The sequence below is a fragment of the Sceloporus occidentalis genome, unplaced genomic scaffold (genome assembly GCF_023333645.1).
Source record: "Sceloporus occidentalis isolate IW3139 unplaced genomic scaffold, rSceOcc1.0.p SCAF_36, whole genome shotgun sequence".
Classification (NCBI taxonomy): domain Eukaryota; kingdom Metazoa; phylum Chordata; class Lepidosauria; order Squamata; family Phrynosomatidae; genus Sceloporus; species Sceloporus occidentalis.
Genome location: NW_028317016.1, coordinates 888,047 through 1,117,303, shown reverse-complemented (window position 1 = coordinate 1,117,303; position 229,257 = coordinate 888,047). Strand labels below are relative to the sequence as shown.

The 229,257-nt window shown below is 40.7% G+C and overlaps 4 protein-coding genes across 4 annotated transcripts; 1 reads left to right on the top strand and 3 right to left on the bottom strand.

Moving 5' to 3' along the window:
• Window positions 1-26,080: 26,080 nt before the first annotated feature.
• Window positions 26,081-32,038, top strand: LOC149297846 (sequestosome-1-like). Its single transcript, XM_089488064.1, has 9 exons — window positions 26,081-26,276; window positions 28,142-28,237; window positions 28,677-28,891; window positions 28,981-29,146; window positions 29,519-29,614; window positions 29,789-29,992; window positions 31,120-31,130; window positions 31,192-31,396; window positions 31,881-32,038. The coding sequence occupies exons 1-9, from the start codon at window positions 26,081-26,083 to the stop codon at window positions 32,036-32,038; spliced, it is 1,347 nt and encodes a 448-aa protein (XP_089344190.1).
• A 10,729-nt stretch (window positions 32,039-42,767) lies between these two features.
• Window positions 42,768-65,512, bottom strand: LOC149297845 (TBC1 domain family member 9B-like). The gene is made up of 22 exons (XM_089488020.1): window positions 65,395-65,512; window positions 63,408-63,518; window positions 62,691-62,809; window positions 61,596-61,824; window positions 61,216-61,474; window positions 60,370-60,577; window positions 58,941-59,171; window positions 58,460-58,612; window positions 57,789-57,939; window positions 55,048-55,262; window positions 54,760-54,877; window positions 54,179-54,464; window positions 53,764-53,893; window positions 53,212-53,310; window positions 50,194-50,262; window positions 49,491-49,731; window positions 48,051-48,116; window positions 46,782-46,853; window positions 46,204-46,254; window positions 45,911-45,970; window positions 45,266-45,372; window positions 42,768-43,472 (listed from the first exon to the last, which is right to left on the bottom strand). Exons 1-22 carry the CDS (start codon window positions 65,510-65,512, stop codon window positions 42,768-42,770), a joined length of 3,798 nt encoding a protein of 1,265 aa, XP_089344146.1.
• A 16,056-nt stretch (window positions 65,513-81,568) lies between these two features.
• Window positions 81,569-183,877, bottom strand: LOC149297844 (E3 ubiquitin-protein ligase RNF130-like). Its single transcript, XM_089488063.1, has 8 exons — window positions 183,631-183,877; window positions 147,186-147,380; window positions 123,984-124,234; window positions 113,116-113,187; window positions 109,679-109,761; window positions 99,445-99,541; window positions 96,154-96,352; window positions 81,569-81,678 (listed from the first exon to the last, which is right to left on the bottom strand). Exons 1-8 carry the CDS (start codon window positions 183,875-183,877, stop codon window positions 81,569-81,571), a joined length of 1,254 nt encoding a protein of 417 aa, XP_089344189.1.
• Window positions 183,878-194,568: 10,691 nt separating this feature from the next.
• On the bottom strand, window positions 194,569-228,153 carry LOC149297843 (vascular endothelial growth factor receptor 3-like). The gene is made up of 30 exons (XM_089488062.1): window positions 228,093-228,153; window positions 226,126-226,222; window positions 220,704-220,978; window positions 219,849-219,958; window positions 219,415-219,577; window positions 218,785-218,924; window positions 217,682-217,853; window positions 217,143-217,260; window positions 215,300-215,475; window positions 214,375-214,537; window positions 213,876-214,017; window positions 212,114-212,222; window positions 210,523-210,882; window positions 210,178-210,324; window positions 209,861-209,992; window positions 209,360-209,466; window positions 209,071-209,206; window positions 208,791-208,895; window positions 208,409-208,522; window positions 204,572-204,660; window positions 202,985-203,123; window positions 202,219-202,313; window positions 200,671-200,793; window positions 197,956-198,067; window positions 197,623-197,722; window positions 197,042-197,147; window positions 196,523-196,662; window positions 195,903-196,023; window positions 195,316-195,401; window positions 194,569-194,788 (listed from the first exon to the last, which is right to left on the bottom strand). The coding sequence occupies exons 1-30, from the start codon at window positions 228,151-228,153 to the stop codon at window positions 194,569-194,571; spliced, it is 4,158 nt and encodes a 1,385-aa protein (XP_089344188.1).
• Window positions 228,154-229,257: the final 1,104 nt, after the last annotated feature.

Below are 229,257 nucleotides of genomic sequence, written 5' to 3'. Positions count from 1 at the left end.
CAACGCCAAATACACACATGGCTAGTATCTTAGGCATTCACACAACGCCAAATACACGCTTGGCTATTACCTCAGGCAGTAACACATGATGCCGAATACACACATGGCTATTACCTAAGGCAGTCACACAACGCCAAATGCGCACATGGGTATTACCTAAGGCAGTCACACAAAATGCTAAATACACACATGGCTAGTACCTCAGTCACACATGATACCGAATACACACATGGCTAGTACCTCAGTCACACATGATACCGAATACACACATGGCTAGTACCTCAGTCACACATGATACCGAATACACACATAGCTAGTACCTCAGACAGTCACACTTGATACCGAATACACACATGGCTAGTACCTCAGTCACACATGATACCGAATACACACATGGCTAGTACCTCAGTCACACATGATACCGAATACACACATGGCTAGTACCTCAGTCACACATGATACCGAATACACACATGGCTAGTACCTCAGTCACACATGATACCGAATACACACATAGCTTGTACCTCAGACAGTCACACTTGATACCGAATACACACATAGCTAGTACCTTAGACAGTCACTCTTTTGGGCCAACGCCCCTCTTTCCTCCTGTGATGTCCCTCTTTGTTATCTTAAATTGTTGGTGAGTATGAATGTGTCCCGGTATCCTTGAGCCCTACAAGTTACAATAATGTGTATAGAAACAACATAAAATGTGTTTTTAAATTAAATTGTGTAAATAAAATACAGTATTCTTCACAACATACCCACCTCCATCACTTGACAATCTGACCCCTGCTATCACTAATATACACACACACTCTAACTCTAAAAAAAACATGCCTACACACTCACACTAACCATTGTTACTAAATCACACCCTTGCCTAACTCAGAGTCTTGTTTTTCTAGTGTGACCACCACAATATTACCACAGGGTCATGCAGCACGATGTCCCCTCAGCTGTGAGTGGTCCTGTCCAAGTGGGACTGGCCCTTTTTTTAAATTAATTTTGGATCGGCCTGCCTCGGCAACGGTGGCACATTGTTACCCACACTGCTAAATAAAGCTGTGGTAACAATTTTTTTTTAAAAAAATACATTGCTTAAACCAGGCACCACATTATGCACACTCTTCAATTCATATTTGGCTGGTGCGGAAAGCCCAAGCGCGCCAAGCGATGACCTAATAGTCTTTAATGAAATTGTATTTAACATGGCTTAGAACATACACCTTGACAGGCATTCTGTTTTACGGAAACGCCAGCTCTCTCCAGCCTCAGTCCTCCAAGTTTTCATTAATCAAGGCATTAAGTGACATGAGTGTTAAAATTACTTTATTTCCACTGTGCAAGCAAAAGACCAAAGAAGATGAGCCAAGTACATTTAAAGAATCCTCTGTATTGCTTTGTTATATCATACACATGCCTTTGGATTTTCCCTTTTCACTCAACATTGATAGCCTTTTCCATGTCTGTGCATGATGGGAGTAGAAATCCACAGTCACCGTTCTGACAAGCAATGTATTTCAACAGCCCTTAATTAGGATGTCCCATTTGGTGAGCATTGCAAACCCGCATAAGTAAATGGAAAAAAACATGGCTGAACATGGTGGGAGTTATATTTTGTGTGGTGGACATTCCTCTCGTTCTTTAAAAATTAAGGACATAAATGAACCATTTGACTGGACGTTGTAGTTGGGGGGGAAAACTGAAATATGTCAAGATATGATACCTTTGAAACGCTTAATTATTTACATAGTTATTTCCGGCAGTAACATAATGATGACAGATTGAATTGGCTTTGAGAATAAAAACTCAAATGAGCGAAAATGTCAGGCGTTTTATGTTAAATATTAAATAGGACCCTTTGTCAGGCGGAAAGTGCTATCATGATACAAATCCATGTACTTTAGAAAAACAACTAATATATTCTTACGCATCATGGTGATTATAGAGAAGCATGCGTCACACTTCTGGTATCGCTATGACATCAGTATCTCACCTACCATCTCTCACACGCATCCAGAACAGATGCTGCTCATCGCACCCACACGGCTCAAGTGCGTAGGCATCTACATATATAGCAGGAGTTCCATTATTTTTAGTTACACAGTATTGTAGGATTTTTTTTTCATTAACATTTGTTTGTAAATATAAAAATAGAAGTATGGTATCTAATAAGCCTCCCCAGTACTGTCGCAATCATGTGAATGTTCCAGTTATTTTAACCCCTTAAGGACCGGGCTCATTTTTCGTTTTGTACCCTGTGGGACCGAGGCTGTTTTGACACTTTTGTGGTGCTTGTGTTCAGCTGTAATTTTCTCCTCACCCATTTAGTGTACCCACATAAGTTATATATTGTTTTTTTCAGGACAAGATGGGCTTTCTTCAGATACCATTATTTTGATCGTATCATCTTATTTACTATAAAAAAAATAAAAAAAACATGGTGAAAAATTGAAAAAAAACCAAATTTTATGACTTTTATTTGAAAAATCTTTTACTCACCTAAAAAAGCAAGTAAAAAAACTAGCTAAATAGATTCTACTACTTGTCCTGAGTTTAGAAATACCCAATGTTTTTATGTTTTTTTGCTGTTTTTTGTAAGTTATAGGGCAATAAGTACAAGCAGCGTTTTATGATTTCCAAATCTTTTTTAACAAATCTGGTCAGTCTGCCTCCATCTCCTCTTTGGAACATCTTTGAAGCCGGTTAACTCAATTTAACCCATTCAAACCATATATTTTTGAAAACTAGACACCCCAGGGTATTCCAAATGCTGTTATTTTAACCCTTTCCATGCACCAATTATAGAACTACACTTTGTCAAACTTTGTAATAGTATTTTTTTTTTTTTTTTCACACAAATTGTACTTTAGTTATAGATATACAGGTCCTGGTATATGCCACTGTCAAACAACACGCCAATGTGTGTTCAGGAACATCTCCTGAGTGCAGTGATACCCGACATGCATGGGTTTGTCGGGTTGTTTCAGATTTAAAATGCCACATTTGGGAAGTGCGCTTATTTTCTCCATTTTGGTCAGTCTGTACCTATGCCCTATATTTGAGCTAGGCCACTCCAATTTACCCCATCAGCCATTTTTTTTATATATTAGACACCCCTTGGGTATTTGAAGTGCTTTTATTTTAACTCTTTGTTGAGATTTTTGAGAATTTTTAGCACTTGCTCAAAATAATAAACTTTATTTTTTAATTTTATTTTATTTTTTTAATACTTTTTTTATATTTTTTTTTACACATTTTGCTGGTACTGGATGGTTCATCTAGTGACATCACTGCATAATTATTTTTAAATGTTAGCACTTTTTTTTATTTTTTTTTTCCATTTTTTATTTTTTTTTTATTTTTTTTATATTTTACTAATCACATAGTGATTAGAAAGCTGGGCTCCATTGACTTGCATGGTTGAATGCAGTACCTGTATTCAACCAGCAAGTGGAGCCAGTTCTCTAGAGGGTCTGGAGACCTTCTAGCGAACTTTTTCGTCTTTATTGTTTTATTTCCCGGGCCGCCGCCATCTTGCTTGATGGCGAAGATCACCGGCAGCGGCGGCTGTGACCGCTCTCCGGAGCAGTCACAGCCCACCCAGAGGTAAGTGTTTGGTGTCGCTGGATGCCTCCTGATCGAGGCATTCCAGCGACACCATTTAAGTTTAGGAGGCGATCGTTGATCGCCTCCTAAACGCTTTTAAAACGGGCGTCCGCCGCCATACAATGTATGGCGGCTGTTGACGCCCCGGGGAGGGGCCAGACATGGCCCCCGATGCCGATCTCGGCCTTGCTGAATGCCTCGACATCGAGGCATTGCAGCAAGGCCGTTTAAGCGAAGAAAGTGATCCTTGATCACTTTCTAAGCTTATTTAATTTTTTGACGGTTCAGGACCGTCAAAGGTCATTTAGTGACCTTCTTGTTATGACGGTCCTGAACCGGCAAAGGTCGCGAAGGGGTTAAATATATTTATATATATATGTATATATACATACATTATATATATATAATTATATAGTATATGTTATATATAATATATTATATATTTTTTGCTACGCACAATGGCAATGCATACCATAGTGTTGTATTATAGACCAATAATAGGCTGACCACCAGGCAAACTAGGAAAATGCCCTATGGACAGGTGCTTGATGGCACCTCCCATGTACTGTTATCACCCCTATTGTGGCAAATCCTATCCTTTAGTTTGTGGCCACCACATTGCAAAAGCCTTTATCCATCTAGCGACCGCATGTAAGTCTGGTCCTGGACATGGCAGTCTGTTGACGCCATACTGTGGACAGATCCACATCCTTCAGTTTAATAGGAAAGGGACACTGCTGTTGGCATGTATCATAACATACGAAAGCTGTTCAGTGATTTTAAAAGTTTTTCAAAAGTTAGTGATCATGATCATATGGATGGACGATACTTGTTTGTTAGTGATAATTTCTCAAAGCCTTATGGCGCCACCTAGCAGTGGAGGCGGAGGACTATTGTAGCTGGTTTTTCAGTTAGTAACGACAGGGAATGAATAATGTGATTTTTATTGTCTGTCCTTCCATTTTTTTAAATAACTGTTTTTTATACCTCATACACCAAATGCTTTCAAGTATGGCGCACTACACAATGAGACTCATATTCCATAATTTGCAAGTGAGGCAATAATATTATAAAGAGCTCATGTATTTTTAATGCCGTATCATAGTATATACGTGTAAATCTGTAATAAAAAAACTTAACACTACAATAGCAATTTATTAATTATTCATTGCATCTAGTTACATAATATCGACATGCAGTATATATTAGTAGCCCCACCGGACGAGTATTAGCAATGAGTCATTGATTAGTCTAGTGTTCCTGTAACCAGTTCTCAGTGAATGATGTAGAAATAGGCGTAGGATGAACTAACCAGGAGCCATTGTAATGACCATATTCAATCAAGGACAGGTATCTTTATCAATGGCTGTTTATAAGTATTTAGTCATTGAAACACATTTCATATCTATTTAAAGGCACACATGCATTAATGTATATGACAGTGGAAAGTCACCTATTTTTTTCCATCCAAATGTATTGAGGGATTCATCAGAATGCTGTTTGTAAAAAAAATTTGCACGTGCGGATACTCATTTTTCAGCCAGCTCCCGCAAGATCTCTAGAGGGACTAACGGGTCCCCACTCTCACGCATAGCTCAAGATTGTAAGCTTGCGAGGAGGGCTCTCTCCATCTAATGTATCGGTTTGTCTTAGTCTGTCAATTCTCATCTTGTCATACCCCTTTAATATATGTATTGTATTAAGCGCTATATAAATAAAAGAATAATTAATAATAAATATGACTCTCTCATTGATTTCAATGTGAATGCTACCACTGATTGACTCTCATTCCGTCACACTATATGGCCACATATTGCTTAGTCGGCCACCACGCCAAAGTACCCCGAGTTTGGCGAGTCCTATCTAATTTCTCATGGCTATCTTGCTTACCAAGGAACTGAATCAGTGGATCTGCACTTCATTTAAACCCACTGAGACTCTATAGGTATAATTCAGTCTAACACATTTAAGGGGACCTATTTAGTATTGTTTTACATTAAATAGATTTATAGTGTCCTTCACGGAGTCCAGTAACTATGTCTGACATGAATCATATCCGTGTCTATCCCTGATTTATAGTGACTAATGACTAAGAACGGGTATCTTTGTGGCATCCTGGGTGCCTACCAAAATTGTGTCTGCCACCTGGCAATTATACGCTTATCAAAACAGATATCTGCCTGCTCTAATTAATTATGGGCAGGCAGGTACATTTTTGCTTTATGATACTTTATTCATAGACAATGCAAATGTTCTTTTTGTTGAAACTATAATAACCTTATTACTGTCAAGTCAACCAAGTCTGACATAGGTTTCTTACGTAATTAATACTTTTACAACAACAAACAAGGAATTAAAAAAAAAAATCATAACGCTCAGTTCCAGATATAATTAAATATTGTCCAGGGGCTAATATTTTGCTGTAGATGTTTTGATACTCTCCAACCAGCCATCACATGTCGCAGGACACACCTCCATTTAAAGGGGAAACGGGCAGGGTGTGGGGTGTGTCAGGACCCCACTCCTGCAACCCAGAGGATTCAAGTGTTGACCCAGAGAAATGACTTTCCCCTGAGTCTCTGGGCAAAACCCAGAGAGTTCCCAGGAATCATGATGGTGCTATATAAAACAATAAATAATAATAATTGGAATGTACTGGAAATACTTCCATCAATGCCTTTTGTATGGTGAAAATTAGTCTCACACATTTTGTGGTTAGTCTTACAAACAAATGGTGCCATACTAATTGCTTCTCTTGAAAATTTAATGAGGCTCAAATATGTGTTTGCTCATCATTGTGAGACAGATCTATTACATTACTTTACCTAATTTTAAGCATAATAATTGTATTCTTTACTTGGTGGTGAGGGTCTGAGGAGAGAATTTTCTCCCTCATGAAAAAGCCCGTGATGTAACATAACTTCATGACGTCATGCTTCTTTCCATATTAAAAGAAATAGTTTTTAGGCAGACAAAGGGTGGAATGTTAGACACATACACAGGTGGACTGAGACCATCCAGGGCACCGGGCAACAAAGAGTCATGGCCTCCATGGCGATTCCCTTCTCTTAGCTATGCCCTAACACAACTACAACTCTTACTAGTTAAGCCCCTCCCTTAGGGTTACACCCCCACATATCTAAATTTTCAGTATTTGTAGTAAAGAAAAAAAGATACTGTAACTCCTTGACTCCTGGCTTGTCATGAGGTTAAACGGGTTTAGAAAGCGATCAAAAATGGTGTCAACAACATTGGAAACTGCACCAAGGGCCCTGTTTGATCACTCCCCGGAGAGATGCTTGCTTTAAAAGAGGTTAGGAGACGATTAACGATCACAAGCACCATATCGATAGATCTTGCCTTTCGCAAGATGGGGACGCCCATTAAAAAATAAACAAGTTTCCAAGAGGGTCTTCACAGACTCTCCTGAGAACTCTGCAGATAGAATTTAGGTACTGCATTCAACCATACAAGTCATTGAAGCCCATAAAAATACATTTTAAAAAATAGTTAATAAAAATGTGGTAGCGTAAAAATAATCATCTGGTGATGTCACCATCAGGCGAACCATCCAGTTCCAACAAAATGTACAAAAAACATGTCTGTATATATATAAAAGTTTATTTTTATGAGCAAATCCTTAAAATTAGTGCTATATCTCCATTGCATTGAAGTAGTTAAAAAACTGACATTTAAATCCTAGCATTGAAGTAGTTAAAATACTGGCATTTTAAATACCCATGGGATGTCTAGTTTTCAAAAATGTATGGTTTGATGGGGTAAATCAAGTTCAAAGATTTCCAAAATATGACATGGACACAGACTGTCAAGATGTCAAAATTCCCCAATAAAATATACACCTCCTAAAGGTGTCCTTTTAGCACCCAGACAACCCAACAACTCTATGCATGGGTGGTATCGCTGTACTAAGGAGTTGTTGCTGAACACTTATTTGTGTGGTTAGCTGTGGCATATAGCAGGGGCTGTAAATTCATACCGGAATTGAAATGTGTGGGAGAAAAAACACAAACAGCTACTACCACAAATTTTGACAAAAAAATAGTGTATGGAAATGGTTAAAATACCAGCATTTGAAACACACTGGGGTGTCTAGTTTAAAAAAATAAATGGTTTGAGGGGGGTAAATTGAATTGGCCAGACATTAACAGTGGTACAGCATAACTCCTATCATTATATAGATAACGATAATTTATAATCAGATCATTATAGTGGTACAGCATAACTCCTATCACTATATACTGAGCCAGGCACTCATTGTGGTACACCTTATCTCCCATCACTCTATACTAAGCCAGACATTGACAGTGGTACACTTTACTCACATCAATACTTATTATTATTATTATCTTTTATTTATTAAGCACCAACAAATTATGCAGCATTTTACAATTTAAACAGGGCGGATAAGAAATATACATTACTACATACAGATACATCAGGCGTTGAGAACCCTGCCCATCTAGCCTTACGGTACGTTTACACAAAGTTCCTGGCGGGAATAGTGGGCATTTGAGGGCCATGCTCGTGAGCTTACAATCTAAGGGAGTAGTATGGGCAATTAAAACAAAAGGTGGGTGAAAAGAGGGAGAAGTATCTTTTTGTATCGTAATTAGGGCTAAGCGGTTTTAGGACGCAGAAGAGGATGTATAAATAAAATGAACAGGGGGTGGGCAGGTTAGTGCTTGGTTTCTGAAGGTGGCTAGCACAGCTTGGGAGGCAATAGAAAGGCTACAAGAAAGAGAGAGGTGAAATAAGAGAGCTTTTGTTAAGTAAAAAGGGGCAGAGTTATAACTTGTAGGAGGCCAGAGAGGGACGGGATCAGAACAAAGGAGTTTATATTTAAAAAGAAATCCAGGAGGGCGTGGCTTGCCTTGCTTAGAGATGGCAGCTTGATTCCTCTGCTCCGCGGTTAACTCACCTAGAATCCGCATCCATCCTTCGCCTTTTTGTCCATCTCAGCGCCAAGACACCCCCGACACGCAGACGAGGCAATCGGGGCAGTCGCTCCGGTCTTATTTTCATACACCGGCAGCCCTGGGCCCGCAACCACCTTCGCCTAACATGGCGCCCTCACCGGCCAGCACGGCCTCCTCGGATGATGCCCCCCGATCACCGCAACTCCGGGACCCGGCACCGTCCTCCTCCGACCTCCAGGAACTGTTTCGATCTCTGCCTACCAAGACGGACTTTAGCAACCTCGTGGCTGAGGTTAAACAGGCCCTTCACGAAGAAGTTGCGGCCCTGAGGGCAGATATCGCGGGAGTGGAGAGGCGCACCACGCAACTGGAAGCTTCCCATGCTCGCATCAACTCTATGATCTTCGTCGATCCTCTACACACTTAACCGGCCTGGCCTCGGATCTCCTCCGCTCGATTGAAGACCTCGAAAACAGAGGACTGCTCCGTGTGGCCTCGTGGCTGATGGCACCTCACGCAAATGGGGGATCCTTGCTCTCCATGGTCCCTTACTTACGCCTGGATGTTCCCTCTCGACGAGATTTGCACTTTTGGTGGGTTCGTCGCGTCCTCCTGTCTCGAAGAACTCAGCCCGGAGACCTGCTGATCGTCTACTCGCCGGCGGTATTGTGCCCATGATCCTGCTATCGCCGCCTGGTATATGGGGACTGTTGGTTTACGAGGCTGGGTTCGGGTTGGGTTGCTTATTTTCCGCTTTCATGCATTTACCTATGCATCTACACTCACTTTCACACCTCTCACTCTCTTGGTTCTGCTTATTCAAGCACCCCTGCCGTATGCACCTTTCTACACCTTCCATATATCCAGCCTCACACCCAAAAACGAACAAAGAATTATTTTTTATTTATTTATATTTTTTTTTTGTGTGGTCTCCTTATTGATGCGTTGGCAAGACTAGGTTCGCGTCGGGCGATCCGTTCCCTACGCCTATGGTGCGTGCACCTACTGGGTCATGCCAAGCCCTATTACACACTTCAAACACCCACAACTTAACACTATACATATCTACGGAGACAGGAGTGACCGGAAAGGGGAAAAGGTGGATTTTATTTTTTTATTTTTATTTTTTTTGCGGCCTCCTCCTCATTCAGCTTCTGGCGGGTCTCACTGCTCGGTGTGACACACTGCAATACATTGGTATGTTGACACGGCGAGGTTCGCGTCGGGCAACCCGTCTCCTACGCGTATGACTCGTGCGCCTATTGGGTCACACGCCCAGCCCTATCACGCGCCTCAGACACTCACAACCTGACACACTACATACCTACAAAACTTTATTTATTTATTTTTTTTTGTTGTCCTCACACACTCGGGACAGGTTAGCATCGTTCTCCGTTACGTGATGATACTCCATTGTATGTTCTATTGATTGTTGTGGATTATACGGGTGGGCTGTTGTTTGTTTTGTCTGCTCATTTTACACGGTTTAGCCTGAGAGGCTGGTTGGGTGTTTCTATGCCATACCTATGTTCTATGTTGGATGGTAATACAATTTATCTTATCTCTGTGAGTTTTCACCGCGCAGATACTGTGAATTTCCTCTTATTCTGGTGAGGTTTCCACTTCCCTTAGCAACTCGGGATTACCCTGGGCGTCGGACTTCGGATTCTATCCGGAGTTTACAGGGAATGCTCATCCCGGTTTTTGCTGTAGTGACCATCGTCGGGGGCCTCTGCCCTCTCGGTTCCCTGGAGTTTTAGGTTCCCCAGAATTCTCCTCCCTTTTCCTCCCCTCCCCCCTTTTTTTTTTTTCCTTCTTCTTCCCTTCTTCCCTCTCCTCCCCCTCTTCACCTCAGGGCCTTCCAGTATGCCTCGTTGTGACTCACCCTTCCGGCCCTCGCCCCTAACGGTCCTGAGCTACAATGTACGTGGCCTTAATATTCCGGAAAAGAGGTCCCGGTTGTTCCGAGAACTCCGTCTAGCTAAGGTATCTGTGGCCCTCTTGCAGGAGACCCACTTCAAGGAGTCTCACGCACCTGCTTTGCGGAACCCCGCTTTTCCTTTGATTTACACCAGCAACTTCCCGGCCTCGAGGTCTAGAGGCACAGCTATATTGTTTTCTCGTCACACTCCTTTCATCTTGTCTGAGATGAGGGGAGACCCCGAAGGTAGATACACTTTTGTTAGGGGTACCATACGGGACCAGACCTTTACGTTCGCTTCCATATACCTCCCCAATTCGGGACAGTGTGCCTCCCTCTCCCGCATTCTCCGCTCCCTTATGGAGTTTAAACAGGGTATCCTGGTTTTGTGAGGGGATTTCAACATGCCGCCCGCTCCCCGTGTGGACACCTCCTCCGGCTCCTCTCGCGCCCCGTCGTCTCAAACTCAACGTTTCAATTCTATCCTGCATAAACATAGATTGGTTAATTGCTGGGGGGCCTTCCATCTGGAAGACAGGGACTACACCTGTTTCTCCCCTCCGCATAGATCTTACTCCAGAATCGATCTCCTCTTAATGGAGTATTATCATTTAGACCTAGTGGTGGACTGCACCATTGGGACGGCGGGATTGTCGGATCACTCCCCGGTCGCTCTGCGCCTTCATGCCCACTTGTTCAAGCCGCATGTCACCTCCTGGCGCCTCAATGAGACGCTCCTGTCTGACGAGGACACGGCACAGGCAGTTAATGAACAGCTAGAACACTTTTTTCGGGAGAACGCGGGGTCTCGGGTAGGCCACTCCGCCTTGTGGGAGGCCCATAAATGTACTGTACGTGGAGTCTTCATTAGTAGAGCTGCCCACCTGAAACGTTTGCGGTCTGGGGAAATTACGTCCCTTTCGACTCAGATCGCCTCTTTGGAGCAACTTCATAAACAATCTTGTGATGAACGTACGTACTTAGAGTTGACGACGCTCAGGCGGAGGTTAAGCACCCTACTCAATTACAAAATTCAGCGCTCATTCCAACACACTAAATCGCTTTTTTATGAGCACGGCAAGAAGAGCGGGCACCTACTGGCTAACGCGCTACGAGCTAAACAACACTCGATTTACATAGGCACGATTTAAAACGCACCAAGGCTTCACCTCTTGTTCCCCTTCTGACATCTCCAACTCTTTCTGTCATTATTACCGATCGCTCTACGGCCTTCAAAGCGTCTATTCGGGGGAGCACCGGAACTCCCTTATCATATCTGGACACACATATCCGTCGCAAACTGTCAGGGGGAAATCTCCGACGAAGAAGTCTCGGCCTCCATGAAATCCATGGCCGCTGGAAAGGCACCGGGTCCAGACGGGTTCCCTCTTCGATACTACCGGGCCTTCTGGAATCACTTGCAGGGACCCTTCCTAGCCTTGCTCAATGCCATCAGGAGTGGTGAACCTCTGCACCCTCACTCACTTATGGCAACTATTTTGGTATTGCCTAAAGAAGGGAAAGACCCCTTGCTGTGTCAAAGTTACAGGCCGATCTCCCTCCTGAATACCGATTTAAAACTTTTTGGAAAGGTTTTGGCGACCAGGCTTCAGAGAGTTTTGGGGTTCTTGGTCCACCCTGATCAGACAGGCTTCCTCGCTGGTAGGGAAGGTCGGGATGGCACCTATAGAGCGCTCAACACTATCCATGTCGCACAGCACACCGGTCAGAGGATCCTTCTCCTGTCTACAGACGCGTTTGATCGGGTGGCCTGGGACTTCATGTTCCTAACTCTTCGGTCCATGGGTTTTGGCCACTCTTGGATGCATTGGGTCACATCTTTGTATTCGCTGCCCTCCGCCCGCATCCGCGTAAATGGAGCGCTAACAGCACCGTTCCAGATTTTTAACGGTACACGCCAGGGCTGCCCCCTGTCTCCCCTCCTGTTTACCCTCACCCTTGAACCCTTTTTGCAGGCTATCCGGCATAATCCTAACATCCACGGCCTGGCCTGCTCCGGTCGTACCATGAAAGTATCCGCCTGTGCGGATGATCTCCTATTCGCAGTATCACAGCCTCTCATTTCATTGCCGCACATCCATGAAGAGCTGCGAGTCTATGGCTCCCTCTCCAATTTCAAAATTAACACGGGTAAGTCCGAGGCCCTAGATGTTTCTTTGCCACCGGGAGAGGCGTGGACGATCCAGAGCTCATTTCCATACCGATGGTGCCACCTCAGCATTAAATACTTGGGGGTTTGGGTGCTGAGGGACCTCTCCACTGTGTTCACAGCTAACTTCCCCAATCTACTAACGCAAATCAGAAAAGATTTGCAGCGCTGGTCATTCCCCCACATTTCGTGGCACGGCAGAATTAATGTGCTCCCACGGGTTCTGTGCCTATTTCAGACTCTACCCATAGCCATATCGAGGGTCTTCTTTGCGGAGCTTCGCTCCTTAATGATTCGATATGTCTGGAGAGGTAGATCCCCCAGGCTACGATATGCCGTACTCACCCGCTCGAAAAACATGGGGGGACTTGCTCTGCCTGACTTTCTCACTTATTATCGTGCCTCCCACCTGCAACGAGTCATGGACTGGAATTATCACCCGCCCTCGAAATTATGGATAGCTCTGGAGCAGTCCACCACGCGTTTTCCTCTATCTACCTGCATGTGGCTTCGCCCTGAAGCCCTGTTGGGGTCGACCTGCACTAATCCGTTTGTTCGTGCCACTTTGGCTGTATGGAGATCCCGTCAGGTTGGGGGGCTCCTCTTTCCCCTCTCCGCTGACACCCATAGCAGGCAATTTGGACTTTCCTCCAGGCTTGGAAGAGGGATACCTACACTCTATGGGCTTAAATCCCAAGCCCCGTGCATCTGACTTCTGGGACAACGGTGTTCCCCTGGTCGCTGAGAAGGTCTTCCCGTCCCCCGGACCTAGCGTCCTCCACAGATACCGCTTTTCTCAACTCATACACTACATCAAATCGCTCCCGGGTAAACATCACCTCTCCGGGGACCTTACCGCCTTTGAAAGGCTTCTCCAATTGGAGAAGATGCCGAGGGGAGGGATCTCAACCTCGTACCAGCTTCTAAACACGGGCACTCCCGCTGCGCTGCCCCCTTTTATGGGTGCATGGGAGGAGATCCTTGGGGAATCACTCTCTGAGCAACAGTGGGAAAAGATCTGCATTCTCACACACAAGAGCTCTATTGCTTCCAAATTCCAGGAAACGGCCTATAAGATTCTCACTATGTGGTATAGGACCCCAATGTACATTAATAAGATATGCCCGGGGAGTGATCCGACTTGCTGGAGATGCGCAGAGGAGCCTGGTACGTTTTTGCACATATGGTGGGAATGTGGGAGGATCCGGCCTTTCTGGATCACCTTCACTATGACACTGGGTGGCTCAGGTGGGCAATGGAAGAATTGATCCACCTGTCTACTGACAGGATGGAAGCATATACTAAGGTCTGGGCTACTTGGCTCTCGTTCCAGTCGTCACCTGCACTGGCAGAGCTCCTGAGGTGATACCCCCTCCATGTCTCTTTTCCTCCACCTTTCCTTTTTCTCTTCCTCCCCCCCCTCTTTTTTTTTTTTTTTTTTCTTCTCCTGGGGCCCGGGAGGGCAGTGGCCTTCACCTGCGGCGATGCGAATCGGTGATCTTGATACCGAACCCCCCCCCCTTGTGTTCCTATAGTGATGTATTATCTGTTTCTCCACTCCCATCTCATGGTTCCCCCCTGATCTGGCGCAAGTGTGATATCATCATCTGTGGTCTCTGGCTCGTGAGACATACATATTGCTCTAAGTGTTTGGAAACATTTGTTTTCACTCGACGCCTGCAATTTTATTATCTGTATCTCTATGCATTCCGATATACACCGCGATTGTCATACTGCTCATTTTCTTCTGTATGCCTCCATCTGTTATCACTGCGATTTTTTGGTACGCTGTCTGACCTCTGTTGCAATAGATAGATTACGGAAATCGCATTTTTTTTTTTTGACCACCATTGTATCAATGTTCTTTTTGTCTTACCCTTTATTGTTGTACTCCTTCTTTGTCAATAAAAACGTTATTTACCTAAAAAGAAATCCAACTGTCGCTGAATACCTCTTGAAACCTGCAGGGGCCTGGTTTCAAAAGGTGGCTAGCACATAGCTTGAGATGTAATAGAAATGCTTTTGAACCTTGCAGGGCCACATCACTATAGATTGAGCTAAACATTGATGGTGGTACACTATAACCCCCATCATTTTATACTGAGCCAGGCACTGATTGTGGTACACTTTAACTGCCATCACTATATAAATATATATATATATATATATATATACGGAGCCAGACTTTGGAGGTGGTATAGCATAACTCCTATCACTAAATACTGAGCCAAACATGGGTGGTTGTACAGCATAACTCCCATGAGAGAATCCTGGATGTGTCCCATGTATCCCGGGAGGATACGTTTCGTTCACTCCATGAGATGGTTCACTTGACCCCTATGCCCTTCAGAGCATGCTTCCTTTCTCATCAAATTAAACATTTTGTCACTTCATTGATTCCAAATACTAATTTGGGTAGGTCACTTACACCATTCGAAACTATATGTGTGGATACTGCTTAAGAGTCTCATCTCCTTTCAAGACTATGTAAAATAGTATTGGCCCAGTGAACCGTTGTTAAACCATACTTTCCATATCAACTTGGCTTAAAGGGGTTCATTTTACGTGTCATATGGAATATTTGGTTATGGCTTCAAGAGGTCTAGCATATTAAAAATGGGCTGAAATAGAAGGCATTTCTTATTTCCACCTCTTCTCACATTGTTTTATGTGGGTTTGTGGGAGATCCTCCTGATCCTGGGCTCTGAATTTAGGTATGAAGCATGCGCATACCCCTTTCATGAAGTTAGTTGCAATACATGGAGGGACCTCATGCCATTTTTATGTTATCTACATGCTGTAATACTTTATTATGTACACATTGCTAATCCGGATACTTTTTGGCGGCGCACCATCCATCATTCTTTTTGTTTGGTTGTTCTGTATGATTATTCTCAATGTTATATCATACTTTGTAACCATATGTACTGGTACTGAATTTGGTTGTTGACCTACACTAAGATAGCACACTATGTAATAGATTCAACCAATCTGTTGTATATCATACAAGACTGAAGTATATGTTTTATATTGATGCTGACCATATATTTTGGGCCTGATGTATACTGTTAGAACCTTACACTGACCATTGTACCACTACGATATGATCCAAATTGAATGCAAACTGTCTATGTCATTACTCTTTTCAATAAATGGAGAATTGATTCAGCATAACTGCCATCATGTCACGGCCCCGTGCGCAGCATGTCTCCCGAGTACCTGCGACTAGCGGGTACCCGGGACTTACCTCCTACGTCCTCGATCCCCCTGACGAGCCGGATCGCTATGGCACCGATGCCTCACAGTGTCCGAGCACGGCGGTGCGTAACAACGAACTGCCACAGAAAGAAGGACGTTCATGGTGCTGCACGTCACGCCCCCCTTCCTCTCTCATTCCTCCATGGAGACGCCGGAATGTCCATTGGACACCAGCACTGCAGGGGGCGGGGTCTGGGGAAGCGGCACATTTAAAAGCCGAGCACTGACACTCATTCAGTGCTCGGTTGTTTTATCGGTTGAGCTCCCTGTGTTACCTTGTCCTTGATGATTACTTACTACCTGATACCTGTTGCCGGACCCTGCTTGTTACCTGATTACCCTTACCTGATACCTGTTGCCGAACCTTGCTTGCTACCTGACTACGCTTACCTGATACCTGTTGCCGGACCCTGCTTGTTACCTGACTACTCTTACCTGATACCTGTTGCCGAACCTTGCTTGCTACCTGACTACGCTTACCTGATACCTGTTGCCGGACCCTGCTTGTTACCTGATTACTCTTACCTGATACCTGTTGCCAAACCTTGCTTGCTACCTGACTACGCTTACCTGATACCTGTTGCCGGACCCTGCTTGTTACCTGATTACTCTTACCTGATACCTGTTGCCGAACCTTGCTTGCTACCTGGCTACGCTTACTTGATACCTGTTGCCGTATCCTGCCTGATACCTGGATACTCTGGACTTGATACCTGTTGCCAGACCTCGCTTGCTACCTGGCTGCTCTCGTTCTGGTACATGTTGTTGGACTTTGCCTATATTAGGCTATACACATCACCCCTATCCCTGCGTACTGGTTTCCTCACCTGACCCCATCATAATACATCACTATATACTGAACCACACATTGATGGTGGTACACTATAACCCCCTCAATTTATACTGAGCCAGGCACAGATTATGGTACACCTTAACTCCCATCACTTTTTACTGAGCCTGACACTCATAGTTTCTCAACTATTACAATGTCTTCCTAGCTTTCCCATGTCCCCATCTCTTTTCCTTTATCTGCTCTTTTTCTTTCTCCTCCTCCTCCTCCTGCTCTTCTCCTCTTCTTGTTCCGCCTTCCCTTCGGTGGCCGTGGCTTTAGTGCTGAACGACGGGATATAACATCATATTTCAGTGCTCAGCATCAGTAGCCAGCACGCATCGCAAGGTAGCAGGATACGGAGGTCTGTATGACTTACCGCTTCCTTGTGGCAGGTGGTTTTGTCCACTTAAGGAAGGGCGCCCATCAGTCCTCGATGGGTAAGTGCATCCCTGCACATAAAGAGGTCTTCCACAAGCCTAGAAAAGTACTTTATGTCTAATCCACCTTTCTCTTGGGGGCAGAAAAACAGACGCCGTTAATCAGGAGCCTGATTGAAAAATGAGAAGGTGTAACGATTTTCTGGCACTGTCCTGCTGTCCTGGGTAGCTCCCACTTTTGCAGGTAGTGAGGCCGGGTGGTGAGATCCAGTGATATTCCCTGATCACCCCAGGGAGGTGAAAAAGCAGTGCAATAGCATAGACCTCTTTTGCTGGTCCTATGACCATTTCCTAGGCTGGCCCTGCCCTGTCTCTTGCTACAGTATACCCCATAATACAGGCCTGAAAGGCTGCAGGGTATGTTAAGCTATATTTTGTGCTAGCCAATTGGGAACATTATAGGAAATATTTCAATTTTTTTATCCCCCTCATTACTATACTGGCATAGAGAAAAAACTAAGATTGCTGCTGAGTATGTGCTTCTATGTCATATCAGGATACCTTTAAAAGTACATTGTGTTGGTAATTTTTTTTTTAACACACAGTTTCTACATCTCCTGTAACAGTACAGTAAGAAGCATTGTATGCATTGTATATTTGTGTCGCATTCCTTTCTGTTGCTTTGCTGTAGTCACATGAAATCATGATTTTAGATGGTTAACTTCAGCTCTGTTCTCTGCAATAATTTCTCTGTGTCCTGTTTGTATGCATTATGCATTGTTTATATTGTACATTGTTTATTTGGGAATTTGCTAGAGAATAATCACTGAATGTTGTTATTTGAAGCGCTCTCTTTGGTAGCATTTATTATAAAATTTTATTGCATGAAACGTAAACACTTTTTATTAAAATCCTGAATCCCGATTCAATCCAGAAAATGAAAGCACAATAAAAGGGGAGTCATGTCCGATCTGGTTTTATATATATATATATATAAAAGCTACCTACAGATCTCCCTCTTCCAGCTCACCCAATGAAATGTCAGTTCTGCTAAGGATTATTGGCTTTACATGCTAGACGGTACTATTTAGTCTAAATTATTCTTTAATTACTACTAGAAACTAAACAATGTATTTTAAAATAATGGGAAGGAATAACTATGCAGGTCTAGACAAAAGGACGTTAAGTAACCGTGTTATAAAACAGGTCTGTATTTTATGAATCTTACCGTAATTATTGAATAACATTTACTGTATGATTATATATATATATATATATATATATATATATATATATATATAGCAGGACTTTATAAACACAATAGGTCTTCCTTCTGCTGGACACTTCCCTGGTAACCTATCTTCTCCAGTGACCCTTAGAGACCAAGGTGATAGAAAAGGGAAAGGACATTGCACTGGGGGAGGAAGTGGAAGTTGACCAATGGCCTTAACTGATTTGCCATGTGCTCTGCAGAGAAGAATCTCCATTAATGTTTGAGACCATTTTAAGGTCTTGTATAGAGAGGCTGTGCCCATTGGATTTCTGCATCAGAACGCCATTTGACTTCATTGGCATACAGTTGGTTGTCAATTATGCTTTCCTTTTTACAAACCTTTCCCATGGCATACACATAAAGTCGGCAATGAATATGCATATATTACTTATTTAAATTTGTAAACACCATTATATATATATATGTTTTTTTAGTATGCAGAACTGCGGAATGTAGGATTTGGGATAGTCCCTTAATGGGATTGAGATTATAGCACCATCTTCTGTCTACTTTTGTTATTGCATTTATGTTGGAAAAATGAATAATTAAAAGGCACAAGTCTCAAGCAAGAGCAAAGGCCTTTTACATTATAGCATTTTCACAACATCCTTGCTCTAACGCCTTTAACTCTTTCTAATTCAAAGAAACCACCACTACTATATATTGTTTTAAGTTTAACATACTGTATAGGGGTAGACAACAGGTACTTGTTAATGTGAAAGTAATACCCCTGTAATGATCATGATGCTTTGCTAGCCAATCAATAATTGTGAGGGGACTTTAATTCCTCAAAAGTGTGTTTTTCTTACAAAACTGACAGTGCAGCTGAGCTGGTAGTCTAGTTTGAGGAGGCAATCTCAAAACATACCCAAACATGCATATTGAAAAACACTAGAATGAACACTTGACACAACTTGAATGCTTTGTCATGTAACACAGGTGCAGCATAGTAGAACCTCAGTTTTTCAATGTCCTGCATCCAGGGCTTTGTGAAAAAGTTCGTAGCAACTATCCCAGTGCTTAACAGTGAAGCCGCGTGCACAGCGACAGAGCAGTGATACAGAGGCCTTCCTCTCCCACCACAAGGGGGGTGTGTGTGGATTGTGAGAAAGCAGATAGGTAGAGGTAGTGAGAAAGGGTACAAATAAATACCAAGAAAAGGGAGAGGTAGTAAGTAAATGGAGTGATAAAGAGAAACATAAAGGGGAGAGATATTGAGGAGGAGAAAGAAAGGAAGCCGAGAGAGAAGGAGGATAATAAGAAAAATGAGAGATGGGGAGAAGGAGGAGATTGATATGGGGGCAAAGGGGAGAGAAAAACAGGAAGGTGGGAGAATAGGAAAAAAGGGTGAGGTAAAGAGAGAGGAGGGGAAATTAAGAGAAAGGGGAGAGTTAGGGAGAAAACAGAGAGATAAAGAGAATCAAGAGCGATAACTAGTAGTGATGGGAAGTTCGGATCATTAAAGTGAATCGGATCATTTCGATTCGTTCACTGAAATGATCCGATTCATGATCCGGATCTTCGGATCACTCAGTGTGCCTGCACGGAGTTACTGTTTTCCAGTAACTCCGTGCAGGCACACTAACGATTGGCCCCGCCCCTTTCATTATGAATCCTCCCCCCTGCCTCCAGTGATGTCAATGAAGGCAGAGAGTCGTTCAAAGATTCGGATCTTACAGGGATCCGAATCTTACAGTGATCCGGATCATTGTAAGATCCGGATCTTTGAACGACTCTCTGCCTTCATTGGCATTCTAATCATTCAGAGAATGTCACCATACTGTTATAAATAATACATTAATAATCACTGCCCCCAGGATTTACATTCCCCTTTACCTGCAACTGCACCTTAAGCTAACTTTATTAAATTAATTAAATTAACCCTCACCATTAAATTAACCCTAAACACCCCATCAACCATGACTGCCCCTAAAATTAACCCTTAACACCCCATCAACCATGACTGCCCCTAAAAATAACCCTTAACACCCCATTAACCATAACTGCCCCCAAATTAACCCTAAACACCCCATTAAGCATAACTGCCCCTAAATTAACCCTAAACACCCCGTTAAGCATAACTGCCCCCAAATTAACCCTAAACACCCCATTAAGCATAACTGCCCCCAAATTAAACCTAAACACCTCATTAAGCATAAATGCCCCTAAATTAACACTAAAGACCCCATTAAGCATAACTACCCCCAAATTAACCCTAAACACCTCATTAAGCATAACTGCCCCTAAATTAACACTAAAGACCCCATTAAGCATAACTGCCCCCAAATTAACCCTAAACACCTCATTAAGCATAACTGCCCCTAAATTAACACTAAAGACCCCATTAAGCATAGCTGCCCCTAAATTATCCCTAAACACCCCATTAAGCATAACTGCCCCCAAATTAACACTAAAGACCCCATCAACCATACCAATTTATTAGGTAATTTATCTGGAGTACATGCAATTAATTTAGGGGCAGTTATGGTTAATGGAGTATTTAGGGTTAATTTCAGGGGCCGTAATGGTTAATGGAGTCTTTAGGGTTAATTTCAGGGGCCGTTATGGTTAATGGGATCTTTACGGTTAATTTCAGGGGCAGTTATGGTTGATGGGGTATAAGGGTTAATTTTATGCTGATGACTGAGGGTTAATTTAATTAATTTAATAAAGTTAACTGTAGGTGCAGTTATAGGTAAAGGGGGGCAAACTCAGGGGAATCTAAATCCTGGGGGCAGTGTGAACATTATTAATGTATTTATTTATAAAAGTATGGTATCAGTAATATTCTCTGAATGATTCGAATCTCTGTAAGATTCGGATCCTTGTAAGATCCGAATCCCTGTAAGATTCGAATCATTTGAATCTTCGGATCATTCGACTCTTCGGATCATTCGACTCATCCGAAGAGTCGACTCTTCGGATCATTCGACTCTTCGGATCATTCGACTCTTTGAACGACTCTCTGACTCTATGAGTCATCGTTCCTGTGTGAATTAATGAGCTGTAACCTGACCCCAGAGTCTGTGTCTGAGTGCTCTGCAGATGACTCACAGCTCTAGGATCAGGTTACAGCTGCATGATTCACAGACTGAACCGCTACAAATGAATCGTTCAGTCTAGTGAACCGATTCATCCGGATCACTAAAAAAAACCGGATCATGATCCGGACATCACTAATAACTAGAAATAGAATGAGTTAGAGAGATAAAGAGAAAAGGGAGAGATGAAATAAAGAGAGATGGTATAATGAGAAAGGGTAGATATACTGAGATAAATTACGAGAAATAGAAGAGAGAGTGTGTTTGTGTTTTGAAAGTGTTTGTTAGGGCAAGAATGTCTAAGAGAAATCAAGTGTGTGGATGCAAGGGCAAGTGTAAGACAGGATGTGTATGTGGAAGAGAAAGTATGACTGTGTGTGTATGGGTAGGCATTTGTAAGTGTAGTGTATTCTGACAGTCTATCCATTACTGTTACTGCTTTGGGCCTAAAGGGTATAGAATGAATAAAGGGTGCGGGTGAGCCTGACTAAAAAAATCCCTGACTTAAGAAGAGGCCACTGTGGGTGCAATCTTGGTGTTGGGCAAATCCTGTGGATGCAGTCTGCGTGGTGGGGCAAACAGAGCACAAAAAAACAACATAAAAACATTGGGTATTTCTAAACTCAGGACAAATTGTAGAATCTATTTAGCAGTTTTTTTCATTAGCTTTTGTAGACGAGTAAAAAAAATCAAATAAAAGTGAGAAAAAGTGCTTCAATTTTTTATTTTTTTATAGGAAATTTGATGATATGATCAAGAAAATCTGAAGAAAGCCCTCCCTGTCTTGAAAAAAAACAAAAACTTGTGAAGGTACACTAAATGGGAGAGCTGGTAAGCGAAAGGGTTCCTAATCGCAAAACACCAATCCACACAGGAAAAAATCCAGGCGAGGTACAATAGGGCACGAGCGGAGGCAGAGTCGAAGTTCAAGCAAGGGTTAAAGGCAGGCAGCAAATGGTCAATAGTCGGTAAGTGAGAATAGGGTCTGGTACACAAAGGGTCAAAACACAGAGAACGCTTCAGTATAGGAATCTAACTTAAACTGAAGCGTTCTCTGTGTTTTGACCCTTTGTGTACAAAAATAAAAACCAGCCGGATCCTTAAGGGGTTAATAACACAGCAGCGCGGATTGACTGCAGGCTTGGAGCAGGTCAAAAGTCAATCTGGACCTAAATAATATGTCCGTAACAAAGTTACCCACTCCATTATTTTTAATACTGTTAAAGTTGGCATTAGTCCGAGTAGTCACTATGATCAGTCATCACCATAATAATAACAGATTCTCGAAGGCTGATGAAACTCGCAGAAACCAGTGAAAGGTCAGAATCCGATGGTATACTTGTGATGGTGACTCATAGTCAGCTGACTCAGTTTTCACCTAGTGAAGGAAATGAGATTTTGTCAGTCTCCAAGCTGTTATACAAACCACACGTGCAATATTATGATGAAGTCATACACTTGAGGCCTAGAATGACACAGGTAACTTTAGAAGCCTACAGTGATATTGCACCTCTGGCAGATGACGTAGCAAAGCAATCAGTGAATCCGCAATTTTCATTCAGATGTCTGATTAGCTATTAGAAGGGTGACCAGGCATCAATGGGTTTAATGACCTCTGCATTCCAAGAATATTTTCAAATGTGTCCATTATAGTCACCCCTAGATTAACCCCCATAATTAAAAGGTCCATGCCATCAAGAAAAAGATTGAGGACTAAGAGGAGACTATGTGAAAACTGCTAAGTACTTGAACGGTTTATGTATAAAGTAACAGACAGGCTCTACGACCCCAGTTCTTAAGAATCCTTTGATTTTCATGTTCGGAGATATCCCCAAATTTGCAAACTTCTCTGCCCAAGGTACCACCTTGGCTATAGCTCCATTTATATCTATACAAAAGAAATCTGTGCCAGATACCACAATAGATAAAGCTGTGCAGCTGGACAAAATAAACATGAGCTCAACATATGAGCGTTAAACCAAAAAATGTGAAAGAAATGCACCACCACATAGGGCATTAGGTTTTCACCACCCAGTACTGGTATGTATCGGAGTCTTTTCCTTGCTTGATTATACCTATGCGACCTGGCTTCCAGACCTCATACCCCATGGCACCATGATATAAGGGACCATCCAATATCAACACCCTCCAGGATCAGCAACATCAGCCAAAACAGCCCTGTCCTAGGTAGTGGGCCATGAGGACCAATGAGGGGGGCTGTGATAAATCAGGGAATCTGGCCACCATGCTAGCCGGGGTCAATCAACAGGAATTTTTTTACCACCCTAATGGTGGCCCTGCTGGCAGTCAATAAACTAAATTAGCTGGTGGGGATTTTAATGGGACCCCTGACTATGGAAAATACCAATAATGTAATTTAAGAAGGTTGGTGAGGACAAAAAAGCCCACATTTATTTTTAAAAATATAAGTTCACCTGCATTTATTTTTTAGATCTCAAAGCCACTCCAAATCGCAGCTTAGTTAGAGAAAAATAAGATATAAAATAATCTTTTTTCCCAGAATTGCTATCGATTTGGAAATTGACAGAAGAATGTGTATTATAAATTACTGATAACCTTAAATGTGTTTATAAATGTTATAATAGAAACATGTTTTTAATTTAGTTAATATTTTTTAATATTGTTAAGGGTCACATGGTTCCAGTGACCGCATTATTATTATTTTGTACTTTCCAATCAAATCGAGAGACCCGGCTCATTTACATTCAGCGATCATGTTGGTTGTGACTCAGCACGGTATGTAATGTCAGAGGCATGCCTAATGGAATATAAGAGTACTGAGCCTCTCACACCCATAAGGCCAGCTACTGCTCTATATTCACTGTCTGAAGCATCATGTGACCTGTCAGCTGACTTTAACATTTCTAAAAGGGCCCTGCAAGGGGGGTTCTTGCATGAACTTGCAGGACAAGTATTATGTAGTTGCGTGTTATAGCCATGGAGTGACGTGACTCAGCAGAGAATGCCTCCTGGCTATTTTAGCACATACATAACTGTGGCATTCAATGGCACAACATCAGTACTTGCATCTTCTAAGGATTTCTAAATATTGAAATTATTTTTGTCCTCGGGGCCTTGGAGTGAACTAACAGATAAGCAGGGCATCCAGTTTTAAGATTATTCTTTCTTATTTATACCTGGATTAGGACAATTGATGTTGTTGTATTGGCCCAAGAGCAGATGGAGTCTTTTGCTGAAGGTGATGTTTGTTGGCCAATGTTTTCCATAACCGTAAACCCTTTCCACCTATAGCTGGGCAAGTTAACATCGGCTTAATCTAAACATTTGCCTCTTTTCAGCTTATCAAAAGGTGAGACCAATACAGGGTACAGTTGGTTTAAAAGCCTCCTCTAATTTAGTACATTGGTCATTCAGTTTACTGAGAGTGCTTCACAGGTGGGCAGCGTGGACCTCATGTAGAGCACAGATGCTCTTTGTAAGAATCTAAAATCTTTGTACTTTTCTTAACATGAAACATGGATATGTTGAGTGTCTAAATCGGTGCCTTCCTTGCTATCTTGTGGCAAACATTAATAATTGAATATAGGTGAACCGGTTAAGGATGTATTAATGGCCAGATTGGTTAGGGTTTTCCATAAGGAACCCGGTATGAGACTCATGCTGTTGCTACAATCTGGTAGAATCTTTGTGATATATATATATATTAGGGTGATATTTTGATGATGGTCATCAGAATGCCTTATTTACAGAAAGCAATTGAAGAGTACATTTGTAGTGTGGAGCAACGTCCAATGGTATGGTCCTGCTAATTCCCCAATTTCTTCAATTATCTTAGAAACATACAGAAATCAGCAGAGAGTTGGAACAATGATACTGGCATTGGTAACGATAAAGGAAATTGTTGGTGGTGACAGCTTAGCATGGTTTTAGGTAATTATATCATCCATGGTCTTCTGAGAAGAAGGTTATTATAACTGCGATTTTGCAGACACTGGTCTAGACTGATTAGGCCTAGGAATGCACTCCTTCTTCTGTAAAACAGGGGCTGATTGCCCTGTTGGTGAGCAACTGCTGAATGTACCACATACATAGGAGTGCTATGATGTCCCCAACCTGACCGTTTACAATATGACATCATAACTCAGTAAAGAGGATGGTGGTCTGGGTTTTGGGGACAGCTGGGGTGTTGCTTTAGGCTAATGACATCTCTGGTCAACACAGAAGAAGGTATGCATGTACATGTTATAATTGTTGGTACACAATATATCACATATATGTATTTAAGAGAAAAAAAACTTAGCCCAGACACTTTTTTTTTTTTAATATTTCCAGAACCCTCTTTAACCCCCTATCTGTTTTCGGAAAGCTCCTTTGTTTTGCTTTTTCATTGTGACATCACACTTCATGGAGGCGCGGTTACAGCGTTCAGGGATCAAGGAGCGTTCTTTGGCTCGCACCATCAGATGTCTGAGAAGGGGCGGGGTTTGGCTGTACCTTGTGAGGGGGGTGGGGATTTTCCCAGGACTCTCGTATATATACAGGGGCTGCCACTGTAGAGTGCCAGTCACGGGATACAAAGTGTCTGCGTCTTTCTGCTGTGCGCGCGCTGAGGGGCTGTAGCTGCGTCATTGTATCAGGAAGTGAGCTGTTGTTGTACTCTCGCCTGTAACAGCCATGTCGGTGACGGTGAAGGCTTATCTCCTGGGAAAAGATGACAGCCACAAGGAGATCCGCCGCTTTGCCTTTCGCTTACCGGCGGGTACGGAGAGGGCACCGGCTAATGCCACCTCTATGTGTGATGACCTGTCCAGAAAGGTGACAGAGATGTTCCAGGGGCTGAGAGGAGGGCCTTTCCAGATGTTCTACAGAGGTGAGCCGGGACCATTCTTCTTAATGACAGCAGCACCTTCCTGGGCCTGATCATCAGATTCTGTCATTCATAAATAATAAAGCAATATTTTTATCTGTAACCAAGAATGACCCAGGAGTAACTCTTTATCTGCCAATATTCTCAGCTGAGGGTTGTGGGAGTTGCCGTCTGGCTGAGGGTGATGTGAGTTGCCGCTGAGCAATAAATCGAATGGCACGCGGTTACTAGACCGCCACTGATATCATCTGACATATTTTAATTGGCTGCGTCTTAATGGCTGCGGCTGCTGCACAACCTCTTATGCTGAAACTGAACATCTGTGTCTTGGGAGCTGACCTATTGTTACAGTACGATCGTGATTGGCGCCGCGATTATTATATATATCTAACTATTTAAGTGCCGTGAAGAAGTGTTATAGAGAAGCGTAAGTGTTTCAGGGTAATTTGTAGAATGTCGGTGTCTCTCCACAAACCTTCTAATAAAGCCTGCAGATAGAAGGCGCAGCCTGTCGCTTCAATAATATGGCCTAAATTCTTGCTGCTGGGTTAGACTGTCAAAATAACATTTCTGACAATGTACAGTCTCATAATGGAGTTCTGAAGAGGAGACCACCGAGGTCCTGAAAGCTTACAAAACATTACATCTAGGTCCAATAAATGGCAGCTAATGACATCAGCCGTGTTTAGTGGTATGGGGGTCTTCCTTTTTGTCCTGTCTTCAGTATCCGCTCTTGTGCTAGTGTCATATACCACTTCGTTAGGGCCTGTAGTGATTTCGTATAAATGGTGCTATCGTTATAGAAACCCATTATTATTATTACTATTACTGCTGATGGCGATGAGACCACTTTTCAAAGTTTGCATCGCAGGGACTTTTTTTATTTGATAGATTGCTTTAACGCGATTAAATTCCTACCCAAATTGCACAGTCTGCCCGTACAGGACAAGTGGAAATTTCCTCTCAAGTGCCATAAAAACAAAATGTTCTCTTTTCAACAAGCTTAATGTTACGGCATAGCTGTTGTGACCTTTGGGAAGGTCGAGTCAGTTTTTTTGTTTTTTTTTTCTTTTTTTCCCTCCCCTTTTGGATTACTGAGAAATGGGCCAGTTCATTCCTGATTAGTGCAGTAGTTCATTGCGTCCACAGACAGTTAAGGGTTAATTGTAAGTTGCCAGGAATGCAAACAACGCAACCTTAATGCCCGTCGCCTGCCTCCTAAACCATCTACATCAGCTTCAACTGATCTCTGGTTGTGGGTCATCAGCTTAACAATGCTACGTTGGCATTTGCCGGCTACGTTTCTTAGTAGGTAGCTGCAGTCGGTGTATTCTGGCCTAAGCCTTGGTAGGGCAAGTTTGAGACGGGGGGGCACAAAACTGGGGGCAGATCTCCTGTTGGGCCGCCGTGACCCACGCACAGCCTGATGCCCGTTTACACAGCGGAGGCCTGTGCCTATCCGTGCCGGTCTCTACGGAGCTGAAGCCGGTGTCGCGTATGATGTCATATCCTGGTGATCAGCAGCGAGGAGAGCAGCTGGGTTACTGTAAAAATATTTGTTCATTTAGCGCAAACAGATGTATTTATTGCTTGACTGCATCACAACAAAGGTTGTCGAGGAGTGTACCTGCTCAGAATCTATAATGGGGACTATATAGGGATGTCTCTGGCCTAGCCATGTATCGGGCAAAGGCAGAAGTAACGTGACATCTTCTCCAGAACAGGAATAACCGGCTTACTAAATAAATGTATAGCGTTTCCAAAATGTTATTTTTCTCAGCAAGAAATTATAAGAATGATTGACACCCATCAGAAACCCCTCGCATCTGAAATGGTGGCCATCTTTTAAAATATATTATTTTGTTTAGATGAAGAAGGTGATCTGGTTGCTTTCTCCACTGATGAAGAACTGAATATGGCCTTGTCGGGGCTGAAAGAAGATGTCTTCCGGATCTACCTGAAAGGTATACAGTGTGTTTCGGGTTTATGGTCCGACGCTGTCCGTTGACGTAGCAAAGGACATCTAGTTTGTGTCTTGAGTTATAAAGTTCTCTGAAGAGAACCTGATACATCCAATAGCTAAAAGTTAAACATGTTTTTTGGTGAAAAACCCCCCTAAATCAAATGTGTACTAGAGAGTAGCAAGGCTAACTCTACAGTTGCAGTTTCAACTTCTGGCTTCATTGCGCATTATGTAAGGCCCAAATCTGAAACGTGCCTCCTGCTGGAACCAGCTGAGCTCGTCTAGAGCGATTCACACTTAAGGCCGTCGGACTCTCATGAGACGTTCACTGGGACTGGGCCTTCATAAAGTTGAAATGCCAGCTGTCCAGAAAAACTCCCGGTTTAGTGACAAAATGTAATTTTGTTAATGTATTTGTTCCCCCTCATTTTCTGCTCCAGAGAAGAAAGATGGCAAGCGTGAGCATCGTTCACATGCTGGACAGGAAAACATGCCAAACTTGGTTCATCCAAATGTGACTTGTGATGGATGTGATGGACCTGTGGTGGGGAACAGGTACAAGTGCCTGGTTTGTCCAGATTATGACCTGTGCAGCACCTGCGAGGCAAAGGGAATCCATAAGGAGCACAATATGATAATGTTCTCTACTCCTTTGGTAAGGTTTGGTTAGACTGCAAAACACAGACTTAGTTGGGTTTTTATTTTTTTTTACATGTGTTTGAAGAATAAAAATTTTTTTTGCAGGCGTTCCCACGTAATCGATGGTTCCGAAAAATGCACCATGGGGTTCCGCCCTGTTCATGGATGCCTGGCTGGGGTTTTCCTGGCAGGGCCTTCACCTGCCCAAACTCCCAGCAAGCTCATGGAAGCGCACCTTCTCAGAATCCGCCTGCTTCTGGGGCAGAAAAAGGTGAGATCATGTTTCAGTAGAAATTCCACTCAAAAAGCCATAGTTCGGGTTCATTATTGGACATTTAAAGGCTAAAGTGCAAGATTGTTCTGCATACCCAGATACTAATTCTCTGGACATGGTGGCTATCTCAAAGAATTGGTGTTTTTAAGAGCATCTCCATCGCACATGACTGAGAAACTCAGATGGCAAACAGAACCATACTTGCATCCTTCTTACAAAGACTGCCATTGAGAATCGGATGTATTTGGACGCAGGGTTAATGTTAAGGATGGTGTACCTTCGTCTTTATGAACCTCGCCTTTTTCTAGTGTGGCAGTTTCTAAAATACTGTTGCCATGTATCTTTTTTTTTTTCCTTAACCAAATAAAGCTGCTCCTTCAAGTCCCTCACAGCCATCCCAAGATTCCAATGTGAACTTCTTGAAGTCTGTGGGAGAGAGTGTTGCGGCTATGTTGAGTCCCCTGGGTGAGTGTCTTGTTATATTTCTTAGCGGTGGTGCTTGATGGGCAACCTCCTTCCGTCGTTCTAAATGTGCCCAAAGCTCCCTCTTCCATAGTGAAGCTGAAAAAGGACATAAAATCAGCCTTTGTATTATACTGTTTATTCTATTCAATTTAACTTTCTCTTGTATTTCTCCAGGTATTGATGTAGACATTGATGTTGAGCATGGTGGCAAACGAAGCAAAGTTTCAGAACCTAGTTCTCTGAACAAAGACTCCCAGCCGAGTACCTCATCCTCTCTTCAGAATCCTCAGGCCAAAGATGACAACCAGCAATCTGACCACATGGAAACTGACAATATTGCAGAACGGATGAAAGACATTGCTTTAAATTCTCAAGAACGTGTAAGTTCTCCATTTTGCCATATTTTATTATTTATTTATTTTTTTAACTGGAATTTGAGCTCTGGTTACCTGCCTACAACAGGAATTACCGTATTTGCTCGATTATAAGACAAGGTTTTTCAGAGCAAATGCTCTGAAAAATACCCCTCGTCTTATAATCGGGGTCGTCTTATAATCAGACCTCAAATAGGTCTGACTGTGAGATGACTAAGATCCAGATCCCCCGCAGCTGCAGGGGACCTGGATCCTCCTGTCTCCCCCCGCCCCACTTACCGGTAATTCTGAGTCCCCGGTGTGTAGCTGGGGCAGCGTGTAGATGTCTACGTGATTCGCGTACACAACTTCCGCTGCAGCAGGAAGGAGGCGTGGCTAGCAGCGGGGGTTGTCTGCATCCATCGCGCAGACCTTCCCCGGCTGTCAGAGATCAGAGTTCCCCGTGCCGGTGCATAAGGGGGGCATAAGGCATTTCTGGAGACAGAGTGCTCTGTGAAATGCCTTTTTACCCCCTTAATGCCACTCTGACTCCAGAAATGCCTTTTTAACCCTCTATACGCCACTCTGCCTCCTAAATGCCTTAAACCTCCCTATATTCCACTCTTCCCCATAATATGCCTTTTAACCCTCTAAATGCCAGTGGCTTATAGGGGTATAAGGCATTTCTGGAGGCAGAGTGGCACATAGGGGGTCAAAAGGCATATCATGGGGCACAGTGGCATTTAGAGGGTTAAAAGGCATATCATGGGGCACAGTGGCATGTAGGGGGTATAAGGCATTTTTGGGGCAGATGTGCATAACTGGGGGGCAGGTTGGAAAATAGAAGGAAATAAAACCAAAATATTTTTCTCAATCATAGCTTTTATTAAAAAAAAAAAATAGTTTAGATGAATTAACATTTACTGGTAAAACTTTTTTCCTATAGGGTCGTCTTATATTCAGGCTTTTTCTTTTTTTCCTAAATTAATATTCAGATTGGGGGGGGGGGTCGTCTTATAATCAGAATACAGTCTCTACTCAACACCCATTACATAGATGTACAGATGTAATTTTAAATTTTGAGATAAAAAGGATTTAGACTTTTCTCGAAAACGAGGTATAGGTAAAATAGTCCTATCATTGTCATGGGAGCGCAATTTAATGTATGTTTCTTTAACAGATTTTATGAAAGGGTTTTTAAATTGGTTCTTCTTTTACCAAAAGGAACAAGGTGAGAGCAGTGGCAGTGCTTCAGGGGGTGATGACGACTGGACTCATGTCTCCTCTAAAGAGGTCGACCCATCCACTGGTGAACTTCAGTCGCTTCAACATCTTGAGACAGATGAGCCGCTCTCCCTGGACCAAAGTCAAGCCATACATGCACCAACGGGGCTTAGGGAGGCCGCTCTGTACCCACATCTTCCAGCAGGTAAGCAATGCTTGGTTAACAGTGGCAATCCTGTAAAACCAGGTTTTCCTCAATGCTTAAAATCCCCTTTTTGAGGTCTGCCTTCTTTAACCCCTTGATGACAATTGATATACCAGGCACGTCATGAGGTTAAACAAGCGATGACGGTTTTCTTCGCTCAGCTGGTGTTGCTGCAATGCCTCAACAGAGGGTCTCTCAAAACGCTCCTGAAAATGTTACCACAGCCAGTGGAGCCCATCTTACTAATCTTTGTAAGATTTTTAAACTGCCAAATTCGATATATACGCGTGGGTACAGTAAATGAGAAGTAAACTACAGCAAAACACGGCGCATAAACAGTCCTGTCTGTATATTACATTGGGAGTTTTTTATTATGTATATACATGCATACATACAAGCAATATTTTTAAATAGGTAAATGTAGACAGAACTGATGTATGTAGTAACAGTTACTTACACAGCTATCAATATGCTTCTCTTATAGATGCGGATCCTCGTCTCATAGAATCCTTGTCCCAGATGCTTTCGATGGGCTTCACAGATGAGGGCGGCTGGCTTACTCGGCTCCTGCAGGCCAAACAGTACGACATAGGGTCTGCCCTGGATACCATGCAGTCTGTGCGGCATATTCCTCGCCCCTAACATCTGCACAAGTTTTCTTTTTTTTTTAATTTTATTTTAGATAACCTTTCATCCTTTATTTTCACGTCATATTGCTTGGCAAACACATTTATGATGTATTCTAACTACGCACTTTTGTGGCGCATCTTGTAGCAAGCCATGTCCCTCCTGATGTTATTATTGCAGGGACAATAAAATATTATAATCCTGCTTGGTTTTATGTTCTAATTTTATTTATGTAAACCTTAAATGTACACGCTAACCTAATTTCTGGTCTTAAAGTGTCAATTGTGGCAGAGTTCCAGAAGCACGCAACTACGTGCGGGCTGTCAAAGGATTTCTACGCCCGCATTACTAACAGGCATAGTGCTTTTGGGATAGGTAGTTCCTCAAGAGCTGGAGAGCTACTGATGGGCCATCTCTGTCCCTTAAACAAGACTGTAGTTGAGAGATGAGGGCAGCCATCCCACCTCCATCCATTCATTCTGGAACAGGCTCTGTTGGTTTATAATCCAAAAACACAGAGCTGGTATATCTGGTACAAATTAAGATCAAACAAGCACCCACAATGATTTACTGGCTGTATCACATTTCTAAAGAGAAATAAAAATCCCTAAATATCAATGGCCAGTAAGTTTCAAAGTATATTATGAGGTATTTTAATGTCAATGGTGTTCTGCTGACAGGTTGCAGTAATAATTTAGCATACGATACCAGTGCAGGTCCTTTTCGTGTCCATCAACAATATAAAATGCCAAATTAAAAGGATATAAGGTGACACAGCTTGATAGCAGGAGAGCAGAATATCACACATTTAACATTATGTATTAATGGGGCATGCTTGCTACAGTTCTATCCAGCATTATCTAATCTAATTAAAATCTGTTTTTGAAGCATCACTAATTCAACAAATCAGAGATAACCCCATAAATGTTACTTCCATATCAATGTTATACCAGAGGACTCTTCTTTGAGTCTGGCTTCAAATACAGTACAATGATGAGTGGAAAATGTAAAGTAACATGTATGAAAAATGGGAAACGGGTTCCTCGAGATACAATATCTTTATTGCGCTCCCTGCATGTGAGCATTTATCACAGATGGAGGCAGCTCTAACTATTTCACACACTCATGTAGACCCGAGTATGGAATAGCACCATATTACACACATATTATATATAAAGCTGCAAACTTACTTTGGATAACTGAACAGGAATGCAGAAGTGTCACAGATTCACAGCAGAGTGTGAGATTACAACAAGCAAAGGACGGTGGAAACAGAATAGCTTGTATGGTTACAGTGCAGTGATAGAACATATTCACTAAAACACCAGTTTGTCCTATACTGCTAGACTTGTGGGAGACTTCTATATGAACAATAGCTGCTCTACAGTTAAACATTGCGATTCAACTTAACTAGCATACTTTCCCCGCAAAGGAAAAGTGGTGTCTACCCCCCATACTTTATAGGAATTACCCAAGGAGGCATCACAGAAAGCCAGGGCATTTGTTTTGGTGAGCAGACATGACAATCAAAACCAGCTTGGAGTCTGCAGGTGTTCTGCTGACAGGTTGCAGTAATAATTTAGCATACGATACCAGTGTGGTTTTTAAACCTTTAAGGTAAATACTCATTAGAAAGTTTTATTTTTCCCTATGCAGAGAAAGCAAAGAACAATACAGAACGGTACTCAATAATTATCATCAAAGTCTTCATCGGTCTGAAACATGTTAGTAGAGGCAGAAGTCTTGGTGAGAGATGGGGAGAAGTTGAATTGGGTCAGTTGCTTGGCACAATGTTCTCCTGTGTGGGCATTCAGGGACCTGTTATCTCCATGAGTCTTCCACGCACCTTGTAAATCACTCAGGGTGTTTAGACGGGTTGTAGTTGAGGCTTTGCTAAGCACAGTCCCATCCGTTCTAGTTTTAGGGATGGGTAATCCTGCTTCAACAAGCTCTTCGGTTTCCTCCTCTTTTTGCCGTAACTTTGACACACTAGATTCTTCCTTGTCAACGTTTGCCAACCTGCAGGTACCACCGTCATTTATTTCGGCGGCAGGAGAGGTAGAAAGAAACTTCCCCCATTTAGACTTACCAGACACAAACTGGTTTGCGGAGGCAGAATGTTGGTTTTCTATGGATGTGGACCTTCCCCTGCCCTATGAAAGAGAAATTAGAAGTTATTTTACTTGGTCCACAAAAGTGTTTTTTCCCGTGTTCTTTTCTTAGCTTAGAAATCAGTTTTCACAATACAAAAACTATACAGTCCTAAACTAAAATGTATTTAATGGCATTCAATATCAGACATTTTCTTACATGTGATTTATATTACTATTATTGGACAGCGGTGTTTGCACATTTTCTAAACATTTTCACGTGTCGCTGCATATGGTAAAAATATGAAAAAAAGCTCATTTATAAATGGATACAAAAAAGTAGTGTTATTTTTCCTTTCGTGAAACTCTAGCAGGTTCCAAGTAGGTTTGTATCAAGGTAGCTCAAAAATATAGCAATAAGAAGAATTTTGGGCACTCTACAGCAAATATACCCTACTTTCTACACAGTTTCAGAACCAGTTCCAGTCCAGGAGCTCACGGACAATAAGAAGCAGCTATACAAACCATCCAGGGAACCTACACAAAATCTCCAAGACATTTTTTGACAATACAAACCTCACACATCTTGAATCTTTTTGCTTTGTTTGTGGAGTATATTTGTTCTTGGTCCTCAAATCCACAGTCCTTGGACACACTTTCTTTTTGTTTTCTAAAATAAAAGACGCAGATTTTTTTTTTTTACTATTAGAATTACTTCTAAATCATCACAAATTGTATTTTAGCAGATGAAAAAAAAAAGAATGGTGCTGTCGGAGAAATTAAATGTGGATACCCATATAATTTCTGACAGCACCATTCTTTTTTTTTTTCATCTGCTAAAATACAATTTATGATGATTTAGAAGTAATTCTAATAGTAAAAAAAAAAATTACTTCTAAATCATCATAAATTGTATTTTAGCAGATGAAAAAAAAGAATGGTGCTGTCAGAAATTATATGGGTATCCACATTTAATTTCTCCAAGCATTAGTATTAACCGAGAATATTACACTGCCCAGTGCTGGCCCTTACATGGGTCCCAGTGGGTCTATGGGAACAATGCAGTACTTTGATAGGGGAGGCAATTTGCAACCACAAGAATCTGTATTATTTGGCCTCTCGGTCACTTCTGCAAAAAAGGCGGAGCCACAGGGACAGCCTCTAACCTGTTCTTCCAATCAGGGGAAGAGGGGGTGCCCAGAAGCTCCACCCTTTTGCAGAAGTGCACCAGAAGAAGAGGCACACTGCTGGGGAACCAAGGAGGCAGGAAGGTAGCGGGGTCCTGTAACGTCTGTGCAAATGTGTGTCAGTTACCAGGGTTTATGTGTAAGCATGACTGTGTATGTCTAAGTGTGTGTGTGAAAGGGAGTTTGTGTGTTAGCCTGAGTGTGTAAAATTGTGTGTGGGGGCACGCAAAGGGTCGATGGGGTGGCACACAGAGGATTAAGAAAGACATGGGGAAAAGCGGGCAAAGAAAGAAGACAGAAGACAAAATAACAAGAGGCAAGAGAAGAAGCAGAGCTGTGCTAAAGGAGACAGGACGCAGAAGCAGTCGGTGGAGATGGTATAAAGGTATTGTGAGACAGTGTGAGAGCACGAGTGAATGCGAAAGAGCATAACATAGTGAATTTATTAATCCTGATAAAACATGATTATTGATCTAATAGTTATATTTGGTTGGTTCCCATTTTCTTATCCAAGATAAACTTAGGAAGAACCACAAACCTGGGCTTTAATGCCATTTCTGTCTGAGATAAAAACAACTCTTTGTCTGTGTAAGTGTGGTTCTTTTCTTCACTTTCTTGTGTCACATACTCTCGTTCCTCTTCATGTTGAACCAGATATTTACTCCAGCGGCTCACAGAATTTCCTTTTTCCTGCAGGAACCAAATCAATGCAATCAATTTGTAAAAAATATATATGCACTAATACATGTTGTAACGGGTTCACCAAGAGAGCTGTAGTAACTCCCAGAGATCACCCAGATGTATCCTCCTGTTGTCCCCGGAATCACTTCCAGCACCTGCCAGCATGCGCACCTTGGAACCCTGCTATGTGTACCCAATAAGCAGACACAACTACCTTGAATTGAGTACAGCAGGAATTAACAGTTTATTGTTGTAAAACATAGACTCATATAGCCACAGAACTTCATTAACATAAATTAACATTGATAAACAGGTAGACAACCCAACCTTTAATCCCCTGGCAGCAATCCTATTGATGGGATTAATTAAACAATGGAGTTCCTGCCTGTGCTATCTTTGTTTGACAGCCAGGCTGGAGCCATTTCTGAGTACCTTGGGGCCTTGTATGACAGGTCATTCTGTCACACATGTCAACTCACTGACTTCACTGTGCATCATGTGGCCCAGCCTGGTGAGTTTCTCCTGTAAGAAGGGCTAAATTAGTCCAGAATTATACATAATTATACCTGCAAGACAACATTACTAAAATATAAACGCTCTGTCTATGCATTGCGCAGAGCAAAATGTGGGGAAAATGACAGATCCATATTTAGGTGCGTGTTTTTATGCTAGCCCAGGGGTGTCCAAGTTTTTTCTGCAGTGGGCCACTTCATCAGAAATGTATGTGTGCGTGGACTGCACTCATTTTTCACTGAGAGAAAATATGGCCTTTTAGCTTTATAATGCATATTAACACAGGGTTAATTTGGCGATAATGAAAAAAACAGAGGAAAAGTATTTTGATCAACTTTTGTATGTCATTCTATTAATACTGAATTACTTAAACAGTAAAACAAAGTCAGTCCCCAAACCATTTAAAAGAAGTTTAGCCAAATAAAACTGCACAAGGCTGGAGCACATTGTGGGTACAAGCTGGATTTAAGATGGCTGATGCACACTGGAGGCAGGGCCAGACACCCAAACACACAGACCAGGACAGGCTCTGCCACACCAACACCCAAACACACACGGACACCAGGACAGGCTCTGCCACACCGACACCCAAGCACACACACACACACACACCAGGACAGGCTCTGCCACACTGACACCCAAACACACACACACACACCAGGACAGGCTCTGTCACACCGACACCCAAACACACACACACACATCAGGAAAGGCTCTCCCACACTGACACCCAAACACACACACACACACAAGGACAGGCTCTGTCACACTGACACACCAGGACAGGCTCTGTCACGCTGACACGCAAACACACACACCAGGACAGGCTCTGTCACACTGACACCCAAACACACACACATCAGGAAAGGCTCTGCCACACTGACACACCAAACACACACACCAGGACAGGCTCTGTCACACTGACACACACCAGGACAGGCTCTGCCCCACCGACACCCAAACACACACACCAGGACAGGCTCTGCCCCACCGACACCCAAACACACACACCAGGACAGGCTCTGCCGCACCAACACCCAAACACACACCAGGATGGGCTCTGCCACACTGCCACACCAAACACACACACCAGGACAGGCTCTGCCCCACCAACACCCAAACACACATCAGGAAAGGCTCTGCCACACTGACACCCAAACACACACACCAGGACAGGCTCTGTCACACTGACACCAAACACACACACATATCACTGTTTTTTTTAAGGAACACTTGAAATTATGCATTTATTTTTTTCATACTAAGATACATGTGCTCGGTTTAAAGACCAATAGCTCACCTGAGAAAAACTTGTTCCTACTGGTGTATCTTCAACAGGTTCATATTCTTCTTTGATTTCTTCTTGCCAATCAAACCTTCAGTGGGAGGAACAATTTATAACAAGTATAAGAATATATTCTCTCTGAGCTACCTTGTCTTTGTTTACCCATCCAATGACCACACAGACGTGCTGTATGTTTCAGCTGTGCATGGAAGCAAGACTGCAGAGTGATTAATTAGAGATGATTTAGGAGGTAATCTGAAGCCAAGCCCATACTATAATGTTATTATAAATGAAAACAAAGTTCTTACCCGACAGCTTTCTCAGCTGCCTGCTGCACTTCACCTTGAAGGAGATTCAGTTTCTGCACATGCTGTCTGCAGTCTGCTCCAGAACCTTGTCCATACACCTATATTAATAAAATATTTAACTCTATTACTTTCCAACACTAGACTGCCAACGACGACATATTCTGGTTTAAAACATTACATTTTGAACACAATCCATGGCTCTTAAAATGTAACTGCTAGGTATTTCACTATCTTACACAGCAGCCGACCACACTGAATTTCTCTGGACAGTCATGACAACAGATCAGGGACATCATCAGGAGATACAACCAGTATTCGTGTAGCCCAGGTCCTGATCTGTTGCAGATCTTCCCACTGGCCCCTTATGGCAGACTATGGGGCGAGGCAGTGGTAGGATCATGGGATTTAGGTTTGTACTGGGCACAAATAAATACGGCAGCGCTGCCAGCAGGTGGGCATACACAGAGACACAATTCCTACACTATTCCTCCCAACAGGTCAAATAACCAGAGGCGAAAACATATTATTATTGATTTATATAGCACCATAGTCTGTAGCATTGTACAATGGCATGCCAGGTAGTGCATAACAAGACAATCTGGACTCAGAGTCCGGGGACACTTGGGAGGTATACACCACACATGTACACGAGGGGACAGAACATGCCACAATGTCATACTGCTGTCTATGTAATGTGGGTAGGTTGTGATGACATCATTTGTATCTATGTTGTGATGACATCATTTGGTCTTGGGTCCCCCAGAAAGAAAACCGTATTATTGGTCAGTATGTATCCTATATGGATGTTTATTAGTATACCTCTAGCTGCTAAACAATATTTTCTATCTGGCTCCTAAATTCTACACATATTATCCAGCCCTAAAAGCATATTCATATTATTATTATTAATTATTATTATTATATTAATTTATCTAATAAATGCATATTCTAATGTAGATTGTATTCAAACATGACTGTGATACTTTACATCTCATTGCAATAAAAGAGGTACATATATTAATAATTACTATTCATAATAATAATAATAAACAGGCTTCCTCATACTTCTACCTTCTCCCATAATCACCCACCTTTAGCAGCGACTGCTTCTCTCCACACAGTTTGCAATTCCATTTTTTGCTCTTTTTTACCTAAAAATAGAACCTTCATAAAATATGAAAACGCATTTAAGTCCCGGTCTACCGTTTTATGTCCGGGAATAATAAAATAATACGTGTTTGTTTGTTTGTTTTTTACATATTATTATGGAGGGACGTTATGAGATGTTACCTGATGCACTTGAAAAGTTTGGCAGGAGAAGCACCTAAGAACCTGGAATTCCTGCACCATGCTTTTTAGGACATGTACAATGTCCGCAGACTCTGTGCCAGAGACGGAGAGAGACTTATTCACAAACAAGAATCAAGTATTTATCGCGATTTAATTCCCCGGATGCCGTAGAACTACAAGTTCCATGAGCCTCTTCAATCATAAAGCCTACGGAGCGTCACGGGACGTGTAGTTCCAACATACTTCTGCTGATTGGCTGCGGTATTGAGACGCTTCCGGTTTATTCTTCCCGCCTTTTCATTCCCTAGTGCGCATGAAAGAGACCGGCGAATAGGTTAAATTAATTGGCTATTGTTATAAAATACTTAAATACCACGCCCCCCCCATCAATAGAATTCCTTACACACTGTTACAGTGTCATTTAATGAGGTGTCTGGGAGGAACAGTTCCTCTTAAGGACTCAAATCCACCTGTGCCCTCTTTCATCCCAACGTGTGCATCACTGTTATATTAACAGAAAAGAAAACATTCATACCTCAACCCCCCACGCCGTTGTGGGCGAATAAAATGTCTTTGGGGCATAGGTTTCAACTATACCGGTCCCACACTCTCATGCCAATCCCTTACCCCTCATTCCCCCATCTCACACCACAGTAAATATTCACTAAGGCATAAAACTTATTGGGGTGAGCTGGGCGTTTACCCCAACATCCTTTGGAATGCAAGAGATTCATGTGATCTGTAGGGTGCTTAGAGTATGGGCAGTGAAAATCATTGTGTGTCCTCCTGGCACTGAAACGGTGCAACTTGTGGTGAAAAATGTTGTAAAACTTACCTTAACCCTTTGGAGCAAAATATACTGTATATACGTCTTATGATGTTCATTATATATGTACATTCAAGCCAATGGAGTATCTATTACTATTATCTTTGTACCTTTAGCTATACCGCCCGTCCCTCTTCTTGCATGTATTGTGAGGGGGGTCTTGATCAGTGCTGGGAGAATGCTGGGCGCCACAAGTGAGCAAGACTTTTACAGAAGGCGATCGCTAAATTATTTCAACGTGTTCGTCAATTAACATTAATTAGCCAATGCATGGGCCAGCATATAATGAAATGGTAACAGAGGGCAGAGTAAATAAATAAATAAATTACAACTGTTAATCATTGTTTTGTTTTTTTATTGAATACACAAACAAATCAAAAGGATGACTAAAACCATATGGTTTAACATGTTTAAGATTTAAAAAAATGAAATAAATTATGGTACGATCAGCGCGGGCCATCGGCAGCGTACACAAGTGCAAACCAATGGGGGCTTTGATACATCCTACAGTAACATTAACACAAAAGGGAACTCCGGGGTCCTTATACACAATTGTCCATCAGGAAACTGCACATAGGTTTTTTTAAGATTTAAGAGGTGAGAAACACAGTAAATTACGTTATTCTTAAAGCCAGCGGCTCACTAGAAGAATACAGGGACATTGTTTTTTTGTTTTTTTTAATAGCACGTTATGTTTAAATGCATAATACAAGTTACTCGTAAAATGTAGTTGTAATACTTTCCAGATATATTTTATGGCAGTAGAGAAATGGGATAAAGCACAACAAAAAATAAATATATTGGTAAATTTACAATGAACAGTTAAACCTAATAACTGCCCCATGGTAAATGTTTACAGGGCATCTTCAAAACATAATACCGTCAATCTGGGGTCTAACTCCAGAGAAATATCGACTCGACCAGTATAAACCAGAAACCGGCAATGCTGGCTTAGGCCATTGGGTTCGTGCTCACCGGCTCTCAACCGAAGCCTGTTTACAGTAATAATTCTGCAGCTCTGGTAAACACCTCTGGTACAATGACCGGTGCCACCAGGGTAACAATTATTGTGGTACTGTAGTTTCGTAACCTGTGATTATAACCACAGTTTGGGTTACCCAGGTGAGCCCCGTGTAACAATGGTGATTCCCGTGGCTGAAACAGGCAGAACATGGTGGCCGCTCAATCTGTAATAGGCACAGTTAATGTAAGGGTTAACCTAGTAGTCGTGGAGGTTCTTGAACCTGAAGCAACAGCAAGAGCCAACCCCCTCCTCTTAGTAGTTATTTCCTTATAATATAGATATAGATATATATATATATAGAGAGAGAGAGAGAGATATGAGATAGAGATAGAAAAAGAGAGAGGGAGATGAGATAGAGAGGGAGATGAGATAGAGAGATGAGATAGAGATGAGAGAGAGAAAAAAAAGAGAGAGAGGTGAGAGAGAAGAGAGACTATATATTAACTACTGAAGTCCACAAAGATCTTTTTCTTACCTGGCTCCTACAATGATTTATTTATTAATGCACTATTGTGAAGAATTGTGATTAAACAATAAAGAAAAGTTTCTCCTTACACAGGTCACTTTCCACGTTCACTGTTTTGTAGTCGATTACAAACACCGTTTAAGCCCAGTGTCACCGATCTTCTGGGACCTGTTATGTCTATCAGATTCAATGTGTCAGGGGCTATTCTATGAAGCTGGAAGGCAGTGAAAATAAAAACACGCTGGAAGTTTAGTAGTTGAAATGGTCAGAGGCAGCAGCATACTGTTATAAACCAAGGATAAGGTTGTCTAGCGTACTCGTGGTAATATTTTTCACAATCCAAATAAAAGATAGAATTCTAACTGGTTCTGGGTACCAGTAACAAAATAGTATATTCCAAAGTGCGAGATGAATGAAGAGATGTACGACAATGAACAGAGAGAAAAACGAACGACAAATTGCATGGGTACTACTATGTATACCAAAATATTGCACATAAGCAACAAGCCTATTTACAGTATTTGTTAAGCAATGCTAGTGTCCTGGGATTCTACATCGCTTGGGCACAAGACTAACACCGATAGGCTAGGAGCTACCAGAAACCTGATAGAAAAAGGCAACTAATACTCAGTTTTAATATTCTGAGGCTGTCACTCACTTCTATGACACTCGCGGGGTTTAATGCGGGGTGGCTGAGAGAAGAAGCATTTCTCCCAATCAACAGCCAAAGCAAGTGCCCAGTGATACATATACGGCTGGACAAGGTGCGGGTGCATATGCATATAAAAAGGTCCATTAAAAAGAATATAATCAGAAGAAACGCATGCATCGTTGGCGGCCGTGATTAAAAGCTTGAGATAACATTTCAATTTAAAGTAGTTTCTTCAAAGTGCAAGATGATTCCAATTTGCCTTCCTCACGTTGTCAGCATGAATTAGATATTGGTAAACACATAATACACTGAGCTCCGTAAAGAGGACAGGGAAGAAATGGTTTATGAAAACTTTGATTTCTTCAAAAGGAGGCTATGCCAGATGGCTTTTATTTGCCCTCCAATCTTCCTTTGCCACACCATCAGCCAGAGACGGAGGAAAGCTCATGTTCGCTCGAAGAGCTAATCTGCCTTTCAATTTTCTTCTGCTTGATCTTTTGAATAATATCTACCTTCTTCTCAAAGTAGCTGACCAGGGCGGCCTCTGTCAGCATGGAGGCCAGAATCTGTTCAAAGGAGATTGACCATTCTGTGTCAATGGTGCTACCATACTTAGGTACTGCGTTGGCAATATCACTACCAACTAAAACCGTATCATCCGCTATATCCTCGCATTGCAGCGAGCTGGCACTGACCATGGAATATGAGGATACCGATGTGTCATCCTTAGTTTCGTCATCCGAGCCTGTTTGAGTAGGGGGGCTGCTTCCTTCTGCTCCTCGTGTTTTGTCTCGGAGTTTTTGAATCTCCTCTTGGGAAAGTGCCGTGTGTGTGTTGCATGGCACTGGGATGCCTCCCTCGGCCTGCTCTAGCTGCTCCACAGTCGCCGGCTGCACCGTCTCCAGTCCTAAGCTCTGCTCTTCTTCTTCTTCACTAGACGGCTCCCTGTTCATATCTGCTTGCTTTTTCTCCGCGTTTCTGAGGGGAGGGTTGCTGAACTTTTTGCCCACCTCTCCGATACGCAACAGGAGGCTGGCAACTGTGGCAATAGCATGATATAGCTCTTGTTCAACAGGGTCTTCGCTGAACATATTATAGAGTGTCTTGCACAACTCAATAAACTGCTCCTTTGAGAAGGAAAAACAACAGGGGTGAGTTGCAAGTTCATCAATGTCGATCCTGTTAATTGTACTCCTCAAAAGGTTGGAGATTATCGACACCAATATGGGCCATATACAGCAAACTCCCAGGCGTAATATGCACTCACGTACACCACCCATGCTTAATTTAGAAGAAAACTTTTAGGAAAGCATTACAAAGAAATGATGTCCGTTTTAAGGAGGAACTACCACTTTCACATTTTAGTGGCTGCTATCACTACATATATGGTGGATTTCTGATACACATAAAATGATTATTTAAACTTGTAAACACCATTCTCTCTATCAACACATATACGTATTCTAGCCTAGGTCGACTAGGCATGGCCTAGGGTGGCAGGTCCAAGGAAGCGACAGTCCTGCTGCCAAACCCGGGGGTGATCAGGCCCCCAGTTTCCCCCTGCTCAATGGGCCAGTTACAAAGAAGATGTTATATATCCTCAACTGGCCCATTTCAACTACCGTGTTTCCCCGAAAGTAAGACAGCGTCTTACTTTCTTTTTATCCCTAAAAGCCCCACTATGTCTTACTTTCGGGGTATGTCTTATATTGGGAAAAATTTTTCGAATTTAATGCTTTCCTACCTTTCCTTTCTTCTTTCAGCTTCTTTTCCTCCTCTTCGCCAGTTCTTGTCTCCTTCCGGGTCAGAGGGCACGGACAGCGGTGGGCGCGGCTTCAGTGTTGTGCGCCGGGATCTGACAAGAAACCCCGGCGCACAACAGCTGTTGCCGCGCAGATCACAAGGGAGCGGTATCGGAGGTCATTAACAGACCTCCGGCTCCCTTGAGTGATTTTAAGCCGGGTTGAACCCGGCTTAAAATCACTCAAGGGAGCCGGAGGTCTGTTAAAGACCTCCGATACCGCTCCCTTGCGAGCCTGCTCCTCCAGCGGCGGACATTACTGTCCGTCTCTGGAGGGGTGCCGGGTGCCGCAGGTTGGCACCCCCTGGAGTGTGGCGCCCTGTGCGGTCGCACACCCCAAAGGTCGGCCCTGCTCTAAGGGGCCGGCCTTAGGGGTCTGCGGCCGCACAGGGTTTAAATAAAAACATCGGGGGTTTTTTTCAACTTTATTTAACATCCTCCATGTTAAATAAAGTTAAAAAAACTTTATTTAACATCCTCCATGTTAAATAAAGTTTTTTTTAACTTTATTTAACATGGAGGATGTTAAATAAAGTTAAAAAAAAAACCCCGATGTTTTAATTTAAATCCTGTGCGGCCGCAGACACGTAAGGCCGGCCTTGGTGGGGACTTCCCGGCCCCTTAGAGTGGCGGACCCGGTCGCAGGTGCGGCGGGCCTAAGGGGCAGGCGCCCCTTATGCCCTGCGTTAATGCGGCCGTAGGCCGTAGGCAAATCCCCCGTACTTTCGGGGTACGGCTTATATTAGCTGACCCCTCTGAAACTCCCGATACGTCTTACTATCGGGGGTGTCTTACTATCGGGGAAACACGGTATGAAGGCTGTGCCGACTCAACACAGACCCCATAGTCTGCATTAGAAGGTACTGTGCAAGGTCCCTAGGTTGGGCCAAGGGCAGCACTGAAAGTAAATGCATCGCTGTATATACACTTTGATAAGTGTAAAGAAGTTAATAAAAAATACGTTTGTGTAAGAAAGGCTGAATTGCATGGGAAGACATCACATGTATTATTCATTACTTGGTGGTGTCTTTGTAAGTAATTTGTGACATTGAAGCGATCTTCAACTGCTGCTGACCCTAGAAGGAATGGTCTCAGAAACCTGTTATGATCTGCTTTTACCTGATTCATTTTTGGCAAGTCCTTAATAGTCTCCTTCTTCTGCTCCGTCTCACTAGCCCACATCCGCAGGTAGTACTTGTAGTCTGGAGCAGTGCTTGTTTTCTCGTCTGGAAAGTAAAAAAAGGCATTTGTGGACTTTTCAATTGCTTTTAAGATCTCTCCCCACCCTGTCGCAGAAAAACCTGGACTATTTGTTACGCAAAAGATAGATTAACATTTGTAGACATCATTATACATATACAATTAATATTATAAAACAATCATTATTATCCAAAGCCCAACCATAATGCAGTGTGATTGTTACAGAAATGCAACATCATAAAGTTAGTATTTAGACACGGTATGGCATAATAAGCGATTAGGTTTAAAACAGAGTGGTCATATTGGTTAATAGTCAAAACAGCCTGTCTGATAGCAATAAATGTATTTATTGTGTTCGTCCCTGAAAAAAGTATTCCAATGGAAATATATTATTACAGAATAAACTCACCTGGATACTGTGTATATTATTCACAGTTGTTCTTATTTGAAAACATTTAAAGGATGAATGTTATTATACTTATTTACAAATGTTTGTAACGTTGGGCTTTAAAAAGCTAGACCTTTAAGGGAAATGCCATTTTAAAACAGACCAGTGGCCAATACCTTTCTTATCTTGGGAGTCCCCAGGAACGGCTGTAGATCCATTTCCTTGGCCTTCAGAATCTATTAGGAAAATATGTACTTAACATTTTTCACAAAAACATTCCAGACAAAGTAACATAATTATATGTCAATGTAGTGTTGTACCCGTTTGATTCTGAAACCTAGTACAAATGTCTAAAAAATAATCTTAAAAACGGTTCTAGAAGTGTGAGGATATGTCATCATGACTGTTTGGTAGGTTGGTTTATGTATTCACCGAAACCCAACTATTTCAACGCATATTTTAAACTGACCTGGGAACTCACACTGCAGAATAAGATCCAGTTCGGACAGAAAAGGAGATACTGCAGTCAGAAAAAAAGGGGGAAAAAGTTGAAGATGCAAGAAAGAAAGAAAGAAAGACAAGATGCAGAAAGAAAGTAGAGAACAGGTAGGAGTTAAAGGTCCGTGCAAAGGAGAGGGATGCCTTTATTTGAGGCAGAGGTAGGCAACTTGCAGCTCTCTTGTGATTAATGGAAAACACCCACGATCCTTCATCAGTGGCTGAAGAACTACAGTCCTCATGATCCTCCTCCCATCAATAAACGAGGACGATCATAACAGTCGTAGTTCATCTGCCAGAGAGCGGCGGGTTACGTAGCCCTGAATCGAGAACTCAAATATACACATATATATGAGGCTGATTCTATTATCTTTTATCACAGATTGTATTTCAAAAGCTCTAAGAAAAGCAATAGATAGATACATTTCAAATTTAACAAAATCCTACCGATACAAAGTAGATGCTATTCACACTGTTTGCAAAATAGTTTGTTTTTCCCCCCATTTTAAAAAACAGTCAAGGAGCCCGCCCAAGAAAGAATCAATTTACCTTCAGGGGTTAGGTCCTCAGTGAAATAATTTGTTGCTTCCAGAGCAGATTCTGTTTCTTCAGGGCCAAGAGCTATAGTAAAATAAAAAAAGGAAACAATGTAAGGTATGTGCTAGTAAAACACGCAACATCAGCAAAATCACTGTGCGCCGGGAACTTCATGAAATGGGTTTCCATGGCCGAGCAGCTGCACACAAGCCAAAGATCACTATGTACAATGGGAAGCACTGGCTGGAGAGGCGTAAAGCGCACCCCCCACTGGACTACGGAGCAGGGGAAACATGTTTTCTGGGTTGACAAATCCCACTTTACTTTCTGAAAGTCTGACGGACGAATTTGTGTTTAGCGAATGCCAGGAGAACTCTACAGTAGGCAGGGCCGGCCCAAGGCAAAATGCCGCCTGGGGCGAATTTTAAAATGCCGCCCCCCCCCCTTATCTACCCTTCCTCTCCCTCCGTCCCTGCCGCCCCCCCCCCCTTGTACTTACCTTTCAGCAGTCCTGCAGCGAGTCTCCCTGTTCGGTCTCGGTGCCGGCTTGTAATGCTGAGCACCGGAAATCTTCCGGCACTCAGCATTACAAGCCGGCACCGAGACCGAAAAAGGAAGACTCGCCGCAGAGGAGAGAGCGAGGGGCGCCAAGCGGGTACTGACAGCTTGGTAAGCGAAAACCACTCGGCGCCCCTTTCTCTCTCTTTCGCTTTAAAAAAAAAAAAAAAAAAAAAAGTGCTGCCTGGAGCGGTTGCCCCACTCGGCTCCATTGTCCGGTAGGTAAAGTTTGGTGGAGGAGGGATAAAGGTCTAGGACTGTTTTTCAGATTTTGGGGTAGGCCCCTGAGTTCCAGTGAAGGATAAGGTTAATGCTACAGCATAGAAATACATTTTTGACAATTCTATGCTTCAAACTTTGTGGCACCAGTATGGGGAAGCCCCTTTCTTGTTCCAGCATGTCTTTGCCCCCACACACAAAACAAGGTCCATAAAGACATGGTTGGATGAGTTCGGTGTGGATGAACTTGACTGACTTCCACAGAGCCCCAAACTTTACCCCACTGAACAGGAACAATTTTCCACAGAAGCAACCCACCTTGTGGAAAGCCTTTCTAGATGAGCGGAGGCTGTTATAGCTGCATAAAGGGAGTGGGGTGTTCAGCAAGCTCATGTAGGTGTGATGGTCAGGCGTCCACATACTTAATGTAGCAATTAGGTTAGTTTCTACTTTATTGGATGAATAGTTTCTGCAGACATTATTTAATAATCATGTTCTACTTACCTGGGGTAAGATGCAGCTTATAGAGAAATTTGAGTTTCTCTGTCATGTCTCCATGATACATTCCCCCTAACAAAAATAATTCAGACTTTGAATAATTCTGATAATAATGCATGCTCATGAGACTAGTGTTTATTAAAGTGCTACTAAAACTATTTTCTTTTACTCATAAGAAAAGTTACTGCTTTATGGACATAGTTGAGACCAGCTTCTGCAGAGAAAAGCAGGGAGAAGGTGCGCTAGCTGGAAAAGAGCATTGCCTCTAAAACTTTTAAGGAAATGATTGTGCAAACACGCCTTTTAATATACATAATATATACATATAAGTTTGCTTAATTCTTTTTTTAGGAGTGAATAAAATCTTAGCGGCACATCAACTTTACAAACAATAGGGTATAACACGTAGCAATATATCAGTATAAATACTTAATATAAATTAAGGATAATTGCTAAATTACTTCTTTTGATGACCTATCATGCTGCAGTGATTTTCCAGACACCTCTTTTATTTTGTTTTTAATATAGCCAAGCTGCTCAAAAATGAAATTAGGTTATAAGAAGAAGGTTACATCCCATGGATCCTCACATGCAGAGGATCAGTGAAATTGTGGTCCACACAGACTGGTCAACATATACTGCTAAAGGATACTACATAGGCTTCAATTTACAAAAAAAATATATACCGTATTGGCTCGGATATAGGCCGCCCCCGTATATAGGCCGCACCCTAAAAGTTTGGTGCTTTAAAAAAAGTTTTTTTCTTTAAAAAAGCACCAAAAAAACATGCTGCCACTCTGTCTCCCCCCCCGAGATATGCTGCCACTCTGTCTCCCCCCCCGAGATATGCTGCCACTGTCCTCCTCCCCCCCGAGATATGCTGCCACTGTCCTCCTCCCCCCTCGAGATATGCTGCCACTCTGCCCCCCCCGACTTACCAGAGGAGACTCCCGGGTGTCTTGCGGGGCTGGCGGGGGACATCTACGCAATACGCGTACACAACTTCCGGTGCCGCTTAGACAACCTCCCGTGCCGGCACCCTCCCCCGTGGAAAGTGCTGGCAGGGGAGGCTGTCTGAGCGTATCGGAGAGTAGGATGCAGGTCCCCTGCACCGCTGCGGGCGATCTGTATCCTAACCCTGCCCGGCGCCCGGGACTGCATGTCCTGGGCGTCGGGCGCTAGACTTAAAGTGGGGGAAAAAAGTGCGGCCTATATTGGAGCCAATACGGTAAATACAATTTTCCAAATTATGTTGATAAGATCAAAGTAATAAAACTAAAATATTGAGCTTCTGAAATAATTTGCAGCTAAAAATGCCACTAACAATCTCAGCCAATGGATCAAATGTATGGAGGGTTAGATAAACCAGCAACGGCAACGTGTGTATAGTACCTATCAAATATGTTACGGTGAGAGACCGATGCGAATCATCAGTGTAAAACCTACCAAGTCCTGTTACAAATTCCTTGAAGTTTATCAGAGAGTCCTTGTTGCTGTCTAGCAAGCGGAAGATTCGGGCTGCTAGGATGGTGGAGTGTTGGCCACAGGACCACGGGGTCAGTTGAATAAAAAGCTCCTGAAATTGTTCCAAGTCGATACGATATTGCTCCAGATAAGGCAGACTGGGGTCATGCCGACTGCTGGAAGTTCTGTTCCCTCCCCAGTAACAGCTCATTAAGTGTTGTGTCTAAGAAGTTCACGGAAAATAATTTTTAGCATTATTAACAGTGAAGAAGAAAAAAAATAAATAAAAACAAACAAACAAACAAACACACAATCCTGGGATCTGATCGTTACAATGAATCAACCTGCAGTTCCAGTATGGATAATAGCACTAAACAGAATTGGTGTCACCATTATAGTCACAGTCCATACTCCTTAGATTGTTTAAAAGGAAAATAAATAGAAACAAGTAGGGAAAAGAACATTGCTGTTGGAGCTTGGGTCTGGTGCATACAATTGTGCATCGCTCACTGTTACAGGCATTTATGTGCTGCTATGAAGGAATAAATCATCATATGTTGTCTTTATTCAAGGGAACATAAAATACCTATAGAGATCCTTTACAAATCAATACTGGTGTAATTTTAACCGTTACATAAAAATAATAAAAAGTTACATAGAACATTATACCATAAAACATACCAACCTTAAACAACACATATAAATCCTCAAGTTCTTCCATAGAAAAGCCAAGATCAGTGGCGACAGCTCTGACCTAACGATAAATAAAAAAAGACTGACACGTGCAGGCTTCCTCATCAACTGCGTAGGGTAACAATGGAAAGATTGCTAAACTGTATGTTTGTGTTGCTTTGTGTATAAACACAACACAGTAGTTGTAGACACTAGTTAGTTACTGGGGTCACCAATGTGACAATGTTTACCTGTGTAAATGGACATCTTTAACCCCTTCGTGACAAAGGCTGATTTTACTTTTTGTACCCTTCGTGACAATGGCCTTTTTAACATTTCTGCGCTGCTTGTGTTTAGCTGTAATTTTCTTCTTTCCCGTTTACTGAACCCACACACATTAGATATTGTTTTTTTCAGGACAAGAAGGGCTTTCTTTAGATGACATTGTTTTGATTGTATCATATTATTTACTATTAAAAAAATTATAAAATATGGTGAAAAATTTAGAAAAAAAATGACTGTTTCTAACTTTTAGTTGAAAAATCTTTTACTCATCTATAAAAGGTAATGAAAAAACCTGCTAAATAGATTCTACTATTTGTCCTGAGTTTAGAAATACCCAATGTTTTTATGTTTTTTTGCTTTTTTCTACCCATTATGGGGCAATAAGTACAGGTAGCGTTTTGCTATTTCAAAGCCATTTTTTCCAAATCTGGTAATTCTTCCCCCCATGTGCCATTTCGGGTATCTTTGAACCCGGCCAATGCAATTTACCCCATCAAGTCATATATTTTTGAAAACTAGACAGCCCAGGGTATTCCAAATGCTAGTATTTTAACTCTTTCCATGCACCATATCTACCACCAGTCTTTGTCAAACTTTATGGTAGTCATTTTTTGCATTTGTTTTGTCATACACATTTTACTTCAGGTATGAATTAAAATGTTCTAGTTTATGTCACTATCACAAAACACCCCAATATGTGTTCAGCAACATCTCCTGAGCGCAGCGATACCCCACATGAATGATTTTGCCTGGCTGTTTGGGGGCAAAAGGGCCACATTTGGGGCATGCGCATTTTTCAATGTTGAACTTTGGCATTTGGGGATCCACTGCCCATGCCCTATTTGGTACATCTTTGAGCCGGGCCATTTCAGTGTGCCCAATAAACCCATATATTTTTGAAAACTAGACACCCCAGGGTATTTCAAATGCTAGTATTTTAACTCTTTCCATGCACCATATCTACCACCAGTCTTTGTCAAACTTTGTGGTAGTCATTTTTTTGCATTTGGTTTTCCACACACATTTTAATTCAGGTATGAATTAAAATGTTCTCGTATATGTCACTATCACAAAACACCCCAATATGTGTTCAGCAACATCTCCTGAGTACAGCGATACCTCACATGAATGATTTTGCCTGGCTGTTTTGGGGCAAAAGGGCCACATTTGGGGCATGCGCTTTTTTCAATGTTGAACTTTGGCATTTGGGATCCACTGCCCATGCCCTATTTGGTACATCTTTGAGCCAGGCCATTTCAGTGTGCCCAACAAAACCATATATTTTTCAAAACTAGACACCACAGGGTATTTTAAATGCTGGTATTTTAACTCTTTGCATGCACATATTTTACCACCAGCATTTTTTCAAAGTTTGCAGTAATATTTTTGTGTGTGTATTTTTCCCACACACACCTACTTTATGTATGAATTTACAGCTCCTGGTATATGCCGCTGTCACACGACACCCCATAATGTGTTCAGCAACATCTCCTGAGTGCAGTGATACCCCACATGCATGGGTGTGTCATTTTTTGGGGGAACTAAAAGGCCACATTTGGTACGTGTGCATTTTTCTAATTGGAAATTAGATGTGTGGCCATCCTTCCCCCCGTGTTAATTGGGACGTTGTTGAACCTGGCCCATTCAATTTACCCCATCAAATCATACATTTTTTAAAAGTAGACACCCCACGGGCATTTAATATGCCAGTATTTTAACTCTTTCCATGCGAGAATTGTTTTAAGCTAATATGCTAATTTTAGGACTTGCTCACAAAAATATATTTTTTATATATATATATATATATTTTTATTTTATTTTTTTTTTTAAAAAAATGTAACATTTTTTTTCAACTTGGAGGTTCCCCTGATAGTGACATCAGTGGGAAATGATTTTTACATTTTACTGTTTTTTTACTATTTTTTTCTAATTATTATTAATTTTATTTTATTTTTTAATTTATTTTTACTAATCACACTGTGATTAGAAAGCTGGGCTCCATTGACTTGCATGGTGAATGCAGTACCTGTATTCAACCTGCAAGTGGAGCCAAAGTTCTCTAGATGGTCTGGACTATCTAGCGAACTTAAAATTTGTGGTTCCTGTTACAGGACGGCGGCCATCTTCCTTGATGGCGAAGATTGCCGGCAGCTGCGGCTGTGACCGCTCTCCGGAGCGGTCACAGCCCATCAAAAGGTTAGTGTTTGGTGTCGCTGGATGCCTCCTGATCGAGGCATTCCAGCGACACCATTTAAGTTTAGGAGGCGATCGTCGATCGCCTCCTAAACGCTTTTAAAACGGGCGTCCGCCGCCATACAAAGTATGGCGGATGTTGACGCCCCGTGGAGGGGCCAGAGATGGCCCCTTCGTGCCGATCGCGGCGTTGCTGAATGCCTCGAGGTCGAGGCATTCAGCAACGCTTTTTGGGTGCAGAAAGCGATAGTAGATCGCTTTCTGCACCCGTTTAAAGACGTGCCGGTCCTGGCACGTCAATTGTCGTAAAGCACATGCTTTTCCGTGCCGTGCCAGGACCGGCAATTGTCATTAAGGGGTTAAAACTACATTGTGATGTTAAGCGTTTCAATTGAGCCTTAAATAGTTTGCAAATCCTTGAGATAGATGTTTGCAAGTCTATAAGAAAATGGCCGGGTGATACACTATTTATGCTAATTTACAGAACTCTAATATGGGGGAAAAATACTATATATAATTTTGCTACTAACTAACAGCATCTCCAGTTTCTTACCACACTCCTTTTCGCTGTATCCTCCAAAGACTGGATTACTTTCAGTCTCTGCTTAAACCGCATCTGCTCAATGTCATCAGCTTTCAAGTTAACAAATTTCTAAAACAGAAGAGTTAAGAAATTTAATAATATAATAAATATATTTTATAATAAACAAACAGATTAAAGGGTGAACATCTGTGTAGTCATTTAGGAATGTAACAGGAATTGGTATATGTACTAAATATCCAAATTTGTAGTAGAATTGTGAAATAGCAAAACCGATAAAACATTATTACACACAACAAGATAGCTGAAAAGGTATTATTAAAAAATTTGTAACATTTTAAATGTACTTTCACAACACAGCCTAGGATTTGTCCTACTGGCCATGCACATTGGCAGCGCTTTACATTCGCTGATCAGCAACATGTAAAATGTATGCATGTCCTTAAAGAAACAATGTATGGAATGACTATGTGCTGTATACAATGCTCTTTTTCACACAGACATTCTATATACAGCTCTTCAATACATTCTCAAAGAAGCAAATTAAATGTTATAGTATATTACCTCATATGATGCTTTGATGAGATCAAATATATCAACCTCAACAGGGGGTTCATCCCCGCTAGTCAGCAATGCATGCAAGTGTGGAATCGGAGGAGACACACTCTGCCTGTTTACCACATTGTCCAAGTACCTGACAAAAAAAAGCAAGACTGTGTCAAAAGTATATGGGACTGGGCAAAGTTGAGACTTGGTGAAAGCCCTGTAGCAATCTAGGGACACACGGAAATGGTAGGTTATTCATTTTCAGGCAAATTAAAACATGTAGAGTAAAATAGGAGGGGGCATCTGGCCAAAATATTTTTTAGTCAAGGTCTATATTTGTTTGCCACAGAGTATCATAACCACCACATCCTAGCACACAGTTTGCAGGAACATGAATGAAATGAGTCTCAACAACCATTGTATTCCTTACTACCTCCCAAGGATAGTCATGGCTTCCCCTTCATCACTGGCGTTTAGCAGGCTCTCCATGTTGGCTTCTAAGACGGCTAATGACAATTGCAAAACCAGTTTGATTCCTTCATAGAAAAAGCAGTCCACCGCCACCACTGCACTCTCAAATGGCATGACACTCAGAAACAAGGTGAGAAACCAGGAGAGGGAAATTGTAGAGATCACTCCTAGCTCTTGCATCTTTTCTGACAGCTGGGGCAGGCACTCCCGAGTCAATTCCTCAAACACGCCTTGATCTACTAGTGCTCCTGCACAAACCATAGAAAAAAAGTTACATCAAATCACATTCATATTGTGAACGTAAAAGGCATAATCTCATGCTTTAAAAGTAACTGATCCGCCAGTTGTTCCTTTGCAAAAACAGAGATGCTACAAGGCATTCCTCATAAATGAAACACACAGAGTTCTAACATGTCCAGATTGGCGTCAAAGCTACACCAGCCACATTTCAGCATGCCAGTCAAGTCAATGAATGCCTTAGGACATCCTATCTTGCTTACATCAGTTAAAATTCACTTCACATGGTTTTTTACGTGAACTTACCCACCACCCTTGTATTGTAGTAGTCAGGGAGCATGCGCTCACACAGCGCCACCAAAAGCCAAAACGCTTCCTCCTCATTACAGTAGAGTAGCAGGACTGAGGTTACAATATTCATGGCCTACAAAAGAAGCAAGGCAATAATCTGTTTCAGGTCACAGACCTCAACGTAATACTGCAACCTGGTCACAACAACAAACTTCACTGAGCTAGATAATATGGTCTCAATCTGAAAGTTAATGCAAAGCCTGCATGTTTATCAGTTCTTACACCAACATATGCAACTGTTACCTGGCAGTACCCAATGCTGGGGTTTCGGAAAGCATATGCTGTAAGGACCCGTCTCAGGGCAGCTATGCCCAACTCATTTTGAAAGGCTGGGTGTTCTGGCATAGAGCGGTGGAGATCTCTTTCTATCTCGTCTGTTGCAAGGTTACATTTTCCCATGGACTTCTCCACCAAATCAGCATAATAACCAGGATGGGTCACCATCTCATTTGATGCCCCTGGAAAAAAAATAAATAAATTCTTAAATGCATTTTCACTTTGATGAAATTTCCCCAAAACTACAAGGCACAGCCTACCATTCCATCCTCTAGTACCATCCAACAGAGGGTTGCAGATCAACACATATAAACATTATTGGGTGCTTGGCCAGGTTATTAACTCTGCCTTATTTAATAAGTAGCTGGACATCTGAAACAGCACACGACAAAAACAGGGAAGGACCATATCTGCCAACCTTCCTAAGGAAATCATAGGAGCATGGTGTGCTTGTGTCCAGATCTGCTGCTACTGGCCACCTAGATCCTGGTTTACGAGTTTACCTTACACAGCTGGTTCTCAAGATAGGATTCATTATTTACTATTGGTTATTATAAACACAATTGCAAAACCTACCAATGTAGATTAACCCCTTAAGGACCAGGCTGTGTTTTACCTTTTGTACCATTGGGACCGAGGCTGTTTTAACACTTTTGCGGTGTTCGTGTTTAGATGTAATTTTCTCTTCACTCATTTAGTGAACCCCCACAAATTTTATGTTGTTTTTTTCAGGACAAGAAGGGCTTTCTTCAGATACCATTGTTTTAATCATATTATCTAATTTCCCATAAAAATAATAATAAAATATGATGAAAAATGTAAAAAACCCCCACATTTTCTGACTTTTACCCCAAAAATCTTTTACTCATCCAAAAAAGCTAATGAAAAAACCTACTAAATATATTCTACTATTTGTCCTGAGTTTAGAAATACCCAATGTTTTTATGTTTTTTTGCTTTTTTCTGCACGTTATGGAGCATTAAGTACAGGTAGCATTTTGCCATTTCAAAACCATTTTTTCCAAATCTGGTAATTCTTCCCCCCATGTGCCATTTCGGGTATCTTTGAAGCCGGCCAATACAATTTACCCCATCAAATCATATATTTTTGAAAACTAGACACCCCAAGGTATTTCAAATGCTAGAATTTTAACTCTTTCCATGCACTAATTCTACCACTAGTCTTTGTCAAACTTTGTGGTAGTCATTTATTTTGTGTTTTTTATCGCTAAAATTGCTCTTCGGGTATGGATTTACAGCTCCTGGTATACATCACTTTCAAACAACACCCCAATATGTGTTCAGCAACATCTCCCGAGTACAGTCATACCCCCCATGCATGGGTTTGTTGGGTTGTTTGGGAGGTAAAACGCCACATTTAGGAAGTGCACATTTTTTAACTTGGAACTTTTACATCTGGTCATTCTGCCCCCATGTCCTAATAGGACCATCTTTGAAGCCGGCTAATTCAATTTACCCCATATATTTTTCAAAACTAGACACCCCAAGGTATTTCAAATGCTAGTATTTTAACCCTTTCCATGCATGAGATTCTAGCACCAGCCTTTGCCACACTTCGTGTTAGTATTTTTTATTTTTTTCACAAATTGTACTTTGGGTATACATTTATAGCTCCAGGTATACGTCACTATCAAACAACACCCTAATATGTGTTCAACAACATCTCTCGAGTACAGTGATACCACCCATGCATGGGTTTGACTGCTGTTTGGCGTTAAAAGGCCACATTTGGGAAGTGCGCTTTTTTCCCCCCCTATTTTGGTCAGTCTGTGCCTATGCCCTATCTTTGAGCCCGGCCACTCCAATTTACCCCATCAAACCATTCATTTTTTTAAATTAGACACCCCTTGGGTATTTGAAATGCTTTTATTAAAATTTTTCCACGTCAGGATTTTTGGGAAGATACAGCGCTAATTTTAGCACTTGCTCATAATAATAAACTTTATTTTTTTTATTTTATTTTTTTTACATTTTGCTGGAACTGGATAGTTCCTCTAAAGCATAATAATTTTTAAATGTTACCATCTTTTTTTTAAGCTTTTTTTTTTTTTGAAATTTTTTTTATTTTACTAATCACATAGTGATTAGAAAGCTGGGCTCCATTGACTTGTATGGTTGAATGCAGTACCTGTATTCAACCTGCAAGTGGAGCCAGAGGTCTCTAGAGGGTCTGGAGACCCTCTAGCGAACTTTTTCAACTTTATTATTTTTTTTCCCGGGCCGCCGCCATCTTGCGGATGGCGAAGACTGCGTGCAGCTGCGGCTGTGACCGCTCTCCGGAGCGGTCACAGCCTGCCCTGGGGTAAGTATTTGGTGTCGCTGGATGCCTCCTGATCGAGGCATTCCAGCGACACCATTGAAGTTTAGGAGGTGATCGGTGATCGCCTCCTAAACGCTTTTAAAACGGGCGTCCGCCGCTATACAATGTATGGCGGATGTTGACGCCCCGGGGAGGGGCCGGACATGTCCCATCATGCCGTTCTCGGTGTTGCTGAATGCCTCGACATCGAGGCATTACAGCAACACCGTTTAAGCTTAGAAAGTGATTGTTGATCACTCTCTAAGCTTGTTTAAGTCTCATGACGTGTCAGGCACGTCATAGGTCGTTAAGTGACCGTTTTGCATGACGTGCCTGACCCGGCAATGGACGTTAAGGGGTTAACAGACCATTAACTATGAGAAGCCCACCTGAGAACAGGAGCCAGAGTTCTCCCCTCAGATTCTCTGGAATGCCCTTTAACACCAGCTCCCGCGTCTTCGACGTGCGATACATGCACATGCCGCGTCCATACTCAAAGAAATGAATATTCCAAGACTCCTCCTTCATTTTCTCCTTTGCCTAAAAAGAATACAAAAAGCTGAGATTGCATACATGGAGAGTAAAACCCTACGATAAATAAACTCTGAAGTCAAATACTGTATTGGAGCAGTTATGTCTTTAAATGCCATTCAACCTGCTAGTATAGCTAAAATTATCTTCCACATAATTTCACAGACAAGAGTTAGTACAGCATTTAAGTAAAACATACAAAAGAATTATACGATACATATTATTTTTGGGCATTTTCACTTGACAGACAGCATGATAAATAAGTGGAACAGGCTCCCAGCTGCAGTGGTATATATAGGGAATATGCATGGGAGAATATGACTATCCTGAAGATGAGACCAGGGACTGATTTAGGATTAAGTCTTTACCATCAGCAAAAATGGGCAGACTAGATTAGCCGTATTGGTTCTAAATGGCCATGGCCGTCATAGCCACTGATCACCTTTCTTTAAAAAGTAAAGTATGGAATGAGGAAGTAAAACATGTTTTTTTTAGGCATATCACAAATACTGCACTGAACAGCACCTACCCACTTTGGACCCATTTCTTCTGTACATTCTCGGGGAAACAACTTCAGGAGGCCTTGAGAAGTGGTGGGAGCATTCATGGTGACATAACTTTGGGGAATGGAGTGGGTAGAACCAACATCAGTTGGACTGCTCGGAGAGAGCTTTGTAGCGTCCTAATAAATGCAAAACAAGGTGTTTTAATTACAGATAAATCCTATTGTCAAAGGTCTGAAGTCAGTGTAGGATGCCTGGATTATACCCTGGGTTAATTCTGGAGTCTGTTTACCAGGGACATAATACACTCATCCTGCACTGACTAGGGCCGAGGGAGAAAGAAGGGTCAGGATCAAAAATCATAAACGGATAACTGATCTTGCAAATTTTAGAACATCCAATGAAATAATGTCACCTAAATACGTAAAAAGACATTTGGTATTTGGAATATCACAGGCTGTTGGATTCATGTTTGGAACCTTTCCATATTAGAAGGTACTGGCTCACCTCATATCCATTGTTTCCACTGCTTTCTTTACGGCCAGGGGCCTTCTGCTCCCCACCATTGTCCCCTCCAGCCCTTTTTGAGGAAGTCATCTGCAGGAAGTCAGAAATGCGCTGAACCAGGAAGTTCCGATCTTTGAGATTAGCAAAAAGGAAGGTCATTTTGCCCTTTGTGCTGATTGAGAGTGGGCTGGGGAGCACACTGGAACTATCGGCCCTTTCAACTATGGTAACCTGAAGATAGAATAGAGACAACGTTACAAGGAAACACATCACAACTCTGACTACCAACTTCACAATAGCAGCAAAACTCTAACGTTACCACTATCCATTTCAATAAAAAAAAAATGATAAAATAAACATATAGAGATGGTATAGTTTTAAGCTTGCATGTTATGGCATAATTATTATTATAAGTAGTACAGTGTATTATTTTATAGAGCACCAGTGGATTCTGTAGTGCTGTTACAATAACGTAATAGACAATTACAAATGGTAATAATTTACAATATGAATACGTATGATATACAGGCACAGAAGAATATGAGGGCCCTGCTCTTGCAAGCTTACAGTCTATTACAAGGCTGTCCAGTTCTAATTCCAGAGGGCCCCAAACAAGCCAGGAATTGTCTGTACATTCGTCTGATTTCATGACTTTGTAATTGTCTGCGCTCAAAGCTAGGATATCGAAAAAACGTGGCCTACTTGTGGCCCACAAAAGACCACATTGGTGCACTCCAGGTCTTTTAGTGTATACCAACCAGCACAACTGCGATAGCACAAAGATTGATCATGCTACTGAAAACCTGTCCCAATGGAACTGGTGGAGTGCAGAATGGGGACAAGATACACAAGAGATCATTATTTAACTGCAAAAACCAATGACTAAATCACACCTCGATATTATGCATTATCACCGAACCAATACTTTCTCCCGACCGTTTAGTATGGATTAGATCAATCTGAATTTACTATATAAAATTACCATGACTAACCATGTTTATTGTGTTTAAATGCACTTTGACCTTCTCAGACCACAGCAATCACAGTTAATGCAGCAAGACTCCATAAAGTGTAGGTACGACTTCCATACCTCAATAACACAAGGACAATTTGTCTCTATGATAAGGCGAGATTGGTTTGTTTTGTAGTTTGAAATATGTCACAGAAAATATATTAATATCACCTGAAGTAAGGTGTATTCCTATGTTTTTTGTGATAAGTGCATTTTAGAACATGAAATTACGTTCTATGGAGTACAAGAATGATGACAAGTAAGGAAATCTGGTTAATGTGAGGAAATGTACACATGCATACACTCAATCCAGATTATATGACAAAGCCAGAGACCAAATAATGTTTGGGGTTTTGAAACAGGCAGAAAAGGGGGCCAATTAGGTGGTCCTTGTATGCTTACAAACTCAACACTTACCTCACGGAGGGGAATAATCAGCAGGCAAGCTTCCTCTTCTTTGCTAGCAAAGCATATGTAGTTATTGGAAACAAACATCTGACCAGGGATGTGCATCTTGGCAAACGGAATCCATAATGTGCAGTCTGTGTGCCCATCCAGCCGTTCATCTTTGGGTAGTCGGAAAGTTGCTCTGTACCGTTCATTCTTTGCTCGGGCATCTAGGTCTCTGGTGACAGAGAAATGAAGGAAAGTTGGGTAAGATCTTCATCAAGCGGAGAGGACATGCACATGATCCAAACAGTTTCATCAGGTCTCAATTTAAAATTCTACCCGCTATTGTCAGTCTATTTCTAGGCTAAAGTGGTCAGTTAGCTACTGTAGACCTACTTCATAAAAAAAGGTCCAACAAGATTATAGATAAAACCTGTTATCCTCTTTCAAATGAAGTGTGGATGTTTTGAAAAAAAATACATATTATAATAATAATAAATAATAATAATACACACACATTTATTTTTGGAATGCATCAAAGTAAGGCTCTTAAAATGGTAGACAGGGAATGTAAAACTAGCAGTTAAACAACATGACAAAATCTGATACTACTAGTAGCTGTGTTGTATGAGCTGTGTTGTATGAGCTGTGTTGTATGAGCTGTGTTGTATGAGCTGTGTTGTATGAGCTGTGTTGTATGAGCTGTGTTGTATGAGCTGTGTTGTATGTTCCCCTTGAATTTTAAGCTAAAAATGCAAATGATTTCTGAATGCGCTAAAAAAACAAAATAAAATAATTCAACAACAAAATGTTGCATCCACACCATGATAATATTACTATTTTAAGGAAAACAAGCAAATAGATAATTCAGACCTTTTGAGGGCAGAGATGTTTTTGAGGGAACGGGTAGGTTTTGGAAGATTTCTATCCTCCGAGAACCCCTCGTTGTCCAGGAGCTGCCTCATTGCGATATTTGCCAGCTGTTCCATGAGTTTGAAGGTCTCATTGATGTTGAGGAACATTGAGAAGAAATATTCACTGTCCCGTGTGCTGACCTTAATGCATTCGGGAAACAGCAGTGTAGCATTTTTCTCAAGCTGGGTAACATCGAGCCACTGGATAACTAGGGTAACTGCCGGATGAAAATGGGGTTTGTGAATAGAATGCTCAGAAACAAAAGAAACACATATACATCTGGGAACACAAGGGACTGAGCACAAGTTAACATATATGCCTGTATCACAGGGTCATACCTTCTTTGCCCAGCAAGAACGAGTAGAAGCAGAGGTGATTGACAGTAAGGTACAGCCAGCCTTGCCTGGGAACTCGCCCCTTCCAGTAGCTGCAAGAGTAATAGTTGACCAGCTTCTCAACCTCTGGCATTCCAAACTGCTTCCTCATCTTCAGCTCGGCCTCTTTAAACTTGCCTGGGTCCTCCTCATCTTTAGGCTGTAAGCTCTTGTTTTCTTCTGCAATGATGCCCTATGAATGATGAAAAGTTGACAAGTTTTATAGTCGTAGGCAGAAGTTCTGAAGCGCTTCAGGAAGGGTTATTACCTTACCTAACAAATTTGGGACCAACTGACCTTAGTTTTAAAGTTCTCGAAGCAGTTAACTATACAGAGCATTTGACAGTGATTTGATAGAATTGTCCAAGAAGGGCAATGAAAACAGTAAGTGTATGGATAATGACTTGTTTGGCCGTGTGCAGCTGTAACAGTATAGAAGTGTATCTATGTAAGGCCACCTGGGGAAAGGTTAGTGTTCATGAAAACACCATTCGAGGTATATTTCTGCATCTAGAACACATGAGTAAGGCGCAGCCAAAAACAGGAACAGAGTGATGAAGACCTTTGCTTCCTATAAAAACGGACACTAAATAAACACAATGTAAACACAAGATCCTCCTACATGGTGACTCACGCCACTTGCATGTAACATTAGTGTTAAAGAACGATACCGATAACAAAAAACATTCTTAACAGGTCCCGTGTTACACGATGGCTATCGTTTCCCTTGGAACTCTGAGAGAAATTTATTAAGGATATTGTGAAATATCCTGTTTAGCAGATTGAGGTATCATAAAAATACAATAGTAAAAAAACAAGTAACAGCAGCTTCCTGAACATTAGCTCTATCCTACATACTAACACGTACCTAAAATATATAACCGAGACCTGACCTAGGAACGCATACTACTTGTTATGATTTGAACATTTAAATCGCTGATCATCATTCCGTTTAGAGAATTGTAAGGAATATTTCCAAAGCAACAATGACAGAAACGAAGAACTGAAATACAAAACGAAAAGAGGCAGATAAACTTTGTGTTTTTTTTAATGTCCTACATGAATTTTGCCTTTGACAAAAGTGGTGATATCTTCCTCATTGTCAAATATAGATAGAGTCTGAAGCAGATTACTTTCCAGCCACTCCCAGTGCCCTGTGATCTCCTTCCGAGTGGATCCTGAAGAAGGGGAAAAATATACATACAATAACTTCATATCTCTAGAAATTTGACAACTGAAATGACCGTGCAAATATTAAAGGCGAGGTGGGGAGTGCAAGAGGAAAAAAGGTCTAATGATGCTAGGCAATCATTTTGGCAAAGGGATCACCATGCAAGTGTGTGCACTGAAAGCAGCGGGAGCTCGTTCTGTACATGGGGGTCTAAACAGATCCCCCGCCCGCAGTGTTCTCCGAGTCAAGACTGGAGGCAAGTATATCACGAGCAAGGACATATGTTCGGCCAAACACATCGACTTCATAAAAAGCAGCTGGGAGTTGGGGAAAGGGGTAAATGGCGACGGAGGGGCATGTTACGATGTATAGAAGGGGTGAATAGATGTCTTTCATTAAAATATTGATGTATTGTTGAATAATAACAAAATGCAAGTAATCCGAGTATTTAGAATCTGCACATTTCCACTGAATTAAAGTTATATTGATTCTGAAGGTTTCTAAAACCACCATCCTGTTGGGCACAGAGGTGGGAGGAGGGGCATTTTTTTTAATTTATTTTTTTAATATACATAAACACCCGCTGTGTTTCTGGCCTCACTTACCACAAGCTACTGTCCAGTATATTTGAGATTCCTGGGTTTGATGCAGTATTCTGTATGGAGCCACTCGAGCACTCGAGTCCAACACAACATCCAGCGTTCCCACTAACAGACCTACAGGGCATAGAAACAAAAAGCCATTATGAAAACGGGGAACAAAATGTGCAAAGTGATCCAATATTTATTTATACCTCTCATTTAGTTGAAGTACAGGCTAAATCCAACTGCTTCACTGAGTATAAAGGACTCATATCTTACACTGTTAGATACCATACAATGACCTGCTAGTCCTCAAGGTGATCAATGGGTTAACAGAAAAAATAAGCTTTTAGACCCTCAGAGGTCTTTTCTTCTGCCTATTGTAACCGGTTTTGATAACCTCCTATCAGAACATATAAATGATATATAAATGTATATAAATTATGCCAGATCCATGAGTGGTTACTTTGCTCATAGGAAGGAATAAAAATTTTAGAAAAAGAAAAAAAAAATTCACAATAGATATGTTGATAAACAGGCATGTAAAAAATGCAACAGTACATTTTTTGTGTTACGTTTTCTATTAAAACTGCTGGTTACACATCTCATTGTACGGTGTATCCACAATTCTATACACAGTAGTGCATTTTGTTACTGTCACATTTTACAATTAATCTGCGATACAAAAAGTACAAACACGTTCTTTAAATGCTAGGGACTTCTGCTTTTGAATAGATCATAGGCACGTGACCGAAAACATGCTGCTTAATGCAGAATCTCAGGAATTTTGTCTCTGTCCATGCCACGGGTCACTCAGACTAATCTACTGAATACGCTACGTCCTCGGGCTGTACTTAATACTCGGGGAAACTTAAAACTCGCAAGACATATAGAACAATTAGCGTAATGAACGGTTTTCCTATACAGCATAATCTACAGCGCGCTCCCTACTCCAGCGGATCACGTGACGTGTTCGTAACGCCCGGTAATCCAAGAACAGCGTATGTGAACTAGTCACAAACGGGAGCCAGCTTAATAATCACCCCGCACCATAAAGGTAGGGAAGAACAGATATCCAGTGTGTTCTTATCTTAATCCTATGCTTCACGTATTCACGCTGCTTCTTCAAATCCCTTATTCAGTTCAATGTAAAGGGACATCTGATGCACTTTAATGCATGTGCCAGCTGAGAGGTCCCTTCATGTTTGCATAGGGCCCCTCCTCACAAAATACTTCCATATACGTTATTTGTTAAGGGGGAGTATCCCTTTAAAAGAGTCCGAGAGTGGGTAATATTGAAGATGAAACTGGCTCTGTGAGTACCTTAATATCCATAAAAAATAAAGAATTCCGTGAGCCGCAGATACCCTCCCCCTCCCTCTCTTGGAAACGATTGGCTGCCTGAAGCAGACAATCAGCGGCAGGAAAGCGCTCCCATTGAAAGCAGCGGGAGCTCTTTCTGTTGATGGGGGGCTGGCCGGAGGGAAGTATATCACATGCATAGAGATGTGTTGGGCCCCTAAACGTAAAAAGCCCCCATGTATTTGAAAGGGGGACACCATGAAAATTTAAAAAGGGACCACACGCTGAATCTTGTTGCTGTGGAACAGAATTGATAATCCCCGATCAGCGGGGTAACAGATTAAAGATTAAATATATAATATAAATATCTATAAATCCTGCCATAAGGGAATATCTACCCAGAGACACTACAGCCAGCTCTATACAGACTACTAACAGCCACTGTGGACACCATGACAGCGGCACACACTGACACACGTATAACACACCAAACAACAAAATCACAACATGGGCAGAACACACTAACACAAAAGCAATGTCACCCACACTACCTTACAGCGCAATACACTAAGGCGAGGCGTGCACAACAATAACACAAAAGCGCAGCTGTGTAAACAATAACACAACGTGTGCAGCTCCGTAGACAATAACAGGAGGTGCCCGTGGCCCCCAGTCGGGTTCACTGCTCCGTGATTGTGGCCCCTGTCACCTGTCAGGCCGCCGCCTTTGCCGTGGCCCCTCCGTCGCTGCAGAATGAAGAAAGGGTTGGCTCGCTCGGTCACCCATAGCGCGTTCGCCAAGAGCACCTCTTCCGGGTTCAGCCACATCCTGAGCGGACCCAGGGACCCCCCGGGGGTCAGCGGATGAGAACAGCTGGATGACGGCCGGCCAACAGCGCCTATGAGGCCCGCGGATCTGGCACTGGTCGCGGCTGCCGCCCCTGACTGTACTGCATAAACCGCAGGCCTCGGACGCCGCTCATCACAAACAGTGCCACCTGCTGGAGAAACGCGACGACTACAAGCATCTCCTTCTCATAGATTTTATAGCAGAACTTACACTAAAGACAAAAACAATAAGGTGTGTTAATAAGGGGTTAATGTCTCCATGTATGTAACATGTTCTGGACCCACATAGCTGTGTGCTCTGTAATGTTACTGCACGTGTTCAAACTGGTATTATATTATATGGTACAAATATATTCAAGGTGTCACTTTTACACAAAAACAAGCCCATGATATGGTCATAAGTAGTAGGAATAGTCTGGTATACTTGGACGCCTTTTTTTTCCATTTGTTTTTCTTTTCATGTATATTCACAAAAACCCGTATTTTGATGAAAACGTATTGGGATGTAACCCTACCCCATTGCAATTGTTGGATGATTTCACTGTGCATAGGTAACAACGGCTTGGACACAACCTTTTCCTGTAATGCTCATTCCAAAGAGTATGTTTGTGCTTTCCGACAATTGTGAAAACCTTGCAATTAACAGAATATGAGAATATACACTTTGTGAACAATGGTGGTTAAAGTAAGTATCACATCATTTTGTATCTTAACAGTAAGTCAATGCATTTGCTTCTTAAAGCCCAGCGGGAAGGGCAGTGCTTCAAATCCTGGTCCCCCAGAGGTTTCCTCTAAAGGGGGTTTTCCTCTCCTAAATGCTCTGGAATAACTTTGTGGGTCCAGAAGTAGCTCAAATTGTGGTTGTCTTTCCAGTCTAGTCTGTAAGAATATTGAAGCAACAGCTTGGTCTCTTAGTTCTCTTATCCTTTATCCTAATACTGTAATTTACTTTCGGCCTTTAACCCTTAGAGTGCCAGCTATGTAAGTAGACATAGCTGGCAAAGTGGACCTCCATGGCCAACAATGTGTGTTGTACACAGAGACCCTTTTCACTCTCCCCAACCGATAAGCAGATCTTAGCCACTGAAAATGCTTGCTTACATAGCAGGGGATTTTTTTCCCTGGAAAAAAAGTTTCAGAACTGCTTCATAGGCAGTTTCAGGGATGAGGTTAATGTTATCTTCGGTCCCCGATCTTCCCCTGCTGCACGATCTCCCCATGAGGCAGAAGTTCGCTGGGGGGGTTGTACAAAGAGATATGGACAAAGAAAGAAGAGAGAACAAGTGAATGAAGAACAATAAGATGCATTTTTCGACCGAATTGATGCAATAGGCAAATTTTGTTAAATTTGCAATTCGTATCAATCCGAATGCACGAGTCTAGCAGATACACATGACATTTGTGTCCAATCTGCACAACTACAAGCTAACATATTTAAGGATTCAACTATGTCATTGGACTGTATCTACCATACCTCCAAAGTGTCACTGGCCAGATCAAAATCGTTTTGCCCCAAGGCTGGATTAAGGAGCCTTGGTCCTTGAAGGGCTTCATCTCTGGAGTTCCTGGTTTTAGCAGCCTGTTTCTACCTCTTTTCTCTCTGCTTTCTGCCTATCTTTGGCATCTTTTTCCCTATTTATTAATTTACTCATTCACAAACATTCTTTCCCCTAATTCATGTACTCATTTATTCACTCATTAACAGATACTCATTCATTTCCTCAATCACGCATACTTGTTCATACACCCACCCCCTTACTTGAAGTGCAGGACTCTCGGTGCCGCTCACAGACTTCCGCAGGGGCCACTGCTTCCCTCTGCGTTGCTTGCACTCTGTGCGAACAGCTTCTCTAGTCCTGCCCAGGGAAAGCAGGAATGGAGCAGTGTCATGTGACATGATGTAAATTCAAGTGACTCCACTGTGTTCCTGCTTCCCCTGGGCAGCACAAGGGACGTTGCTCGCACAGTGTGTGTACAGGTAAGTAATGCACAGGTAAGTAGAAGGAACCCTGCAATCGCATGAGGGCCCTGGCGGTCGTGCGGCTGCAACGGCCACTTCAGTCCTGACTGGGCCTATTTTCAGGTAGGGACCTGGAGCTGCAGCCCCTACGTTAATCCGGCCCTGTGTAGCGGCTGTTTAGTTTAGATTTAGGGCAACCTGGGGGGCAATTGCCCCACAGCCCAGCCTGCCCCTACCTGTCTGTCCCTTTTTTCTAGGAGCTAAGAATGTTTGCTGGGTATAAGGGTATCGCAGTGTCCTACGGTCATACCCACCAAAGTCCTGTATTTGCTGCGCATTTACTGTGTTTTTTAGTGTCCTGTTCCATCAAATTCGGTTCTGTCCCAGGACAAAAATACTGCCTTTCCACATTGCATTACAGGAAGCATTGTGTTTAATCCATGTATGTCTGAGAGACACACAGCCTAAACGCTGGTAAATGAGCTTCAGACCCCAAGGGACAGAAGGGGTGGAGCCAAAGTAGGTGGAGTCACGTAGCACCACATAATATTGTCTACTTTAGGCCCCTCCCCCTTTATGACCTGGGACACCAGGAGGAAACGTTGTTAAGTATGCCTATGGTAGGAGGTAAAATACATAAACACTGGAGTAGTTAGGGAAATGTAATGAATAAAACATAAAATGCAACAAGATTCTTTGAATTGCCTTTTAACATGGGATTATTTTTGTTATTACCGTAATATTTCCTTAACCTTCTGGATATATGTTAGTTACTGAACTGATCATGATTCAGTGTACCCAGTCCAATGTCTTTAGGTGATGCAATGCATAAATATATGTGTGGGGAAGAATGTATGAAACAAATGGGAAGATTTATCCATATTGCCCCCCCTCCTCCTTTGCATGCTAATGCTTCCTTGCAAATGGGTTCAGTGATGATGAACCTGGTGGGGAACCATCTGCAGTACCATACCATCAGGAAACTAGAGGAGACTGTATCTCTTCAGATTGTTCTCTACAGATGTGTCTAGATCTTTCAAAATACGATGGACCTAGTAAGAATCCATCCAAAGTGTGAATGTCTAGCAATGATCAGATCACGGCCAATATATTCCTGTGTTTTTGTGAATAGTTGAGTTGCTTGGCCTTGTGTCCATTTTGGAGGTATGGCTGTTAAGCCAAAAGCCTTCCATGAAGACTACTTCTGACCAGATTTTCCGGACAGTAGATCAGGGTGTATCAGGGTCCCACTGTTTTCTGCCAATGCTGAGCTGATGGCGCTGCTGGACATCTTCCCATTGTGAAGGTAAGAGGCTTACCCAGTTTTATTCTTCCTACACAGCTGGTTCTGTTTCAATTAATGATTGTGTTCCAACCTACATATTACATTGATGATTAGCACCTGTTTTTATCATGTGCCCTGTACTCTCAGTGAACTGACATATTCTATTTCCAATTTTTACAAAAGCACAAGAAGATGTGAGGATGTATGTCTGCATTTAAGAATGATCCCTTTACACCAACAGAGGGTACTCTAAGCCCTGTTTATATACAGCTGCTGGTTAACTCAAGAAATGACTAAAATACAGTTAAAAACAACATTGCATTTAAAAGACCTGCCTTTCTATTTCATATTTTAATTAGAGGTATTATTAACGGTTTTAAGGCAAAAACTTAAATGTCACAGCGTTCCTTTCTTTCATGTTGCCTTTAATGGTCACACTTTTAATTAGTGTGATAAAAGCGATGACCTAGTTTTAGACAAAGGGTTTAATACATACTAATCTTTGAAACCACCATATGTGAGGTGAAAGGAGTAATTTAATAGGTGGTCTGGATGCCAATACTAAGTTACTAATAGGGATATCAGGGACTTAAAAAAAAAAAAAAATGAGATGACCCTGAATGCATGAAGAATATTAACACTTAGATAGCCCTTGTTAAGGGTACATGTGGTGAACCAATAAGATTTTGTTACACCACAGCTGGGTTATCTGTTAGGCCCACTGGGCACATACCTAGGTTCCCCTTAGTTCTGTGGGCTAAGGTGACTAAGCCAGCCACCAGTAAGACACTGGCAGTAACCTTACCGCAGGGTCTCCTTTTTCTGGCTGTCAGCGAGATCAAGTAAAGTAAATGTTTTATGACCCTGCCCTAATAGCCTCCAAAGGGTCCTAATCTATGACAGAACTGCACACGTGAAGTGTTGGAAGAACTCACAAGGTCACAAAAAGAATCAATTAAACATGGCAGTTCCAATGAGCTCCCCGGCCCATGATCAATTAATTAGTTGATCTCATCTTTTATACCTATATATATATATATATATATATATACCTTCTAAAGTGCATCACACAAAATCATGCAGGGTTCAAGAAGAATATCCACAGTAGCAGAATTGAAACTACAGTATCATTTTTGCTTATGAAAGACTCCAGGCTTCTACTACGCATCGTTACATAAAGTTACATAGTTACATAGTTCATAAGGTTGAAAAAAGACGTAAGTCCATCAAGTTCAACCCTTCTACGTAACCTTCCTAGTCTTGATCCAAAAGAAGGGAAAAAACCCTAAAAAAGGTACTTCGAATTCTGCCATCAGGGGAAAAAAATTCCTTCTTCACTCCAAGAGGCAATCGGATTTCTCCTTGGATCAAGAAGCCTACTCACTACCCAAACAGGCTCCACTTCTCGCACTCCCAAACTCTGCAGATTAATGAATCTTAGAATGGGAGCGGAAAATTCTTATATACCTAGTGCAAAGATGGGGACACCTAAACTTGAGCCTTATGACCAGGACAGGACTGCTAATATGGCAAAATCTGAAATCCAGAACTGAATCTACGTGATTTTGTCACAGATAAATTTCCTGTTTCTGTGCTTTCTATTTTTATCACAAAAATACAAAGCACAGGGTAAGAGGAGCTCTGTTTTCTGAGCTCCTGCCAGCATGCAATGGAAAGGACTCACTCAAAGCATTCTCCATGCGTTGAACGGAATGCATTTTAGCAGCAGTGCTGAGGTGATGCAATAAAGGCATCAAAAAATAATAGTTATCCTTGAATTTATAGATTTGGTAGCTGATTTGGCTACAACGTGTAGACCAAAGTAAAACTGTCCTTTCTAAATTATTAATTATTGGTGTAAGAAAATCAATCTCAAATTAGTTTGAAAAACTCATTCTTTCCCAGGTGTAACTAAATTGGAAAATGACTTATGTTCAAGCAGTAAGGCCAGGTTCATTTTAAAAAATATTGGGCCCTGCTAAGAAGAATAATTACTTCATGGACAGCAGAGCTTTGGCATGAGAAAGGAGCAGGTTTTGGCAAAGGCTCGGACAGTCTGCCCATCTGCCCGGGTCTGGATCTGAGCCTAGTATAATTACATTTGAGCAACGGGAGCCTTTCATAAGCTCTTCACAATCTTGGAAAGAACTGCAAATGCAGAATTCACATTATGGAAAACTGCCCTTGCAATCAAACCCAAATCATCCTGTTTGTGATTTACATGTGTAACACCTGGGTTTCAGTGGGATTCTTTGTTTGTTTTTCCTGTTATAGGAAAAGGCACTTCACCCAACTATGAATCTCCTTTGCCAGAGAGTTAACCTCAATGTTCTGCGTATTGTTTAGGTCAGTCATGTTTCTGGACAAAATGGCTCCAGTAGCCAGACTTGCACGTGTGTCTGTCTGCCTCTTAGTTTTTTAGCACTGTTATTGAAAGCAGGGTGAGATGGACATCAGGAGAGGAAAGAGAGACAGGGAGATTTAGAAAACAATGAAGAACTTTCTCTACTTAGAAGGACACTTGGCTGGTGTGCAGAAGGGACTCCAAACTGTATAATAACTGTGAATCCTGTGAGACACAAAGCAGAACTCACATTGGACCACTCCCTTGAAAAGCACCAAACGTTCCTCTCGGTAATAACATGAATTAATTAAATGATGAAAAAAGGAATTGACTCTTGCTTGACTATAAAGGAGGCTCCAAACTAAAGACCTATATCAGTTATAAAAGAAACATGGAAGGTCTGGATTAATATACATATACTGTATAAGCATTGGGACTATATACTGGCAATATTTTGTAGAGCGAAAGAGTTTCTATAATTGACATTGGAGTTTACAAAGTGATTCAACATTCTCTAAATATTGCTTAATGGGGTCTGGAACACACCTTGATATTTAAGACGGATCTTTTTTTGGAACAAATTCATGTTTAATATAACATACCCTCATTTTGTTAAATGAATGTAAATATAATATAAGTTATATAAGATATGTTTTTATTTAAAATGCATTTCTATAAAAAAAAAGCATGGATGAAAGTGGTTATTAATGAATGCTCTGCACTCCTTCTGGTTTGTGGGATGCTTATACCACAATATAAGTGCCTATGTTTCTGTATGTATCCCGTTTGTAGATCTGAATTCTGTCTCTTATATGAGGACATTTAAAATCTACATTGATTTGTGTTTGTTAAACTAAACTATGTAATTTCTGCATTGAATTATTTAACATTGTGATGAACTATAGCATAGTAATAATCATATGACTAATTACCTTTTTGTAACAAAGCTTATTAGTTAGACACTATCATTAGTCCCTAAGAACATCCTAGGGGTACATTCTCTATGAATACGTTTAGACCTCCTCATTTGTACCTTTTCAGATTTATTATATTATCCATTTATTTATTGAGACTTTTTTAAATATCATGCAAAATGGAAGTGTATAATACCGAAAATTGCTCTGCATCAACATTGAAACATAAATCCAGAATATTCAGCATTTTAATGACAGATTCCCATTAAGAAATGCACTATGATAAAGCATATCGATTTTCAACATAGAAATCTGTTTAGTATTTTTCTTAAATTATTAAAAATGCTTTTTAGCAAAAGAAAAAAGGTGCAGCCTACTCCCATTGAACTCGAAGTGTTCTTGGGGGCACTGCTTGTCCACACCCCCACTTTCTGAAAACCTGGCATTTGCAGGGTTAATACCTGCGTCACAGGCAGATTGTGAATCCCTGATGAACTACAGCAATCATGGATAATTTACTTTCAAAGCAATTACATTAGCTTTAAAACAAGTCAATATTGTTTACAAAATCTTACCGTTCGATCTGTAAAAGAAACACTAATGTTGCTTTGTCTCCTTTAGTGTGTGAGTTCTTTTTCAGTTGAGCTGTAATTAAGTAAAAGTCACAGTTTTTGGATATTACCGTTTGCATACAGACAAATCAATGAAACATTCTTTAGACCAGGGGTCCCCAACCACTGGGCCGAGGACCGGTCCGGTGGTTTATAAGCCAGGGGTCCCCAACCACTGGACTTTGGATCGGTACTGGTCCGTGGCTTATAAGCTACTGGGCCACATGGCAGTTCCGGGCGCCGGCCAGTGTTTTTTTTTCTTTTTGATTTAGCCCATGCTGCAGGCAAACAGCAGGGTGAGGATCCAGATCGCCCGCAGCGCTGCAGAGGACCTGGATCCTCCTTTCCGGCAGCTGTGGACTTCTGTGCGATGCAGACAACCCTGCTGCTGTTGGCACTGCCGCCGGGGCTTCTATGAAGGAGCGTCGGTGTTACATGACCTTCCGGTGCTCCACCATACAAGTCCCAGTCGAGGTTGTCTGAGCGCATCGCAAAGACTTCCCCCGGCTGCCAGAGATGAGGATCCCCCTGCAAGGGACCTGTATCCTCCTCTCTGGCAACCGGAGAAGGTCTAAGCAATGCCCGCAGACAACTTCCGATGCTGCCGGCACTTCCGCTGGGGGTTCTATGACGGAGCGCCGGCATAGAAGCCTGGCGGATGTGACGAGCAGCAGCAGAGTTTGTCTACGCGGATCACGCAGACTACATCGGCTGCCCCCACTAGGCACCAGGGAGTCTGGGGGTGAATTTGTAAGTCGGGGGTGGCAGAATGGCATATCTAGCGGGGCATAAAACATATCAGGGGAGCAGAGTGACATATATATAGGGGGCAGAGTGGCATATCTAGAGGGGCAGAGTGGCATATCAGGGGAGCAGAGTGGCATATGAAGAGGCAGAGTGGCAAATCTAGTGGGGCAAGGGGCATAAAGGATATCAGGAGGCAGAGTGGCATATCTGGGGGGCAGAGTGGCATATCTGGGGAGCATACAGCATATCAAGGGGGGCATAAAGTATATCAGAGGGAGATTTATGATTTCCCATACTGGCCCTGCTCCTTCAGTGGTGGGCAGTATAGTCCGTCTCTGGAGGGGCTCATACACAGGGCCGGCCCTAGTGACCCTCAATTGATTAGTGGCACTTGGAGTGCAACACCACCACTAAGTACACCACTGGTGGATGGGGGCCTGATTCTCCTTTGCCCTCAGTCCATGCCTGAGAGCCCCGTGGGTCTGTCTGGGGCTATGTCATCTATGTGAATATCCCAAGTTGTGTTCTAGTTCAGTGACATATGGCAAATTTAGGGAGACATGTTAGTTGTAGGTTGGAACACCATCTGTCCCTAGCATGATGGGGTTAATAGCCTAGATGTATCATTTTAAAGGTGAGACTAATTACCCTGCCCTGCAAGGTATAAAGTGCAGCCTCTGAAGTCATCTGGTGCTGAAATTAGGGAGAAAATGTAGTCCTCTGAATGTTAAACTGGAGTAGAATAAATTTTCTTGTTTGTTTATTTTATATTATCTAATCAATTTCCTTTTGTAAAATATTGTGCCAATAAAGAGCAGTAATTTAATAACAGGGGAAAAATAATGAAAATAATTTTGCAGATCCTGTTAACAGACAGCTAAGACAACTGTTCTCTTGGTCAGTAGTTTATTTAATTTGGCCATCAGTCTAGGCCTGACCCAGAGCAGTGCATTTAATAGCCACCCAGGGCCTTCTTCCTTGTCTGTTAAATCTCAGTGCTGTGCTTTTGAAAGATTTTTAGTGTTTGTTATTTAATACTCAGGAGGCTATGCTAGCAAGGCTCAAATTTCCAGAAAGTAACCTTAGAACTGGCCGACTGGGCAACAGCTAACCAGGTAAGGAAATTGTCCCAAGTTTTGTAATATAGGGCTACCATCTCGCCAGGTCTGACACCCTAGGCCTTGTTGTCTTGGGCCAGTATACAACTCTGGAGAAATGTATTTTTGGAACTAGTTAATCAATAACTATGTACAATGTAAAGTAGTGAGTATACATTCTGTATAACAGTGTAAATTTGGTTTTCCCATCAAAATAACTCAATACACAGTTACTAATGTCTAAACCTTGGCAACAAAAGTGAGTACACCCATAAGGAAATGTCCAAATTGGGCCCAATTATCCATTTCCCTTCCCCGGTGTCATGTGACTCATTAGTGTTACAAGATCTCAGGTGTGAATGGGGAGCAGGTGTGTTAAATTTGGTGTTATCGCTCTCACACTTTCTCATACTGGTCACTGGAAGTTCAACATGGCAGCTCATGGCAAAGAACTCTCTGAGGATCTGAAAAAAATAATTGTTGCTCTACATAAAGATGGCCTAGGCTATAAGAAGATTGCCAAGACCCTGAAACTGAGCTGCAGCATGGTGGGCAAGACCATACAGCGGTTTCAAAGGGCAAGTTCCACTCAGAACAGGCTTTGCCGGGGTTGAATGCATGTGCTCAGCGTCATATCCAGAGGTTGTCTTTGGGAAATAGATGAATGCGTGCTGCCAGCATTGCTGCAGAGGTTGAAGGGGTGGGGGGGTCAGCCTGTCAGTGCTCAGACCATACACCGCACACTGCATCAAATTGGTCTGCATGGCTGTCGTTCCTGAAGGAAGCCTCTTATAAAGATGATGCACAAGAAAGTATTCCAACATGATAACGATCCCAAACACACCTCCAGGATGACCACTGCCTTGAGGGTAAAGGTGATGGCCTGGCCAAGGATGTCTCCAGACCTAAACCCTGTTGAGCATCTGTAGGAAACTCCACCAGCTCTGTGATGTCATGATGGAGGAGTGGAAGAGGACTGCAGTGGCAACCTGTGAAGGTCTGATAAACTCCATGCCCAAGGAGTTAAGGCAGTGCTGGAAAATAATGACACTTTGGGCCCAATTTGGATATTTCCACTTAGGGGTGTACTCACTTTTGTTGCCAAGGTTTAGACATTAATGGCTGTGTATTGAGTTATATTTAAGGGAACAGCAAATTTACACTGTTATACAGGCTGTACACTCACTACTTTACATTGTAGCAGAGTGTAATTTCCTCAGTGTTGTCACATGAAAAGATATAATGAAATATTTACAAAAATGTGAGGGGTGTACTCGCTTTTGTGAGATACTGTATATTGAAATGAGGATAATTTCAGGGTTTGATTTTGTATTACATATCACTTTCAGCAAGCAAAATAAATACACCGTATGCCAATATGGACTTGTTTAAGACATATACTCTTTTTGGTTTTCTACCCATAGTTTACACAGACTCTCGAGTAATTTGAATATCAAAAAGAAAGGAGTGTAATGAAGGGTATTGTGTATGAGACAACTGTCCTGTTTCTTGGCTGAATCAGCAGAGTACAAAGCCTGTTGGTACTGTGGTAATGAGGTACCTGATATAATACTACAACCCCAACCACTGATGAGAACATGGGACAGAATATTGGCAGACATTACATTGTGTATTTGGCGAAACCACAGTGTATGTACCACACTTAGAGCCCCTTGGCCATCCCTAAATCATCAACATTTAACAAGCATTTTCAGCATAGTCTCAAACTACATGGAACCTCTGGTAACTGTGAAATCTCAACTATTTCATAAACCAGTAGATAATTTAAGTATTAACACTGAGGCTTTGCCTTTCTTTACTTTCAATAATATTTCTTTCTGTAGGTGGATATGATAACAGGGGTCAAGAATGAGAAGAAAAAACCGAGTAAGGCTTAATGCTTTACCAGCCCCTCTGTGCACATATATTGTATTGCTTTTTTTTCCCCATGATGACATTTAACAAAAAGGAAAAATTATTTCAATTATAGAACACATTACACAATGTTGCTGACATAATTGAAAGCTTTCTGCCTTTTCCAGAACACCTTTATAATGAGACTATTGAATAACTGACAGGTAATTGCTGAATGTGTGACCTGCAGCAGCTGTCTCTGGTAAACACTAGATTTGTGTATTCGGATTCGTACAATATTTTTTAACAAAATCTGCCAAACCAAAGAAAGTGAATGGCAAGGTCTCTGAAATTTTGTTAAGATCTGTTAATTCATTTGCTACATTTTGCCACCATTATGACCCGCTTTGGCGCTCTTTGATGAGGTAAAGTGGGAATGGTCAATCAGCATTTTCAAGAGGAAGGGACAAGCATTCGATACATAAGTGTGCAGACACCATTTTGTAACAGTTGTAGCAGTTACAGACGGATGAGAGTTGGAGTGTAAGACAGTAGCAGTTACATTGTCGAAGCTGAGATTGGTGCTCATCTACCATACTGCACTGCTTCGTTCTCTATGATTGAGGGGGAGCCCTTAAGGTATTTGCTAAAGGCCTTCACCCCTGTCTACCACCTCCTCTATCACACCACCTTCAACAGGACTGTAGTGCTCTCCCTTTACCAGTCTAGTGGCCCCTGGAGTCCTTGGTGCCACTAGTGCACAGCATGCCTTTCTTTCTCTAACGGCACACTGGTGGCTGCCCAAGTATTTGTAGGACAGGATCACTGTAGCTGTGTAGGCACAGAGAATGACAGGAGGGGTGGAAATGGGGCAGAAGGGCAGCAGAGAGGTCTTTTCTACTCCATGCTGAGGTAATGGATGAGCAGCACTGTTACAGGGTCACCGTACCCAAGGCTGGGTACCCCTGTTTGAGGGCTGAGGAATCACCAGTCAGTCCCTCATACGGATCGCACTCAGCTATCCACGGATCATCCAGACCACCATTCGTAGTAAACCAAGAAGAACTCTCTTTATTACAAACACACAGAACTTATATACAATCTCAATGCAATGTGTACCGAACCCAACCCCCAATCCCATCAGCCACATCCCATCACAAATCCCATCAGTATACAGGGGATGTATCAGGTGAGGGGATTACAGAATACAATGGGTTCCCCCACCTGTGTTATCCCCCCCTGTAGTGCGGGTGCCGGCTGGGCAGACAGGGCTGTGTTGGCTGATTAAGAGCCCCAGCCAGATTATAGGATCGTCTCTTTGAAGGCTGGGGCTGAATCCACATCAGTCTCTGGGCCGGTTACACAATAAACACAATATAATATATTACCGGGTCACGGGATACGGAACCGGACACAAAAGCGCTCCGTGACCCGGCTAAACTTCATATGACACATGAGCCAGCTAGCCTGGCCCTGTCACAAGCACACATCATCTCACAATTTTGGCAGCTCTTAGGAAGGAGAGGCTCTGCCCATATGCAGAAGCTCTCTGGAAGGCCTGGTCAACAGAGCTCAAAGAGGAGAAAAGCAGGGCTGCAGGAAACAAGACAGGGAGATGGAAGCGGTCAGCAGAGAAGGTATCGAGACATTGAAAGGGTGAGAGCATTTGAGAGAGCAAGAGAAAGTATGAGAAAGCGTAAGTGTGAGAGTGTGTCAGAGAGCGTAAGAGTGAGTGTGAAAGACTGTAAGAGTGTGTGAGAGTGAAAAAGCAATGAAAATTATGATGGGAGATGGGAGTTTACTGTGCAACCATCAATGTCTGGCTCAGTGTATAGTAATGGGAGTTATGCTGTACCACCTTCAATATCTGGCTCAGTATAGAGTGATGGAAGTTATGCTGTACCACCGTCAGTGCCTGGGTCAGTATATAGTTATGGGAGTTATGCTGTACAACCTTCTGTGTCTGGCTTGCTATATAATTATATGAGTCATGCTATACCACTGTCTGTGTCTGGCCCACTACATAATGAAAGAAGTCATGCTGCACCACCATCTTTGTCTGGATCACTGTATAATGATAGGAGTGAAATACTGTGGAAATTCAGTCCTGTCCCATGTGATTGGATGATCAGTCTGGGAGCGCCTGCCCAGGCTTAGTGTCCTAATGTGGCTGCTCCTCAGTCTCCTCTAGGGAAAGTTCTTCTGGAAGTTACGTCCTACACCGAGCATCTGACAGTGCCTGCCCAAGTCACATGGCTCACTACTACAGCTCTTCTATTTCCTCACTCTGGGGTGGTCAATTCTTGTTTTTTTTTCTAATATTGAAGAAAATTCAGTGTTGTACAATATGGCTGGATACGTCAGCCAGTGCCTGCCCCCCGCCTTGCCTTGCTGCTGTGGCTCAATCTCCTTCTTACTCTGAGGGATCAATGTTTTCAATATATTTATAATTTTTGGGGGAAATTCAGTGTCCTGTACTATGGGTCTGGATGTGTGTATCTGCCAGTGTCTACCCGATACCTCACTTCTACTGCTGCCTTTTTACCTTCCTTACTCTGAGGGATCGTCATCAAAATGGTCACATTTTTAAAAAAAATCATATAGCATGCTGCTGGATGTGCAAAATCCAGTCTGGATCTCTTCCTAAACTTGATTAAAGATGAGTGACAGGGACATCACCCTTTGACAACGCCCTGTGAATTCCTTTTCTAAATAAAAAAAGGCCTTCGATTTTCGTCTGAACCAAACTGTTGGAAAATGCAATTCATTCCCTGAAAACGAATGCAGCAAAAACAAAACTTTTGTCCGAATTGATTTTGCTTGCCTGTGCAAGTAAAGACTCCCACCCATCTTTCAAATCTATCTAACAGCTTACAGGCTGTGCTGCAAATTGCAAGAATCCTTTCTGGGTGATTTTGGAAAGCAGGTCAGAAAAGTTTAGACCTGTAATTATTAAGGCCTGTATCTTTCTCACAGTTGTTACCAATGTCCGTGTTAATATGAAATTAATAATAATATCGCCCTTCCATTATGAAACCCAGTAATTGTATCAGCTTCTAATTTCTCACTAATAACAGCACAACTTAAGTTGGGCCATGTTGGCAAAACTTCCTCCCTCTCAAGTAAGAAGAGAACAAAAATGGTAATTTTTATCCCCAATATTGTTAGTGTAGTATTCATCAACTTCAGCAGGCATGGGATTGGCTAAGGCGAGTTGAAGACATAAGTGTGTCAGCTATGGAAATTGATAGCAGTAAACCACTTGGCTCCTGTAGTCTGTTGAAGTATATCCTAAACACCCACAATTATTATTCCCTAATCTATCCTTATATATTTTCTCTGCAATAAATGACAATTCATCAATGAAGTGTATCAATGAAGGCTGGCAAATTTCACCCCATAGGAAAAAGCAAGACAAACGGCCCAATTCTATATCATCTCAAAGTACAATTAGTCAGCATAATGCTTCAAAACTTCATAGATAATCCTTAATACAAACACAAAGTGTACCCAGTGAGCAGTGCAGCCTAGAGGGCAATTTACCAGCTTTCCCTTACCAATGATCCACAAAAAATTTGAGAAAGAAAAGCATTTTCTATGAAATTTTCTTCTACGTTATTGGTGAAATTTCTGTATATCATTGAAAGTTTTTACTGTACCATATCACCTAATTGGAGCTTCTTCTACCAATGATACAAGATAGTCAAGCTATTTACAAGCCACCAAATCTCCGCATCTCCAGGCATTTTGAGAGTAGTTGTTTCAATCGCCACCAGGCAGCTGTAGAACTTAACTAAGGTTTATTCACTGGGTTTAGGTACCCTGCAGCAATTAAGCTATATTGCCATGACACCCATAGAAAAAGCTGGAAGTCGCCTTAGCCAACTAATAGCTGCCTACATTCCTAAATACAGTCCCCTGTAACCAATGAACTATGGGTGGATCTGTGCATGATGTCACAAGCCCTCATGTGTCCTAGTAAAGGAAAAGTCAGAAGTTGGTAAGTTATGCTGTGTTCATCTATAATCACAAATGTTCCAGGGTATGTAAAAAATTGAGCTATTGTGGCATTAAATATTCAAAATCAACACAAGAAAAAGAATGCATTGTCAGCGTATATTTTCCATGTTCTAAAATTAGCAGCTTCATGGTGTCAGATGTGGACGATTTAATTCTTAGCATGTAAACCAGAATGTGAAGAGTACAGGTACTTAAACGGGAATATTTGTGTCTGCAGGAATGATATTACAATATTTTGGATTGCACTGGACAATGACAATGTCTTCATAATTAGTGACTAATCACTAGCTGGCTGCAAAGAAAATATTGCTACGTCTTGGAGAGCATGAAATTAAAAAAACATATACAATAAATCGTTGCTGCGCTATACCACAAAATAATCTTTAGGCAAAGCTTACACCTAGACACAAGGCAAATGATCAATTCTAATAATGTCCAGAGTCTGAATTGCCCTAGAATGTATCACAAATATGCCCATATATTCTATATTTCCAGTGTTGCCACCACATCACAGTCATAAGGGCAAAAGCAGAAGCATTTGACTCCCAGGATTAGATTTGTTTTTAAACTAGGTACAAGGATGCTGAAGCCCCGGTTATAAAGGGAATTCTTACATCTCAGGTAGAACTATGTAAATAACATCTCCCCCCATTTCCAGCACTAGTACTGTATAAATCCGAAAAACAGTGTTAATACATCCATTTAAAACTGACGAAACAGCATGTTTGTTAATAGTCCATAAAAGTTTTCCATGATTTATAACTCTCTTTCCTTTTTTTTTGCATAAATTGTCATTCTATATTAGTGTTTTCCAAGAACAACCACATTTTCTGCTTCAGAGGATTCCCAGTTCCACATACATTAGGGCTTAAAATGTTATTATTCCGGATGGTGTTTATTTTTTAATTGAGATTGATATTGTTTCTGTAAATGTAACTGATGTAACAAAACTAGGGATGTCTTCTGTGTTGTTGTGCTTCTTCATGTAGCATATGAATAAAAACTCCAGACCTTCCACTGTTGTTGTTTTGAAGCATCCAAAATGTTGATGGGAGAGATGGGATACTGTGCTTTCATATTCTGTTAAGTTCTTCGTTTAATACACAAAACACACAACAGGGCATTAAAAATGATTAATGAAGTGTTGAGAGAAAGGAACTGACTATAAGAGTAACAGAGTAGGATCTGTGGGCTGAAGACAACTCAAGTTTTGTTCTCTTCGAACATGTCAAGTGAAGGTTCGATGGTTGATAGTTCTGTCTCATAACCAAGGCTCCTCGGAGATAGAGAATTGCGATGAAAGAAGAGGCTACCTGGAACAACCAAAAATGAAAATATAATTAGCTTATGGATTTCCCATTGCAATGCCTAATCAAATACACATTTCCAAAGCCATCAAAGTGCTTCAGGTCACCACTGCCAGTAGAATGCTAGCACTTCTATAGGGAAGTTTCTGACTGGCCAGCACACAGTATTAAACAAGATGCTATACAATACTTATAACATTTTAAAATGTCAAAAGCCTCTGCAAGTGTCAAAGTAAAAATGCACATGTACCAGTCAGTATCCAGATAATCTAAAGTGAAGACTAAAATTGACAAAGAAACAAAGAGTGGAATACAGCACTCAGTTGTGAAATGGTGCACGAGCCAGGGTACCACCAAGTCCTTCAATAAATCCAAAATAAAGAAGCAGAGGCGCAGCCCTCAAATGGTAAGGTGAGTTGCTTTCACACAGGCAACGTTAAGGAAATGTGACCAAAACTTTAAATATAGCACAATAAAATTGAGTAGGGAAATAGTTGGCTCCAACTACAGCCAAACCAAATTTGTTGCTAGGAACCAGTGTAAAGTACCACTGACAATTCCATTGGTTGCTTTGGTGATAAGACATAATTAATAAAGCTTGCACCAGAATTACATTTTTTTACACCCCAAAGTCAGGCTGAACTGTATTAATAAACCACTTACGTATTGTAACAGTTAATTTTAAAATAAAAAAAATACAGACATATTAAAAACCTCTAAAAGGATTTAATCTAAGTGTGAAAAAGGCAGTGCTTTATTAAGCACAGTGTCAGCCACTGAAGAAATGTACATTGCTTTTCCCACATTCAGTGACAGCTCCGTCTAAATTTAACACTGATATGTGATACTGGTTCAGAGTAAAGGTGATTATATATTTAGTGATGACTATGAGACAAAACAGAATATCTCAGACTTTAAGAACTAAAGTGTTATGTGTGGCTGCGCATTTCCAGCTGTCAGCCACACCTACAACATTGCAAAAAACCCAAGTTACATCTCAGACTCTACAGGCCTCAGTTACCATGTTAAGTGTGAAAGTTCATGACAGTACAATTAGAAAAGGACTGAACAAGAACTCTTTGGAAGGGTCGCCAGGAGCAAGCATCTTCTCTCTAAAAAAAAGACATAGCAGCACGGTTTGCAAAGTTGCATCTGAACAAACCACAAGACTTCTGGAACAATGTCCTTTGGACAGATGAGACCAAGCTTTGGCCATAATGCACAGCGCCACGTTTGTCGAAAACCAAACACAGCATATCAACACAAACACCTCATACCAATTGTGAACCAAGGTGGTGGAGGGGGTGATGATTTGGGATTGTTTTGCAGCCTTACTTGAGTCGACCATGAACACCTGAGTATACTAAAGAATTTTAGAATCAAATATGAGGCTATCTTTACAACAGCTAAACATTGGCGAAAGTTGGATCATGCAACAGAATGGTTGATTCTGAGCCAATGATCCCAAGCACACCAGCAAATCTACAACAGAATGGCTGAAAAGGAAAATAATCGAGGTATTGTCCAGGCCTCAACCCCATTGAAATGCTGTGGCAGGTCCTTAACAGAGATGTGCATAAACCAATGCCCAAAAACTTCAGTGAACTGAAGCAACATTGCAAAGAAGAATGGGCCAACATTCCTACATACATGACATTCCTAAGTCATACAGAAAATGATTACTACAGTAAAACAGTTATTTCTGCTAAAGGTGGTTCTACAATCTATTGAACCATAAGGTGTATTTAGTTTTTCACACATGGCTTCTCCATATTGGCTTTATTTTTGTTGAATAAATCATGACACATTCTTGATCATCTGAGGTTGTATTAACCTATTTTTTTACCTGCTAAGGAAGAGATGATTGTTATTATGTCGTGATATGTTAAACCCTAGAATTCAAAGAGGGTGTACTTTCTTTTTCACACAACTGTATACACTATATGAACAAAAGTATTGGGATACCTGACTATTACACCAAGGAGGACTTTTATGACATTCCATTCTAAATACATAGACACTAACATTTGCTACAACAGTTTCCACTCTTCTGGAAAGGCTTTTCAAAAGATGTTTCTGTGGGAGTTTTTGCCCATTTATCCATTAGAGCATTTATGAGGTCAGGCACTGATGTTGGACGAGAAGGGCTGGGCTCGCAATCTCTGCTCCAATTCATTCCAAAGGCGCTTGATGGGGTTCAGGTCAGGGCTCTGTGCGGGCCAGTCAAGTTCGTCCACACCAATCTCATCCAACCATGTCTTTATGGAACTTGCTTTGTGCACTGGAGCACAGTCATGCTGGAAAATATAAATATATGGTCCTCCCAAACTGTTCCCACAAAATATAGCATTGTCCAAAATGTCTTGGCATGCTAAAGCATTAAGATTTCCCTTCACTGGAAGTAACGGCCCCATACCATTATCCCTCCTTCACCAAGCTTTACATTTGGCACAATACAATCAGGCAGGTAATGTTCTCCTGGCATCCACCAAACCCAGACTCCCCATCAAACTGCTGAACAAAGAAGTGGGATTCCTTACTCTACAGAACACGTTTCCACTGCTCCAGAGTCCAGTTGCGGTGTGCTTTATATCACTCGATCCGACGCTTAAAATTGTACTCAGTGATGTGAGGCTTGCATGCAGCTGCTCGGAAATGGAAACCCATTCCATGAAGCCCTGGCACACAGTTTTTGTGCTGATATTAATGTCAGGAGAAGCTGGGAACTCTGCTGTTTTTGAAGGGAAAAGGTGGTCACACCTTTAGATTATTTTTCCGTTCACTTACTTTGGATTTTGTTAAATCATAAAAATAAACATTACTTTACAGCATTTTTCCATATCTGCCTGAAGCTTTTTCAGAGTACTATATATACACATATCCAAGTGGGCTTGCAAAATAAATACATTAAACTTTTTTTTTTTTAGTAATTTTGAATATGATTTTAACACCACCATACATCCTACCTGTCATGGAAATTATTACAATATTTGACAAGTGTTGAACATTAGAACGAGGGACACTCCAGTCATCATATGTATGTTAATACATAGGATAGCCCTTGTCTGCCCTTTAGATTAACACTTTCCCACTTACAAAGGCATAGAGGGATACAGCAGAACCCCCTCGAGCCACTTTCCTCACCCCCAGCTCCTTGGCTTGCAGAAGATGTCTTCCTGTTTGCCACTGCACACATACATTATACTGACCACCTGCCAGCTCCAGTCCTGGCTTGTGTAAGAGTTCCAGGAGGGCTAGTTTTTATTTAACTCAAAGCTAATTCTGACACATGGACCCAAATGCCCAAATCCTTCCCAGAAATAATACTTTAGTCATGTAAAAAAAAAATTTGTTATTGGAACAGCACCTTTAAAACATAGATAATTTGTGGTTTTTCTTAACAAAAAAATATATTGTTAATTAGTGAATGAAAAACTTAACCTCATATGTTTTGTAACTTACAGTCTGTAAAAGAACAAGAACACTAGAGAAACCCAGGCAGAAATAAGTCTGTGACAAGTAACCTTTAATTCCACAGAGGGAGCTCTCGTTACACAGTACAAGGCTATAAAAGATAGCCTTGTATAAAAGATTGGATTACAAACCCATCAGCATTTATTTGATCAGGATCTTAATGCAGTAATATTTAAGCTGGATATTGTTCACTCCATTACATCATTACACTTCCATTAGAGATCATAGGAATTAAAACCATCAGCTAAGTATGTCATCTGTACATAAATTGCGTACATGTCCCTAATGAAATTCAGATGTCTAGAACAGGGCAAGAAACCAGGGGCACTCTGTCAGTTTGGAACTATACAACCGTCATCAATTTGCCAGAATTATGTGAAACAGAACGAGGCAATGCCTCATCCTGTATATCCACCGGTGTTATATGTTGAGGGCCCTTGCACCCAATGTTTTGAGGGTGCATATTGGCCAAAGGGAACCATTAAATCACATTTCAGGAGCAACTTTATCAGATATTAAAAATCATTAGATTAGATCATGTATGGCCAGTGTGTCCTCTAGTACATTCTTTAGAATATTACAGATCACAGCGAGTAGGGCGGATAGTACAACTACTACTCCAATATATGTGACTATTGCTAGTTGGGACCAGAGGTCTTGAAGCCCCTGGTGGACAGGGATGTACAGTTGATGTGAATCTGGTGGTTGTGTCCCAAAATATATAACAGTGGTACATTATGTCTCATTCACCTCAAACAACATATCTTGCTTTCTAATATCATGCCTTATTTTGGTGGAAACTGCAAATTATTTTAGCTATAAAACAATTAAAAGTATTGCTTTAAAAATATATCCACCGTTACCATTACCAACTCGCACTGCTGGCTCTGTAGAGAAGTTAATTTCTGTGGCGCATTCTCACACTGTGTCATCAGGAATTTAATTAGAAAATTGTTCTGCGGTGTTTTTCTTATAATTTGTAATGTCATTAGTGGTATAATGAGAGGAATGCTTAAGTCTAGATTTTAGGAAATATATGGGCTCCCTGTATTAAATCCCTGCTGTGTGATATTTTGTACATTTTTGTCATTAGTTTGAGGTTCCCTCTTCAAAAAAAGGTATTAGCCCAAGAGAAAATGTTGATATCTTTTAGTTAGCCAACAAAGAAAAATATGTTAAGTCACACAAGCTTTCAAGTTAGAGGTCTCTTCTCCAGATAGGAGTCTGCATGTCATCTATCAATAGAGGCTACCCAAACCATACTCCACAGATATGGACTGGATTAAAAAGCTATTCATTAGTGCAATTTAATCACACTTTAGTGTGTCATTCAATCTGAAGAACGGACCTAAGTGGTGTCAAAAAGTTACGTGACTCTTTATATTTTTCTATGTTACGGTGTCACTTTCCACATAAGAGAACAATAAAACATGTGTCTATGTCACCAGGGCTTCTTTATCATTATGGTAGACATCAAAGGTGTTTCCTTCAACAACGGGATCCTAACCTCAAAGTTACATATATTTATCTGAGACATAAAAAGTATATATGGCATTAACACTCCTGCCATCATATGTTCTCATGATAGTTGAGAGGTCCCATTACATTTTTGTGATGTCCCCCCTTGCAAATGCATGAGCGGGATTCTTGCCTCTTTGTTTAAACTTATCAACTAGGGACAAATCATGACCCTAGTCCAAGTGTAACACTTATTTCCAAATCACACCACTTGGAGTCTAATGCAAAGAGGCATGAAATATCAGGAAAAAATCCACCCAAACACCATTTACAGAAAATTCCTTTAATTATAGCTTTACATATTTATTGGTGATTTGGCACTATTGGCGTGCAAATTAAGAAAAATAGACGTATTTAAGCAACTTGTAAAAATAATTTTCCTTATCTTCTCGTTTCAGGTAAAGCCACTTCAGGACCATTCCACTCTATAAAATAAGCAGAAAAACACATAAGAAAAAAAGATGGATAATAGACAAATCTAATCCATTTAATGGCTCGGCCAGTAGACGCTCATCTTCGATGACAATAGTCTAACTTTTCTGAATAAATTCATGAGGGCTTATTAGTGATTTTTCTGTCTAAAAGATGGGTTATGATAAACAATACACCCTCTGCTCCCCACAGAAATAAAACATGTTTGGTTATATTGACTGACTTATACACAGTATCAGGTATGGTTACGTTGTAGACTTATTTGATAAGATTTTGACCTAATTATGTAAACAGAACCCTAAATGTCTTTTACCAGAAAAAATTGCTAAGCATAATATGAATACATGGGGAAAATTAATATTTTTACCACAAGTTCATGGTCACAAGGCGAATGAATTACATAATCTGGAGCTGAGTCCTCCATATTCTACTCTGCAGGGGTGGCTCCTGGGTACAGTATTTCTTCAGCCTCCTCCCATCTCCTTACTTCCTCTTCCTCCCACCACTAAAACCCCTAGAACCACACCCTGGCACACACACAATACAATTACACATACACACAGTTTCCAACACCATACACTAACACACAAACTCACTCTAACACCGTACAACTACACATATATACTTACACACACTCTCCCCACCTTGTGAGGAGTCCTGTCTTCCATGTGAGTCACCCTACTACCAGAGGGTGACATAATGCATGTTAACTGACCCCCTCTTGGCATGGTGCCATGCAGACTAACCAAGCCCCTAACTGAGCATCTCATCTTTATTCATTGGTATATCACCTTTGAAATCCCTTCTTATATAAAGTGAGTTAATTCGCAATATCTTTGACAAAACAAACATTTCTTGCTGGACTGTTATTGCTGCTGCTGTCCATTACAAGGTTAATGCTTTGGGATTCTCAGGGTATTCCAGGTATTATAATACCACAATAGATAATAGGCACATGTAATTTAGACTATTATTTTGCACATTTATGCTAATCTTACAGTCCTTTTTTCTTCTAAATGAAATGTGTAGTATTTAAGCCTGTAACTACATCAGTGGCTTTATCACATAGCAGTGTTATATCTGTACATGTTGTTATGAATTGAAATAGGACATCATTAAGCTGGCTATCCCACAGGCAGGCATATTAAATAATCAGTAAGCTGCAGTGAGGTAGTTGGGAATAGTAAATGGGGTGACCGGCTAGGTCCGTTCCTATGGACACCCAGCCCTGCTGCCTTACCACAGGCACACATAGAATTTGACAGCAGATAAAAACCCTTCGGCCCAACTAGTTTGCCTATTACCGTATTTGCTCGATTATAAGATGAGGTTTTTTCCAGAGCAAATGCTCTGAAAAATACCCCTCGTCTTATAATCGGGGTCGTCTTATAATCAGACCTCAAATAGGTCTGACTATGAGACTAAGATCCAGATCCCCCGCAGCGATGCAGGGGACCTGGAACCTCCTGTGTTATGCCCCCCCCCCAACTTACCGGTGCTTCTGAGTCCCCGGTGCTTAGTCCGTGCAGCGTGTAGAGCTCTATGCGATTCGCGTAGAGCGGAAGTTGTCTACGCGAATTACGTAGAGCTCTACACACTGCCCGGACTAAGCACCAGGGGACTCAGAAGCACTGGTAAGTTTGGATGAGGGAGGGGAAGGCAGAGTGCTTTGCGAAATGCCTTTTAACCCCCTTAATGCCACTCTGCCTCCAGAAATGCCTTTTAACCCTCTATACGCCACTCTGCCTCCTGAAATGCCTTATACCTCCCTATATGCCACTCTGCCCCATAATATGCCTTTTAACCCCCTAAATACCAGAGTGGCACATAGGGGGTCAAAAGGCATATCATGGGGCACAGTGGAATTTAGAGGGTTAAAAGGCATATCATGGGGCACAGTGGCATATATATGGGGTATAAGGCATTTCTGGGGCAGAGTGACAAGCCTGGAGGCAGATGTGCATAACTGGGGGGGCAGGTTGAAAAAAAAGGAAATAAAAACAAAATATTTTTCTCAATCGTAGCTTTTATTAAAAAACAATGGTTCACATAGTTTACATGAATTAACATTTACTGGTAAAACTTTTTTCCTATATGGTCGTCTTATATTCAGGCTTTTTCTTTTTTTCATAAATTAATATTCAGATTTTGGGGGGTCGTCTTATAATCAGGGTCGTCTTATAATCGAGCAAATACGGTATTTGTACTGTAAAGACTCAAACCTTAACGGGTCCTTGGTCTTATATTAATGGTACCCATATGCTTATCCCATGCGTGTTTAAATCCCTTCACTGTGTTAACCTCTACTACCTATGCTGGGAGACTGTTTCACTTATACATCAATTTGTTTTTAGGGGAAGGCAAGCTGAGGGTAGCAAACCCTGGCAATGTATGCTAACCAGGCATCCAGAAATTATTTTAGAAAGCAAGACCTTCTGTGTCTTCCAAAATAAGCCATAAATTTCACAGGCGCACGTTTCAAAGGGAGCTAGAGGGGTCTCTGATCACTGAAATCAGTATCTATAACACTATGCTCAGTATAATTACATGAAAGCTGCATTGTCCACTTGAAGCTTATACAGTATATCCGTCCATCAACTTACTATCCTAAATACACCAAAGTAAAACAACCCCCTTCTGAAAAATAAAATAACCTTTTTAACAGCCAGAGACGTAAGTGACGTTTGATCCTATTTTTCACACGACTAATTCCATTAGAGCGCGAGCCTCTTGCGTTTGTACACAGGAGTAAATGCACCTTAAAATAACCTGTGACATTTATTGCGACGATGCAAGGAACATGCACATTATGCCCAGTGCTATTCACGATCTTTAAGGTCCATGATGTTAGTCTGAAAAACTGACCAAATGGCTTTTATCTCTATGGACAGCTCATTTCATTAGTGTATATGCACTCAGAACAAGGACTCGTTCAGTACAGCTTATTGATCCTCTAATATAATAACTCTGATGGACTTGCTTTAGTTTATCATTATAGCGTATGGACAGCATGGGTTATAATTCATAAATGACAAACTCTAGTAAGTGAAGCCACACGGCTGACACTACAGAAAGTGCACTGTTATAGACAACGTATGTGCATTCATTTGAATGACAGCTCCTCTTACTTACTCTCAAACAGCTGGTCTAAAAAGGTCTTCTAGCAGTCTAGTCTCACTGCACGCTACGTTAAATACATTATATATTATACATACATGACATAAAGTTATATATAGGTAAATCTATGTGTCGACTAGTACACAGTATTATATCGACTAACATCTTAACAGCTGCACTCATGGGTCCATATAGGATGAATTAGTGACCCCAACTTTGCCCCCTTACAATCACTGGGGGATCACAACAAGTTGTCATGGCCATATGTTGTTTACCAAGGCCACTGGCAGACTCCCCCACATTTAAATATTTTGATATCAAAATAATATTAAATTATACAATACAGACAAGATGCAAACCTATGTATTGCCGACAACATAAACATAGCTATACAATACTGAGTTGTCTCAAGAATATAGAATTAAAGGGTTCGAAGGTCAGGGGTCACACTCATTTACACTAAATCTATTATAGTAAAGAATATAAAAAAACAAAAGTCAAATAAAGTTAAATAAAATGTTGCACATATATAGAAAATAGTACTCTCCCAAATACTTAGAAACTTTGCCGGTATATGGAATCTGACTTATGGAGAGTTAAGCTTGCAACTACGATCCACAAGCAAGTGTTTATACAGATATGCTCCGTTTACACTATTTTGACTACTACTATTAGGGGCCAGTAAATGATATACTTTTACAATATCACGCCCGTTATCCGTTACGTCTGTTTATCCTGACGTTTGTTTTTAATAGCCATTGCTAAATTATCTTTTGATGGTTTTTATATTGGGAGATGTGCTGGTTTTTCAGTGGCTCTAGCACATGTGAGTGTAATCTCAATGGCTTCCATATACATTATTGCATTTAAAATCACACATTTATGTGTGCGTGTGGGGGTGTTTATTATTTTTTATTGCATGTTTATATGCTGAAATAAGCCACTCAAAGTATTTGGAGAATGTTTTCTATATATGCGCCACACTTCATTTCACCTATTACAGGGTGCAGTATTTTTTCCCTTGACTAAGCTTCCAACAGTAATAAGACTTTCCTATAATGGAACAATACAACATCGGGATTCCTGAAATAAGTTGCGCAAAGTATACTTTCCATTACATGCTGTAAAAGCGTAGATCCCACTGAAATAAACAAGGAGGTGATGGAACAGAAAAGTCATAGTTACTTACTCTGTGGCATACAAGCTGGCGGTGGCTTTGATGACCATGTAGCACAGTGTAAGGGCACTGAGAAGGCCGAAGCTGGCAATAATAAACCATTCTTCTGTTGACAAAGGAAATGGGGGGAAGTCACACTCTGTAGCAATTTCAGCAGCGAAGCCAACAATTTTTTTCACTCGCATGCCCAAGAGATGAAGGGGCAAAGAACAAGGTGGCAGAAAGGGCCGCACTCACAGACCTGGCCTGATCGACCAGGATGGAAAGCAAAGATTAGTAGCATTACTTGTCGGAGAAAGAGAACAAGAAAATTAGAGAGAAGATGATAATATACACGTCAAGGAGAAGCGATAGGAGCTGAGGCAGAATTCTAAGGCACGTCAAAGAGTTAGCAACTTGGAAGCATGAAGTGGTGCCGCAGAGAACATGGAAGAGTAGGTTACAGATTCAGCTGTCATAAGATTAAATACGCATTCATCATTCGCTAATTAAACATTTATATTCATATTGTATGTCATAAGCAAGAACAAGTTATGCTTCCATAAACAAATTGTCCAGTTGCTAACAGATCAATCAACCTACGATCAATATGTCAAGTCAGTGTCATAAGTGTTCCCTATTCAGCAAACATGCAACCAATGAGAAACTAGCACACAGATTCCATCTCCCATTGGCTGCGTATGGACTGACATTCTACAAATTAAGTAAGTTTGATTTAAGAAGGAAAGGGTATAAAAAGGAACTGGGGGTGCAAGATTTAAAAAGTAGCTTTATCACCATAGCAACACATGGAATGGCCCAATTAGCATGAACCTTCAATTGGTTTCTATAGTGATTATTTTAAAACTTTGCAAAAGAACTGCTCTTTATAAATAGCTGCAAAAAACTCAAAATAAATGCAAATATAAATCAAATCTGATGATTAGTGTGTAACAGCCACATATAATGAACTGAAAGGTACAACATATATGACAGTTTTTCTAGGGTTAATGGTTTTACAAAGTATGTTACAGGGGCTTTTCCTTATAAACGTTCTAATTGCTAAAATAAGGTTTTATAACGATTTTTGAATGAACACACCTAGACCCCAAAGTTAGCGTTTAATATAGAAATTCTGGCATAGGTACAATAAAGAGGAGAATTGTGGCATTGAGGATATTGGTATAGCTCTATGGTATAGCTCTATACTGATGCAGGCGCAGCTGCAAGTTCTTGATAGCTTTATAAACAATGTTTTCCTCTATTGATTGTCTTTTCCAGCATGGAATGCTTTTCTTATGGGTCCTATGAGGTCCAGATTTTTATTGTATAGGTTTAGGTGGCATTTCCAGCCTACTTGGGTCTTGACCACATCAGCCATTTTTTCCCAGGATACATATACATGTCGGTGACTAGTACATACATGCATGTGGTATCTGTAAATATTTTTCGCTTTGAGTTAATCCATTACATGTATTCCACAGATAACACTTTACATCTGCTTGGCAACAATTTGTGATTTGTCTTTTTGTGGTGGAAAAAAGGGCTGATGTGTTTGGTCAACCTTATGTTGGAGACAACCCTTGGGAACCCACCTTAATCTGCCTTTGCATGTTTATCCTCTAAGGGACTTGTTTATGTAGAAGCATTAAGTTAATTAGAACAAATATTAATATATGTATTGTTGTTTGTTTGATGTGGAAGGACAAAGGCGTATAAGTCTGGAAGACTTACCTCCATGGACACTAGGGAGGTATGTTACAACCTAGTTGCCCCTAGACACATATTGCTTGCATTAAGCAGGTATAAAACTAGTCTCGAAGGAGAAAAGCAATAAGTGCATATATTTGCTGATATCAGTCTCCAAATAAGTTCCCGAACATTATTTAACAAATGTAGCTAGCTTTAATTCCTGAAAAATGGATGTCGCTGCTCTGTTAACCACAAACAATGCTAAAGCCTTCCATTTAGCTCTTATTAAGTTAGGTGCCATGAAGGAAATATAAAGAAGACATTGAACCTTTAAATCACAGTTTATTGTTCCTTCACAAACAAAATAAATTCAACAATATCACATAAATCTTGTGAACTACTAGCCTTTTATTTCCTTACTATTATAAAAGATCCAAACCAGGAACTGAATTGACTTAATTCTGGAAGAATCGCTCATTAATTCAATTTAGAATTTATTTATATGTAACCACTTGGAAGATCATATATGAACAGCTCTGCTGCACAAACAAAATGTAGCAAATATCCTTATGTCTTTTAGTAGTCAAATGTTTCAGTTTTTTGGTATTAATATTTGGTATTTTAGTTTTCCGAAAATATCTTAGGTATGCTGCAATATCTTATCTGTAAGGAGTTTGCACAAAAAACCCAAGTTAATAATAGACACAAATCGATTTTCACGTCCTCCCGCACCTGAGTACTATACAGTGATACCAGGGCATTAAATTTAGAGAAAACATGTGCGCATGTTTGATTTCCGCACAGATGTATGGGAGCCATGTCATCAAGAGGGGCTGATGAGGTGTTCTAGAAGGCTTAGAAATTTGATTGTGAAGTAGAACGAAGAATGGCTCACTGGTCCTTCAGCCATAATGCATTGAGTGCTAGGGGGCACATGAGACAAATTAACTACAGTTACTGCACACTCATGTGATACTCAAAGCGGCTTACAAGTGAATTTATGTGTGATAAACGCCCCTCGTTTAGAAGAAGGGCCTGCACCATTGGGCTTCTGACGTTCACAGCTTATTCAACTGTACCAACACCATTGGCCACGGCCCATTTGGCATTTGTGCAGTTTGCTAGCCTGGGCACTCACAATGTGATGCTGGGTAATTTGAATATCTTTTAAATATCATAATCATCAAATATTAATAACATAATTAGAACACAAATAGTAGATGATTTTCAGCAATGGATTTAATTACAGAACCCACAGGTAGATGTAGTCAATAATTTAGTTATGGTAAATTCTTTGAAGCTGGCAGATCCTTTTAAGTGTTGATCACTGGTGGTTCACTGGGGTGGCATCTTTACCTTTCTCCCAGTGGAGAGTATTTGGAGAGGACAAAGGGTGATGAAAAGCCAAATGGGAGACTGAAGTTGACGGTCTGATAGGTGGTCTAAAAAGCCTCAGAAGCTCGGCCGTCAGCTGGTGAATCTGGAAGGGCGAATCCCACTGTTCTGTTACCCATGGGTCATCCAGGTTTTTTTAAAACACACATTACTTTGTGACACTGCAGTGATGCAATTAATTCAGTCCATATAACTGAAATGTGCTGCACAACGAGAACCCCATGGGGCACTTTGAGTTTCACACATTTAACCCACAAATTTAATTCATGAGTAAATATGTGAAGACTCTTGAAATATATATATATATATATATTTTTTTTTTTAAAGAACAAATTCCACTAACTAGGGGTAGATTTTACAAATAAAAACACAACATTGAACATGTAACTATTTTTTTATTGTTCTTGTATTGCAACTATTTAAGCTAGTTAAAGGTAAACTGTAACTAAAGGTTTATTCTGTATAAAAAGTGTATTTTTTCAGCATTCATACGCAGACACATACATGTATATATACATCACGCACATACATACATATACATACATGAGTTATGTTCTGATCCTTACGGATTGTGTGAGCAATGTGTATATTTTAAGAGGAGCTGTCACATCCTAGATAAAACCACAAATCATGTCAGAACGCGCAAGTTTAGTTTAAATGATCTTGCCCTGTATTAGTATGCAAATTTCCCATGATTTCCCCAAATTCCTCAGTTCACTTATATCTGAATCCTATTGAACAGGCTGTGTATAAATCTGGTTATAACCTCTGTAAAGCTATTAACAGAATTATCTTAGGTCAACCTAAGTTAGAGCAGCATGATGGCAGCTAACATACAGAAGACGACATACAAAACAACAGAACGTAACAGAAATTCATTTTATATTAACTTAATTGAAAAAAAAAATATATAAATGTCAGAATTAGGACCAGAAATAATCCAGTGCGTGACAGCCCCCCTTTTTCGCAAGCGTGTTCTGTTATTTGGCCGGCCAGGGGAGGCCAAGGTCTGATTTTTCACGTAATATGGTTACACAGCTCGGGTACTGTTAAAACATGACAGCCTGGACATAAAACAAAATTATTTTACATACAATAAAATATTTTAATTAGTTTCCATGTAACTTTTCATCTTTCACTTACATGTGCTATAAACTTTGGCATAGTCAAAACCGTGTGTACTGACAATAGTAAACATCCAACGCGCGTAAACTTATCAGCTACCAATAAAATTGCAATTTGCTTTAAATAACAAAATTATGGCCAAATTGTTCTAGGTCCATTATAAATAAAACGTATCATGGGCCGACATCAAGGTGGTGTTGAATCCTTTTAATCAGAGAAAATAGATGTGGTCTCTGCGTTTTTTACCTTTCTTGAGTTCGGAAGCAGGTTGGTAGACAAAAGAATCCACTGAGTGAAATGTTATTAAATAACTTAGAACATTGAGGAATAGCTTTCATTATTTTAGCTACAAGATACAAGCAAGAGAAAGTAGAGTCACTCTGTCTGGCAGAATCGTGTGGGCTCCCATTTAATCAAATATAAAGCATTGACAATGTAGGTCTGAAAATGTTTTTTTTTGTTTGTGAAAAAATATTTCTGAAAATCACATTTAGGGAAGTAGCCATCTTTAGAAGCGTGTGAACGGGTGAAATTCTATATAATTATGTGATCTCTTCTGTTACCAGACTCACTTGTCACAGCGATGTTAATTTCTCCTGTCCTTGGAGTGACCTCTCCATCCTGAGGAAGTACTACGGAGGACCTTAGAGATTCCAAGATCAGAGTTCCTTCTTCCGTTGGATCGCTGGGTGCTGATCGGCGGGTCGTGGGCTGCCCCCTGGTGAGTCTTTCCATGTCGAATGCTACATTGTCTGTGCATGGCACGTTAGTCTGGAAATATATGCACAGAAGGAAACATTTCTCAATTTAAACCATAATGTGCAATGCACAGAAGGAAACATTTCTCAATTTAATTCATAATGGGGAACTAAACTTAATATATGCATATAGCCAGTCTTTTCTTGATATAAATCATTTTAGTGGATATAAAAAACAATACACTCAATAAAACAAAATTGAACAATAGCTTTTTTTAATGTGACACGTTGGTAGCCAGAACCTAATATGTTGCCTTTCTATTGGATAGGATTCTACTGGATTTAGAATGGATCCCTTCTGCCAGGTGATCTGTGAGCATATATAAAGGCTTATTCCGTGAACCTGTGACATCCCAACAGGGAGGGCAAAATAAGTCTTCTAGCTGGGTATGAGTGTATCAAAGTGTTCTACAGCCCTAATAGTCACAATAAAAAGAAACATCAGAAAATGTATTTGTAAATCAAATTGTATAAATAAAATGCACAATCATTCTTCCAAACGCCTTAGTCAAGTACATGAATATCTATACTAGATATATCAATACTTGAAAAGGTGTCAAGATCCCACACACGGACACAGTCTATTGGTGGAGCTCACGTACAAAGAATGAATATCATAGCGCTATATAAAACAATTAATATTAATAATACGTTTGCATACATGCACAGAAAAATATCCTTTATTTGTTGCACCGTTTAGTCAGCCTGGGGTTAGGATGGCTGGGCTTATGCTATGGTCGTGAGAAATTGGCAGATGGAAAAACCTTTGGTACAGCTTTGGTATATTTCTAGAACCAAACTGATTGTAATGGGAAGTGTGCAAATCGCAGAAATGTACAATAAGGCGTTCGGAAAGAGATCGGTTTTAGAATGCTTCGGGTTCCAAATATGAAAATAAAGCACATGACCATCTGTCTGGGAGAACTCTCCCACTCTGGACCTCAAATGATCTTCTGTCCAGCCCAGGTGTCCTCCTTTTCTACTAGTGCAGAATATTTTGTGTGTGAGTTCATCACAGTGATAACACTAGCCCTAATATGTTTGTTTCAATTGTAGAAAATTAGTTTAGAAATTGTTTTTGTTCTTGAGAGGTCTATCTGAAGTCCTGCCTCTTGGCTTTGCCTCCAGCTATACCCCCCTAAAAGAAAATTGTCCCTTTTGGGCAATTTGGTGCAATGGGAGGTATGGCCTTCTAATTCAAGGAACAGGTATGTATGTGTATACAGAATTATTATATGTGCAAAAAAACATCTGTAAACTTTAAAGGAAATATAATATATTAATAATAATATAAGTAATGTGTGCTTAATGGCTTTTATAATGTTTTAAACATTTTTTTTTAGTTGTGCTGTCCCCATAGACTAATTTCCCTCATTGTGGTACCCGGCACTAATACATTCCTGCTGCCTTCACCAGCTTTGATGTTTAGGATAGCTTAAGTACTCTTATCTTTAAAATAATCCAGATTCTCTAGATTTGGTAGTAGGAGGATAGCAACTTTATACTGGATTTGAAAGTTGTTTACTTCAGAAAAAATCAATAGCTGTAAGTGGCTGATAATATTTGGATTCTAAATGTGAATTCAAGAATTGCTTAGCTGCTTTCGAGCATGATAAAACTAGAGATGGCGGATGAGCCAGATCCCATCCTCGAGTGCCTGCTCTGTGGCAAGCGGAGCCAGACTCACCCAAGCTATACACAGGGTTCCCCCTATTGTCTTTCTAGGGGCAGTTCTCCGAGCTATGGACGGGCATCTGTCTTCTTAACCACCAAGAGAGAAAAGTTTAAATTAAAAAATATCATTGCAACAGAATATATGGGCATTTATTTTATCAGGATATTTATTTTATCAAGATGCCTTGCTGATACGGCCATTTCCGATTTTGAATAAGGGTCCTGTGCAATGTCATCAGTTCACTTGGCATACTTTTACATGAACTCAAATAATACATTAACATGCCCGATGCCAGACACGTTGCTGTGATAGTCTTAGGACTGAGCCAGGATTTGTCCCATCAATTGGATCAATATATCGCCTGGGGCAGGCATTTCTGAATGATAAATTAACAGAAAAAAACAGCTAATCTAGCAGACAGGGTTACATGAAAAAAGCCAGGTTATTTATATGGTGGGGGGAAATAGTGTGATGGAGGGCAAGCCCCGGGGGGAGGGGTTGGGAGAAGTGAGTTGGTGGGGTCATTAAGATAATAAGCTTTCTGCCGGGTAAGTGTGGCGATCATCCTTTCTTACTTAAGCATATTTATTTCCTTAAAATATATAGGTGTTTCCAAGACAACACAATTCAGTTTCATTTGTTTTGTCACTGGATAAAGTTACACTAACAAAACAAGACAAACTATTGCACAAAGCCGCTGTCAAACGTCTTCGATTTTCTTTTAAAAGATACCGAGTCTCAGGACATGCCAAGCTGCCAGTGGTTTTGTAGGAACAGAGCTGTCTTGAGGCAGACGCAGGGACTGGGTATTCAGCTGTGAGCCAGCAAACAGTTCACAGCATCGGTGGCAGCTGCAATTTGTCATGGGGAGAAAAAACAGGGCGATAATAGATCCTGTAGGGTGTTGACTGTTTGATGCCCTGATAAGGTAAAGAACACTGGAACCCAACCTGTGTTCTCTGTCTGGCACACAAAGCATGCTTGAATCCCAAAATAAATGTAAAATTACAAGGGAATGACACACAGCCTACACTTTGTAGACAGAGTGGGAGATAGCGTTCCCCGGTTCCAAGGTCTGACAATACACATGACAAAAACAGTGTTGGACAAGTCATTCTTTCAAGGCATTTGATGGGTAACCTGCACCCTATTTGGTGCAGTCTACAACCTCCTTTACATTACAGACTACAGGCAACATCATAGCAACCAACAAGCAATTTCAAATCTGTTGGGATTGCCTTAACAACTTGGCTAATGCTCTGTATCTTGTGGGTAGAACATCCTGTAAGGTCATGAGTTGTGTTTGATATCACAACACCGGGTCCGGAACACTCTAAAATTGATATGTACACAATTTGAGTTTCAGCCAGAAAACGTTAGTTGGGTTAGATTGGTCATAGGCAGGATATTATCAGAATTGTATAACTTACCGCAATTCCCAAGGCCTTCAAAATATTCAGTTTGCACATGGGACAGGTGCAGTGCTCACTTAACCACGGATCCACACACAGCTTGTGGAAAACATGCCTTAAAAATAAAACAATAGCAACGACAATTCATAACTGTGAGATGTAATTATCATCCAATATCTATCCATCCATCCATCCATTCATCAATCCATCCAAACACATGTATACGTTGCTGGTAAATAAATGGTTACTTGATGTGAACCAATTCAGCTCTCCTTTTATACTCGCGCCATAGCTGGATTTCAGACACAAGAATTTTTTGACACAACATGTTTTCCTTCCCATGTGAGCTGCTCTGACACAGACCTTTCCCTGTCTGTGTATTTAATGTTGGCAAACCGTTTAGTTTGTAAGAGGACATGATTAACACAGCTTCTATTCCACTTCAACACAGTCTTGTCTATTGCATTTATTTATCTTGGGAACATTAAGATTGCTGCCAATAATCTAATCCTGGGTCGTGGGAATGTTCTGACAGCAAAAGCAGTATGATTTAAATGAGAGTTTGGGCATGCTTTTCATGTATTGTACAGACGGGAGGGGTAACTATACATATACTAAACATACTATACTAGTATAAACATACTATACTAAACATAGTTCCAACAGACTCCCCACACTTCCAGTTTGTAATATTGTTATACTTTTCTATTAACAGTTTTGATTTTCAGCAGATTGAACTCGATGTGAAAGATCACTACTCTTGCTCTATGAATGATGAGCCAAATGTCAATGTTCATTTAACATCAATGATGTTACCATTAAACCAATCGCTTCTATCCAGGTCGGCTCCAAGGTCATGGGGACCACCCAAAGTACCTTGTTAAAAAGAGTGGGCTACTTTGGTACCTACAGAGCTGCACACACAATGACCCAATAAACTATTCAAGACACATTTAAATAGTTTCTTTGAAAGAATGTTGAACATTTAATAATTGGCATGACTGCGCTGTGGTGTGTTAGTAGAGATGCTAAAACTTTATACACAAATAAACTCCCCCTCCACTCAGTGGCCAGTGCGGACCCCTGATCAGCTTTGCCACATGGACCACTGAGTGGAGTTGCAGGCAAGTACTGTAGGAGATGGAGTGGCTACACTGGATTATATACTACAATTGAAAGCTAAAACTTTAGCCTGAAGAACAAAGATTTTTCACATTCTTCTAAGCCATAAACTCTCTCACAAAATGTAAACAAGAGTAAATAAAGAGATCTAATATATAATTTATAAATGGACTTTGCAGATGGACTTTGCACAGCTAGATGACCCAAACAAGAAGAGAATGGCATCGATTCATAAAATACCTTTTCAAATCACTGGAATTTAAAAATACACTATCATGAAAATAAAAAAAATGGTTTACTTGTGCTTCTAGTTCAGTGTTTATAAATATAGTTTCCTATTTTTACACTCCAAATTTTTATTTGCAGTCAAACCAGTTGTGTTACATAGTACCCCTTCTGAAAAGATATCATGTTGCCATCCCTAAACTTTGTAAACTTCTTTTTACTAGATTATTTGACATGGTTGCATAAAACTTACAAGACAGATGGCACGCTATAAATAAAATGTAATAAGTAGAGTCCGGCATTTAACCAGCTACCCTAACGGGATATCTGTGTTGGGGTATTTGGATAGAGATGGACAGGATGTGTAGTTGGACCCATGGTGATGGCCAGACCGGGTACGGGGCATGGTAAGGATGAGATTACCTTCTCACCTAATCTGGAAAGCCGTCTCATGGCACTTACCTTCAGAGTGTTGCGACATGGTCACGTGTCCATTTATTTTACTGATCCCTAGGCTGGTCAATGGAGATCTCCTCCACTGGTTCTTGATCCCTACTACCTGCAAAAGTGCAACAGTTGTGCAGCTACATGGGACAGCAGGACACTGAGAAAATTGTGTTTGTCCTGCAAAAACCAGGATACTTGGAAGGTATGATTTATGTCAAACCATATACCGTATTTCCCCATGTATAAGACGCACCTTTTTTTTTTTTTTTTTAAGAAAAGTTTGGGGTCTAAATATTGGGTGCGTTTTATACAGTGGTGGTAGATTTTTTATTTATTTATTAATTTTTTTACCCGAAAGGGTACCTGCTGTTTACCTGTGTTGCTCATCAGCGTCTCAGCACAGGAACCCAGTGGAGTCAGTTGAATGCACATTGCATCACATGACTCCGTTCCGTTCCTGTTCGAACAACGCAGAGGGAAACAGCGGCCCCCATGGAAGTCTGCGATCTTCAGTTCAGGTAAGGTGGGGGAGTAAATGAATGAATATGTGTGTGTGTGATAGCATGGATGCGTGTGTAGGGGGCACAGGGAAGGGGCGCAGGGAGGCTGAAAGTGATGTGCATGTACTGGCTGCCTGAGCATGATAGGAGTGCGATTGCTAACAATTGCTAGCAGCTAACATCAATCACACTCATATCATGCCCAGGCAGCCAGTACAATAACTTTATGTAATATATATTTTTTAAAATTTCGGCCCCCAAAATTAAGGAGCGTCTTATACTTGGGGAAATACGGTATGTAGTGGTTAGACAAGAATGGCATTTTTCTATTGGCAAGAACTTTTGACATGCCAATCGCGAAGGTTCCTGTGGGTGTCATACACATGTGCACTGTGCATAATTATTGACGTGTATGACAAAGTAATAGCTATCAGCATAATGCAAAACTAAGTTCACTCCACATACGATAATTACTTCTGCATGGTCACTGCTCTGCTAATTATTAACTATTGGGCTACATACAATGTCTGAGATAAATATATCACAAGTAATCGAATAGCAATCCTAAAGTAGGTTGCAATGGAAAAAAAATGATCGGCTGGATTTAATGCCCGTGACAACTCTATTACAATTAGCTAAACAACAATCCGTAGAGCACAATGGAACACAAATGATAAAACTAGTGATACATTTTATCTCAATTAATCCAGGCAAATATATAAATCGTTTTTTGTTTTGTTACAGTCGCTTGGGATTTTTCTATTATGTTATTTGTAATAGAGTTGTCTCTGGCATTAAATCCAACCCACTAACTCGGATAAACATATCACTGTTTTGATCTCATTTTTTTCCCATTGCAATATATGCATGAATCGCCATTCAAATACTAGTGATAGATTTATCTCGAGCATTGAATATAGCCCGTTGTGTCTGTATTATTTTGTCTGAACTACAATTCAATGCCTCCCAGCCTGTCATTACCATGATATCATAACAAAGTGTGGATCAAAGCAAAAATGCTTTAGCTGTTTCATATTACACTCTTAGACTGACAAATTAATGTTAAAACACCCTTTTCCACACTTTGTTACAGCTATTCAACTCATGTCATGCTTAATTACCACGAGCTTGCTACAGATGATGGAACTTTTAGTGTTAAAAATTCTGTTTTTTTTCTTACAGATTTTCTCGGCTTGTTTGAAAAATCCATTCCAGGCCTGATGTCGATAATTTTGTGCCAAGGGAAGATCCCCTCACAGTGACAACAACAAGTACCAAATGACTGTTATGATTACTCTTGAAATAAACTAAAGGAATTAAGGATTGATGGGGCATTCTCCTATAGATCTCATAATTGCCTGATACCATGCCTCAAGTGATGGACAGATACAGACACAGCATTCATCATTGACATCCATATCAGCAGTGCTGCTGTCTTAGTGTTTCAGTATCCACAGATAATTGAATAGAACCAGGCATAAAATCATTACTGTGGAGAGCACAGCATCTCCGAACCCCATTACTGAATGCTCGGAGAGAGGCTTAGACTTCGGTACACACAAGCTTTGTTCATGCAACGGCACAGAATGTGCAGACTGGCTGATGAGTTTATTTGAAGCTAGAACAAATATTTCGTAGAAAAGAAAAGAAGAACAAAATGGAAATAGAAAACCAGAGAGAGAAAAGAGGAAGGAGTAAACTAGATGGAGACAGAAAGAACAATATAATACTATAAGACTAAACGAGAAAACAGAACAAAAAAATGTGTCACCAGGGCTTCTTTATCACGTTGGTAGGTTTTGATAAACCTGTCCCCGTCATACAAATCCCAGCTATATTTAGGCAAAATTAGACCTAAATTTATTCTTGAAAAACACAAATGTTGGAATGTTGACTGCTGGTAATGGTTACCTAATCTGACCTAGTGCTGTGAGTATTTGCCCCTTTCCAATTACTATTTTTGCTTATTTGTCACAATGTGAGTTAACACAAAATGCAGCTTTTAAATGATCATTTCATTTATCGAAGGTAAAGAGTTAATCAAAACCTATATCACCCATGTGAAAAAGTAATTGTCCTCTATACCTAATAGCTGGTTGGGAACACCTGCAATCAAAGATTTGCGATAACCGGCAATGAGTCTTTTACATCACTGTGGGTGTCCCGCTCTTCTTGGCAGAACGGTTTTAATTCAGCCACACTGGAGGGTTTTCGAGAATGAACTGCCTTTTTAAGCTCATAACTCAGCATCACAATCAAATTAAAGTTAGGACTTTGACTGGGCCACTAACTAATGTAAAAAAAAAACTATTTTGGGATGTGGCATCTTACCCTACTATGGGCATCTACCACTTAATTTAATTACCAGCACTAACTGCATTTATAAGCTATGGAGCTGCACATACTACTAATGTATGCTTACTAATGCCAGAAGTCTGACCAATAAAACTGACGAACTGGAGTTAATAATGTCTGAAGAAAATTATGACATAGTGGGTATAACAGAGACATGGTTGGATGATAGCTATGACTGGGCGGTTAACATACAGGGGTATAGTCTATTCAGGAAGGATCGGAAAAAACGAAAAGGGGGAGGAGTTTGCCTTTATGTAAAGTCCAGCCTAAAGGCCACACTGCGGGAGAATATATGTGAGGGAAATGATAATGTGGAGTCATTATGGGTAGAAATATATGGAAAGAAAAATAATAAAATACTGATCGGGGTTTGCTATAAGCCACCAAATATAATGGAAGCAGCAGAAGATCAATTATTAAAGCAAATAAACAAGGCAGCTAATCACAATGAGGTGGTTATTATGGGGGACTTTAACTATCCCGACATAAACTGGGAAACAGAGACCTGTGAATCTCATAAAGGAAACCGGTTTCTGACTATAAGTAAGGATAATTATCTGTCCCAAATGGTACAGGACCCGACCAGAGGGGGCGCCATACTGGACTTAATATTAACCAACAGACCTGACAGAGTAACTAATGTGCAGGTCAGGGGACATCTAGGAAATAGTGATCACAATATGATACATTATAACTTGTCCTTCAATAAGGGAACTCTTAGAGGAGCCACAAGAACTATGCACTTTAGGAGGGCAAAGTTTGATCAACTAAGAGAAGCCCTTAACACTGTAAATTGGGAAAATGTCCTCAAAAACAAGAGTACAGACGCTCAATGGGAGATTTTTAAGAATATCTTAAATTCTCACTGTGAAAGGTACATACCGTATGGGAATAAAAGAGTCAGGAACAAGAGAAAACCAATGTGGATAAATAAAAATGTAAAGGGGGCAATAAATGGCAAAAAAAGGCATTTAAGCTACTAAAACAGGAAGGCAGTGAGGAAGCACTAAAAAGCTATCGGGAAAAAAATAAAATATGTAAAAATCAGATAAAAGCAGCAAAATTGGAGACAGAAAGACTCATTGCCAAAGAGAGTAAAACAAACCCCAAAATGTTCTTTAACTATATAAATAGTAAAAAGGTTAACAATGAAAGCGTTGGCCCCTTAAAAAGTAATGAGGGAGAAGTTATAGACGGGGATCAGGAAAAAGCTAATCTATTAAATATATTCTTCTCTGCTGTATTCACAGAGGAAAATGAAATGCCAGGTAATATACAGCAGGATGAGATAAATGCCCCAGTACATGTCGCCTGTCTAACCCAGGAAGAAGTGCAGTACCGCCTAAAAAAAATCAAAATAGACAAATCACCAGGTCCAGATGGCATTCACCCCTGCGTTCTAAGGGAGTTAAGTAATGTAATAGACAGACCCCTATTTCTAATATTCAAGGACTCTATAGTGACAGGGTCTGTTCCCCAGGACTGGCGCATAGCAAATGTTGTGCCAATATTCAAAAAGGGGACAAAAAGTGACCCGGGGAATTATAGGCCTGTTAGTTTAACTTCTGTTGTGTGTAAACTGTTTGAGGGTTTCCTAAGAGATGCTATTTTGGAGTATCTCAATGAAAATAAGTGTATGACTCCATATCAGCATGGGTTTACAAGGGATCGGTCCTGTCAAACTAACCTGATCAGCTTTTATGAGGAGGTGAGCTCAAGACTGGATCGGGGTGAATCGCTGGATGTCGTATATCTTGATTTTTCCAAAGCATTTGATACGGTGCCACATAAAAAGCTCGTACATAAAATGAGAATGCTTGGGCTGGGGGAGAATGTGTGTATGTGGGTAAGTAACTGGCTCAGTGATAGGAAACAGAGGGTGGTTATTAATGGTACATACTCTGAGTGGGTGACTGTTGCTAGTGGGGTACCACAGGGGTCAGTTTTGGGTCCTATTCTTTTTAATATATTTATTAATGACCTTGTAGAGGGATTGCATAGTAAAGTATCAATCTTTGCAGACGATACTAAGCTCTGTAACGTGGTTAACACAATAGAGGACAGCGCACGATTACAAATGGATCTGCATAGGTTGGAGGCTTGGGCTGGGATGTGGCAGATGAGGTTCAACACAGATAAATGTAAGGTTATGCACATGGGGAAGAAAAATCCAGGCTGGGAATATGTATTAAATGGGAAAACACTGGGGACGACTGACATGGAAAAGGACTTAGGAGTTTTAGTTAACAGTAAATTTACCTGTAGCGACCAGTGTCAGGCAGCTGCTGCTAAGGCAAATAAAATCATGGGGTGCATCAAAAGGGGCATAGATGCCCACGACAAGGAAATAATTCTACCCCTGTACAAGTCACTAGTCAGACCACACATGGAATACTGTGTACAGTACTGGGCACCAGTGTACAAGAAAGATATAGTGGAGCTGGAGAGGGTTCAAAGACGGGCAACCAGAGTAATAAGGGGAATGGGAGGACTACAGTACCCAGAAAGATTATCAGAATTGGGGTTATTTAGTTTGGAAAAAAGACGGCTTAGGGGGGACTTAATAACTATGTATAAATATATAAGGGGACAGTACAGAGATCACTCCCAGGACCTATTTATACCCAGGACTGTATCTATAACAAGGGGACATCCTCTACGGCTGGAGGAAAGAAGGTTTCTACACCAGCACAGACGGGGGTTCTTTACAGTAAGAGCGGTGAGATTATGGAACTCTCTGCCAGAGGAAGTGGTTATGGCAAACTCAATAAAAGAGTTCAAAAGGAGCCTGGACGTGTTTCTTGAAAGCAATAATATTACAAGTTATGGATATTAGATTAATAGGGACAGAACGTTGATCCAGGGATTTATTCTGATTGCCATATTTGGAGTCGGGAAGGAATTTTCCCCCTGGTATGGGGCAATTGGCATCTGCTTCATAAGGGTTTTTTGCCTTCCTCTGGATCAACACAGTAGGGACACAATATGTATATAGGTTGAACTTGATGGACTTTGGTCTTTTTTCAACCTTATGAACTATGTTACTATGTTACTATGTTACATAACAGAAACAAATTTGGATTTGGATTTAATCAAGAGCAGATTTAATAAACATCTCTTAGTTTTTATCATTCACAAGATGACATTACTCACAGTGGCATAGCAATGCTATTCAAAGGTGAATAATAACTTAGCACCAAAAGGAAGCATTAGGCTATATCTAGTTCTGAGCTGTAGGAATGTACTCATTTTACTGTAGGTTTATCAAGGTTGGTTTGGGGGGGAGGAACATGGCCACATGCGAGACCCAGATTAAAATTTAACTATATCCCCTTTTACAGAAAATATATTTCCATGTTGTAACTCATCCCATTAGGCACTGATTTTCAATTCTCTCTTGTAGAGATGAGATCTGTTTATTGATTGACTGAAATTCATTGGCAATACTGTAAAATATCTGGGAGCAATCATTAGGAGAGCGTATAAAACCATGCCTGAGAATTTCATTAGCGGAATGTGGAATAATCATACTGTGTCACATAATTCCGGATACTGGGCGCTGAGCATCCTAACCCATTAAGTCAGCAATAAGCAATATACAAGGCAATATTTTCAGAAAGCTGTGTATTTGTCATGTGTTGTAGCTCTGTCATCTTGGCCCCTGATTCCTTATCACACTGCCTGAAGTAAACAACAAAATGCATACCCCCAACATTTCAGGTGTCCGAATCAGGACACCCGTGTTAGGGGCTGTGATAAGAAGCAGGGAGAATGGAGCCGGCCTCGGAAACTGTATGGACTGAAAAGGAGGTCTGTGCTGCAACAGCACAGAGCTTCATAGACATTTGACCTTCTTGTGTTGGTAATGGGAGATCATAGGATCTCCCCAACTGGCCCAAGCTACCCTGGACAACAGACTGTTGGGACTGTTGGGAGGTTTGGATTACCATCCAACCTGACATTCTCACTAATGAAAGAGTCTATAGAAGAAAGGACTTTATCAGCATTGCCGTAAAGAATCAGCTAAGTATGGTGTATGAGCAGGAAAATATCACATTAGTGACAAATATGGCAGACTCCATGTCTGCAGATAAAGTTTATTGGAACCAAAAAAAAAAAAGCATTTTCTTCAGTACTAAACTACATTACTGGATGCTGCACTGTATGTATTGCTTAAAGAAAAAAGATGTATTTTTCTATGGGACTTCCCCTTTAATACCTGTACGCTAACGCTTGCTATATAACACACACACACATGCTGACCCAAACAATGGAACAGTGAGAATAGCTTGTATTGTAGTGCATTTACTTTGTCTCCTACTGCTTGCAAAATCCCAGTTTATTTTAATCTTCTCATTCATCCCATATCAGAGTTACAGCTTCAAAACAGATACCTGTGATGTATTATTTTTACAATTCAAAGAACTCAGATTATTTCACAATCATAGCAACTCCTATGTCTCGACATTGTTTAGAAAATCCCTCCAAATCCTTTCATTGTGTAATTCTATTTTCAACCAATTTATCAAGCAAGAATTTTATGTACAAATTTATTTTACACTCAACAGTTGTTTAATATAAATGGGTTTATATATGAGAGAGAGAGAAGTTCAAAAGCGTATGGCGTGACTAGGCGGCCTAGAATGAGTAAGACAAGCAGGGTTTGCCCTCTTGATGCTGTTCATTCAATAAAATAAAAGGTATTTCTATCTTAAATACTACTTCCCGTTAGACAAGTATTTAGGCCTAATGGCCACTGGCCAAGCGGGCATTTGCCTTTTCCCTGTTTTTGTTCTTTTAAAAAATCTATCTAAAAATATATTATGCAGGGGAAAAAATGAGTCATATAATGGAAGAATTCTCATGTTTCAAGCAGATTTATGAGCAGGAGGTGGAAGATTCTGAAATTTCATAGCAGATCCCGTTACACTGATTTATAATGCTTGGGTATTATCTGCAATCCTATTACAGTACAGCTGGCATAAACAGGTAAGAGTTGAGAACATGCATTCCAATATTTTAAAACAGAAGGAAAAGAAGGAAGGATATATTAAAGCGTTAAAATAATAATAAATAAATATATATATATATATATTTCTTGCTAAAAGTCTTCTTTCCTGAGTGTTAATTCAGCTACCATTAACGCGTATTCTGTGTGATCATTAATGCATTTCCACTAAATAAAGAAAAATAGAAATGAGCCGTATTGATCCAAGAGTAGAACTTTTAGTCAAAGCTGACACCTTTTATTGGGCCAACATAGATGTAAAAAATAATTATTAAGGACATCAGAGGACTTTTCTTCAGATGGCACGCTGGCTTTTGGTTACACTGATCCATCGTGCCTACAGGGTCAGGCTAACTCTGTGTATGTTATACAATAGACAGAATAGAGTAGACAAAACCAAGTACCTCTGCCTCCACTCATGGATCAAAGGATCCCCAAATATTGGGTAAGTAACTGTGTTTAATGGTCTCACTATTTTGGGAAGCAGTGTTCCTTTAATGAATAACAGATGCTACCAGCATCTACCGGTTTGAATGTCCAAAAACAGCCCATGGGGCACACAGTACAGCTTTCTCTTATCTATGTTGCAACTTACTTGCATGGCAGGATGCGAACTATGTCATTGTGTTTGTAGCTCTCGATGCAGACGGCACAGTGGTCAAAGTCCGGGTCTGTTTCCTAAATAGAGCAAAAAATAACATATATGCAGTTAATTCACAAGTACAGTGTGCCATTATTCTGCTTGCATTGCCTGTCTATTTTTATGCACAGTGGATTTTCCCCGACTGTCAGAGAGAATTCACCGCATCGGTGAACTCTGATCTCTGACAGCTGGGGAAGGTCTGCGCGATGGACGCAGACAACCCCCGCTGCAAGCTGCACCTCCTTCCGTCTGCAACGGAAGTTGTGTACGCGAATCGCGTAGACATCTACACGCTACCCTGGCTACACACCGGGGACTCAGAAGCACCGGTAAGTGGGGCGGGGGAGACAGGAGGATCCAGGTCCCCTGCAGCTCTGCGGGGGATCTGGATCTTAGTCGTCTCATAGTCAGACCTATTTAAGGTCTGATTATAAAACGACACCGATTATAAGACGAGGGGTATTTTTCAGAGCATTTGCGCCGAAAAAAACCTTGTCTTATAATCGAGCAAATACGGTAAAAGTTAATAAAAGTAATAATTCGACCCAGCACTGAATGTATCAGTTTTATTTATTGTTCCAACTTCATGTTTTACCTGTTTAGGCTTTTCACTGAGCATTCACATATTCCATCATTGCTTACGATCCTTCAATTCTATCAACATTATTTTAGCAGACCGTGTACGAGCCACATAGTCTGGAACGGAATATTTCATATTCTCATCTGATTTACTCATCATTCACTGGAACTTTCTAAATGAGAGATGCTTTATATGTTACATACTCTAAATATGTGTTGGGGTGAGGTCAGAGGCAGGGAGGTTGTTAACTGCACCCAGGAGGGGTCATAGTCAGGGGAAGGACCACCCGACCACTATGGCCAAAGAGCCACTTTGCACAAAATTGTAACTGTCCTGTGAAACAAACAGACACTTGGGAGTTGTGCTTTTATAGTCTATTTCTTTTAGCTTAACCATTTTTAGAACCAACTGGCAGACATCACTTCTGACTTCACAGCAACAAACATCTTCAAGATAGACAACTAAAGCTTAACCCAAATGCTTTAAGCTGTCTAACTAGGGTAGGAAAGAGAGGCGGACAGATATAGCTCCTAAAGAGATATTATCGCTCCCCGTGAAATGCAACCTGCTGAGTAAACGTTGGCTATTTCGTGATACAACTCTCCAAGACTGCAACTTACAGCAGCTGATTGCACGTGCGCATCAGACATGATCTCTGAATCCTAACTAAAAGCTCTCCATTGAAATTAGGTGGCGTTATTGACAAATGTGAAGTACAAAAGGCAAGGGCATTAGAAACCACAGCAGGAACTAAATTAGCAGGCGGTCAATATCACATGTAGACATGTCTGATGTGTCTGTAGGGATGAATGATGGGTGTGAGCTACGATGTTTTTTCAAGTTTGCTTGAATGGATTTAGCGAAATTGCTGAAAACAAGCATGGATCAAAATACATTACACTCGATGCTTTCTAGGATTATGAATAGGGCTTTGTGGATGTCCACTCCTGTCACATAAACAGTTACTTTTTATCTATACTTGGTTGTACACACACTGTAATCTTAGATTTTAGGGAAAGCTTACCAACATTGGCTCTGGTAGCTTTGTAGGGCCATTCCCACAGGACCTGAGAAGGATCACGGCTTAAGACCCCTGGTTCCCATGACGTAAGATGAAATCATACACTAAATGAATTAAATTAGGCCTTTATATAAATTCCACAAACTTATGGGCTTGTACTTGTCAAAGAGTGCATAATTCATGTCTGTCTGATAACCCTAGTAAAGGTTTTAATGCCACTGGAAAGCCACCCCAGGTTCTAGATTCTACTTGTTCTGGAAAGGAGTGGGGTGCATACAAAATTCCATGAGAGCTACAACCAATCCACAGGCCTCCAGGTAGACAACAATATTCTATAGCTTTTCAAATGGCGTTTGCTACATAAAACATATTCCAGAAGTCTGAGCAGCTGGTAGGTAGTAGCATCATCTGATCGTATTTAAATATACAGTGTTTCTAGTTTACCTTGTTGCTAAAAGCTACAGTGACCAAATTTCCCTTTAAAACATCTGACATAAACTTGGCTTTGGTGGAAGTAACACTCGTTATTTACACACATTTCTGTTGTTGTGATATGGCTGCCACAGTCCTGTAGAGCATCTAGCGTTCTTTTGGTGCCTGAGGCAAAGGGAGATTTGGCACAAATATAAGATGCATACCAGGTGTCCCTTTCACAGCGTGCCTTAGTAAGACTGCTAAAGATCAGATTTTTTATTTGAGAAATACTTCTAGGAAATTATCCCTATTGACCAGTTTACGTGTTTCTCTCCTTAAGCATTAACTCTTGAATACTTATAGAAGCATATGCAAGTTATTTATTTCTACATAAAGAAGGTTTGCACAGAGCTATATGTTTGGAGTACTTCACCTCATGCCCCACACAAGTGATTTCACAGCTAGGTATGTTTTTGACATGTTTCAGATGGAATACATTGGCTACAGCTCTTCCCATAAAAAAACTGGTCCATCTAGTCTGCTCATTTTTTTTCGGTTGTTGGTCTTTTCCTATACTCAGGGTAGCTATACGTCCAACCTGTCACCCCCTCACCTTCATCCTCTGCTGCTGTGACCTCTAGGTCACAGCAGCCCTCGAAGGGAAGGGACCCTTCTGGTAGCAGCAGTGGAACTACGCTCCGCCATCTTCTCAGTATTCTGCTGCATCCAAAAGGGCTGCGGGATACAGTCAGCGGCTTACCGCACATGCACGTATCATGTTTAAAAATCAACACTAGCTACTAGTGAAGAATTACACATAATCTACATTCCCTAGAGAAGATAATGCAACCTAAGCAAAGTTGATGTGTTATATCAGTAACACAGACGTACAGGACCAGAGCAATTTTTCTTATGTCCTTTCCAACCATTATTTACCTCTTTCACATTTAGTGCACCCACACAAATTATATTTTTTTTTCAGGAAAACTAGGGCTTTTTAAAAACCATATTCATATATGTAAGACATTATTTTGCCCCAATAAAATAAAATAAAATGATAAAACATTTATTCATACTTCTACTTGTATTTAAATTACAGTATATTGTTATTACAAATGGGAAAAATTCATTCTAATCTTTTATATATTTTTTAACCCCTACCTAACATATTAGTTTGCATGACAGTCAGCGTTTCTGTTTTTATGTGATTAAACCTTCCTCAGTTCAAGTGCAATTAATGTTTTGTCTAAAGGAACAGTACTGGTGAGCAGCCACAATCTTGTCAACATAGAACTTGAACTCAGGCATAGTTATGAAGTATGACCATCTCAATAAACTGAATCATAAGTTCTATGTAGTTTTGAAGGCATTTACCTTATCTCCCTTCTTGACTGTTCTTGTTGTCAGTTTCCCGATGGCTTTCTTAGCTGCGTCCCCGAGGCGACGCTGTAGGAAAAAAGATAAAATCAGAAAAATAAATAATATGAAAGACTAGGCAGAAGAAACTGGACAAGTTCAAAAAGACAAAAAGAAAACATGGATCTCCTCAAACATGAAGCACGTTTGACAGCATGAAATGTTACTGGATTAATGTGAAACAGAGTGCAGTAAAAACTGAAATAGAAATTCTTCATATGTTGTAATGACATCACAGAACTAATATGGAGAAGCATTTCTTATAAGGAAACCTCTTCACATCCTAATTGAAGGACACACTTTATCAAAGAGAAACATTGTGTTAATTCATATATTAACCTCATACAAAAGCACATCTTAATTTCTTTGATGAGCCCAAAGTACTTAGCTGTACTTGTAATATTAGATCACGTGGATTGTCGCAGCTTTGAAAATGATTGCAATAATGGGATTTTTAAGGAGGAAATATTATCTTACTGGAAGTTGCATCAATTAAATGTGCTAGGACTCGTAGGAAAGGCAGCCCCATTGGACTGCTATCTAGACCACTTTGTATCTATTAGGCATGGTCACTTACACTAACAAGTATACTTGGGGGCATTCTAAATGAGATGATCCAGAGATGCTTCATATATCAACCCATCATAAATACTGTATGCATTAACTCACTGTAAGCAGTGGACAATTTTCTTCATATAATAATAGATTCGGAAAAGGTAAAGTCATTGTGATTTAGGTCGCCTGTATTTATTAGGGATTTTAGTAGTGTTGTACCAGTAACTGAATCACAAATTGAAACAGAATATGAGAACAGAACAGGGAATGTAAATGGTTTCACCTGGATTGTCCGGTTTCGCTGGCCACCTGGTTTGAAGCCAGAGAGGGGAGTGGTGTTTAGGGCCCCTCTGGGTCTAGCGCCACCCCCTGATTGCCGCCGCCCCCCCAAAATAGGTGGGGGTTCTGGGCAGCCAACCACAGAAATTTCTCATGTATGAATATATGTCAACCCCAGGCTGGTAAATACATACTATTTCACTAAAGACCTACATCTTCTGCATATTTCCAGTTTAGGCAATGGCTCTATTAGCTTTCATTAGCCTACCAGGCATTACTAGGAGACATTTGATAAGCATGTGGCCCTTTTGTGTGATCAGGCCCCCTGTGTGCTGATGCTCAATGGGCCGGTTACAGGAGAGACCTCTGATCTCCCCAACTGGCTAATTTACACTATGGATAGACTGCATCAAAAGGAGATGTCCCCCTCACTACCACAGAGTGCCGTGATATGACATCACGTCGTGGAGCTCCATGTCTTAAAGGCGCATTTTAATGCAGTAAGGATGGTGGCCATGGACGGGGAGGCTATGGGCGCTGCCTGGGTCGGGCCTCGGGCGGAACCAAAGGTAAATCCACTGCTGCTGAGAACATTTAATAATACTAGCTGGGACTAGTTACTTGTCACTATTACTGATGCTTCTAGTGTAACCGTGTTTATTTGCTGAACCCATAGCCAGCACTTGTTTGTCAGTTTATTTGTAAGGGGCTATTCTGCATCATGTAAGCTGGAAGGTTGTAGAAATATCAAATTATTTCCAGTCCTGATGTCTCCCTCTCTTGTCTCTAACCTTCTTAAAGTGTCTTTTAATAAATCTTTATGTAACTATGTAACAGACCAGTTGCAGTGAATGTTCCACTTTTACGTTTTTAAAACGTATATAATTTTACAGTATAAAAAACATGTTAAATAAAGATCTGGAGAGCAAGACTTTTAAGTGTCTCTCTTTAATAAATAATAAGTTACTATATATATATATATATCTATATATATCTATATATATCTATATATATATATATATATATATATATATATATGAAGGTAGCATTTTAGATCACCCTGACATTCAGACCAAGAGCAGTAGACCCCAGGGTGCACAGAACAAAGTAGAAATGTCCTATTCCTTTGAAAAATATATTTTAAATAAAAAGAGTTGCACCATTTAAAAAGAGCCAAAAAAGATCAATCCCGAGACCAGATATCAATCCAGTCCAAGCTGCACACAACAGGAGAGAAAAGGTCAAGCCTAATGTTTCCCATCTAAACTGATGAAGGTCAGCCTTTAATTAGCTTGTTGCCTCCAGTCCCTTAAAGAAGGAAACATTCTTCTTTTAGTGAAATCTTACTTAATTTACATCAATTAGCCCTTTCCCAAACGCTACGTTTTGTAGCTCGGCGCCTTATGTTAACCTGTGTTGTTTACCAATTAAACCATAAATGCATTAAAAACTGAGCTTATGCAGTAGCGTACCTAGCGGGGGGCGCCAACTTGCCGGCACCCCTCCAGAGACGGACAGCAATGTCCGCCGCTGGAGGAGCAGGCTCGTAAGGGAGCGGTATCGGAGGTCTTTAGCAGACCTCCGGCTCCCTTGAGTGATTTTAAGCCGGGTTCAACCCTTGAACCCGGCTTAAAACCACTCAAGGGAGCCGGAGGTCTGTTAAAGACCTCCGATATCGCTCTCTTGCGATCCGCGCGGCAACAGCTGCTGTGCGCTGGGATTTGTTGTCAGATCCCGGCGCACAACACTGAAGCCGCGCCCCACTGCCGTCCGTGCCCTCTGACCCGGAAGAAGACAGAAGAACTGAAGAAGAGGAGCGAAGAGGAGGAAAAGAAGCTGTAAGGAGAAAAGAGGAAAGGTAGGAAAGCATTCAGTGAGTGAGAGTTGATTGGTATATGTGTGGATTGGTATGTGTGGATTGGTATGTGTGGATTGGTATGTGTGTGGATTGGTGTATGTGTGGATTGGTGTATGTGTGGATTGGTATGTGTGTGGATTGGTATGTGTGTGGATTGGTATGTGTGTGGATTGGTATGTGTGGATTGGTGTATGTGTGTGGATTGGTGTATGTGTGTGGATTGGTGTATGTGTGTGGATTGGTGTGTGTGTGGATTGGTATGTGTGTGGATTGGTATATGTGGATTGGTGTATGTGTGTGGATTGGTGTATGTGTGTGGATTGGTGTATGTGTGGATTGGTATGTGTGTGGATTGGTATGTGTGTGGATTGGTATGTGTGGATTGGTGTATGTGTGTGGATTGGTGTATGTGTGTGGATTGGTGTATGTGTGTGGATTGGTGTATGTGTGGATTGGTATATGTGTGGATTGGTATATGTGTGGATTGGTATACGTGTGGATTGGTGTGCGTGTGGATTGGTGTGCGTGTGGATTGGTGTGCGTGTGGATTGGTGTGCGTGTGGATTGGTGTGCGTGTGGATTGGTGTGCGTGTGGATTGGTGTGCGTGTGTGGATTGGTGTGTGTGTGGATTGGTATATATGCGGATTGGTATATGTGCGGATTGGTATATGTGAGGATTGGTATATGTGCGGATTGGTATATGTGCGGATTGGTATATGTGCGGATTGGTATATGTGCGGATTGGTAAGTGTGTGAGAGTGATGGGTGTTATGCTGTACCATTTCCAATGTATTTTTCATTATATAATTATGCTCTAGTACATCATAACTCCCATCACTCTATACTGTTCCATACAGTGGCAGAGCTGGGAGACAGAGGCCTTGCACCCCCACCGCAGGACTCCTGAAAGGTAAGTGAACTTCAAAGTGGGAGAGGGTAGAAGTTAGGAGGGGGTAGATAGGGAGAAGGGAGTGAGACGGGGGGATAGGGGGTAGATAGGGAGAAGGGAGTGAGAAGGGGTAGGTAGGACAAAAGGGAGTGAGAAGGGGTAGATAGGGCAATCATACTCCTATCATGCCAAGTCTGCGAGTACATCCTGGAATCTGGGTATGCCTGGGCATGACAGAAATGTGATTCCTGTTAACAATCATATATATATATATATATATATATATATATATATATATATATATATATATATATATATATATATTAATATTGTTATTTAATTGTTTTGTCCTATTTTGGTGTGTTACTTACTTGAAATAAAAGTGTTAGATTTTTTTTTATGGTGTGGGGGGGCCCATATTCGGTTTCGGCCAGGTAAATGCTGCATTTTCCGTTTCAGTCCAGAATTCGTTTCGGTGCATCCCTACTACTAATGAAGTGGTAGGCCTACACCACATCAATGTTTGGCTTAGTATATAGTGATAGGAGTTATGCTGCACTATTGTCAATGTCTGGCTCAATGTATAGTGATAGGGATTACGCTGTACCACCGTCAATGTGTGCCTCAGTATATAGTGATAGGTGTTATGTTGTACCACCCTCATTGTCTGCCTCAGTATATATTGGTAGGTGTTATGCTGTACCACCGTCAATGTCTGCCTCAGTATATAGTGATAGGTGTTATGCTGTACCACCGTCAATGTCTGCCTCAGTATATAATGATAACAGTAAGTGTTATGCTGTACCACCTTCAGTGTCTGCGCCGGTATATAACGGTAGAAGCTATGCAGTTTTAAAGTGTGTGGGGGGGGGTGCCACATACAGGATCCGCCCCAGGTGCCAAATACTCTAGGTACGCCCCTGAGCTTATGTATATATCAAGGCAGCAGCCCAGGATTAGTATGGTTATTCTTATTTATTGTATTTCATATATATTTTTTTTCATTAGGTAAAAATGGACTTTAGGTTTTGACCGCCTTGATAAGGGTGGAGCGCAAAGAAGCTGTCACTGTTTCGCTGGACTATTAAGGAAGGTCGTCCCCGCAGAAGTTCTTCCGCCCAAACTACCGCTACTGAGAGGGGAATTCCCAGCAGCAGCAGTCCAGGACTTAGATGATCCCAACAGTGGACAACCTCCCACCAGCTGGAGATAGACTCTGAGCGGCAGCAGCCGCGGCAAGGCACAGCACGAGACAGGAGCACAAAGCAGGATAGTCGGACGAGCCAGGGGTCTGATACACGGAGCGGGTAGTCGGACGAGCCAGGGGTCTGATACACGGAGCAGGTAGTCGGACGAGCCAGGGGTCAAAACCAGAGATAACAAGCAAAGGTACCGAATCGTGGAGCAAGGGAGAGTCAGGCAAGCCGAAGGTCAAAACAGGAAACAAGATGCACGAGCTAGATACACGAACTGAAGACCACAACAGGGTGCTTGTGAAAGGCACAGCCGGCTTTTAAAACTGGCGCCATTCCACAAGCCCCTCCCAGACCAGGACCCAAACCACGCCCCCCAGCCGTCCATCAATCCTCCTGCAACGTGCAGCGTGCCCGGGAGGCGGACCGACGACCGGAGGACGGGTAAGTATACTGGCTCCGGGAACTACTGTTCCCGGGGCCGAAGCCTCCCCGTGTCCTACTACCTTGGGCGGAGGGTCGTCCGCTGTCCGGGAGGATGTTTTCCCGGGACCCGCGGACAACCCTTCGCCCGCTACTAGTGCCGCGGGCGGAGGACCGACCTCCGTCCCGAACGGCCGGCGTACGGGACCCGCGGCCAGACCTCCTCCCGGCGGCGTCCGGAGCCGTGACGGAGACACTCCCGGCTGCGTCCGGAGCCGGGACGGAGACACTCCCGGCTGCGTCCGGAGCCGGGACGGAGACACTCCCGGCTGCGTCCGGAGCCGGGACAGTGACAGAAGCACAGGGATTTCTGTGTGCCTTTTAAACGAAATTGCTCCAAAAAAAATGTGTAACTAGCTACAGATAGTTTCGATAAATCAATGAAGTCATGGTTAATGCTGTGAAGTGCTGAAAAGTTCCCCTTTAAGAGGTTTGCACACAACAGAATAGAATCCCGATCAGTTACAAGCTTTTTCCTTAAGTGAGTTAAGGATACATAAGTTATTTCTAAGACACATTCTATGCTCGTTAGCAAGTTGATGGAAACCAGGCCCCCTCTGTGCATTGGACTGGGCTACAATTTCCTTTTCCTGCTTACTGTGTCCTATTGTTTTGTCAATACTGCAAAAAACAGACTATGAAGAATCACGAAGGTTAAGGAACGGTTCCTTGGCAGCCAACGGTAAGGATCAATAAGGAAAGAGAGGTTCGGATTTCTGCTTTGAAAAAGCATAAAATCTAAAATCAGACTTCCAAGTCCTAAGCAGGTGAACTTCACACTTGGATTGGGTTTAGGTTCAATTAATAAGTGATGTAAGTGTTCCAGGCCTAATGCGTATGAACATGGTTATAATGGAAATAGGTATAAAAGGTGTATTGTACACAATTCTTCAGAATACTAGAGATTTTCCTATTACCATGGTTGTAGATCTACTTCGGTGTTTAGGGTCATTGTCCTACTGCATCACCCAACTTCAGCTGCCAGACAGCCACCCTGACATTATATTACATGATACCATGTTCTCTTCCCCCGTATTTTACCATTGGGATGATGTTTTCATGTGGTGCCCATTTTACGCCTTATGTAGTACTGAGTGTTCTTCCCGGACAATTCAAATTTAGTTTCATCAGTCCACAAAACATTTTCCCAGTAGCATTGTGTACTGTCAAGGTGCTCTTTGGCAAACTTCAGACGTGCAGCTGCTTCCTCTGTGGTGTCCTGCCATGGACTCCATGCATTTTGCAATATTTTGTGTATGGTAGACTCATGTACAGAATTTTTAACCAGTTCCAATGATTCCTTCAAACCTTTAGCTCTGTTGTGCCCTTGGAATTAGCTGGGCGCTCACTTCTTGGAAGAGTTACTATATTGTCTCCATTTATAAACAATTTGTCTAACTGTGGACTGATGAGTATGTAAACTCTTTGAGATTACTTTGTAACCTTTTCTAGCTTTATGTAAATCAACAACTCTTGATTGTAGGTCTTGTGAGATTTCTTTTTTGCGAGGCATGGTTTACATCAGAAGATGCTTCTTTAGAATAGCAAACTTAAAATGTTTGAGTGTTTTTTTATGTCAAAGTAGCTCTAAAACACACCTCCAATTCTGTTTCATTGATTGGATTCCAGGTTTGCTAACTCCTGACTGCAACTAGCTTTTGTTGAAGTGATTAGCCTAGGAGTTCACATACTTTTTACTAACCCACACTGTGACTATTTGAATGATGTATTCAAAATAGTCAAGAACAATATAACAATTTGTGTTATTAGTTAAAACAGATTATGTTTGTTCATTATTGTGACTTAAATGTAGATCATATCATATTCTAAGACAAATTCATACATAAATGCTGGTAATTCTAAAGGGTCAACTTACTTGCTTTATCCTTTTAATGTCATCAGCTCAATAACTTGCATGCGCATCTTTTAATACACAGATCATAATCTAAATTTATTTATTTTGGGAAGAATAAAGGCGGAAGAAAGTTTTTTTTAAAAAAAATCAACAATTTAGTGGCAATAGACATTAAGTAGTGATGCCGGTGAATGCTTGATGTACTGGCACTCCAATAGACATGGCAGTAAAATGCTTTACAGAGTACTTTTAGAGAAAAGCTTTCTGAAAAGCACAGTTTCTATTTACACGCAGATAAAAAAAAATGAAAGGAAAAGAAAAAAAAATGTTTGCCGGGATCGGGTTTTAAATACGCCAAATGGAGCTCTCATAGCTAATAGCTCCGTCTTCTCCTTTACAACATCTGAGAATTTCAAACAGAGATTTTTAAGCACTGTCACCTTCTCATTAAACATTCATTGGCTGAAGCTTTTTCAGCACATAAAAATTTCATCAAGTTTCGCCTGACCTTTAGAAAACAGTCAGGAAAAAAGAAAGGTCGTTTCTTACATGGCAATTCGTCTAATGCGTGAGACTTATTTCATTTCTTGAGGGTTGGTGTGTGTGTGTGCGCCAGTGTTTCTTTGTGTTGTGTTGTACATATGTTGCAATTTCCCTGCTGTTCTTTTGAGATTTTCCATCTGATGGAAACAAGGAATAATAATAATGCATCTACAGGACTGATTTCCCTTTAAAGAAAAGTGCAAATGTATAGAAATGCTTTTAATATATTTTCTGCAAAATCAAGCATAATTATAACAAATGAAATTTTATGTATATCAATTATTTTGCACTTATCTTTAATCATGCATTTTAGTTGAGCTCTATATGAAAGGGGGGCTGAATAGGTAGTTGTAACTTAACTTGGAAATGTTACGTTTCCGAAAAATTACGTTTTACAGCTGAATACACATAATAATCCCATGTGATCTTGTTTACAGAACAAAAGTTTGTGAGAGTAGCAACCGTAACTTCTTAATCACAGGAACTTGATGACTATTTCTCCCCATGACAGGGCAGAGATAATACCTCCGGTGAGGGCCGGACAGTGCAGGAAATCCAAAGCCACCGATCTAAGATTCCATAATGTACAATATCCCCATGTTTTTAGGTAAATTTCTCCAAACTAATTACCGTATTTGCTCGATTATAAGACAAGGTTTTTTTCAGAGCAAATGCTCTGAAAAATACCCCTCGTCTTCTAATCGGGGTCGTCTTCTAATCAGACCTCAAATAGAGGTCTGATTATGAGACTAAGATCCAGATCCCCCGCACCGCTGCAGGGGACCTGGATCCTCCTGTCCCCCCCCCATTTAACACCCCCCCACACACACTTACCGGTGCTTCCTGCTGTATTGCCGGGGCAGTGGGTTGACGTCTATGCGATCCGCGTAGACAACGTCCGCTGCAGCCGGAAGGAGGTGTGGCTAGCAGCGGGGGTTGTCTGCGTCTGTCGTGCATACCTTCCCCGACTGTCAGAGATCAGAGTTCGCCGCACCGGTGCGGGGAACTCTGATCTCTGACAGCCGGGGAAGGTATGCGCGACGGACGCAGACAACCCCCGCTGCCAACTCCACCTCCTTCCGGCTGCAGCGGAAGGAGACGTCAACCCGCTGCCCCGGCAATACAGCAGGAAATTGGAAGCACCGGTAAGTGTGTGTGTGTGTGCGTGTGTGTGTTAAATGGGGGCATAGGGCATTTCTGGAATGCCTTATACCCCTATATGCCACTCTGGCACTTAGGGGGTTAAAAGGCATATTATGGGGCAGTGGCATATAGGGAGGTATAAGGCATTTCAGGAGGCAGAGTGGCGTTAAGGGGGCATTTAATAGAGCACTCTGCCTCCTGAAATGCCTTATACCTCCCTATATGCCACTCTGCCCCATAATATGCCTTTTAACCCCCTAAATGCCAGAGTGGCATATAGGGGTATAAGGCATTTCTGGAGGCAGAGTGCTCTATACAATGCCTTTTAACTCCCTTAATGCCACTGCCTCCTGGAATGCCTTATACCTCTCTATATGCCACTCTGCCCCATAATATGCATTTTAACCCCCTAAATGCCAGAATGGGATATAGGTGTATAAGGCATTTTTGGAGGCAGAGTGGCACATAGGGGGTCAAAAGGCATACCATGGGGCACAGTGGCATATAGAGGGTTAAAAGGCATATCATGGGCCACAGTGCCATATTGGTGTGGCAAGCCTGGGGGCAGATGTGCGTAACTGGGGGACAAGTTGGAAAATACAAGGAAATAAAAACAAAAAAAATATTTTTCTCAATCATAGCTTTTATTTAAAAAAATAGTTTACATGAATTAACATTTACTGGTAAAACTTTTTTCCTTTAGGGTCGTCTTATATTCAGGCTTTTTCTTTTTTTCCTAAGTTAATATTCAGATTTAGGGGGGTCGTCTTATAATCAGGGTCGTCTTATAATCGAGCAAATACGGTATATGTTAAGTAGAAGACCAAAAACAAAACCTGTGACTGTGTCAGTTTACTTTAAGAATCATAGACATAATGGAGCATCTCTACTTTTTTTTTTTGCTTTGAAGATGCAATGCTCCCAAAAGGGGATTGTTAATAGCTGTTCCACATAGGGAGCCTCATAAAATATTGGCCACATAAGTTTTTCATCATGTAGAGAGAAGTAAAAGAAAGCTATCTGTCATTTTGTTTTTCTCTTTAATGTCTCTTAAAAGCTGTGATTAAAATGTATTTAAATACAGTTGCCTAGAAACTGCCTTTAGAGCCCTGTCATTCTTCTAAAGCCAGCCTTTCCTAGAAATATACACACTTTAGGCATGAATGCAACGAGCGCCAGGATCATGTGTTTTCACTCACGTGACGTAACTGTTAGAGGGCGCTCTTTGGAATGCCAGTGTATCATATGAAAGGTCCAATAGGATTCCTAAAATCCACATATTGCCCATATAAAGTAGAACTGTTAACGTAAAGGGGTATAAAAACTCATGCTTAGAAGGGCAAGGTCTCCTTCTTCTCCATCTTTTCAAGAATACAGAACCTACAGTACCTACAACAATTGTCTCACTACTTTCTTCAATGAGTGCTTTAGTGCTATATGTATATTACTTTGTTCTAACAGATAAACCTATTTATGGAGACATAGAAGTTGTGGTCTTGATTGCTCTTTGGTCCCAGAAATGTTTAGATGTTTAAAAAAAACCCACAGGTATCTAATGCTTCCCATATGTATTACACCACAACAGTCCAACCACCAGCAGCTGCTCCCACCTGCCATTTTGTACTCATGTCAAACTGTATGACCCAAGCGGCCCATGACAGATCTCTATCTCCGCTTAACAATATCCATGCCAGCCGTAGTACACAATCATTAATGGTAACATAAAACAGTGTAAGAACATATGTGAGGTGCAATCTGCAGCTTTCCTGTAGCACAGGGCCTTAAAGGGACATTCAAGCCATCGTATGTACTTTAATGCACATGAAAGCTTTTTGCTAAACTTTTTGCATCCATATACATAGAGGTATCCAGCAGAAACATATACAATAACATTCAGACAATGTTTTCATAACATTTTGAACAATATATTTTTTTTATGGCAGGTCTACTTTAGTAGGGCGAATGTTGTGTTTCTTTCACATAAGTACTTCTATGGAGAGGTGGCTTATAAAGCGTTAATGGCTTACCTGGTTCCGATCACGAGCACTTGTGTACCTGATCTTCTGTATAAAGTAAAATATCAACCAGGCCGATGAAATAATCATAAGGACTATGAAAGAGATGGAAACGAAGACCAGCGATCCTCGGCTGAAATTCTTAGGAGGATTACGTGGCCCAACTGCGATGGCCATAAGAACAGATATATTCCTCTCGACATAGCTCAAGATATCTCGACCTGTTGACTCGGAGATTATTATGGCAACTATATCTCCCGTTCCTTAAAAAAATGAAAACATTTCTGATGAAGAAGACAAATAATATACCAACATTTTATGGATGCAAAAATGCCATTTTTTTTTAACACATACAAAGGGGTCATTCTCACTTTAAAATTGAAGCAATGAGTTGGGATATATTTTAAAAACAATATATCTCCTAAATGCATGGATTTTTTTTTTCTTTCACACATTTGATGTATCTCGTAATCATTTTAGTGTCATATTCTGAAAAAACTGTAAATGTGCATAATTTTATACATAGAAACATTGCATATAGAGGTTGGGGAATTTGGTATTTAGCTATCCTTTTATTATGTAAAAGTTATGTTTTTCCTTTTTCTCTCTCTCTGCACACATTAGTAAGGAAATTCTAATAAAGATACACATTATTTCTGTTTCATGTTCAGGCTCTTTAACGGTGTCCGGTTTCTATTTCATTCGTATTTGTGCTTAAGAGCTCATAATTCACTAGTCTGTATTCATGTGAAAATCAAGCTTATAAAAGAAAGGCCCCGTCGCCATAGTGGCAGAAAGAAGCTGCAAAAGGTTTCTTATGGAAGTTTTTTTTTTTAAATATTTAATCCTTTCATGGAAAAAAGTGACAGATATACGAATATAACAGATATGGTCAAGTCGTTGGGGTTTGGTGGCCACGCAGCATTAACTCGGCTTAGAATATAGTAAATTACCCTGCTCACAATATATATAAAAAAAGATAGGACCATTTACGCTATGAAGACAAATATATCTTCAAAAATATTTTAGTCAAATACCTACTCATTTCTAAAATACTTTTGAATGCTTTCTCCTTAAAAAAGTTATGAAAGAAACTGCTTGGCGTCCCTACAGTATTTGTATTTTACTGAAATGCCTGTTGATGACCCCATCTCATCAGCTCTACCAAGTTTATGAAGGTTAACATTTCCAAAAACATCTTCCAAAAATGAATGTCCTTTTCTTTAGCCAACATAAGACAAGTATCGATATAAGAAAGGCGTTCTACTGCGATCATAAGTGCAGCTGACGTTATACTACTTGGTAGGGATTAGTTGATGAATTGATGGGGTGTTTTTTTACTAAGTGAACATGAGGTCACAGATCTCCAGAGCTTGCACTAATCTGCCGCTGAAGACTTACGGAATTATTACCAGGCATCTGTGTTATCGTGCCACTGAGTTATTGTTGCTGTAAACATCTGGTCCGTCTATATTTTTGCTCAATATAACCTTTCACAAGTGAGTACCAATTTCACATTGTGATCCACAAAGCTGCGAGAGCACAAAATACAGACGATGAGCAGGAACAGACAGAGATGTACTGTGCATGAAAGGTGACCTTGGAGCTATTCTCTGTGTAATATAAAATGAAAGCCCTATGCTGTTTGACCTCTTGTGAACTAATGTCCACACTCACACCCAAAATCCTACAATGTATTCACACTCTAAATAAACCATGTAAACCATGTGTTTCAACAGTAAACACAATTGTAATTATGTGATTTTTCTTCCACAGTAAATTAGCTCAACCCTACTGTTGCTGATTATTGTTAATTCAGGCGGCCTTTGTAAGGGCGAGTGGGAAGGGTAATAATTTGATTCATTTGATTTCATTAGATAATACTGGTCCTGCCACAGACTGCCACTTATTTCAGTTTCCATGAGGTAGACTATTATATCCCAAAAAGCATTTACACTTATTGACAAGCAAATAACACAAGCTACAGGTAGGTCCAACAGACGAACATACTTATGCTGAGAGCTGTTATGGTGACAGACACACAGAGTTTGATGCCAGCATATTATCTGGAGTCCACTCTTCCCTACCTTGCTTCTGAGACTCTCTGAAGCCAACGGTTTCGATAATCAGTCAACGACATGCCTTGAGAGACTGGATCAGTGTGTGGTCCTACAGACATAGCTCAAAAATAAACCTTATGAAACTGAGGCTTACAATCCAGATCAGTGATTCTGAAACAAGGTGTTATACACATCCCCTCAAGGCAAAACTGAGCAATTCTGTAATCCAGGACCATTCGTGATCCTGGGGATAGGTTTTAAAATTAACCTGGACGCATACTGGCTAAATAATATATAAAGTGAAAGTTCTTCCACTCAGCAGGAGACCTAATCAACCTCCCCCCAGCCTTACCCAGACAGTATATCGGGGGGGGGGGGGGTAAAATCTTAATTAAGAAAATGAATCTTTGCATCACAATTATTATGGCAGATGATTGCTGCACACAAAATCGCTGAAAAGAAAATATCTTCATTGCGAATTAAGGAGTCCTATCATAGATTTTTACAACCCATACAAAATTCTATTTCACCAATTAAGATAGTGTGCATAAACATATATCATCTGCCAGAAACCGCCTAAGTGCAGTGCATGCCAGGCATGAATATTGCACACTTAATCCTATTTAGATCAATATGAATAACTGTTTGATTTGCATGCATCACTGATAACGTTTCCACAAAGATATGGGTTTTAGTGTAGCATTTAAAATGGATTCATTTTTCTCTATGCTGGCCAAAACTATTCTTAAAGAACCGGAAGAACCAAATTCATTCTTCCACAAATTTGAGATGTGGCCTGTGGTTTTTTTTACCTTTTGACGGTTGATCCCTAAAATAAACTAACCAAGGATATTTTTAATTGTATAATTATATGTTTCCAAGAAGTTACACGCAACGGAGCAGGAAACGTGCACTATATTGGGTAGGACATAAATATATACAGTTCGGTCTGGAAATATTTGGACACTGACACAATTTTCATAATTTTGGCTCTGTACGCCCCCACAATGGATTTGAAATGAAACAACCGAGATGCAATTAAAGTGCATTTTTTCTTTTTTTGCAGCCTAAGGATGGTCTGATTCACTTGCATTGAGAGCTCCTTGGACCGCATGTTGTGGGTTCACAGCAACAGCTTCCATATACTAATGTCACACCTCGAATCAACTCCAAACCTTTCACCTGCTAAATTGATGAATAAATAACAAAAAAAAGTCAAATTCCTTTTGGTCCCTTTAAAAAGAGGGGGCTGCATATTAAAGCGCTGTAATTCCTAAACCCTTCCTCCAATTTGGAAGTGAATACCTTCAAATTAAGACTGAGATAACACACTTTAAGCCCATATTCATTATTTAACTGTAAATTTATTTTGGTAAAAAGCCGAAATACCAAAACTTCTGTCAGTGTCCAAATGTTTCCGGACCTAACTGTGCGTAGACGCATGTTGGATATGAGTACATTGCAACGAGCCCTAAAAATCACAATAATGTAAACAGAAACATCAGAAAACGTGTATTTAAAATGTTGGGAGGTAGGCAGTGAAAATGCCTGCAGATATAAACCATTGCCTGATATGTAAAATATATTAATCACATTGAGTATTCTCTCCATGGCTGAGTGGGCGTTCCACGCTGAGTTCATTCTTTATGGCAATGCATGTGCTGTTACTTGTATGTTTTATGCGCTGCGCAGCCCTCTTTTTTAGTCTACTTTAGTCTCACTCAGCATTTGACAGTTTTGCTAATAAGTATAACGGGACTAGACAGGAACGTGGACACGTGGCTGGCATAATCAAAATGTAAATTTGTGAACGATTCATTAGCGTTTTAGTCTCTCTCAATGATACCTCTGCAAACTTGACTTCACATCTGTTTAATTGGCAAAACTGACGGTAAAAAAACCGGGGATTTTATTAAACTCCGAGACATGTTTAAATGTACTAAAAAATTATAGCATTCTATAGACCTTACCCTTAAACGGTTAATCTAAAACACCGTTTTACACCGTTGAACATTAAAAATAACCCTGTCTTGAGCTGCCTCCATAGTAGTAACTCGCCAAACACCACTGGCCGTAACCAAACCCCAACAGGTAGGTCGGGCACTACCCACCAGAATTTCACAACTATCGTCCCTCTCCATAGTACCTGCTCCAATCAACCTCACATCTTGGTTCCCTCCAGCCCAGGTGGGTTAACATGACCCCCCAAAACTCCTTCTCACAAAGGCAGGAGCTCAACGCTAACACTTGTGCCTAAGTGAAGCCAATAAATTGGGAGTGTGGGTGCAATAACTCTATTAGTGAATAATAAATGAAAAGGAAGTAGCCCCTGACTAGCTAACTATCAAATTCCAAACCAGCCGAGCCCACAAGCCAGCCCTCTCTATTTTTGCCCCCCACAGGCTCGATCATGCCCTCTTTATGCTTAGACATCTCCAAAGGGGTTATCCTCAGTAATGCCCTGAGAAGTATGACTCCAATAAAATGTAACAATAGTTAATTGACTGTTGGACGACATCCGAGAAAATGTAACTAGATTATATTGACTGTTGGCTGACGTCCAAGAAAATCTGGGACAAGGGTAAAAGGGCCAAAACTGACGTCAGAGCTGGATAATACAAATGTGAGTAACTAGAACAATTGAGTGTTTACCCAATCCGCTGGTTTGTCTTAGTCTGTCTATTCTAGTTTTGTCATCCCCTCTGTATGTATGTACTGTAAGAAGCGCTGCATAAATTGTTTAGCGCTGCATAAATAAAATATAATAATAACAATATTAATATTAAATAAAGATAATAATAATAACACAAACGATAGGTTAGTTTCAGTTTCTTCTCAGGCATGACATATGCCCTTTAATATTTGTTAATTTTACATTTCTTTCAATGGGTATATTTAACTCAAAAACTCTGTATGGAATTTTGGCAGTTTAAATGTATTTTTTTAATGATTCATTTTCATCAATTGTACATTCAATGCACGTTTTGAAATATATGTATATATTTAAAAAATAACTAACAATTTAGGTAAAGTATAACACATATAATTTTGCATTAATGCCAATGGTTATATTTATCTCCAAGTACTCTGTACTTTTATAATACATTTCCATTACCTGAACATTCTGTGGACAATAATGTTTTATAATTCTGAATTGGAGACACAAGTTTAGGTATGCTCCCCATCCTGAACTGCTTAAGATTGTCTATTTACAATTTAGAAGATATATGCGTAATTGGATGCTAGGAATATAGTTTTTCTTAAATTCCTTCCAGGAAGTAAGTATTAAAGGACCCTATTTTTCCCCATGTGACTTGATATTCTATTACAGTAATTGTCTTGTCCCATATTATTCCCAGTAAATCATTACAAAGGCTTGTTCTGTAAATGTAAGAGGAAACAGACAGACGTTGTCTTGTGTGCTGTGGTGCCGGCAAGAAGAGACCGCACCATGATGAGTTTGTGGGCAGCCATTAGTGTGACTCTTGCAGAGAAGTCAACTTCTGGACATTGATTACTTGAGTGATGCCGAGAAACATAATTAGTACGTTTCATCTCAAGGCAGCCATTTTATTACACAAAGCTTGGTAGACTAAATGCAGCAGACCTGGAATTTACTCATTCTGCAATGGCTGTAACATATTTAATCATGATTAGTAAAACTTGAGATACGTCCATTGCTTAACTACTACATTTTCAATTCAAGATATATTGTAATGCTTTCTGGGAGGTGATATTTAATTACAATATTAGGTATAAGGGAATTCCAGAGCTTTTCGAATGGCCCATGGTTAAGAGGTGGACTGCAGAACCTGATTGCCCCATACGACCCTCTGCCCTAGGCCTTGACTACTATGGCCAGTATATGCTGTAGTGTCCATGCCCATAGCCACATAACAGCTGATCTGTAATCCTGGCAATAGGGGAAATATTTGGCTGCCGGCCTGTGTTTTAATATCAAAATCTGCATGTTAAGCTTTCTCAAAATTTACCGGCCCGTGGCTTAAAAATTCCCATGAGTGTTACAATGTCTTACATATTTTAAGAAAGTAAAACTTATGTGTTCAACCAAGTGTTTAACGAAATTATCATTATTCTGGGTTCTTGAACCATACCTTCCCGTTGTTCCAAAGTCATTTGATATGGCTGTGCAATTGTTCTTTTTAAAGTAGATATTATATATTCTGTAAAGTGCTTGACTCCCTCCAGGAGAAAGTGCAGGGTAAGTAAATGATATTATTACTCAAGGGTTCTTATTCAGTTAATCTGCTCTTTAGACTTTTTAAATATTTAAAATAGTGTTATTTATGTTTAATGCTCCAGTCCTTCTATATGTGTTTACATCTCACAAATTGTGAAAATCAAAACATCCATGCAGCCTTTTTAGAGACGACATTATCTGCCAAGATCATAAATCATAGGGAAACCATAAAATGTGTAATTTGTGGCATCAGAATCATACTCCTTCAGAAAAATTGGGCATTATTGAGAACAGATCTCTATTAATGCCCCCTGGATAAACACCACACTGCATCACAGTCAGAGCTCTTAAAGGTCCACCAAGGACAAGCCTAGACAGTGAAATATTTGTGCTGAAGCTTCATTTATAGGTGGGACAACTGCTCTTTGCAATAACATGTTAGTGATGCATAGAGAACCCCCCCACCCCGAGTTATATTATGTTATTATGTTAATAGAATAAAGCAAGAACTGGGGGGGGGGTCTTTTATGAAAGAGGAATGGAACAAAGTAGTAGTGAGTCTGGTAAAAGCATCAGTCTGTACCAAGCATTTAGAGCTAACAAACCAGTTCTATTCCATTGGTATTTATGCCCTACTAGAATACGTAATCTCTTTCCAAAGGTGTCCCATATATGGTGGACATGCATCCTAATTTAACCTGAAGTGGAAGAAATTAGGGTCCTTACTCTCTTCTGTTTTTTACTGATTACTGTTATCCTTTGGGAAGAGCACGTTTTTAGCATTTTGCCTGGTAAACAACATAAACTCTTTAGCTATATCAGTGTGGCAGACCAGATTAGTACTGCCAAGTATTAGATGGATTTATTAGATGAAATTACAATATGGATGTTATTAACAACCTCTATTTAGAAAATCATGCTGTTCTGATTTTATTTAGGAAAATGAATCCCACTATCAAATAGTATGATAGTACAAAACCATATTTTGTGGTCTAGGTCTCTCTAGCATAGGTGACTGCATCTACCACTTTTATTACGTATGTTCCTTGCACGATTTCTCTATGACCAGTCTTTTACTGAAGACATTTTCAAGCTCACACATTATGTGGTTACAGACACCATAAAGTTACCCAATTCTCCACCAACAGACATCAATGGTCAATTGCTGCATTGACCCAATGCACAGGTTCTGTTCCACTTACACAAAACATTGAATTCTGTAGCATGTTCTATGAAGGTTTGATCACATTAAAACACAATCTTTAAGGAGTTTCTATTTTAGTTGCAATGATGGAAGTGCACGTATTTGTGTCATATGATAATTATGAATGAACATTATAAACACATGTCCACACTAACATACCCTGTCACACAAACAATAACATACCCAGACACACACAAAGACGTCTGCTTCAACACTCCCCCATTGAGAGTGCGGCTCCCATGCTGAGCGCTGGAACATGACGTCATATCCCAGCGCTCATGATCAATTGCCGGAACACATTGTTAAGGAGTGCTGAAGCAGAGGTCTGAAGGAACAGACCTCAGGCTCCCTTAATTTTGGGCAGGTACGAGAGATATTCGTGATCTCCCCAACCGGCCCTGCTCCCACCACCTTCAACTGCCTTTTTCCCGGGATTTGTTCCAGGACACTTAAGTACAGGGACAAGCTCACAAACCAAGTATGCCAACTCTAACTAAACTAGGGCTTTTTATTCAAATGTCCCTTTATTTCCCATGATGCCCTGGAGCCAACTGCATTAGACTCCTAGAAACATCCCAAGTAGGAACCAGTAAACAAGCAGACTGCACATGAGAGTGAAGTAGTAGATATTGTTTACAAATATATAGTTCCTATGTAAAACCATTATTATTATTAATAATTAACAACACTGATTTATATGCACAGGGCTGTACAATGGGTAAACAAGATCCAGCAATTACTGCATCATAGAACAACCAACTAAAACAAAAAGGTATGGAGGGGTCAGCGATCGTAGTTAGGATCATGGATTTTTGGAACTTGCCAGTTCTACTTTACATATATTCAAGAAGAACAAAATGTTTGTGTGCGCAATTGTGTAAGCATCATCATTATAAAGATAAAGTCTTATGTATTTGTGTGTTTCAAGTAGCTTCTCCCCAGTGACAATGTTTGGAACATTGGTTTCTCCCTGAAGCCAGTGATCTGACGATTTCTATTAGCTGGTGACCCTTTAACAACCTGTATGCATACATACTTACACATTATTGATACTGTTTCTCTGGTGCTTAATGGTTTGTATGATAATAACGTAAAACTTAAACCATGTAGCAGGTAGGAACAAAGCTATACTGTGTCTGAAATGCAGCCCTGACAAGTTTCAAAACAGAACAAGAAAATCTAAATCATTGTATTCAATACATGACTGATTTATGGCTTGTGTATTATATTGTGAAATATGTTGACATACACTAAAGACTTCTCAAGATGCTCTAAGAGGTAGGTCAGACTTGATATGAAGCTGTCATGTTATTAAAAGAAAAGCTTCCTCATGGTTAGAGTATAAAAGCAATCATACCTACAATGAAAATGTTGCAGAAGAAATAAAAAAAAAATGATGGTTCTAATGTTCATAAATGAACGAGCTTCACATGGAGTCTCCAAGATAAGCACTGCTTTTCCCAGGCTACTGGTTAGTATCTTTAGTTTAGCTTTATTTCAGTTCTTAATTCGTTTGGGGCAACCTGAAGATATTTGTTACGCTCCACCCATTATTGGTTCCAAATCATCAGGGTAGAGGTGGACCTGCAATCTGAAAATCTCATGGCCTGGGTGTAAAGAAACATTTTCTGTTCCTCTCCGAGATACACATTCCACGTGCTTTATGGACTTATACAGACAGGTTCATTCATCCGTAAACCACATCATGGTCCAGACCTGTAACCGTACCACTAGAACATGTGTCCTGCTTTGTCCCCTTAAAATGTGGATTCATAAACAAGTACAGGGGGGGGGGCGACTGTCTTATTAAAATAAACAGGAACAGCAAAAACTACATTTCATTGTCAAAAAACATACAGTAACAGAGAAACCTAGGAATTCGTAGCTTAGGTCCCTACTCCTTACATTGTATATAACAGGTTTTGAACACTACCAAGGTATGCATTACACCAACCTGTTTGGAAATTACCAAATGGCAAAAACAGAGAAAAGAATACATTTTATTTTAATTATTCAGATATTTTTTTAACTGTTGTTGCAGTATATTTTCTAAGAGATGCTGAAGGTCCATGAAGTGACCTTCTTTCACATAACATTTTTTTTTAGGCTATGTACTGAGTCGTTGACACAAGATGGATGCATGGAACTGTACGGTATTATTACTTGTGCTTTTTTTCTTCCCTGTAGCTCACATTTTATTTTAAAATATGAAAAGGGTTCTTGTCTGAGACATGGCTGAAATCCCTCTCGTGTACAGTATATTTTTATCTACATCATGTCGGCCTCTATTTCCAGCGCACATTCCCTCCCACACACCTCCTCTACATCTGGAAACAAAAGAACCAAATTCAATTAATGTCATCTTATTATAGTCCCAGCTGGAGTCCATGGATAGGGATGCAGGATTTAAGGCGCGGTAAAATGTCCACGCAAGTTACAGGATGACCAGCGATTACTTGTGGAGCCAGTAAACGTCAAAGGTAACCAGTTCTATTTGCTTAAAGTAACGCAATCTAATTTATAACCCAGAGGTCGGGGAAAGAGTTCTATTTCAACAACTTCACTAATAATGTTTAAAGCAAGCAAAACAAAACAGGCAGCCAATCAAGAAGAATGGGCATTCTATGCACAAGTAACAATAATGCAAACGCTATTGAAATATATGTAAGCCATTAGGTAATAATAATAAAAAAACAAACTTCTGCTATACTGATGCGGTCCCAAGGACTGCATTGGGAGGCGGGTCTCGCAGGACCCGCCAAAAAACTTGCGGGTGCGGGCGGTCAGGCACTTTACCTGTGGGTCCCGGTAATCCCGCGCAGTCCCGCAAGGCTGCCTTCTCGCTGCTCCATTACAGTGTGTCCTATCTTGCTCCGCCCAGGAACAAGGCGGAGTCACGTGATGTGATGTAACTTCCTGTGACTCCTTGTTCCTGGGCGGAGCAAGAGAAGAGACGCTGTGAGGGAACAACTCGAGGGCAGCCTTGCGGGACTGCGCGGGAAATCAGGTAAGGAGACGGGCGTGATTGGCCACAAATGTGGGATCGCAACACCCACATGGCGGGATGGGGATTAAAAACAGCGGGAGCGGGATTAAAAAAGCAGTCCTGCGTAGGGCTCTACTGTGTTCCCTGGTTACATCTCTAACCACATGTTCTCTGGTTATTTGAAATGTCGGAAGATATGGTATAAGGTCTTCTTCATAACCTTAAAAAAAAATTTTAAACACTGGCTAGAGTTGGGTTGCTTGTTGATTACGTGTTGATTATGTGTTCTGAGGTCTACATGGTGTATAGAGACAGGTTTTCAGGAGATGGGATGAGGAACCTAGTATGGAGGATGCTTCACAAACAGGCAGGGACCGATCAGCTAAACAGAGCGGTGTCTGATACCGAAAACCAAGCAGGTCACGGTAGAGAGAGCAGCAAAGTCCAGTAATCAACCGCCAGGGGTCAAGATTGGAGAGAGCAACGTAGTCAATAATCAAAAGCCAGGGGTCAGTAACAGGAATCAGATAAGTAGCAATAGCAAACGTAGAATAGTGATACTCAGTGCTGGTTTTTAAATCTACCGCCGTGGGTTGTCCCGCCCCCGTCTGTGGCGTTGTTGGCGCACATACCCTGCCTTCTGCACTCAGGGATGGGGCAGGGGCGCGCACGCTCATAGATTCCACCACGAGGACAACCGGTGCAGTAGGAGCGGGAGCAGCGGAGTGGGAGCTGGTACCCGCGGTCAGCGAGAACTCGGGTGAGTAGCTCAATCGGGGTCTCTGCTCTGGACCCTGACACAGGTATAAAAGGAAGACACTTTAATTCATATGATAGTTGAGAGCTCCCTTTAAATGGGATCCCATTTGCAAAATGTTTGTCTTATTCTGCCAAGCTCTGTCATACCCTTTCAATGTAGGTATTTTCATAATCGATTAGTTGGCCAATTGTTTTTTTTGATGAATCAGATTTTTTTTTTTCCGTTTATTCAAAATAATTTAATGAGGGGACTGGGAACGGGATCAGAACAAAGGGTGAGAGGGAGTTTATCTCATTTCCAGACCGAATGGTGAGAGGGGGTTAATGAGGGGACCAGGGGAGTTAATGATGGGAGTCAGAAAGACTGGGGAGTTAATGATGGGAGTCAGAAAGACTGGGGCCCGGATCAGACCGAAGTATGGGAGGGATACATACCTTACAGCAGCCTGCAGTCTGGCACATCTTCTCCACTCAGCTCCGAAGTAGCATCTGTCTGAAGTGAGTTCAACTTTAACTATACCCAGACCAACTATTCAAGCTATTAACTAATAGATAATGAAAATCAATGAGAACTATTTTCGTTATGAATTATTATCGATTCCGTCGATTAGTTGTGTAGCCCTAAAGCACTCAGTAAATTGTTGCTGGTATATAAATGAAAGATAATAACAATAATACTAAAATGTTAAAATGTTACAAGATATACTCTGCAAAGTGCCCAAACCATTCAGGGGTTCTGATGTAAGAGAAAATGCATCAGTAGATGCGGAATAATGGCGATGGCTGTGGGAAGATGCACCAGACACAGTAGAAGTGTTTGCATTTATACAGCACTAGCACTTTTTGGAGTGTACTGCACTATTATTGTATTGTTCTCTATGTAACTGATGGATATTTGTGAATGCTGGAGAGATTGTTCATGTTGTGGATGCAGACCTTGGAAGCTTTTAACTGTAATCACTTGTCCTTTTGCTTAACAGAAAATTAATCTGAAGGAGTGTGAAAATGAAATGTCGCGTCCCACAGTCATATTAGCACACGTCTCAACATTGTATGTATGAAGATCAAGACACATGTGCTGGGGCGGTGTGACAAGAAGTGGAGAGGGTGGGCACCAGCCCTGGAAGCAGATGAGAGTGACCACTGCTGGCCTTATAGCCCCCACGAGACGGCACAGCCTCCGTTGATTTTACAGTTCCCTGGGCCAGTCAGGGGAGATCAGAAATCCTTTCAACCATGAGCTACCTGAAAATTGGGACAGTCCTATGAAAACAAAGACTGTTGGGAGGTATGTATTAAGCAATGATGAGCCGGTAGTGGCTGTCTCCATCACATGATCGTGGTTCTTCTATATACCAGATCTTTGCATGTTAGAAGTAAAACACATTAAACACTAAATAATGCCCAAGAGCGGGCTTGTTGTCTTCTCACATGCTCCTCAGCATCAATAAGTGGTTCTTGACTTTGAGTTTTTTGTAGTTATTCATTATCACAAAGACCCACAAGGTGAGTATCTTAGCAACATGAAGTAGAATGGTGAATTGTGTTTTCTTCTTCTTTTTGTGTTTTTTAATTAAAAAAATGCTATATATATAATGGATCATATTTATTTAAAACAATCCCAGGACTATCTACCAGCATGAACATTCCACTGGTTTCTATAGTGACTTTTCCACATTCAGCACTGTGCCTTAGTGCAATTTCAATGTGATGGAGCAGCAAGGTGGCGGGTGGGGAATCTCTGTAATTAGGCCCATGGTGTAGTCAAGCCAAAAATCTGACGTGACTGTTCCTTTAGAAAACTTGTTTTTTTTATGACTACCATTAATGCATGTATACATTTATGTATTTATCTGAGCTTTCATTCCAGAGAATTTATGTTAAAGGACATTTATGAGCTTTGTGGTTATAAAGCAAACAATGTGGGTAAAGGGGAACTCCCACCCAATTTCTTGTTACTAGTATTAGATTAAAAATGGTTTTAAAAATACTGTCAAACTAGTTTTTTTGTGTTATGTAATGTTTTCAGACAGCTGAATATTTGTACATGTTCTAGCTCTGTATCTTAGCCCAAGCTACTAGATACCCGGGCCCCTTATCATACTGCCTTGTGGTAAACTAAACAATGGCTCAGTCTTAATCCCCCAGCTGGACACTCTGAATAATGAAAGACTATGGAGCAACACACTTCATTAGCAAAGCCATATAGAATCAGTTCAGTGTGTTGTTTGAGCAAGAAATGTGTCAAAAGTTTCATCTGACTGACGACAGCCTCCAGGTTTGAAGATTACATTTTTTTTGTAACAAAATGGAATAAAACCAAATTTCCTGTATTTTAAGCTCAATTGAATTATTTTTCCAATGGGACTTTGCCTTTAAGGTATTTGATTAAATAGTAGAAATTCTGGAACACTGTCTTCAGACCTTTACTCTGTGTCAATAGACCTTTGATCCTTTTGACGTCAGTGGATATTTGGGAGTGATTACAGTTGATACTTCTGGAAAAATCAGAGGGACATTAAATTCGGTGAGATGACTGTGCCATTTATGCAGATGCAATAGCAAGAAAGAACAGCATCATCTTAAAGATGAAGCATCAGTAGTAGAATGTTTCATAAATTGTATTCTATCTTAAAAGTTACTATTTGTTTATGTGACAGGACAGTATCTGCAATGTTTGATGACATCATGTTCATGATACTGCCGCCATTGGAATTATTTTGAATTTAAGGGGTGAATTGTCTGCATTTCTGTTTCGCCCAGTGTTCACATGCTTTGCTTTCCTCACATATACCAGTCTGATAAATAAAAGGCGAGTGTATGCAAGTTGGCAGTCACGATGAGCTTGAGCAGAAAATTCGTACACATTGAACAACATTTGCAACTAGTATAGTCTCTTAGGCCAACTTGCAATTACATTCAGATGAAAACTTGACTTGCGTCAACTTGTCAGCAACTCAGAAGTTTCCATTAACTCATGTCAACTCAAAACTAGCAGCTATATTAATGAACATGCTAGCTGTTTTACGAGTTGTTGCATGCAACTTAAGTTATGTCAGCTGGGTTAACCTTAATCATATCACAAAAAATGTAGGTGTGCAAACACCTCTGTTGCCAGTGTAACCGGAGACTATAGCGCAAACTTCCAAACTGTGAATCCCCATTGTGGAGGAGATCATCGGGACAATGTGGCAAATGGGGCAGCTGAGTGGTATGGACACTCCAGCCATCATATGCACTTTAAGGCGTATGAGTCGTTCCATTCCATTTTTGTGATGTCCTCCGAGCTAGTCAGCCAGACACATCTACTGGCACGTAATATACTTACAATCAGCCAGCTCCAGTGTGGGGAGGGGGACCCCCTGTGAGCGTTTGATTTCAAGAGAAGCGCTTCCATGCCAAAATCATCGGACCATGGGGGAGGCTGGGAGCTGCCATTTCTGTTTGACATTTCTAACGGAAATTAGAAGACTCGTAGTGAAAGTTATTTTTTCTCGCAGCTCTGTTGGCTTTCCAGCTCTGCTGGTAACTACTTAGAATTCTCTCTTTAAAAAACAAACTTTAAGATGTATTATTCTTTGGAATAGCTCCCTAGGACATTTTCTAAATAGGACCCTGACACAGCTGCTACAACATTAAAATGCTGGTATTGGAACATCCCTTTTAATACATTGTATTTTTCAGCACTAAAGGCTGGTACGAGTTAATATTTCCTTGGGACTAATCTAGGGAATCATACTTCTACTGCACCTTTAAAACTATTTTATGCACTATTAATGGGTAGCCATGTAACGCTTGCCGGATGTTCCTTTTCAGGAGCGCTTTTATTCTGCCAGCTACTGTGAATCTAAAATACATAATCACTTTTGCAAATAAACTGTAGGCCTTGGAACGGCTTCAAGATCAATGTATTCCCGTTTATTTTCAGTTGTGCAAATAAACTGCATGAACAGCTAAGAAAAAACATATGCACGTCCATGTACTGGGAAAAACGCTACTGAAGTACAAGCTGAAATTTGCCAAGCGTCTCATAAGATGCTTTTTAAAACGTTATCTTTATTTGTTCTTGCTGTCTTGTTTTCTGGCCAAAGAGAGAATTCTGGGTGGTTGCCACCATCGCTGGAAAGCCGACAAAGCTGCGAGAAAAAAAATAACTTTTGCTATTGAAATGAGTCTTCTAATTTCTGTCAGAAATGTCAAACATTGTGGCGACATGTTTACCAAACAAGAACAATTGAATTGCATTTTGGAAGACGTCTTCTCATTAATACCGTTTCCTGGGAAAATAAATATGTTCTAGATCCAAAATCTGCAGTGAACATAGACCACAGTCGCAATAATGTTTATGTCGAATCTCTGTGGCAATTATGTGGAAAAATCAGAATGTGCATTATTGTTAGTGTTGAGTGTCTGTGTGTTATTATTATTAGTAAGTGTCTGCGTGTGTGTTAGTGTTGAATGCCTAGTTGTGTTAGTGTGAGTGTAAGGGCACAGGAAATACAACAGGGAGGAATAATCATGCAGATCCTCACAACAGGAAGTTATAGTGGCTGCCCCCATGCTATATACCGTATTGGCTCGAATATAGGCCGCACTTTTTCCCCCCACTTTAAGTCTTTAAAGTGGGGGTGCGGTCTATATTCGCAGTCCCGGGCGCCGGGCAGGGTTAGGATACAGATCCCCCGCAGCGGTGCAGGGGACCTGCATCCTACTCCCCGATACGCTCACACAGCCTCCCCTGCCAGCACTTTCCACGGGGGGGGGGAGGGGTGCCGGCACGAGAGGTTGTCTAAGCTTTACCTCTGCCCCCAAGACTTACCAGAGGAGACTCCCGGGTGTCTTGCGGGGCCGGCGGGGGACATCTACGCAATACGCGTACACAACTTCCGGTGCCGGCACATCAGCTGAGTGCCGGCACTGGAAGTTGTGTACGCGTATTGCGTAGATGTCCCCCGCCAGCCCCGCAAGACACCCGGGAGTCTCCTCTGGTAAGTCGGGGGGGGGGCAGAGTGGCAGCATATCTCGGGGGGGGGGGGACAGTGGCAGCATATCTCGAGGGGGGAGGAGGACAGTGGCAGCATTTCTCGAGGGGGGAGGAGGACAGTGGCAGCATATCTCGGGGGGGGGGAGAGACAGAGTGGCAGCATATCTCGGGGGGGGGAGACAGAGTGGCAGCATGTTTTTTTGGTGCTTTTATAAAGAAAAAAACTTTTTCTTTAAAAAAGCACCAAACTTTTAGGGTGCGGCCTATATACGGGGCGGCCTATATCCGAGCCAATACGGTACATAAAGATCTAATAAATGACTGGTGTAAAGTAATACAATTATTTTGTTAGTAACACTTTTGTGTCAGAGTTAAAACCTGCATTGATAACATTAAGTATTTCTAATTTAGAACCACAATTAATATTAAGATATTAACATTTAATATCTTAAGTACCTAAATATCTCCAAAACACTGATTGACAAAAAACACTACAAAACTATAAGTAGATTTAATTATGTAATTTATTTAGGTTAAAAGCGGTGGTAGTCCACCTATAAAGGGACACTCCAGCCATCATATGCACTTTAACAGTCGCTTTAAATGTTCATGTAGTCCCCGTTGGAATTGCACACAAGGTTTCTGCAGAAATCCCCATAAGCATTTGGCAGTTTCCCCATGCTCCAGCTATTTGGCATTAATTATACTTACTCGCATGATGCAATTATTGCAGCTCCAGCGCTGGCTCGGAGAGTGCTCCGGGTGAATGGAATACCCTTCTGTGCACACATGCACATAGAATAGCCCCAGATTTAAGAATCGATGCCACTACCCACACGAGTTTTATATAGTTTTTTTTCTCAGAACAAGAAGGGCTTTCTTCAGATACCATTTTTTTGATCTGCCACAGAGTTTTGTAATAGAAGGACTGCCGCCAAGCTAGATCTGCCCTCCTAGCCTGGATACATCACTGGCATTGACAAATCTCATATGATATCTTGAGTGACTTTCCCTGCTTAAACACCACACTGAGCTGTTTCTTTATGGCAATGCTAATGAAGTCCCCCCCCCCTTGGACATTCATCAGACAATGTCCGGGCCTATGTATTAACAATGAACAATTCTGTTGTTTACCACAAGGGATTATGCTAATATGCTGCTGTCTGGAAACATTATATCATGCAAAACCTACAATTGTTATTTAAAAGAAAGAAGATGTTTTCTGATACTAGTTGTAAAACAATTTGATGAGAGCTTAAATATCATCATCCCATCACCAAGAGCTAGTCTTAGCTAAAGAGTGAGACAGTCCCACAAGGATGGGGCAGCAGAACCATTACATTGGTTTATTTAATATACAAAACTATCACTAAACAGAACAAAAACACAGGGTTTTGGGGAAAAAATGTGACACTTTAACCCCTTCGTGACAAAGGCTGATTTTACTTTTTGTACCTTTCGTGACAATGGCCATTTTAACATTTCTGCGCTGCTCGTGTTTAGCTGTAATTTTCTTCTTTCCCGTTTACTGAACCCACACACATTAGATATTGTTTTTTTCAGGACAAGAAGGGCTTTCTTTAGATGACATTGTTTTGATTGTATCATATTATTTACTATTAAAAAAAGTATAAGATATGGTGAAAAATGTAGAAAAAAAATGACTGTTTCTAACTTTTAGTTGAAAAATCTTTTACTCATCTATAAAAGGTAATAAAAAAACCTGCTAAATAGATTCTACTATTTGTCTTGAGTTTAGAAATACCCAATGTTTTTATGTTTTTTTGCTTTTTTCTGCACGTTATGGAGCAATAAGTACAGGTAGCGTTTTGCTATTTCAAAGCCATTTTTTCCAAATCTGGTAATTCTTCCCCCCATGTGCCATTTCGGGTATCTTTGAAGCCGGCCAATGCAATTTACCCCATCAAATCATATATTTTTGAAAACTAGACAGCCCAGGGTATTCCAAATGCTGGTATTTTAACCCTTTCCAAGCACTTATTCTACCATCAGCCTTTGTCAAACTTTATGGTAGTAATTTTTTTTTATTTGTTTTTTCACACACATTTTACTTTAGGTATGAATAAACAGGTTCTGGTATATGTCACTATCAAAAAACACTCCAATATGTGTTTAGCAACATCTCCTGAGTACAGCGATACCTCACATGAATGATTTTGCCTGGCTGTTTGGGGGCAAAAGGGCCACATTTGGGGCATGCACATTTTTTAATGTTGAACTTTGGCATTTGGGGATCCACTGCCCATGCCCTATTTGGTACATCTTTGAGCCGTGCCATTTCAGTGTGCCCAACAAAACCATATATTTTTGAAAACTAGACACCCCAGGGTATTTTAAATGCTGGTATTTTAACTCTTTGCATGCACACATTTTACCACCAGCATTTTTTCAGAGTTTGCAGTAGTATTTTTGTGTGTGTATTTTTCCCACACACACCTACTTTATGTATGAATTTACAGCTCCTGGTATATGCCGCTGTCACACGACACCCCAATATGTGTTCAGCAACATCTCCTGAGTACAGTGATACCCCATGGGTATTGTCATTTTTGGGGGGAACTAAAAGGCCACATTTGGTACGTGTGCATTTTTCTAATTGGAAATTAGATGTGTGGCCATCCTTCCCCCCGTGTTAATTGGGACCTTGTTGAACCCGGCCAATTCAATTTACCCCATCAAATCATACATTTTTTAAAAGTAGACACCCCATGGGCATTTAATATGCCAGTATTTTAACTCTTTCCATGCGAGAATTGTTTTAAGCTAATATGCTAATTTTAGGACTTGCTCACAAAAATATATTTTTTATATATATATTATTTTTTTTTGCCTTTTTTTAAAAAAAATTTAAAATTTTTTTTCAACTTGAAGGTTCCCCTGATAGTGACATCAGTGGGAAATTATTTTTACATTTTACTGGTTTTTTACAATTTTTTTTCTAATTATTATTAATTTTATTTTATTTTTAATTTATTTTTTCTAATCACACTGTGATTAGAAAGCTGAGCTCCATTGACTTGCATGGTTGAATGCAGTACCTATATTTAGGGCTGCAACAACTAAATCGATAAAATCGATAATAATCGATAATGAAAATCGTTGCCAACGAATTTCATTATCGATTAGTTGAATCGATTTTTATCGATTATAAAATGAGGGTTTTTTCAGAGCAAACGCTCTGAAAAATACCCCTCATTATATAATCCGTTTAGTCTGACTCACAGCAGCAGCTCCTACTTACCAGTCCCTCCCTGTAATCACTGTGACAACTGGCCCCGCCCCCTTCCTTCTTCCAGAAGGCCAGAACCACATGGCTGTGACACTCATTTAACTGTAAGTATAAAATTAATATTTGGGCTACTGAAAGTTAGGGGAGGTGGGAGTTAATTTAGGGGCAGTTATGGTTAATGGGGTGTTTAGGGTTAATTTAGGGGAAGTTATGGTTAATGGGGTGTTTAGGGGCAGCTATGGTTAATGGGGTGTTTAGGGTTAATTTAGGGGCAGCTATGGTTAATGGGGTGTTTAGGGTTAATTTAGGGGCAGTTATGGTTAATGGGGTGTTATAAACGCTTTTAAAACGGGCGTCCGCCGCCATACAAAGTATGGCGGATGTTGACGCCCCGGGGAGGGGCAAGAGATGGCCCCTTTGTGCCGATAATGGCGTTGCTGAATGCCTCGAGGTCGAGGCATTACAGCAACGCCGTTTCGGTGCAGAAAGCGAAAATAGATCGCTTTCTGCACCCGTTTAATGACGTGCCGGTCCTGGCACGTCATTTGTCGTTATCGACTTGAATTTCCGTGACGTGCCCGGACCGGCAATTGTCATCAAGGGGTTACATTTTTTACAACACAAAGAAAAATAGTCACGCTAAAATGGCCAGATTGCATCTGATGGCAGATAAGAACTATGTATAAAGGTTCCTCAAGACCAAAGTGTAGGAATTTTGCAACTGTTACTTTATAAAGCACTTTTTTGAAAAACACGTCAAAAGATTAGCTCTGTGAAAGAAAAGATACAAAATCCCACCTTAAATGCAGAGCACATTAAGTATATATATTGGTTTTTTTTTCTCCCTAATTAACTTTCATATTCTAAGAGACGTTACCACATTCTTCACATGACTGAACCTGCATAAAGGCTGGTAGATCTGTATACAAATCATTATGTCGCAACAACTTCATACATAGCCTCTACATTTCTAGATATAGCATTACTATTAGCAGAACCTGGATCTAGAATCCACTAGTAGAGAGCCACTGATGACATAGTGAAAGCCAGAGATGAAGACCTCCAGAGAACCTTCCCTTTTCCCAGCTCACATTAAGTGTGTAGCCCTTCCAGATTGAAGGTCTGCCAGAGGTCACATGCAGAAAAACCATGAAAATCCTACCCCCGTCGTGGGCTCCCTTTAGTCTCTGTGCCTTGCACAACAAATACACAACTCCACAGGGAACCGTCTGAAAGCTCTTTAAAACCGCTTTACCAAAAAACCGCTATACATTTTTTTTAGTACTTTCTGCATCCCACCGTGTAAGATGATCCGTCGCACTTAAAGATGGATAAAAAGGTATGGTCTCCATGTGTTTATATCCTAGTAGCAGACAAGATTAGGGTTAATATAAATTCATGTTGTGCTGAGGTTGCGAATTATGCTCCAGGCCACCAGAAGATAGATTAACCCTTGTATAAAAATGCATCACTTACACCAAAGTATTGTGTGTCGCAGTATGTTCAGTGAACACACCCTAGCAGATCTGTCATTTTAGTGCTTCCTCTATAGGTTTAATCGGTTAAAATCAGAATCTGGTTCAGTTCCTATGGCAACACTGTATCTGTGCCAGCTTTTCTGTCACATGACAATTCAAACATTCCATGAAAAATGATAAATGAGACTACATTTGACATGATTAAGGGATTCATTCTGTAAAGGTTTTGGGGATTCCACAGCCCCGGGAGTAGTGTTTCGAATGCCATATTTATAAATGTGTTAAATTTGGGTAGAGTAGGTGGAACAGCACCTTTACTTCCCAGACCGCTCTTGGGGAAATTAAAGAGAAAACATGTTAGCTAAATAACTAACGCATTTGATACTTTTTAACAGACATAAAGTCATTTGTTTAATCGTTAACCAACCTAGCTTCTATGTCCAAGGTCTTGTCTGCGGGTCATGGCTGAATTTTTTTTACTTCTGCGGTTGTACACATTTTCAGACTAATCGTTTTTCCTTTAGTCTTTTAGACATCACAAAGAATAACTGTATATGTTTATAATTTCCTATTTTGGTTTGTATGTCATAAGCAGGAGTTCTTTTTATTCCCTAAAAATGCAGGTGCCTATAGAAGCTTTAAGGTTAAACATGGGGCACCAACCTCAAGTATAAACACTAAAAAACCTTTTGAAATAGGTCTTTCTGGGGATTCTTAGAAAAAAGTGTATCAGGAGAGGTCAGATGCCTTGTGTTGACAGTTTTATTGCTATGCTTTGGGGCAATTAGTAGGCTGGCCAGTTGATAGCCAGCAGCCATGCTTTGTCCCCACTGCTGTCCATGGTACTGATAGAAGGCCTCCCTCGTATAATGGTTCACATTAACCCTTTTGGAAACAGATGGTTTTATTGTTAACCCAAGGAAGTCATAACAATTGCATTGTTTTCCAGCAGCATATGTGGGACTCAGCATGCAAAATCCCTCCTACTGCTTTACTCCATCAGGAATTAAAAGCAAATCCCTACATATGGTGCCCAGTGAAGGAGAGCTAAATCATTATTAATTCAGACCTTGTCAGTGAGTAACTCATTATATTCTCCAAATTGGGCCCATGGTATAACACCTGGGGCCTCCTATTATTACGGCCATAAAGAAATAGTGTGGTACGGAAGTCAAACCCAAGCCCACAACAATATCTCACTGAATATCGATTCATGTGTCTATACTCTTGCACCTTATCAATTCCTACATTCATTCACATTACAGTGCACATGTTCACACTATTGTTTTTTTAAAGGGCCAGCCACACCGCTTTTACCAAGTATCAATCAAAGAAGCAAAGCAAAACTAAGCTTCTACTACTGTAGATTGTAAATCCAGCATAATATAGCACAAACTAGCTGTTTGAAGTGAGATTAGGCAAAAAAAAGTGTTTAGAGTACAGATTAAGAATGCCGAATAGCATCTTCCATTAATTTTTTTTATTTTTGTTCACCTTTTTTAACTTTAATGCCCAAATTCACGGAGCATGTAGACAAATATACTGATGAGCAATTAAACTTAAAATAAAAAGAGGGACATAAAAGATTCAATGTAGCAAATTATAAAAATACCTCCCATTTTAACATTATTTCCTGAAAATAACTGCCTTCTTTTTTGAATGCCCCATTGGGGATAAAGAAATCTTCAATTAAATTTCACGCCTAGAGAGGTACTCTGATTCAGAAGTGAAAGGCATCCTACAGAGCTGCCTCTTAACCTGCAGGCTCCAAGTTAGTAACTTCTTAACAGTCAATATAAATCACTTATTCCTTTGTGATTTTACCCAAAATTATGTTCAACAGTTTTTTTTATGTCGCAAAGAGATTTTACTTTTCTTTATTTTTTTTCCTGCAGCGCTAAGCAAATGCAGGAGCCGTAACACAGACCTGCAAAACCTTCAAAATGAATAGCAACCATCTACATGATGCCGATAACACGTTTACAAGTCATTTTGCTGTGACGCTGGATGAATAACTACTGCTGTATATCAATGTAATGCTTCAAATAAAAATCTTCATTGTTTCCTCCATACCTGCAGGTCTAGAGGAAGAAGTCTATCTCCTGGTATCAACTATACATTATAAAGGGCCGACACCTGTGGGTTTCTCTGTAGGAAGCTCTTCATAATACGTGGTTAAGGTGGTGGAAATGTTTATTCACCACAACTTTAGTGCATAAACCTCAAAATTCTACAACAGTTTTCAGGCTTGGTGTCTTCCTGATGACAAATGCAATTCCCTACACAACTTACCTGCATGGGTCATTGTCACGTGTTCTTCCTTGGAATTGTTGTTATAGATGACAACTGCTGAAGCATTGTGAGAGGCAGCACGTAGGATCTTTTCCTTGAACGTACAATTCCCTCGCTGTAGAAATGCGATCCAATGCTTAGTGTTTGGGGGCACGTGGAAACGGGTTTGAGGGTCACAGCCTTGTCGATCTATCACTAGAAGACAAGAGAGAGAAATGAACATTAACTGAGATATTTTCAAAATCCATGAAATTTAGGGCAACCCAAAGTGAGTTTGCAGAAGAGTTGTGGGTCAACCTATACAGGCTGCTTCATACCTACCAGGTAAAAGTAAGTCAATTAAGTCAAATGTGGAATACTTAGATTTAGTATGGGACGAGGAACTCAGACTGGCCATCAGGCACACTGGGTGGTTGTCTATTAAGGTGGTGCCCATTAGCCTCCAACCCATTGTCACTGCCCCTCTGGCAGCCACACACTGCACTTCTAGGCAATATAAAAGTGTAGCATGCAGTCAAATGGCTTAAAAGTGATGGGGACAATTTTACACCCCAGTCTGGTCCTGGGTGAGCTGGAAAGTCTTCTTGCCACAGAGATCTGAAAAGCCATCTGCTAGTGTACAAGTGCACTCGCTGCACACATTCTGTGGTTTGTATACACAAACATATTAATGAGATACTCAGGAACGATGTTTGAAAACTCATATTAGCCCCTGGCTAAAAATCATGGCATGAGACAGCTACCGGCAGAGTGGTTTCAAGTCAGAGTTCTGCGCACCAATAAACTACCCAACGCTGTGAATCGAAGGCCCCATTCGTGCGTTATTAAAGCAATAGATTTATCTGAAAACTAATTCCATCCCCGCGAACATAAACAAACACGTCGCCGCAAGTATTGAAACCCCTTTTGTTCCTACGACCTGCCGACGCTCCATCGTCTTACGCAAAATGAACAAAATATCTAAAATCACTTTACAAGCATGTCGTGCTGTTTCGGTGACAAAAATAAAAGAGAAGAAAGGCTTTCTTTCTCCCTTTGTAGCAGTGCTTTTATAGTGATTAAATTAATTCAATGTTTGGGGCAGCGGCGACAAAGAGAACGCTTGTTTGTGATTTCACATGTGTTTATTCGGTTAACTGTCAAATGACAGCATATTCACTAACGAAATGAAACTTCTGTACTTTCATTGAACGTTTATCTCATATTAAATGTAATGAGGAAAAAAAAGGAAATTAACATGCAAGGCTATGAAATTAGCAAATTAAAAAAATGGTTTAATGATCTGAAATGTTTGATTACAGACTTACATATGACTTGGTTTCACGATATAGAGCTGTGTCTCTCCCTCCAAAAAAAGAATTCATGTTTTGTGATGGCTTTGCTATTTTATGAAGACTTAGTGTTCTAAGAATTCTCGCCGCTGTAGCTGAGAACTTAAAACTCTCTTGTGCGTCTACTCCCTAGGTGTTTGGAAGCAAGTGTCCTTGACTTGTCCTTGACGAGTACAGAAATACCATACAGTAAGCCTCAGTGAAAAATAAAGTAATCTTTATGGTAGCCGTGAAGACTCTGCTAACTACAGACCAGCAAGCCTGACATCATTAGAAGGAAACCAAGTTAAAGGAAAGGATTAACAGCAAGGAGATTTTTGTCTAACTAACCTACTTCATTTTTTGATTACCGCATGCATTACAAATATACATTAATACATAGACACATCAGGAGATGAGGAGCTTGCCATCTAGCCTTATGGTACTTTTGTTCTAGGTGGGCTTATGAGGGCCCCACTGATGAGTTTACAGCCTATATTAGGATTTCAGTAAGATGTTTGTCACCCATTAATGACAAGAGAGAGGAGGTTGTATCTAACGGTATGTTCAAAGGAAAATCTTCTCGTGGGGTACCTCAGGGATTTGTATTTGGACACTTTCTTTTTACTATTTTTATTAGCCATATTACAAACGGTCTGGAAGGTGAGGTATGTATTTTCAACAATCATCCAAAAGTGTGCAAACGGGAAGACATTCCTGGTCAAATAAGCCGAACGACTAACGGTTTAAGTAAATTAGAAGAATTGTCAAGAGTGTGGCAGTTAGGTCTTTAAAGTGGGGGTGCGGCCTATATTTGGGGTTTTGCGCAGGGATGCGCAGTTCGTGTCGCCCGATACATGCATGGATATCAGGGGGGCAGAGTGGCACATCTAGGGGGCAGGTGGCCATTTCTAGTGGTCATAAAGCATATCTGGGGGGGCAGGTGGGCATTTCTAGGGGGCATAAAGCATATCAGGGGGGCAGAGTGGCATATCTGGGGGGCAGAGGGGCATATCTATAAGTAAGGTGCATTATGAATTAAAGGGGGACCTTAAAATGGCTGTTGGTTTTCTGTTTGTATATAACATATGCTGACAAACTGATAGATATAAAAAATGTTAAAATACATGTATTCCTGTTCATTCATTAGACAAAATACTGTTTTACCATTCCACTAATGTGTATTTTTTCTTTAAAAATATTTTTTTTCTCTAAAATAGCACCAAACTTTAAGGGTGCGGCGTATATTTGAGCCAATACGGTACGTCACCGTTTTGAAGTTACTCCTCTATGGTTTCTTTTAGGTTAGGAATTGGCTCCACAGACCAGATAAACTATGACTCCCCTTCATAGAGGAAACAGAAGCTTATAATGTATCTGTTATTCTATAAGAATGTGATCAGAAGAGGCAACTGCTCCCATGGTACAATATAACTGCCGCTTTTAATGATCTATTGCAATTCAGCTGATTTATTCTTTATACATTTAAAAAAAAATCAAATTGTATTATTTATGTTTATGGCTTTTCTACTTACATTTGTATACAACATAGAATATATGAAAAGGCAGCTATCAATTATTTACTACAGATCATGGAAAGAGGGTAAAATGAACCATGTTTGAGAAAAACAACTGTAAATCCCTGTAATAGAATATGAAAAAGCATAGCATAGTCTCATCAGAAAATACAAAGTTCAATAATAGCCAAAATATAAAAGTGTTTTTAAAAAAATCTTCTTTTGGCGTTTAGGGAGTTAACAACACCCAGGACTCTCCAAATGATGTCCAGAGGCTGCAGGTCTTCAGGTCAATGTATATAATGTGGGAAAACAGGGGACTGGACTTACCATACCTCGCTCAGCCCCCTTCAGTTCTTTTGAGAGCCAGAAATATTCCCTTTCTAGGTATGTTAGCGGTATTACCTAGGACCCGGTTCCCCAGACTGGGCATGATGCTTAATGGGTCTCGCAGTAGACAAAGTAGGGTAACAGACATGTTTTATTGGGCCACAGTGGGGGGCGACAGTAGTAATTATGCCTATAATATGGTGGTCACTGCTAAGCAGCACATATATCGTACTACCATGCAGTATGACAGTGTACAGTGGTGTTTTCTGGCTTAGGTCAACTACGCCTTGGACAACAGGACTGCTGAGATCAGACCCACCGGTGAACAACTGCTCAAAAGTAAATATGGTAAATATACATTCACCGGACATTATTCAGTAACTGATCCTCTTTTGTGTGCCTAAAAACCGCCACTAGGGCAGCACTTTATTCATGCAGGTCAGCCGCATGTGAAGAATATTTGTGCCCTGGAAGAAATGGCTGATGTTGATCCTAGTGAATAGTGTTGCCTGGGATGTAAATCCAACCCATGTAACACCAACGTCAGTGAATGATCTTGACTGGTGGTTTTGATGAATTATCCTTCTGGACCACTGTTCAATGGTTTTGAATTCTACTGACAGATGTTCAGTACTCCTCTAGCTCCTCATTATTTATTAGGGATCTCAATATGTATAGCTGGGAGAAGGAAAAGATCTCAAGAGAGCTCATCATCTAAAACTAGAGGATCAGAGGCTTAGAAGTAATGTAAGGAGGTTTACTGTATCGAGAGGTTGATTAGTGGAAGAGCCTCCTGGCAGAGGCGGCAGAGGTTAATATAGTAACGTGACATGGGATAGGCATATGACTGTCCTGAATCTAATAGGGGAATGATTAAGGTTGTTACAGCAGGTAAAATAAGCAGAATAGATGGGTGAAATAGTTCTGCCTACAAATTTTGCATTTCTATGTTTCTATTTCACTTCTACAGAGGTTACCAGGCCCAATCAGCCAAGAGGAAGAATTGACTAAACAAATGGGGATAGATGATGGGGAGGAATTATCCTGCGGATGCAGACAATGGGGAGTTTATGCTGCATTGGGTTCCCAGTGCCTAACTGTATTATTTTAGTCTTAAAACACCATGCCATAGGTTTAGTTTCGTTTATACTGTAACATTTTGGGTTTGGCAAAAGTGACTGAGCAGCACAGCATAAAAATGAAAAGAAATAAATTAGGAATTCCATGCAAGCAATTCTTCTAGTCTAGATCTCACACGCGAAGCGCGTCGGGACAGATAAGAATAAAAGAAACACATTAAGACCCGGATCATGCTCAGCCTATGGCTGCTGCTTGTTCTCTCTCACCACGTAATTTCTCATTTTCAGGCTGAACGCTGGAGTTCACACGCACTGATTCCGCTGGTTTTCTCTCAGCATTTCTGCGAAACAAATTAGTCCTGGCCTGTAAGGTACCCATTTCTTTCCCTTTGTTTTTGCGTGCGCTTTTAAAAATATTATTGTTCCTGCGGAAAAACTGATGCTTAAGAGATTTTCGGCAGGAGAATTTGACCCTCTTATATCTTTTGTGACCACGTGTCCAAAATTGCTAGGAACGTGTTACCTTCCAATTGTCCCAAAACCCTTTTTTTTTTTTTTTAGAGCGGGGCGCAATAATGGGCAGAGAAACGGCAGAGAATGTGTTGATAACTTAAACTGTGTAAATAAATACATTACTTTGTTTCTAAAAGTTAAATATCAAAAGGTCCAAATGTCCGTTTTAAATGTTGGGTGCAACAGGGTATGGAAAATCCACAAATTTGGATTCTCAAGGGATTTCTTCTCGGCCACATTTTTATTATTATTACTATTATTATTATTATTATGTTATTATTATCTTTTATTTATTTAGTAGCACCCATCTACACAACACTTTTTACAATAAATATAATATATATATATATACATATATATAAAGTAGAGTTGTCTAAGACAAACCAATACATTAAGTTTACAAGCTTATACTCTACAGATATATAATATGGGTGATTTACAAGCATTTAGAAGACTTGACGGGGAATTCCTTCACGTCTCCTTTCCCACAGTCGGTTGTGGTATGTTTACTAGTTCCCATTTTCATATAAATGATAAGAATCTCCCTTCCTCCCACCCACATCCTCACTCATTTCAATGCAACGTATGTTTTAAACCATTGGTTTTACAACGTGTGTAAAAGGCTCTGAAGACCTATGATCTACCTTTTGAGTGCGTCATATGATCCTGAAGACTACCTTGAATTATTCTGGGGACCACAAATAATCTGTGGACCATCATTATCAACTACAGAAGTAGCTTCAATGCACATGACTAAATTAAATAATACAAAAATACTGGTGGTTAATTATATCAAAATATTCTTAATTCTTCGCGTTACAAACCTCGTAGCTCCCCTTTCACTTCCTCGCTGCCAACGTATCTGTCTTGCTTCACTTCTTTAAATTATCTGAGAAACAACTTGTGGATTTTTCTAGGTTACGTTATCCTCATAATTCCAAAAATATCATTGTCACTTTGTTATTTGCGTTGCTCAAATTTATGAGCACACTTTGTTCTTTCCACAGTTTTTGCCCCATTTTTAGATTTTTAGACTTTAAGCGAGGCTGTGAAATGTATATATAACTTGGAAAAATGTCACAAGGAGTTATAAGGCAGCTCTCAATCCAGTTAACCTACTCTATAAACATATGATAAACAGTGTTTATTAAATAATATGTATTAATAGGTATCCATTAAATATTTTGTACATATAATCCAAATGTTTACTGGGGGACAGAGCTTTATCTGTCACTTGCTGATGTAACAGACAATTAGACACAAAATAACGTATTTACAGAATGTAATTCTATAAACATAATTACATTATTACATACAGATCAAGAAAAGAAAGACAGAGGGTTCAAGAGAGCGATATAGCGTGAGAGTGAGAGAGTTTCATATATAAACCGAGCAATCAGACATCGATGTTAATTGGCAGCCATCATAATTGGACGTTATGACCTCATGCAATGCATTTCATCACAAACACATCACTATGGGTTGGAAAGTACACGTAACATTTAAGTGACCCATTCAGTGCCCTTGAGTGGCTAATTCCTGGAGTGCACCCCGTTCAAAAGAAGCAAAAAGCAAAAGAAAGATAACACAGGTGGGGAACTCTGTTGTACAAGATAATCCCCTTTCCTGGACTGTACTCCCAGAGTTAAAGGGATTTGGGGTTGGGTTGTATACGTATTTACTACATGCCTCTGTTAGCTGTGTTAGGGAACTTAGTTGATGTCTATCCCAATGAGGGTTTTTCAGATTTTACCATACAAATTGTGATCTGTCTTTTCTTTGGGTAGCAGGAGTTATCCGTATGAGGGTCCTGACTGGTGATTCCTTAGCCCTCAAACAGGGATACCCAGCCTTGGGTATGGTGACCCTGTAACACACCAGAACCAATGCTGGAGATGACTGGAGGTGAGCACATCACATGCATGGAGATGTATTTAGCTGGGGGTTGGGTGGGAAAAGGACAAATGCATTTGGAGTGATTGTACAAAATCCCACAACACATTTCCAAAATAGACCACCCAAAAATTTAAAGGGACCACGCAATTTAGGAATTAAAGTAAATATGATGGCTGGAGTGTCCCTTTAATCTGTATTGACATATACATGTTTTCCTTTCAAACATGACAGATGTCCAACCTGCTGGTCATTGGGCTGAGTAACCAACATGATGTCATATTACCCCCAACCTAAAACCAGGTTCCCCTATTACTTTGAAGGAGTGTGTCAAGCTGATGCTGTGGAGGATGCGATAAAAAGCAGTGAGGATGGAGGCTGCCGAATGGGCAGCTGGGGGTGCTGCTCAGCGCCAAAAGTAAATACATCACTGGCACTAGTGTATGGCAAGTAATTTAAAAATTGTATGTAGTTATGAAATACACATTAGCTATGGCATTTGATATTTCATTTTTGCACCAATTTTCTATGGAGTGGAAAATTATACCGGTCATTTAAAGTTTAACTGATGAAAAAAGATTATTACAATAAATATTTATACAGGAATGATTCCTCTACCCTTGTAATTGTTTAACCATGTTCTCTTCTGAGAACCTTCAGATGTATGTGATCAGTGCAACTGATTAACTGGAGAGCGTACTGTAAACATAAGACTTAGTCTAGGAGCTATTACTCTTCTGCACCATATCGAAGGCAGGAAGAGATAGTGTGGTGGGCTACCCATTGGAGACATGAAAGGGATGGGGACTTGACAGAACAGAGGTGAGATGGGTACTACTGCCAACACCCCCTGTCCACAGATGAAATGGTTCCTGGAGTGACAGTAATGTGCTCTAACCCTCGGCAGCATGGCAATAACACTCTATCATGTTAAAGGTTCACAGGGCGACTGTCCTTACACATGACATGGATGTTTGACCTTGCAAAACTAGTGTTTGCTGGATCAAATCCAGTTGGGTTTCCTCATTGTTTGTTTAAAGGTCTGACCCCTTAAAGAATGGGCTGTTTATGCAAGAGTATATGAGGGATGGACTATGCCTTGTATGCATTAATTATTGAGCTGAGGGTATTGCTTGCACACGTTTAGTAGACCCACTGCCAGGAGATAGGCAGCAAATGGCGAAGAAAGGGAACATATTGTGTCTGACTTATGAAAGAAGAAACCCACCAGTATATAATGTATATATTATGTGTATTCCATGAGAGGAACCATGTCCACTTCCTCTAGAGATCATCACTCCCCATTAAGTTAACATGTTTTTTTGTTAAAAAGGAGAAGAAAACATTACGAGACTGGCCTTCATTGTTTTGGATTGATTTCAGAAATATACCATTAAACTATTAGAAAATTCTACATAGCACAAATATAATTACTTATTTAAACAGTTTGGAGCATTCTACATTTTCCACAAGATGAGGATCCGGTTGAGAGAGTCTTGAAAATCTTCTTTGTTTTGCCATAAGGGAAACTAGATAAACATGTCAAGATGTAAATGAACAGTCAAGGCAAGTTGCTTCATGTTTAAATACTACACGCACTGCCTGGGTATGTGATCAGTACTATGCAATATTCCAGTCTGTCAGGTTTTAAACTGGGATTGTTACACCTTATACTGAATTTCCAGCACAGATTACAATGGAGGTTATATATATATTATATATATATATATATATATATATATATATATATATATATATATAAGGATTCTGGTGCAGATTTTAAAAGAGGTCTCATCACCATACAAATGACTTTCCATACATAACCCCCAATGTGCTTAAGGGGACTAACAATGATAAAGATTATAGGATAATTACGTTAATCTATTACAATTATTCATGGTATTTTGATTATGAACATATATTTCCACACCAGTAAATTTAAAAAAACCTTAGTTCTTGTAGATAGATTATTTTGGGAACATGAGAAATTGCTAAACCTGCTAGACTTCTTTATGTCAAATGATCTTTCTACAGAACAGCAGGAAGGAAAAACACATATTGGGTACTCAACGTGCACAGCTCAGAAAACGCACGACTTCCATCATCTTACTCCTGAGCTGTTACTGCATGGTATACGGATAATGTTATTTTGATGTGTGGGGAAAGGTGAAGGCAATGCCGTTTGTGAACTTTTTCAATTAACGCTAAATCTTAGTTTTGTACAGTACCCAAATGTCCATCTTATAAGAGGAGAGTGATCTCATGAAGACATCTGCCCCTAGCAATTATTTGCCCTAAGAAGCCATCTGGAGCCTAATTCAAAATGAACGTGGTATTCTGCTTTTGCAGTCATCAAAGGGTATGTAGTATAGTTATTGCCATTATAGCAATCCCAACTAGTCAATTTATTACATACCGCACGGTCTATATAATGTACTATAATCTACACTATATATCTCCAATGTCTCAGGAGCCAAAATACCCCCCCCCCCGCAAATACATGGAGGGATTCTGCAGATACTCCCACCTCCTATGCACTCCCTCCACCAGCTTCTAGGGTTGCGGGAGATATGTTCGGTGGAACACATCTACTTGCCAAAGAACACGCATGTTACGCTCACCGCCAGCCAGCTCCATAGCCGGCTCACAAGAGTGTTCCAGAAGTCCCACTGTACAGCGCTGCAGAATATAAAGGCGTTAATTGGTGTACCCTGTGCAATGTATAGCACAAGAATCTGAGTGCCAGCATTAACGTTAGTAATCACTACCTTGTTATAAGACAGATTTAAATAATAGGTTTTTAACTAGGGCTGCAACAACTAATCGATAAAATCGATAATAATCGATAATGAAATTCGTTGCCGACGAATTTCATTATCGATTAGTTGAATCGATTATTATCGATTATAAAATGAGGGTTTTTTCAGAGCAAACGCTCTGAAAAATACCCCTCATTATATAATCCGTTTAGTCTGACTCACAGCAGCAGCTCCTACTTACCAGCCCCTCCCTGTAATCACTGTGACAACTGGCCCCGCCCCCTTCCTTCTCCCAGAAGGCCAGAACCACATGGCTGTGACACTCATCTAACTGTAAGTATAAAATTAATATTTGGGCTGCTGAAAGTTAGGGTAAGTGGGAGTTAATTTAGGGGCAGTTATGGTTAATGGGGTGTTTAGGGTTAATTTAGGGGAAGTTATGGTTAATGGGGTGTTTAGGGGCAGCTATGGTTAATGGGGTGTTTAGGGTTAATTTAGGAGCAGCTGTGGTTAATGGGGTGTTTGGGGTTAATTTGAGGCAGTTGTGGTTAATGGTATGTTTAAGGTTAATTTAGGGGCTGTTGTGGTTGACAGGGTCTTTAGGGTTAATTTAGGGGATGCTGTGGTTAATGGGGTGTTTAGGGTTAATTTAGGGGCAGTTATGGTTAATGGGGTGTTTAGGGTTAATTTAGGGGCAGTTATGGTTAATGGGGTGTTTAGGGTTAATTTAGGGTAGTTGTTTTGATGGGGTATTTAGAGTTAATTTAGGGGTAGTTATGGTTAATGGGGTGTTTAGGGTTAATTTAATGATGAGGACTGAGGGTTAATTTGATTAATTTAATAAAGTTAACTTAAGGTGCAGTTAGAGATAAAGGGGGGCCAAACTAAGGGGAATCTAAATCCTGGGGCAGTGAAGATTAACCCAGTACTTATTTAAAAAAGTATGATGTCAGTGTGATGTGAACGGGTCTGTGACTCTATGAGGGCACCATGAGATATCTGGGGGGTATAAGGCATATCAGGGGAGGACGGAGAGACATATCCGGGGGTATAAGGCATATACGGTATATAAGGCATATGTGGGGAGGGCAGTGTGGCATGTCTGGGGAGGACGGAGTGGTGTATCAGGGTGTATAAGGCATATCTGGGGCCACAGTGGCATATCTGGGGGTAGACTGGAGTGGCATATGTGGGGAGGGCAGCGTGGCATGTCTGGGAGGTAGTGTGGCATGTCTGGGGAGGATGGAGTGGTGTATCAGGGGGTATAAGGCGTATCAGGCACAGTGGCATATGTGGGGGTGGAGTGGCATATGTGGGAGGCAGCGTGCAGTGGCATATGTGGGATGCAGCGTGGAATGGCATATGTGGGAGGCAGTGTGGCATATGTGGGAGGCAGCGTGGCGTGGCATATGTGGGATGCAGCGTGGAATGGTATATGTGGGAGGCAGCGTGGCATATGTGGGAGGCAGCGTGGCGTGGCATATGTGGGGGGCAGCGTGGAGTGGAATATGTGGGAGGCAGCGTGGAGTGGCATATGTGGGAGGCAGCGTGGAGTGGCATATGTGGGAGGCAGCGTGGCGTGGCATATGTGGGAGGCAGCGTGGCGTGGCATATGTGGGAGGCAGCGTGGAGTGGCATATGTGGGAGGCAGCGTGGCGTGGCATATGTGGGAGGCAGCGTGGCAAGCCTGGGCTCAAACGTGCATAAATTGGGGGGGGCTGGTTGGGAAATAAAGACAAGAAATTTATTTTATCAAAGTTTTTTTTTATTCTGATGTTTGTATTTAACAATTTGTTTATTAAATTATTTTAAATAAATGAAAAATTTACATTCATTTTTTTATCCGATTAATCGATTAATCGAAAAAATAATCGGCCAACTAATCGATTATGAAAATAATCGTTAGTTGCAGCCCTATTTTTAACATTTACACGATTTGAAACATTTATTTTGTGTGTGTATGACAACATATGTACATGTCGTTAAATATGCACTTAAACATACACTTTCAATACAGAGGACTTTTGATTTCTGCTTCAAACCCTGTAATTAGCAGAGTCATCACATACTTGGGAGTCAGTAAACAAGGGTGTTTTGCCAATATAGATAAGCGAGAGCTCCCAGTGACTGGAATGACTAAGCCTTTTAACAGAGTAAAAGGCACAGGCAATCTGCTTTAATATTACACACGTGAAACATAACATTCAGTGAACCAACGTGCCAAAGGACATGTCAAGAGAAATGCGACTTCTCAAGAGTCACGGTGTTAGGTGGAAAAGTCCCTTCTTGGGACCCCAATCCCTATATCCTTCCTTTATCCCCTGATGCAGCACGTGTAGGAGTTCAGATTTTTTGCTTGGTACAGATAGTTGATATATCAGTGGTTTTGTATGCGTTTAATTTGCTGGGAGATTGGTTGATATATCCGGGATATATATATCCTGAAAGTGGATTGTTATTTCTGTGCCCTAACATTAGAAACCAATTCCATCATGTGGCCATTCCATATCCAGTAAAACAGCTATTTTAAGAACAACCTTGTCTGTTTTGTGTGTTGTTTCCCTGTCATATTGACAGGGGGGATTAGAATCTGTAATATGATGAGTACAATATCTATCTGAAATAATGAAAAGTTTAGAGATGTAGAGATGAAAAACCTAGCCTCCTATGGTCGATATACAGATAAGCACACTAGCCAACATAAGATAATAATGGTTCCCTAGCGTTTAGCGCCAGGCATGGTATATAACCACAATCTTACAGTTCTCTCTAAAGCCCCTGCCACAAATAATTTAGGGTAAGTTTAAAGGAGCAGCCACATGGAAAGAAATATTCTTCTTGAGCATAACATGCAGTGCTATATGTATATAGTAATGTAGGGTAGTATAGACAAATACCTGGTTTTACCTATGTTGTGATATTTTGGGTGATTTTCCTTCTTAAACACCAATGAGCTGATAATGCTAATGAAGTCTGCTCCTTAATAGAATTTCATTAGTGACAAAGTCCAGCTGGATGATAAAGACTGAGCCATTCTATCGGTCACCACAAGGCAGTGTGATAAAGAAACAGGGTGTTTGTCTAGTACACTCGGCTGATAACCTACAAATGATTTTTTTTATGTTGTTGCATGAAAACATTTTATACAAAAACTACATCTGTTTTTTTTAAAAAGAAAGATTTGTTAAAATATATTTTTATTCTGGTATTAATATTACAAAATGGTAGATAAAAGCATTTAATTTTTTTATAGGCAGAATGGGAGAGAGCCTCTTAAATAAAATATAGAGTGTCAAGATAGTTAAATTTATCTGACCACAGTGACTGATAAACAGCCCCATTAAATTTGTATCTAGCAAAGATAGATAGACCTCAAAGATGTATCTTTAAACATAATTCAATTATTTTCTCATACAAGTTGATTGATTTAAACAGTTGTTTCTTTTTTTTCTGCCAAGGTTCTGGGAATAAAGATTTACGCCTATAAGAAAAGCAAAAAGAAAAATGATGTTCTCTAGAGATAAGACTTCTCAGTCTTTCAGCAAAGATAAAATGTTCTTTGTTAACTAATTACAATGAGGGATCACAGGGATAAACAGAGCTGTTATGCGTTTAACTATACAAGATTCGGAAAAGCTGAAAATCTGCACAAATAACACTTTTATTTTTCAAAGGAAGCTAACCACACTAAAATTACCTGCATCTCTGACACTTCATAAATTTGCTTTTTTTTCCACAAAAAAGTACAAAATATAAAGTGCTGCTCCCTTACCGATTTCTTCTACTTTTGCATATTTGACATCAGATTCATTCACATCCTCAATCTAATTGTAATATATTAAAGACAATGTGAGTAGACACAAGATGAAGCTTTAAAATCATTAATTCATTTATTGAATCAAAACCTGTATCACTCATGTGAAAAAGTAATTGCCCCCCTAAACCTAATAACTGGTTGTGCAACCCTTGACGGCGACAACAAATACTTATTTCACTGAGTAAAATGCAAATCAATTTATAACTTATTTGAAATCTGGATTTTTTTTTGTTGTTATTCTGTCTCTCACAGTTTAAAATTAAAGACTGATCATGTCTTTGTCAGTGGGCAAACATACAAAATCACCATCCATCGTCTTATATTCAAGGACATTTTCCAAAAAGACCTCAAATAGAGGTCTGACTACAAGACTAAGATCCAGATCCCCCGAAGCGAAGCAGGGGACCTGGATCCTCCTCTCCGGCAGCCTCTGCTGCTACTGGCACTTCCTCTGGGGGCTTCTCTGACTGAGCGTCGGCGTCACATGACCTTCCAGTGCTCATTCATAGAAGCCCCAGTGGAGGTGCCGGCAGCAGCAACAGCAGCGGAGGTTGTCTGCGCCCATTGCACTGACCTTAACCGGCTGCCACCACTACATGCCAAGGAATCTGAAGCATGGGGAAAAGTCTAGGGAAGCACTGGTAAGTCGGGGGGGGGGGTAAGAGTGGCATATGGGGGGGTATAAGGGCTTTCTGGAGGCAAAGTGGCATATAGGGGATTAAAAGAATATCAGGGAAGCAGAGAGGCATATAGGGGTTAAAAGGAATATCAGGGAGGCAGAGTGACATACAGGGGGTGTATACAGAGTGGTATATAGGGGTGTAAGGCATTTCCTTTTATTTTCCAACCTGCCTCCAGTTATGCACATCGGCCCCCCAGATATGCCTTATACCCCTTTTAATGCCACTGTGGCCCCCAGAAATGCCTGACACCCCCCTATATGCCACTTTGCCTCCCATATATAATATAATGCAGAAATAAGCTAATAGGCAAAGAAATCATTAGTACCTTTTAAAGCACAAGGTATGTAATGACTGCAAAGAAATATATTGATTACATATAATGCAATGGGAATCTGACATGCAGATTGGGTGCTGAAGTGCTGGCTGGGTATGCCTGGCCGCACGCTACACAAGCATTAAAACTTAACTATGCATATTCAGCCGGTGGCTGCACTTATTGGATTAGGTTGCTGCTGACCTTAAAGTGCCAGGGCCATCGTCCCCTGTCCAGCCCTGTTGATATATATTTATTATATATTTTGGACATGTTTCCTATTCTCCCTCCCCCCTACTGTTTTTCTTTGTATACCTTGTGGTTTTGATTTTAAAAGTCTTGTAGTCTGCATTAGAGTGTTCACAAGGAAATGTCTCCATTCTGTCAGGAAATTACGCAAAGTTTTCATGCCCAAAGGACAGCCAAGTATTACAAAAAAGTGGTCCCATCTCAATAAGAACACATAGGTTTCTTTGAAATATGCAAGTTCACAAACAAAGCTAGAAAACCTATTCAACTACCATTAAAACACTTTTATACATGTATATTTCATGGCCTGCTTTATAGAGAAACTATATAGTCCAAAAGAATAAAGCACAATGAATGTGAGCCAGAACAAGGACAGACGGTAATTGGTTTAAAAGGGCTGATATAGTAAAAACTCAAGCTAATGCAGGGACTGACAGCCTTAAAAATCCATGTTACGGAAAGATCCTTACAAGTTCTTCTTAACTAGGATCGCAAGCAGATCCCACTGAACAAAGAAGGGACTCATCATAGTGTTTTACACACCCTTCACCATAGGCATTGAAGAAATGACACTCTGCTACAATGTAAAGTAGTGAGTCTAAAGCCTGTATTACAGTGTAAATTTGGTTTTTCCCTCAAAATAACTCAACACACAGTCATTAATGTGTAAACCTTGGCAACAAAAGTGAGTACACTCCTAAGTGGAAATCGAAGACTAAAGAAATCCAAAAACTGATAAGAAACAAATTCATTGAGATCTCTCAGTTTGGAAAGAGTAAGAGAGTGTAATTCCTAAGGCTCTGGGATTCTTGTGAACAACGGTTAGAGTCATTATATACAAATGGAGAAAACTTGGAACGGTGGAAAACCTTCCCATGAGTGGCTGGCTGACAACTCATCCAGGACAAAAGAACCAGACTAACATATAAAGAACTGCAGGCCTCTATTGCCTCAGTTAAGGTCAGTGTCAGTGATTCCACAATAAGAAATAGGCTATGGAAAAATGACCCCATGGGAGAGCTGCAAGGCAAAAACCACTGCTCACCAAAAAGAGAACAAAGTGTCTTCTCACATTCGCACATCTTGGTGACTCCCAAGACATTTTAGATAATATTATGTAAACTGTGGGGCCAAAAGTGAAACTTTTTGGAAGACATGGGTCAACAACACAGCATTCTATGATAAGAACATCATACAAACAGTCAAACACGGTGATGGGAGTGTGATGGTTGGGGGTTGCTTGCCATAATTGAGGGAAGCATGAATTCTTGTCACTACCGAAAAACCCTGAATGATAATGTCCGGCCATCAATTTGTGAGCTAAAACTCAATCGCAGCCGTGTTCTGAAGGACAATGATGTGAAACATGCCACTAAATGGCTCAAAAGAAACAGAATTAATGTTGTGAAGTGGCTTTAATTTGTCCTGATTTTAATTTAATTTAGATCCTGTGGTATGACCTTAAAAAAAAGCAGTTCATGCTCGAAAACCCTCCAATGAAGCTGAATTAAAACAATGGTGAACAGGAAAAAAGAGAAGGACGAGCTACCCAGTAAGGTCTCCAATGTGGACAATATATGCCTCCTAAGCTTAAACAGTAACACTCAAATGCCTCCATAGCGAGGGATTCAGCGACACCGGAAAACCGGATGCACCGTGACCCTTCCAGAGAGCAGTCACAAGCACCACTGCGAGAGAGTTTGCCCGCTTCAACGATGTTCCAAGGAGAACATGGGGACAGGATTACCAAATTTTGAAAAAATGGTTTAGAAATAGCAAAACACTACTTGTACTTATTGCCCTAGAATTTTGGGAATTTCTAAACTCAGGACAAATGGTACAATCTATTTAGCAGGTTTTTTTTTATTATGTTTTGTAGATGAGTAAAAGATTTTTCAAATAAAAGTGAAAAAAGTAGCTTTTTTTATCAAAATCAATTCCATATAATTATTCAAAAACGGGACATGCTGTTCAGAATGTATTTATTGTAACACTGGAAATGTTAACATGTAAGAGTAGTTGAACTAAAACTGCATGTTTATGGTGAATGCTGGAAATTCCCGTAAGCCTCTGCTTGACCAAATGTTTTGCTAAGCACTTAGATTTAGCAAGATGTAGACGACTGGGCTTTCCGTGAAGGTGGAATGATTTAACGTGCAAACTGGGACAGATAAGGGAGCCTCTTCAGATAGTGGCTGTGCCAGGTCTCAGTAACCTCCACTTAATCCACATTGTCACTTGTTACAAATGCAGTAAGTGCAGTGATCTTATTCTCTAATTGATAAGCGTTTGCTCACATTTCCGCCAAGCTATTTTTCAACCCATATGTCATGTTGTGGTTTAGCTTTTCCTGTATCTATGTTAAACCCACCATCCCTTTCCCAACTTCCCAAAGCCAAGCCCTGCCCAGAGCCTACTCTCTATCTACCCTTGTAATGCTATCTTCACCCTCCACATTCTAGTTTTCTTCCCTAATGTCCCTCTTTCCTATAATTACAAAATGTTTGTTGAGTATCCCAGTGTTCTACATCCCTAAAATAATGTCTATGTCTAAAAATGTGTTTGTAAATAAATTACATTATTCCTCTTCTAAATGCTCTATTCTGTTTCATTTATCAGTATATACAGGCCAACAATTCTCTAAGAGTCTTGGAAAAGCTTTGCCCCTGGGCATACATCTAACAACACCCCTCTTTGGGCATTTCAAATGTTAGGCGATGTTGTTATCATCATCATCATCATAATCATCATCATCAGGAACTGGCAAGCGTCTCCGTTACTTAGCAAGTGTACAAAGCTAAGTAAAGGAGACAACCTGCATTTCAGCAGTTGTGGTTTCACTAGATAACCAAGAGGCGATGAACATCTGGACCACTATGGGGTAACTCATCATCTACGTAGGATTGGCCAAAGTACAATGTCAACAAGGTGGAGATAAAATCTGCCTCGCCTGAGACATAGCTTAACCCAGAATGACATTCCTGCTGCAGACTTACATGCACAAGCAATTGATTGTAACCCATTTAATCCTATTTAAAGCCCATTTAACTCAGGTGTAGCAGCACCACCTATTCTGTTAGGAGGATTTATAAACACTTAAGGGTGGAGAAAACAAATCATTAAGTGCTTATTAAGGTGCAATAAACATCCACTATAATTTTCTTAGGATGAAAAAAAAAAATCTACTTTCCTACTCCATTACCTTAATTACCAGCTCGGCCATCCTAAGCAACACCATCGCGGTCCTAGTTACTAAATTAACATTTTTGGAAACAGTTCAGCTATTTTATGCCCTAACAAAACATCTACTTGTTAAAAAAAATCGAATTTATTCTGTACCTTTGTAAATATTTATTTGATTGATGGTAGAGAGTAGAGGGTGGAGGACTGGACTTGGGTATGGTGAAACATTTATTCTAATGGGGTCCACGCCATTACGATAAAAGCACCTACACTACAGATATGGTCCTTCGGTGTGTGGCCGCCAGCTGGATATAAATGCATAGCTGGGAACTCTCCTGGTTTTGCCCAGAGACTCTGGGTGAAGAGTTGCTTTTCAGGGACACCACCAACTCCGTGCAGGGCGATGTGAAGGGTATTTAGCTGGGGCGCCTGGAAACGGGCAAATGCATTTGCAAGATGGACAACCCACAAATGTATAAGGACCGTGCATTAATGTGTATATGGTGGCTGGAGTATACCTTTAACATCCTAGAACATTTAGTAGTTAGCCTAAATTGGACAGTACATTTAAACTTTGATGTAACATCAAACAAGAAATGTAATGCGGGGAACACTTTATTCATATTTTTCCCCACCGAAAACAAAAAGAACCGAGAAGATGACAAACATAATCTGCACATACATGGTTTTACGGCATGCAAACCTACTAGAGATTCACTGTATTACTGAATAATTTAGCAGCAAATGCTGAACTGGTATCGCTTTTAACAGAAGCTGCTACATGACACTGATCTCATATTTTAAGCTGTATTCGCAACCCAAAAATAAACTGAACACCTTGGCTTTGGCATATAAAATGTGTTTTCGCACGTCTGCAAGAGGAAGCCAGATAAGTTTTCATAAAGAAAAACAGATACAGCCTGCTTGGCTGCTATACGTTAAGGCATTCCTGAGATATACGTATGCACCCCCATTTAAAGGGAAACATGCTACCCTAAAGCAGGGTGGTCAAACTGGAGGCCATGAGTTCTTTCGCTCCCTGCGACAACCAGCAGTATAAGCAGCAGGGGTGGTCCAAAGTTATTTAGACAGAGCCAGTCCAAATTGGACCAGTCCACACATGTTGGCAGGAGCACAGCGGGGTCATGTAATGTGATATTTCGTGACCCCTCAATAATATTGCAGTTCAAGCAGCCATAAGGAAAGTCTCCAGACAAGGTAAGGCTGTGGAGGTGTGATGATGTATTAGTGTGAGCGTGCATTAGTGTGAGTTTTATGTGTTTGAATGTAAATTAATGTAAACGTATTTGTGTGTGTGAATTAGTGTAAATGTGTAAGTCTGTGTGTGTAAGCATGTGTATGTATGCATTACGTGTAAGTACGCAAATCATTGAAATTGTTTTGGGGATACTAGGTTTGAAAGAAAAGAATAATTGTATCTCAGGGAAGCTGGGATCTGTGGCAAAAGATGACAGGACTTGAATATTAATGATTCTCCTGTTCTCGAATGCCTTAACACATAAAGATGGTTTATTTTAATCTAGAAATATCATGACATAGGTTCCTGCAAAATGTAACATTGATAAAATTGGCAAATTCATTTTAAATTTTATGAATATCAAGCATGCCTTTTTAGATGGGACAGAAAACCATTATATCACTTCTTTTATTATACATTGGTTACAATAAGCATAGAAATTAATAAAAAATGATGTACATACATTGTGGGATTGTGCACACTAGTTTGCAATCAATTTCAGAGATGTTTGAGCTTTTGAGTATCCACAGAGAGGGTACTTTTTACTTTGTCTTCGATGTTAAGTCACAGATGGACCGACTTAAGTAGTTTCAACATACGATCTAGTGTTATGTAAAAAAAATTCCGATATGTGCAAAAACTGTGCTGAATTTACGGAACAAACTGGTAATGTAAGGTACAGTATATAATAAAAGAACAAACAAATAGTGTAATACAATTTTAAAAAAGGAGCAATATGGGAGTATATTTATGCACTCACAAAAATATTTCATCAAGAAGGGTCATCATTTGTACAACTTCGAAATTCTTCGATTTTAAAAGAGAAATAAAAAGCCACTGGCTTCCAAAACATTCATGTAAGTCCAGCACACGGTGCAGCTGCCAAAACAAATCCACTACGCGTTTCGCTGGGGCCTGCCCAGCTTCTATATAAAGTTTTATATTGCACCTGTCCAATACCTAAAGTCCGTGTCTCCATAGGATTCCTTAGGATTCTGTTTGGCAGCCAAAGTTTTTGCAGGACTTTACTGATTGTTTGGGCAGCTATACTGTATGGAATCATTAGCGGTTTGTCACATTTTCATATTGCGCCATCACTTCTTGTGTTTCTTTCCATGTTTGCACCTTTGGATTGCGATACTGTGCCGTTGGCTTTCCATTTCTCTTTTCAAACCGTGGAGTTTGCAGCTGTACAAGTGATGAGCCGGCTTGATTAAAAAATACATAAGCTTTTAAGAAGCAATTATTTGGGTCAGATGGATATGTATTAATGATTACAATATTATGTATGAGAGTGGGCTTTGCTTTGAAGTTGCTGCAATTTGGTATATCGGCGTTCCATTTATGAGACTAGGTGTTTAAAGGGTGTCACCGCTACAGGTTTATGTGAGCACCAGATCAGGGTTCCAATCTCAAAGACATTATATACTTTTGATGGTATCACTGCTAAACGGTCTTATCTCTTATTTGCTAATATACTTACATAACCCTTCTGACTTATGTACACTTTAACCACGCAAATAGAAAACCAGTTACTCAGGACACACAGGCCTATCCATTCACGGAACAAAAATTCCCTAATGTTATCGTGGGACGAGCTAAACAAACCGAGCTTCATTACGCTTAAACAACACTCAATCGTCAAACTTGTTTTGAACTCTAAAGGTTTAATCGCTTAAAGAAAACGCTGAAACGGTTAATGAGCCTTTCAGCTTCCACGGCAAGAATCTATCGGTGCCCACATCAGCATCACACGATATTTGTTTTTACCAGCCAAAAATATCAATGACGTAAAATTTTACATGATACAAAGAATTATCTCTGGGAAAGGCATTAGGAATGCTGTTTCTAATGCTACATTTAGTTACAAAAAGTATTTCATTCAGCAGGGTAGGTGGCACTGCATCTTTAATAAGATGTTTTGGAGAGCATTTTAGATATCAACTTTGCGGGTCAAAAAAGGCATAGAAGCATTAAGCATGATTCATAGTAACCAAAGGAATGTTGCAGTTAGTATATATATATATATATATATATTGGTTGCTACATTTCAAAATTTGTGCCACCTTTCCGTTACTTTATATTACTGATGTCAGTCCAGAAGTCTACGTAGTGGACTACAAAGGGTTGGCATCCAAACATATCATTAATTATATTTATGACATTTGGGTGTCATTAACCTCTACCACTTCGGATCGGAGGCTGTTCCATTCAGTGGACTTGAACACAACAGATGTATATTGTACAGTATTTACAAAGGAAGCTGCAAAACGTGATACAGGGAAATGACTTGCTATAACTAGAAGTGCATCTGCTTAGGTAAGATCACATTCTTGGACCGCACTGAACATGCCAAATACCAAGAACCCAGGAGGAAAATGGCATTATGTAAAATGCTGCAGTCGTACAGTCATCGTGTCAACAAACAAGTTTCAAGAAAGATATTCTGGCGTAGGATCTTGTTTTTGTTTATGCAGGAGCAATAAAATGTGCCCCAAATAAATGCAGTCTAGAAAGGTCCACATTCATGTGGATATTAATGGGTCAACAACCTAGAATCCTTTTCTCCACGATAATGGTGTCATAGAGGTGCAGGACTTAAGCATTTACCAAATAGACGTTCATAAATCTTCTTTATTCGACTATGCGACTGGTACAATGCCGTGTTGCTATATATTTATATCTTATGGCTTCCTTCTGACAATGACTTGTAAGAAGAGTTCTCCAGGCCAAACCCAGAGAATTCCCAGGTGAGGAATTCACTTAATAGGGTTACTGAAAACAGGAATTGTCTGTTCCCGATGCGCACACCCAAAAATCAGTTTTTTCATACTGGTTATATCAATCTTAAAGCACCATTAAGTAGGATTTTTTATGTATAAGACCATGAAGCATAGGCTTTAGGAAAAGTCACAGGCCTGCTTTGAAGGAACAAGGTTAGTAGAGAGATTTGAGCCAAATCTACTAAACATTTTTCTGAGATAAAAAATCTGGTCATTCACAGGAGTCAATGTAAAATATGAAAAACAGAAAGCCTAAACATACAGTGTATCTTACCAGAGTCTGCATCTAACAATCATACTTTAGCCAAAATTAGTACGTGATATATCAACACGAGAGCCCTTAGCGTTGCAATGGAGCCAATAAAGGAAAATAGAAGCCCAACAGGATACACGCAAACAAGCAAAATATGAACTGCTGTCCTGAGGAAGATCTTAAGAAAATTACCTCCTAAAGAACCCAACAGAAATATTCAACCAAGCAGCTATAAGTGTATTTAAGGCAGAAACAGGTAAGAACAACAAGCATTTTATCGATAGAGCAGAAGCAGATTCCATAGTCCTTATACAATAGTGGAGAGTCAAAGTTAACAATACCATTAAAACAATATAAACGTATCAATAACGCATACAATTGCCAGAGACATTAACACACATTAAGACGCGCTGGTACTTTGGGCATGTTCTTGCCTCACTCTTGACATTTGCTGTCCAATAGTGCTTGAGGTGGCCCCGATGTAATTACTTTGATTCTTTGGTTATATTAACTTAATTTGAAGGTGCAATTTTCTCCCAAAATAAATTACAAAACTGTTCTTGCGATAATAATATTTCTGTTACAGTATATTATCCGTTCCGGATTCCAGAGGAGAAATGATCCAGACCATGTTCCTCCGGTGCAGGGATGTTCAATTCCATCTTAGGTCTGCAAGCAGACCAGGAGTTCTGTGTCTCCCTGTTTGAACACACGTGTTGTAATCCATTTGAAACATGTTGATTGAGCTGTCTCTGCTCCAGTCAAGACATCCAAAAATCCAGACCTGCTCGAGGTCCTGCTTAGTGTCAAAGACATTTGAAGCATTTTAAGCATTAGCTTTCAGGGGTCGACAAGAAAGCTATTTTTTCTAGTAAGCAGATCACAGAGAATGCACTGTACGCTTACCAATGCCTGTCTCCCATGCATGATTACCCTGTGTCAAAACAAAGCCTTCTGCAGAGATACACATGCGATTTAAGGAAATCAAATTATGGGTTCCCTAGACACATGTGCTTTTCAGATTATGTTCTTCCTTCCTCACTGCACATCCGTGTCTCACACTTATATACACGTGTGTCATTGTATGGGAGGGGGAACTGACAGAATGGAGATTTGACATTATATTTATAAAAACAAAAGCATAAACTAAGGAAAAAACTAAAAAACCAGTAGGAAAATAACAGAAAATGTTGGGGATATATCTTTGTAACCTTTTCCGTATAGACACAGTGTTTACAGATTAAATAAATGTAATGGAAACCCACCTAATTTGTATGCCTCGGGGGCAGCCATGTTAACTTCCTGTTCTATGGTTCTGCATGTTCTTTCTCCCCATTCTAAACAACCTATGGCAACAACCAATCACTGCCTGCTTTTATGTCATAGGACAGATAAAGTGTTCCTGGCAAAACACTGTGAATGTAGCAACATTTTACTCGATTGAAGAATTATTTCTTAGACAGGTTTAAGCATCCAACAGTAGGAGTGATTTTTCATTTTGCAAAACATGTTAGAATGGGTTAAACAGCACTTTTTCTTATCTCCTTAATAGGTTTGCGTGAACATTGATGTGTTATATCTATACCTTTCTGTCTCAGTTGAATAATAACTGATCACGTTGCCTTGAAAATCATACTTCCTACATATACCCGAAAGACCTTGACAACATTTCGACAACACACGAATAATTCCACAAACTGTTAGCGCGAGGTACTTATGTGACACCAATTACGATAGAATTGTGATTTAAAAGGTGTCTTGGAAGTCCCCTAAAAATCACACACATAACAAAACCTGCAGTTTACCACGAGGGAATATGATAAGGAGTCACTGTGTTTGTCTAGCAGATCGGGCAAAGATAACAGAGCTAGAACACATGTTATAATGCAAAAAAACACAACATATATAATTGTTCACATTTTTTTTATCTTAAGCTAAAGAATATTTTATCCCATAGGTTTCAGTGCCTATTGATAAGAAGATGATATCTTCTAGCTGGAAAACAAAATGTTGAAGAAATGCTTAAAGTTCTTTTTTGATATTACATGGTGGGCTTGGAGACTTTTCAGATATAGATGAATAAAAGAAGAAGACAATCATCTGCGCTAAAGTTCTTTGCAGACACTCAAGAGAGAACAGTCAAACCATATTTGTTATTGCATTGAAAAACATTTTCCCTACACTCGTTGTGTGGGCAGTAGTGTTACAAGACTGCGAAGTGGTTTTAATGACAGGAAAAGAAGCTGTTTTGGAAGCAAATGCACTTCTAGTTATAGCAAGTCATTTCCCTGTATCATGTTTTGCAGCTTCCTTTGTAAATACTGTACAATATACATCTGTTGTGTTCAAGTCCATTGAATGGAACAGCCTCCGATCCGAAGTGGTAGAGGTTAATGACACCCAAATGTCATAAATATAATTAATGATATGTTTGGATGCCAACCCTTTGTAGTCCACTACGTAGACTTCTGGACTGACATCAGTAATAAAAAGTAACGGAAAGGTGGCACAAATTTTGAAATGTAGAAACCAATATATATATATATATATATACTAACTGCAACATTCCTTTGGTTACTATGAATCATGTTTTATGCTTCTATGCCTCTTTTGACCCGCAAAGTTGATATCTAAAATGTTCCCCAAAACATCTTATTAAAGATGCAGTGCCACCTATCCTGCTGAATTAAATACTAAATACTAAATGTAGCATTAGAAACAGCATGCCTATTGCCTTAGGTCACACCTCATAACCTGGTCATCAGTATTCTTGTTTTACCATTCTTCAAAAAACAGCGAACATAAAAATTATTATTATTACTTTATGCTATTTGATCAACTAAAAAAAGAGAAAACAAAGATTTTATGTAAGAAAACCTGTTTAAAAGACACAAAGTTAATCTATCTTTCATGAAAACACTAGACAACTAAATGCAAGGCTTTTTTCTTTCACAAATAGACACATAGAATTTAACGGCCGATAGGAACCATTCTGCCCATCTAGTCTGCCCAGACATTTCTTAATGTAAGGACCTGCAAATAATCGGTCATCAGTCTTGTCTTCAGGATAGCTATAAGCTTATCCCATGCATGTTTAAATTCCTTCACAGTATTAGCCTCTACCATTTCTAATGGGAGACTGGTCCATTTATCCACCACCCTCCCACCCCTGAAAAGATTTCTGCAGAGAGTTTATTAATTCTTAATTTTTCCAGACACTTCACTATTAAATTATATAGTACATGAGCTGCAAGTATAGGTGCTTTGCTACGTAGACCTCCAGACTAAACAAATCCAGAATGGTTTCTATATATGGCTCTGTTAAATGCTGTAATGAATCTGGAGCAGTATAGCAGAGCTCCCAGAGATGTTTAGCTTCAGGCTCTTTCTTAAGGTAACCATTTAAAGTGACATTTTCTTTTTTTAATACGCATCTGCATTCCATTTCGCATTGGCTGCCCCATTAACTCATTCTGAAATTTTGCGCACTACCACGAAGCACAAACTCACAGATCTTTCATAAACTATACAATATTTGATTAATCAGTATCAACCTAAGCAACATAAACATAACTTAAGTTTGATACAAAACAGCAGGAGTTCAGTAAAAGTAGGCAAGGGAGGAAGAAAATGAGATAATTTGCACGCATCCGCAGCAAAATGCACTGGGGACGTAGAATAGCCTCCAATGTGAATTTTACTTAAAGCAGTGCCTGGAGTGGATTTCCAGGCAATTAAAATATATAATAATTTCACAAATTCCTTATAGTGAGTCGATTGGAGAAATGGACTCCACTAAGCAATGCAAAGGGCATAGGGCTGGAACTTTAAAAACTAGCGTTTTTCAATAGGTTCTTCAGTGGAAATCCCGAAAAGGTGGTAGGCAACACTTTGCTTTCCAGATGTTCCTCAACAACAAATCCCACAGTTGTCTGCCTATGGGTCTCGGATTTGTGGATTCTTGGACGGACGTAGTCAAACATGCAATGGGGAGCTGTCTAGTTATTTATTACCACTTTATTACCACTTTATACCACACAGTGTTTTACACATGCATGCTATCTCATTGTGTCAATGGTGTCAGTCATGCTTAACATAGCAGCTTCGTTACAGCACAGACATTTGGGGGGAAACCCTTTCATAGCATCATCAACACAAAATGCAGTATCGGCAACCCAAAATATGAAGTACTTTGCAATTCATTCATTCAATGCATTCGTTAATCCTCTTAAAACAATAAACAAATCACTTAACTTTAGGAGAAGCTGCAGCCCCATACCCTGTTTGTACCACTGAGTGATTGGCTGGTTAATAACCCTTGCAACCATCACCGAGCCAGGGCTGCAGAATCCCCCATGCGTAAACAAGGAGGCCCACACCATTATAGAGTATATGGCGACTGGCGTGCTCCTGTAACACCTTGATGACAATTGCCGGTCCGGGCACGTCACGGAAAAACATGTCGTTTACGACAATTGACGTGCCAGGACCGGCACGCCTTTAAACGGGTGCTGAAAGCGATCTACTTTCGCTTTCTGCACCCAAACGGCGTTGCTGTAATGCTTCGACCTCGAGGCATTCAGCAACGCCACGATCGGCACTAAGGGGCCATCTCTGGCCCCTCCCCGGGGCGTCAACATCCGCCATACATTGTATGGCAGTGGACGCCCGTTTTAAAAGCGTTAAACTTAAATGGTGTCGCTGGTGTCGCTTACCTCGGGATGGACCGCTCCGGAGAGCGGTCACAGCCGCCGCTGCCGGTGATCTTCACCATCAGCAAGATGGCGGCGGCCCGGGAAAAAAAACAATAAAGATGAAAAAGTTCGCTAGATGGTCGCCAGACCCTCTAGAGAACTCTGGCTCCACTTGCAGGTTGAATATATTTTTGTGAGCAAGCCCTAAAATTAACATATTAGCTTAAAACAATTCTCGCATGGAAAGAGTTAAAATACTGGCATATTAAATGCCCATGGGGTGTCTACTTTAAAAAAAAATTATGATTTGATGGGGTAAATTGAATTGGCCAGGTTCAACAATGTCCCAATTAACACGGGGGGAAGGATGGCCACACATCTAATTTCCAATTAGAAAAATGCACACGTATCAAATGTGGCCTTTTAGTTCCCCCAAAAAATGACAAACCCATGCATGTGGGGTATCACTGTACTCAGGTTGCTGAACACATATTGGTGTGTCGTGTGACAGCGGCATATACCAGGAGCTGTAAATTCATACATAACATAGGTGTGTGGGGGGAAAAATACACACAAAAGAATACTACTGCAAAATTCTGGTGGTAAAATGTGTGCATGCAAAGAGTTAAAATACTAGCATTTGAAATACCCTGGGGTGTCTAGTTTTCAAAAATATATGGCTTTATTGGGCACACTGAAATGGCCCGGCTCAAAGATGTACCAAATAGCGCATGGGCAGTGGATCCCCAAATGCCAAAGTTCAACATTGAAAAATGCGCATGCCCCAAATGTGGCCCTTTTGCCTCCAAACAGCCAGGCAAAATCATTCATGTGGGGTATCACTGCGCTCAGGAGATGTTGCTAAACACATATTGGGGTGTTTTGTGATAGTGACATATACCAGAACCTGTTTATTCATACCTGAAGTAAAATGTGTGTGAGAAAACAAATGCAAAAAAATGACTACCACAAAGTTTGACAAAGACTGGTGGTAGATATGGTGCACGGAAAGAGTTAAAATACTAGCATTTGAAATACCCTGGGGTGTCTAGTTTTCAAAAATATATGGCTTTATTGGGCACACTGAAATGGCCCGGCTCAAAGATGTGCCAAATAGGACATGGGCAGTTGATCGCCAAACGCCCAAGTTCAACATTGAAAATGTGCATGCCCCAAATGTAGCCCCTTTTGCCCCCAAACGGCCATTGTCACGAAGGGTACAAAAAGTAAAATCAGCCTTTGTCACGAAGGGGTTAAACAGTATTTTAGTTTGACCTTGTTATGTAGAAGAGAAACACACAGATTTCCAATGAGGCTGTTGGAATCAGGAAAGTTCACAGAACAGGTTACGTGCGGCTTCACAATACAAACAAAACCACAGCAGATGGAACTGATGGAACATTGGATTCTGGCCGGCTTTTCCTCTTTTTCTACGAACATTCTGTGAATTCTAAGAATCCCAAAAACCTGTACGATCTAGCGATTTCTTAACTGTACCTTGCAAAGGTGGGTTGAGGAGAAGGACGGACATTACAGGGCAAAACACTCAGGAAAATGCAACATTTGCCATAGGTCACCATTGCCGTGGGGTAAAATAATCTCTTTAAAAAACAAGCTATTGTTATGCGGGACCTAGGACAACACGGATTATGCACCCACAATGCAGAGACGGTAGCGTAGCACAGCACAACGGGTACTGGAAGTTCCACAGTCGAGGCAGGCAGCACAGGAGCAAGGTCAATATACAAGCCGAAGTCGGGGCAGGCAGCACAGGATCAAGGTTAATATACAAGCCAAAGTCGGGGCAGGCAGCACAGGATCAAGGTTAATATACAAGCCAAAGTCGGGGCAGGCAGCACAGGATCAAGGTTAATATACAAGCCAAAGTCGGGGCAGGCAGCACAGAATCGAAGTCAGAAAACAAAGCCAAGGTCAGGAACACGTAGATCAATCAGAATAACTCACGATAACCCAGAGATACACAACAGTGACTCTTTGAACGGGCAATGAACTAATGGGACAGGGGGTTTAAATAGGAAGAATGGCGGGAAACACCATAGCAACCAAAGGGAAACAACAAAGGAAGACGTCATCGCGACCGGCGCACATTAATGGCGTCGGCGCGAACAATAAATAAACAAACCGGCATCTGCGTGTGCTACACCCGCGAGCGCCGCGGGTGTGCCACATCGGCAGATGCCGCCGAAGTCGAGCCCCGCGAACGAGTCGCGGCAACCCGCTCATAACCCTGCGAGTGCCGCCGCGACGGCTCGCTCATGACCACTGGCGCGTCGTGGGCGTGCCACGGCGGCTCACATGTTATCATGCGTCCGCCGTGGGCGCGCCGCATCGACGTGCCCCTCCGTCCGTGCCGCGCGCACAGTACACCGAGAAGACGTGCCCGCGGCACGTCCTCTCAGTGTACGTGCCGCTGGCACGTCACACTGAGGGGACGGGAGCGCGTCAGCGCGCAAGCGCCGCCCACCAGCGGCAGACCGGCGAGGGACCGCGGCGGACACGGCAGGTATGACACAATCCCCCCCCCCAGGAGCGCGCCCCGAGCGCGAAGGACCGGGACGAAGCGGGAAGCGAGCGTGAAAGCGGGAGACACAGAGAGCGGCATGAACGGAGCGAGCAGGAAGCCAGGACCGCTCCTCCGGGCCATAACCCTTCCAATCAAGTACTGAAGGGAGCCACGGTGCCAACGAGAATCAAGGACGCGATGAACTACGTGTTCTTCGTGGCCACGGACGAGAACAGGAGCAGGGCGACGAGCAATAGAGATACGGGGGGCAACACACGGCTTCAGAAGGGAGACATGGAAGGTATTGGGGATCCTCATAGATGGCGGTAGAGCAAGGGACATAGCAACCTCGTTCACCCGCTTGAGGATACGAAAGGGACCTACATATCGGGGACCCAGGGACCGGCAGGGCTGACGAAGGGAGATGTGCTTGGTGGATAACCACACATAATCACCGGTTTTATAACGAGGGGAAGGAGCGCGTCCCTTGTCGGCAGCTTTCTTGCCGCGAGCCTGAGCTTTAGCCAATTGTGCACCCAGCCTCCTCCAATGAGCCCGCAGGTCGGAGACCCGTTTCTCCACTGCCGGTAAGCCTCCACCACGAGACGAGGAAGGAGGAGGTAGGACGACAGGGTGGTACCCTAAAGCAGCAAAAAAGGGAGAACACTGTAAGGCAGTGTGCAGGGAATTGTTATAGGTCATCTCGGCCAAGGGCAGGAGGGAAGACCAGTTGTCTTGCCTGTCGTTGATGTACATACGCAAATATTGCTTAAGGGTTCGATTGGTACGCTCCGTTTGCCCGTTGGATTGAGGATGGTAGGCAGACGTGAGGTGCATGCGAATGCCCAGTCCATGACAGAGGGCTTGCCAGTACCGGGAAATAAATTGTGGACCTCTGTCTGAGACCACGTGTAGGGGAAGACCATGCAACCGAGCCACCTCTCGTATAAAGACGTCTGCCAGTTGTGCTGCTGTGGGAAGTCGGGGTAGCGCGACAAAATGAGCCTGTTTGGAGAACCTGTCCACTACCACGAGTATGGTGGTGTGTCCTCGTGAGACAGGGAGGTCTACTATAAAATCCATGGAAATATGAGTCCAGGGCGTCCTAGGCACAGGGAGAGGTAACAACAGGCCGTGGGGACGGGAGTGTGGTGTCTTGTGACGAGAGCACTGGGGACAGGCGGCTATGAACGCGTTGACGTCATGAGACAAGGAAGGCCACCAGAACGTTTGCCGTAAAAGGAAATCCGTTTTACGCGTGCCGGGGTGACCAGCAAGTGACGAGTTATGTCCCCAACGCAGGACAGCGGTGCGAAAGCATTGTGGCACGAATAGACGTCCCGCAGGGGGTCTTTGAGACGCGGTGATGTGGGCCTGTTGTATACGGATCTTAGCCATAACGGCAGAGGACAGAAAGGAAAGGATGCGTTTTTGTGGAATGATGGGTTCTTCTTGTTGGGAGTCGTGGTGACAGTCGAACTGTCGAGAGAGAGCATCTGCTTTTTTGTGTTGTGAGCCGGGTCTGTAGGTCATCACGTAGTTAAATCTGGTGAAGAACAGTGCCCATCTCGCTTGTCGTGGATTCATTCGCCGTGCACTTTCTATGTATTGTAAGTTTTTATGGTCTGTCATGACCACGACGGGTTGTTTAGTTCCTTCGAGGAGATGTCGCCACTCTTCCAAGGCGAGTTTCACTGCTAGCAGCTCCCTGTTCCCAACGTCGTAATTGCGTTCGGCAGAGGAAAAGCTCTTCGAGAAGAAGGCGCAAGGAAGGCATTTGGAAGTAGTCGGATGAGGTTGAGACAGGACAGCCCCCGCACCGTTCTCTGATGCATCCACCTCCAGAATATACTGAAGGGCAGGATCCGGGCGTTGTAGTACAGGGGCTGAGATGAACGCTCGTTTGAGCAGGTGGAACGCCTTTATGGCCTCGCTGGACCAGACCTTGGGGTTTGCTCCTTTTTTAGTAAAAGCGGTGATGGGAGCTGCGATACTGGCATAGTTCCGGATGAATCGCCGGTAGTAGTTCGCGAAACCCAGAAACCGCTGGACCGCTTTCACGGTTCGCGGAATCGGCCAGTCCGTGATAGCCGTCAGTTTCGCAGGGTCCATCTCCAATCCCTTGCCAGAGATGATATATCCCAGAAAGGGAAGGCTGTGTTGTTCGAATACGCATTTCTCGGCTTTCGCATATAAGCCATTTTCGCGTAGTCTCTGCAGTACGGAACGGAGATGCTTACGATGGATGTCGTTATTGGGCGAAAACACGAGGATGTCATCGAGGTATACGATTACGTGCGTGAGTAGCATGTCTCGGAACACGTCATTGACAAACGCCTGGAACACCGCTGGCGCATTGCAGAGACCAAAGGGCATGACTCTGTACTCGTAGTGGCCGAATCGCGTATTGAACGCGGTTTTCCATTCGTCGTTCTCCTTTATGCGGATCAGGTTATAGGCTCCCCTCAAGTCCAGTTTTGTGAAAATCGTGGCTCCTTTCAACCGGTCATAGATTTCCGTGATCAAAGGAAGGGGGTAATGATTTTTTACGGTGATGCGATTAAGACCTCGGTAGTCAATACAAGGTCGAAGCGATCCTTCCTTTTTGGACACAAAGAAGAAGCCGGCACCAGCAGGTGAAGAGGAGGGCCGTATGAACCCTTTTTCCAGGCTCTCCTTTATGTATTGTTCCAGTGCTTCGTTTTCTGGTTCTGATAACGGGTAGGTACGCCCTCTAGGCGGCATGGTGTCAGGCAACAAGTCAATGGCACAATCGTAAGGCCTGTGGGGAGGTAGTCGTTCGGCTTGTTTTTTGGAAAAAACATCCAGGAAGTCCCAATACTGCTTGGGTACCAGGAGTTTGGGATCTGTTGGCTTGATTTCCAGGACAAGGTTTACTCGTCGACAAGGAACGGAACAAAGACGGTGACATCGGGGACTCCAAGCCAAGATCTCTCCTCTTTGCCAATCGATACGTGGGTTGTGGGTTTGCAGCCAAGTGTAGCCCAGTATGAGAGGCGCATGCGGGGACTGGATTATTTCGAACACAATGGTTTCTTTGTGGGTAGCTCCGATGAACATGGTAAGGGGCGAGGTCTCTCGGGTGACTACGCCTGGACCCAACAGGGTGCCGTCTACGGTAGTAACGACTGAGGGTGTTTTCTTAGTACGCAGGGGCACGCGATGTTGTGCTGCCCATTGTTCATCGAGGAACACTCCCGCCGCACCAGAGTCTATGAACGCTTGGGTGACCACAGTGTGGTCGTGCCACCTAAGCGATATGGAAAGCAACATGCGGTTTGGAGGAGTGGAAATAGTCGCGCTTAGGGGTTCTCCTCGACTGCTCCCTAAGCCCTTTCGTTTCCCGGACGTACGGGACAGGAACGCAGGAGGTGGCCTGTTTGTCCGCAGTATAAACAAAGGCCGAGGTTCCTCCTTCGGGTCTTTTCTGTGTCCGAGAGATGGCGGATGGTGCCTATCTCCATGGGTTCGTCAGTAGGAGACCTGGGGACGATCGGTGGTGGCAGAGGCGAGGACTGAGGCATGTAGGGACGAGACTTGCGGTTTCTCTCTTTCTCTATGTTCCTTTCTTGGATGCGTTTATCGACGCGAAGACACAGAGCGATGAACTCCGCTAGGTCGAATGGTGGATCATGAAATAAGAGCGCATCCTTTATTCTCTCGTTTAGTCCTTTACGGTATGCTGCTCTCAAGGCCCCTGGATCCCATTTGAGCTCACATGCCAGAGTGCGGAATTCGATGGTGTACTGGGCCAAAGTCTTATGTCCTTGCTGGAGCTCCAGCAAGGAGGCTTCTGCCGTCTCTCTACGGCCAGGCATGTCAAAGACAGACCGCAGGGCTTCCATGAAGGCAGGACAGTCATCGAGTAACTCTGACCCCTGCTCAATCAAGGGAGAGGCCCAAAGTAATGCTTCGCCTTTAAGTAACGAGATGATGAAGGAAACTCGTTTGGCATGTGAACGAAAAACCCGAGGATTGTTCCGGAAGTGCAGAAGGCATTGATTCAGGAATCCCCTGCATTCCTTGGGTTCTCCCGAATATTTGTCTGGGAGTGGTAACCGTGCTGTAGGATCCTGTTCATCGGGACTGGGTTCCCTTGGTGCAAAAGGGGGCCTGGTGGGCGGTGCAGCCGCCATTGACCGGAGCAACTCTGTCATGGTGTCCATTTTTTGCGACAGCGACTGCAGCTGGGAGGAATGAGACGTCAGTAGTTGTTCTTGCAGCTCCTGACGGGAGAGAACACTTGCCATCTCCGCGGGGTCCATGTTTGGCCCGTTCAATGTGTTATGCGGGACCTAGGACAACACGGATTATGCACCCACAATGCAGAGACGGTAGCGTAGCACAGCACAATGGGTATTGGAAGTTCCACAGTCGAGGCAGGCAGCACAGGAGCAAGGTCAATATACAAGCCGAAGTCGGGGCAGGCAGCACAGGATCAAGGTTAATATACAAGCCAAAGTCGGGGCAGGCAGCACAGGATCAAGGTTAATATACAAGCCAAAGTCGGGGCAGGCAGCACAGAATCGAAGTCAGAAAACAAAGCCAAGGTCAGGAACACGTAGATCAATCAGAATAACTCACGATAACCCAGAGATACACAACAGTGACTCTTTGAACGGGCAATGAACTAATGGGACAGGGGGTTTAAATAGGAAGAATGGCGGGAAACACCATAGCAACCAAAGGGAAACAACAAAGGAAGACGTCATCGCGACCGGCGCACATTAATGGCATCGGCGCGAACAATAAATAAACAAACCGGCATCTGCGTGTGCTACACCCGCGAGCGCCGCGGGTGTGCCACATCGGCAGATGCCGCCGAAGTCGAGCCCCGCGAACTCGTCGCGGCAACCCGCTCATAACCCTGTGAGTGCCGCCGACTCGTCGCGGCGGCTCGCTCATGACCACTGGCGCGTCGTGGGCGTGCCACGGCGGCTCGCATGTTATCATGCGTCCGCCGTGGGCGCGCCGCATCGACGTGCCCCTCCGTCCGTGCCGCGCGCACAGTACACCGAGAAGACGTGCCCGCGGCACGTCCTCTCAGTGTACGTGCCGCTGGCACGTCACACTGAGGGGACGGGAGCGCGTCAGCGCGCAAGCGCTGCCCACCAGCGGCAGACCGGCGAGGGACCGCGGCGGACACGGCAGGTATGACAGCTATAAGTGGTTTGCAGCAACGCATCTAAGTTATACTAAAAGGTGTGAAGGTGCCACATAGCGCTTAACATAACAAAAATATTTTCTCCAAAAAACATGTTAAAATATACGCTAACATAATTGAAATGACTGGTGCAAAAAAAAAAACTAAGCTGCTTCTATTATTATTACCTTTTATTTAATAAGAGCCAACAAATTACGCAGCAATACAAATAGAAATACAGCAACAATCCCACATGCTAATTAGGTATAGGTTGGGAGATTCGACCAGCGACGGACGCATTTTCACAATTTCCTCCAGCCTCAGCCAATTTGATGGGGGCTGAAGGTTATCCAAACCTCCACACTCCCTAATTTTAGGGTGATTAACCTCAAAATATTAGTCCAAAAGGACTAATTATTGCTTGCGTCTAAGGTGATATAACCTGAAAGGTGTTAGATTGGTGTTGGTCTCGGAGTCGCCGATTAACAACAAGAGCTACCCCTGCCTCACATCCATGTTTAAACTCGTTACATGGATTGTACGGGAAATGATTAACTTGTTTATTTGCAACGCCTGCCGATCGCAGAAGTTCATCTGATGCACACCCCAACATCTCAGAGGGAAGCAAGACGCAACGGGGCTTAAGTATAAAAGAGAATCTTGCGCAAAGTTTTCAAAAGTGGTCTTGACATCATAGCAACCAATGTAATCGTCAATTAGCCGCAGATATCTCATTGGTTGCTATGGTGATAAGACCAAGTGATTTATTTTTATTCATAAGCCATTTTAACTCACGTTCTGTATATACAAAAACATATTCCTAGAGGAGAACTACGCATTTTGTATGTCAGAGTCAATAAAGTAGCAATAATAAACATAATACCTGCATTAAGCCCCATGAAGTGCTTCAGAACCTCCTTCTTCAGGTGGTAGCCAGCACGGAGCTGTCCAGCCACTGAGGAGCTACAGCTTCGATGATGACTAGCTTGGCCATTAAACCATTATACAAGAGGTGAGGGCTACCAGTTGGCTAGCCTTGTTCCTCCATGATATTTGTAGAACAAGCAGCAAGCCACCTTCATCAGGAGCCATCGGATATGTAACTGATACGTACACAGTATCCAGATTTTTCCTGGATGACACAAATAGGCCGTAGCTACACGATACGGTTTGTTACGCCCTGTACAGTTTCTTGTTCCAAAACCAAGAGCAGCACCAAGTACATTTACTTGACGTAAACATTTCGACAGCCCACCCCACCACTTATTTCTCAATGTGTAAGCTTAGCAGGTCTCTGCTCCCATTGTCTCTCAGCGCAGGTGGTTTTTATCAGCTTACTTTATCAATCTGTCGTGGAACCCCGATAGAAGCAAACATTCATATACACACCAGGGCTTTGCCTCTTTTTTTCTATTGATACGACGTAAAAGTGATATAATGGATGTGGGTGGTAAGGCCTGGTGTTGCAAATTGTGGAGGTAGTAGTGTGTTTCCGGGGTGTGGGGATCGTAGTATCTGCACAGGTGGCCAAGTCTACCACAGCAAATGTGGCAGGTATGAATTATAGAACTTGGGTGGTCTTCTATAGACATAAAAAGGGGTCTTGCTATAGAGAGCTAAGACAGAAAAGAGTTATTCACCATGGAGGACAGACAGAAGAGTCTACATGGATAGCAAATTAGTAAAGAAATGGTGCAAAAAACACAAAAAAAGGACATAGAAGTATATGACATTTGAGCTTTGGCACAAAAGAACCTTGTTGCCTTTGTATTATCAGCTTTTATATGTAATGCTGAGCTACATGCAAACATATATAAAACACATCTAAAAGGCGTGTGTTGTTAGATCCATGTGACATTGGACAAAACAATATGTTATCCCTTTCTGTCATTTAGAACAATGGATAATAAAACAGTCGGGTTTCGGGATCCTAGATATCTAAACCGGTCTCCCAGCTGTACTTATTATTTTAACTATGTATCCTACACACCTGTCAGACAGTATATGATTTGACTATAGAATTATTTCTCAAATTTGATAACGTTTACCGACACGTTTGTCGCAGGCGGTCGACACAAAATAACAATGAAGATGAGGCTGAGAAAGTATTGGTTTATAATTACCTCCATGGATGGGCAATGGGGTAAGAAGGATTCCTTTAGCTTCCGTTTTGGGGGAGTCCAGACCATAGCGTCCACTGTCAATTCTCTGGAGGACGGAGTTGCTGCTGGGATCATGAATGGTGATGTTGACCGCGGCATTGACATAATCCACGTTGGTGGTATCTGACCCACTCTGGACAAGAGAACAGGGCAAAAGGACCAGAATAGGCAAACAGTTCAGATATCTCAGGGAACGTCTGTGGGTCATCTTCGACCGGCCTGTACGAATCAATAAAACAATGTTTTTCTATATAACCAAAAAAAGTGCAAAAATGCTAGATCTCCTTTATCAATGTACAAGACTATTGCGTTATTCGATCTTAAATCCAAAGTCCCAAATCAACAAGAAATAAGACAAAAGTGAGATATTGGCACTGATGACGTAAAAGCAGGTCCGTGTTAGATATACATTTGGAATGTTGGTTAATGCATCTTCATAATCCTATTATAATGGGTTAAGCACTAGCCACACACTGAGAACACAAGCCCCTCGCTCATCTCCACTGGTTCCTGTGCGTTTTTGCACCACATCCACAGAAAGCATTAGGCATGGACGCTTTGGAGGGGGTCTGCCTGTGTGCTGTAGGAGGTGGGCATCCTAATCACCTAATGAGGTCTTGGAAGAAGACGATGGTCGGGATTCAAAATGACACAGGGTGGCATCTTTCCAAACAGGTCCAGCAGCACAATGCAGATGTAAGCGGAGGGCAGAGCGGGTGTTCCGGGGCGCCCACACTTAATGCAGGCAGACAGCTGCCGTCCTGTATCCCGGACAGCTGGGCTGCAGAGCTGGAACGCTAAAGGGGGTCGTTCGTCTCGGGACCTCCCAGCCCCTGCTGCAATGCTTTGTTTCCAAGGCACGGCTATTATCTGTGCTTCCTGTCGCGGTAACAGAAGGCGAAGTCAGATGCAGATGACTGACAGCTCCCCGCACTCCGGGGCTGCTGCTGCCGTACTGACGGCTTCCAGCCCTCCTGCTGATGGAGCTGTCTGATGTCAGCGGGTCATGTGACTCCGGGGGTCACGTGGTACCGAGCTGTAGGCAGCAGCCGTGCAGGCGACTCAAGTCAGTAGGAGAGAGCGGTCGGTGCAGCTGCAGTCCCGTGCATGGCGGCCATTGATGAGAAGACAAATAAATGCACCCACTCGTGTATTCAGACGCTTTCCCACTGCGTCTCACACGCACTTTCCCACTGTGTGTGTCTCATGCTTACTTTCCTACTATTGTGTGTCTGTCTCACGCACATTTCAAGGAAGAACCACAGTGCACACTTGTACCACTGTCAGTCTCACAGACCTCTTCCCCATTGTCTCATTTACACTTACCAATTGTGTGTCTCACTTTAACTACCGTATGCTTTACTCACACGTCCCCACTGTGTGTGTCTTTCCCGCTGTGTGTGCGTCTCTCTCGCGTGCTTTCCCGCTGTATGTGTGTGCGTCTCTCTCGCGTGCTTTCCCACTGTATGTGTGTGCGTCTTGCGCACTTTCCTGCTGTCTGCGTCTCTCACGCACTTTCTCGCTGTTCGTGCGTCTATAGCGTGTCTTCCCACTGTCTGTCCGTGGGTCTCTCGTGCGCTGTCCTTGTGTCACTCGCGCGCTTTACCACAGTCTGTGCGTCTCACACGTGCTTTGCCGCTGTCTGCATAATGAATAACCATGGTGCATTTGTTCTAATGAGACCGTGCTTCCCAAATGGAGATTTGGGAACTTTCTGCTCAAGTATATACACAAGACACACCTGAAAAATAGTGTTCAAATTTATTATTTATTTGATTCCAGTGGGGTCATCTAAAATGTATCAAACCTCTATTAGCAGATAGGTGACCCCAGAAACATCTGGCTGAAGAGCTTTTTGGCAGAGGGGGCTCAGGTTAACTAATTTTAACCACACTTCATTTCTCCTGTCCAAATTGAAGTTTGGGTCATCTACGTCATCATCAGTGAAAACCTTACATAGCCCGCTGAATTTATACCATGATACAAAATATAGGCAGCTGTAGTGCTAAAGGCGTATAGTGCATACGTGACTCACCCCCAGTATACAGGTGCGTTAAAAAAGCTTCTCAAACCGTGAGACCAAAGTCCAATAGAAACCAAGTGAAACAAACATGCTGTACTGTGAGTGTAGTTTACAATCCGTAAAGATTTATTCCGTTTCTGAAGCACAGAAGTATAAAGCGCAACACAAATGACGCTAAGCGTAGGAGAAAATCCGATGCTCTTTGTCCTATCCAGGACTTAATTGTAGACTCATAATCACGGGTGGACCTACAGTGATAGACCCCTGCAACCCCTTGTTTCTGTCTTATGCGGTTTCAAAATAGTTTAGAAAGGGCCCCTCCAACCAGGACCGCTCACTCCAACTCAAAAGGGGCCTTTCTAAACTATTTTAAACCGGCACGGGGAGACAGGAACGGTGAAACTGAGGTGCATGCTGCAGGACCGTGAGAGGTAAGTGGATGGATGTGTAATTGTGTATGTGTGAGCATGGATGTCTAACTGTGTGTGTGTGTAGGAGCATGAATGGCTCTGTGTGAGCATGAATGTCTGTGTGTGTGTGTGGACATGGGTGTGTAATTGTGTGCATGTGTGTGAGATGAAGTTTGTGTGTTAGTGAGTATGAGTAAGTGCGTTTAGATATGTGTGCCAGAGTATGTTTAGAAGGAGGGGGCAAAGAAGGCACAGACACATTCTTTCATGGCACAGACACGCTGTTGAGGGGCCCTGGGGCGGTTTCCGCAGCAGGGTCCTGCGGCTCCTAGTTACGCCCCTGCTCATGGTGTCGTAATACATATGGTTTTAAAATCAGTGGATGGTCGGACCAACCCAAGAGGCAAAGTGGGCTAAAGCACGTGCTGGCCTTTATATGTGGCATTTAACAAGTTCCATAGCTGCAAACCTTTGAGTAAAGCATTTGCTGTGCAGGTGCAAGAGAATGATTCGGGAAACATCATCCTAACGTCGCCTGCGTCTAAATTATTGTTATTATTGATCTCTATACAGCCGTCATATTCTACAGCACCATACGCGGGGTAACAAATAGATCGTCACATAATAATTTGCACGTACAGCAACAAAAGGTTAGGAGGACACTATTCAAAGGAGCTTGCAATTCACAACATGAATTCTTGCAATATGTTGTGCTGAGCTGCAGTGTTTGTTGTCGGTTTATAAGAATAAATAAGACAATAAGAATACTAATGGCAGCCACAGCCTCTATCTTGCTTTCTGCAGAGCAGAATGCCTTTCTAGATCTTATCTCCCCTCCAGAATCTTGAAACATGTCTAATCTGAACAAGGTACTCGGTCCAGACCTGTCTGGCAGCCACAGGGAGGAGATTGTGGAGATAATTTATTGCTGTTAAACACCCTGGTAAAAAGCAGGAGAGTCACATAAGAAAAACATAGGTAAATAATGTTCTGAAAATAGCCTGACATACATCCCAGCCTTTCTCGAGGAAGAATCGGGTCATTAACTGCACTGCAGGGTCCATTGGCCTTCTTTCCAGACTTATTTCCTATTATCTAGCATTTTAATATTACAGTCAGTTTTTCTCTTGATTCTTTAGCAAGCTGTACAAAGTATAAGAAATAAATTGGTGTCAATCTAGAAATTAATTTCTGGACTTTGAATGCTTGGATCTTTACAAAAGTATCTATTGTTCTGGACAAGCTTGTCTAGGGCCCCATTATCATTTTATCACAGCCTTGAGTTAGTGAATATACGCTGTTCCTATTGCTAGGTCTAAGCAGAATAAAGATTAAGAACCCCCTCCTTTCATTTAAGTAAATGAAAAATAAAGAAAGACCCACATAGAATAAATAAAGGGCAGTAAGGATTTAGCGGTTTGTCTAAAGAATGGCTTCTGGCTATATTCTGCAGTTTACTGTAGAGTCAGGGTAGTGAACACATCTCTGTCAGAGATCAGAGTTCCCCGTGATCTCTGACAGCCGGGGAAGGTCTGCGCGATGGACGCAGACAACCACCGCTGCTAACCGCACCTCCTCCCACCTGCAGCGGGAGTTGTGTACGCGAATCGCGTAGAGCTCTACACGCTGCCCGGACTACGCACCGGGGACTCAGAAGCTCCGGTAAGTTTGGAGGAGGGAGTGTTAAATGGGGGGCATAAGGCATTTCTGGAGGCAGAGTGCTCTGTTAAATGCCTTTTAACCCCCTTAATGCCACTCTGCCTCCAGAAATGCCTTTTAACCCTCTATACGCCACTCTGCCTCCTGAATGGCCTTATATCTCCCTATATGCCACTCTGCCCCGTAATATGCCTTTTAACCCCCTAAATGCCAGAGTGGCATATAGGGGTATAAGGCAATTCTGGAGGCAGAGTGGCACATAGGGGGTCAAAGGGCATATCATGGGGCACAGTGGCATTTAGAGGGTTAAAAGGCATATTATGGGGCACAGTGGCATATAGGGGGTAAAGGCATTTCAGGGGCAGATGTGCATAACGGGGGGCAGGTTGAAAAAAAATTAAATAAGAACAAAATATTTTTCTCAATCATAGCTTTTATTAAAAAAAATTGTTCACATAGTTTACATGAATTAAAATTTACTGGTAAAACTTTTTTCCAATAGGGTCGTCTTATATTCAGGCTTTTTTTTTCTTCATAAATTAATATTCAGATTTTGGGGGGTCGTCTTATAATCAGGGTCGTCTTATAATTGAGCAAATACGGTATTTTATCTACAGAGACTGATGAATTGTATGTGTATGAAAAAAAAAATGCCATGTTAAACCATAGTAAGGCTAAATACAATACAGTTCCTTCTGTATATATATATATATATATATATATATATATATATATACCTGGAAACCACAGGGCTCTGATGCAAAAATTCCCCAACAGCTGGTCTTTGCCATCATTGCCCCTGAACAACTTGTCTGTGCCTTCTGTGCCCCTTGCCCTCCCCCTTCCATACAGTCACACATATGTGAACACATTTATACAAATTACACAAACTTACTCATACTAACACACATGTACACATTCATTCTAATACACACCCCATCTCACCCCACTTACACATCCATGCTCACACACACACACAATTACACATGCATGCTCACACATACACAATTACACATTCATGCTCACACACACAATTACATATCCATGCTCACACACACATACACAATTACACATCCATGCTCACACACACGTACCCAATTACACATCCATGCATACATGGATGCATATATATACGAACAAACAGACCCTGGCCCCTCTTACCTCACTGCTCATGTGGCTAGCTGTCTGGCCGCTCAAACACTGTGCGAGTAGCCTCAGTTTCATGCGGGGTCACGTGGTGCAATGTGACCCCAAGACGCTCCTGTCTCCCCCTGCCGGTTCAAAATACCGTATTTGCTCGACGACCCTGATTATAAGACGACCCCCCAAATCTTAATATTAATTTAGGAAAAAAAGAAAGAGCCTGAATATAAGACGACCCTATAGGAAAAAAGTTTTACCAGTAATAGTTTAATTCATTTAAACTATTTTTTTAATAAAAGCTATGATTGAGAAAAATATTTTGGTTTTATTTCCTTCTATTTTCCAACCTGCCCCAGAAATGCCTTATACCCCCAATATGCCACTGTGCCCCATGATATGCCTTTTAACCCTCTAAATGCCACTGTGCCCCATGATATGCCTTTTAACCCTATATGCCACTGTGCCCCATGATATGCCTTTTAACCCTATATGCCACTCTGGCACTTAGAGGGTTAAAAGGGCATATTATGGGGAAGAGTGGCATATAGGGAGGTTTAAGGCATTTCAGGAGGCAGAGTGGCTTATAGAGGGTTAAAAAGGCATTTCTGGAGTACGCTCCACTTACCGGTACTTCTGAGTCTCCTGTCAAGTAGCTGGGGCAGCGTGTAGACTCACGCTGCAGCCGGAAGGAGGCGTGGCTAGCAGCAGGGGTTGTCTGCGTGCATCGCGCAGACATTCCCCGGCTGCCAGAGATCAGAGTTCCCCGTGCGGGGAACTCTGATCTTTGACAGCCGGGGAAGGTCTGTGCGATGCACGCAGACAACCGCGAATCGCGTAGACATCTACACGCTGCCCCAGCTGCACACCGGGGACTCTAAAGTACCAGTAAGTGGGGCGGGGGGGGGGTTGAGACAGGAGGATCCAGATTCCCTGCAGAATTTGCTCGGAAAAAAACCTCGTCTTATAATTGAGCAAATATGGTAGTTGAGAAAGGGCCCTTCATAAACTATTAAGAATCAGTATGAGGAGGTAGGAAGAAGAGGTCGCAGGGGTCACACCGGGCCCCCTAGAGGCATGTGCCCTGCTGCAGCTGAAACTGTTGCGCCCCCTGTAGTTACGCCACTGTATTACATGCAAACTGTTTAGGGCAGATGATTTGCTTACACTGTTAAGTATACAGTGCCATCTAGAGGTACAACACGACACTGTAAAATGTCAGCAATCATTTTTAGGACAATTCTTTCATCTTAATCATAAGGTCCTTAAGCAGGGCCCTCCTTACCTTTTGTTTCTGTAAGTCAGAATGTTATGGACTACTTGTTATGTCTTGTTTACCCATTGTAGAGCACTGCAGAATATGATGGCGCTATATAACAAAATAAATATTAAGAGAGTGATTACAGAACGGCGAGAGAACTCCAAGACATGGGAACCCAGGCTCCACTAAACTTTCTATCTTCTTTCTATCTTCTATCAGTCAAGGTCATCTTCCATAATTGCTTATTTACAGGAATACACCTATCAGTTTGTTTACATAACTGTTTACAGGGTTTCTGTGTCATGTAAACTGTTTCTATTAAAAGCGCTTCTCTATAGCATCCAGACCCATCCTGTGTTAATGAACCAGCACGTGTGCACAAAATGAGGGGGGGACCTGCTAAAGTCTACTTCCAATGGGCATGACAATGTATGCATGCGCATGTGCAGAGGATCCGCAATCATGGCCATCATTAAAGTAAATGCACAGTGTCTCTAAATGAAACGCTATGCTGAAATAAAAGGGCAGTGAGCACCGTCGGTTTTCTTTGTCTCCTTGGAAAACGTTGGCTCTGACTGCTCTTTTAATTAGGTAGCCATAGTTTACGTTTTCTAAGTTAGTCCTATAATTCTGTATCCATTTATATGTTTCGTCTATACTATACTCTGCCTCATTCTAACTATATGCACTCCCTGTGATTTTCTTCTAGTATGGCCACTAGATTTCCACTTATGGAAAATATACACAACAGGGCTTAACATCAATGATCCCCTGTATGTTACAGGCTGTTATGTCTCCTTGGTTAAAGGGCCATCCGATCACCCTAAATTAGGACCAGCTGTCTCAGTGCTTTGTGATTTGTGTAATAGGTACATTGGAATGGCACGCTAAGAATACCGAGCCCTCAACACTAGGGTATTCTGAAGGTCAATGTTTGAAAGTAACCTTTATATATGTTATTATTATACCAGATATGTTACCGTATGTTAATCACAAAGACTTCAGTACAACCAAGGGCTGTTTGTTTGACGTAACTGGGGGTTAACATTTATAGAAATCTTTAACAATTCAACAGGAACCTTACTTTGTGAAACACAGGTAGTACATGAAAGGAGATCACCTAACAGTTTTACACGTTCATTCGTTTTTACAGATTTCATTAATCATCAAATAAGCACTAAAATATATTCTTATACTGTATGTATAGCAAGGGAGCAGCCATCGTAGCTTCCTGGTCTATACCATACACTGGAAGTATTTTTAGTCAGGCTATGACTAGTGTAAAAACACTGCCCGTTACTAAAATACAAAACATTTATTGGGTTTGTTCGCTGGCGCAGGAGGTTCTTTCAGGCCATATGATATTGGTGATAGCTCCCCTTTAATACTTTCCACTATAGCTCGTTGAACTGGAGTTAGCTAAAGCAGGCCGCGCTGGCATTGGCTACAGCTGAGCAGGCCACTATAGGCTAGAGCTTGGCAGGCCAGGATTGGTTGTAGCTGGGCAAGTTGAATGGGCTAAAGTTGGGCGACCTGGCATTGTGCAAGCTGGCATTGGCTAGAGCAGGACAAGCCGGTATTGGCTACAGCGACACAGGTCAGGATTGGCTAGAGCAGGATTAGGCAGAGCTTGGCAGGCCAGGATTGGTTGGAGCCGGGCAAGCTGACAGTGGCTAAAGTTGGACGAGATGGCATTGTGCAAGCCGCCATTGGCTAGAGCAGGGCAGGCCAGGATTGGTTGGAGCTTGGAAAGCCAGGATTGGCGAGAGCTTGGCAGGCCAGGATTGGTTGGAGCTTGGCAAGCCAGCATTGGCAAGAGCAGTGCTTGCAAAGAGAAGCTCGTATTCTTTACTTTGCTCAGCACAGTCCATTGTGTTGATTGGTCTAACTTGGTTCATTCACAACTGCTGAGCAATGCCTAGGGATAGTCCTGTCCTGGCTCGCGACGCTGCCCACCCCCTGGCTCACTGTGTTTCAGTCGATGAGATTGCCCAAGTGGTAAGCAATAAAGCTGCTTTGCGTAAATAGGCTTATTTTTGAACACATAGGCACACGAACACTGCATTTAATAACATGTTTATTTGCTGTAAGGTTTTATTAACCCTTTAAAAATAAAGTTTAATATCAGAAGAATATTCCTGGATAATATAACGAACATTGGGAACTTAAAATAAAGGTGGTGTGCTTAATAAATAAATACTTCCTGGGACCTGCTAACTGATCCTTTAGATTTTTTTCATTATCTGGAGCATCTACTAATGTTTTATGGAAGCTGTTTAGCTAACAACCGATCAAAAACACAAATGACTTCATATAATTTAAGGACATTATACATACATTTTTACAAACTTATCAGAAGGGCTCAGAGAAACTGGTTTAAAAGCATACATAAAATCCTGATGATATTTTGATCCATGGGACAGGGGCTGGCTGAATAAAACAAAAAGACATGGAACATTCAATAGAAAAATATATGTATGCACACTAATATATATTTATATATAAAGCTATATTATATTAAAAGAGAACACAGAAATTTGCCAAAATAATAGCTGACGAGATTAAACATCTTGGCTGTTGCTGGTGACTAAGTGTAATGGGAGTTGTAGTTCAATAGCAGAAAGATTTGATGACTGCCCCTGTTGTGGCTAACTGGATTCCCTTTACTAAAGGCTAAAATGTTATTGCAGAGAGATTCTGAGCTATGGTTATGAACATCCACAGAAATATTAGCCCTATCCAAGGAACAGGGCATAGACAAGAGACTTGCCCTTCTTGCCTTGGCTATGCTTAGCCATGGTGAATTTAAAAGGGCAGGTAAGGTTGTAAAAATGTTTTAGTCTATATAAAAAAAAGAATGCCCTCAGAAACAAAAAGAGAGATGGCTCATTTGTGCTTGGCCATGGCTAGCTTGACAAAAATATATCAGTGGACAATGCACAAGTGTGTCCCTTATCAAGATAACATTGTATGTGTATTCTGAAAAAAAAACCTCTGCATCATCTTATTGTATAACAATGACTTTACAATAATAGCTGATGAAAGCATACTTCCTAAAATGAGTTTCTTACAACATGATAAAGAAAGATATAAACAGCAAAATACATACCCAGTGTAATATAAATTGCCTTCACTTTAGCTTAGAATTGTAATAAGGACAATTGCGCCATCTAGTGGGTGCATTATAAGTATTGCAGCTTTTGGACAACGTTTTCTAACAAGTTAGATGTTTTCATGTATACATGGCTTAATCCTCTGTAAATGCTCTTCATTTTTTGCTGAGGACTGTAACTCCCATGATACTGCTCCAGCCAACAGGAAATTATAATTTACATAACATGTAGTGTTCGATGCTACCCATCAATAGAATGATCCTAATTTACAAGAGTACCTATATTGGGAATAACCTGGTCTTCAAAAGAAAAAAATTGTTAAACAAGAGCAGTCCAGGGGGTATTTACTCCCCATTGTTCTCTTGCCAGTCAGAGATGTATGCTTTTTCATGAAGTCAATACATTAAAACAAGATATATAGTTAATTTTGCACTAATGGAAAAATGTGAGCAGTCGGGTCAATATTGTTTTTTATTGGCTTTCAGACAAACCTGTCCCCTACAAGTAGGTAGATATCTGTATTTTGTCTGAGTTTAATGGAAGTGATTATTTCAACATGTTAATGTTGCATATTTAGCCAGTAATAGGACAATATACAACATGGGAATACATTTAAATATTCATAGCAAGCCATTGGAAGGCTCAGTCATGTCGGTGGCATATAAAATCCACTGGTTGACTGTTTCAGCCAAAGTTTTCTTATTTCGTGTGAGAGCCAGCATCGTATATGGGTGAAACAAGGTGGATTTTCCTCCCAGAATACACCCATATTTTGATTACCATAATAAAAGCTTCAAATGCTTGAATGGTACAGGGACATGTAAAATATTTGCTTAGAAATGACATGGGTGTTTTTTCTAATTAATTAGAACGGTTTATAAACTATGTATGTGCTTTTATATTATTATTATTATAACCTAACATTATATAACCTAACAATTTTCACATAACATAGAGGTTCTGTTATCCAATATCACAACATGACCCCTTTTCGCGGCCCATTAGGTATTGCCAATGAGATGGTTGATTCAATTTCTTCATTACGATTGTCTGTTATTGTAGTCTTAATTATAAATTCAGTGTTGTCCATGTAGCCTTTTGACTCCATTAGATACTCTTTGGCTGCAGAAGAAGAGAAGTCCAAAATATCTCTCTATGAGCCAGTCTGTGGGATCCTCACCATCCCAAATGTATTATTTGTGCAGTGTTTTTTTGTTTTCCAATAGATGTTAAACCGTAGGAGTATATGTTGCTGTGGAGTTGTGTAAGCCTTTTTTCCCATCAGCAGTATCCTCAGTTTTCATCGGAGAAGAAGGAATCATGGTTGAGACCTTGTACGGTGCATCCTGCAGGAGGTGAGTAGCTGTCCCCCTCTGAGTGTTCTGATAACTCTCCATATTCACTGTTGTAAAACGTCTGGCCTCCGGTGCACGGCGCGTATGATGACTGACTCCTTTGTTGAGGTGAGGAGTGTGCTGGTGTCAGCTCCTTATTCCGACGGGAACCTTTACTGCTGGAGAAGAAACAGATGTGAAATACTTTAGGATTGTATTATAGTGAACAGGGGAGGAGAGAGTATTCACATGGATGTGGCTGGAGATGGTGGAGAAGACCATTGAGAAAGCACATTAAAAATAAAATTAAAATTCCTATCTTCGGAGCAGTAGGCTCCAGAAACATCTAGCACTACATGGATCTCAATGCCCCACAGCTGACCAAGTATTATAGAATCAGATGCCATTGGTGTGACGCCCATGTCCTGGATTTCGAGGGAAGGAAAATAATTTGAATACTTTGTCCTGTTAAGTGTCTAATTAGTGTCTCAAAAATAATCTAGTGGCATTTGAAAGCAATGGATAACTTGAAAAAGAATTTAATAGTGATAATTATGTAGATAATTCCTGCAGTATGTGGGATATATATAGACTTATGGAAGGGAACCAATTAGTCAGCTATAAATTCTCCATACTGTCGGTGAAAACATGGCTGATGTGGTCACCCTATGAGGGGTATATCATACTAATATTCTGTCACAAATACCTGAATTGCTCCTCTGTCCTGTGTCTGTTTTCTATCCTCTCCAGTTCTTCTGATGCCAGTACCATACCACTGTCTGTCTGATTGTCCTGTCGCAGGAAAAAGAGACGTGTTCATTAATATACTCTCCTAAGCATACATTGATATACAATCTATAAGGAAAAATCCAATTTACCAATAATACTACTTTTAAACATACAAATAATTATTTAGATAAGTAACATTTTGCCTTATTTGTATTTTTGCCAGGAAACTTAAAAATCATCTGACACAAGAGCAGGCACTGATAGCTTCTTGACATAGAATCCTAAGCAGCTTCTTAAGAGCTTTGTTTTGTTTATTTGATTTAATCGTCACATAGAGTAATACAATGATATATATGCAAGTGTTTGCCAACAGACTACAAAGTGCAAGTGGGAACTAACTTTTATTTAGACAAAGATGAATCCGAAACATGCTCATAACATCTTTTTTACATCACAAGAAGAAAAAAAACGGAATCTGTAAGATCTTTAGATGAGAAAAGCCTATGGAACTATTTTCCACATTCCTCACACCCAAGTACTAAACATTCTTTAAAACAAACCTACCGGGTGATTTTTATATGACACGTGTGCCATAGAAAATTCTTCGAAGGTCTTCAGTCTTGATGGGCAGCGAATCTGGTTTCCACCAGTGAAGCAGCCGGGAAATGAAACACAATTATAGTATCTGTTTTAACATGAAAAAGAAGTCCCGATTAATTTATACATATTAAATGTACATATACCTGTTCTGTGCAGAGTTATACAGTTCCGTAACAATTGCAAATGTAACAAATCACAGGTATTTAGTTCCAAAATACATCAGTGTTCTTTATTCAGGATTAACAGATTTGCTGAGAATGCTTGTGTTCAAGCACCATGTGTGGTTTGGCCCATCCATTCATCTCATCAGGAGGATCTAGTTGAGTTGGCTAAAATTCTTCCAACTCTTTCTATTTTGGGGGTTTAGTAAGTCATAAAGTAAGCATGTGATGTAATTTAAGTAGTAGTTGGTATGTGTTATCAAATCTAGAACATTATAATAGATGTCATGTGATATGAGCCATCCAATATAATTGGATAGGGAATAGTTAGTGTTAGAGATATCATCTCTAATATAATTGTAGAGAATGCAATGCAGGATCATCACTTAACAATTGAATGGATTGCTATCCAACTACTCTTACCTTACAGCCATATCATGACAGTGCAGCCTCATACCACATTCTTCCTCGTCTGAGTTGTGCTGCGGGCAGATAGCTGTCTGGGAGAACTCCATGTCCTCAGAACTCTGGGAGTCATTCAGAGGGATATAGTCTTTTCCTTCCTACACCGGAGAGGAAACAGAGATATGAAGAATATATTTAACAACACATATAAACTTTGCTATGCATTATTGATTTCAGGGGGCACAGTGAGCAACATAACCATCATGTCTCCATGACATAAGTGGCATTGTTAAAAAATGCTACATATTGAAAAATCCTCAGGGAACAGAAGCCGGACTTGATGCTGGTAAGGAATGACCCAAGGCTTTGCCTCAGTTGCCCCATCACTACCTCCATGGCCGCTGTCCATTATGCTGAGCACTGGGATATGACGTTATATCCTGGAGTGCTGCATTTTAAAGTTGCATGTAAGATGATTATGTGCCACTAATGCCCTCGGAACATCGGAAGCCCTTTAAATAAACGTGTCCAGCTCACCTGTTGCACATTCTCCTGCAGAAGATCTCCTAGTATCTCCACCAGATCTGTGAAGGTCGGCCTCTCCTTGGGATCTCCATGCCAGCAGCTCAGCATAATGCGGTAACTGCGCAAAAAGTGCTGTTATTACATGGTTGTGCAAGCATTAAACAAAATGCTGCCCCAGAAAGGTTTAAACCAGTGTTGCACAACTCCTGTCTTTGAGGGCTGTAAACAAGTCACAGTTTTTGGATATACGTGAATAATATGTGTATAATATGTGATATGTGTGAATGAGTATGTGTGAATGAATAGGTATGGGTGAGTGAGTATGTATTTATGTAAGACTGTATGTATGTCTATGGCTGTGGAAGTGTACATGGGCGCAACTATGGCACAGGCAGGCTGTTTGGGGATAAATATGGCACAGGTAGGTTGTTTGGGGCAAAGATGACAGAGACATGCTGTTCGGAACAAAAATGGCACAAGCAAGCTGTTTGGGGACAGAGACTACACAGGTGCAATGTGGGTGCAAGTACTGTATTTTCAGAATGAGAACATGTGAAGTTTAAATGAACCCAAGAAAAAGTGCATACACTTACATTTCCGTTGTAGCATATTCTGGAGCCCTCATGCGTGTGCCGTCTTTCAAGCGCTGGCAAAACTCCTCATTGATCTGAACCCCAGGGTAAGGTGATGCTCCTAAAGTAAAAAATGCACAGGACACAATGGGTCAGATGATTCCAAGGTCAACACAGCAAATAATCTTGCCGGCAGCTGAAGTCTCCAGAGAGAACCTACAATTGATATCCTGTTCCAAGTTTCCACTGAACTCAACTGAGACAGTTCTGTGACAGTCTTAACCCACTGAGGCAAATAAAATAAAATAGACTTACTGGCAAAAACTCTCATACACAAGCTGCTAATAAACTCACCAAGTGAAAAGATTTCCCAAAGCAGTACCCCAAATGACCAAACATCGCTCTGGGTGGTGTAGACTTTATCAAAAATGCTTTCTGGTGCCATCCACTTCAGTGGCAAACGGGCCTGTAATATTGTTATTTTATAAAGATTATTATTAATATTATTGCAACAGTATTATGAAAAGATGCTCACCGAGAATATATTATCATTTAGGCGAAGAACAAAATGTCAAACTGCACACAGAGTATTTTGGACACGGCTTCTGAGAATTTTTTATGGTAAAATGGACCTATTCCTTACTAAAATAAAGATCCAATTGTTTGTCTTGAAAGTTCAGCAGTCATCATTTTTTTGTGTGGCCCTTGTCTATGCCTTTTTTTTGCGGAGCATATCCAGGCATCACTATGAATGGAAACTGTGAATACCTTTTAGATTATTGACTTCTATGAAGCTCCAATAAAGAAGAGATCAAGCAGTAGAATTTAGATGGTACTATTGCAAGAAGGTCTTTCTTTACCTTAAGTATCAGTTAGTCCCTCTCTGTCAATTATGTCAAATATGTCATACTTTAATGCAATATTAATAATGTCATCACTTAGTAAAGAGGTACTAAACACATGCTAAAAAACATACCCCTTTTTGTAAAACTACGGTCACCTGTTCTGAATTACACTGAAATATTATAGGTTCCAACAGTCTTAGACATACTGGGACAGACGCCGGCATGTGTGATGTGATATATGCTCTGGTTGTCCTGGGAAAGGCACACCAAAAGCTGCTAAGTACGAAACAACACAATTTAATCTCCCCAGAAAGTGATCCGTCACAAATTGATACAAATGTTGAATGACCGTAATTATAAATTATAGATAAGCATTAAAAAAACATAAATCATCATGAGAACCAGGCATTCTGACCCCATAATCAGCGTGTAATGTCCTGCGTCTTGCATCTCTTAGACCGATTCTTGATGATGGCGTGTTTAAGCATGTTGATTAATGATTTGTGCATTTTTTTTAACAATCCAAAGTGTTTTGTTTGTAATCTAACATCTAAATCGCGCACACATCTGCAACATATTCAGTTTCTTTGTCCTGTAGACTTTGCCAAAATACATGTCTGTGAAGCTTGAGATTCTGCAGTTTCAGGCAGACGCTAACATACAAGGATGATCTTTTTCTACAATCAAGTAATTATAGATAATAACAACACTGATTGCTTAGATCTTGGCATAGATAGATTACCCCAGCACTCCCAAATTCTTAAAGATTAAAAAAAACAACGTTATCAGACCTTGAACATTCGGTAACACGTGCTAGTAAGGTCAGGGCCATCTTTATACTTATTGCGGTAAGTTTACTTGCCCCTAAAGCCCAATAACACCTGCGGTGGATGTCTATACAACTGCCTATACGAAGGGCAAGCACACGGAAGCGTTACTAAAGAGGTTTGTGCCGGTGGTCTTACACACTTCCACCTGCAGATAAACAGTTGGGTTTGCAGGAGAGTCGAACATTTCAGCTTCCCGTATCAGTATACAGTACATTAAGAACATGGGAAAAAAGTGTTAGCTTCTCCTGTAAGAAGGGCCGTGATGGATGCCTAGCTGTAGAAAGTCTCCCACCTACCTATGCATTATGCAGACCCGCTTGTAGGAGAAGCTCACTAGGGGTTAGATGTGGAGCTACAGATCTCATGAATGTGTGGTGCTAACTACCAGCGGCCCATCGGCATTTGCCTGGATTGTAGGGAGTTGGAAAGTTTAACTCTACCAGAAACTCCCTTATCAATGAGTAGACACTTCTAAAAGATGATCTCATACTAGTAAATAGAAAATCCCCAACTGAGCCATTACCATCAGTTTGAATAAAAATGTCACATTTTCCAATTTGCCATCTAGCCTCAGTTAATACTTCTGACTAGGGGAGTGCATGTCACCCAGGCACCAAGTATGACCAAGGGTCATGTCACGCATGTTACCCCCGTGGTAGTATGAAAGCAGCAGCCTAGTGCGAGCTGCATGTAGACATGGCTCTGTGTGAAGTAAGGGAGAGAGGGAGGGAATATTGAGCGAGCCGTATGGATGACGGGAGAGAGTGAGAATGTGTGTGATGGTAGAGTATGTTATGATATGGTGATAGCATGTGTGTGAGCATATGGTGGTAGTGTGTGTGTGTGTTAGTATATCAAGTTAGCATTTGTGTGTGTGAGTGTTTGTGTGAGAGGATGCGGTTAGCATGTGCGTGTGTGTGGTGTTAAAGTGTTTGTAACTGTGAGTGTGTGTTAGTATTTGCTGTTAGCACGCATGTGTGGTTGGGTGTTAGCATGGATGTATGTGTCAGCATATGCTGTTAGAGATTGCATTAGAGTGTGTGTATATGTGTCAGTGTATGGTGCTATAGTGTCGGGGTGAGTGAGGGAGAGTGGGGAGGAAGATTTTGTGTGTATGTATGTAAAAAGTGTATGGTGTGAGTGTTAGCATGTTTTAGTTAAGGGGCACTGGAGACATACTACACCTAGCCACCACTAACCCTAGGCTCACCCCTGCCTCTAAAGTTTAGAGGGCGCCATGTTACAAATTCATCTTTCTTTAAAACTTTATCCATTCTGAGAATATACAAATAGTCTATGATTCTAAATTCTAAAGTTAAAGGCAAACACATTTTACTTAGTGATAGTAAAGAAAGTCAAGATAAAAAAAACCAACACAATTTATGCCTACTTACACTGCCTTTTCTGACGTAATCCGGGTCTTTATAAATGTCTCTGGCCAGCCCAAAATCACAGATTTTCACAACATTGTTCTCTGACAGTAGAATGTTCCTTGCAGCCAGGTCTCTGTGAATGCACTACACGAAACAAACCAGTTTTAGTTAATACTTTAGAACATACAATGGACAAATTCTTGGACAGAACATCTAACGCTACAGGAGCTGTTGACCAGTTTTCCGTTTAGGCATTGCCAACCATGAGATCGCCAGAGCATTGGGGTAATTGTAGCCTATCGCAGAAGGATATCTAAAATCTATCTAATCACTATTGTGTTTTCCTTAAAAAAATGATTTTTCATTATTAAAAAAACAAATGTACAAGAAGAAGATATGCAAGGCTTTATGCATAGCATTGTAAAATATATGTGTTTAAACATAAGGAAAAACAAGGGAAAGGGATTAAAAAATAAAATCATACGAGAGGTAAAAAATAAACCTAATCTAAAAAAGAAGCAGTTTGCAAAGGCATGCCATTGGGGATGTCAATTGAAATTCAGTCTTAATAATTCTGCGAGTTGCTTGATTTCTTCAACTAGCATCAACTAGATTCTCCTTTAGTGCTACCCGAGCAAGTTTGCATGCATTCACATTTTAGTATCACCTCTCTGTAAATAAAGTATGTTTGCTAAATCATTTTGTATGAAATAAATTCATAATAATAAATTAAATAAAAAATAACAAATTCATTGATAATATTTACATTATATTAGAACACTCTATTGTAAAACTTGGAGTATAACATTATCTTTGCTTATTTGATGTTTGCCAGGATTACACTAATTTAGATTATTTATTTTTTTTTAAACTGTTAAAAGCACAAATTCATGTCCAGATACAGTTTGAAGTTTGGCCACAAGATGTCACTGTTCATTTCTTTGGTAAAGGCCAGGTTTTCTTAATTTTTACCATAAGTTAAGAAAACAAAATAAAGATCCTTATCTACAAATTATATTATTGTAGACCAGCAGAGGACCCTAATAGTAAATGGCAAGAAAAAGAATATATTAATCTAGAAAAAAAGACATGAAATGTCATCCGAGGACAGAGAAACCCTTATAACAGTGACTAAGACAGACTGCATTACTATACTTATTTCTTAATTTGTTCTTACTAAGTGAAATGGTCATGTTACTTGGTCTATGAATTTTTGTGTTTTTTCAGTCTTCAAACACAATTGTAGAAAACTGTGCTGACTTTTAGAATGTTTTTTTGGAAACAAAACTCAATAATGTACCCAGAAAGTTGTTTGTCTCTGGAAGTCTTATTAGGCTAAATAAATCGTATGCCTCTAAACGTCATATGATTTTTCATTACATGTTTGGCTAATTACCTGGATATCTAGAATCTGCAATAAAAAGATGCATTTACTAACATATATGGAAGGAATATAAGGTTAAAGCACTTGAGTAGATATTGAAAGCATGGCATTTTGGTGGATCTTCTCAACTAGGTGGAATACTCATGACTAGTTTTTATTTGTCTTGATAAACAGAGGAACATTACCTTCCTGGAAGACAAGAATTCCATTCCTCGAGCCACCTGAAAGCTGTAGCAGATGAGATCTTCCATTGTTAAAGGGCTCTGCCACAAATCTTTCACTGCAAGTAAAATGTAAAAGACAATGTAGTATGCCCAGGAAACTGCATCCCTTTACTGCCAAAGGATGGGACTTTATTGCTGGTGTCCCCGGTTAAAGGAGCCATCTGGTCAGCAAAATGATGAGATATGTTGGCTAATTTTATAAAAATTACATTTTACAAGCCATCACAATTAATAAAGAAAAACTTGTAAAGCTTATTGTATGATGGTAACCTGAGCAAGTTTGGACCATACTGGTCTGCTCCTGCAGTAAAGTTTAGAATCTGCTGCAGTACAGCTGGACCTTTGTACCCAACTTTTTGCCCAAGCCATTCATTTTATAGCACCCCTCAGGAAGCGTTATCATCTCTTTATGGGGTGTTTAGTATTAAGGCTATTCAATAAACGTTCTTCATCTTATACAATTATGGTTATCACAACAATATGATAGTAACATGGTCAGCAGGGATAGACAACTTGGTACTCCAGCTGCCGAGGGCTAAATTTCCTACAATGCTCAAGTAGGTAGATAAAAGCGTACATATTTATGTATATAATTAAACATGCACCTTTATGACTGATGTATCGTGATCCTTAGTCCATCTGTTGATGAGTCATAGGTAGCATATCTTTGTATATCAGGGAGTATTATATATGTTAGAACGTATACCTGTATGCTGTGTATACTCACATTCTGGTGTTCTCTGGTTCTTGGTTGTCATCAGCTTATTGAACACAACGTCTTCATTCAAACCTTCTCGGCTTCTCCGATCTGCTATTACTGCCTCGACCAGTGAGCGAACCTGACTCTGAGCCCGAGGTGATCTTTCCTGTTTTTTTTTTTAAAAAAGGGATTTTTTACAGCATGTGCTTCACCAAATGTAAAATATGCACACACAATATGTACATATAGTGTGTTATCTTGAAATGCTAAATTTTAGGCACCAATATTATTACATTTTAGCAGGGAACTTTTGGTTAGGCTTATTCATAGCTCTCCCTTGCAGCTGGGCATGGCTGGCATGCATTAAATCATAATTGAGGCGAGTAGTGAGCAGAAAATAAAGAGCTGCCCTTTAGGCCCACACAGTGATAACCCAAAGGCTCCTCTCAGCTATGCTTATGGAGATTACTGAAAATGAGCTAAAAAGATCTTTCACTAAACATCCCTGAACTTAAAAAAACAAACCAAACCCAACAGGTACTGGTGACAGGTAGAACTCTACTTGTGCCCATTCATAAATATGGAGGACGCACATCTTTAGAGTGTGCTCTGGAATTTTTACTCATAGGGTCAGGATAGTTGGGCCTGGTGGGGGTTGGATGGGTTAAAAAAATGTATTTTATGTAATCTTATTGTGCCAATTCTTTAATATCGTGGTAATATGTGGTAACCTAAAACAACTCAAAGAAGCTATGTTACCACCGCTACTGAATATAGAAGTTTTGTGCTTACATTTACAGATAATATGAGGAATATTAGACTTTTCATTTCTAAATGCCATAAAGGTGTCTAGAAATAATTCAGCAATTTTGACCATTCATAAATTATATGGGTCTGACAAATTCCAGGAGGTAGTGATGTGGCACTAACAATCATTGAACTTTAGAAAAAAACTTTTACAACTTTTTTATGCCATTTTACATGTTTAACCGTTTTGTGAGGGGAAAACATGACAAACCTGCTTACTTTTCTTTTCTTGAAACCACCTTTCTAAGTTAAGTTAAAAATCAGTTTTTTTGAAGGGTCACAGATGAAGGTCACCTGTGAGGTCCAAATTTATTCAGATTTCCTTCATACATTCAGTATTATAAATGGTTTGTCAAGATTCGGAAGGTAACTTAACAGTTAAATTATAAAAAAAACAAAAACTAGTAGAAATGTCTTAGTTCTTTTGCACATTGGCAGCTTGATGGATACATTTTGATATTAAGATCCCTGTTTTCTAGCTGAATTCAAAGTAGATAGTTTTAAATATTCATCTGCAACATCTGTTTGAAGTCTGTTCATCATAAAATATTAAAATTAGGCATTTATAACAGACAATGTTAAGAAAAGTGCAGCACAGCAATGTAAAAATTCTATTGGTCTAGCAATTTGGGATAGAGACGTAATTATCTTACTCTTGAATCACACTTCCTTCACCCGTTTCAAGTTTATTTCCCACTTCTTCAATTAAAAGCAGATGTTAACATTTGGGAAGGAAGAAATACTGAAAAAGTAATGACAGATAATGGAAGGATAGATTGGTAGAGGGAAGACGTATGTTTGAAATACCCGATAAGGAATAAATCCATCTCGTTTGGTCCGCAGATAGTTTGAAAGGTTTCCATATTTGCAGAATTCCACAATAACCATCAGGGGTCCTATAAATGAAATGTTAATTACTACATTAGTAATCCAATCTGCAATAAATGTTGCTGTGTACCTACGCTGAGTGGTTCCCTGTCCCTATAATCTTGGCCTTACTCTAGAAGTCAGCAAGGTCCACTGAGTTGGACTGCCAATGAGTTACACCAAAGACGTAGAAAGAGCACCATTTTTATAGCATGTGTCCAGCCTATTTTTCCCATGCTCCTCAATTCTTTTTGTATTTCATCCACATAGGGGCTCCTAGAATGCAAATCCATCTCTAATGCAGTTGTGATTATGTAAAATCCAATGGCAACTTGGCTGGAAAGTCTCCATAGCATCCTGGCAGGAAGAACCATTTGCTAAAAGACCCCCACTGTTTATTTTACAGACCTAATACAAAAGTAAAAAGCCTTTTACACACAAAATGACCAAAAATATTACTGCCTAACACTTTGGAATCCTAAAGATCCTAAATATTATATAACATTGCTAAAGAAAAGATAGAAGTATAGGTGTGTGTTTTTTAGTACATACAAACAAAAACACAAGAAAAATCATACATAGAAACAAAACAAGAACATGAAAATACATAGAAAACCAGTAGCTTCTACTTGTATTACTTTTTATTTGTCTATAATACAGTGACTTAACGTTAATCAGCATCTACGCCATGCCACATGTCATTAAATAGATACATGTTGTCATTATTGAAATAAGTTCCTTTTTCCATTCCATATTGATTGTATATTTGAGATAAAATATTTTTACATATAATATCCTACTGTTTCCAGTTTCTTGCTAATGTTATTTTTGCTGCCAAATAAAATATGTTTAATCATGTGGTTTTATTTTTTTGTAACATTTTGTGGTGTAGTTTTTCTTTCTATATTTTTCCCTTCTTTTATTTTATTAAATACTGTATTCCATAATTTTTTAATCTAATCATTTATAACATCCTCACCTTATGTGGAAATAGTTTTTTTTAAATGATATAGGTTTATTTTTTATTTAAATGTGCTATAATGACATAAACATTTGCTTTTTTTACCCATCGCTCATACACACAAGTGTTAAAGGTACTGCCGTTATTTATTCGAATAAAGTACTTACATGTTTTTATACCATTAGCTATTAGAAAAACAAATTATGTTAGATAATGTCTAGGTCTGTAACCTAATAAAAGTCTTCAGTTTCATGAAACAGGCAATATAGCTGGTATTCTAAGAATCCCATTCAAATGATTTTGCTACTTTTTCATTACGTTAATAATAATACATAATGTTGAGGAGAGTTATCTTGAGTAGCTTCTTCTATATCTCTGGTTCTTAGTGGGACTCTCTCTACCTCAAATGTTGGCGATGACTTAAAACCTATATATGTATAGAAAAATATACATTTTCAGACCATCAACAAAACAAAAGATTAATTCCCTTAGAAGAATACTTCATCTTTACTTATCATTTTTTAGATACATCTAGAAACGTAAAAATTCTGCCACAAAAAATATTAATGGAAGTTTAAAGGAATATTTATATATATATTCTAGGGCCACACTCACCAAAAGGATATGTAACCCCCTTCCTGCCTTGACAAGAGAAACCAATATACGGGTAGACTGCTCAAACCTGGGAGCAAGTGAAATATTGGCAATGCAAAGGGTTATTTTGTGCAGTGGGGACACTCTCCCTCTCACACATTTTCTGGGATGGTTGCCAGTAATTACAAGATGGGTCAGACAGGCTTAAATAAGCTGTGATTAGCATTTTTGGCAGCATTCCCAGAAAATATGTTTAAGATTTAAAGTGTCCAGGAGTCCAATAAATGTCACAGGTACAGCAAGAAAACAGACAAAGCAAGGTGCAAGAGGTTACATAGAGAAAAAGAAAAAAAGGCTATAGTTAACCATTGTAAGGCCAGAGATTTCTATACTGAAAAATTCCACCTCAGATCACTCTAAAACTAAACTTAATATTATCTTTAAAAATCTCAACCAAAACACCTAACCTATAATAGAGAGGTGCTTATGCAGAGAGAGAGATCAGAGGAGATCAGAAAACAGAGTGCAGGACTGATGGGACAGAGAAAGAGGCATTTTTTGTGCAACATGTTTGCGATTAAAAAAAGTGGCTTGTCTGAGTCATCTTTGCCACCAAAAAAAAGATGAGTAGAAGAGAAAATTCTAGTGGTGCGGAGAGGGGGTCATCTAGCGAGCGACAAGCTAGCAGAATATGCAAATGCATATTTGGATGGTGTGCTGTGTGCATATGTGCCAGCACTCCAGTCTTCCAGGTAAACCTTCAATACGCATTGCACTATGGCTCCACCCTTCCTGACCTCACCCTTTTATAGCTCCACCCCAAGCAACCAAGCAAGCAGCCAGAGGAAAAGGTGGCAACCCTACAGAACAAAATGTTTTCAGACTTTTTCAGACTTGATGAAAAAACATCAGGAGATTTAGAAGGCTTTTTGGCTGAAGAGTCTGTCTTTTTTCAGTATATCACTACTATTTTTTTTAATAAATCAATTTTGTTTTGGTTTGAATAAAGAGAGAATGCCCCCTCCAATTTCTGAAATAGCTATCATATTTCTCCCAGCAAAAGAATTAGAGCAGGGTCATATATAAATCATTATATGTTTGATAACCTTGCAATTCTGTGTTTTATCTAAATTATCTAAGCAATGCATGGAATGTAGCTGCTGTGAATGTATTACAAATTAGTAATCATGTCACATAAAGAATCCCATGATTTAAAAGTTCACAGGTGTCAAATATTACACAAAGGGCAAGCTGAGTTTTAGGAAATTAAAGGAAAGCCAAACTAGACAGGCAAGCAATGAATGTTTTTGAGGGCATGGTTAAAATGAGAGAAAAGGCATAAAAAGAGATGGAGTCCAAGCCCCATAACACTGTGAAGATTGGGTGATTTAAGAAGTCAGAGATGATTTACTGGGGGAGGTGGAAGGGGAAATGTGAGAACTTTGCTTTAAAAAAGAGCTCTAGCTGAAACGCAAGCCCCAGCTACACTAGAACCTTGGAGCTGATAACAAGCTGGAAAAGATGCAGCTTTTCACATTTTTACTACTTGGTTTGCAGAAAGCCATTAGTGGTGATGTGGCCAGATTTGCCAATACATCTCCTTTGATCCCTTTATAAGCTAACATAAAAAGCCACTTATTTTAAAAGGCCTTCCTTTAAAAAAATGATCTTTCGTTTTGTTAGTGAGGCAATATATAGTATAAACAACAATATAAACTACATTTTGGTCACACTGTGTCTTTGTGTTGAAAATGTGTTTAAATTAAAGTGATATACCATATTGTTCTACTGCATGTTGCTGTTTTTTTTACTAGATTTAACAGTTCATGTTACTGATCTTTAGAGTTGTGGGTAGGGGGACAAGTACAGTCAAATAGTCTATTACAGCGAAGTGAACTCCTGTCCCTTCACTCTGAGCCCACGCTATATGAGTTTACCTGTCACGCCCAACACACCCAAATATGTGCAAACACACACACAAACGACTTCATCAACTTACCAGTCAGCTGCCATTCTACTACTGATGGGCTACATAGCATTGCATTATGTGAACCCCCACGTCAGCACTCATTATCCAGAGAAAAATTCTTCTTCTTGAAGAATTCAGAGGAGCCTTGGAGGAAATTGACTTCCTGCCTCCTGAGCTACCGTCACCACCCATGCATACAAATACAGTCACACAGTTTAACAGATGCAGAGATAACCACCTCCACCACACTCACCATTGGACTTGGTGCATGCCCCTAAGAGGTTTACTACATTGAGGTGGTGTCCAATGTGAATGAGTATTTTCAGCTCAGACATCAATGCCTTATGTTCGCTGGCGGTGGCTCCCTCTGAAAGACATAAAATTAACCACACATGACATGTCCAGCTAATAACCTTACTAGAGAGATTAGTGCGTCTGACCCGTAGGGTGAAATGCTGTGTCTATCTAACAGGACTTTTGCCTTCAAGGACAAAGCTTGAAAATATATAAAGAATTATAAATAAGATTCATGCACAGCTCAGTTGGACTACAAGTCATCCAGTTATCTAAGCCAAAGAACTGTAGACTTTCTTCCTAAACCATTCTTCATAAAAACAGATCTTCAAAACACATACCTTTTAACATTTTTACTGCCACCGTCTCACAGCTGCTGGATTTACTTATTCCGAAAGCTGCAGCTTCAACCACTTTACCGAATGCTCCATGACCCAGCACTTTGCCTAGGGTAGAAAAATGGTAACAACACTTCTCTCCACAGGTAACTCACATCTTTACATCTTATTCACCTTTGATATACAATTATGTTAGGCCTAGAATTTATTTTAAATGTAAAGGCATGGACATTTCCTCTTTAAAGCTCCTCTTTGTTAAGTGTCTTTGTAAAGGTTGTCTTACCGAGCCTTAGTCTGTCTCTTGGAAACTCCCACTTGGAGGAGTCATACGGGAGATATTCACACTGGTCCTCAAGAGGTACCTCACCAGGGTCCATGATTATTGATAGATATCCAGTCTTTATTTCACTGTGGTTAGGCTACAGTGACAAATGTATAATTGTGAGAAAGAAATATTTTCAGAAGCCCTTGCCTGTCTACTCCCATGCTTAGAAGACTTTACCAAGTAGTCCTATAAGATGCATATTGCTTACACAATTGAATATAGTCTATGAACGGGCTTATATGCGTACCCTTTTGATGTTGCAGAATATAAGAATAAGGAGGATCCAGAAGAAAACAGCAATGACACCAGTTCCAATGAGTATGACAATCTCGACATTTGTTTTGTCATCCATTCCTGAGCAAGGTGAACAAGATAAACGTTAAAAAGGAATATTGACAACAATGGCATTAAATTATTACTGACTTCTTTGAAACTAAGATGTTAAAGTCGAATATACAATATATATATATATATCTAATATAAAAGCCTTTAGACTTTTGTGTAATCTGCATAAAGTGGCATTTACTGGCAATGGTTAATTCAGTGGGAACAGCTGATATGCCCCTACTGTATATATTACCTGAATGAAAACCCAATTTTTTTAAGCTAATGGTAAAATAATATGTCTATGTTCAACACTAACACATCCCCATTATCTAAAATCAAACTTCTTGATGTTCTAAATACTTCTTTCCACTTTAATTGCCCTAAAGAACAGGCACTAAAGAACTGGCTTGTTTGTTGATACCTTCCACTGACACACTAGCTGAAGAGTTCACGCAACCCTTTCCATTACAGGCTCTGCAAAGATACAACCCGGCATCCTCCTCTCTGACTCGTTGGATGCTCAGAGTCTGGTTCAGCTCTTCTAGAACAATACCTAGTAAAACAAAGATTTTTTATCTCTGATGCAGAAGCACAACACACAAATAAAACAGTATTATTTACACTTAAAAATGCATTTACAGCTAAATCCTATATAAGTGACATGACTACTTTAATCATACCATAACTACATACATAAAAATGTTTTTCGTTTAAAGAACATCACAGAATTCTGTGTACCTGAGACCTCTTCAACAAGCTTGTTGTCCTTGTACCAAAGGATGTTGGGACTTGGGGTTCCATCAGCTCTACAGTGCATCACCATGGAGTCACTCACGTTCACCATCTTGTCAGTCAGGTCCTGTCTCAGATGCGGGGCTTCTTGTGCTAGAAAAGGAAATATAAAGCCAGATGTAGGCTTACTGGCATCCCCGAAAAAGGCAGTCATCAAGAGGTCAAGATGAAATCTTGCTCCATATTCACACTACAACCTACTCCCTCTCATTGACCATCTGAAATGTTGGGGTTATCTAAATCTCAGTGTTTCAAGGTACAATGATGGAATGAGAGCACTATTTAACTCACCCAGTACGGAGATATACTTTTTGTGGCAGTGCTTCTCTTGGGTCTTGCGATTCTGCACTTCACACACATAATCCCCTTCATCATCCAGGGAAATATTTGGAATGTTGAGGACCAGGACGGCACTATTAGACCCTGATTTGTGCTGGAGCTCTCCCTCTATTTTGGCTGCATACTGATGAATGTTTTTACAGTCCAGCATAAGTGGGTTTCCTTCTGCATCATCCAGGGTCAGGAGGTTCAGGCGATACCATTGAAGGTTCTCATAGGTATAGCTGTCTGCGTGGCAACTCAAGCTGACATTTTGGCCTTCAATTGGCTCTTCTGAAGGCTGAGGCTCAATTCGGAAACCATCTGGGATTGCTATGGAAAAGAGCGAAGTTATTGACAAGTTGACCTGTATGTTAATGAAAGTTCATAACCCATCAGGTTAAAGTATCCAGCAATTCCACTGCAAAACAGCAAAGGCTTTCTTTTGCTATAGCAACAAAGAATTTTGACCTATTACTGCCATCTCCTTAGCTTAGTTTCTCCGACAGTACATGCACTATCCATGCAAGCCCTACATTTTTTTAGCACTTGAATTCTTTGGTATGATTTTAAAACGGATGTTAAAACTGTTAGTTATTCTTGATTTGTCTTGGTATGTGAAAACCAGCCTGGAAGCCACATTATCATCATTATGTCAAACCTGATATTTCAAATTGTTTTATTAGGCATTTTAACTTGTTTCTGCCATTTTAATGAATTGCTTTAATTTTGAGATACAAAATAACAAATTCCAACTACAAGTTATTAGGTAATAACAATATAACAAATGTTAGGAATAGAAGTTCATGTCATTTTTACCACTAGGGGGCGACCTACCAATCTACCTTGGTATTTACATGTTATGCTATATAAAGTAATAAATAATAATAATACTAGGCAAATGGACACAGGGAAGTAACTACATTCTATTTCTATGTAAATTCTTTTTGTTCATGTTTTTAGGTTTTTATGTTTAATTCAGCATTCTAAAGGCAAAATCTGAGAAGACAAAACTTTAAAGTTATATTAATCAGTGATAGGCAAGGTCAGCTAATTTGACTCCAGCTTCCATAAGGATCAAAAGTATATGCTATGTTTACTTATGTATGCATCATCTATCAATCCTGCTTACTACAATTCCTGCTAAAAAAAAGAAGAAGAGAAGGGATATGTGGTCATCATGTTCATTTAGTTCTAGAAAGTGTAAACTTCCAATTTCACATATAAGCATTACACATATGATCTTTAAAACATGGAAGTATAGAATTTGCTGCCAAACGATTTTATGTGTAATGTTTATATGTGAAATTAGAAGTTTACACTCTTAAGAACTAAATGTTTCTAAAAAACATTTTAAAAAATGCATTATTTTTATGTGATTAAAGATGAAAGAAAAAAATCTGTTAACGTTATTTTGTTTAACATAGTAGTGAGTGCCATTTACGCCTTGCCTTAGTGAAACAGCATCTTTAAATCTCCCCAATCGACCATCAGAGAACTGGTTATGGATGCATGCAGTTCCATTTTTCGTAATAGGCTCCATCCCGTTCATAGTGTCACTTACTTGTAACATAGAAGTATACGAGTCTTTCGTCTCTCCCAGCTTTGTTGGAAGCAGAACATTTGTACATGATGGAGATGTTGGCTTGTTGGATCACCAGCCTGCTAACTGTCTGCAAAGTGACATATAACAGAATTTCAATACTGTTAGAAATAAGAAGTTGGTTAGTGTTTTAGTCACATGTCTTAGCAGGCATTTCGACCATTAAGAATGTTACATTCCTCCCCAGGGAAATGGATGCTGTGTCCCTATGTACTTATTAATTTTATAATATTAATAAATACTAAATTAATAAATAATATAAATTAATAATTCTTATATGTACATTCATATTAAACTCATTATATTGAAAGAATACGGTTTGCTTTATTATTTTATGTACCACATGCTCTTATGTTATTTGGTATACATATTGTGGATGAGATTTGTTTTAAGACTGAAGTTCTCCCACATTCAGCATTGGAAGTAACAGTCCTAGCACATAAGAAACGATTTGATCGTGTACAATGACACTTAATTGTCACGTAACACAAAAGCAAGCACAGATTGTTTCTGTAGGAGTTCAATATAGTCCTTAAAAGTTTCCCATGATGTTTTTAGGTGATTCAGTCATCAGAGAAAAATAATAAAATGCCATATCTGTTTAATGTTGTGTGTAAGGGGAACAGCACCTTTAAAGAGTAGCTGTCAACAAAAAACAGTGTAACTTTCAGACATTTTTTCGCCTAGAAATATTTTATAAATGCAATGGGCATCAAGGATCTCCTCCCAAGTTAGTACTTGAAATCGTCAAAGATAAATCTATAAATTCCTAGTTAAATGATTACCAGCGTTTTTATAAATGTGTAATTAAAAATCACTTTAAATATTTCGTATACTTTGTTGAACTGTCAATAGACTGCCATACATTTTGAATAAAGGTAAGGATGTTTTAGGAAGCATGCTTCCCTACAGACCTACTATTTAATATTATTGTTATTGATTCTGATAAAAGAGATGCCTGATTGTGATGTCATCCATCAATTCAGAATGATTTATAATCCAGAAAAAAATCAGAATTCATTTACAATTCAGAAAGAGTTATAATTAGTATAGTGAAAACATTTGAAGTTCTATAAAGGGATAGCTTTTGACATGGAGGATCCCACATGGGTTGGGCTACCATGTTGACTGATTAATAAGCTGATTAGTATCCCCCTGACTCATAGGGCAGTGATGAGGATAAAGCAATTAGACCATAGAATTGTGGTAATGCAATCACCATTACGTAAAATCAAAACAAAAAAAAATAATTTTTACTACATCCACCTGGGACACCCATTAGTCAGTTAGACTCTTACGCCCTATGCTTGTGTTGCTTCTTGTGAGCAAAATGATACAAATGATGTAATATGACCATATGTAATTACTGCCATACATATTTTACTGTTGAATGGTGACATATAAAATACTGAATTGTACTGAAAATATTAACTCTTTCAGCTGAGCAGTAGAATCTTTCTATGAGTTATTCTCTCCTCTAGCACGCATATACTTTAACTATGGATAAACTTTTAACCTAGGATAATCAGCTGACTGATATTTCTTCCTAGTATAGTTTTTTTTTGGGTACTTCCTTGATTGGAAAATAGATTGAGTTGCAGGCAGTTGCTGTTGTTGCATTGTAGATAATTGACTTCCCCAATAATTCATGATTGTTCCTGGCAGGATGACTTTAGGAAGTGCAATGCAATCAGGGAATATCACCCAGAGACCACATGGATACCTTATTCCGCCCCTCCACAAACTCGCTCCAAGTCTCAATGCTTTCAATGTTGTTTACCGCCCCATCCGGGGTTACGTCTTTCCAGTCCTTGCACTCGGGCATTCGGTCACGCTGATGTCTGCGAGAGGACCTCTGCCTTGCTCTGCAAGATGGAAAAGAAGGCGTTAGGCTGCTTTTATGTCTCTGATGAACTGTTGAATAATACATCTTCAATCTGTTCAACAATGATGGTGATACATGATCCTTACATTTGGAAATACAAGAGGACACACTGATGGCTTATTATTTAATACATTTTAATTAACTAATAATTTCAGATTATTTTTAATGTTTTAAATGTGTTAATAATTCCAAGTCTAGAAAAAATCTTAGGTAGAAACATATACATAAGTACAAATTCCTGGTCTGGGGTATAAATGTTAACATACTTTTTGTAAGAGAATGGAGTTGAGTAATTAAATGTTCAAAAAAAGGCATTATGATTATTATTAGAACATACACACTGCGGCGAGAATACATTTTGCATGGAGTCCACGGCCTCCACTGCCACTGGATAGATGTTGGAGCTGGAACCCCAAACACAGTGCAGGTAAGGGCTTGACGACTACCTTGAGCATAAATACCAGGTGACGAAGCTTCCTTCTCATGGATCTGGGGTGGGACTACGAGACACCGGAAAAATCAGTGTTACTTATCCAACTTTTTAAACAATGGCACACACATCGATGTATATGAGATATATGGTAAGAATAGCAGATAGATTACACAATGTTTCAAATTATTATTATCAGCCTTACAAATAATGACAGACTCTAGAAGGACTTATTATGATCAGCTAGAAGCATGTAAAAACGTGTACATTACAACTTTCCACAGGGTCAATGAAAGTTGAATTTGTCTTACTAATATATAATTGATTCATTAACTTTGCAGTTATGTCATTATGGGGAATGTTTTGCATTACCTTGAAAATGTTCACCATCAATGACCCTATGAATTTGGTGTTCCATGGCAATTAATTGCTAAAGTGTGTAAACGGACCACCAACGCTTGAAATCACTGGCTGTCAACTCTTCAAGGAGGTAAGCAAAAGTTTCTGGTTTTAGAGAATCCTACCAAACGCTCACGTCCCTCTTTAATTAGGACACGTGGATCTCTCTGAGACTGACATGAAGCACACTACGTTTTTGCACGAGAGTCCTAATTTTCAGGCACTGTCCAGAGTAACTGCTTTTGAAGGCAGTAAGAACCCTCCGTTCTCCCCTGACCGGCCCGGGGAGCTGTAAAATGAATTGGGGTCTAGTATTTTGCTGAAACCCAGCAATGCATTTACAAATGGCGTAATAACATCAATATTTCCATAACTTATAAAAGGCAATTTTGTAAATGGAATAAAATATAACTCTATCATGTATTCCTCTTACCATTCACCACCAGCTGCAAGCTTATTCTTTCTTCTAGACTAGCTTGCTCATTCCTTAGCACCAGCGTGTATGTTGCTGTGTCCAGCTCCACCACATCTCGGATCTGCAAAGCATGCTGGGCCTGACGGTACTTGCTGTAGATGCTACTAAAAGGTATCAGCTTCCCATCTTTAAACCTAAGAGAAAGAAACAGAACATATAAAAATATTTGTAATGCATAGGAGCAACGTGGAGCTAACTGTAGGAGTTTTATTAGCATTGCAGGTGTTCCTATGCACAATAACTACATGTAACTTTGTGAATAGAACATTTTATAGGTAAGGTGTTCAGGAGAAGCGGGTGAACTATTTGGAAAAATGGATATCAAAATTAAACCAAGGCCCCTTTTGGCTAGTAGCCAATAAGCCTCTTGTTATATCTTGGCTGAGCTGATAATATATATTAAGGTCTAATAACCAAAATTAGTGTCTCAGTTATCAGTTTAGTCTTCATTTTCAGCCTGACTAATGTTGGCTATGACTCAAAAAGCTCCATGGGAAAAATCTCACCCAAGCCAAACGCCCTTCTGACTTCTATTTGAAAGTAATCTAACAACAAAACTATAGAGAGACAGCCAGGAGCCAGGGCCCAACCTAGTGCAGTTCAGATGGAATTATATTATATTTGAATGGATACACGAGGCAAAAATATTAAAATGCATTCATTATTTAGAAAATAAAGGGAAAAAAATGCCCGATAGTGTCCAGCCCAATTAGTCTGCCAATGTTTCTAACTCATGTAAATCATCAAACCTCATCTGGTTTTTGGCCTTGTCTTGTGTTCAAGATAAAGGATCCCTTGGTCATGAATATTCATAATAAAGAGACTTGTAAGGGGCAGGGGGCTGCCAATATCTTTAATCAATTAAAATGTTATCCATATTACAGCAGTCTGATAAAGTGTCTGATAAAAGGTAATATTTTGTCTGGCTTCAGCTTTTTCACTATGGGGAAAAGCTGTTTGGCCAATAGCTTTGGAATGGTTCATGGAATACAAGTTAAGAAAATAGTGAGAAAATTCAATTTTCTCCTAAAGTAGCAAATATTAAAGCCTTTGTGGAATACGCTAAAGCTAAGATAGTTGTTTGATAGACATATCAATTCATAGCATATAAAAATACTTGGCTAACCAAACACTAATTTAAATCCCCAAATGAAACATGATTATTGGTCTTTTATTTTAGGTTGAGTATAATGTCAGTCCCAGCTGAGTCTAGCAACAATGAAGTGTCAAGAGTAGGGGACTGGTCTCCTGTTACACTTTATAGAAATTTACATTAGCTCGGCGTAGGTAGTCGGAGTAAAAGGCATTTGCCAGAGGACGACTGGCAAAGTGGACATAAGGGTGACGGTCCACTGAGCTACTCTGATTGAAAGACCGTAGGACACTTGCAACTGTATGAATAGCCACAGGACAATTACAGTTAAGCGCCTGGTGGGCTTCAGGTTACTACTGAGTAGGGCTTGAATGATCACCAAACTGGAAAAGGCAGTATATCTACTCTAGAACATCTAAGCCACAGGAAGAAATGAAAAAAAAAACCCACAAAACATAAAAAGTTTTAATAACTTAAATGGAATGTTTAACATGTATCCTTAAAGTGCCATTTGTTTTTCAATATTTTCATAGAAAATAGTTTATTAATCATTAATCCAGTAGCTTTCACGAAATAAAAGGCATCAGACCCCTGATCTAAAGTAACAATAGAGTAACAGTAGAGCTCATGTTCTAAGCTGCTCCCAACACATGGCTTCAAAATCTTGGAGTTAATGCACTACAATAACAAACAGAATACACATCATACCACTGGAATGAGGGAGGTGGGTATGCCGAGACTTTAACGGAGAGCTTTACTATCTTTTCTCCAGCTGTGGCCTCTATCACCTTCTTCTCCTTGTTCTCTACACTGATGAAAGGTTTTTCTAGGGAGAATATGAAAGAGAAAAAAGACGGCAACAACAATTAGATGGGGATTTCAAGCAAATACAAATAGCAAAAGTATAGAAGGGTAGAAGGGTGGAAGAATATGACATTTATTATAATGAATTATCACGTTACTTATTACTAAGACAATAGACTATGATTAGCTAAAAACAAGGAGCCAAAATAAACTAAATAGCTAATAATAACATTATTAATTAAACATTGATCATAACATTTTAGGTGCTTTATGTGGTCTTGCAAGGGGAAAATTGATAAACGCTTGTATTGTTATAGCCACAAAGCAGGCACTTGTTGAGATTTTGCCAAAATACATTTAACTGTTTGGCATAAGAAACAGTGAATGCAGAAAAAAACGTATCATCAAATCCTAACCCTTCCCAATTCTCTACCATTCTGTACCATGTACAATGACCTCGCAGCTCTCCTGGTATTGCCACGTCTCGCTGATAGCATGGCAAACGTACTTCCCCAGGTCTGCCTGGCTTACGTCAGGCACAGTCAGTGTACTGTACATCTCTGTGTGGTCCTGCTGTGGCCGTCGATCGGAGTTCTCGATCACATAGCGATCAGTCTACAAAAAGAAATTGAACAGTAAGCTACAATGCACAAATACTGTTTCCTGGCCATAGTGATAGCACCGGTGAAGCAGTGGCTTAGGGGGGAAGATATTTTAATATTAACTGTTAAGATGATACTTGCATGGTGGTTTAGCAGTTGACTTTTTATGACTTGTTCAGCTCAGCTGCATGACATCTTCTAAGCATAAATATATTGGAAAGTCCTCATCTATATGGAAATGAATGCAGCAAAGCAGGGCCGGACTGGGGATGTCTAAATGGACCTGGTACATTAATGACAGCAGCTTCCAAATGAGGCCCCTGGCTAGAAAGAGGCAAATGCCCATTATCACATGTATCCAAATGTGCTTTGCACACTCCAGGACCTCCTCTGCCGCTGGAATGGCATTATCAGTAAGTACCTGATCCTATTGTACTCCAGCCAGCCAGGCATTTGCCCAGTGTGCCAGATAGCCTTCTTAGTGCAGGTCACACCACATACTCCTCTAAATAAGCCGAACTAGGGTTGAGCTGATTCACCCATGAATTTGTACCATTGCTACACCTATGACGGACCTTGAGAACCTACCAGAGAGGAGCAGGACACTGCCTTCAACAGAGAAGCTGTTACATTGGATGCGAGTTACAGATTCTAATGTGTCATGGCTCACTTTAATTGGCAAATTCTGCTGTAATACATGGGATGGGCAGAGGGGCAGATCTAGAGGTCTTCCAAACATTGCTCCAAGAACCAGCTTGGCAGGATATTGCTATACTAAAACAAAGGTTTTTAAGGTTTTTTGGCAGGGTAGTCCCTATGTTTCTAGCTTCAAGGGGGTTTCAGAAATTTCTGGCAAATTTCTATAAAATAATAACAATAATAATAATTATAAGTAACCTGTAAGGCGCTGTACACATGTCTAGAAATGATAACAAAATGATTACCATTTTACCAGGATAGTCCCAGTTAAAGTTCACTGGGGTATTGAATTCAGCTGTCACGGTGCAGTTCAAAACTAACTGGTCTCCGACCAATAACTCCACAGTGTTCTTTGGAATCAGTTGCATATCATAGAACTGGATTCCTGCGATGAGCACACAAAATATACACGACAAAGCTTCAATACTTGAATTAATGAATTAAAAAGGAATTATACATTCAGCACATTGGGATTGTTTTCCTATCCATAAATGCAGTGTTTTTGACGCATGCAGCTAAAGCCTTCCGATATGTTAGATTTTCTGATCCATGTTAGCTGTGTATTAAAATGCAAAGAGAACACCACAGGGAATCAATCCACATTCATTTAATAATTCACAAACAATAACAGGTGTACAAGCCATTACATCGTCATCTACTACCACTTCTGCTGTAATATTATACCACTTCTATGCCACCCTTTAAGTGAAGTAAAACCTCCTTACATTAAATCTAAGCCTTCGACTCTCAGAGTTTTAGACCATGACCTCTGATTCTAACATTTCTCCTTGTTTCAAATACACTTCCCTCTTGTACTAAATTACTAAATGATGTGCAAATTTTGCAGTCAAATATATTGATGTTTTCATTCTTACCTGTAAAGTGGACAAAAAAGTAATTGGATAGAAACTCTTTTCTGTCAATGACAGTTCTACACCGCAGTAGGAGGGCATCTCTTATCCTTTCTGTAGGAACCAACATTCCTTCTTTATTGTCCCATGTAACACTCTTTCCATCTGGTTTAATGACTGAATTTGGCTAAAGGAAGACAGTCCTTGATTACTCTATCAGCTTTAATCACATATTTTAGGCTTTTAAGGAGCTCATGTTGGTTATTAAATCCGTATACAAACAAACTAAACCTGGAACAATGTTTACTTTGAGCTGTAAAGTGTTAATTTATTTATAAAAAAAAATAGTTACATATTGTTTTGTAAAATATAAAATATTATTTTGTAAATTAACAGATGTGCTATGTTGAAAATATCACTAAAGCTTCTGAGAAATAAAAGCAATTTTTGGCCCTTACCGTGTACAGTGTCACATTAAGGTCTGGAATTGACACGAGACATGGAACTCTGGTGCTTTCCTTAGTAATTAGTAGCGTCCCGAGATTGTTTATAAAAGGCTGCTCCCAATCTGAGGAGATAACAAAAGGCCTGAAGAAGACATCTACTACATTCAAAAAACAGAGTTAGCCCGAGTTTGATGGTTAAGTCTACCTTTTAACGTCTACCACTTCTTCTGGTATTCTCACAGTATTAGACTACGGTCTCTTGTTCTAGCATTTCTAATCCTTTTAAATATCCTTCCCTCTTGTACTTTGTTACGCATACCCTCCCTCTGGTCTTCAAGCTACTGTTTAGTCTTCCCTTATAATGTTTATCCTGCACCCACAGGACTCCAAGGCATGGGGGACTCCCTCTCTTGGGCATGGCACAGAAAATAAGAAACTGGCAACACCACTCTAATCCTGTCAAGTAGCCAATCAAGGGAGAGTCTCCATGATACTCAAAATGTATGCATGCAATACATGCTATGATTAGTAGGCAGGGGTAACATCATATAGGGGTGGGTCTAGCCTAGGTACCCTTTGGAGGGGTGGAGAGTGGATGGGGGTAGGTGTGTGTGTGAGCAGGAATAGGAATGACCAAGCACTATTCCCTTGCCTGGAGCTTGAATATGCTAACCTTGAGCTCTAGGGAAGCAGGGCTTCACCCTGAGAATCCCAGTAAAACTCAGCAAGTTCCTTGGTACGCACATATGTTGCTGCTTTCAGATGAACTTTATAGAAATGTCTATATACTGTATTTCCAGGCCCACATTGTGCAAAAATTTAAGCTGACTAAGTCAACACAGCCTCTGATGACCCTGGTCCTCTTACCTCGCACAAATACATGGATGCTGGCAGCAGTGGTCCCTTTGATCTTGGCATCGATGAATTTGTAGTGGCAGCAGTAAGAGCCAGTGTCATTAGCTCGAGCGCCAACCAGCTTAAACACCTTGCAGTAAGGCTTGCCTGTGACACCGTCACACTCTTCCTCTGTCACCGTGCGTCCGTTGCCGGTATTTACAACCACCCCAGAGTGTTTATCCTTTGTGTCGATATCTGTGTCTTTAGAGCCCCCGGGCCACGACCACTGCAGGGGCCGCTGTCCCCTACCAAGGACAAGATAAAAGTTATAAGTTATAATTTAGTCATTTACATGTAAGCAAAATATGTCTTGCCATGCACCAATATTGAATATGTATATTTAAAAAAAGTATAGGCATTATACCGTATTGGCTCGAATATAGGCCGCACTTTTTTCCCCCACTTTAAGTCTTTAAAGTGGGGGTGCGGCCTATATTCGGGGTCTAGTGCCCGACGCCCGGGACATGCAGTCCCGGGCGCCGGGCAGGCAGCGGGGCTAGGATACAGATCCCCCGCAGTGGTGCAGAGGACCTCCATCCTACTCCCCGATACGCTCAGACAGCCTCCCCTGCCAGCACTTCCCACGGAGGGGGGGTGCCGGCACGGGAGGTTGTCTAAGCGCATCGTGCGGTTGTCTAACCGCACGATGCGTTTGACCTCTGGCCCCCCGTCTGACTTACCGGAGCAGACTCCCGGGTGTCTTGCGGGGCCGGCGGCGGACATCTACGCAATACGCGTATACAACTTCCGGTGCCGGATGTGCCGGCACCGGAAGTTGTATACGCGTATTGCGTAGATGTCCCCCGCCGGCCTCGCAAGACACCCGGGAGTCTGCTCCGGTAAGTCGGGGGGCAGAGGAGGACAGTGGCAGCATATCTCGGGGGGGGAACGGACAGTGGCAGCATATCTCGGGGGGGGGGGTTCGGACAGTGGCAGCATATCTCGGGGGGGGGGTTCGGACAGTGGCAGCATATCTCGGGGAGGGAGGACAGTGGCAGCATATCTCGGGGAGGGAGGACAGTGACAGCATATCTCGGGGGGGGGGACAGAGTGGCAGCATGTTTTTTTTGTGCTTTTTTAAAGAAAAAAACTTTTTCTTTAAAAAAGCACCAAACTTTTAGGGTGCGGCCTATATACGGGGGCGGCCTATATCTGAGCCAATACGGTAATTGTATTGTCATAATATAACATATTGCTGTATAATTTGCATACCTGGAACTTCCCAAGGTAGGCTACCCAGAGCTCTCTCTTCTAGGGGACTGGCTACCCATGCACAGGTGTGGAGCTACCTGAACATAGTTGAGGATGGGAGTAGGCAGGGGGTGGTCAAATGTTGCTACCCTGCCCAAAGAAAAATTACACTGACATGGAGACCTAGGGAAGCAGGGCTTCAGCCGGAGACTCTGGATCAGATCTTGGTGTATGACAAGATATAGTTTGCTTGCATGTAATGATAACTAAAGAGCTCTTTCCCTGAGATCTGAGTCTGATTGAACATCTCTTTTTGTAATAGAGGGTAATGAAAATCAAAAGTTGTTTGTGGTGTGAACTACTGCGGAGTTTACTCAGCAAAAAAAATAAAAATAAAAACAAAAACAATTCAGTTAGAGGATGTTTCCGAGGCTGGAACCAAGTTCATGGAGAGATGTGTGTTGAAATCATTAGTTCTTTATTCTAAACATATTAATCAATTATGATTGTGTATCGTATCATAAAATTTACTTTTTAAAGTAACACACTGCCTGATGACAACCTAATCTCCAGGAGGCACCTGCAATACGCTGATTTAGTGGTAAAGCCAGTTAATTTTATGTACTTTTTTCATGGTGGTCCACAGTTATGTTATTCTATGACACAGCTGGACTTAATTATAAAAGCAGGGGAAACTCAAGAATTGAAGACGGGAATGAATAAGGACTCTAAGGGGAGAGATGAAAAGGTTTGAATGTATTTCCACTAAAGGTCCTTAGAGGGAGAGAAAGGCAATATCACTTGACCCCACCGATTATGAGTAAATTTAATAGGGTCCTTAGCCCCAGCTACGGCTCTCTTTAATTCCAAACAATGTGTTGGAACTAGCTACATGTGGATATTAGAGGTTGTGTGAATAATAGGCTTAGAGACTGACAGATTGTTAAGAGAAAAAAAAGGTGAAACAATTTGAACCCAGGGGTTTTTACTGTATTTTTGCCAGTTTTTAGAAGTTCACATAAGAACAATGCTTCTCTTCTACAAAGGATTCCTTTAGTTAAAAAAATGGAAAAACGGCTTCATAAGGTATACTGCGTGAAAACTGCTTCTGTGTGCTTTTTTGATTTGGAGTCCTTACCCAAAATTAATACCTTTTCGTGGGCACATACAAAAAAAGGAAATTAAAGTTACATAAGGTTTCGGGAATATGGTGGGAATATGCCGTTACCTTGGTTGCCTTGGTCATGTCTACCTTGTAATATTTGCCAATATTTACAAAATATTAAATGGGTATACTTTGGCGTCATTTTCTTCAGCCGCAACTTAAATGTTAAGTGAATAAACCCCTCTGTTTATCCTTCGTTGTGGATCATGACCGGACTGTCGATGTTGTGGCGGCCCTGATACGTTAAGGCCAGTGGCCACCTGTTGACTTGGATGGGGCAGATGGCTTCATATACACAACCGCTATGCTTTTATGGTAGTATGTCGTGCGTCTGGGCATATCCAGCCACTGGCCACATGCTACTGCTCTCTATCCTCTAAATTGTAAGGTTGTTTGAGCGTTTTGTATCAAAAAAAGGAGACTGAAGGATGAGGTGAAACAAGGTTAGTCTCATTAAGCAAATATGCATTAACATTGCACTTCAAATGAGGTTTATTTGTTTCAAGACTTTACTACTATCCCTTTAACCAGCTAAGGTTTTGGAATATTGCCCCTCGGTGTCTAAAAGCATATGTTAAACCCCCAGAAAAGCACGTTAAACTTTTTATATTGTGGTCATTAGTCTGGTGTCAATGACTTTCATTGTTTTGATGTTGCAGTTAGAGTGTGGGTGCCTGGGACTCATAATATGAACACAAGACGTAATCCTACTTAAAGGTGAAGTTCAGCTTTACAACATATGGGGAAAAAGTCTAAATACTCCCTCAAACTATTTCTTTTTCATAAAGGAGTGAAGATTCAGACACTGATTTGTACTCCTCTCTATCCATTTTTAAAAGTTTTCTTTGAGTTCCGCATTAGCATCTTTACTTCAAGTATAGAAAGTTACGTGTTAAGTCCTGATTTGGGTACTATTGCCCTGTCTTGCTGAGCTGCCCCGCTAACTGGCCTTCGGTTGTGAAATTGATCGAAGTCTATGCTTTTGGAATACAGACCTCATGGTCCCATGTGGTCTCACCCTAGAGCCATGTGCTAAAATGTGACATCATATCCTGTCGTTCTCCAATGCATCTCAATTTGTTAAGGTGTCAGGTCCGGCCCAGCTCCTAGCCACACGCCCCCTGCATCTAATCACGCACCCCAACAAAGGTATCCACTTTTGGGCACCTGAAATGTCCAGGGTATGGTAACGTCTCCATGATTTTAGACAGTTTTGGCTGGGTGCTAGAACTGGATGGAGGTGAGTAACGCACACAAGTGTAGTTATGTGTAAGAAATGTGTTCCACCAAACGGATCTCCTTCAAGGGACTGGGGAGGTGCAGGGAAGCATGCCAAATGTATACAGATAGTTCTGATTAATACTCAACTTAAAGTTCATAGGGGGACTAGAGTATACCTTTAAAAACATTGTGTCCTGCACAATGCAGTCTTATAAGCTATTCTGTTAAAAAACATTCTGGTCACCCTAATGTCAGTGGCGTATTCTAGCCCAGGGCTATGGCGGCAGGTCTGTTGTATAAGGAGCCAATTGTCGCCACTCAATGGGCCCATTAACACTATGGAGGACTGTGCCCAGTGGACACAGTCTTCCATAGTTTCTTTTTGCCCAGCCCAGTAAGTCCTTAAAAAACTTTGTGATTTGATGTCATATCTCAATGCCCAGTAGTAAGGACTGTGGCATGAAGAGGGAGGCTGGATAAATACGCCACTGTCTACTGGATCAAATGACAAATAAACACTACATTGGGGATGCTATAAACTGCACAGACACAACATTTTAGCTCTACAAGTGTAAGAAAAGTATTTTCTGCTTCTTAAAAATTATTGTTTATATTATTAATTAAGAACAAAGGAATGTTAAATGTGATTACTATGCTGGACAGTAAATGGGGATAACAATTTCCGATCACAGATAATTTGGAATGTAATCGTTCCTCTGCAATTATGCAAATTAAGAAACACTATATTCTAAACGTATACTTAATTGCCATTTTAGTTATTGTTGTCACCTCTAGTTAGACATAGTGTGATATAAAGCTGTTAATATTCTTTTAAAAGTCAGGCTAAGAATTCTGACCTAATTCTCCAGCTCAATGAATTCTACAAATTCAGCTTTTCAATACTTATGTATCCAGTGCTCCATTTCCAAAGAAAACTGGGAACATTTTCAAATTCAATTCATTATAGAGCTAGAAAAACAGTGCCCTGCATTTTGGATCTTGGACAGGCATATGTGATTAGCAAAGACATTTTTCCTCTGCTTCTCAAATATTAAATCCTGGGGCTAGGATCAACAGATAGACATCAAGGCGTGCATCTTAAAAGACGACTTGGAGCACGGAAAGTTCATATTTGCTAGTGTACCTTGCTTTTTTGTTATTTGTCCTGCACACAGAAATAATAGGATTGGAATTCCAAAGTTCAGATCCTCCAAAACAAGTAAAATATAAAATTTATCAATAACTGTCTGGAATCATCTGCTTCTAAAACAACTGGATTACCATACCGCTGAGTTGGCGCATATATTGAGCACTAGTATTTTCCAATGCCAATGTAGACAAGCAGACATGGTTCAATGATGGCTATACCCACTTTTATTGTAGAGTCATTGTCATAAAGTTTTACTAATCATCAAGTTTTTTATGGAAATAATCCCACAACTACAGTACAGTATATATTGGGGTAACATAGTGGCGGTTAAACAATTTTAGGGTTTGCTTCCCCTTCTGTATTTTGTGTGTGTATGTATAATATATATATATATATATACTAGATGCCAGTTAAATCAAATGTTGGATTTTGGGTACACTGAAGCAAAAAAAAAATATGCATTTTATTTTGATCAATAGCCCTGCAGAAATATCTTTAAAAAAATAATATATATATATATATATATAAATTTTCTAAGTAGATGTGTATGCATCTATATATAACTAAATATATTATTAAGTAATACATTAAAATAATACGTTGGTATTATGATATTGGCATTTTTAGCAGATATTCAGGTTTTATGCTTTTTAAATATTTCTTACCTGCAGCTAATGGTTAATGTGTCATTGGAGTTGATGACAAGTTCTTCCTCTGAGATGTTAAGAGTAGGTGGGATCATAGAATATCCACACACCAGATCTGAGAAGAAAACGAGAAGCAAATTCAGAGTCTTGTTTCACATCCCAAATCACTGTAGTTAATTGAAGATGAAGTCCCGGCCATTTAGTTGGCAAATGACCCACCTCCCACCTGTGTCAACATCTTCAAGAAAGCAAAACAATGTTCTATTCATATTCAGGCAGAAACTCTGGGGAATGTGTTATGTCAAACTCAATGTGGCATGGGCTCTGGACTTCATAGTAAAGCCGAGGCAGCTTCTAATAACCTTTCTTGGAAGCATTTATGATCACGTTCATTGTTTCAATGGTGGGACCTTAATTATTCCATGTGTTGTATTTGATTGCTATACAAACCCCTGAAATAATTGACTAGCTTACTTATTTAAAAATCCTGGTCGTTTGTTTTTTCTTTTCCAAGTTGGCTTTGAAAATATACCATTTAAGACAATTAGGACTAAATGAACCAAAACAGAAAGCTTGGCAGAATTTCCACACTAGGTAACTCCGTATCTTTTGACAAAGAGCAGAGAGAACGAGTATCCGATGACATTTATATTCAAAATACAGATTCATTCCTTGACAGCGGGTGGTAAAAGGATTACGTTTGCTGATGTGACCACATCAGATGAGATTTGTCATAATTGAGACACTTAAAAGTTAATTAATTACAGTTGGAATTACTAGAACTCAATATGGGCTCCTCTTTCAAATGTCCTCTGTTTTAAAGGTACCACCAGTCTTAGGCAGAACTATTGGTTGAATATAGAAACATAAGCTTCTCCAAAGGCAGTATTTTAGCTTCCCCCTAATTGACTCCATGTTGTTTTTAGCACTACCCTATGTCAGCAATCCCCATGCCATCTTAATCCAGACAAGATAATAATAGTCTTTGAGATAACTCTTCCATACTTAACCTCAACAGAGATGTCACCACAAGACCTCTCATTTCTACAATGCATCTTTGTATTGGCTACATGGAGCTAAAAGCCACAGACATTTTGACACCATTGCTCTCAATCCCTAAAATCACCCACAGGGATATTTCACATTACCTACAGGCTTTCTGCCTGCTAATCTGGCTATATATATATATACAGTATCTCACAAAAGTGCGTACACCCCTCACATTTCTGTAAATATTTTCATTATATCTTTTCATGTGACAGCACTGCCTTAACCCTCTTGGGCATGACGTTCACCAGACCTTCACAGGTAGCCACTGGAGTCCTCTTCCACTCCTCCATGACGACATCACGGTGCTGGTGGATGTTAGAGACCTTGCGCTCCCCCACCTTCCGTTTGAGGATGCCCCACAGATGCTCATTAGGGTTTAGAACTAGAGACATGCTTATTTGGTTCAGATGGTTTTATATATATATATTTGCTTTTCCTATAATTCATTAACATTTGCATCACCTTCAGATCTTCTAGCTAGTGCAGTAAATATAGGGAAAAAAGTTAAGAGTTCTAACCACGGACAAAATAGGTTCTAGTGCTATACTATATATCCTTTCTTCTGAAATGGGGGGCTATTATCTGGTCTGGTCAGTACCCCAGGAAAAAACCCTTCATGTAAATTGCATTTAAGATGGTATTTTGTTAAATGTTTAGTAACAAGGCTGATAAGTGAGCTGACATTTGTAGCAGCTTCCATAAATTGTATCAATGCTCCTTGCAGTTGATTTATAAACTGTGCGTTTGACACAAATCAAATGGGTAGAGAAAAAAGCTTTGCATTTAACGTTCAGTACACGTTGCACAAACAGTGTGTCCGTTACTGAAAAGCTGACACAAGTGAAACAAAATAGAGTGTCAGTGACATTTTCAAGGTGGCACTGTATATAAATACTAAAAATGACTTAATTTTATGGTATTTTATTAAACATTACATGCAAATTGTTTGGCGGTGACATTTGTGTAGGTAATAGTGATTAATGAGGCTTTATTCATGGGCGTATTCGCCTACTTTAGAAAAAAAACAAAACAATGTTGTTTTTGTGCCTTGAACTAGAACAATGTAAAAAAAAAAAAAAAAAAAAAAAGGGAGTTTTTCTCATACAAAAACGTATACTAAAAAGCTGAGGACACAAAGACACAATACATCCCCGCTAATGCTTTTTGGATTATATTATCATCATTTGTGGATAATCAAAAGAACAACAAATGCAAAGTGTCCCACGATCTTCAGAACTGACACACATTTGGACCTAAATCCTACTTCTCTTGCCTTTGGTTATGTGATGACCAGACTGTTTGGCATGAAACCATGGAGACATTTTTATTTGCAATGGTGAAAACAAGTGTTACAAGAATTATGTGTTCAGATATACTCCAAACTAGGTAATAAGTCTGCTCTTTATATAATATTGTGGTTATTAAAGCTCTACTAGCACTGACTGGTGACGTGTTTTTGATGATATTATGTAATAATGTTTCATCAGGGTAAGCTGATCTTTCATTTTAGCCTTTCATCTGAAGGTTTATTCACATAAAAACAAAGAGATTTCTGTAGCAATATAATGATCAGAGACAGTTTTAATGTCACATGATTAAAATTAACTATTGTCAACAAAAATTATGAATTAGGCAAACTTCTGCATGATTGAAGAAGTTTCTCTGGGCAGGATTCGGGCATTCAACAGTAGTTGGAATAGATATTCTAATGTTACATTTAGTTACACAATGTTAAATTCAACCTTTTAGAGTATTAGTCCAACCTATAATTAAGATATTATTTAGATGGCGGTGCTCAGTCATATCCCTGGAATACTCTTGGATATTCCATATCTACAGGCATTTTCAACCATTTGAGATATTCTTCATTAGCTATGTCCATATAATTAATTGAGTAGAAAAGGGTTTCCTAAATTCATTTTTTCACTTGACACTTGAAAAGTTTAAAATGTTTATTTAAAGTTCAAGCTAAACTAGCATTGATGCTATTTCCCTAATGCTATTTCCTAGGTTAGAAAAGGAATTTTAGTTATCCATATAAAAGCATTTCAAATTCTTCTAAAACCCACTTACAAAGCAAAATCATAGTTTCTTTCATTT

Coding starts and splice junctions, on each gene's coding strand:
- LOC149297846 (XM_089488064.1), top strand. CDS start 26,081: ATGTCGGTGACGGTGAAGGCTTATCTCCTGGGAAAAGATGACAGCCAC. Junction 26,277..28,141: donor TTTCCAGATGTTCTACAGAG/GTGAGCCGGGAC, acceptor TATTTTGTTTAG/ATGAAGAAGGTGATCTGGTT. Junction 28,892..28,980: donor TAATGTTCTCTACTCCTTTG/GTAAGGTTTGGT, acceptor TTTTTTTTGCAG/GCGTTCCCACGTAATCGATG.
- LOC149297845 (XM_089488020.1), bottom strand. CDS start 65,512: ATGTGGCTGAACCCGGAAGAGGTGCTCTTGGCGAACGCGCTATGGGTG. Junction 46,854..48,050: donor TAAGCTGCATCTTACCCCAG/GTAAGTAGAACA, acceptor ATTTTACTATAG/CTCTTGGCCCTGAAGAAACA. Junction 45,373..45,910: donor GGACTCCCAAGATAAGAAAG/GTATTGGCCACT, acceptor TTTACTTTCCAG/ACGAGAAAACAAGCACTGCT.
- LOC149297844 (XM_089488063.1), bottom strand. CDS start 183,877: ATGACCCACAGACGTTCCCTGAGATATCTGAACTGTTTGCCTATTCTG. Junction 113,188..123,983: donor GTGCTCGTGATCGGAACCAG/GTAAGCCATTAA, acceptor TTTTTCCTACAG/CGTCGCCTCGGGGACGCAGC. Junction 96,353..99,444: donor TGAAGGCCTTGGGAATTGCG/GTAAGTTATACA, acceptor ATATATTTCCAG/ACTAACGTGCCATGCACAGA.
- LOC149297843 (XM_089488062.1), bottom strand. CDS start 228,153: ATGAATAAAGCCTCATTAATCACTATTACCTACACAAATGTCACCGCC. Junction 217,261..217,681: donor CTGCGAGGTCATTGTACATG/GTACAGAATGGT, acceptor TATTCTCCCTAG/AAAAACCTTTCATCAGTGTA. Junction 215,476..217,142: donor CCACCTCCCTCATTCCAGTG/GTATGATGTGTA, acceptor TCTTTCTCTTAG/GTTTAAAGATGGGAAGCTGA.